The 288,358-nt window shown below is 41.1% G+C and overlaps 8 protein-coding genes and 2 long non-coding RNA genes across 24 annotated transcripts in view; 3 read left to right on the forward strand and 7 right to left on the reverse strand.

Annotated features, from left to right (window-relative positions):
- The window catches only part of LOC129349800 (uncharacterized), a 7,409-nt gene extending 3,013 nt beyond the window's left edge, over positions 1 to 4,396 (reverse strand). Inside the window, exons 1-4 of one of the 4 annotated variants that reach the window (XR_008602931.1) lie at positions 4,209 to 4,396; positions 3,219 to 3,319; positions 2,349 to 2,490; positions 1 to 1,374 (exon numbers count right to left, since the gene is read on the reverse strand). The exon at positions 1 to 1,374 is cut by the window's left edge and continues 719 nt beyond it. This is a non-coding gene — a long non-coding RNA (uncharacterized LOC129349800). The remainder of the gene's footprint in view (positions 1,375 to 2,348; positions 2,491 to 3,218; positions 3,320 to 4,208) is intronic. The other 3 variants (XR_008602928.1, XR_008602929.1, XR_008602930.1) reach the window with 3 other exon arrangements.
- A 3,252-nt stretch (positions 4,397 to 7,648) lies between these two features.
- On the reverse strand, positions 7,649 to 34,731 carry LOC111579931 (apoptosis regulator Bcl-2-like). The gene is made up of 2 exons (XM_023287463.3): positions 33,609 to 34,731; positions 7,649 to 10,242 (listed from the first exon to the last, which is right to left on the reverse strand). Exons 1-2 carry the CDS (start codon positions 34,155 to 34,157, stop codon positions 10,105 to 10,107), a joined length of 687 nt encoding a protein of 228 aa, XP_023143231.1. The 5' UTR covers positions 34,158 to 34,731; the 3' UTR covers positions 7,649 to 10,104.
- A 750-nt stretch (positions 34,732 to 35,481) lies between these two features.
- On the reverse strand, positions 35,482 to 42,854 carry kdsr (3-ketodihydrosphingosine reductase). The gene is made up of 10 exons (XM_023287465.3): positions 42,367 to 42,854; positions 41,044 to 41,133; positions 40,687 to 40,743; positions 40,486 to 40,551; positions 40,298 to 40,393; positions 39,510 to 39,701; positions 39,110 to 39,193; positions 38,388 to 38,471; positions 38,162 to 38,263; positions 35,482 to 38,062 (listed from the first exon to the last, which is right to left on the reverse strand). The coding sequence occupies exons 1-10, from the start codon at positions 42,553 to 42,555 to the stop codon at positions 37,943 to 37,945; spliced, it is 1,080 nt and encodes a 359-aa protein (XP_023143233.2). The 5' UTR covers positions 42,556 to 42,854; the 3' UTR covers positions 35,482 to 37,942.
- Positions 42,855 to 43,134: 280 nt separating this feature from the next.
- Positions 43,135 to 52,772, reverse strand: vps4b (vacuolar protein sorting 4 homolog B). Of its 2 annotated transcripts, XM_023287462.3 has the most exons (13): positions 52,418 to 52,772; positions 50,650 to 50,761; positions 49,961 to 50,061; positions 48,257 to 48,368; positions 47,616 to 47,766; positions 47,399 to 47,457; positions 47,140 to 47,259; positions 46,835 to 46,991; positions 46,541 to 46,689; positions 45,285 to 45,366; positions 44,986 to 45,205; positions 44,734 to 44,874; positions 43,135 to 44,648 (listed from the first exon to the last, which is right to left on the reverse strand). In XM_023287462.3, exons 1-13 carry the CDS (start codon positions 52,436 to 52,438, stop codon positions 44,547 to 44,549), a joined length of 1,527 nt encoding a protein of 508 aa, XP_023143230.1. In that variant the 5' UTR covers positions 52,439 to 52,772; the 3' UTR covers positions 43,135 to 44,546. The 2 variants fall into 2 exon arrangements, with proteins under 2 accessions (XP_023143230.1, XP_023143229.1); XM_023287461.3 differs by lacking the exons at positions 49,961 to 50,061; positions 50,650 to 50,761; positions 52,418 to 52,772 and adding an exon at positions 49,293 to 49,512.
- A 719-nt stretch (positions 52,773 to 53,491) lies between these two features.
- Positions 53,492 to 114,829, forward strand: LOC111579929 (laminin subunit alpha-3). Of its 3 annotated transcripts, XM_035955907.2 has the most exons (77): positions 53,492 to 54,063; positions 54,648 to 54,800; positions 69,005 to 69,122; positions 70,469 to 70,587; positions 70,674 to 70,844; positions 71,474 to 71,574; positions 73,051 to 73,166; positions 73,898 to 74,016; positions 74,509 to 74,599; positions 75,718 to 75,849; positions 77,894 to 77,944; positions 78,067 to 78,114; positions 79,222 to 79,356; positions 80,001 to 80,135; positions 80,780 to 80,914; positions 81,181 to 81,233; positions 81,726 to 81,825; positions 82,691 to 82,743; positions 82,865 to 82,970; positions 84,326 to 84,425; positions 84,513 to 84,669; positions 85,250 to 85,388; positions 85,569 to 85,711; positions 85,880 to 85,983; positions 86,086 to 86,242; positions 86,575 to 86,738; positions 86,842 to 86,950; positions 87,040 to 87,137; positions 88,131 to 88,329; positions 88,510 to 88,636; positions 88,905 to 89,050; positions 89,527 to 89,642; positions 89,868 to 90,079; positions 92,079 to 92,283; positions 93,801 to 93,945; positions 94,052 to 94,192; positions 94,669 to 94,830; positions 95,453 to 95,554; positions 95,650 to 95,733; positions 96,161 to 96,391; positions 99,582 to 99,695; positions 100,374 to 100,492; positions 100,590 to 100,670; positions 100,780 to 100,880; positions 101,016 to 101,069; positions 101,163 to 101,314; positions 101,831 to 101,941; positions 102,038 to 102,149; positions 102,373 to 102,537; positions 102,691 to 102,887; positions 103,129 to 103,245; positions 103,527 to 103,681; positions 103,923 to 104,064; positions 104,191 to 104,290; positions 104,365 to 104,481; positions 104,586 to 104,756; positions 104,889 to 105,040; positions 105,163 to 105,366; positions 105,442 to 105,590; positions 105,755 to 105,917; positions 106,017 to 106,144; positions 106,463 to 106,607; positions 106,727 to 106,822; positions 106,948 to 107,105; positions 107,200 to 107,317; positions 107,421 to 107,561; positions 107,654 to 107,784; positions 108,005 to 108,139; positions 108,304 to 108,424; positions 111,026 to 111,159; positions 111,298 to 111,478; positions 111,628 to 111,786; positions 111,883 to 112,048; positions 112,414 to 112,568; positions 112,765 to 112,858; positions 113,270 to 113,389; positions 113,552 to 114,829. In XM_035955907.2, the coding sequence occupies exons 1-77, from the start codon at positions 53,797 to 53,799 to the stop codon at positions 113,692 to 113,694; spliced, it is 10,245 nt and encodes a 3,414-aa protein (XP_035811800.2). In that variant the 5' UTR covers positions 53,492 to 53,796; the 3' UTR covers positions 113,695 to 114,829. The 3 variants fall into 3 exon arrangements, with proteins under 3 accessions (XP_035811800.2, XP_035811801.2, XP_023143227.2); XM_035955908.2 differs by lacking the exon at positions 94,052 to 94,192 and having other exon boundaries at positions 53,493 to 54,063; XM_023287459.3 differs by lacking the exons at positions 111,026 to 111,159; positions 111,298 to 111,478; positions 111,628 to 111,786; ... (3 more) ...; positions 113,270 to 113,389; positions 113,552 to 114,829 and adding an exon at positions 108,791 to 109,270 and having other exon boundaries at positions 53,495 to 54,063.
- Positions 114,830 to 129,002: 14,173 nt separating this feature from the next.
- Positions 129,003 to 138,802, reverse strand: LOC118471423 (uncharacterized). Its single transcript, XR_008602934.1, has 4 exons — positions 138,751 to 138,802; positions 138,507 to 138,601; positions 132,321 to 132,421; positions 129,003 to 130,481 (listed from the first exon to the last, which is right to left on the reverse strand). It is a non-coding gene; the product is annotated as an uncharacterized LOC118471423 (long non-coding RNA).
- Positions 135,345 to 144,399, forward strand: LOC111579928 (tetratricopeptide repeat protein 39C-like). The gene is made up of 14 exons (XM_023287458.3): positions 135,345 to 135,770; positions 137,268 to 137,316; positions 139,799 to 139,927; positions 140,102 to 140,216; positions 140,323 to 140,719; positions 141,078 to 141,246; positions 141,363 to 141,456; positions 141,538 to 141,645; positions 141,724 to 141,833; positions 141,931 to 142,054; positions 142,167 to 142,264; positions 142,463 to 142,567; positions 142,681 to 142,719; positions 143,603 to 144,399. Exons 1-14 carry the CDS (start codon positions 135,625 to 135,627, stop codon positions 143,690 to 143,692), a joined length of 1,773 nt encoding a protein of 590 aa, XP_023143226.2. The 5' UTR covers positions 135,345 to 135,624; the 3' UTR covers positions 143,693 to 144,399.
- A 2,501-nt stretch (positions 144,400 to 146,900) lies between these two features.
- LOC111579926 (oxysterol-binding protein-related protein 1-like) lies at positions 146,901 to 173,307 on the reverse strand. 4 transcript variants are annotated; one of them, XM_035955903.2, is made up of 28 exons: positions 173,168 to 173,307; positions 172,760 to 172,894; positions 172,422 to 172,672; positions 172,102 to 172,213; positions 171,926 to 172,011; positions 171,323 to 171,467; positions 171,037 to 171,104; positions 170,221 to 170,265; positions 169,785 to 169,858; positions 168,956 to 169,019; positions 168,709 to 168,810; positions 168,478 to 168,603; positions 168,228 to 168,306; positions 166,484 to 166,590; positions 160,666 to 160,834; positions 158,225 to 158,417; positions 155,979 to 156,054; positions 154,784 to 154,918; positions 154,482 to 154,579; positions 154,157 to 154,339; positions 153,957 to 154,064; positions 153,554 to 153,643; positions 153,204 to 153,330; positions 150,618 to 150,734; positions 148,887 to 149,010; positions 148,709 to 148,799; positions 148,566 to 148,586; positions 146,901 to 148,206 (listed from the first exon to the last, which is right to left on the reverse strand). In XM_035955903.2, exons 2-28 carry the CDS (start codon positions 172,881 to 172,883, stop codon positions 148,104 to 148,106), a joined length of 3,018 nt encoding a protein of 1,005 aa, XP_035811796.2. In that variant the 5' UTR covers positions 172,884 to 172,894; positions 173,168 to 173,307; the 3' UTR covers positions 146,901 to 148,103. The 4 variants fall into 4 exon arrangements, with proteins under 4 accessions (XP_035811796.2, XP_054870234.1, XP_054870235.1 ...); XM_055014259.1 differs by having other exon boundaries at positions 172,422 to 172,496; positions 172,587 to 172,672; positions 172,760 to 173,206; XM_055014260.1 differs by lacking the exon at positions 148,566 to 148,586 and having other exon boundaries at positions 172,422 to 172,496; positions 172,587 to 172,672; positions 172,760 to 173,197.
- A 10,101-nt stretch (positions 173,308 to 183,408) lies between these two features.
- LOC111579932 (histamine H3 receptor-like) lies at positions 183,409 to 190,281 on the forward strand. The gene is made up of 3 exons (XM_023287464.3): positions 183,409 to 184,208; positions 185,196 to 185,362; positions 187,862 to 190,281. The coding sequence occupies exons 1-3, from the start codon at positions 183,956 to 183,958 to the stop codon at positions 188,612 to 188,614; spliced, it is 1,173 nt and encodes a 390-aa protein (XP_023143232.1). The 5' UTR covers positions 183,409 to 183,955; the 3' UTR covers positions 188,615 to 190,281.
- A 6,890-nt stretch (positions 190,282 to 197,171) lies between these two features.
- LOC111579927 (zinc finger protein 521) lies at positions 197,172 to 287,185 on the reverse strand. Of its 6 annotated transcripts, none has more exons than XM_035955912.2 (9): positions 287,030 to 287,185; positions 278,950 to 279,003; positions 271,962 to 272,162; positions 244,141 to 247,652; positions 243,873 to 243,957; positions 243,433 to 243,465; positions 215,789 to 215,920; positions 209,608 to 209,723; positions 197,172 to 198,651 (listed from the first exon to the last, which is right to left on the reverse strand). In XM_035955912.2, the coding sequence occupies exons 4-9, from the start codon at positions 247,294 to 247,296 to the stop codon at positions 198,622 to 198,624; spliced, it is 3,552 nt and encodes a 1,183-aa protein (XP_035811805.2). In that variant the 5' UTR covers positions 247,297 to 247,652; positions 271,962 to 272,162; positions 278,950 to 279,003; positions 287,030 to 287,185; the 3' UTR covers positions 197,172 to 198,621. The 6 variants fall into 6 exon arrangements, with proteins under 6 accessions (XP_035811805.2, XP_035811804.2, XP_035811803.2 ...); XM_035955911.2 differs by having other exon boundaries at positions 278,950 to 279,006; XM_035955910.2 differs by lacking the exon at positions 287,030 to 287,185 and adding an exon at positions 286,318 to 287,018.
- Positions 287,186 to 288,358: the final 1,173 nt, after the last annotated feature.

Raw genomic sequence — 288,358 nt, forward strand, 5'->3', positions numbered from 1 at the left:
AATTTAAATAATAATATTGTAGTGCAGAGTCATAAACTTTAATCAGCTAAACTTACATCATAAATATCACTGTACAATCTTAACCTGAACATTCATATTATTGAGGTAAATTTACATAAATCATGATATTTTAGAGTCTTAACTGGAATATTTCTAACATTAATCTTTTTGTATTGTGCTGATAAACAACAATAACCCAACTTTCAGATAATATTTATTGTCTGTGATTATGAGACTAAATTCTATAGGCCTAGGCTGCTGGGGAACCTCTCTTGATGCACTGAGCCCTTCTCTAACTACCTATGTATTTACTATGTATTATTGCATTACACTCACTCTGTTTCTTTCTGTGTCCTTTCTCCGAGTGTCCCTGGTCCCAGAGCTGGATGCTTCAGATGTGTGGTTGTTCTCCCACCTCCAGCTGCCCATTTCCACTGATCTACTCTGCATTGCCCTTACTGTACTTGATTTGCTCATCTACATATTTTTGAAATTACCACCAGCTATATATGTAGTATATTTAATGCCAGAGCTGTACACCATAGCAGTAAACTATAATTAGTTTCCATGTTAGTTGTACTTTGCATATATCATGTCTTATCATGCATCTATTATACTGTGTGTTTTATGGTCCTTGTGTCCCCCCCCCACCTCTCTATCTCTACCTCTACCCCTTCCCCTCTACCTTTACCCCTCTACTTCTATCCCTCTATCTCTACCTCTATCCCTCTATCTCTACCTCTCTACCTCTTCTGTCCCTCTCAACCCACCCAGCCAGCAGGCAGATGGGTCCCCCCACATTAGAGCCGGGTTCTGCTCGAGGTTTTTTTCCCTGTTAAAAGGGTGTTTTCCTTGCCACTGTTGCCTTTTGGCTTGCTCTGGGGGTCAGGCATATGGGTTCTGAAAAGCGTCTCGAGACAATTTGACTGTAATTGGCGCTATATAAATAAAATTGAACTGAATTGAATTGAATTGAATCACAGTTTTCATCTGGTTGTTTTGCTTCAACATGCTGTGAAGTTCAGTTTTTACCTGAATCAATGCAGAGATTCTATTTCCAACCAAGACTGGAATAAAAATTAGAATGTTATGAGGTTATTAATGCAACTAAATATTTTCAGATGGAAGGATTTACTTCTAAGTTCTAATTCAAGTTTCAGTTGGAGCACATTGCATTCACAAAGAAAAACAGCGAAACCTTCATAGCAACATTTAATAAACCTAAAGCTTCCCTGTTGGCTCATTGGTGGAGTTTGTTACTGAGAATCTGAACCTTAAATCCAGTGAGACGACCATCTTCAGTCGAGGCCAGTCAGAGAACTTCAAGACCTTCCATCAGCTGGACCAGATGTGGCATCATCTCCCTCTGAACATCTGGATGACAGGAGAAAAGACAGAAATCAAACACAGATCACAGAAATACAATTTATTCACTTTCATCATTTTATAAAAGTAGCATGAACTTTTTTAAAACTTGACAACATCAGTAATGAAAGTAAATGTTTTTATCTCATGTTGAAGCTAAATTTAAAGTCAATTTTAATGACAGTTTATCCTGAGAGGAGTGAGAATGGAGCTTTTCTTTCCTTTTTAGAATATTCCCTCAAAATATTCTGTTTATTATTGGCTTTAGAAGCATTTTTCTTTACTTATTTATTTTTAGACGCCTCAGACTGATACACTTTGCTGGTTTGCAGATAATTTCATGTACAATGAAAATAAAGATCTTCTATTATAACATATTTTGCTAAAACAAGAACTGAAACTTTCTCAACCATCTCTCAGTCTGCAAAATTCCAACTGTGACCAAGAATTATCTGATGTAGTTATTATTATAATCCTTACTGAACCAGCTCTGGAGTTAATAAAAATCTGTATATGGATATGATTTTCTCTGATGGGACCACTATGGAAGCCGTAGTAACAATTAACTATCCTTTGAAGGGAAAGATTAGGTCTTCTTCAGGTGGATAAAAAAATGCTCTCCCTTTAAAAAAAACTGCATACAATAAAGTAAATCTCTTCTGCACTGCACACATACTACACTTTTGTATAACTCTGGATGTCTGGAGTAAAGGCAGATAGATCCACTGATCAGCCACAACATTCTGACCACTGACAGCTGAAGAGAACAACATCCATCATCTTGTTCTAATGCAACGTTCTGCTGGGAAACCTTGATATTCATGTGGATGTTTGACATGTACCACCACCTAAACACTGCAGGACAAACAACCCCCTAGTCTCCATGGCAACAGCAGTCCTTGATGCCAGCTGCCACCCTCAGCAGGACAAATTAAAACTGCTCAGGAGTGGTCCGAGGAACACGACAGAGCTAAGCTGTTCACCTGGGTTCCACACTCCCCACATCCAGATCTGATTGAGCATCTGTGGGATGGTCCAGGATCAGCCTGGTCTAGGTAGGACCCACCCTGCAACCCACAGGACCCACAGAATCCACAGGACATCCCCAGAGGTTCTGATGAACCACTGGGTCAGAGGAGTTTTAGCAGCATAAAGGGACCAACACAGTATTAGTCAGGTGGTTATAATTGTTATACTGTTATATTGTCATGCTGATTATATGATCAGTAAATGTTACCATCAATTATAACGTCCACATTGATCAGGAAAAAAAACAACTATCAGTTCATTCAGAAACTGTGGGGTTAAACCTAAAAACACAGACCTCAACAGCAGTTTGTTTCAAAGCAGAACACCAGCTGGTTTTCACTAAAGAAGCTTTCAAAGCAACAATTAAATGACAGTTTTGTTCTCATTAAGTTCAGAGTCAGCCAAAATAATGTACCCACATCAGGAAAAGAAAAACTTTTATAAATATTTCATTTGTATAAGTACTTCTACACATATAGATACCTCTTTCTAAGTTTGATCAAATCACGATAACTCTGTGTCCTGTTGTACGATGTTTTCCCAACAGATGGCGCTACCCTCATGAATGGAGCATCAACAAGTAACGTCTACAACACAACAGAAATGTCTGGAAGCCAGTGGCCACCACTTTGAGCACCTCTTGTAATTGTAGAGGCCAAAGATAACTTTTATTAATCTCGTGATGTCTGAATAAATTTGGTATTGAAATATTTATGCAAGTTTTTCTTTTCCTGATGTGTGTAAACATTATTTTGGCTGACTCTGTATAATGGGTTTCTGACAGGTCACCAGGCAACATCTTTTTATAATAATGACAAACATACCTGCATTCTACAGGAGTGATTTTCCTCATGTCCAGGTAAAGATGTGTGAGGAGTTTAGAGATGACAGGAGCAGGAGTCATCCTCACTAATTCAGCTTCCACCTAGAAACACAAAGACCACAAACAAACACACTGATATACTCAAACGTTCAACCTCACAGCCTCAAAATATCTGTTTAGGAAGTGTTGTGTTTCTAAATTCTGCTGAAAGCATTGACAGACATTCAAGGTTGTGTAAAAAGCAGCCTGTCCTCTGAGCTACTGAGAAATTTTCCTGAACAAAGTTTCTACGTGTAAATCAGCTCAACAAAAACTAAAGCCTCAGTCAGAGATAACAGGTATCCCAAATTATGAAGAACTTTCTTTGTTAACTCAGACTTTCTGCTTCAACCTCACATAAAAAGGGGAGTTTAACTCGTCAGGTGACTGAAAATGAACGGCTTGTGCAGTTCTAGATCCAAAAGTAGGATGTTTCAACTCATGTTTTACTACAAATACATGCAGTAATAAATAAATACAATGGCTGGTTGTTAGTTTATTCACTATTAATGTCACTTTATATACTGGATTGAACTTGAGCAGTGGAAAAGAGAAGGAATTTAATGAAATTATGGAGATTCAGAGAAGTAATGTTGCACAATGTTAAGTTAAGCTCGGTTTAATTCAAACCAGCTGAATGTTAAACTTCAGTGCAGCTCAACGGGTTTCAGTTAACCTTAAAGTAAAATAACTTTTTTAAAAGCTAAAATACACAGCAGAGAAATACAGGTTGAGAAGGTCATTCTAATAATGACAGCTGAGGCAGCAACTAACAGGTGTTCAGCGATAAGTTAGCCACCTGTGTTAATTAGCCCGCTAGCTAACTTAGCCGCTTAGCTAGCTAACGCGCCCGGACCAGCTGCCCAAACACGACAGAACACAGCTCTTCACAAGTCGCTGACTTAACGTACAACAAAACAGCGCTACAGGTTAGAAGTATTTATCTTCTTACCGTGTTTTACTCCAAAAACAAGGTCAACAGCAGCCAGAGATGCTACCGGACGTGCGGATCATAGATGGTGTAGAAGCCTAGATACGCTAGCGTGCTGTCTTCTTTGGTCTGACCAATCACTGCTCTCTGGCTCCGCCCTCTGAGAATCTTGTCGTTTGGCTCCACACTTGCTGATGACCACTTCCGGTCTCAGAAAATGAAAAAACGGACCTTTTTTCGTTTCTGTCTCTTACAGATTTTATTTTTTTGTTATTCTAAATATAAGATGAAAATCAAAGCATTTTTAAAATTTAGTACATCCCTTTTTGATCATAAAAAGGAAAAACGCCTTGTATTTCAATTTTATTTTTTGTATTTTAAAACAAAAATCAACTAACCACTCGTTTTTTGTTTTTCAATACCCGTTTCAGAACGGAAAATCCAATTGCCATAATATTCACGGACCTATAAGCATGAAATAAGCAAATAACCGAGTCATAAATAAATAATCACATATGAGCATACAGCTGAGTTTGTTTTAAGACGCTGCATCCATGACAGGATATGTGATCCTCAAGTTGCCAATGTTCGTATCTCGAGTAATTTTATACAACTAATTGCATTTCAACCATTTATCCATTACTTTTATTTAGATTTTTGTCTTTTACTTGTTAAGTTCTTAGACACTAAATAGCAGCACATGCTCTAAAGTATTTATGTTTGTCGTGTATATTTCTCTGTCAGACTAATCAGTGGATATAAATGTGTGTCACAGTTGCAGTATATGTTTTCTACTTAGCTGAGCTTCTGCACAATAATATAATCCATGGTAACCAGTACACCCAAACTTTTCTTGCGTCTGCACTGCTAAGCAAACACATTTACTGAGCTGAAGCAATTAATCAAGTGATCTACAAAACAATGGATCAAGCTCTTTTTATTTTCTGATGAGTAACCTATTTAAGGAATTCTTTCGAGGAAAAGTTCCACAGATTAATTCAACTCAAATAAACGATTTTCATTATGTTTAAAAAGTAAAAAAAAATATAATAAAATAATTGTTTTAGCTTTGTACGTTTTATAGGTGCACAACATTGGACGTTTCCCAACTAATATTGGTCAATTCTTATATATGCATGTATTTTTTCCACATAGTTGCAGAGAACATTAAACCTCTTTTGCAGTAGAGTTAAGTTACTATACCAACTCTTTTTCCTGATGGCCCTATAGCAGATAAAAACATAAAGCGCAATGCTTTTCAAATGTACACATTGTTCAGGCAAAATAAGAAGCATACTTCAACTCACATGTAAAACATGTCACAGTTATTTTCATTTGACATTTTTCAACAAAACTAAACTTTTGTTGTCTGTCTGTTAATGTTCATTTTGGGCCAATATGATATTACATGTTTAAGCTTTTATCTGCAGATACCAATGATAAGCCTGAAATCATTGTGCATCTTTGTACATTTGTAGATATTTAGATGAGTAATTGAGGCACATTAATTTAGTTTTTTTATTTACTGGAATTGACGAGGCAAATGTATGATTTTAACTAAACTACAAAAATCATCATAATTATCACTTTAGCAACAGTCTTGCATTAGTTCCCTTTTGTAGTTTTTTCATCCACACCTTCGGCCAAAACATCAGCTTCATAAAATAAATGTAGAGTTGTGTTACGGTGTATGTGTGCACCAAAGGTCTGTAAGAGTTCATCATCAAGAGGATAGAATGGGTTTGATCCCAGTGAGTCGTACTTGGTAGTCACCCCACACACTTTCTCCTTCCCTGCTGATTACCATCTCATGTGAGATTTAGTTGCTTATCTCCCACGTTCTTATTCCTTCTTAAAGTTCCTGCTGCTCCGCCAGCCAAAGGCAGCTGAACAGCCATCACCAGAGCTGTAAGCTGTTGAGCTCTCAGCCCTGGAGCCTTTTCTCTTCATGGCATGCTGCCCTGAGGATATTTTAGAGCAGGGATAGGCAGCCATATGTGCCAGAGTGCGCTGGGAAAAGGGTTTTTAATTTCAGCTGAACACTACAGCAGCTGATGGTAAGTTTGTATTTTCGACGATGATCTGCACGGTGAAATGAGCTTCCCGTAGATGTACATCTGTTTTTTGTTTTCAAAGTCAGTTTTTGGTTGCCTGGTGTTTCAGACTGATGCTGGTACATGAGTGCAACAGCCACAAGGTGACACTGTAGTACACAATACAAGCAGAATGGAGCTTCACCCAAAATCTGGTTCTCCACTTGATCCCATCCTGGTGTAATATGGAAACCATCTCTTTCTCATTGAATATTTACATCCCAATTAGACATTAAAGATCTCAAAGCAGTGTTTTTTTTCTATCTCTTTCAAGGGAATTACTAGATTTCAGCAGGAAGTTTTTTTTAAGGCAGTAAAGGTTGCCTCTAAATGAGTCAAAGGTACCTTGAGTAGATCTGATGGACTTCCAAATGAGGGGTAAAACTGGACCAGACTTACCCCAGACAATCTACTTTGATCTCCCAATCTCCCCTGTGATATCCGGCTCTGGGAAAGCCTCCTTTACACCTTGTAGCCCTAAAGCAGAAGAGACACGGGGGCTTCACTCTCCTCCTCCTCCTCCCCTTCACTGCCCATCTTTCTCCCTTTCTCCACACACACATTCACCATCCACACCCTGCGCTGGACTCTCTTTTGAAAGTCTAGGACTTGATTTAAAATTCCTCTTCAGAGCGTGTCATGCATTTTATATGCATAGAGCAGAGGGGGGAGAGGAGGGAGGGATTGCGTGGGGGGGAGAGAGAAGAGGCTCCAGCCCAAATGAACTTCCCTCTCCGCCGCCGGTTTCCTCGGGGATATATCTGTACACACCACCATCACCCCTTTTCTTTCACTCCTCGCCCCTCATTTTCTCGCACCCACTCAACTCTTTCAACATTAGTTTTACTGCATCATGCTTTTCACAAATTCCACCGAGCAGCCCGAGCGCCGTAGAGCCTTTGAAGACAAGTGTGATCAGAACAGAGGCAGAGGGGTGTACAAAACCTGGCCGCGGGGCATTTGGGGTTTTTGCACTCGTGTTTAGCAGCGTATGGAGCAGAGGAGGGAGGCTGACAAGTGCAGTGTTTGGGGACAGCTTTGATGTCTGATGGGGTGCGGCTGCTGCTGCTGCTGCTGCTGCTGCTGCTTCTGCTTCTTCTTCTGCTGCTGCTTCTTCTGCTGCTGCTTCTGCACAGTCCTTCACAAGGAGACTTGCGTTGACACAAGCTGAGCTCATACAGACAGAACACAACTGTGATAGATAACAGATAATCAAAAGAGCACAGTGATTCACTGCCAGTGCACCTCAACATCTCTTATTCTCTCTCTGCCTTGCTGACTGGCTCACAGATGAAGCCGGGAATCAATAAACCCCCCCTAAAAGAGAAGAAGAAGAAGAGCAGACACAACATGAACTTGGACGGCATGTGCTTGAGAAATCTGGTTTATTAGGAACAGTATGATCCTGCTAGCTTATCGTGGATATAGCAGTAAACAACAGAAACACAATTCACTTTTTTTTAAGTGCTACAGGTTTGCGATTATAGACATAAAACAGTACAGCAACCATAGTGCTACATTCATAAATGCACAGAGAATATAAAAATTACAGTATATTGCTGTTCAACTGTTCCTATTCCTGCTCACGAATCACCCTCTGCTCCTGACACACACACGTCACTGGGAATATCACACACTGTGAGCTGTTGTAATGACAATCGGGCGGTTTTTATAGTGATAACTGAGACAAGGTTTAGGTCTGGCAGGTCAACATTTTTTTTTTTTTTTTTTACAGATAAGCACTTGAGTTATGATTGGAGCACAAAGTTGACAAAAGTTAAGCTGATATAGTACAGTAACACTAGACAAACCCTCCACAGAGAGATCACTGAGCGACTCTCGTTAAGCTATTTTGTTTTTTTCTTTTTAAATTAAAAGATTAATACAAGTTAACTTTGGTTTCCAGCTCTCTAGAACTATACTGTAAAGTTGTGGCAGTTTAAGCTGTAAGTAAAAGTTAAAATCAACAGTATAGCAGCCTTAAGCCAATATTAATACAACACAGAAAATTCACTTTTTAAACATTTTTCTCGTTATAATAGCAGCCAGGAAATAATGTAGTTACAGTGTGATTCCATAGAAGAGAAAAAAAAAGGTGAAAACAACTGATTTCTCATCAAAGCACTGTTAAAAATCTGTGATCTGGTACCTCTGAATAAATAGAAAATGCAACTTCTTTGTTGTTAATTCATCTTCTAGTCTATTCTGTTATAAATATGGTTACACATAGTGAGTATCTATTGTGTTAAGACAGTATCTTTCATCCATGCAACAAAGAAGTTGGAAGTTTTTAATGACGGAGAAATAAAAATCACTTTTCCATAACCGACTTGCTAAGCACTGTATACGACGAAATATTTGGGAGCCTGTGAGCGTTTCCAAATTTTTCCATCAGACTGTAACACAAGACAAACATCGATATAACAGGCTGAAAGGAACAAATCAATGACTGGATGCATTTGCGGACTGGAGAGAAGGGACATCTCAGGTTCCAGCACACGGGACTCTGGCTCTGGTGTCCAATCAGTCATCTGTGGCCCAGTTTCCTAAAGTCCACGTCAACAACCATCTCCTTACGAGTGGGTTCTCTGCCATTAACGAGTCACTGTTGGGACTCCATGTGCTGACAGGGCCAGCTCTGAAACCATCGAAACAATCTGACCACAAATGGACTCAGTGAGGAGTAAAGAAAGCTGCTACAGAGGTAGAAAATAAACCCGGATTGATAGTTTTTAGGGTTGCTGTGTGCTAATGGAAAGGGCTGTGATTATCTAACTTTTAAAGGGGAATAATTTAGCTGAGGAGTGGTCTCGTTCACATTACTTTGCTCGAGGAATGCGCTCTTAAAATGGTCCGTTTATGCTGCAGAGGCCTCCTCCCTCCAAATGCAAAATGTTTATTTTACTTCTACCTCATTCTCTTGTGCTGCACTCCACGTCTCTCTCAGGATATTCAGCAGCTTAGAAACATTTTTCAGGTTTCTTTTGCATATTCTCTCACATGCAAACCGCTCAATTTGGTTTGGTGTGCTGCAAAAAAAAAACTAAAACCAACATTTAAAAAAAAAAAAAGAAAAAGGAAAGAAGGAGCTTTCAAAACTCTGCAAAAGAAAGCTCAGTCTTCCACCAGCCCGTCCACCATTACAGGCCAGGAAGAGTATAATGGTGCAGCGTGTGCAGAGTTCACTGTCTGAGGAGTGAAAGCAGTAGACGCACACTGCGCTGGTCGTAGCCAGCCGTTTCCATTATACATTCTGAGCAGCTGTTCTGTGGAGGAGGTCCTTTGAAGGACGGCTGCAGGGAGATAACTGGAGTCCACAGTTCAAACGGGGTCCTTCACCCTAACAAGCAGGGGCGGGGCCTCGGTCGCTTCCTCTCTGCCAGTATCACCCTCACACCCCTACTGTCAAGGCCTCCGAACAGAGGTCCCACACATGCAACGTCTACACTAACACTCAGCGTTCATGCTATAACTAGTACAGAAGCAGGCAAAACAAAAACAAAACAAAACAAAAAAAAAAAGATGCATGCCACTGATTCCTCATCTCTCTTCAGCTTAGTGTGATTACATCTAAGATGCCTCTTTTCTAGACATCCTTTGCTCTGAGGGCCGTGCCCCTGGTTCCTTCAGTTGTTTTGATTTGTGTCTGTTTTGACATGAAGGGGGAACGAGGAAGGAGTTTTCTGTGAGAGGCTTTGAAGAGAGCCAGATTCAGAAGAGTCTGAAGGTTGTCTCTGAGGGGTCAGGGGTGTCTTTAAAAGGAAAAAGAAAAGAGGAGGAGGATGCTGAGAAGTAAAGTGAAGCTGATAGAAAAGACGGCTTGTTCACTTTTGTGTAAGGTACGCTCCGATGGTGAGGCTCGCTGCCCCGAGTGCTGCCAGACCGAAGACCGTCTTGATGGAGGGCCAGGAGCAACTGAAGACTGAGTCCCTCTGTCTGTCATACAGCTCCACAAAGGCATCCTGAGAGAGACAGAAGGACAGACACTTTTACAAGAGAGCCAAACTATATGCCTCCTTGGATAAACCTGCCATCATTTTTATTCCATTTAAAGACATACAGTACCTATAAAAACTATTCACCCCCCATGCAAGTTTTTCCTTATTGTCAATATGATCTTTTTTTTTTTTTTTTTTTTTTAACTATAAATCACTGATAAAGACTCTTTCATATCCAAGTGAAAACAGATTTAATTAATTATTAATTAAATCCTGGATGGCAACCTGACGCAGTCTGCAAGAGAACAGTGACCTGGAAGAAGATTTGTGTTTCAGCAAGACAGTGACCCTTCAAAAGCCACACAGAAATGGTTTAAAGAAAACAAGGTGAATGTTCTAAAGGGACCGAGTCAGAATGCAGACTTCAGTCCAACTGAGAATTTGTGGCGGGACTTTTTCACAGAAGTATGGGGTAAAACTGCCAGATTCACAAAGCTGCTTGGCATCTATTCACACAGGCCTAATGCTGTAATTGCAGGCAAACGTGCATCTTCTAAATAGTTGTGAATTTGGTGAATACTTCTGCAATTGCCTATTTTACATTTAATATACATTACTTGGTACTTTTTGTAAATTCTTGGCAAAAAGCCTAATTCAATTGACCACGAGTCAATGTTGAAAAACAGTAAAAGTGGAAATCTTCCAAGACTGTGAATCGTTTTTTATTGGCATTGTAAACATTTCAAATATAGCCACAACTACATACATAATTCCACTTTTTTCAAAATCTGAACAGGGTCCTAAAACAACTAGACAATGAAACATCTACTGATACTACTCAAAAAGAAGTCAATAGTGCATTTGTCTGGGACTCTATTCAGCTGCAGATGGATGGATATTTGAAGCTTTAGTAAATATTTTATGCAGCAGGGAAGTAAATGTGGGACTAGCTCAAAATAAACTTCAGTTTCCATGTTTATATGCACATGCAATGAAGAACTGTGTCCATAGCAGCATCTTAGTTGTGTGTTTTTAAAGATTTATTTTCCCTCTCTGAACAGGGACAGAACATGCAGCAAAGACAACAGCAAATGGTCCCCAGCTGGGATTTAAACCAGGGATCTGCTGCTCGGGGCATATGTGCCCATGTAATGTTCACTGTAACCACTCAACCATCAGGTCGCCCCTCATTTAAGCTTTTAATAATTTTTTGACAACAATGGATGTGGAAGGAGCAAAGGAATAGCATACAGTATATCAGAGGTTTGGCTACACATTCAGTAATTAGGGGATTATTATTATTCATTGTCTTTTGTGATCTTATCATGTAAACAAATTATCATGAATAAATCATGTGATATATTTTCAATGCCGTGAGCTCCACAGCTTTATTTTCCTTAATTTTCCTTGCATTGAGTGGAAGTCTCAGCTGCACATACACTACTGTTCAAAAGTTTGGGGTCATCCAGGCAATTTCCATGAAAACCCACACTTTTATTCATGCGCTAACATAACTGCACAAGGGTTTTCTAATCATCAACTGGCCTTTCAACACTATTAGCTAACACAATGTAGCATTAGAACACAGGAGTGATGGTTGCTGGAAATGTTCCTCTGTACCCCTATGTAGATATTTCATTCAAAATCAGCCGTTTCTAGCTAGAATAGTCATTTACCACATTAACAACATCTAGACTGTATTTCTGATTAATTTAATGTTATCTTCATTGCAAAAAATTATTTTCTTTAAATAATAAGGGCATTTCTAAGACCGAAAACTTTTGAATGGTAGTGTATGTAAAAAAAAACAAATAAATAAAAAATCAGGAAAATAAAAGTACAACTATTTATTTTTTCTACTTTTTCCTGATTTGGGAGAACTGACCCTTTAAATGGTAAATCCCTTGGCTACCATCACATATGTGTGTTATTACACCCATGCCACAGGCAGATCCATTACTGTTCATCAGCTCTCACACCCTCCTACGCACAACCTCAGACACTCTTCATGCTGAATAACACACACACCAACTAAACAGAAGGGAATCACCAAAAGAGCCCATTCGCAACAGATTTGGGTGGGATTTTTTTTGCTTTTTTTTTGTTAGAACACAGATGAGCACTGCAGCACTCAAGCATAAATATAGCCTGTTAATGTTCCTCAGAGGGGGCTGCGCTTTCTGCTGCTAGCAGGAGTTTTAAAAGAGGCCTGCTGCAAATTGGGAATGTGTGAGTGAGTGTACATAAAGAGCATCTGTGGGGCGAATACCATGACTGCACGTCTTCGACGAGGAAATACAGACATCTGCTCATAGGCAGTGACAGCATGAACAGCTGGACGGGAAGTAATGCTGCTAAGCTCTCTGCTGTCCCACACACACGAGTAGATTAACCAAACTACAATAGAGTATTTTAGCAAGGGTAAAGGGAGGTAATATCAACAGCTCCCAATGAATAGTTTGTCTTTTGTTGCACTGCTGACCACATTAGTAGCTGCGCTGTGAATCTGTGCATCTTTGATGTCTTTGTTTTCAGCTGTAACTTGACCTATCTGTGAACAATGGCGAATTGTTAAGTTCAATTCACTGCAACATTACTGTGTCAGTTCCCATGTGACTCTATTATCATTCTATTTTAATCTGTCTGGCTTTAAGTCAATTTACTTACAGTAATTGTGTTTTGTGTTACTTTTATTGGAATACACGTGCTTTATTTGACCTTGATCTATTTGAAGGAAATCTGGTTAATTATCCTCTGTTTCATAACTGTCACATTTTAGCACAGAGTTTCCTTTTATCAAACAAAAACCCACACAGGCCTAAAAAAAAGGAGGCATCCATTCTGAAGGGCTGTGGGGAGACAAAAGCATTTCCTGCTTCCCTTCCCGTCCTGTGGCATTCCTGAGGCTGGGGGCTGGTGACACAGGGGAGGAAGGATCAGCAGTTCCTTCCCAGTTTAGGCCCTCTGGTGTCCGCACCTAAATCAGCCGGCAATATCTTTAACCACATGGCATTTTCTTTGTTGCAGCCGAGCGTTGCTAATTATCCACAGCAAAGACTGGAGTCTGCATCCACGCTCTCAGCTCTGCGCTCAGACAAAGCTGTGCTCTGAGCTAAACACTAACTTCAGCATGCTCACATGCTCACAATGGCAAACGTGACAGTATCGTCTTACTGCGACCTGTTAACATTAGATAATTAGTACTAAAGATAAAGTGCAGCAGAGGATGATGGGATATCATTAAACCGAAGCACCAGAGCGATCACTAAATTCATCCTGAAGGAACAGTGAATGCTAATCCACCCAGTAGAGTTTGAAATCAGTGGGGAAAGAAGTATTCAATACAAGACAACAAAGAAAAAATACTCCATTACAGGTAAAAGTGCTGCATGAAAAATCACATTAAAGTCAAACTACTGCACTATTAGTAACAAAATGTAGCTGAAATATTCAAGTTAATATACAGGTCTGGTCCTTTTGGCTGATAAATTACTATATCTGACATTATTCGATTGCTAACAGTGAAATGTTCATAGCTGCTGAAGGTGGAGCCAATTTGGACTACTTTAAATCCAGTTTTATATACAATGACAGCAGATGAATCTAAAGGGGTCAAAAGTTCATTAAGGGAGAGGAACACAAAATAAATAAATTCTGAGACATAAATCTGAATTTAGTTTTTAAACTCTTCCTCTCATCTTTTGGATATTGGATCATTTGATCATTTATTCTTTAATTCAATTCAATTTCATTTATATAGCAGCAATTCACAACATGTCATTTTATAGCACTTAACATAGTAAAGTGAAAACTGTATGAATATTGAATAAAGGACAGAGAACCCAAAAATCCAAAGTGTCAGCGCTAGTGGAAAGGAACAACAACAACAAAAAAAACTCTGACAGAACCAGGCTCAGGGAAGGCGGCCATCTGCCTCAACCAGTTGGGGTGAGAGTGGGGATTGGGAGGATGGGGATAATGATGTATTGTATTGTAAAAACTTGTTATGTTATTAATCTTTATCTCAAAAGTAACTACAGCTGTCAGACGAATCGATGGGAGTGTTGAGTACAATATTTACCTCAGAGATGTAGTGGAGTTTGAGCGTAAAGTAGCTTTAAAGGGAAATACTCAAGTATTATTAGCTTAGTAGTGCACTTCATAGCAGTACTTGAGTAAATGTACTCAGTTACAATCATTTACTTCACAGATTAAGTTACACTTTAGACCTGTCAGTGGAGCTTCAAAAAAAAAAAATCCCAGAAAACCAGGGTCATTATGATTCATCCTCTGGGCACCATGAGTGTCTGACCAAAATGCCATATAAGTCCATCTAATTGTTTTAGAGAGATTTCAATCTGGACCAAAGTGGGAGGCCGACCTGTGTCACCCTCCCTGGAGCTGTGCTGCTGCTGGGGTGGACAGCAAAATGTCAGACAGCTTTATTGTTCAGTACTGAACAAGCTCTGTCTGACTGATGACACCTCCTCCTCTGCAGGATTCAGGTATTAATAAGAGAACAAGCTCTTCAGTCAGACCTCCAGCTGAGGTTAATGTGCTGGCTGGCAAAAACACTGCCATCTTTTTTTTTCTTTTCCTCACCTAGTCCTGGAAAATAACAGTTTGCTGAGGCTGTAACACTGGACCCAGCAGCAAGTGCATGTGACTGACCGCTAGCAGGGCTCAGCGAAATGGCAAACTCATGATGTGTGTCCTTGACGCGTCCCAGACAGTCGCCGTAGATTATCGTCTATTTAAGTCTGAAACAAAAGTGGGCCAATTACAGTAAGAGGTTCGTAAGAGCTATGATGGATGTTTAAAAGAATCTCAGAAGGGCAGCGCAGACTGAGTCAGGGGAGAGCTGGGAAGCAGAGACGGAGGAGGAGGGGGAGGATGTCAGGTGGATATCATGAGACTGAGACATGCTCCACTTCAGCTCCTGGAACTTTTTTCACCCACACAGTAGCAAGCAACTGCTGCCAACCATGTGAGTGGTGTGAAAAACAAACACTGGCACTTTCCATTCTTTCCCTTCTTTCTCTCCTCTCACCCTCTTTTTTTCTCTCCTCCATCTGTACTGACTGTCATTATGAAAATCCGAAGCCTTTGAAGAAAATAACGATAAGCAGCTGTAGAAAAGGACACGGAAAGTTGACGGGGACGGGAGAAGACAAAACATCTGCATTCAACAAAAGATTTTATGATCCTCAAAAGCCCGTTTTTGCCCTGCAGCAAAGCCATCTGCCACCAGCAGCAGGTGTGCATCTGGGAAATAAAGTCCAGACTACAGTTCTCTGCAGTATTCATTTTTTGGATCAATGGCTTTTAAAAGGTCACGGCCAATCTGCGGAGACCTGGAAGCCAATTGGAAAGTCTATCCAGGTTTACACACTCGCTTTGCTTCATTTTTTACTGCAAACAATGAATCCCTTAGAGGGATCCGCACAGAGCGAAAGAGTCAGACTCAACAGCGAGGGCTTGAGAGGATCCCATACTCAGCCATGGGGTGGCAACTTTCTGCCTGAGTGTCATGGTTACCCAGGCTGGAAGCTTCACACACGATTTGCTTTTCCCACCAGTGGGACAGAGCCTGTCCTCGACCTCTGATTTGTTTTTCACATGATTTACACCTCTGGGTTTTTTCTCAGCGTCTTTCTCATGGACACAAAGAGATTTTTACACTGCTGTCTCCCTCAGATGGCCTTACGCTATCTTATGGGCAACAGGAAATACCAAACATTTGTCAGTTCCTCTGGGTATCTCCCCCTCGCTTTTGGGAATGATTCCACGGCTTGTGTGGAAGATAATGAGTCATCTTGTGCGCTTGGCTAGCTCTGTTAAAACCCCAAGCAGCACTTTGCCAAAACAGAAAAATGATTAGGCAGCCATCTCTGTTTTGGGACGTTTCTGTGGGTAATTGTGGGAAGACTGAGACTGAGAGAAAGGGATGTGGGTTAAAGTTCAACTTGTAATTAAAGTGCCTGTTGTGGCTCCGCTGCTATATTCACCCCTGAACCGAGCTTCTCCCCACGCTCTGTTTATTTCCTAAGCATTCACGTAGCAGTATACTTATAATATTGCATATGGTGCGCCTGCCGCCCCTCTTTGATTTCCTAATGAGCTTCTTGCAGACTCTCCGCAGCTAATTAAAGTCAAACAAAACTCCCATTTCAGTAGCCAAGGGGGAGTAATGGAAGATTAAAAAAATGCAAGGAAGGCATTAATGTCCTTGTAATTGATCTGTTTTGATCAAAATATATATTTATAGCTCTCCCTTTCATGTGTGAATATTATTATTTTATGTATGAATGCGTGCACGAGTGCAGAAAAACACTCTCTAGACATAATAGTTGACAGGACAGCGAGCGCTCGTCTGGCAGCAAGGTCAGGATCGATCAAGTCCCCCGAGAGTCATCCATCGACCAGCCTGGCAAAAATGAGATGACGGAGGAGTTTGTTGCAACACTCATTACCCGGTGAATCCCCCTGTGTCAGCAGCAGCAAACAGCTTGGAGCTGAGGACACTGAGCCCTTCACTATCCTGTGACAATACTGCAATACTTGGAAACAACAGCTTCTCAGCCAAGCGATGACAAACGGGGAAGCTGGGAAGCCGTACAAACGTGGCTCAGTGAATACACAAACTTTTAGTGGATCTGACTGGAAAACAGTAATGCTGGCTCATTTGATTTAAAACACACTGATAACAGATACTTAATTGACTAGTTAATCGACAGGAAACTACTCAGATCACTCTTTCCTGAAGCAAAAATAGTACGATTTTAAATTGAACATCTTGAAGTGGGTGTGTTGGTATGGAAAATGTAATCATTTACATTTTGGCCTGTCTATTTAGGGTCATCCAATTTTTAAAAAAAAGTATTTTTATAAATGTTAATTCATTCTTTTACTACATGTGAAATTAAAATTACACTGTTTTTACAGTATCTAAGTTAGCAAAAAAAATCATTTTTTAATTTCCTTTTATACTTTGTCATTATTTCTAAGAAAAAAATATATGTAAAGGCTTAAAAATTGCAATTTATTTTTACCAGCTTTTTCACAGGCTTTCTATGTTTAATGAAATACAGATTATGTGGCATTTAAAAAAAACATTAATTTCAATTAAAAAAAAAAAAAAAACACAGGCCAAAAGGCACATAATGTCCCAATCATAAATTGTATTTTTACAAATATTACTTTGTTCTCTCGCAATGTGTGACTGAAAAATGAAAAAAATTTAAAGACGTTAAAAAATGTTAAGACATTTGTTCTTCTTTTTTTTTTACAGTCTTTGAACATGCAATTTTGTGTAATTTTCAACCACATTTTTTTTCATATAATACAGTAACGTCAGAATAAACTGAATTTTATTTAGGTATGAAATAATCAATTAAGTATAAATGGCTTCCAAAGGAATCTTTACAAAACCTGGAAGTTAAAGATTTTTACTGACCTTGCACAGCCTTTCAACATTTTAGCTGTTCTCCATCACTGACATCCTTTGAAAAGACCATAATGTGCTATTTATTAATTAAATAGCGCAGAATAATATTGGCCTGATATAAGAAAGGAGATGATGCGAAACAAAGGTAATCGGAAACCTTCCTCAACCTCAGTTTGCTTCCTCTCTCGTTTCATTGCAAACTCAGGTTTCATATTTTCCACAGTCATTACATTATATTCAAGCGTAAGGGAAGAAACTATTTTGACGTGGGACTCTACCCTAAAGCCTCATAAATATTCAAATGTGCGTCAGCAACATTTGTGTGTTTACAAAACAGCTTGCTCTCCCGTGGGAGTCAGTCTTCTCCACTGGAACATGAAACGTGATCGCCAGTAAATCACCCACACTCCTCATGACACTCTGCATTTTTTTTATTGTCTCCATTATTCATTGTCTGAACTTGCCAGATAAATGAGGACCAGGAGTCTTCGGTTTCTCTGGAGGTGTATAATGCTTCAGTAAACTTGGTTTTTATCCCATCAGGGAGGAGAAGGAGGAGGAGAAGAAATACTGCAGTTAAACAATCCAATTTGTACAGTAGCAGAGAGAAATTATTCTGAGGTTTTTGGGGAACAGTGACAGGTTTTAAATTGACCAGTATTTCTTTATGTATTCACAGAACCTTGACTGAGCAGTTATGTGATCCGTTATTCTTGTTGGGCACATTGATTTTTACTGAAGAGCTTTGATCCAACATGAAATGAAGGACTGGGTAACCTTGCAGCCTCAGAGGAGCATAGATCCACACTGTACAGACTCTCCTGTCACTTGCTCTCCCTCTGCTCTTCTGGTGTATCATCAACTCTATGCACTTCACCAAAGCTCAGAGTGTATCATATCCTATCAGACGCTTCTGCATGTAGAGCAAAGACGTGTCAAAGCAAAGGACAAGCCACACAGTGAGACAATCTCTTTTCCCTTATAATGAATCTCTGCAGCTCAGCCCCTGTGTTTCCTTCACTCCTTTAACTGAGCCACTGTTGTGATTTTGACCTTGAATCCTATTTCAGCCTGAACAGTCCATCCAAAATCCTTCACAATCACCAAAACTAAGCACAATGGCTCCTCCAAATAGATACAATGCAGCTAAAAAGGGAATGTCTGCTTCGTCTGAGGATGTCTGCAGCGGGAGCATCCGGTCCAAGAGGAAGTGACAGAGTGACAGAATCCTGTTGGACAGCTGCTGTGCTGCTATAAATACCCAGGCTTCATCTGAGCTTCTGGTTCAGTGCTTCCCAATCTAATAAAACAACTCTCATCTCCGCTGCTCGGTCCATTTAAAAGGGCACCGATGACGCGCAGGAGCAGAGAGGATGGAAAAGGGCCGCTAAGTCATCATCCACATGTGTGGTGGAGGCCAGTGTGCTTAGAGTGCATTAAACATGACCCGAGTGGCTTTCCAGTAAAGACAGGATGTCTGCCACTTGGGTGTCTAAGAGCTCAGTGTTCTCTCCGCAGAGGCTGTGCATAGTACATCAGCTGCTCAAGTGACGTGTTAGTGGCTCTAAAAATCCACATACGCAGTGTGAAAGCAAATAAATGGTGGAGCTTTTTCTGAGATAATTGTGCGAAACTCTCTGTTCTGGGCCGTTTTGTTCAGATTTTGCACTCAGGAATACCAAAGAGCACTTGTGTAAAGAGCTGCTTGGAAAGTGAAAGTGCTACAGTATCTGTGGCATTTAAACCATACAGGTGCACTCAATGGACTTAAAAGGCGAGGTGAGTTAATGATTAGACATTCAGGTAAAAATGTTACATTTGGAGCTGCTCTATCAGCTTTAAATCAGCTTGTATTTGTTGTGTGCATGAACCAGAGCACCTCTTATTTTAGCAAAACACGAGCACATGAGAGCCCCTAAAGCTGCACTGCTGTGCCTCACTGGTTCAGATAGAAACCGCCGATAGAGACCGTGGGAACCAGCAGATTCCCAGGTGGCCTGTTGCTTCTCCTGTAACAAACAGTCCATGGGAGAGGCTCGTTTCCTGTGACAGGGGCAGCACGCTGCTCCAAGCCTGAAAAGTCAGATCCGCTGACCCCTGAAGACCTTGAGACCACACAACCACCATCTCAAACGGCAACTCCAGAAATAGCCCGAGTGATCTGGGCCAAAAACGACGACTGTATATGGAGTAATGAATGGGATGTGTGGGAACACCATCTGCAGCCGGCCATCATACTCCATGTGAAGCGCATGTGGCGGCTGATTGTTCTGAAAATCCCAAGAAAACTGAGTCATTTGGTTTTTTGAAATGATGCATTCAGCTTTCCGTCGTGGCTTTGTGAGTTGAGCTTTTTTTCTTTTTGGTTTTAAGGCCCTGACGTAACAGAATTACACAATCCCAATGTTCCGGACAGGGCTTTTCAGACACTGGTGACGGGCAGTGAAAGTCTTTGGAAAGGATTTCAACAGTTCATTTAGTGTTAAGTCACTTCCGGTGCCAGACGCTGCAGGAATGACATCACTGTCTGCTTTGAGACTATGGCTTCTCTGTGGTAGAGCCAAGTATGGTTAAATCACAGAGTCTGTGCGGGTAACTAGGGAAAGACTAGAGGCAAGCCAAACATGTAGTCATACTAATACCGTGGAGAAAGCGGAGGGGGGAGCAGCAGGGGAGAGCTACAGCTGGTTAGACACTGTAACTAAGAGATTTGTATTTGTTTTGAACCATTAAATGACTCCTAAATCTTCGCCCCGAGTTGAAGGAACAGCAAACCGTAACAAAAGGGCAAGTTTTATGTTCACAAAAAAGCGGGAATTTGGTGATTTTTTCTTTGATGAAATCCCAAATTACCCCTGTAATTTAGGAAGCGCTGCCAAACAACTCAAGCGTAATATCATCTAATAGAGAATTAAACATGTCAGTGGAGGAGAAAGTATTAGAACATCAAAGCTAGACACCCAGCGCCTCCTGTAGTCTCCTCTTTCATACGGGAGACATCTTGTAAAGCTGGCCGCTAAATGAAAGCTTGTCAGTTTTGGCAACAAGATAGTGGAGCGGTTTACGTGATTAGAGTACACGGGGGCCAGGTTTCAGGTTTTAGATGTGTTCTCCGTGTACCCATGTAAATGAGAGAGGCCACAGTCTGGGACGAGGCATGCTGTGAGGAGAGCAGAGCGGAGCAGATTGAGGATCTCAGATGTCCGATAATGTCAGAGAAAACAATCATCTGTTTGAGGTGCAGCTCTCTCAGGAGGAACACCTTTGAAGCAGAGAGGAGTCGAAGTGGAGTTTCCACAAAGTCACAGAGAAGTCATTCACTGTAACTGGTGGAAAGTATCTATGTGTGCTGACACAACTTCTACTTAATGCCCCCAGATAAAGCTAACTATTCATGCTTAAATGAGCAAGTCGGAATAAAGGATCCAAAGTTATGAGGGATTTGATTGCCATTAAAAGTCAGGAACTTTGCGCTTAATCAAGACTGTTATTCAAATACTGTAAACTCTTGATTGGTTCCAACCCCTTTCATCATCCGAGTCCTGCCCACTTCAATCTAATTAAAAGAGAAACAAAGCAAAAAACACTGAATAAGTAAGATACGCCAACATGTTCTTGCTTGTTGAGAATCTTCATTTTGCCTGATTTTGCTTTGAATACAGTTTTGAGCTTCCACTGCAATGGAGCACTTTCACAATGCTGCGCTGTTGCTTCACTAAAAGATCCAAATACGTCCTCTTTCACTGTTCGCATGAGGGGATTAAAAAAAGACCTCATGCGGGAAGACAAAGCAAAACTCAGTGCGGTAAGGGAAGCAGCTTTCCCACAGACTGACGACTGAAGTTGCAAAATCGTCTCCATCTTGCATGGAACATGAGGTCATTTTGAAACAAGGGGGGAGGGAAGGGGAAGCAATAATTTTTCTTACACAATCCAGCTTCCGAATGAGAAATCCAAGCATATAACCACAGCCTATGTTATGTATGATTGTGAGCCCCCCCCTACCACCACCACTCTTCTACTTCTATTCAGGCTGGGAATACTGGGGAAAAGTTCACTGACCTCTCTCAGGCAACCAGCTGATTTTCATCCAGTCAGGGGGAGAGGAATGAGAGGAATGCATTGATGTGTGGAAACAAACAACTGCACTGTGTGTGCCCGAGAGGCCCGATATGAGAAGGAATGAGCCTTGAGATAAGTCAACTGCAAGAAACATGGCTACACCCTGCACTTGCATTATGTAATACAACAAATATGTCTTTTAAGTAAGAAAATGTACGTAACTGAAGCTTGATCATGCAGCTATGAGCAGAGTTGGATGTTAATTCCCTTCATGGTCCTTCGTCCTTGCTTTGGTTTGAGTTCAATGTGACTCGCAGAGACCTTGCAGAGAGCGATGTTGTATAGCGTTCTTTAAAAAAGGCCGACTGTTTGAACTATCTGGAGCAGGTTGGCTCATTCAGAGCTGTGTGACCTTCCCTGTCTGTGTGCAGAGACCAAAGGGAAACAAGCACAGCCTACCTGATGAATGATAATAAGTTGCCCATTGTGACGGGGAAAGTCTGGTGTGAAAATGTGCAGAAAACTAATGAGGCACATGTTGGTTTCATAATGGAGGAGGATTTCTCACTGGAATCATCCGTAGAGAACGTTATTAGTGGTGTTCAGCGAGGGTTTATTGTGAGGTGAGCTGCACTGATCCTTGCTGTACACTGATAATTAGGCTTTACAATTTCAAAACAAGGCCAAAGGGAAATGGATGTACGCATATACAAGGCTAGCAGTGTCCTAAATGCGCTTGTTTGGATTTTGTGCGATGTAATGCTCATGTGGATGTTTCTGCTTTCTAGTCAGCAGATGGATCAGCTGAGAATCAGATGATTGTTGAGTCAGATGACTTTAACAAGCAACTTTATCCTAAGTTTGCTCTATGAATTTTCGTGGAGTGATGCTATTTTCTCCTGCATCGCCCACTTTTTCACCAGCTTGAACTCAAATCAAAACACCTTGCTCTCTTGGCTCCACAGTCTTTTAACCCTGGTGACCTGATCTCCCTCTGCCCACCATCCATACGTCTTTATTTCCCCAGCAATTACCGCGTCAGTCTCGACCTGGCTGCAGCACATGTGGCAGTAAGATTGCCTCTTTATAGCTTTATAAGCCTCCTCTTATTGCTCGCCCTTCCGTCTCACCCCCTCCTCCTCCACAACCCTGTTAGCCTCACCTTCTGATCAAAGACACCTTCTGAAGTCCAGCTATTTCATCCAGGAATATTTTTAACCTCCAGTCCTCCCTGGAGAGCAGGAATGTGGACTCATTTGAATTCCGACCTAGAAACACTGAAGGTCAGATGGCCTGAGAGTTGGTCGTGACAGACTGGGTGGTATCAGAAAATGAGTTTGCAAAGCTGGCTGATAAAACGGCACACTGACAATCAAAGGTCTTCTTTTTTTTTTTTTTTTTTTTTACATTGGTATACTAAAATTCTCCTAAATAAAAAAAGGGGACCACTTATTGGACTCTTTCTTCTTTTTTTTTTAGAACGTTTTCACCAAGTGCCATAAAATGTGAAAGATAAATGAAGCACTTTATAAGTCAATTTGCAGAGTTGATTAAACTTCTGGTGGTTATATTTGCCGACACGAGCCTCGTCTAGACAGGAGCTAAAACTCCCCTATAAAGCAAAATGGCGCCTGACATAACTGACTCCTGGCATCATAAAAAATTTGCTCTGACATAAGTAATAAGATGACTGCATCCTTAGAACATACACGGGCTTAAATCATCGCCGCATTGTCAAAAAAAAAATCTGGAAAACTACAAAACAAAATCGCTAAGAAGAAAAGGAATCACTGTCAATTCTGGTGTTTTCAAATCTCCATGTTCTCTTTGAAGTATCTGTCATTATTTGAAGGTGCAATGACAGCCCAACAACCAATTAAAGGCAGCTCCCTCAGAGTAGACTCAGTGAAATTGTTGTAATATTACGCCCTGGCAATACTAGGTTTGCCCCTGCCAGTGAGACGTCGCTGTCAGAAGAAGCGTGCAGTTGTAATACTCTGAAAACAGCAGGGGTTATCTGTGACGGTGCCAGTTGGAGCGTGCCCACAGAATGCGGATGTAGGTTTGAGAGGACATCAAGAGTTGAGGATGGTAAGGAGATTCGTGCACGCTGCCCTAAAACAATCTGTGGCAGCAGGAACAATGTTCCCTTGGCAAGGCTTTTATCTTCCAAACTTCAGAGGCCTATCGTTTTCTCTGCACTTCAAACCTAATCAGTCGCCATCAAAGGTGACTGCGAACAGGGTGGTGCTGTGTGAGCTTTGCAAGGAGCAGAAGCTTCAGGTCGCACACACACACCAAGCTGAAAGCCGTCAGGAAAAAAAGGTGCTAAAACGTCATTCCAAGGTCTTTCCACAAAGGCATGCTTTCCTTCAGAATGAATTTAGTTAAATCGCCTTCACGCACACTCTGACGTCTACAGTCACTGGTTCACTGTGTTAATTGAGTCTCTGCTCAGAGACGCAAACACAAACCATCGGAAACGCTCAATCAATAGAACATAGTCAAAGTGATATCCGAGCAATGGCTGACCTCACTCAGCGTCGACAGAAACAGATCCGATTTCCTGTGGGCTACTCGCTCTGCTGCCAAAAAATCACATTGGGGAGGGGGTGCAGAGAATTATTTACTCCAGACCTCCATGGATAAGGCAGAGAAATCTATTTACCATTATCTGGCTGTTGTCATTTTTTGGGAGGCCATGTACTCAGCATTTCAGAGAAAGAGCCAATAATGGCATGCTGTTTGTTAATGGCCAGTGCTGTGGCTAGCTGCACCGGGAAATCCCAGCAGAGATGGTAGTGGTGTGTGTGTGTGTGTGTGTGTGTGTGTGTGTGTGTGTGTGTGTGTGTGTGTGTGTGTGTGTTGAGGCTGAATGGCACGGCTAACAGGAAGCAAGGCACCCCGGGGCCATCTGCTCCCTGCCATGGCTCACATGTCACCCTGTGACAACACAGCATTATTGATTCACACTACCACATCCGCTTGTGTGTGTACATGCTGATGTGTCGCAGCGTATATGTGTGTATGCATATGCGCGAGTGTGTACACAGCCATTTTGTGGACAGCAAATAATTGATTTGCACCAGCACATCCGCTTTCTGTGTTTGCCTGCCTGTGTGTATGTGAACTTTATAAACATTAAAGGGTCAGTTCACCGAATCACCAAACCGTATTTTACCACTTAACCAGCCATGCAGATAGTTTCATTTTTTGTTTAAAGCTGCATTAATTTATGTTTTTGTATCAGCAATGGATCAAATAATCCAGTTCTCCTCGCCTTTATGGAGCATTTTGGCATCTTTCAGCTGATTGTTTTGGTTTTACAACCTAAAACTTTTGATTTACTCTCATCAGCCTTGTTTCCAATGACATCAGGTGGCTTCAACAATCTGATAAACCTAGTGTATGTCAGCAGCTGTCAAAGTCAGCAACTAGCAATGAACATAGCGGAGCGGATATATATTTTCTAAGTGTAAACCAAAACAGCATGTTCAAGACAGTGAGTACTAGATTTAAATGTGTTAGGTGCCAGACAGCCAATTGCCTTGAATATGCTAAATGAGCAAACAGTAGTTGATAATAAGTCAGTGTTACATTTACAGCTATTTTCGTCATCCCAAAGTGACCTGCTAACTTCTGCTTTACAGTGTTTATGCCGCTGAAAAATAAACTTTTGTTTTTTTTTTCATTTAAGGAACACCAGCATTTGTGTTTCCATTTTATATTTCTGACAGGCATCAAGAAAAACTTAAACATATATTTGGGTTACACTCCACATGCAACTGCGCCTTTGCAAACTAGAAAGAAATTTATGAGACCCTCTGTGCTGCATTTCAAACAGCAGTGGCCGTTGTGGCTCTGGAAAATAATTGAAAATATCAAATCTCTTTTAAACCCTTTTGGGGGTTTGTCCCAAAAATATCTACAGTAGCGAGACAATCGGAGGAACAATTTAACCTTGCCCTATATTGATATGCTACGCCACTTGCAAGGGTGTGCCTAGTGGCAAAGTCAGCCCATGTCTCAGTAGGCTCCTCATTATCCAGCTAGCACCATGACAGGAAAGGTGGAAAACTCTTTTATCTGCCATCTCAAACGGTTCATTAGGGCATTTGTTTTTCTTTTTTTCCATGCAGATGGTGGTGGGTTTGTGTGATGTGGGCGTGACGACAGCACAGAAGCAAACAGGGCAGGGATTTATGTGTAACAGGACAATTAAAGGACCACACGGGAGCAGTGATGGTAACACTTCTATATTTAGAGGCCTCTCACATGTCCCTGCATTTTTCAGGGATCTGGAGCGTTACCTGACACTGGAAGTCAGGTCTCAGGGTATTAGTGTGTTGTTTATGAAGGGATTGGGCACGTGTATGTGGGTAAATGAATATGTCTCAGGTGCTGGGGTAAGAGAAAGATACATGGCAGGAGAAAATGGAAGAAAAATATGGGAAGAAAGAAGAAATGTTCTGTCAACTGGAGCACAGGCGGCTACTGGAGGGACGTCCATTTAGTGTCCGAGTTTAGCTGTTCCATATATTATTTATCAGCATGTGCTGTGAGCAGGACAGGAGTGCTTTTAAACAGCTTAATCACATGGATGAATTCACCGATCTGTGCGCTCACACGACCCCGGAGGTCCGACATGGAGAGGTTTTTGTGGGACACAAAATAAACAAAGCCCCCTCACGTCAGCACGTGTTTCCGAATGAAACATGCTCCGCTGACATGATTATCTAACAAAAGAACAAAAAGGAAAAAAAAAGAAATCGCCCACACCCTGCACGGGCCACTCAGGAAAGAAAAACCCAGGTCGTCTCCATTATTTATTTACAGTTGCTGTTCCCCAGCAGACATTCCTGCAGCTCTCCTGAGAAGGCCCAGAAATAAGCACTGCAGGACGGGGTGGAGGGTCTCTGGAGAGAAGTGAGGCCGTGGAAAAAGAGGCACAGCCCTTGTAAAGCACTAGAATTATATTCCCTACAACTGTAACAGAACAGCATTTTTTTTTGTCCTTAATCTTGTTTTTGCAGTGTTTTTTCCCTTCATGCACAGCAAAGGTCCACATCTCTGGCACGTTCATGAAATGCTCGGCATGTGTGGAATGGTAAATTATGGTAAACATGACACAGAGGCAAACAGTGTCATTTGAAGCTGAAAAGAGATCAAACCCAGCGCCTGACCTTATGTTCCAGTCAAAGGCATGACAAAAATCCTGTATTTGAGTGAATCTAGTTTCAGAGAGACGTCCTCTGTCTTCACAGCATCTTCTTCTATAATTAAGACTGATAGCATAGCTGCAGTTTGAGGACTGACTCAGTTTTATTGTCAGATAATAAAAGAGTTACAGTTGAAATTGTGAATAAATGACTGAATTATTTATTGCACTGCATCCAGACAAAACAAGTCTTGGATTTTCTGCTTTCATGGACATATACATGCAAATGATCAGCGTAAAACTTAAGGTAATGTCCAATTATGTTGTCATTATAGACTACCTACATAGATGAAACCTTTTTCAGCATCAAAACTGTCTGAAAGAGTCGATATACCGCCACTCAAACTCTAAAACTAACAGTAAAGGGTTAAATCTGCTTTCTTAAGTATTCCACACACAAAACGAAATATTTGGATCAAAGGTCTTTGTGCTTTGAGCATCTCACAGACCCAGATAGCAGAGAGAATACAGATCTCTACAGGCCTGTGACTGAAAGAAAGCCTTCTTGTCAGCCTGATTCAGAGTTTCAGCCGAAAGCAGCCTGCAGTTTGTAGGAAATGTTCCTGAGATTACAGCTGCCGGGCTGATGGGTGTAAACACAGTGGCAGATGGTGAGCGACCGAGGCCTGCGCAGCGAAAGGGGTACAGTACAGGGGAAAATCTTGGCTGCTTCTCGCCACATTAAGCTCTTTTGTGCTGTACAGTCTCCATTACAGAGCTGGGAGTCCACATCAAGAGATAACATTGTTGTCAAAATCTCTAAACTCAGCTTTAGTTGGAGTTTTTTTTTCTTGTCTTTTTTTTGCTTGCAATTACATTGTTACTTCACGGCTGGGAGGGAAAAAGCCCTAAATCCTACTTGCATGAGTAATCATTTATTCCTCTGTCTGATTGCTGGAAACAAGAAAACAGTGTTCAATCCACACTCTAATTTGTGAGACCAGACTGTTCTGCAGCTACAAATTAACAGATGTAAAAAAAAAAAAAAAATTAAAAAAAAGTAAGTGATTGACTGTGACGGCACACAGGGTGAAAAGATTTCTAGCTCAGAACGGATGGATCAATCATGACTTATGGAGCTCATTACACTGTAAAGCATGTGTTCTCAGATGTAGCGTTCCTTTCACCGTCAATACAGACTACGTTTTGTAAGGAAAACGAGAGTTCAAAGCCGAGGGAAGCATAGCCTCGAACACTTCCTGAATGCTACCCTGATTAGTATTGACTCGAGTTAAACAGACTGAATTTGCATTCAGGAGACGCAAATTGGATGTAAGTGAGATCTCATCAAGAATTTTTTCTTGCTCTCCTGTGAGTGGCTGCCTGTGCGCCTCCTTTGTGATTTGTTTGGGTTTTGCTTTTTTGTCCCCCGCTCTGCCGACGTGTCACCTAGATGGAGATTAATGACTTCCTTGCTGTCCCAGATCCACTCAACCTCGACAACGAGGGGCTCAGCCAGATGCCCGCTATACCATAGCAATATGCAGGTCCCACCCATCGATGAGCGGATTGTGCTCAGGGAATCCCCCACAGGATGGACCCAACCCAGACTTACATTGTCCTCTACTGACACGCACACACACACACACACACACACACACACACACACACACACACACACACACACACACACACACACACACACACACACACACACACACACACACACACACACACACACACACACACACACACACACACACTGAAAATAGAGAAATAGGCCACCTGGCGAGCAGAAGCATTCCATAGACACCTGATCTTACCATCTGAGACTTCAAAAAAAAGGTTTTTGGGTGATTTAACTCCTTCCTCTCACCTGCTTTACAAAAACAAGAGTCTATATCCAAGCTAGCAGCTGCCTGTGACTGTACAGAGCTAAATGCTGATGTCTATCATGCATGGTACATTGTTAGCATGCTGAAGTAGATGGAGCTGTTGTTGGTTATTCATTCATTCATTCATTCATACATACTGGAAATATGACTATTTTGACCCACATTCTACATAAAAGATGGCTGTGGTGACCAGAGCTTCACCCATTGGATTGTAAAATTGTACTGTGAAGCTTCGAGTTTAAAATCTGGCCGTAACCATTTTGGTCTTTTGACTAAGAAGTAACAAGCAAGGGGTAGATCTACCTAGAGGACATGAGGACACTTTTAATCACAAGGCAGCCCTGCCCTAAAACATACCCCGCTTCATCCTATATTTTACTTTAAACATGATCATAATTTACAAAATCTAAATCCTACTGTGTTCAAAAAGGCTTGAAACTAGCGATTAAGACCGTAAACTCATTAAGAAAATGTTTACAGCAGTAATAATTCAAGTTAGAAGTGTAGCCATCTTCTCATTGACTTTGATACAAATTGCAAACAGAGAAGTCACCCTCAATTGGTCATTATAAAGGATGCAATTTAAAGGACCAAGACCTACTTTCATCTTCTATTGATCTCACAAAGTCAGATCATTCTACAACACAGAATAAACAAAAAAAAATGCTCCGGTTTGTTTGCATTTCTTTTCATCAATCGCATACTTCTTAGTTCTATCAGGTGGCGCTAAGCCAGCAACAACGTCCCCTTAAAAAAGTGATGAAGGAATAGTTTTGGTCTAGCATTTGCATGCAGGAAGGCAAACACTGTCATTAAAATGGATAATTCACTGAAAAAAAATAGCTGGGGTGCATTACTGCATGATCCAAATCCTCAGAGCATCATCAAAGCTTAAAATGTTCTATGTATTTGGTTGCTAGCCTGGAAGTTGTAGGTGTTTTCCATAGTGAGGGGAATTTTGAAAATGTTGATACAATAGATAGTGGAAGGGAGAAGAAATTCATGTGAAATGTGCGGCCAATGGCAGGCTGATATCCGCAGTCTGTATTCAGTGAGTCAGAGTTTTAGAAACTGTCTATGCTTCAGCCTGATGGTGGCACTAAATGAACAATCAGAGGATCCTCCAATTATTGTAACTCATAATATCTGAATGCAAACCACAAATGATGCTACAGGAGATGACAGTTTTACCATAGTCTTTATGATTCATCTGTTAGGAAACCTGAATGCAATTAAATAGGTGTTGAAATTATAAGATAAGCGATAACTTTGACCTGCTGACGGCCACAGCGTAGGATTCATCAAAACAACAAAATCTCATGGTAATCCATTACATAATTATTGAGCTAAACTAGCAGACAATGCCATCTTTTCAGCATGGCAAAAAATAACCCTTAAGATTAGAGAGCAATTCATTTCTCAACATCACATCTTAAGTTGTTCTAAGTTAACCTTCAGTTGTGAAACTGCTGTTTTTCTCTTGAAGCACATTTTGGCATTTCACTCAGTGCTGCTCCTTCACCCAGTCAGATGTCTGAGGTCAAGCATGTAATTTCAGAACTCGGACGCCGTCTGCCACTTTGTTCAATCACTTGGTATTTACTGCGAGCGCCTGTAAATAAACACAGGTGTGCCACGTGTGGGTGAGGCCGCAGCTTGAACGCAATCGTCCCCTGATGAGTGCAATTTCTGTCAACACGGAGGCTGAATTTTTAACTGAACGTTCAGGACAATGAAAGGACGATGTTTCACATCCTGGAAGTAATCAGTGCAGAATTGGAGCCATTTCACCTCCAGATGGGTTGTCCAAATACAGCAACTACTTTGTCACTCCTGAAAAACAGGTTTTGTTTAACTAAAAGTATATTTGACTCACCAACGACGCCTAGACTCAACAACGATTAGTGGGCGCTCCTATTTTGGGCTCAAATTGTCTCAAAAACAACAGGAAGCAGAGGGTGACTGATAGAAAGCTGTTTCCACACCACTCTCACATGTCAGAGTGTCAGTGATAGGTTGATTAGCCCCCACCTTTGTTTTTAGAGCTGTGGAAAACTCAAGACTCACCTCTTCTCCACAACAACACAATGTTTGTGATGGTGGAAGTGAGCACAAACACAACCTGTGTAAACACACATTTAACCAAGTTTACTGAGCGTCTTCTATGTTTAAAAAGCGGTTTAAACTTCATTTAGAAGAATAATGTTTCTCTTTCTGGTTTGTACCTTCAATCAAGATACACTGAGCTCTTCACAAGTGATTGTTTTATCCTGAATCCTTTCTATCCATCTTCTTGCAGAAAATCGGGGATAAACTGACCCATATGTACCTAAAAAAAAAAAAAAGAGTGACCCCAATGGAGATGGAGTCTTTCAGCAAAGCCTAATATGAGATTAGATGTACAAATGTAGCACAGTTGCTTCATCACAATGCACTCAAAGCTTTCACACACACAAGAAAGACTGGATGCCAGATTATTTCCAAACAGTGGTGGTCATTGTTCAGTCCTCACAGGGCTGCAGATACAACTGAGGACACTGAGGTCACGTCCTTGTTTTTTTTTTTTCCTTGGGGCGTCCAAATACATTTTCAATCATAAACTTGAAAATGGTGGATATATATTTTATTGGCTGATTTCTAAGCTCAGTGTCTGATTATGGCTTCTCTTAAGGTAACAATATAAATGAATAAAACTGTGTTTAGACTTTAATGTTAGAAAATGCTATTCAGAAAAGATAAAACTGCATATTTCAATAAGTCTAGAATGAAAATAGAACATCCCAATAACTGCATAAAGACTGTTGAGCTTGTGGACAGAATTTGATGATATGGCATCTCTACAATTCTGGTTAATAATCTCTGCAGCATTATCTGGGAATTCATAATTCAGACAAAGGTCAGATCAAAATCGACCGTCTTTTAGTTGCCGTATACGTCTCAAAGAAACTTCTCAAACCCTTCAGTATAAAACAAAGCCTTTAGTTCAGCTTCATCTGTGGACAGTATGGCTAAATAACCTTTTTGTCCCATGCTGAACAATACAGTGACTTACATTATATCACATTTTAAAATCTAGCCAACGTGTCAATAAAAAATGGAGAAGCCAAATATCACAAACCCAATCTAGAGCACAGACAATGCTCTGTATCAGTTATTAAAGGTCATGTAATCACTACAGCCCACACTTCGGGAAATTCCCTACCTGACAGCCATTCAAATGAATATTAATCAACACCAGTGTCTATCTGTGCTAAAGATAAAACACATGAGCCAGTGCTAACATATTAGACTGTTCTGGAGCCTATCTGAGCTAAAAAATAATTTGGATAGGATTTTTGATTCCCCAGAGTGGAAATCCACCAAACTGACCCAAACTGCAGGCATATGCTTTGAAATAATCCTAAATAATCCTTTGGATTAAGGGGCTGTACTGTGCGTCTCTCTCCAGTGGATGCAGAGACAGTCATATCCACCCAGCTGTAAAACATAGACAATGATGACCTACATTATTGCACAGTGGGCACAGACTCCAGAGACTTCGAGCAGGCATCTCCGCGGCCCAATCTGTGCAAGCTTCAAGGCGAAGGTCTAAAAAAGCAGACAATAGAGTTCCAACCTCGATGCACAGAGGACTGCATGTTAAACATAGTAGCTGCAGATTAGCACTGCGTGTTCCTGGAGGGCCCTCCCTCTGTTGCCTGCCTTTGATATGTGGCACAACCTGCCACCTCCAGGGGCAAGGCAGACTCAAGGGGAATGTTAAACGGTGCTATCCTTTGAGATGGAACGTTCGATATGAATCATTGATGGCCCCCTCAGCCTCCTACAAATACACACACACACACACACACACACACACACACACTCCATTTAAGATACCTTCCAGCGAAGATAACCAGGCAGCACAAATGTTATTCTCTCATTAGGTGTGCTAATTACAGGCTGATTCACCGCAGATCTGCAGGTTTTCAGGGCTGGAAAGCTGAACAACAGTTTGCAAAAAGCATCGCTGCAAAATTGAACGCTGCTTCTTTCAGATTTCTCCGTGAATGTGTGCATAAATAAGCAGGTAAAGGTGGAGCAAAGATGCCTGTCCTCATGTGTACCTGAAGCATATGTGTCACTTAGATGTGTGGAAAAGGCCTCAGATAGCTGAAGCTTGTCCAGTTGTGCCCAGAAGCCTGAACGCATTAATGCAATAGTTTGCTGTTTGCTGACGTGTCTGGCCTCCTCCTCCATCCTGCTGGAATCATGGACCAATGCATCCATTGACAGCAGCATTGATGCACCGTCCTGCACATATAAATGGACGCTGTAATATACATTTTATACTTTCTAGCAGGATGCATCAAACCCTCGATTTCAATGAGCTTCTACTTTCCCCCAGATCTCACTCCACTTCCCTCTAAGCTCCATGGCAGCCGTGTGGCCGCCACTGGCTGTACACTTGACAGGGCGGGTTTCATGTTGGAGCGTCGGGAGGTGTGACACAGATCACCCTCTGATTGGTCAGACGAGTTTAACAGCCAACACCATCCTCCAATCAGAGCGGCTCACAAGTAAGGCCGTTCATCTCGAGCGTCTGCGCTGCTGTGCGTCACGGGCACATCTTAAGAATGATTTTATTAATGATCGACTACACGCGTGGTTTCGATATTGAGCCACATTTAGCCGCATCAGAACACACCTTTAGGCCTCAGCTCAACATGTATGCATCAGCTGATCTCACCAGCCCGCTTAAAATCCCTTCTATCAGAGCTACAGAGGACTTCTGCGCCCCCGTGGCACACAACTGCAAAAGCGCTCAACTACACGGAATCAGACCTACCCATCCCCCGTTATCTTGTATCCAGCTGTTAAGAGGTCCATTTAAATACTCCGTCATCCACTCCGCGATGTTGTCCACCTGCGATGTCATCTCCTCTTTGGCCGCGCACTCGACGCACACCGTCCCCCCGAACTCGAAGAAAGCGATAATCCGGCCCCAGTTCACCCCGTCCCGGAACAGTTCGTCTATCACCTCGGCGAATCTCCTCTGCGCCGTGGTGGAGGTGAGATACAGCTGCCTGGACATCTCCGTGAAGTCCGGCTGGTACAGTCTTTCAAGTTCATCTCCAGCCTCCCGCAGGACTCTGTGGATGGCAGCGTGCGGGTCGGACTGGGGGAGCCGTCTGCAGAGGTGGGGGTCGCTCTCGTTGTCGGGCCCGGTGCTGGCTTCATGGCACCGACGGACCAAAGTCGGCGGAGGGTCCACTACTGACCCGTTATTAGCAGCATCTTCATCCCGGACATCATCAAACCCCCACACGTAGCCCCGTTTGGAGAGTTTATGGCAGATATACTTTTCTACAATATTGCGATTACACTCGTTCGCCATTCCGGCTTCTGTTGGCACTTTGTCTGTTCAGAGGTTCTCCTAAATAAAATGCATTCTGATCGAATTTGTGCGCTGTACAGCGCTCTGCACTGGCTTGTCCAAAACTAGGTTATACTCAAATGCAAGCGATGCAACGACTGATCCCACACAGGGAGCGGATACTTGGTAGACTGGAGGGGAAATCCCTTGAACCAAGCTGCGCAGAAAAACGTCTAGAAGTCAAAAAATACGGAATCCGTGTGAGCAGCAGTCTTCATTTCCCGAATCCTCGGAGGGACGTTGGCGACCTTCTCTTTGCATAGAAATCCAATATGCGGAAGAGGTTGGAGTAGTGTTGCTCTATTCCTGTGCACACCACCCAGACGTGGATGTGTTGCGAATTTAAAAAAAAAATCTAAATGAAAGCCAAAGTTGTCCGCGCGTAAAGGGGCTTTGAACGCGGCTGACTTATTTTAGCAGCGTTACGCACGAGCTGGCGCGGGACTGTGAGCCAGACAAGGTCGGACTGAGTCCTCTTCCACGATTTCTCCTCATATCTTCCTCAGCAGCTCCCTGCCCACCGCCAGTGGGCCGCGCTCTGCTGTGAGGTATTCCTGACGTCAGTAGCGGAAAGTAATTCCTTTGGCTACGCAGCGCACACGAAGAACTGCACTAAAAACCATTATTAGTCCATATTCTCCTGATTGTACGTTCAATACGCGTTTTGCCCCATTATGGGAGCAGCTTCACTTAGAGAAATATGAGCAGAAATGCCTTCAGCTGCTTTCCAACACAAGAAAAGGGTTTGAAAGGATTATTCATGAGGCGCACAGGAGCACCCCGTCCTGCTGAAGGGCTGCTTTGATGTGGTCCAGCCACCCCCTTGTGGATGGAGATCCAACCTTGCAGTGCAAAACGGATCCACCTGTATACAATTTCCCTGTGTTCTTTTATTCCCATTCTAACCTCTTGTATCCCACATGTAGTCTTATTATTTTTTATCAGGACAAACAAGGCATCGAAAGTCCTGCATTCTGCCAAAAAATAAAAAATCCTCCTTTGAAAAGTCTCTCCTGGAAGATTAAAATCTGATCTTCTCAAACAGAATACTTAACATCCCCCCCCAAACCCTGCAACATCACATTTCTGAACTCACACAGACTAAATTAAGATTTGATTTTTCTATACTTCAACTTAAATTCAGCCAAAGAGACGTTCAGGTGTATAACAGCAGCAAACAAACAAACAAAAGCAAAGTGAAACAGCTACAGCAAAGAGTGATATCAAAAAGAATAGAGACAATATCTTAAGCTACAAATATCCAGAAATAAATGAAGGATAAAGATTTTACTTTTTCCTCACAGGTATTTATTTATCATGTAAGAAAATAAGACAAAGAAACGTTCCACTTCTCACATTATCTTTCAATGGCACACAAGGTGAAGGTGTTAAGTTTTTTGGCAGACAAAAAAGTTAAAAAAAAGCAAAAAAAAAGAATGAAAGAAAAGAGTGCAGTATGACTTTCATGTTCATTAAGTATCTGCTGATGACACCATTAAACAGGGGAAGCTAGTGTGGCTGTTACACAACTCAAATCTTTAAGGTATGTTTAAACATACTGTAAGCATAGGCTTCATTTGCATAGCTTAAAGGTGTTAATTAAAACAAAACTGCTTTTTATATGAGCTACATGTTCTATCAGCTATGTGTTGCTACCTTAAGGTAAAAGAGAACTTCTGAAAGCAAGAAATGCACAATTATGAAAAGCTCTTGAGTGCAGGACAGTATGCCTTTAAACCAATATCAAATGAGAACATCATCTAAGCATAAGTCATCCATTCTCACTATCATATCTTGGATTTTCAGTAAGGCTTCTTTTGTCATACAAAGACTAGAAATCGACCAAATACACAAAACAGCTGGCATATTTTTTTTACACTAAAAAGTCATATTAACTAATCTAGTAAACCACTTGTGGGTTAAGTCACATTTGTCTGTGGACAGGCCCATTCTTGTAGCGGTCGCTTCGTCAGTAGTCACGTCTTAAGGCTCAGAATGGGTCCCAACACTGCTCCACAGTTTGTACAAACTAAGATCAACAGAGCAGCGACATCGAAAAATAAATCGCAAATAAATGCATTGCATCTACTGAAATTGTCTTAACACGTTTTGGCATTCAAATATTGGTGTATTTCAAAATAATATTCCTATGTTCTGATTTGTATGCTTTGTATTAAAGTACATTCTCCCCGATTGTGATGGACCAAAGGAAGACTTGCAAGAGTCCAAAGCTGTACTTTTTCCCTCCCTCTATGCAAAACATTAAGAAAGTCATATGGTGAATATAAGATTTTTCAGGACTCGACAGAAACCAGGAGGGAGTCGATACTGTCGTTTAAAGAGTTACAAAGTCCCAGCTGAGCATGACAGGGTAACAGCAGGTCAAAATGAGAAGGACAGGGACCTCACTTCCAAGCTAGTCCCTCTACTATTTTGGCCTTCGTGTAAGACAACTCTCCAGCGCCCTCACTAGACCTACAGAGACATGACTCGAACCAGCGAGTCCTGCACTTTCCTGACTTACGCCAACCCAACAGATCCTGCTTGGATCTTGACTAGGGGTGGCTGAATATGTGCACTGACATACAGAACTGCATGTAAAAATGATACGCTTCCTTTCACAAATTTTAAGTGTTACAAAAGTATATTGGTTTAAATGCACAGGTGAAAAGTGAAATCACATGCTGTTTTTTTTTTTCCTCTCTCCATCTTCAGACTTCATGGCTTCAACCCATAGTACCTGCTTTCCTTCCTCAATGAACCTAGCTGGAATGATGAGAAAATAATTTGGTGTCTTTAATTCCCGAGACAATAAAATCTAATGGCTTTTCTCTCCCCGGGGGTCGGCTCAGTCACAGCGAACACAAACACACACATTCACGCACAAAGCTCATCCACAACTCTTCTGCCCAACACTGCATGTAAAAATTTTTGAATATTATTTTGTGGAAATTGTGTTTTTGCATTAGTAAAATAAAATAAAATTAAAAAAAACATGCTCTCTCTCTCTCTCACTTTTCAATATCACTGAATAGTGCAGTTGTATCACATCTCGGCTTAGTTCACACACGGAACACAAAAACAAAACATCCCACAGCGTAAACAAAGTGCTGAGGGTCATAACTGGTTTCAAACACAGAGGTTATTCAGTCAAAAGGGAAGGTGCTTTGCCTGCAAAGTCTTGTGGTAAGAAAAGGTGGAGAACAATGGGCTTGTTTAGTGAAATTGTAAAAGTCTTACCAGGCGGAGATAGTTTTGTGGTACATGCAAGAATATGACAAAAGGGTGAGACTTACCATTCAGTTTTTCACTACAGCCCCTGGTAGGAGGGAATTTCAAGCCATATTTGGCACAACCAGTCAGACAAGCTATCTGCGGCTTTTTTTCTCTCGGCAAGAACGGAAACATGACTGTGCAATTCGAAGCACAGAGTAAGGCTGCTCCCACAAAAAGAAGCAGGTGGACACATTAAACCAAAGTCACTGGAATGCTCTGAGAAAAGTGAGAAATCAAAATGGTTATGGAGTCTATGGAGTGCTTACGCCACTGGACAAGCAACAAGTAAACATCTGCTACTTTCTTTCATCCCATCTGTGTTTTTTTTTTTTTATATCAGAAATGCACTTGACTTGGCCTGTTTTTCCCCACCTACGTTTGTGCACTTGTACAGCTGGAGGAAGGGACTGGAGGAGGGGGACCTGTGGAGAAAGTTGGGGCATTGGGCTGTGAAGACGGTAAGGCTCCCGTTACTCCCTCTTGTCAGCTGTTTTCGACTGCTCTCTTTGAATCATGCAGCGACGTACGATGCTGTCAAAGCTCCCCAGGTAGAAGAGGGCGATGGTCCGAAATAATCCCATGGTGACGATCTGGACAGAATTTGAGAAATAAAGGTTAGAGCTAAAAAAAAAACATCGTAGAATAGTACTGCCTCTCCCACTGTGATAACATTATGTCTCTGGCTGTACCTGCTGGAGACCTTCTGTGATGGAGGTGACGGGTGACATTCCACAGGTGAGGGCTGATAGCATGTAACCATCAGGACCAACAGAGCTGTTGAAGTTCCCCTGCTGCAAGATCAAAGGAAAAAACAAGCCCGCAAAAGTACTAAAAATATCAGTTTGCCTTATAGAGCACAACATATATTTCAAAAATGGGAAACTGGGTCATTGCAAAACAGACTGGGTTTCTTACCACTGCATCCCGAACAACGATTTTAGCCACTTGGTCTGGTTGACAAACTCCAGAGGTTTCAGAGATTAATCTGGTCTCTAGAGGCTGGAAGTAGAGGAGAACAAACAGGAAAGGCTGTGAGTACCAGCGTAAATGTTGACTGAAAGTAAAATTAACTATAACCGCTGAAGTTAGCATTTATTATCCGTTTTTCATTTTATGTACATGTATCTTTGTTGTTGGAGAACAAATTTCCATGTTAGTAGAATAACTTTGCTGTAGTTTAATTATGGAAGAGGTACCTAAGGGTCAAAAAGGTTAAGGTTTGAGGTCCACCAGAGAGGATATGTTTACGCCCTAAAAGTTTTTTGTGTTAGAAAAGACAGACTCCACATTTCTTAGACGGTTTGGACGATGCTGTAAGGTTTAAACTTACAACCTATTTAGAATGAGCCAATAGGAAAAGAAGAGTGAGGTCCCCCTCCCCTATGTTAAGTTCTGTTCCCCATTGCAATGATGTAATTTTATCTCCATTTTGGTAACAATTAATAGACTTACAGACCCAGTAGCACGTTTGCTATCTTATTCAAGGGCAGAATCTGGGAGTAAAAAATCCCTGATATTGCTCTCTAGTGTAAAAACAGGGCGCCAAGAAAATTAACATAAATAAACAGGGAGAGAGCCGCAAAGGGACCATGTCTTTGACACAATATTTCTCCGTAGTGTGTTTTATAGATGTTTACCTTTGTCTTGTTCTCTTCAGCCAGTCCTGGAGTGTCAGTGTCAGGGGGGTATGCCACCGTCACATAGATATTGTATGGCTTTATCTGTAACAAAAGCAGCACAAAGGACGCCTTAACGGCTTCACACTGATGATAATTCACAAAAACAACAGGTTTTTGATATACAATACAATTTAGCATGAATGCCCCCTATTGGTAGATCAGGAGTTCTCATTACAATATTCACACCACTAACATACACCTCCTCATCATCTGCCAGCAACAAAGGTGGTGTGAAAATATGTGCTAAACTATTCCAGCTACGTGTATTCTGAAGATAACTTGAGCTGCTGTGTGTTCGGTTGGTGTGCTGTTGAAATCTTTGCAAAAGCTTATTTCAGCTGGAGAAGGGAAAACAAACCTCCATCTGCAGCGACTCTGCTAAGCCGCGCAGCGCAAACTTGGATGGGGAGTAGGCAGTGTATCCGAACAGACCGATCTGTCCCGCCTGGGAGGAAACAAACATGATGCGGCCCATCCGTCGCTCCTTCATGGTGGTTATCACGGCTCGTGTTGGGTAAACGCTGCCCAGGTAGTTCACCTCCATCAGTTTCTGTTGAGCACAAGGCCAAAGTTCACATATATTATAATGAGGCAGTTCACAGTGAAGTGCTTCGCTAATGTAGCTACAGATATTCCCAAACTTGATTCCTTTTTTTACAGTGTATCTATTCATAGACTGTAGTGTATAAAATATTATCTGAAAATTTTGCCACTTATTAAACCACTATGACAGTAAGTAAATGTCTTGTGAAGTCATAAAGCTATCAAATCTTATTTTCTGGAAAGTATTTAATGCATAAAATGCATTTCAAACAACCTAATCTCTGTTCTTGGCACAAATTTATCAAACTGATGTTTTGCAAGGTTATTGGAGTGTCTCCTTTGCAGACAATATTTTAAGTCTATAAATAAAATACAATTACCAGTCCTGAGCCAAATCTCATGTTTCATTTTAACTTGGAAACAAATGACCTTGGTAACACCCATCTATAATAAATTTATAGAATTATCTCCTTCAAATTCTGACATTTTCACCTTGGTGTGATTATGAACTGTGAGCATTTTTTATCTTACATTTATAATACAAACTGTTTTTAGTATTTTCTATTATAGCTCACTGACAGAACAAAGGCCATGTGCATTTACTTTAAAACGATCCACCTCCACTTCCTCAAACTTTCCAGAAATGGATGTTCCAGCACAGTTCACAAGCATATCAACAGGTCCCAGCTTCTCTTGAGCCTGCATGACAGGAAACAGCCACTTCAATACTTCAGTAATAAATTATTAAAGGAATCTGAGATGTTCCATTGGGGCAGAGAAGGTAACATTACCTGTTTTATCACATTTTCCACCTGACTATAATCACTGGAAACATCCACCGATATGCAGAGCACCACCTGAATAAATAATAAAAAAAGACATCTTACTAATGCAAAACTCCACCAGCTCTCATGCTCAATATCAACACATGCAGGGTCATAACAGGTGCTTTAGGGTAGTTTCTGAAAGCAGAATCTTTCAGAAACCCATACCTGCTTGTCATTGATGGCAAATTTCTCCACCTCTTTCTTTGCTTGGAGCAATTTATCCTAAGGAGGAAAAAATACATGTTTGATCTGTTATAAAAACCTCAGCAAATGTTAATCTGAATGTCATCATGGTTCACCTTCAAAACTACCTTGAAAATATGTCAGATGTTTAGAACACTAATGCTAATGTGCAGGCAAACCACTTTTGCACACAAATAAAGAGTAATCCTCTAACTGTCATAAAACAAATTCACCCTTAGAGTTTCAAAGTGTTTGACCTCAAAGGAATTGGCTTCAACAACAGACAAGCTGTGGCTGGGATGGAGACAAAGCAATGATCGGTTGAATGTTTGTGCTGACCTCGTCTCGTGCCACCAAAGTGATGAATGCTCCTTGCCTGTAGCACTCAACTGCAATGCATTTCCCAATCCCACTTGAGCCTCCAGTCACCTTTGAAAGGATAAGCAGATCATTCATCAGAGGTCAAATACAGGGCTGACCGACATGTAGCTCACAAGCTGTTGCACAGCTAAACTGGAAATGTAATTACACTTCTAAAATATCATGCAAACAAATACAGTTAAAGATGTACAAGTAAGTTCTGCTGGCAAATGTGCATCATGAAATGAACATAACAGCATTTTCAGTGACAGTTCACTAGGTGCATCTAGCTAAAATCAATAAGATTTTGTTTAAACATTTGCAGTTTGCGATGCTATTGCATTATGCTGAGAGGGGTTTCTAGCATTTAGCCGACCCCTAATGACATAACCAGAAAGTTGATCATTTACTGAGTCGACTTAGAACTTCTCTACGACTGTTTAAACAAAACTAAATATTATTCTAATCTTCATGAAGGTAGGATATAGAGCCAGTGTCATATCAAAAAGTAATTGTTGGCCAAAAAGTGTTAAACTTTAAGCGTTTCTTGTAACTGAAAATTGTGAACATAAAAATGAAGTTTACAGCATAATCAGGCATGACGTTTAGGATTATTATAGGCGATGCTGTAATACCGTTTGGCTATGAGTTTTTGGGATGTATAATATGCTGGTTTGGATGGCAGTTGACATGATTTACAGGAGGGTTTTCTGTATTTGTTCTGTAAGCTGTAACCTTTAACACGTCATTAATTAAATCAAGTCATTTTGATGTATTAGCAGCAATTCAGTCAAAATGCAGATGCTGCAAGCACTTTTGGCAGGTGGAAATCTGCATTGTATGAGTTGAATTAGTCGTTTATAGCTATTCCATACAAAAGCAACTCGGTAAGTTATAGTTTATGGCATAGAGCAGGTAAAATAGTGCAGAGTACAACTCCGGGAAAGACTGCAATGGTCTTCTTTAAGGGTGTCATGTTGTATTTAGGTGAATCTCATAAAGTGGCAGCTAATTAAGTAGCGTTAAGTTCTTACATTAGCAAACTGCAACGTGGGCGTGTCTCTCTTAGTAACTGACACTAGACTGTCGTAATAAATTTTCAACTAAGAAAAATATATTTTGTCAAAAGTTCTGACTCCTTGCTGACCACAGCGTTCGCGCTAAAACGTGTGCATAACCTAACTTTGATGGCTAACGTTAAACTCAGCTAGCTTAATTAGAACCACAGCTAGCTACAGTCACGAGTAGACGTTAGCGGCCGTTACCAGCCGAAGTAGCGACATAGCCGTGTGGTGCACTTACCACGACGTGGGCCCCGTTCAGTTTCAGAGGCTTGGGACTAATAAGGGGCGATATCATGTATAACAACAACACAAAGGCAACGATGAAGGCAGCGACTACAAGAAGCATGATGAATGGCAGAAGGAGCCACCAGGAATTGATGAAAAGCCAATCTGTGATCGTTGAGCTGAACGCTTCTTCAGAGGACATGGGTGAAATCTGGCAATCGTTAGCTTGTTTGCTAACTAGCAGGCCAGCTTCTGGGGTCCGATAACAGAGCTACGAGGCAGGCGGCGGCCCAGAAAGGGGGTGGCGAAACACGGAGCTCGGAGGAGGAGTTGTTCAGGCTTTGGCAGTGAGTCACAGACGTGTAGCGGTCAGGTTAAAGTGTCGCGGTGGACCTTGGCTCCCCGTGACAAAGCACAGTCTGCCTAAACCAAAACAAATCGAACTGTGCACTGTGAGCGGACCTCGGACGCTCGTACTTGGTACTTGTAGTTCACAAGCTCACACTGTTTGTCTGGAGTACTAAACGCGGCTGGAGTATTTATTAACAACAAGTCCCACAATGCAACGCGCCACCAGTTCACTCGTCGCATCCGTTTTAGTTAGCTACATATCTATGCTAAACACCCGCTTTGCACCCACCCAGTCAACAGGTAGGCTAACAAAATACCGAAAAAGACTAGCTAATTGTAACTGTGAAAACTTTAGCATTAAGCTACATCTCCATGAGGAGTTACTGTCATTAACAAGTCGCTACTTGTTACAAATAAAAAGTAAACCGTCACTTGTCGTAGCTTTAACTTTTATTTACACTGTGGAAATGAAAAACAGAATTGTGTGCATGTGTGACCTCTTTACAAAGAAAAGGCTCAAGAGTTGGCTATATATATGTATAGACATTTACAGTAAAATGAGGTGTTTCCCCATCGACAACTCACAAGAGAGTTTGCACATCTCATAGAGCAACAGAGTACTGATGTAGACAATCTCTAAAAGAGCTTACATGAAACTTAGAAGTACTATACATTTCTTAGTTGTAGTGACACTGCACTTGATATATAAGCAGTATGACTAATTTAGAGATAAACCAATACAAAAAAAAAAAAGAATCTTGCAGCTTTTCTAGAAGGCACATGGTGCACACTGCCACTTATGGCTACACTTCATGCTTGGAGATGCATTCCTATGTTGTAAAATACACAAGATGATGATCTCTCTACCTGAGCCATCAGTGTCCAGCTTCAACAACCCAGTCTTGTTTTCGCAAAAAATTCGCAATGTGACTTTATCTTAATCTAAGGCTTAGTTCTTTTTTGCAGGTTTGATTAAGGGTAATCAGCAAAAGCCTGTGGATAGGGATGGAAAATATGTACAGTAAGTTGTGGAAAAGAGAAAAAAAACATGAGCTGAGTGACAAAGCAATTCAAAGCTATTTAGTTCTTGAGAAATGGGACAATAATGCTGGTCCGGCACCACTGGTGATCCACCCCTAACAGCCGTATTTGGTTCAAATTAAAAAATGAGCAAACATACACAACTGTCATTTGTTTGGAAACTGGCTAAACAATCCAAAATTAGCCAAAGGGCCCAATGAAGCACTCATCCTGAGTATCTCAGTCCCAAAACTCTACAATGTCCACCACCTCAATGCCGTATCTCACCGCAATAAATTCTATGGACTTCAAAAGTACAGTATATGCCTTAAACTGCTTTTTTTTTTTTTGCTTAAGAAAAAATAGAGAACTTGTAAGGGGCATTTAAGGGACACAAGAGCAAATTCTATCTTAAAATAAATTATCCTGATTACTTACTTGCCATAACTGTGTATTTCTGCTGTTAGTTTCTCTAATCTGCTCAAGTATTCTCCTCATCAATACCTTTAGTCTGTAGGGCATTAGTAAAACAGCCCTCTAAGGTTCCTATATGGTGCTGAGTTTTTATTCAAGTCTGCTTTGAGTGGTAAGTCTTTTTTTTTCTTTGGATAATAGTAAATATCGAATAAAAACAGGTCTTACACCCTTTGTGTGGTTATCAGTTTGGCGAGATAGAGCAGTAATCTCTCCCATTTAGATAACTCATGAGGATTACTGAATGGTTAGGATGAGACAGAGAGAGAAAAAGAGACAAGGACAGTAAAGAAACACAATCACAATTCATTTGCTTTGGTTTGGCTTGGCTCAGCTCAATCATCCAACCTAGCCTTCCTGTCCAAAATCTTCTGTGAATTTTTTCAGTTTCTCCAGATCCTGCTCGTTAACTGTTGGCTTTGTGTTGGACTGAGACCTCAGCATGTCAGCCTGTAAAGATGAAAAGAAAAAAGAAATGAAGTTCCTAAAATGTTCTAAAATGAAAATGGAAAATCTAGTATTCTTATATCTTTACCATGCATACTACAGGTTCCAATAGCTTCTCCCCAGGGACCTCCATCCAAGTCATTTCAATTGCGTTGGGATCGCCTGGTGAGCAGGGAGTCAATAGGTCTTCTACAATAATGTTGGGGTCGGTTCTCGATGGACCTCGCACCTTTTTGGACCCAAAAAAAACCAAAATGAAAGAAAACCAAAGTGACAGTAAGTCAAATAAAACATGTAACACAGTAGAGTAAAACAGCAACAGATATTCTGAAAGATGTACCCGTTTGAAATGGGTTGCTGACTGGACTTTTCGAACAGGCTGCATGAGAGCGTCTCTGACAATAATGCTGATATCTGCTCCTGAGTATCCATCTGTCTTCTTGCCCAGGGTGACAAAGTCAGAATCAGTGAGGCTGTTGGGGGTGGAGCCCAGATGGAGCTTGAACATGAAGGAGCGGGCGTGTTCTTCAGGCAACGGGATGTAGATCCTCTTCTCAAATCTGAGATCGTATTATTTAACCGGTGAGCACAGGTGAATAAAAACAGAAAATCAGCTTTTAAAAGACTAATTACTATTACCTTCTTCTGATGGCAGAGTCGAGAGTCCATGGGATGTTTGTTGCCCCCAGGACCAGCACTCCCTCATTGTCATTCCCCACACCTGTAAGAAAACAAAATGAAGAGGTTTCTCAATTGACTGCCAATATTTTTATGCTTTTTTCTGTCAAACACCCTCATTTTTCTACATGTCTGCAATTACATGAGATTTATATTACTGAGCAACCACTATGAATCGAGAAGTTGTATGCATTGATTTTTTTTTTTACAAGCTTACAGACACACATTAGATGTCTCGCCTAAATTAAAATTACAAAGTGAAAACAGATTATTGCAAATATGCCTAATCACAGGGAAGGAGTAAGTCTTAGTTTCTGAACATGTACCTCACACAGCAAAAGAGAAAACAGAGAACTATAGCTATATTCATGGGTTGCAATATATTGTACTAATGTTTGTGTTTTTGTTTTCCACTCTCTATATTTGCAAATCATCAAGAGGAAATTTATGTAATGTTAAGTGGTAACAGTTACACACATTTTCTCTTTGAAAGGATTTTTTTTGGTTTTATTATTTATTGCTTCTATAGCATATAGAAGAAAGCACTATAATTCATTCCACTCTCAAGTTCATTGCTTTCTGTGGGCTTTTGTTATTCGCTCACCAGTCAAAGGTCATCTTTACTTTTACATCTGTTTGCAAGTGTGACTAGAAATCAGCACACTTTGAAGTTTAACTTGACTTACTGTGCTGCCACAGCAGTTTCTTGTCCATGCAGACAACAATACAAACCGAAACACACTAATCTGAATGTTTTATCAGCCATTGGAATTTATTTATTGACTAAAACAACCACCCAGATATTTTAAGGATGTACAAAAGTAACATGTAGTCAGCCACACACTGCAGTAACAAATTTCTCCCGTGTGGACCTTGGGTTTCTATGGTAGTCCATTTGTTTATCCTATGCTATGCAGCTAACATGATACAAGTGGAATATTAGGATACAGAAACATATTCAAACTGAGAGGATGTTTAACTCATTAAACAAACATCCGTCTTCTTCATGAGCAGCTATTTTAAACTCCATAGGCTGTTTACTTGTTCCACAGACAATTATTCCAAATAATAAAAAACAGACATCAAAAATTTACCTCAGATTTTTAATAACGATTCCATACTAAGAGTGGGAACCCTTTAAAAATGAAATATTGACGGACTACATTTCTCCCAATATTTAGTGATTACAAACAACTGCTGTATCTCATCAGACTTACCCTGCATCTGAACCAGGAACTCTGTCTTAATACGACGAGCGGCTTCGCTCTCGTTCTCACTTCTTGAGCCACACAGGGAGTCAATCTCATCAATGAAGATGATAGATGGCTTATTCTCCCTTGCAAGGCTGAAAAGATTCTTCACCAACCTGGGAAGCAAAAGGAAAGTTTTTAGCAAATTAAATGGCAACATGCTACTGGTTACAATGTATTTTTTCATACCATTATTCTATATTATATGTTAGATGACACACTTAAGCTATGGTTCTGTCAATTACTGCAAATATGACTCACTTTTCACTCTCTCCCAGCCATTTGGAGACTAGGTCAGACGAGGAGATCGAGAAGAAGACTGAGTTGTTTGCCTCTGTGGCAACAGCTTTAGCCAGGTAGGACTTTCCTGTACCTGGAGGCCCAAAAAGCAGGATCCCCCTCCATGGAGTTCTCTTTCCTGTCAGCAAGGAGGTAATTTAATCCATGTAGCTGTTACCAAAACACCAGCACTCTGACACAACTGCTCCATGCAACATAGATGCACGCTTCTATCATTTAAGAGTAGACCAAACAAGGTGACCTACTTAGTAACTAAGATTTAATACCTGTGAAAAGGTGGGGGAATTTGATTGGAAGAATAACAGCTTCTTTCAGTGCCTCCTTGGCTCCCTCTAAACCAGCAACATCGTTCCATTTGATATTTGGTTTTTCCATAACAATTGCACCTGGAAAAAAACAACATAGTACGTTACAAAGAAGTATAAATAATACTTAAATGATAAAATATAATGCAACTTAGTTCAGATGAAAAAGTATAAAGCTTGTAGAAGATCCACTTGGCAGAAATTAAGGGGTATTACAAACCTGAGAGTTGATTTTGAAACTTCTTTTTCTCTGGATCATCACCCTCATCACTTTCATTCCTGGACACAAAAATATAGACATAAATAAAATGAGTCTGTATTCAAGGGGAAAAAACACATTACATCATTGCCTATATCAAGATGAAACTGATTTTCAAACCATATCTGTACGACATCACATAATTTAATATACCCCACTGCCCCACCCATTTACACACCCTTTGTCATCTGACTGTGACTCTTTAACAGGCTTGGCAGGGGGAGCTTTCTCTTTCTTCTTCAGATACTCCTTCAGTTTCTCTGCTCTGTCCAAGTATTCAGCACATTTTGCCCTGATGCTCTGTTTAGCTTTGTCGCCCTGGGCTTCATCTGTCAGGAATCAGCACAAAAAAAAGACATACACAGAAATTATGTCAGGCTTAAAGAGTTCTTCTTACATGGGACATCATTCTTCTCTTAGCAATAAAAAGGAAATATCCCTACTATTTGATCGACTATTTTCATCATTCCTTTTATCATTACTGCTGCTTTGACAGTGTACAAGGTGGTTCCCATGTCAATTTAAATCACATGAATCAGTTCTCAATCAGTCCCACAATAAGCTACAGCCTTGTCAAGCTACACCAATTATCAAGTCCCTATTAATTATATAGCACATTATATAGCAACAGCCATTGCACCAGAGTGTGTTGTGTTATTAAAATGTGAATTTACCGGAGTAATTTAAATATTAAGGCGAAGACCCTTCAATATTATCAATTATAGGATATTAACCTGGATAATTTAGAACAAATTTAAAAACTGTAATCATCAGATTTGCAACACGTTACACTTAATGCCAACTTGTAGTTTTCCTTACATTTTACCACATGGAGGAAGTACTGAACAGCAGCTTGGTACAGGCGCAGAGCCTCCTCGTAGTTCTGAGCTTTATCCTCCTGAGCCGCCTTGCTGGCAAGATCAATGGCTTTCTAAAAAAACAAAGTCAAGGGACAACGTTAGTTATATTGACACATTTAGGTACTGGCTTTAATGAAGAAATGAAAACTCTGTGAAATGAATGACTGTGTTTGCTTAATTAGAGTGTCATGACACAGCAGCCAATCCAAACAAACATCAACATCAATCAAAAAGACAAATAAATAAAAATAACAGATGTAAATACAGAAAGTTATGCATTTAACTGAGTAGGAGTGAAAGAACCCTAAATATGTCACGTGCAGGCAACATTTTCATACACAGACTTTTGATAACCTACTAGACATAAAGATCAGGTTTAATGCTACACCTGCTCTGTGTGGTATCCCTACACACACGCCGAGCTAGGAGTGACTAAATGAGACTTTGAAAGCACTTTGTTTCACTTCCCTTTTGTTATCCTAGCGATAGAGTGTAACTATAACACAAGTCATACTTTTAAGGCAAAAACAAGTGTGTGACTTTTTTTCTGTGTATTTAAATTTAACGTTTTTGGAGACCGAATAAAAGTGGCGGCTAGCAGCCTTAATCTCATTAGGTAACACGTTAGTCACTACAAGCTCACGGCAACCTTATACGGCTACTTCCACAACAGCAATGAAAAACAGGAATCTCTATAATACATACAGGTCAGAATTTTCTCGTTTGGAAGCCTTTTGAATGTTTACAAGTTGACTGCCGAAGTCGTGCTCTGTTAGCTATCTTAGCTAACCATGCTAATTAGCGGCTAATGTTACTAACGCTAAGCTATTTTACACCGTTGGAACCATTTACACCGGGCACAACCCATAAAAACTAGGCCAGACATTTCATTTGTCAGCAACTAGGATACTTTAATTAGTTTAGTTCGTGGTGTAAACAACTTTTTAAGCTAATTTAAGCGCTTTAGCAGGCTACAGGGTTGGTCCTCAACTTACCTGTAAATTATTGTTGGTAGCCATTACGGCCGATCACTTGTCCAATAATCAAAACGAATGCAACACCGCGGTATATAAACAACTTTTAAACACTGCTTTAGAAGTCCGCCGTACACGAAGACTGTTAACTCGACAATCGAGGTTTTTATCAGACTTGTTTTCGTTTCTTGGATCGCTCCCGAGTCAGACCGAGGAGGAAACTTCCGCATTGAAAAGTCGATACTCGCGAGCACGGAATGTGATGACGTCATGACGTAGCCTCCATACAATTCACAGCCACTCCTGGTAATACTGTGTTTTAGACTGTTCATGTTTGGACTGATTGTATTTAAAACTACAAAGAGAAGACGGGTGTCATTTGAGACTAAATTTGCCACCTGTTTTTTAGTTACTATTTTTTTGTTTGCAGTTGATGTGGCTTGTTTTTGTGGTATCTGTGGGTAGTGGTTTACCTCTTACCTCTTTATGAACAGTCAGTGAATGAACTATGAATAAACTATTAACTTGGCCGTCATAGCATAAAATTCTTAGATATTGACCACTTGAATTAGGTTTTGAATTAAGCTGAAACTTCATTAAAAAGCTGTTACAAGTCTGTTTACCCACACTGTTCTAATACTACTCTGATTGTATTAAACAAGTATTATATAAAGCATTTCTGTAATGACCTCTTTATTCACTCGGTACTCGTGTAATTCTTCCACTCTGTCCAGGTACTGTTTACATTTATCTCTAATTTTCTGGTTGCCATCTTTCCCCTGCGGTTCACCTGATGAAAGAAACAACAGTGGTTAAATGCCATAGGTAACAGACATTTTGTCACATACCATACCAAGAAATACACAAATGTAAATAGTACAACTTAAAATTTGCTAAATTCTGTTTAACTGTTTCCATTTCAGGGACCCGGTATTGTGCGTCATATTGTCACAGTGTACTGGGATGCTTAAACAGAGGAGTGCCAATAAGTAAAAGATGCACTTCTCCTGATAAGATAAGTCAAGATGTCTGCTGTCAAAATGCCCTATCTGTCATGTCAATTCCTTTTAGGACAAACACAAAAATATATATCATAACAAGTTGTGATACAAGTTCATTTGTAGATACTAATTCAAGAGGTTCCAAATGTGCAAAAATCCATGGTGCAAGCCAAAAAGAATAATTACTGGTCAGAAATGTGTTGCACAGGCACACTTTTAGGCACCAAACAGGCAAACCTGTGGAAGATTTTTTTTGATCAAAATAGTACTTTTAGGTTCTAATCAGCCTCTCACAGAATGAAAATTACATTAAAAGATTGCAAGGAGGACCGATAGCCTAATGTCTTACTTAATACATTATGATTGAGGTGACGCACGTTTCAAAATGTGCAGAAAGTACTTGACAGCATGTTGGTAGGAGCGGATGGCTTCTTCATAGTTCCCAGCCTGGTCCTCCTGTGAGGCCTTCTGTGCTACAGCTATAGCTTTCTGAAAGGGCAAGAAATGGATTAATAGTTCAGATACTATCATACCTTGTGTTTCTATAGAAATCACGTTGACAGTTTTGTAACACCCTCGAAATCACTTTAGAACATCTTAGTGCACTATGAAGTGCAATCTATTTGCACTACTACAACAAAAGTAGTATTCTGTTGTTGTTTTGCATCGTGAAATCTGAATGAAAAATGAAAAATAGTTTTTATGCTTTTAGATGTCAAAATATTGCATTCACAGTTATTAAAGGAACTAATTAGTCAGAATTCATGTTAAAATAAATGTGATAATTTAGATTTCTGGCTTCTCATGCAACTTATTAGACAATTTTCAAATATCAGCAGGTTTTAATAACCTGTGATAAATAATGACAATTTATAAAATAAATGGTCTATCAAGAACATACTGTATACCGCTCAAAAGTTTGGGGTTACTTAGAAATGTCCTTATTTTTAAATAAATTATTTTTTAAAAAAATTACAAGATTTAAAAAAAATTAAATTATAAAAAAGCATTTTTTTCAGTAAAGATAACATTAAACTAATCAGACATACAGCTTACACATTGTTAATGGTACATGACTATTTCAGCTGTAAACCGCAGATTTTTAATGGAATATTAGGGGTACAGAGGAACATTTCCAGCAACTATCCCTCCTGTGTTCTAATGGTACATTGTGTTAGCTAATGGTGTTGAAAGGCTATTTGATGATTAGAAAACCCTTGTGCAATTATGTTGAATGAATAAAAGTGTGAGTTTTCATGGAGAACATGAAATTGTCTGGGTGACCCCAAACTTTTGAATGGTAGTGTACATGGATAAAATTACTTGGTGGAAATAATAGCCTCTTCATGACCTTAGAAGCTCTATCTGAATTTTCTGTCAAATCTGAAGTCATTCATGCAACATTATAACCATTTTGTACACATAGAAGTTTATTGTCTTGTTCTGAGATTCGTTTGCAATTGCTGTGTGCAAAAAAAGATTCAGAAATTCCGATACAGTCCTTTTTTTATCAAATAGGGCAACATCTACTTAACATCTGCCTGAGCAGATTGAACCTCATTACTGTGTGGATCTATGTGTAAATCAGTTATTAATATTAGAGCAAGCTCTATATGAAGTCCACTTGATCGAGGACCCTCACAGTCTCCAACCAGCAGCCACACATCAGAGCAAGACCCAAAACTGCTGCTCTTTAGATTTATTATGTAAGACACAAAAATCTAAATCAGAATCACTGATTGGCCATACCCCCTGCTTCAAACATCTGATTAGGTGTGAATGAATAATTTCACAGCGTGCCTCTGGATCTGTAGCCTTCATGTGAGTCACTATATTTGGTCAGTGATGATGTTCTACCAGCTCTAATAATAATAATAATAATAATGATGGATTAGATTTATATAGCGCTATTAATGGAGATATATTGACACAAAAGGTCCTGCATTCGCTATAATGACTTCTTGTTGTGTCATTGTGGTATTTTAATTAAACACACAATAATTAAAGAAATACTCAGAATGAATCTCAATCATTAACAAGTCGATGTGTGTCAAAATGGAACCTGTCAGACAACAAACATGAACCACACTTGGTGGATGTGTTCCTATCTTTATAGACAACATATAATAAGGTTATTCCACCTACCTGTAGATTTGTGGGCTCCATGCAGAGTGCTTTCAGATTAAAACACAACAGATTCACCCTCTGATCCCCTCCGGTTTTGTTTCGTTTACCCAGCAGTGCAGTCCCTGTACGACCAGTTCCTGTTTGCGTATTTCTCCCTCAGCATTGACACATGCGTTCAAGAAAGCAGCCCGTCCACTCCAAGGAATGGCAACGATGCTGGGACGCGGAAACCCTCCTGCCACTGAGTCACTATGCTAAATTGTTGTTGTGCCAGTTACCAAAGACAACACCATCTGCTGAATCATTGCTTTAAAGTTCCCAAAGAGAAACAGCTGGTTCATCTAAACTAAAGCCCGGACAGCAGGACGCATAAAAATTGGACAGAACGGGTTTTTCCTGTAACTCCGTCTAGAAGCTCTGGTTTCAAACTCTGAAACAGAAACCTGGAACTTTAGCTGCGTGACTGTGCGTGTGCGCGACACCACAAACCAGTCACTGTTGTGTGAGGAGTGTTTGCTCCACTAGAGGGCGCCACAACATCACTTCTAAAGGATCATTGACGCTAACCCACTGGTGGGGGGTTTCATAGGTTTGGGGCTCATCTGAATCTGCAGAGAAGTATTTTTCCCTTTTCATATCAAATACGTAAAACTATGAAGCAAGATTTCATTAAGATTATGCATTGTTACTATGTAAAATATACGAAGAATGCAGATGCCCCTTTTCCTGTTTCCACATTTTCAGAAATTCATATGTAATTCAATCATTTACATTTGTTTTTGCACACGTCTTGCTTTTGTGTTGCCTGAGAAACATCACAGTGCTCCTCACGGTGACATAAGTTCTATTTTTAAATGGGACATTATCACAGAGCTTAATTAGGATGATTGTGGAATTAGAAGGATTAGGATACAAAAACAAACTCTGCACCTAATAAGTAAGCGCACATGGCATGCTTTCATATATTGTTAGGCTTCAATGCAAGTTTTGTTTTGTTATTAAAAGAAACGAGAGATAGAGAGAAACAGAGAGAAGAAAAATGAGGAGCTTCTGTGAAAACCGTGACAGCAGACCTTTGGCCCCACTCAGTGGATAAGCGTCGAGCTGAGACCATCGACAGCCTGACACCTGATAGCTACACTGTGGTGCACAGTTTGGTTGGGAACACGGAACGCTCGTCGTGGTTACAGTTTGGGGGGGGGACATGCGGCAGAAAGAGAGCGCACCTTCGACAGCACAACATCAACTCAAAGCTTTGTTTGACTTGAGCAGACGCGTTATCCTTCTGAAGGAGCCCCGCGCGTAAAACTCGCAGCCCATTAGCGCGTTTCATGGGGATTTATAGATGACAAGACCTGCACGCTGCGGGTTGTTCTCAGCATCTACAAGGATCTCCGATGTGGAACATGGCGAGAGGGATGAGGGGAAGTCATCTCCTCGCTGCATTTTGGATTATAACACTGTTCACGGACGCAGATGGACAAGGAACCTCTAATGACTTAACAGGTTTCAGTTTGAGCCCGCCGTACTTCAACCTCGCTGAGAGCGCAAGTATTTCTGCCTCTGCAACCTGCGGCCAGGATGAGACTGGCTCACCGAGATATGAGTTATACTGTAAGCTTGTCGGAGGTCCCACAACTGGACTTCCTACTCAAAATATACAGGTAAGAAAAATGAAGTGGAAGTTTGGTGCAACCTCATAACTTTTCATGCGTGCGTGAAAAGGAACAGCAACCCATAGAAGCACTGTAATCTTTAATTGCACTGTAGTTGGGTGCATATAGTGAACAATAGGTTATTTCTATCAACTAGTTATTGACAGAAAGTCCACTGAATTGTTATTTTTTATGAAGATGGTTCCATCATAAGCTCCTGCTTGTACATGTTACCACTGGAGCGTTTCGTGCCCCCTGGGGAATCTGACAATTCTGACCAGGTTGTACAACTGCCAGAAATAGTTTTACACCATTGTAGTTGTGTCCCTCGTTTTCTAAAGGAAATGTTCTTTCAACAGTGGTCTTACCCCTGAGGAGTTCCCCTGAAGGGCCCTACTTTACTGTAAAAAGCACAGTACATACCCAGGTTTTTTTTTTCAAGTCAAGAATTCTGTTCCACACAATTGGTTGCACTATTTTCTGTCAGCAGGGTATTTTTCAGTGTTACTTCTATCGTAAAGCATTCTTGTTGTGTGGTGCAGGTATTTTGCTGTGGGTATGTTTCTAAACACCAAATATTTGACATCATTTAGGGTCAGTTTTGTGACTACTGCAACTCCATTGACCCAAACAAAGCTCACCTGGTGACCAATGCCATCGATGGGACAGAGCGCTGGTGGCAGAGCCCTCCTCTCTCCAGGGGAATGGGCTACAACATGGTGAATGTTACCCTGGACCTCAGACAGGTGAGATTATACCTTACCCTGTGCACAAACAGATGTTTACCACTTGTTACCCGCCGTGTGAATAATGACAGCTCTGTGCTGACAGTAAAATACTGCGCCTGAATGTTACAGGGGGAGGCAAAGGAAAATTTACTTGTACCTTGGTTGTTGCTCTGCTGCTGTGAAATGAGCTATGCCATTTGTGTATTTGTGTGTGTGGTGTCACAGCAACTCCACTGTGTGAAACTGGAAGTTTGTGGTATTTTTGGCACGACTTTCTTCGTCACTGCTGTGTTTTTTCTGCTGCTGGCTTGTTTTGAATGTGCTTGGAAGAAAGTTGTTCAGCTCATGGTGTTTCATTCACAAGTATTCCTCGGGTGTTACACGATTATGTTTTCAGTTTGAGCTTCATCACCTCAGCTAGCAGTAATCATGTGAATAATGTGCTGCAGTTGGACTCTTGCCAGGAATCAAATTCACGCCCCTTTGGCTAGAGAATATGCTTCCATCATGACCCGTGTCTCTGGCAGGAGTTTGGCTACCGGCCCATAAAACTGCACCTCACGCTCAATTATCCACTGTGAGGAAAGAGTGGAATGCTGTCTCTGGATTAGGGATCAGAAGGACGTAAAATCAGATTTGAGAAGCGCAGGTGGAGCCCTGGAACTCTTGCATGAAGAGGGGTTTGACTAGTTTTGGAGAAGAGAGTAAGAGAAGTGCTCCTCACGTGTTGAGTCTTTGGCTCCCAGTGGGCGCTGTGTCAGACAATGGGTGTGGGCTTTTCTGTCTCTGTTTTTAGACAGAGATCCTACATGGCTAAATATAGTCCATGCTTACAAGAGGATGGACACATGCAGGGCCTTTAGGGATGTCTGCCTTTAATACGTGGTAATGCTCAGTTTATTTGGGAGCAGTTGAAAGCAGCATTATTGCATTATGGTGTGCTAAAAAGAGTGTGGCTAGATCTGTGACTGTGACTACCAACCGCACAACACCCTGCCCTCTCTCAATGCAACGCCACCTCACCCACATATACCACACACCTGTCACACACATTTTTCTTTTAATGGCATCTGTTGCAACCAATGCGACTGCAAATAAGGTTCACCTGCCACCAGAGCATCCTAAGCTATAGGTTTGGTTTAGCGCTCAAATCTTCTAACAGTTCAATAATTCCAACTGAACTGGGGGGAAAATCGTAGCACATGGAATGATGATGATGATTTAAGTTGGCAGCTTTCTAACCTGTAATATATCAATGCAGTGTAGTCGGGATTCTCTGTTGTTGCCAATGACAATAGATTTTCGAGGCACTTTTCCATAAATGGGAGCAAAAGTCTAAGTCTAAAAACAGAAAAGACCCAAAGAATATGACGATATATGTCTGTCTGTAATGATAAATGCTGCTTATATCCCCATAATTTATGCCTGGGTTTTGAAATGTTGTGATGTTCTTCAGGCATGTTTTATTTACTAATCAGATGGTTTTATTGCTCCCCTACACCAAACAAATGCAAGCTTATCCAAGACAGTGCTGGAGCTGTAAAGTTGTATGACTATTCCCCGTGCAACTTTGATAGCTTTATAGACTCTTTTGAAATCCACAGGATAAATGATGTATTCAGTGAAATATGTGGGCTAGAACGAGCTGAAAAGGTGCTGTGGTTTCTTTCAAGACCTGTGCAGGTGGCTGTCCTGCTGCCGTCTGTACAGATCTATGTAGATATATTAGATAATGGCACAGTTGATGTTTATGTTAAAATGACGAGGTTCAAAGAGACAGGCTTTTTTGACAGAGCCGTTTCCGGTTTTTCTGTTTCAAAGAGGATTGTTTGAAGCAAGGTTGACTAATGATCAAAAGTGAACTTGGTCAGACAAATTCCACCAGCATGCAAGTGCCTTGGCTCAGAGGAATATTGGTCTGTTTGTTGGATTACAATATCTCAACTACACTGGGATGAGTTGCCAACATTCTGAGTTTTCCTCTACCACCAGGAGGTTAACAGTGAACTGTCTTGACATTTATGGACTGCCATAAAATTTGATATAGAGGTTTCCCTTAGCATTAATTCTTAGGACTTTTGGGACTTAATGACTTTTTTTCTGAGCTGCAGCTGCCCTGATTATTCTCTTATCCAGTAAAATATCTCACCATTTCTTAGATAAAGTTTTTATCTGACTTTGATGAATGTGTGATTAATACCCAGAACTAAGATGGTGCATGAGGAAAACTTTCTCAACATTTCCCCACTTTAGACTTTTAGCCCTGTTTCTTTTCAGGCAAAATATCATAGTACCACTGTCATGAACCAGAATAGAGGTGAGCAGCTTCTTATGACATGATCAGTTTCTAAATTGCCTCCAGCTCAGAAATCTCCTCTGGATAAGCTCCATGTTTCAGACAGGTCAAAGCAGGCAGGCAAGCTACTCCCTGTTTTTGTGACTTCTTGGCTTTTGACCCGTGACCCATAACAAATCCCTCCTTTAGTCAGGAAGCGACCTCAATGATCTTCACTTGGCTTCTGTGTGACAGTTAAAGATGGTGTTTTGCCTAAATTACCTCTAGAATATTTCAGTGTTTTGAGTTGTTTTTGCTGTTAAGTAGATATTTCTTGAAACCCAGGTCATTTCTTAATTGATTCACTGATGTAGCTCCTGTCTTGTCTCTTGGACATTTTGTTTTGCCAAATAGATTAATATGTCAAGAGCTAATAAAACATTATCTGTAGATCCCATTATATGATACATCTATCCCCACCATAATACTGACTACTTTTCCTGGAACTTTTGCCCTTGTTAAACTATTTACGGGACACAGTAGGTAAGCCATTGTTCTGCTAAACATTTACACCATGTATCAGACTGCCAGTCACTCCTTTTTTCTGGGGAATGTATTTTAGGAGCCCCGACCACATGCGCTTATCTGCCTGAGTGAGCCCAGAGTAGACCATGTGAGACAAACATACCAGGGCTTACTGCTGTCTGTCTCTTGTTTGATGACACAGAACTGCTTCTGATTGGTAGGAGTCAGGCACTGAATGAATATAGGACTGTACTGGTTTGATTTAGGTTCTGATTAGTTGCTGATTCACGTTCAAGGGACTTTATGGTGTTTTTAAGTGAAGGTTAAATTTGCGGATTATTTCTGTGGGTGTCAGGTGTTTGTTGTGCTGATGATGGAGCTTTGTGAGGCGGTTTTGTGGATTTACATGGTGTAACATCTTGTTGCTAATCTGTGATTTGTGGGTTATTTGCTCATCTGGCTGTGGTGGCTGTACATATGAATACCAGAAGTGCAAAATCCATGACATGGCTTTGTAATGAAGGAGGAGAAGAGTGTTCTGGTTCAGGTTAGTGCAGTGGCTTTAAATCTGCTCACAAATATGCAATCGTCAAGAGACAAAGCTTCCAAGAACTCAATTTTAGAGACATTCTCCTAGAACCTAATCCTCTCTCTCAGGAGCCCACCTCCCACCAAAGTTGGTTTGAATGTTTTATTTGCAGCCGTCGCCCCCTTTTGTGTTGGACTGCTTCTAGGCGGTATTGTGTGACATCCTTTCTGTGCACTCAGACTCTCACAAAGGTTTGGTTCTTTTTGAGCCTTGCTGAAAGTGACCCGGCCTCCTCTTTTCACGGGATAAATAGACAGAAATAGAGAGGTGGTGTAATTTGGTGGTGAGAAAGCACTTAAACGGAAAACACACACAAACACACAAGTCTCGACTGAAAATATTTCATTTTCCCTCTTACTGAGCATTAACACTCATTAAGATACAACCAAGCATGATGCTTGCTTGCATGCATGGATGATCTTGTGAGCACGCATTCAGTGTACATCACTGCACTGTGTTCTTCTAAATCATGCAACAAATGGTTTTCAATATGTACAGGCTGTAATCCTAATTAAGGTGTCATGATTTGCATATGTTGTCTCAAAATGACAAAGAATGGAGTAAATCGCTGTTGAAAATCTAACCTGTCCTACTGTAGACGTTGCTTTGTACTAAAAATTTGTTCATATGGTGTAGCTGGCTCAGTCCGACCCTAGAGACAGGATTGTCTGGGAGGCATGTCCCTATTGCTGTGGTGACGATGGAGGTGATGTAAGTGCCTGTCTTTAGCTGGGCTGCCTGAGGCGCCAGGCCAGCCCAGCAGATATTTACTACTCCACGAACAGCCGCCTTGTGCTAGTTAGCAGTAGCAGCCTGGCTTGGAGAGTGCATCACGGGTGACTGTTGGACCGCAGCTCCTCCTAAATCTGGAGCTCCGATGTGGAAAGGGTTGTCGGGGTTAATGTGGGATCTGTTCACCTTTGCAAGGCCTTTGTCGTCAGTTCGTGTACAGTAGTGCTAATCAGTTGTCACAGGTTTTCTGACGCAGGCATTGATGCAATGGGACATGTTAAAAGAGCAGAGGTTTTCCAACACCCGTTTGACAGAACTGTTTTGTGGTCGTCCATATGCGTTGCAGTTGAGGTCATTAATAGACATGCATCAGTATAATACTGCAATGATTCAATAGTATTTCAGTCATTTCTGTGGAAACATTGCAGTCAGAGAGTCATTATGTTTTGTGCTTAGACTTTTCAGTGGTTTTGGTTTTGAACCAGTTGAAACAAAGATTCATATTTTAGTTAAGACTACTGCTAACAAATGCAAATTGGGAAATATAATGCTTATTATTAGCTTGTCAAATCTTTGATGCTGAATAGTTTAGGGTATAGCCCATTTTGAATTCTCCATGACTTTTAAAAATAAGATTTTGCCATCTAATGAATAAGCAAACATATAGTTTCACTGCCAAAAAGCACACATAAGTGCAGATTCTTGAGTGGCCCCACCTCAGGCTTTTACAATAAGAAGACTGGTAACAAGTAGCAGCTTGTTGTATGTTACACCTACAGTTCTCTTGTACCTTTTAGCCAACTGTTCTTTGTTACTGCCTCACTAATTCTGTCATGGAGACTGAGAAAAATACACCAGACTGCCCCCTTCCCCTTCCACCGCCCACCTGTTACCACAAACAGTTGTACATTGCATTGTTACAAACTGGAGGGCAACTGCTCCTCCCCTCCAGGCTGCAGTGTGCTCTGTCTAGCTCGGTTGATCCGCTCCAGCAGAAGGTGATGCCTCCTCTCCTTTGAATTGCATTCTTCTGATCTCACATCAGACTCTCAGGGCCTCACTTAGATGGCTTCTATCTGTCAGGACTCTGATCTCTCAGTAGATTTAGTCTTCATGGCTCTGCAGCGCCCTTTAGTTGGAATGTGGGATTAGGATATTCAATAGCTGCGTCTTTACTGCACTTGATGAAAATGATCAGTGCTGGATTGCTAGCCTACATCTCATGCCTTTTGATAGAGTTAGATTGTACTGTGCATTAGTTATGCACAGTGCCTCATCTTGACTTGGCAGCACACAGTACTTAGGGCAATGGAATAACTTTAGATATGAAATGGTTGGATTATGAAATAAAGGAGCAGTTATTCCTGCAGACGCCATAGTTTGATGGTTGAGAATTCTGTGGGACATTCCTACCCAGTTCATTTACAGTACACTTCATTTAATCAACATAAAGAGATTATAATCGAAGAGACGCACGCGACAGGCACGGCAACAGGAGTAACTGGGTAAGGGTCACGCAATCAGATCTTTTGTTTTAGATCTTTGATTTTCCTGTGAGTTTAAACGCTGCCCCACAGCTCTATTACCTGAAGGGCAAGCTGCAGTTCACACTTAAGGGTTGCAATTTATCACGCTTGGGTTGTCGCACACAAACTGGGTAATAAATATCAGGGGTCATTAATGTAGACTTGATAATTCATGCAATACACACTCATTGGGCATGTAATATTTGTAGTTAACAGATTTAGGAGTGGCTGTGTGTGTTAATCAAAATTCATTTACACATACTACAAGTGTACTGAGAAAGGGAAAATGTTAATATGGTGCTGTTAAAATGGTGTTTGGTCATGGGGGACATGGTTGTTTCTGTTGCCCTCTTGTGTTAATTAGAAGGCTACGGGAGATCTGGATACTTTATACCTTGTATATTTGACAGAGGGGGTCAAGGTCAGTAATTTAAGAAGGCTGGTAGAAGGCGAAGAGGGTAGCTGTCAAACAGTCCATACCTGTCACAGCTCAACCCCTGGCCTTTCTGACACCCACCCACAGCCTCCTATGTTAAACCTCCTGGTATGACACTCTTGTCTAAAGCCTCAGGCTGCAGATCCTGGGAGGGGCACAGGATGGCTCTGCTCGAATGTTATTCCAAGTGCTTTTGCCACAAGCTTGTCAATCTGTTTCATGTCTTTCATGCCCCCGGAGTCCTCTGCTCATGTGCAAAGCATGCCGCCATCACAATATTTCATGCTCCCTCCAAACAATACGTAGGTGCTGGACATATTTCAAGAGTGTGTGTTTAGACTGGCAGGACACAGTTGGAGAGACAGGCCTGAAATTAAGCAAAGCCATGCCAGGACAGGCCTCCTTCTTCCAAGATCACACTGTCTGTTTTTGACTGGGTTTGTTTCCGGAGGATTGTTCGTGCCAACACTGACATTTTGGCGTCAAGTCAATATTAGGTGCCACAGTACAGAGATGCACAATTACTCAATTAAAAAAAAATGTGCAGAAACTAAAGTTAGTTGATTGACATGCAGGCTCTTTAGCTAGTTAGTGTGGCAGAAATATCCTGAACATTTAAGAGCAGGCTGAACATCAGGTAAACTGATGTGAATCTATCATTACCCAACCACATAAATCCTTAGAAAAACACAGCTGGTATCTGACTTTACCAACACTGGGGTAGAGGTTTTTCTATTTGTGATCAATTTTATGTTTGTGAAACTGGAGAATCTGTTGAAGTTGCCATCTTTATCATGGCAAGTGGTGGAGATTTTCACTGCTGTGCATTGCTGTCAGTGACTAGTTCCTGAAAGCAGTGGCATGCTGTGCTTTGGGGGCATTAGGAGCGACGGGGAATGTGGCGCTATGTTTGGAATCTGAGATGGGTCTGCATGCCAGCCAGCACGTCTCTAGCCACCCCTACCCCTTTTTCACCCTCCTCCCATCTCACCCTCCTACTTCCCTTCTCCCTTCCCTCCTTTACTGTCATCTCCGCCCGTGTGAACCAAACTTCCTCCTGGTTTTCAGCAGAACCAGCATATTGATAGTAGGCAGCTTCCATGCTAAAAACTTCTATTTTTAGACATTTGGCCATGTCTTGTGTGAGCTATTTATCTTTTTTTTTTTTGTCATTTGCGCATCCTGTTGCATGTGAATGGAAGTGTTCTCTGATTAATTTCAAGACACACCCCATTCAAGGCTGAGGCTAGGAGGAAGCTATTTTATTTACTTACACCCGGGCTGTTTTCCTTTGTGGGAACACTGATTAGAGGACGGTCAAGTCAAAGACTATTCACGATTTGCAATCTAATGATTTTGTTGTTACTTACTAGCAATGTTCCCTGTAATTTTTCATGAGTCTGAGCAAACACACAAACTCCCTGAGCGTCCCTTGGACCACTGTGAGCAACATCAGACGTGTGCACTGTGGTCACACCAGCATCACATCCATTCAAGTTACATGGTTCATTAAAAGAATCAAATTACAGCATTTACATTTCTGTTAAAACACTTTGTCAACAGGAGCCAGTTGAAGGCTGCAGTGATTTTAGTGACACTACAATGTATAAGAGTGAAGTTATTGAATATTTGTCTCTCTTTACTGTTGCAGCGGTTTTGCAAATTGCAGACGGACCCAGTTCACTCCATAGACACCAATGTTATTCCTGTAGCTTGAAAGACAGCTACTTTTGATAAAACTGGGCTTGTAGCACATTGTCTGCCTTGCAACAATGGGAAAGAGGCACCGTTTATGTTTTGACAACCTATATCTAATGAGTTATTGATGCTGGAAGTCCGAATCTGTGAATATCTTTCCAACTTTACTGAACTTGGGGCCACTACCACCTAAGGAGTGATATATTTAATTTTGAAAAAAGCATTTCGCCATACTTACAGCTTTAAGTGCTTTATTAACACAGAACTAAAAATGTTGTATTGTTTTATTATCACAGGTTCTGTCTGAAAAGAGGTGGCATCATTTTAAACAGTGAAATCAAACTAATAAAATGTAATGACCAACCAGTGAGTAATACTGGATTCTGCAAAAACATAAACAACTTTTTAAAAATCTAAATCTCATCTTAACACAGTTAATGTATTAACTTATTTTTGTGTGTATGCATGTATTTAGTGATTTATTTAGTACTGATAACATAGAGTTCTGAGTGAATTTTTCTTAAGATAGACAAAGGCCATTTATTGATTACATACAGGCTGTTAAATGTTTATTAAAAACTAAAAAGCATTTAAAAAAAAACAATTCAATTCAATTCAATTCAATTCAGTTCAATTCAATCTTATTTATATAGCGCCAATTACAGTCAAATTGTCTCGAGACGCTTTACAGAACCAATATGCCTGACCCCCAGAGCAAGCCAAAAGGCGACAGTGGCAAGGAAAACACCCTTTTAACAGGGAAAAAAACCTCGAGCAGAACCCGGCTCTAATGTGGGGGGACCCATCTGCCTGCTGGCCGGGTGGGTTGACTTAGGCATTTATTGAGTCACTAAAATACTGTAGAGTACAGACCACATCAGCATGATTATAAGCATCCTCTGGTAAATTAACAACCAGATACTGATGTCTCTCACCATATGGACTTCAGGAGATGACTGGGGGATGATAAACTGTGACCTACTGGTTGGGTTCTCTCTGTTCTCATGTTTCTTACATGTTTGTTCCCTGACAGCCGGGTCCTAATGTTTTTTGAGCAACACACCATACTATGACGTTTTTACAATGATGGTTCTACTATGAAACCAGTTTGACATGTTCAGGTGTTCTTTGTGTGAAAACTCAGAGATTTCAGGTATCAGAAGGTGGTTTTCAACTTTCTTTGTTAACTTTCTGCTTCAGCTTTAAATTAAATTTCCTTCACTAACCCAACCCTCTGGCCTTCAGGAAGCTGTGTTCCTATTGGCTGTCCAGGTGGCTGCTTGGTGTTATCAGGAACACCTGAGCAGCTTGGTGTTATCAGGAACACCTGAGCAGCTCAGTGTCTTCCTGCTTTATTTAGCTGCAGCCAAACATTTCCTCTGCTTCTCTTCACCAGTGAACCGGGTTTGACTCTGTTGCTTTAGTTTCTTCTTTAGGCGTTGGCTTGCAGCTTCCAGCAGTAAAATAGACTTTAATGTGTTTCTTGGTGTGTTTTAGGGCTTTGTACTGGATAGTTGTCTTGGTAAATGTGGTTCTTTAGCCACAGTTAGCACATGGTGCTAATGTGTGCAATGATTAGTGGATTTGGTGCAGCTGAGTTGTGTCTTTATCTTGGCTGTAGTGAGTCTTTAGAGGTTTTTGGTCAGACACATTCTGTATTCTTGTTTGAGAACCAATGTTTGTTGTCCAGAAGGTAAGAGTTCCTGTCCTGATTCTCTGTTCTCAGAGGTTCTCTGGTAGGCTGCAGGAGACCTTAGTGTTTGGGTTGTGCTAGTTTGGTTTTTGTATGGTTTCATTTGGACGACTATCTTGAGGCCCCTCCATGTGGTTTAGTGAGGTTTTCTGTAACAGTTCTACAAAGCAACCTGCAGCAGAAGAGACTTTGAGAGTTTTTAGGAAGTTCTGGAGACCAGACTTTAGAGCAGCAGAAACATTTGTCAGCAGTTTGAGCAGGAGAAGGTGAGCTTCAGAGTAGAAATGAGACGGAAACCTTCTTGACCCGTGTGGTGAGGTCCTGTACCAAGAGTTTGAGCAGGTTGTGAAGAGTCTGTAGTTCTTTGGTCTGAAAGCACAAGAAGAGTCGACTCATTAAAGGAGAAAACAGGAGATATTGTTGGTTCTTCTGTCGCTCTGCAGTTTCCAGTTTCCTTAGACTGAATATCAAGTTTATATGTTAAATGATTTACCATGTGAGCCCAAGAAGATTTCAATAAACTTCCTCCATCCCCTGGACACAACATATTTCATTACCATGTTAAATCTTTATTTTTTTTTTATGTTTTTGAGTTTTAATCAGTTTTAGCATATTTTTTTTCTCTTTGCTTGTTTAGTTTTGTCATCTGTGTAAAAGGTGCTAAACAAATAAAGTTGAATTGATAAACTGAATAACTGACTAACTCATGATTGTGACAACAGAAGTATTTTCATTGTGATTTAAGGGTTTATTTCATTTTTAAGGTTGGGGTTAAAGTCTTGACAGAAAAAGAAGATTAAAGAAATAAACCACATAACAAAAAGCAATTAAATCACAGGAAAAAATTAATACAATAAAACTTTTAAAAAGTTTGATTATTAAAAAGATTTAAGAAATTTAAGATGTAATTTTCTAATTAATTAATTAGTTTTGTCTTTTTAAAGGTTTAATAATCTAATTAAATATTTAGCATTTTTAAAAAATGTTTAATATTCTTGTTTAATTGTATTTTTTAAATGTTTAACGATGGAAAATATTTTATCTGTAATTTTTAATATTTGTATTTTAAAAATTTTGTTTACTTTCATAATGACATGCATTGTATCTTGTTGAATTATCTAATTCAATATTTTGTCTTTAATAGAGTTAAACATTAATTACAATTAAATTATATATACATATACCACCTTTTAATGTTTAGTTTTCTTTTTAAATGCTTCATTGTATTTTCTGTTTAATTCCTATTTGAAGTTTTATTGTCTTTAAGATGTAATTTTCTATGTAAACATTTAATTTTTTAATTAAATGTTTGTCTTCTTAGAGGTTTAATAATCTAATTAAGAAATTTAAGATGTAATTTTCTAATTAAACATTTAATTTTGTAATTAAATGTTTTGTCTTTTTAAAGGTTTAATGATCTAATTAAATGTTTTGCTTTTTTAAAAAATGTTCAATGGTGTTCTTGTTTAATTGTATTTTTTTTTTAAATGTTTCATGATGGAAAGTATTTCATCTGTAATTTGTAATATTTGTATATTAAAAATTTTGTTTAATTTCATACTGACATGTATTGTATCGCGTTGAATTATCTCATTCAATATTTTGTCTGTTTAATATAATTTAATGTAATTTAATGTTTACTCTATTAAACAGACAAAATATTGAATGAGATAATTCAACGCGATACAATACATGTCAGTATGAAATTAAACAAAATTTTTAATATACAAATATTACAAATTACAGATGAAATACTTTCCATCATGAAACATTTAAAAAAAAAATACAATTAAACAAGAACACCATTGAACATTTTTAAAAAAAGCAAAACATTTAATTAGATCATTAAACCTTTAAAAAGACAAAACGTGGGTGCCCGTATAGCTCAACGGGTTAAGTGGGTGATTCATGTACAGGGGCTGGTCCCCGACGCAGCGGCCTGGGTTCGAGTCCCGCTAGTGGCCCTTTTCTGCATGTGTTCCCATGACTCTTCTCCCCCGTTTCCTGTCTGTCTCTCACTACGCCTATCCAATAAAAAGCTGGAAAAGGCCAAAAAAGAAAAAACAAAACATTTAATTAAAAAATTTTATGTTTAATTAGAAAATTACATCTTAAAGACAATAAAACTTCAAATAGGAATTACACAGAAAATACAATGAAGCATTTAAAAAGAAAATTAAACATTAAAAGGTGGTAAAACATTTAAAAAGAAAAACCTTAAAGATTTAATCGAAACATTAAATATTGGGAAAGAAAAAGAAACTCAAACAAGCCGATAAAACATTTGCAAAAACAATTAAACATTAAAAAGACAAAACATTTGGAAATCAAATCAGACATTAGAAAAGAATAAAAGGTGAGAAAAGAGCAAAACTAAACGTTTAAGAAGAATCAAACTAAAGACGAAACATTTCAAAAGACACCAGTTAGACTTTAGAAGATCAAATTAAACAGAAGAGACAATAAAACAATCAAAAAGAGCAAAAACAGATAAAGTTCTAAAAGCGTTTTCTAGTCTGAAATGAAAACATCAAGTTGTTTCTTCAAACATTTCCTCTTTCTATGTTCATGGTTTGATTGTGGATAGATTTACTAAGAACTCATTTCAGAAAACTGCTTTCCAGATAAAGTCTACTAGTAGTTGAAGGCATTGATCAAACTAATGTTACCTTCTGATCTCCACAAACTTTACTGTTCAGTGAAGAGAATCAAAGTTTGTTCAGGATTTCTAAAAAAACCCACAGGTGAAGGTCTGAGAAGAACTCAGATGGATGGTCTAAATGTGAAATCAAGACTCATGGTCACAAGTTTTAAGGCTTCTGTTAACCAGAAAGTTCAAACTAACAGAGAAGTACTGAGAAACTTTTAAAATTTCAGTCCTCAGACTGTCTGAAGGTTCAAACTAACAGAGAACTACTCAAGAACTTTTAAGATTTCAGTCCTCAGACTGTCTGAAGGTTCAAACTAACAGAGAACTACTCAGGAACTTAGAAGATTTCAGTCCTCAGACTGTCCGTCTCAATCGTATGACTTAGTGTGTAACTGTATGCAGCACAGTGAGACGGCATACTTGTTGTTTCCGTTTTCATGCCATCTACATCAACGGAATGCACTGAAACTTTTCCCCCACTAGCTTAGCCTCGCTGTAGCACGCAGCTCAAAGGGGCGTGTCCTATCTACTCATTCATATCTATGAGAACTATGGTGGCTGCACATAAGGACGCCTGATGTTGATTAGCTGCGTAAATACCATTATATACAGTCTATGGTAAATACGTATGTGAATCGCATCATTGGCTGCAGCAGCCAGTCACCGGTCATTCACTGACTCACATTGAAAAATAGCACAGAATGAATTGTTATGTGTTTATTTTATTTACAATTTTGGTTGGATTTTTTTTTGGTGCGCAGCGCAGATTTTCTGTGTGCGGAGACCGTGTCAGCAGTGCGCAGCTTAGAGGGAACAGTGCTTACTAGGCACTTTCAGCAGTCTTTAAAGAACAAGGGCAAACAGCTCCCCAGCCGACCTCTGAACTCTCTCACAATCCATCAACCCAAAGAGCTACTTGAACTTGAGGGTTTTAATTCTCAGTGTTGGGGGAGGAATTGTGCAAGATAATCGTGGATTCTTTTTGACATAGTCAATGACTCCACCGCCGAGGCTTTGCTGTGATTTACTTTGCTTTGATATAACTCCTTGCCTCACGCAAGGAGAGACAGAAACCTGAATATTTCAAATGCCCGCTGGGGTTTTCATCAAGGTGCTGAGGGATGCTAGACGAGTGTGGGCCTGCCTTCATCCCTCTCAAAGAGAGACAGTCTGTAGAAATGTCTTTTATTAAAATAGTGCACTATATTTTAGATACAGTTTTCATTCATCACTGCAATCCTGAGAGCAGGTTTTTTAGGCTGAGCATTTGCACCTACACTGCTCTGTTTTCAAACCACACTGTTATGGGGCCTTGGCCAGCATTTAGATAAACAGTATTTCAACCTTATAGAACAACACAGGGGTGTGGTGGTCAGGAGTAGGTGAGGCTTTTTGTTGACACTGCAGGTGTCACGTGCAGCTTGGTGTTACAGGGTTTAAATTCCAAACCAAGTCTGTGCCAGATTATAAGAAAGAAAGCTTTGGCTATCGCAAATTACCTTTGTATTGTACAATGTTCAATCAAGCTGAAGTCAAGCTGGATAATGATGTTGACGTACTGCACAGGAAATGGGCTGTAGTGAGCATCATGAGCCGGACAGAAAGCTCAGTGTTGGCAGAAACAATCATTGGCATTATTTTCTGCCCTTGAACAGACTGTATATACTGATGGAAGGTGGTGATATAAAGTTCAAAGAACAGACGAGGATCATGTGGGCTTAGCTGATGTCTTTTCACTAACCTAGCTGCACCTGCACCATTTTGGACTTTATGCAAACAAATTTAAGTGAATTGTTTGCACTTCAATGTGGCTGCACAGATAGTGCTGAAGTTTAGTTACAAGAGTAATAAAGGCTCAAAACAACAAGCCGAATTAGTGACATGGCTAAGACTTCACTAAAGTCATTAATTCAGTAGTGATCATTTGTAGAGAAACAACAATAGAGCTGATGTTGTGCCCAGACTTTCCAAAGAAAGGAAATAAGGATAGTGTCAGAGCTCCATGCCAAGCAGGGCAGGAAACTACAATTTTTGCCAAAATCCGCTCTGAGCAGTGGCTGCCTTTTGTTAAGCCTGTTCTTTGTGTTCTGGTTTTTAGCTCTTCCATGTAGCCTATGTCCTCATCAAGTTCGCTAATTCACCTCGTCCTGACCTGTGGGTGCTGGAGCGCTCTGTGGACAATGGGAGAACCTTCACCCCCTGGCAGTATTTTGCACGTAAGTTCACATATTATTGTATTTAGCAACACTGAGCCTTTTATTGTATGTATTAAAACACTTCATGCACACTGCCTCAATTCTCAAATGTTGAAACATGATGACTGAATCACCTTATGGACTTGCTGATAAGAATATGACATAGAAAATTTAAGATTGACTTGCTTACACTTAACTAACCAGTCTCCCAGCATGGCAGCATTTTGTAAGCAAATTAAGAAAATTTGAAATGCACACTTAAAATTTTGAGTAAATCTGTAACATTTTCTTCAGTTTTTCTCTGAAAAACACAAGCAGTGATTTGGTCATCACTCTTGGTTGCAGGTTTTCTCTTTGGATTGAATAGCAGAAGATTGAAAATTCATGAAGATGATGTGCAAACAACAGCAATCACTGAAATCTAAAAAAAAGCAGAGATAACTGTCATTCTGTTGCAATAGACATTTATAGCAGACACTAGCTAATAAAATTAACAGCCTACCAATGCAGGTAATCCAGCACATGTGTTACCAATAACTCTGAACTTGCACAGACAAATGAAATGCAGTCATTAGTAACCTTAATAATTACATGTGGGCCTTTCTTGCCATGACAAGTCGAAATGTTTGCTGTGAAAAGGCCTTTTGTTAAGACGGATTTAAATATATTTACAGCTGTATACTTAATCCTGGTAGTCTGATTTGACGGCTTAGGGCAGTTAAGAATAGTAAGTGAGTGTGTGTGTGTGTATGTGTGTGAGTAGGGAAGATTTAAAATGACAGCAGAACATTCTAACTTTAAATCAATTAAGATTCTTGGAAAATCATCAGTGTTGAAACTTGGTTTTGGGATATATTTTGTGTTAAACATGACAGTGGCATGCAGTAAATGTGGAACTTACCACCTGAACTACACACCTAATACATGTTTTATATTTGCTGAGTTGGCATGTTTGAGTTTTGAGAAATTGCAAAGAGACACAGCTGTGACTGAATGTCAGTGTATCTGCTCATATGTACTGGATCCAAGTTCATGCTCATTTGTTATCTTTGAAATTTTAGCACTGTTTGGTTTGATTTTTGTCTTTGAACAGTTTATTTCCTTTTGCACAAATACTGCAACTGGGTATTATTTTTCCTATAATTATATCCCTAGTTCAGTTTGTCAGTACCACAAAAAAGCTTTCATGTTATTGAAAATATTGTTAAATGAAAATCCAAATAATTTTGGAGGTATTGCTGTGTTGTAATAATTGGTGACATATCATCCATGTAAAAATGTCACTACCATTACCTTCAAATGAAAGATGAAAGGAATATGAGGTAAGAATATGAGTAGAAAGAGTTAAGACTTCTTTTTTTTGGCAGATTCAAAGCGTGAGTGCATCGAAAGCTTTGGAAAACAGCCCAATGCACGTATAATAAATGATGACGACCAGCTCTGCACCACAGAATACTCACGGATCGTCCCTCTGGAGAATGGAGAGGTAAACTATCAAGTAGACAGAAAACCAAACCAAAATAGTATCAAGAATCAAGCACAGTTGTTGTACAATAACCTTGTATTGCTCAGATTGTGGTGTCTCTGGTAAACGGCCGGCCGGGGTCCAGAAACTTCACCTACTCACCGGTGCTGCAAGACTTTACAAAGGCTACCAACATCCGCCTGCACTTCCTCCGCACCAACACCCTGCTCGGCCACCTTATCTCGAAGGCCCAGAGAGATCCCACTGTCACACGCAGGGTGAGGCACATACTGTACAATCTCACACCAAGGTGTCGCGCTGGCAGACTCTTGTTTCCCATTTGGGCGAGCCAAATTTACTGCTGGATACCACCTACCTGCCAGCTCCCTGTTTTGCTGACACAAACACACTGGCCTGCTCACAATTCATCTATGTCAACACCTAATGCCAGATCTGTCTGCCCAATCATCATGATAATTCCTTTGATAGTGACTAGTTTGGACAGATCCTACATGCTGCAGGTGTGTGATATTCTTAAAGCAGATGAAACAAACACAGTAAGGTCATACTGATGATATTTCCTGGTAAAGCTGTGAATACATCATTCTAGGAATGTATCTTCAGGATTTATGTCTCTATTGTAAACACAAAGAATGGCACCGTAATGTCAGCTGTTGATTTTTGTCTTACCTTATTTTATATATTGCCTTGATTCACCTTGCAAAGTTTGCCTTGGCTCATGAATCACAGTTTAAGTTTGCACTTGTCAACATGTGTGACTCACTTCTGCTGCCGAGCAGAGACAGACATTTGTTCTGATGTGGATGATGTCACTGAGTTGCTGATGATAACATTGCTATTACTTTGAAATTGTCCAGGTGATAACGTTTCCGTTATTTGCTGACAGTATTACTACAGTATCAAAGACATCAGCATCGGTGGACGCTGTGTTTGTCATGGGCATGCCCAGGTGTGTGGTGGGGGGCGTAACCAGGACAACCCAAGCAGGTTCGTAATGTACACACATGCCATGATCAACCATACTATAAATATTGACACAATGTTTTTTTATTATTGCATTCATTAAATCCAACCTGAACCTTTTCCCTACAAGTATTACAACAGTTAACTTTGAAGTAGGGATGTTCCGATCAAGTTTTTTTGTCCGATCCGCGTTATTTGACATTTAGTATCTGCTGATACCAGATAACATTTCCCTCAATAATACACACTTAAAATACTGTAGATTAGCTGTAGTACCTGGTCCCAGAAGTTAGTCACTCAGACTACAGACAGTTCTATGTTGGCAAACAGAGAGCATTTTGGGGAGTCTAGCGAGCAACAGGCCACCATGACACAGACTTTTGTGATGCTTAAGGACATCTGTGCATAGCTCATGTGCTTGTCCCTGCTCAGATCAGCTAGGACAGTGTTCCTATATCCTGATGGCATAAGTTGCAGAGTTGCCCTCCTGTGTCATCATTTTTTTTTTAAACTGTGAGCTGCAGATTATCAATAGTTAGTTCAAATGTTAATTTCTAGCATCCTGCCACAAACTGTCCTCTCCCTTTATGATACCTTTCTGACAGTGAATGTAAACAAAGAATTGGGATTAAGTTTTTGACAATATCAACGAATTAAAAAAATGTCTTGATCAGCCTGGATCTTTGTCATTAGCTCAGGTCTTAACTTTGAAGTTAATCTTCAACCAAGGACTCCACGTATTCATTAACAGAGCTGAATAGTCTTTTGTATAATGGGCTTCACTTTGTATAACCAATTTTGTACAATGACTTAATGCTGAAAATGAAGGGGCAGAGATCACTAAAATGCTGCCAAATATGGTGTATCAAGTAAAGTACAGATGCAATCAGGAACAGTGAATTATTTCTGATGAAGGACAGTTACCTCATATGTTTATACACTGACATCACCATTATAAAAAGCAGTGGATTCTTTTAGTTTTTCTGTTTACTGGCTGATGCTGTAGATGTTTGGTAAAATGGAAAGATATGAGATAAAGAGCTGCTTTGATGAACTGTAACCTTCTGTATTGTGAAAAGCTAAGCAACAGAACAGCATTCTTGGATACCTCATTGTGCCTTTGCAGCTGTCTCACCGCTCTCATCACTGTACTTTTCAGGTGTTGTAAGAAGCTGTTTTCAGCTAAACAAAACTCAGATACATTACAACATCAAACCGCATGCAGACAGACAAAAAGAAAGACAAAGCAGAACAGATTTTAATGTACCTTTGTCTGATCATTTGAAACATGATTCCAAATGAATGTTGCACTGTGTGTGTTGGATTTATTAATGGGCATCTGTTTGCTAATGTGTTTGCCACAACAACCTCATGGTGTTAATGTGTCAGTGATGCACAGCTTGTACTGCTGTGTCAGAGCTGTCAAATAAACTTTGGGGATTTTGGGTGAATAAGAGCCTTGGCACTGCTTAATCCAGGTGTCTCATCTGCTTTCTTTAGATTCCAGTGCGAGTGCCAACACAACACCTGTGGCGAGTCGTGTGACCGCTGCTGCCCAGGCTTTAACCAGAAGCCGTGGCGCGCCGCAACTGTTGACAGCCCGAATGAGTGTCAACGTAAGTGTACATGTGCAATACTTCATTCGATGTGTAAACAAAACCACATTCTGCTACTCCTCATGCTGTTGGCTCCTTGAATTACGACCCCTGGAGAGGGCTGGAGTGTCCTCTTCCCTCTTGATATTTAAGCCCTGTTGTGGATGCCCTGATATGGTGTTGGAGTGAGGCTCACTGAAGAGTTGAGAGGACATTCCTCATATGGTATGTGCAATGAACAGCACAGTGCACAACTAGGCACTGTGGGTAACTGCTTTTGGTCTTCATAGTTAGCTGGTCATTCAGCTAGCCAGTCCAGCCTAAGGGAGTGAAAGCTTATCAGCGAGCCACGGAGTCAGCCAGCAGAGCCTGTGTCAGCTGGGATCTAATTGCTTTGGAGTGTTGACAAATTTTCCCGTCATGAAATACGACTTTACAGCAGCCACAAATACAGAGAGGGAAAGATGAAGAAGGCTTGTAATTCAATCAGTGAACTCATGCAATAGAAATGCACCCTAACCATTCATAAACATTAATGAGACACGGGGGTGGTATACAGGAAGAGGATGTACTGTCGTGTTTAGTTTGGATTTTATAGTTTCTTTAAATACTTAACAACCAGACTTATAACTCCTTTTTGAAGAGTGAGCAGCTTAAAGTGCTTAAATACAGACCAGGGAGTCAGAGGTAATTTGCTGAGTGGATAGAATAAATCTGTGTGTGTGTGTCTGTCTCGGGGTTTTCCTCCTCAGCCTGCCAGTGTTTCTCCCATGCCTTTGACTGTTATTATGACCCAGAGGTGGAAAAAATGGGAGCAAGTTTAGACACCTTCGGCAGGTATGACGGAGGAGGAGTGTGCATCAACTGCCAGGTATGAAATTCATATCAAGTCTAAACTGATTCTTGTGTGTGCATATGTGTGGCTGTAGTAGTGGAGGGAGTATGAAGACGATCAAGAAAATTCCATGTTGCATGTGTATATGTGAATAAAGTCCTCTGTGGAGCATTGGATATGGCATCATTTACTATACAACCTGTGCAAATAAACTCTTTCATTAATCCACTGTCCTTTTATTTTTCGAAGAAATTAATTCTGTGTCTTTTTGAAAAAAAAATGTCCAAAATAAAGTCATACTGAGTGCTATATTAATATGGTATGCTATGGAATATGATACATATGCAGAAAGTATATCCAAGTGTTGTATTCTCTCCAAATACAGTGATGTAATGCCAGCAACTACAGATCCTACTGTATGGAACAAAGAGGAGTCTTGTGATCATCCACCTGTGTTTTCTATTGGACGCCTGTGTTCATTTAGTTTAGTTTGTGTGGGTCAAACTTGATTTTTCTATTGTTCTTTAGCACAACACGGCTGGAGTGAACTGTGAGAAATGCCTTGAAGGCTTCTACAGACCATTCGGAGTACCTCCTGAATCTCCCACAGGATGTACACGTGAGTTACTTTGTATTTCTTTACCTTGCCAACAATAAGATGCCCAATTATAAACTCTAAATACCATTTTCTTTTTTTTGAGAACTTTGCTTGGCAAGGAAGTGGGTGTTGGATGACTATTTTGGAATCGGTGGGAAGAAATGTTGGCAATGTGTGCATGCTTATTTGTGTCAAAAAGTTTAAGAGTTCACTGATTTGCTTTATTGTTTGGGCATTTTTTTTATTATTCAGTTTTATTTATATTGTGGTTGGCTTTGGACTGAAATGTCTTTTGTGATTCAGATGTGAGTACTGCAGTCTGGTTTTTATTTGCTCAACAAGTTAGAGTGAAAATAGCATCACGTGTAGAACATCTTGTCAAACATACTGCTGTGGTGACTTGCACTAACAGGAAAGACGAACATGGATTGCCATTTTGTGATCTCTGCATCAACATGATCTTTTATACACCAATTCAAATCAGTTTTTGCAGCTGCTCTAATTAATGCAATGAAAGCATATTGCAAAGAGTTTGCAGGATAAAACACCAGATAGATTAAAAACCAAGTAATGTCTCACCATGTAGGTATTTGACCTACAGTCAGTGTATGACTAACGAGTGAAGCCAAAACAGAGATTTATTCAAAGACGGCATTAGCATCTTGTTTTAGACTGACTCAAATGGCACCAATGCACAAGCACCGCTGGCACCAGTGCTTGTATTCACGCTAAACTGGGCTCTGCCATTGTTTACATTACTTTAATGGTCCATGACTGGTCCTAGTGGTATAAATAGCTGCCAGTTGTGTTTGGACATTACAAAGCAGTGGAATTAAACTGGTTGCCCTGAGCGCTTTGAAAAGTAAACCATAAAATCCGCAAACTCAATTAAGTCAGCTTAGCAGCGGAAGGTGTTCGGAGTCAGTAAATGTTCATCATTATCTGCTTTTAAGTTCTCTCATTTTGACATGAAAGATGGTCAAAAGCTTTCTGTTGTTGTTATTGAGACTTTATGTTACGTACAGAAAATATCTGCAGTCAGTTCTTTCTGTGTCATGTAGTTGATGTGCATGTCTTAACGTGGTCACTGTTATTTATTTAAATGTATTTTTCGTAAAAAAAAATGTGACACGTACTAGCCTGCAGCTGTGATGAAAGGACTACAGCCGGCTGTGAAATGGGTTCTGGAAGGTGTATCTGCAAGCCACAGTTTGCTGGAGAAAGCTGCAATCGCTGTGCTGATGGATACTATTACTACCCTGACTGCATTCGTAAGTTTCGTTTTGCTTAAACACTCCACATGCTGGATGTGAATTTGATTCATTATGGTTCGGAAAATAAAGAAAGGGGCAGTTGGAACACATATGATGCTAAACATATTATTCTGCTGTACCAAGCTTCTAAGTCATATGGCCTGAATCACATTGGGATAACTGTAAGTAAAAGCAGAGCGAAATAAAGGTGCAGTTAATTTTCTGATGGTTTTTTTAGCCTTGGCTGACAGGGAAAACTGCACTACGTGCTCAGTGTGTCAATTTAAACGCAGTCAGGTGAAAATGAACCCACCCTCTGATTGCTGGAATCGGTTTGTGCTCACCTCTTTTAGCCTTTCATGCTTGAGTTTGTCAGTTTTCATCCTGAAGGTAGTTTTTGTCGTGGGGGAAGGCTTATTTAAAAGAGGTAATCCTTTAATGCTGCAGGGCTACACGTGGGACAATGTATGCACATGCTTTCATATCTCAAATGCCATATCTATATCTAAATAAATAGACACAGATATTAGACGTGCAAAGAGAATTTCCCCGTATTATCTTATTCATCTGATCTGGATCCAGACTCAGAAGTCTGTGAGGACGTTGAGATAAGCCACCCAGTCAGTCATCTTTCATCTGTTTAAGTAATTTAGTTTTTTCATTCAGTGTTTTTTCTCTGTATGATTGACATCTGTCTTTTACAGCATTAATGTTCTGTGTTCCTGGAATTTTCATATAAGTCAAACAGACATTTACATGCTTTTGCAGGGGGATAGTCATATTTTAATTTAATTTTGTTCTCATTTAATTGGAAACTTGTCCAAGTGATTACAGAAAGGCATCAAATCCATGTAAAGATTTACATATATTTGTCTCTAATCGTCAAACTTTAACCTGTGGTATTATGCAAAATTTTAATTGTATAAAACAGATCTGTAGCCTGTAGACCTGCCTGAGGTATGCTGTTTCTTATGTCATTAACTTACATTTCATTTGCATTTTATTAGCGAAAGATTTATGACTCACAGTTATTAAAACAAGGTCTCTTATCGCCCTGCCTGCTAGCAAATACAAACTAGATTAAACAGGAGGCTGTCTGGGATTCAGGAGAAGCTTCTCTGCGGTTTTGTGTCACTATATGAAAAACGTGCAGCTTCTTGTAGGTGAACATTTAGAATAGAACTTTGTAACGTTTGCTTTTAAAGACTACTGTGGCCATAACTGACAATCACAGCATACTGGTAACTTTGCAAACATGGTGTAACAGTAGCACATGTACATAAAGTTAGCAAAGTGCATCAAGCCGGTGTGTTACACAAAAGTATTTCCATCTGTCCATCATCTCTACACAGCTTAATCCTCATTAGCGTCGTGGGGGTGCTGGAGTCTATCCCAGCCGACTTAGGGTGAAGACAGGGGTCACCCTGGACAGGTCACCAGTCTATCACAGGTCTACATATACAGACAAACAATCACACTCACATTCACACCTACAGACAGTTTAGAGTTACCAGTTAACCTCAGCATGTTTTTGGACTGTGGGAGGAAGCCAGAGAACCTGGTGAAAACTCATGCATGCACAGGGAGAACATGCAAATTCTATGCACCAAACCATTGTGCACCTCCACGTTTTATTTGATTATCTAAAGTTTTATGACACTAGCTAAATTTAGCAACCTTGAGATGATGGTCATGGTCACCAACACACTGGGTCCAGCAAAACTCTGAGTGTGCAGACCCCAAAGCAGTTAAAAGGAAGTTTAACTGCCTCATTAAAGTTAGATTAGAGGACTAATGTCACTTTTAAGTATGTATGATAAACAGGGGCAACAGTCTGTCCAATGGTACCAAAATCTGCCCTCCAGCACCTGTGAAACTCAATAATGAACAGATTTTACTTGTCAAGTCTGCTGATGTTTTTACATTCCTTCGCTAAGTTGATTTCAGTTCTTGCGCTGAAAGCAATTCTTCTCTGCAATAAATAAACCTGACATATGAGGTTTCACTTGCTCACACTTTCATCTCTGGAGGTCTTAATTTCGTGCCTCTCTTTTGCAATCAGGGTATCCAGTGAACCCGACGACCACCAAATCCCCAGCAGGTCCAATTGTGGGTGAGTTCAGTAAACACAATTTTGCAATGTGTCATATCACAGCTTAGCTTGACAGACATCTTTTAAACAGTCGTTTAAAATGTTATTGCAATCTCTTGTCCTTTTTTCCCCTCTCTGTATAGTACCCGCTGCCTGCCCTCCAGGGTATTTCGGCTCTCCCAGCTGTCAGCGTGAGTGCGATTAGGCCTGATACGTGCTGTTTTCATGTCTGAGCTATGTTAACTGCTGTTAATGCTTCGTCTCATTTGCATTTGCTGTATCTACAAAAACTCTGTTGATACTGTGTCCTTTGAAAAGCCTCTTTACAGGGCACTTACTGGCTTTTTTGTCACTAGAGTCACATTTATTTGCAAGAGACTAGGCTTTTAGGAGGGACTGTAGAGGACCATGTAAGGTGCCACTCAGTCTGATTTGGTCTTCTGTAGAGATAAAGGTTAACAAACATATGGTGGAGGTCAGATGAGTGAAGGCTTAATGTATACAAAGGTTAGGTCATGTTTCTAGACCTTGTAAAACCTGGCGAATATTATGTTTGGGTTTATTAGGATGGGAAGATATTGGTATAATGCAAAAACATGCACAGAGACAGAAGATGACATCCAATTGTTCAGCATAACATCTCAACGTCTCAACTTCTCTTTTCCGTCAGTGGGGATTTAAGTTCAGCTGATCTCTGTCCTCTCATGACTACAATAGTCATTTGGGACTGTTCAGTCTGAACTTGCCAGTCTAAAATTAGGCCTCTGCTCTAAATTCCCTTTTCTGGTTTCTTTCATGCTGGGAAACTCATTATTAGTAATATGGCATTTCTATTAAAACGAGGACCTTCAGCCCTCGCATTTTTCTGTAATCTGATTTGATTGAAAATGTAAACAAAAAATAACTTTCCATTTACTCCAGAGCTTGTCTTTCATCCAGTGAACTGACTGTGAAGGATTTTCATCAGCAGCCTTTCAAAAGCTGATTTTAATGTTTGGGAACTGCTCAGAGGCAAAGAAAACCGTGGCAGTGTTTCTGGTGGATGTCCTGTCTTAGTGCCAAGTCTATTCACATACCAATACCAGGCGAGGCTTGGCAAGACATGGGCACCAGTGTGGCTTTAATACAAAAGTATTAGTCATTCTTTGTTGTCACGGTGAAGGAAAGAAAAGGCCCCGACTCATTTATAAGCAGACTTAATAGTTCATCAGGGTTACTCATTTGAATTTCTATCAGTTAGGATTGAATTTGTTTGCTTTAATTGTTAAAATAAACATTTCCAATGTGTTTGTGCACAGCGTGTATTTGTGACTACAGAGGGACAGCGTACGGGGTGTGCGATGCTTCAGGACGCTGCCTGTGCCGTCAGGATGTGGAAGGGGAGCGGTGTGACCGCTGTCGACCTGGATACCACTCCTTCCCAAACTGCCAGGGTGAGAGAGAATGACCACACACATGAACATTCACCCCTCACAGACTGGAAAATATCCAAACTCGTACTAAGGTTACGAGAAATGACCAAAAACTGTTGCAGTGCAGACATAAACAAAGGCAACAAACCAGAGAAGTAAGTAAGTTTTCACATGCCAGTATGACCAATGGAGGTATTTTGAACTAATTGTGGACAATTACACAATAGGGATTGGTGGGCAAAGAATTGGAATAGTTTGTCCAGTAAACTTGTGCTGTATTGTTTCACAGAAGTGTCCTTTTGTCTGCATGGACCAGCCTGCAGTAGTTTCTGAAGCAAGTACACTGAAAAGAAAAGGCCTTTTTTTTGCCAGTTTAAAGTCTAACTTTAGTCTTTAAACCTTAGATGTTCCTGTGAAGCTCAGACAAGTCAGTAATCTTATAGAATCCTCATGTTTAACAAACTTAAAGTGTAGTGTGTATGTTGTATTACTATTAAGTTATTTCTTATCTGCTGACATTGCAAATCATTTCATGTGCACATTTTCTGCATTAAAATGTATATTTTAAAGTAGTTTCTAAGTATGATTCTTTTATTTAAATTTTGAGGAATCATGTACTTCTATAACAGCAAAATAAACTATCATTATTTCCTCCTTCCCCTCAGAGTGTCTGTGTGATGGCTCTGGTGTAGCTGACAGGGTGTGCAGTCCAAACGGTCAGTGTATTTGCCTCCCCAACTACGGTGGACGGGAGTGTGATGAATGTGCACCAGGCTACTATGGATATCCAGACTGTGCTGGTGAGTGGGTCTGAGCCCTCTTATGTCCACAAGTGTAACTAAGATAGATAAACCAGTTGGTTGCATGTGACCTCTGCTGACCGGAGCGCTGGTAGAAAAAAACGTAGCTTCTGGCTTCACTTGGATCTTCTGTGCCCTCTTCTCATGACTCTGAAGCAAACAAACCCATTCTCCCACAGCATCCTGTAAATTTGTCATCTGCATAGACTTCCTTAATGCAATCTGCACGACACAATGTTTCTCAGAGAGCTGAAATATGTGACATATATGCAGTTTTTCCTTGTATGGAATCATATTCCCAAGAATAGACAACTGGGACTCACTTAAGGAAATGTAATTCCTAAAATAGAAAAGCTCATCTCAAGACCAAGCTTACAGACGAGCATTTATATAGCATTAAATTCTTCCTCTGATGCTTTGTTATTGCTCTTTTTATGATTGCATTGTCTTTGCTCGTGTTTTACTGTCCTCTTTTAATGTTTTATCTGATGTTTTGTGTATGTTATTGTATTGTAAAGCACCCTGTAACTCCAGTTTTACAGTAAAGTGCTATAGGAAATAATATTTTTTTCTTCTTGCTATTATTATTATTATCGTGTTTTTCATATCAGAAGTTCTTATTTCCACTTGTTTGCTGTCTCCAGCTTGCCAGTGTTCACAGGAAGGCTCATATGGCACAATATGCAACCCAGTATCTGGTCAGTGCCTGTGTCTACCAGGTGTGGTGGGCCAGCAGTGTGACCGTTGTGCATCTGGACTCAGGTTCCCCCAGTGTTCAGGTAACCACATCGGACACCATCACACTTTTAAAAAACTGTCATTTTCAGACAGAGACAGACAGAAGCTGCAGTTAGATGTAAACCAATAACGTTGAATGTGGTGTGTCCTTTTCGTAGAATTCAGTAACATTCTAAAGTTATTAAAAATTTGATGATATTTTCTGTGTTGATGTAAAATATTTGACTATTTTGTACCATATGATTACATTTATTTATTTATTTAAGAAAAAAAAAGGATTTATTGTGTGTTCTTTTTGCTCTTCCAGCTTCCATCAGTGCCTGCAATACAGCAGGAACTGAGATCTCAGATCCTCAAACAGTAAGCCACTCTTTAATAAACGTTTATTTTATATGTATTATATCCCCACCTTGATCATGTTTTTAATGGTCTTGATAACAAGAGGAGTTACAGTCTAAATCTAGGACTGGGTGTGGATTTACAGAGTAACAATCATTTACTGATAACACTGCTGAACGTCATCCAGCTTTTCCCAGGAAGTGTTTTTCCCATGACACGTAAAGGTAATTAATAAAGGAAAAGAGACTTCCTTCCATTTTGAAGAATAAAAACAACAACACGGAGTAACGCTCAGCTATTTCATGTTTCTGGAAAGTCACTTTCTGCCTTTTATTTTGGAACGTAAACAATGTTTGAAAGAAAGAAATAGAAGCTGCCAATTTCCAGTCATCCAGAAGACCTGTACAATATGCAGGCACTTGCGACTGATTTGATCTGGTAAACAAATATAAGCAGGCTACAACAGAGGCTAGCAGTCACAAGAATTCACAGATTCCTTATCTGTTGTTTCAGGGCTCCTGCCGCTGCCTTCCAAATGTAGAGGGAACTCTTTGCGACAGGTGTAAACCACTCTACTGGAATCTAGCTACAGACAACCCTCGTGGCTGTATAGGTAAGTAAATATAAATAAATCAAGATAACTTAACTGAGTTAATTTATAAAGAAATTAAGGAAATACACTTAGTTGGCCTCCTGTCAGCCAGAAGTGCCTCGGTCTCATTTTTTCCTCCTAATTCTGATCACTGACCCATTTCTTCTCCAGAATGTTAAATTGCCAGTAGCAAGCTGACAAGGTTCTGATATGGGTCTTGGCCTCTTTTACCCAGTGGATATGTCAACATACCCCTGTCAACAAGGCCGGATCTGCCTTCCTGTCCCTCAGGGGGGAAATGAAGAATAACACATCACACAAGCAAATTCCTGTTAACTGCTCACAGTGTGAGATTTCATGCTGTGACCACACAGTAATAAGTATCCGGTGGCATGTTAGAAACAGCGCCTCTGGACCTTGTTCCTCTTCTAAACTTACAAAAACCTATCTCCGTCTAAATCAACCGAGAACCCTCAGTATTGGAATAATAATTTGGATCCCATTATAGAGCCGGTGAGAGAACAGTTCCAGGCTTTGTCCAGATATCTGTCTTATGTTACAGTTCTGCTCTGTTGCAAGAATTTTATCACTACTGCAATGCCTGAAGACACAAGAACAGGGGAAAAGTGTTTTAATATCCCAAGAATGCCTTTGGTTGACTGTGGCTGGACATTAAGGCATTTTTTTTTTATGTTACTGGGTTGATGACAAGCTGTGGCTGAAAAGCTCCTCTGGACCTTTGATGTGCAGATCGCGGAAAGATTGGAGGGTTTTTGTGTTGTTGTGATTCACTGTTAGAAAATCCTGTAATCAGAGTCTATTCACTGCAGATCCTCTGTTACATTTTCATAACCTTGCTCCTCTCTGTCTTTCTCTCTCATCACAGAGTGTCGGTGTGATCTGAAAGGGACTCTGAGTGGTGTTGGAGAATGTGAACAGGTGAATATTTTTATCTCTGCTGATTATTAAACCAAACGGTGTTGTAGTGATGTCAGAGAGTTTTGACTTCTTAACCAGACTTTTCAAATATTGCTTTTCTCTTGATTGCCTGTTTGTCTAGAAAAGCGGACAGTGTCACTGTAAGCCTAATGCATGTGGACATGCATGTGACACCTGCAAGGATGGATACTTCCTGCTGCAGAAAAAGAACTATTTTGGTTGTCAAGGTAAAATATTCTTCTGTACCAAAATTCCATCATTATCTTACTTACATATTACTATGCTGTTACAGCAGATGAGCAAATTCATCTGTTTTTTTAAATGATTTTGATTATACAATGAGAAAGGCTCAGTACAAAGGCTTATGCATGAAGCTGCATGAGTTGAAAATTGAAAACAAGAGCTCATGAGTTTTAAATATAAATGTACACTACTGTTCATAAGTTTAAGGTCACCTCGGCAATTTCACGTTTTCCATGAAAACTCACAGTTTATTCATGTGCTAATGTAATTGCACAAGGGTTTTCTAATCATCAATTAGCCTTTCAACACCATTAGCTAACACAATGTAGCATTAGAACACAGGAGTGATGGTTGCTGGAAATGTTCCTCTGTACCCCTATGGAGATATTCCATTAAAAATCAGCTGTTTCCAGCTAGAATAGTCATTTACCACATTAACAATGTCTAGGCTGTATTTCTGATTCATTTAATGTTATCTTCATGCTTTTCTTACTGCTATTATCTAACTGCTTTTCTTACAAAAATAAGGACATTTCTAAGTGACCCCAAACTTTTGAATGGTAGTGTACATCCATGACATTCAAGCCCAACAAGTTAACACAATGCTGATTTGACTAATCAGCGCCAGGTGAATTGTTCTGTATTTCACAGTATACAGGAGTTTTAAATCTCATGTCTGACATTCCCACACTAGTGCACCAGTAATGAGATTAGTCAGAGAGGGAAGCAATTGTTGTGTGGACTGCAGAAACTAGGAGCATGGTGGAGTTTTTGGCAGAAAAACCTAGGAAGTGACTGGGAGAAGTTTCTAATGCTCGAAAATACAGTGACTAGGCACTCGGAGGAAGGACTCTCACCCCCATAAGGGGAATACAAATATTCCACTCTCTATGTTTAATCTGACCTTTGATCCTTCTTTATGTGAATGGTACTGCTGTTGAGAACTATTGTGAAGACTGAAAAATACTCATCTTTATCAGTGATAATTTTAAATTTGATGGAAGCTGCTGAAAATAAATGTGTATCTTGGTAAAGTATTTAATGACAATAAAAATTTTTTTTTTTTTTTTTAAAAATGATCAAGCAGCAGCTAGACCAGGCCAGGAAGACACTTTACAGTACCTTAACTAGAACCGTTAGACACTAGAACTGTCAAGGGTTGCTGAGTACCTATGGGAATTAATTGATTTTCAAAGTACAAGGTTAATTTGTTTATCATTCATTTATTTAACTATCTGGAACACAGGGCTGTATAATAAAATGCTAGTTGCAGTCTCTTTATGCCGCTCACAAAATAACAATATGAGTTTTTATTTTCCCCTCTTTCCTCCTCACACAGGTTGCCAGTGTGATGTAGGTGGTGCCACTGGGATGGGATGCAATGAGGTGTCAGGACAATGTCAGTGTCGGAAGAACGTAATTGGCCAGAAATGCACAGAGTAAGACATGGCTCGTTTATGTTATAAAGCATTAAGGTTAAAATGAATAAAATAAATCCTTTAATTTTTTTCTCCGTCACTCATTAGGCCAGCACAAAGCTACTACTTTCCCACGCTGCACCAACTGAAGTTTGAGGTGGAGGATGGCACCACACCAAATGCCAGACCTGTACGCTTTGGTTACAGCCCCCAGGAGTTCCCCGATTTCAGCTGGAGAGGCTACGCTGTAATGTCTCCTGCACAGGTTTGTCTTTTTTCATTAGTGCTTTGATAGACTGAATACAGAGATGTGATCACTGAAGGTGATTTTTGTGAGCTATCTGCCAAATTTCTCTTTTCAGTCTACTCTGATACCACCATGACTCTTTTGCTTTTGCCACTGCACAAATGATCCTCCTTGAAGCACACAGCCTCCGGTTATTTCAGTGCTGATGCGTGAATGTGCACACAAGCTCTCTTAGAACTAACACTCTCTCTCTTCAGCCAGAGGTGATCCTAATGCTTACCCCTGACTTTCCTGGACCTTTCCATATTGTATTGCGCTACTCCACCCCCCAACATAAGGGGAGAGCACGAGTGAGAGCGTGGATCTTGGTGGTGGACAAAGCTGACTTTCAGTCGTGCTGTGACTGTAAGTGAAGGGCCTGCTTTGCTTCGGCTATAATTTACTTTCTTCGCCTTGCTTGCTGCCTTGACGATTAACCCGCTCTATTTGCTTCGCCTCTCTGCCCACGTGACATGATTTTTCACCTTTCTCTTAACCTTCATCGTCTACTTAAACCTGTGCCATTGCAGTCAGCTGTATGTCACTGTCCTCCCTGCAGAGTGAAGTCAGAGTAACAGTGCATGTTGATCCGAAAGACGGGAGGCAGCACATATTCCGTGTGGTTATGCGGTTCATTAACCCCAGCAGCAGCAGTGTGACTGGTAGCATCAAGGCTACCAATAACAGAGGCACTGCAGGTAAGGCTGCCTCTGACATTGAACCAGCTCTTTCACCATCCATCTATCAAATCTAATCCATCATTAAAGCAGACATTTCCTTCATGACATTAATATGTAAGCCGGTGCATGGTCTTAGTGCTCGCAGATTCCTTCAGTGAATGTGTCACACTATGACCATCTGTGCTTGGTGCTCTGCAGGGTCAGATCAGAGCAAAGAAGTAATATTCCCTCCGAGTCCCTCCCCATCCTTCCTCACTGTCCCGGGAGAGGGCTTCGCTGAGCCCTTTGCGTTGACCCCTGGGAAATGGCTCATTCACATAAAGGCAGAGGGGGTTCTTTTGGTGAGTTTATAGGAAGACACCGGAAAGAAGTTGTAAAAAGTTGAAAAAACAAAAATTAGACTGCTCCTGTGTAAATTCTTATTTTTCTATGTGTCATTACTTATGGAAAAAACTGTAAAAGTGCAAGAGATTGACAACTGACATGCACCACTCATTCTCCTTGATTAGGACTATTTAGTGCTGCTGCCCCAAGATTACTATGAGGCACCACTGCTGCAAGAAAAGATCACGGAGCCCTGCACATACTTACCCACCTCAAACACGGATGCAAAGTAAAATGCTCTTTTCAGCATTTTTGATCCATATTTTTTGCTTTAAGTATAATTTGTAGGAAGCCTGTAATCCCTTATGTTGTCTCTTCATATGTGTCTCAGCTGTCTCTTGTATAAGCACATAGCTCTGGATGGATTCAGCTCTGCACTGGGCTCACAGGGAAAATTCACCAGCCGAAGTGGGCGCAGGAAGAGGCAGGCTCGAGTGCACCGTCCCACCCCAGATCACCCTGAAATGGCTGCTCTCAATGGAAGACAGGTTCGGTATAAACAATCACTGTTAAGGTATAAACTTTTTGCACGCTGAGCTATAAAACAGATTGAGGTCATCAGGCAATGTTCCATCAGCTGTTCCAAAGTCCGAAATAAAGCCATGTGATTAAACTTTTAGTTTCAGAAGCAATATACTGGAATTGCTTTCCAGATAGCTAGAGATAAATGTGTAAATGAGTGCTTTAACATGAAATTATACAATGATTTATTAATTACTTTTTACCTCCCTTAATTTTGTGGCTGTTTTCATGGAGCTCAGTTTCATTAACTTAAAATCCCTAAAAGTCTTCCTTAAAACATATGTTGTGTGTCCTGTAGTCGCAGCTCCAACTCAGCCTGCGTGTGCCTCGTCCTGGCCCATACGCTCTTGTTCTGGAGTATGCCAGCGAGGCGGACACTGTCCAGAATGTCAACATACTCATCAGTGGTCAGTCAGGGGGCCAGATCCCTGCCAGAGCCAACGTTTACAGTTGTGCCCTTAGGTGAGATTCGCTGCTTCAGCTTTCACACGGCTTTTACCTTATGTGAAAATAACAGTGCCCTGGAGCCAGCAAGTTGTGGCATGTGTTTGTTTTTCTCATGCAGCAATTTGTGCCGGAGTGTGGCAGTGGACAGCAGAAATCAAGTGGCAGTGCTGGAGCTTACTCATAAAACAGAAGTTCTTCTGCAAACCTCCACTACATCGTTCCTTCTGGTGAGGGGGATGTTTCCACAAGATATTTATAACTCCTCAAAATCTAGGCAGCAGCATGAGATTTAATGCAAGTTTGACTCTCTCTGTAGTATAAAGTGTACGCAGTGCCTTCAGAAGAGTTCTCCACTGAGTATGTAGAGCCCAAGGTGCTGTGTGTCTCCACTCATGGTCGCTTCACTGAGGACAGGTAAGTGTATACACTGCAGATTAAGAACTGCTAGATGCTGGACTGCATGCCTGTGTTTCATAGTTGTTTTGGAAAACAGAGACACACAGCTGTTTTCCAGGTGGAACTGAATGCATTCCTCCATCTGGGCAAGGTCACTTACCTGACGCTGAACTCAGGGTCAAGCTCTGTGTTTCTCACTCTGTCATTCTAAATCTACTCTCACTCTGCAACCTAATGACCAGGTTAAATGTTACACTTTTTACAGCTGTCAATGTGCAGCTCTGTCATTTACGTTATAACTCATCTTGAACAGTGTAGGAGAAAGGGGAAACATGTCAATAAATAAGTAGTTGGGTCCGACTTGACAGAAAATGTCGATCTTTCAGTTAAGTTGAGCCGTAAGACGTAACTCACAAATAACTCAAATAAATATGCGCAGAAAAAAATAAATGCAGTAATGCCGTTAAATTTTGTTTGCTTTTGAGCCTCTAAAATGTTAACTGTTGCAAATAAGAGGTTTAATTTTGATGTACGGTTTGCTCAAATACTTTGTGACTCATTGTGTATTTCACAAAACTCTGCTTCCATATTAACAGAATATTAAGGTTTCGTTTTAAAGTAGCAACTAGAAGTCTAAATAGTCTAAATATTTGTGTACAAATTTAGTTTTGAAATCTGGAAAGTCAAAGAAGATTTCACCAAGAGGGAAATGCAGGTTTAAAGGATTTAAAAGATTTAAAATAAGTTTGAATTAGGAAGATGAAGGATCTGCAACCTAAATAGTGAACCTATAAATCTATTATACCTTAGAATCATGTTATTTTTTGCACATTGATGCAAGACAGTGTGATGGTCGAAATATTTTAGGGATTTTAAAATGGATTATTAAAGATCTCTATTAAAAATCTCTGACTTGCTATGCTTAAAGTCGCTTTAAGCTTTTAACTCAGTATTTTAACCACCATGAAAGCGCTATAAGTAAAATATCTTGCTGCTGTTTAATGCTTCCAGTCGGCACTGTGTTCCGAGGCAGTTCGATAAACCCACCTCAGCCTGGATTCTGTACGCGGCCCGTGACGGACAGCTATTGTCCACGCCGGCTGCTGCTCTCCAACAAAGAGAGAATGAGGACTGGAGACGGAGACGACAGTCTGGCTTGTTCCCTGTCCGTGAACCTCAAAGTGATGGGACTCTGCTTAAATTCCCTCAGGTATCAGTGTGAAAACTACACTCTGCTCTTCCTCCGCTTGTTAGATCATTCGAGCCGTTCTGGAGCTGAAACTGCTGCTTTGTGCTCCAGACATTCTGTGCACCCTGTCATAACATTCATTTACAATGTCACCCTGTCTGGTTGACACTTTATCAAGTTTTGTCCTCACTTTTTTTTCAGACGGGGATCAGTTTCACTCCCAAGGTGCCCCTCCCAGGCAGATATGTAGTGGTGGTCCATTACCGCCAGCCTGAACATACCTCATTCCCTGTGGAAGTACGAGTAAATGCGGGACGTGAATGGAAGGGTGAGTGCGTGGGAGAAAATGGGCTCATTCATGTCTGATCAAATTGAATTAAAAGGGTTAGTGGCTCTCATTGGATATTATGTGTTCACCTTGGCAGTAACTGTAAAATCCATCTCAGTGAGGTTGCAATTCTCCCTAAGAGCAGATAAAGTGACAAGACAATCAAAGATGTGGACCAACTGCCCTAAATAACTTTAAAATGGAGAGAAATTACACTATTCTCCTCTCTCCTTTGTTTTCCTAACTTTATAAATACCTTTTCTTACAGGTTTGATAAATGCTACATTCTGCCCTGCAGTCTCAGGCTGCAGGATGGTAGTCATTGCTGATGGACGCATTGCCCTTGACTTTGACAATTCCTGGCAGCCACCCACCATCTCTGTGACTGTGCCACCTATGAAGACTCTAATCCTGGTCAGTGTTTTTTAACTGTCTCAAACACTGCCTTAAGTCAAATGAGAAAAAAACTGGAAAAATAACAGACACATTTATTGGACGTACTTCTGTAAAGTCTTACGATTGAGGAAGTGTGTGTTTTGTATAAGAGTTTAGCAGGCTGACGTCCTCTCTCCTCAGTGTTATGCCATATCCCCAACAACAACAATGAAGGGACTGTGTTCTACCTGGCAGCCCCTTACAGCTTTATAAAAGCTAAGCTTCCAGCCTGTGTGAGGCAGGGGGGGCAGGATGGGTTTCGCTTGTGTGCTGTTCAGCATGCCTTACTTTTCCTTTTACAGATAAGATCAAACAAGAAAATATAGCAAAATCCCTTAAAATCCTTAGTTTTATCACTCTGTGAAGCATTACAAGATAGCTCAGACCCAACCAAACTGGAACTTTTGTATGAGATTGTGTGTGTTTATCACTTGATATGTGTGTGTCTTGTGTAGGATTATGTCTTGTTGGTTCCTGATAACACTTACACTCCAGAGCTCCTGAAAGAGAAGCCACTGGATAAATCTGCAGATTTCATTCAACAATGCAGAGGAGAGGGGTTCTTTATTGAGTAGGTATCCACCATACAATGGAAACTAAATAATATATGTAATAAAATTGTATTACATTATGTGATATGAATCTTTTCCTGAATTGTATTTTCTAAGCAGTGCCAGTTCCATTTATCTACAGTTTGTTCAGTACAGCAGATGCTTTTGGAAATGGTGCCCTCTAGCTGTTATGATCCAGTATAAAACCACATCTGTATTTAAAAGATTTCCTTTAATCTTTTTAGCCCCAGGACTTCTTCCCAGTTCTGCAGAGACTCAGCCCGCTCTCTTGTAGCAGCTTATAATGACGGAGCTCTGCCTTGCAACTGTGACAAGTCGGGTTCCACAGGGACTGTCTGTGATCCAGCTGGAGGACAATGTCCCTGCAGGCAACATGTCATCGGGCGGCAGTGCACAAAATGTGCCACAGGATACTATGGATTTCCCTACTGCAGACGTAAGTGAATATTTGACTTGTATAAGCATGTGAGGATACCCTACAGCAGGGGTGGGCAATTAATTTTCATACGGGGCCACATGAGAAACTTTGACGGTTGTTAAGGGCTGGACCAATACACGTAAAAGCTCTGCTCAGTATATATCTCAACAAAAACAGTAAATGAAACAATACAATGATATAATGAAAATGTGGAACACAGAACACAACTATTTAATGAAAGATTTTGTTTTTTCATTCAAACTATGACTGCTGCCTATTGAGTTGTAGATATTTACTATCATAAAGACATACTTAAAATGTGAAACTGATTTTCCAAGTGCTTTAATTACTTTTCAGCAGTCACTGTTTTTACAAGCGAGGTAAGTAAGCCATCACTCAGAATTTATTCCACAACAATATGACCATCAGCTGGCAGAGATTTGAAACTTGCCTTATGTCAGTTTTTGTTCATCATGAACGCTATGAGGTGTTGTCAGTTTTTCTAAATCTACATTAAGATGACTGTGAAGCATAAAGAAAGACAACAGCTCCCCACTACACTTACAGCAATGTTCAATATATCTCAATAAAAACAGTAAATTACACAATACAATGATGTACAATGCCCATCTCTTGAATCTCTGCTCTCAGATCCCAAACTCGTTTAAGCATCTTGCCCAGGCTGATCCATCTGACAGCTGTCTGGCCACCAAGGTCACAATGTTCACTATCATCTCCTCCAAAAAGACAACAAACTGTCTGTAATTCAATGCTCTTGCCCTGATGAAGTTAACTACTTTAGCTACAACATCAGTCACGTGGTTGATTTTTAGCACTGACTTACACAGCACCTCCTGATGTATAATACAATGCAAAAATATCAGTTTCTGTTCTGGGTTTATTTCAGTCACTTTATCTTGCATCCGTTTCAAAAGTCCAACACTTTCCCCTGTCAAATTTGGACAGCCATCAGTTGTAACACCAACCAAATTCTCCCATTTTAGTCCCAGCTTGTTTATGCATGTATTTACCTCAGTGAATAAATCACTCCCCGTCGTGGTTCCTTCATTGGCTGCACAGCTGACAGCTCCTCCGTCATCTCAAAGGTTTTTTGTTAGTCCACGTACAAAGATGAGTAACTGGGCTGTGTCACAGACATCACAGCTCTCGTCCAGAGACAAGGAGAAAACGTCAAAATCGTCCACTTTGTTGTGCAGCTGAAGCTCCAGATTTTCGGCGCTGCTCTCCACCCGCCTCGTTACGGTTCGCCTCCTAAGGGTCACATTAACGAACGCTCCTTTCTTCTCCAGGCATATAAACGCTACAGAGTCCACCAGACATTCTTTTACAAACTCTCCATCAGAGAATGGCTTACTGTTTTTGGCGATTTTGTAGGATATTAGAAAACTCGTCTTGACTGCTGCATCCCTTGATGTGAGCTTTGGTAAAATAAAGTCATTGCTGCTTTACCAGTTTAGCTAGCAAACCTTCAGACATCCTCCCCGCTCTGCTTCAGTCAAATGTTTGTACTTCTCCGCATGTTTGGTCTCGTAATGTCGATTCAGATTATAATCCTTGAGCACCGCGATCTGTTCTCCACAAACTAGCCCACAGCTTTACCTCTGACTTCAGTGAAGAAATACTTGGAGGCTGAAGCTGACCAACAAACCAATCAGCGCATAAACCCTATGCTAAGTACGGAAAGCACGCGCGAAAAAACGTTAACTTAGCAGACCTTTCAAAATAAAAGCAATGCAGGCGTATTGCTTGCATGTATTGCGATGATATATATCTGCATTGACTTTTGATATTTTCCAATGACCTCATACGGGCCAGTCGGGGTCATCCGGCGGGCCGGATGTGGCCCGCGGGCCGTAGGATGCCCAGGTCTGTCCTACAGGATATTGCTCAAGAAAATAAAAAATATACACACACGAGCCACATAAATATTTACAAAACTTTTTCTTCTTAAATCAGTATTTGCTCCCTTTAGCTTTGCCTCCTCTTCTTTCTTTAGCATGTGAATGCGGCCGCCGGCTGTGTGATGAAGTGACAGGACGCTGTATCTGCCCTCCTCAGACTGTCAGACCGGCTTGTGATGTGTGTCAGAATCAGACTTTCAGCTACCACCCTTTACTGGGCTGCGAGAACTGTGAATGCTCTCCAAATGGCATAAACGTAAATGCCGGGTCACAGTGTGACTACATTACTGGACAGTGCAGGTGAGTTGAAACCTACATGGAGACAAAGAGTTTATCATATTAGTAGTTTCAGCTAATAAACTTTTTTTCAGTATACACTTTTTGTGTATTAGAAATATAGAAATGTCAGAAGAAGAAAAGAACTTCTATACATACATTTAAAATACATAGAAAGTACCCTCTACTGGACATGAAGAAAGGCCAGCCTCCAAGACTTATCTTTTAAGCATCAACCCTGTGTGTTTGTTAAAATATTTCAATCTGTACACATCATGTAAGTAACAAATTAAATCATAAGTTGTCTCTTTTAATATTAGTTATACCCAGTTGTTGTTTACTATAGATTTGCTGTAGATTGCCAAACAGTTGAAATGTCACTCTATGATTAATGTTGCTCAAATTCATTAATGCTTAATAATATAATCTCTTAATTCTTCTTAATTGCACAATTGTGTAATTTCTCTATTGAACAGCTGTGCAAGTAATGGCTGTCCCTTGCCAATACCAATTTTTCATGCACTAGTTCTCCAATGAAGATAACAGCTGGAACACGAGGCCTGAATTTTCAAATGGTGACAGTGAAACACGACGCCAAACCACTAGATGGAATAAACGAGGTGTTAGTTCACGGTCAAGTCATGCTGAAGTTGAGATGTTCTTTTCTGTCATCGACAGATCATAAGTGTAAGTTTTAGGTTTGGCATCTGGTCAATCCCAGATTAGTTGTGCAACATGACAAGAAGCCCAAACATACAGCTTCTTTTATGCATTTTCTGCATAACTAAGTCAGTGTATGTAGGTTTCCATGGCAAGACGAGACATGCAGTCTGTGTTACTGCAATTGCTCGGCTTCATTAAGCGGCATTACTAATGTACGGCTCTAATGTATAATGTATTCCCACAGCTGAGAATATTTATTGCACCTAGAGGACATCACCGGAAAAAGAACTGTAGCTGATTTAAATCTGAAACTCTGAACAGAAGTTAGCTGTACAGCATAAGTTACAAAGATGATCCATTCAGATTAAAAGACCTTTGTAACACTGAAAACTCTGGCTTTAGGCTCAGCACACCTCAGTGAAACATTCATCTCGCTTTGTTGTACACCCCTCTGGTCATTCTGGGATTACACAAAGAGACAGAAGCATCTGAGGCAGAAAAATGTGACAGATTCCCCAAAATGCTTGGAGCAACCTACCTGCCAAGTAATTTGAAAAACTATGTGAAAATACATGTAGGACATTGAGGTATTGGTTGTTTTAAAGGAAAAAGGTGGTCACAAATTAATTTGAATTTGATGTAGTTTTTTTCTCAACATAATGCACTTTTTATGAACATCATTAATAAATAGCAGCTGTTCATGACATTATTTTTTAAAGTTTGTGCAGCTGCCTTTTAGTACCTAAACTTAAAAGTTGCAATGGCATGGATGAGCAAATGCCATAACTCAGAATTTGTCTGTCAACCTGTCAAAGACTGTTTTAGTTTTTGTTGCAAGTCTTCAGTGACAAAAATAACGTGTGTGTGTTTTCACACAGTTGCAAGCCGAGGATTGGAGGGCGACAGTGTGACCGCTGTGCTGCAGGTTATTATCGCTTCCCTGACTGTGTGCCTTGTGACTGTAATCAAGGTGGCGTTACATCCAATGTGTGCCACCCAGATACAGGCAAGTGTCTTTGCAAGGTGAGTTAAGTTCATTACGTTTCAAACTTGTTTTCAACTCCTCTCTACTCATTTTTCTCTGTCTTTTCTTGTTCTGACTTCTTTATCATTGCTGCCATGTTTTTAGAGAAATGTGGCTGGCATCAGGTGCGATGCTTGTCGGGAAGGTTCCTTCTATTTTGACCCCTCCAACCCTCGTGGGTGTACCAGCTGCTTCTGCTTTGGAGCCACTGACCAGTGTCAGAGCTCCAGCAAACGCAGGGGGAAGGTGTGTTTGCTTTTCATGCCCCTGCATGCCTATGAATGCCTTTGGAAATTGTATGCCTGCTGAGCTTCCTTGCTGGTAGAAGTCCTGTGGTGAATGTCATTTGTTTGGTGAAAGCTGCGCATGTGGGTGTTGCTCAGGAAAAGAACCTATAAGGCTCATAGCAGGGCACAGCACACCATGCCATGGTAACTTCACTGGCATCTGGGGATATTTATAATTTAAGTATTCAGAGCTTTTGTTAGTAGTATTTTGTTGGTAATGTCTCTAAATTTACTGCATGAACTCATGGAGTCATTCAGTTATGTGTTGTGAATAGCCCTAACGCCATTCTTTATGACATTATCAAATCTTGGTGCACTGATCTTCATCCTAATTAGTACTTGGTCTGTTGATAATTCACTAACACTTCTGTCAAAAAGTGTTTGGAATAACTCCAAATATAGCTACATTCACCCTTGCGTATACCCTGTTATTAGTTTGTGGAGATGCGAGGCTGGCGTTTGGAAAGCCCCGACAAGGAGGAGGTTGTCTCTGTTCTGAACTCTGCCAGTAACACAGTGGTTGCAGATATCCAGGAGCTTCCTGGTACAGTTCAAACGCTACACTGGGTGGCACCATCGTCCTACCTGGGAAACCGGGTGAGTGCCTGCAGCAAGGAAACATCACGGAAATGAGAATGCTGTTGTCAGAACATGTGTATTGATGTTTAAGTATAGAAACAGATACTGGATCACATTATTTTTATAGTTATTTCATTGGAAAAAAAAGAAAATTCTATTTTTTACTCACTAGTATAATTGTTAAGCTCTAATAATTTAACAACTGAACTTCCTATTTACCATTGTTTTCATGTTGAAATAAAAATGAGTTTTAGTTTTCAAATTCTACTCACTTTTTGGTTTAGTACATGACTACTTCACTTGCCATTGTTGTGCAAAGTCCCAGTTTTAGAATAGAGTATTTTAATCGACATTTAGGTGTTTTTTTTAGCTTTGGTTCTGTACCTTCCTGATATTTCTTAACTTAGATTTTATTCACTTCACATTGCATGACTTTTGCTTTTGTTATTATTTGGGAAAAAATAGGTAAAATGCTATTTAAACTGATGAAAGTGATAACTTTAAGTATTACTTTCTGACTGAAAAATCCCCAGTGTGAATGAATTCACAATTGTCCTTTACGCTACATCGTTTATTTTACTAGACCCAACAGTCTCTTCCAATTAACTAATACAACTTTGGTCTTCTTGTTTTCTTGTAGGTTTCGTCTTATGGTGGTTTCCTGACCTACCAGTCCAAATCCTTTGGGATTCCCAGCGAGGGGATGACTCTGATGGACAGAAGACCTGATGTTGTGCTGAATGTATGTAGTGCCACTAGTTTTTCCACTCTTAGAACTTTTACTTCGCTCAGTAAAAGATACGCAGCTTATTTATCCATTTCATTATTTCCTCGTAGGGTCAGAATATGACCCTGGTCTACATGGCTCCACAAGTTCCACTTCCAGACAAGCTTTTTCAGGGCAGAGTTCAGCTCTTGGAGGTAAAATAAACAGTTTGTCAATTTTATGTACAATTTAAAGCATCATTAGGCTGCGATTTAAAATAAACCGCAACGTATGAAAGTACAGAAAGGCACTGAACAACTCACTGATTTTGTTTCTTAGACACTTACTGCTTATTTTTTGGGATCTCTGGCTGTTAAATTATAAGATGTTTTTTTGATGTTTAGGTTTAGAACTGAAATATCTAAAATAGAAGAGGTTCATCCTCTGGCTAGTGTGAAAATTAACGACAATCTGTCATTAAATTTTATTATTTCTACATTTAAGACATTCATTTTGTCTTCACAGTGCTGAGAAATATGAGTGTTTTATGTCCTGTTGTGTAATGAAATGTTAACTTTAATTAGAGTCCCCCTGCCCTGCTGATTTCTCAGGATTAATCCCCAACCTTTCTGTTGCTGGCAGGGAAATTGGCGGCATGCTGGCACCAATAGGCCCGTGTCCAGAGAGGAGCTGATGATGGTCTTGGCCGGTCTGGTGGGCCTGAGGATCCGAGCCCTGTACTTTACTCAGAGCCAGCGGCTCAGCTTGGGGGAGGTGGGCTTAGAGGAGGCTACAAACTCAGGGACTGGAGGTTCTGGAAACACTGTAGAGGACTGTTCCTGCCCCTCTCAGTACACCGGAGACTCCTGTGAGGTGAGAAGTTCAGAAGCCATACAATGTATAAAACGCTTGTATAAAAATATTGCTAATCTTATATCCTCCTGAATAAAATTCAATCAGATTATAATTTTCCATTGACGCTTAAAGGTCATCAACTCAAAATAAGTAGATATAAAACATGGGTAATCTTGTCTTTAGACAAAAATTTGAAAAGAGTCTGGTTTTACTGACTCTTCAATTCAGGAAATAAAGAATCTCCATTGTGAGTATAGAGGGAGAATGTGGAAAACAAACAGAAAAAGGTGGTGAAAAAGTGGAGAGATTAGGAGCTTTTTGTCAGGCTTGAGAAGCAAATGATTTAACAAGTAAGGTGAGGCAATGTGCTGATTTAAATGGCATCTTGGCATCTTTGAAGAGCTGGACCTCTTCATAGTTTTAGGGTGTCCTGACATGCCTGAACCAAGCACCACACCCTTCTCCTAGTGAAAAAAATGTATCAGGTGACGTGTAAAATGTGGAACACACTGGAAAATACCACTGGGTAAGACGGGCAGCCGAATTGTGTAGCCTCAGGCTGGGATATGTGGTACATTCATGCAGATATAATATTAGCGATGAGACAGCTATAATCACTGGCATGATTACAGCTCACAGGAGCGTAGTACAAACAACCCTGATGTAGTTGCTAAGGAAGAGCTTCACTTGAATTCTTTGTATCCTGGGAATGAGGCTGACTTGATCAATTTTTTTTATGCAATGTTTGTGCTTTTAAATTGAAATTTAAAAACGCGAACATTGTGCTTTTAAATAAAAGCAGTTGTGAACACAGAACCAAATTTAAGATGTGGACGAGGTAACAGAGAGCACATATTTGCTATAAATTACTGGAGAAATGCAATAATGTATAAAAACACACTCATTTTTAAACTCATTTCATTATTTGTGGCTGTGCCGTTGCCATAGATCTACCTGCCTCTGCTAGTGAGCAACCACCTGATTGGGTGTGTTTAAAGGAGTTCATTTTATGTGCCTATAGGCGGTATGACAAGGAGCCTCACCTTGACACATTAGGTGTGGTGCTTGGAAACATACTGTTACTCATAAACTTGAGGGTGTTCACCTCAGTGCACTGGCAGTATGTGCATGTGTCTGTGAGTGCAGCCGACACACCCAGTTATGCTTGTTGTCTGAGGAGTGTGATTCAGTTGTGAGTTTCTCGTCTGTGTTGTCTGAGGATGTCTGACTTTCCTCTCAGTCACATCTGCTTGCACAAACTCTAATATAAACCACACACATATACAGATTAATGCAGAATGTTGATACACTGTTCAATATCCACTTGCTTTTTCAAGTGGAGACTTAGTCGCCTCACAGTTTCAGCTTAAAGTAAACACAGCAGCATTTACAATATTGTGATTTTCCTTAATTCTGTTGAGACAAGTGATTTGCTGTGCATGAATACTCACTCTTGCCCCCATATTTGAGTGTCTGAATGCGACTTAAAACATTCTGTGTGTGTTAATGTGTGTATGTGTGAGCAGGAAAAGGACAGAGAACATGTAAACACATGCATGTGTGTGCTTGTGTGCCTGCATACACTCATGCGGATCCAGGAGACTGACTCAGGTGAATGGGGTGTGTCCTCTTTGTGTCTGGGTGTGTGAGTGCGAGCATGTGAGTTTAAGAGGCTGAGGCAAGGGAGAGTGGAACGTTATTTCACACAGACTAAGCGTTAGGAATGCTCGATACATGCATGGATAGACACTGGTGTAGAGGGGTCCTGTTACAGGCCCTGATATGTTGGACTTTGATTGGACTTTGCTGCGCTGGCCACAGGCCCTACAGGAGGGGAGAGAGATCCCGCAGGCATCATGACAGATGGGCTCAGAGGATACAGTATCCTTCGCTTCATGACCAGGGAACTCAAAGGATAGAGTATCCATCAGTAAATGACCAAGGCACTCGATGGTTACGCTACCCCTCAGCGAATGGCAGAGGACAGACAGTTCAATATCCTTCTGTTAGAGACAGTGCCAGTTCTCAGATTCAGGTAAAAATCTGTGAAGGTGTCGTGTATCTTGTTGTTGAAAGGATGTTGTTTTACCTTTGCTGTGGGTTTTATCAGTAAGTGTCAAGTGTGGATTGTTGGGGACTTAAAGACTCTTATCTCTAAAAGCAAAGGGCACGCTTTAGTGTTAACTATTAATGACACTAAATTGAAGTTGAGGTTGCTGTGTGCTGTAACCAAACAGAGTTGCAGTGTGAGAGAATCACCCTCTGGGAGTGGTGACAAAATCTTTGGAAACATTGCTGTATTTTTGGTAAAACAAAGCAGATAATGTGTTTACAACTCATCTGTTAAACTACAGGGATAATTGGTGTTGTGTTATGCATTTGCATGTATCATCATGCAACTTGCGTAATATAATGATATAGAACTTATAAGAATGAGCTTTATGAGGAGTTTATTTTTGTTTTTACTGTTAATTGTAGACATATAAAAGGGTACAAACCAGTGAGCTTTTTACTAATTTTGAATTTATAGGATTTTTTTTTTTTTATCACATTCAAAAAAAAACAAACAATTTTTTTTAGGAATTAATTTCACTGAATTGGCCAAAAACAAAAAAGTTATTTGATCTATTTCTCAATTTATTTCAGAGTGTACTATATCAAAATATACACTACTGTTCAAAATTTTGGGGTCACTTAGAAATGTCCTTATTTTTGAAAGAAAAGCAGTTTTTTTTTCAATGAAGATAACATTTAATTAATCAGAAATACAATCTGAACATTGTTAATGTGATAAATGCTGGAAACAGCTGATATTTGATAGAATTTTTAATGGAATATCTCCATAGAGGTACAGAGGAACATTTCCAGCAATCATCACTCTTGTGTTCTAATGCTACATTGTGTTAGCTAATGGTGTTGAAAGACTAATTGATGATTAGAAAGAACTTGTGCAATTATGTTTGCACATGGAACGAGTGTGAGTTTTCATGGAAAACATGAAATTGTCTGGGTGACCACAGATTTTTGAACAGTAGTGTACGTATGTCAGTCATATTAGATATAACATGTATATTTCCTGCCTCTTGTATTTTTTTTTTTTTTTTAAATTACTTTTAAATTCAGATATAATTATACAGTGGTGTACCAGGGTATATGAGTTATACCTTGATTAGTTTGGGTAATCATGTCTTTGTATTTTCTTCTCCAGAAATGTGCTCCTGGTTACTACAGAGATGGCAGCCAGCCCTACCTGGGCCGCTGTGTGCCCTGTGAGTGCAACGGACTGGCCGATGAGTGTGAAGACAGGACAGGGAGATGCCTGGTAAGACACATGCTCTACCATTAACCCCTGTGAATGACTTCATGACCACAGGTGTACAGACATCCGCACACATCTGAAGACAAGAATGACTACTTCAAAATCCCCAGTTCTGTTGTGAGCCACAGTTTAGTCATTGTCTAGACCTCTCAGCTTCAGTGCACATCTGTTGCTACACTATTATTACACAACCTTGCATCTTATCACCATCAGAAATTTTATCTGATTTGGCCGGGCTTCTCTCCCTTATTAATCTCGTAGCTAGGAAGACGAGCATTTACGCAATTCAAAGTCTCAGCTGTCTCTGTTGTGTTATTGTTATGCAAGCTGTTCAAGACTGGGCCTGTGCATGCAATGCACGCATGGATCCACACATTTGCAGCTCAAAGCCACATGGACACAGCCGGTTGAACTCTCTGCTCAGTGCATCAGACATAGTCTTTGATGGGTTTGGCAGAGAAATGTCTTTCTCTTTGCCCCTAGATGTTTGCATTTCTGCCTGATTGTAATAAAAGCCTTGGTGTCCGGTTGATTTGGTGCAGCATGTGCGTAAAAGGCTGTAGTATACATACAAACATTTTTTTTTAAAAACACTGTTTATCTGTTATCGTAATATTTCACGCCTCCACTCTTACTGGATACTTCTCCAGTGCTTCAATTAATACATAATGTCATTTTCAGAGCTGTCAGTACAACACAGCTGGGGACAGATGTGAACGCTGCAAGGAAGGTTACTATGGAAACGCAGCTCAGAGGACATGCAGAGTGTGCCCGTGCCCATTCACCGCATCCACAAACAGGTGGGTGAAAAAAATAAAAATGCTAAGCTGCTGTACTGTAATGAAATGGAAATGTATATTTTGGGAAATAAATTGTAATCTCCCTGTTGATCTGCAGTTTTGCAGTAGGTTGCAAAGAGGAATACGGAGACATTAAGTGTATATGCAGAGCAGGCTACACTGGTCACCGGTGTGAGAGGTGAGTGTTTGTGTACATATGATGTGGCAAATGGGGTGAAATTAGAATTTTTGTTGGCTTATGTCTAATTTGGTGCTTGTTCTATGATTTTTATTTCTCCCTCCCATAGTTGTGCTCCTGGTTACTATGGCGATCCACTCACACCGGGTGGAAGTTGTCAGCCCTGTAATTGCTTTGGCAATGGAAACAACTGTGATCCCAGGACTGGAGGTTAGATCATTAAAGCTCCAATTTTTTTTTTTTTTTTTTAAAATCTCTTTGTTTACATTTTGATTGCGCCACAATTTAGTTTATTTCATTCCCACTCTTTAAAATGTGCTGTTTTTTTTCTTTCTTTTTTTGCAGTTTGCAAAAACACACTGGAGCCAGGAGACACAAACACAGATGAGCACTGCGAAGGTGAATTACCACAAACAATCTGATGGCGTGACATGCCATTAACAATAAATGGGGTATGTGCCTCTGCTAATCGTGTTCTCTTTTATATTCTAGAGTGTGATAATTGTGCCCAGACTTTACTACATGACCTGGAGAAGCTGGATGATGAACTAGGAAGGATCAAGGCTCAGCTGGACAATGCCACTGCCAGTACCTCTTCTCAAGACAAACTGAAGAAGTTGGAGAAGGCTATATCAGACACCAAGGTACAATGTCACTGCACTGTAACTCTGAAGGCTATTTTTAGTGAAATGGAGAAAAAAAACACTGTAGATATTTAGAATCATAGATTAATTGCTGATACAAAAGCCAGGACATAGTCAGAGACACAATGAAATTCACTTTTTTTTTTTCAAGAATTTGCACTATGCACATGCCCGTTACACACACAGTACACATGCACACAAACAGCATGGGCGTGCTTGTTCAAACATTCCACATTCCTGATGATAAGAAATGTCAGTGAGTTTTGTGGCGCAGTCTGTGTGTCAGCATCAGTTAGAGACTTCACTGATGAATGCCAGTGTTTGTCATTTCCCTTTCCTCCATAATCTCTGTGTTACATCCACTTCATCTGAGTGCGCACCCTTTGTGTATTCATGAGACACAAGTAAATAATTCTTACAACCCTGTCTGAAAACAATGCTGATCTCCTTCAAGCGTCATCACACGATTTACGCCATCTAAATGTGACTTCATGCAGCCTACTTTACATTTTGCAGATTCTTGTCAACAAATACGGCTCTGCCATTAACAACCAAAAGTCCCAAGTCAGCCAGCTGGAAGAGGACACCAGCACTCTTGCAGACGACATCAGCTCCCTCAAGGACAAGGTAGACTATTTTTAATATTTTATCAATCTTCAGCATGCTTTGATACGTGGAAAAGTGTGCATGAATGTGAAATGTCGTCATCTGTTTTTAATTTAGGCCGATAAGAGGGCTGCTGATGCTGACAAGGCAGTGGGAGATGTCGAAAAAACACACAAGAGGGCTAAAGATTTGGACGCAGACATTCGCGACATGCTGAAGAAAATCCAAGGTAGGAGGAGGGAAATATAAATTCTGTGGTAGCACAACTCTGTTCCCTCTGTTGGTGTCATACTGTCACAACTTTCTTTTTGACTCCGCCTTTTTCTGTTTTCTGTGTTGATAACCTATTCCCTATTGTGCATGTTTTTGCTGTGTATATAATCATTTAATGGCACTGATTATCAGAGCTTAAATATTTGCTTTGCTAAGTGTGCTTTTTTGTGTCCTTGAAGCTCTACTGGACCAGCTGAAGAATACAGACACCAGAGGTGATACGCCCAATGAAAACTTGAGTAAACTGCTGGAGGACGCTGAGCGCATGGTGAAGGAGATGGAGGACAGGAACTTTGACCCTCAGAAGACGGCTGCTGAGAAAGAAAGAGATGAAGCTAAGAAACGTACGATGCTTAGTCTATACTTAGTCAGTAGAAACTCACAAAAAGTGATCTAGAATCACATGATCAAAGTACTGATATGGTTGTTAATTGGAAAAACAAGGTTACTAGTGACTAACATTTCCATTAACCTTTTCTATCTTTTCTATTCTCCAGTGCTGGACCACATCAAGGACAAAGTAAGTAAGCAATGTGACAAAAATGAGGCAGATGCAGAGAAGATTCGTGGCCTTCTGAAGGATTATGAAGCCAAGCTGAAGGACCTGGACAAGGCTCTGAAAGAGGCGTCAGATTTGGTGAAAAAAGCCAATGCCCAGAACGGCCTCAACTCCAAGACAATGGGAGATCTGCAGGTAATAAAAAAGTAGTTAAGTAGTTAATCAGTTATGAGGAACCTGCATGCGTGTTGGTTAATATTTTGCAATTTTGCAGTCAAACTACAGTGAAAAAGCATATGATTCTTTTTGTTTTATGGTGTATTTAAAAAAAAATATAGCCTGCATAATAAATAGGGTCAGTATGACAAATATTTTGTATAACAATAGTCAATACGCAGTTTTTCTCTGATCAGATTGATTCATTGTCTTCCTACAGAAACGTATCGATGATTTGAAAAAGGAGAGGAAGACTGTTGAGGACCAGATGGGCTTGGCTAAGAATGAGCTGCAGAAAACAGAAGATTTGGTGAAAAAGCTTACAGACAGTAAAACGGTATAACTGAAAAATGTGCATGCTCTTTACCTCAAATATCTACACATTTTGTATTTTTCTGATTCTCGGTATAAGTAGAAATATATTTTGACACACGGTACCTGTCCTGTAACAAAATGTCCTCATCTCTGGTTCCACACCAGTGAGCAGCCAGGTCCTAACATGCCATCCAATCAGATAATGATCAGTGTTTTTGCTTGTTGTACTCTGAGGTGAGGTCATTGGCATTTCCTGGTACTATGATCTACTTGTACCCATTCATCTGTTCTTCTCCTCTGTAGGAGTATGAACAGCTGGCAGCACAGCTGGATGGTGCCAAGAAGGATTTGACCAAGAAAGTGAATGAGATTTCTAAGGCACCGGGAAAAAAGAGCCTTGTGGAGAAAGCTGAGAAACATGCTAAGGAACTTGACAAGCTGGCAAAGGATCTCGAGGAGTAGGTTGATCGTACATACTATAAAGACACATTACCTCGCCATAGCATGATGCGTAATGAGCAATTTGATTGACAGTGTTGGCATTAATGCTATGCAACACTTCTGCACTAGTTCAGTGGAGTTCAGGCATTAACTTTCAAGATATGTCATTTGCAACTATTTTTCTTTCTTTTTATATTTCGTTAATGCATTCTTCATGCATATTGATTTGTTTTCTTCCAATGATGCCTTGGATAATAGTGCTGTGAAGAATGCAAGTGGACGTACTGAAGTGCGTAATGCTAAAGACGCTATTGACGCCTACAAGAACATCACAGATGCCATTAATGCTGCAGATGCAGCTGCTAATCAGGCCAGAGATGCTGCAGACAACGCCTTGAATGTAAGTCACAGATTTTATATTTTGTACATAAAGTAGCTGCAGAGGCATGATGTGAAGTTAGTTAAGTATTTCTGTAACATTTTAGAGTACTGAATCACTTCAACTAATGTCTTTTTTATGCTTTAGAATGTAAAAAACCAAGGACTCACAGAAAGAGCAAAAAACCTGAAAGAGTCAAGTGATGATCTAGTGAAAGAAGCAAAAGATGCTGAGAAAGACCTTAAAGGTATTCAACCATCCTCTTAAACTGGTTTGTTTGAAATATAAGCTCAGTCACTAATTCTTCTTATTCTGTAACAGACGCTGCCGATGACCTTAACGATCTGAAGAAGCGCCTGACAAATGCTGAAAAGAAGAAAAAAGATCTTGAGAACGATCTTTTGGATGCACAGAATCAACTAAAGAACATCAAAAGAGGTATCATAGAGTGGACACAGGGGAAGTGTTACACTGATTTGATCTGGAAGAGACCATCACATATATTTATGGTATTTGCTCTTGCATTTGCTTTTCTCAACTAGATGACATTGACAATATGATCAATGAGGCCAAGAGGAAGGCAGCTTCAGCCAATGACTCAGCCAGTGACACTATGGACAAGCTCAACGCCATCAAAAATGAAATTGATAAAATTAATGTCTCTCCTGTGGACTCTAACCTGACCAATGTACTCAATGATGTGGACCAGTCAGGTGAGATTTTTTTTTTAAAAGTCTCTCGGCACATTCAGCAATACTTTCTTTTCTTATTGATTTGACATAAGGATGCTGCATATTTTTTTACACATTAAAATGTATTTTATCTTATCTATTTTCTATTTGCAGTGAAGAAATTGTTGAACACCATCCCATCTCTGAATGATAAGATCTCAGAGGTGGAGAACCTGACCTCGCAGTTCTCACCCATCAGCAACATCTCTGAAAACATCAAGAAGATCAAGGAGCTCATTGAGCAAGCCAGGGACGCAGCTAACAGGGTGAGGCAATGCATCCACGTGATATCTACTCCGTTTAGTCCTCCAAGTCAAATTTACATGTACCTTGTATAATATCTTTCCTAGCAGGGTTTAATTTCCCCTTTTTCATGTCTTCTATCTAGATTGGGATCCCTATGAAGTTTAAAGGCGATGGTCACGTGGAGCTGCGTCCACCAAAGAATCTGGAGGATCTGAAAGCCTACACGTCACTGTCTCTGTCGCTGCAGAGACCTGGTCAGGACTCAGGCAGGGGAGATGGAAGACGTCGACGCAGACAGGCCCAAAACAAAGCAGACATGTTTGTGTTGTACCTTGGCAATAGAGATGTAAGTAATTCCAAACGCATATGAACATTATGTTATTGTAATTTATACAAGGCATTAATAAGCTGTGTCCTGTAGTCCTCGAAGAACTACATAGGTATGGTTTTGAGGAACGGCGTGCTGTACGGTGTGTACAAGCTCAACGGAGTTGAATATGAGATGAAAACAGACGCCATCAGTATGTCTGCGTCTGAGCCAGCCACGTTTGACAGAGTGGACCTACGCAGGTAAACTTAAAGAGTCATTCTGTTGCACATGTACATTTCCACCTTTATCCACTGCAAGTTACAATGTGCTTCTGTTTATGTTTTCAAATGCAAAAGATTGGGTAAATTTGTAAAGAATGTGCATATTATAAAAATTTGGGTTTTCTTTTCCTCTTACAATTCAGAATGTACCAAGACGCAGAGATGATCCTTACCAAAGATATAACCTCAACCACACCTGGTGCATCAATTAAGAGCAGCAACCAAGGTGAAGAGAACAAGAACCTCCTGGACATCAGCCCCAGTGACATTGTCTTCTATGTTGGAGGCTACCCTTCTGACTTCAAAGTAAGCAGCAAGGAAATAAGAACAGATATACCATTATTTATTTTCTTTAGCTAGCATTGGCTTCATTAATGCCTTTTTCTGTTTTTTTTTTCTCTGCAGCCACCAGCGTCTCTCAGCTACCCCATGTACAGCGGCTGCATTGAGTTCTCCTCCTTTAATGACAGAGTTATCAGTCTCTACAATTTCCAAAAGGCAGAGAAAATCAATCTGGAGACTCCATGCAGGAGGTAGGCCATAGTATGATGTAATATGGCAAATAACTGAGCTCTAGATAATGATTTTTAACTAAAGGGAGTTTGTATTTCTTCTCTATGATGACATTATGGCTTGTTGATGTCATCCCTTCTTGCATTAACAGCTGAAAATGTCCACCTCATCCCTCCTTGGTAGCCTAGCCACTGTTCGAACTGCAGCTTCTTTTTGTACAGTTTTCACTCTTGTTGCTCTTGAGTCAATGTTCTTAGTGTGAAATTACCAATAATGTGGCAGTAAACATCCATTTCAGAATCTAAATAATTGTCTAACTGATGCTCCACTCCCTTCAGGTATGCACATCCGGTGGATTCGTACTACTATGAAGGCACTGGATATGGCAAAGTGATGATAACAAAATCACTACCCTATCTCCTCATCGATATGTCCATTTTTTCTCGTTCTGAAAATGGTCTGCTTCTATACATAGGAAGTGAGGTGAGTTAGTGTTTGTGTGATTACTCTCTAAAATGACATTCTGACATATAGTTTTAGTAGAATTATATATACTATTTGCAAGAAAATGCTTATTTTATCTCCTCTTTTCTGTGACGCAGGACAAGTACTTCATTGTGACCATGGAGAAAGGTGTCATTTTCATACATAGCAATTCACTTCAAGCACCAGCTACAAATAATGCAAAAACATTCCCGGTAAGAAGATTTATTTTGTAGTCGCTCATTTTTCTCCTCGATAGTTACCATAAGTCAGCCAGATGACACTGATGCATAAAGAACCATTTATTAAACTGCATCTTGCTCCTTTTTACTTTCTACAGACAAGTGACTGGACAGAGATACAAGTCATTATGACAAGCAGAGGAAAGATTTTGGTCCGTAAGGCCAACAAAGAAGTGGCCTCAGCCCAAGCGCAGTACGACATCAAAGACTTTAAAGAAATATATATCGGTGGTGCCCCACAAGACTTGAGGGAAAGGTACGAGATTCTCAGTATTCCTTTTGTTGAGTGTGTGTTGTGAGGTTATTGCACTTTATCTAGAATCACGTGATCTTTTTTTCTCCCCTTACAGAGATAACATCACTATGCAGCCATTCAAAGGGTGCTTGAAGAATCTGAAGCTGTTTAAAGACTTTAAACCTGTTGATGAAACAGTGGGCATCAGCAAAGGTTGTCCCATGGATTCCCTGGTATGACATTAACCTCAGCAATCCAAATCAGTTACCGACATTCATATCAAATCCCAGTCAAGTTTACGTGTCAGCTAATGAACTAATGCCCATGTTCATGTAGATTTCACGGAAGGCAGAGTTCAGCTTGGGGAGCTCGCTCTCAGCCAACCTGCCAGGCTTCAGTCTGAATGACGACGTTACTCTCTCCCTGGGATTCAAGAGCACAGATAATCAGGGTCTCATTTTGCAGGACAAACAGCAGGTGAGTGTGTGGCGTTTTAGATCAGATTTGAGTGACAACAGCTTGGTCAGATTTTAAAACCCACTTTTTTTTTTTTTTTTTTAAATTTACAGGCTAATGGGATTAATATTGCATTGGAAAACGGCTATGTGATTCTCAATTTCAACATAAACATGTGGAAATCTAGCAAGCAATACCACAACGGGCAGTGGCATTATGTGACCATAACCAGAAGAGCTGGAAGGTATGAAGGAGGCGATGATTTCACATTTAATTAGTTTCATTAATGTAACCATCCAAACATATTGAGCAATATTATGACAACTATACAGATTAGTCTGCATTTGATTGGGGTTTTGATTGTAGGATTCCACAATAGAACTCAAACACCAGTCAAATTCAATATAAACAATGATTTATAGTCAAGAGCACACATGCGATAAATTTGTTGATGATTTTTCCAGGATTGCAGTGATTATTGATGATGAAGATAAAGGTCAGATGCAGAGTGGCAGCGCATCCATACCTGATACAAGCGGCACCATTGTCCTTGGAAATGACAAGTTCAAAGGCTGCGTTTCCAACCTCTACACAAGACGGTAATATTTCCTCACTTTGCATTCCATAGCAGCATTATCAATATCTCAACACTTATGGGCTGTGAAACTTTTAAGTTGGAAGTCAATGTGATTGCTTGCATGCCAAACATATGTTCACTTAAATGTGAGTTCTTTGTTTCATACGTTATTTGTTGTGTTCACAGGCCAAGCAATCTGTACAAGGCTGAGGACTTCAGCTCCTTCCAGTCTTCTGGAGACATCCTGCTGGATGTGTGTACTACTGACATTCCTGCTCAACTGATGCTGGACCGCATCTCAAAGAAGGTGAGGGTTTGTTTTACATGCACACACTAATCCTTATTAGGAGTAAAGTAAGGAAGTTACATTACCAGTCCCATTGCTGTTTTCCTAAACAAGTAAAAAACCTTGCTTTTTGATAAAACAATATCACTTTTCCTCCAGAGCAAAACAACATTTGTTTAAAAAAAGACATTGTTTGATTGTCAGAGTATAACAAATTATTTTATGGTTAAACTGTCAAAACTAAGATGTGCATTATTACCATGTGACTTGATGGAGAGTGATTGATTACTCTCACTAGAAGTAAGTCATACGCAGATTAATCTTTCTCTTTTATAACTTTCATTGACTTGACATTGTTTACATGATATTTTGCTGCCTTATTTCCAGAGATGAAGAAGAAGGAGTCCTGCTGATGCCGACAAGAATCTAATGCTGACTTGAAAAACTGCCTGTGTGCACAGCAATATTCTGTAGCTTATGCACAAGCTCATTTATTTGCAGTGTAATTCAATAAAAAAAAAAAAAAACTTGCATGACTGCTTCAGTAACCACATGATTTACTAAATGTATTGTATTTCATCAGATTTGTCTGTTCTATTTAAACTCAGTATCTTCAAACTTGTGAATAACAACTTTGAAATTACTCCATGTCTCTTCTCTTTCTTCCATGTAACTCTCTAACAGTCATTCACAAGCACTTTCCTCTAACCCAATGATGTCACACTTACTGCATTCATACACAATGATCCCTGATTATTCAATTATAGAAGTGACAACCTCAGTAAGTAAAAAGCCCCAGTCGTAATCCTTGAGCATCTGTTTTCGCTTTTTCACCATCAATATTTAATAAACACAATAGGACCTGCATCTGAGTCTCTCAAGATTTTCTGGGCCGTTATCCTGTTTAGCTAATGGACTTGTGAATTTGACTGGAGCATGCTTTTATATTAGGTGTTTAAGGACATAAAACCACGTCCAAATTATATATTTCAAACTTTAACTAAAATAAATTTCAAATGGGAACCCTTGATACTAATCCTATGGTGGTCCAGTTAAGCCCTGTGGCGTTTTGTGTATAATTCTGGGCTGAACAAATAAATATGAAACCCCAATTAACTTTACAATAAATCATGTAACCACTAAGTTGTATAGAAGCACATCCTGAGATAAAATGAGAATATTTCTCACCTAATCTTGGCCTCACAATCATTAACATTGTAATATTTTGTGCTATCACCAGCATAAAATATTAATTATGATTTTTTTGGTTTTCTAACCATTTATTCTCCAACAATCTTTGACCTACAATAAATTGCCTGAATTCTCAGCTGCCTGCATTGGTTCACACAAGTGCAATAATAAGTTGACACTAAAGGTTGCACTTAATGGAAAAGTATAATGGGGTAACTGAAAGCCGAAATATAAATGAACTGGTGCTCTGAAATTCAGTCATTATCCGTGAGGTTCTCATGTTGAACTATGTGATGGAATAGAAATCACTCTCTGTATGGTGATGTTGTGGTGTGTGCTGAGCCTCATCCATTATTTATATTTGTGTCATGTCAAGATCCCCCGAGCCATTTCAGAAATGCATGATAGTCTATTTACATTCTTATGATCTGTGCAACTCTATTGCGAGTAAACCTCTCCAATGCAAAACTGAAATCATCTAAATCAATAGCAAGCTTTTACTATCTTGCATGCTGAACTGAACAGTATAATAAGTACAATTTCTGAGTTATAGTGAAATCAAATATAGCTGTGAGTGAACACAACGGTGGTGGAAGCCCTGCTGTGAACGTAAAACCCCAATGTAACCACAATAAAGTATTCAGGATATTATTTTCTTACTGTATTCACAATTATGACCCACCATTGGGCCACAATGGTAATATATATGACTAATAAAAGCTGATATAAAACTATTCTCTGCTATTTCTCAATATACTGCATTTATGCTCTGCATCTTACAGGTGCCAAGAATGTACAGGAATGGCTGAAATAAGTTGAACACTTTCATTTTTCAGCATTTAAATGACATAAAATAAATCTGCCACAATGTTGATAACAGATGACTCATTGAAGTAATTTTTAATCCCATATTACAATGATATACTGGTTTTAGTTTTGAAAAAAAAAAATCAAGTGCTGGTTTTCTTAACCATCTATGATTGTAAACTAAATATTCTTGGGTTTTGGAGCCTTTAAATGACCAAAACGAGACGTTTAAGTAGAGATTTGGAAACCTGAAATCAACATTATTTTCCAATTGTAGTACATTTTATAGCCAAAAACATTAACTGGTTCGAAAAACGTGCAGATAATAATCAGATATGAATGTAAATGCTATCTGACGCCCCACATTCATTCATCCCATGCAGAATACACCCCAGTATTTACAACTGTGGGTTAAACTTGGAATCTCATGAATGGTGAGCCCTGATTGGATAAAGAATACATGTTCGCTATGATTTTTAGAATTTTTTCCACTATATATTGTTGTGCCATCACCTTTATTTACAGAGTGGAAGCCATTCAGGATCTCCCCAAAGATCTTTGAGCTAGTAATCATTCCAAAGTGAACTTGTTCTGAAAATTTCTCGCTGTTTTGTGCTGTTTCAGGTTGATGTGGTGCCTGTGGTAAATGACACTATATCAGCGTGTGCGTTACCAGCCCTGGTTCCAAATGCTTATCGCATGGGGGGGCCTGTTAGCAGCCTGACCTACAGCCTGCCTCTACAGGTGCTGCAGCCCAGGTGAGGAGCCAGTCTGACTCACTAACATGCGTACATACTTGAACATTCAAATGCAAGATTTACAAAATGCCCAGTGTGCTTAGCTGAGTCTACAGAGCCAACACAGAAAATAAGATTTTTTTTCTTTATTCTCCACAGACCCCACTTCTCTCTCGATGTGAGGACTCGCTCTCCTGAAGGTCTGCTGTTCTTTGCTACAACCAGAGGAGGGCGGTCTCATCTCGCTTTATACATGTCCAAGGGCAGAATCAGACTGTCTGTGGGAAAACAGAAGGAGATCTTTAACCGAGAGAAGTACAATGATGGAAAGTGGCACTCGGTCAGTGGGTTAATATGTTACAATCACACGTATTTAACACAAAACCAAACTGACCAACAATTTTGATAACTGTCACCACTGTATCACCAAGTCCACATTGCAGAATGAAGCTCAACACTTTGTTTATGTGCTGAATATATTGTCTGTAGGTCATATTCAGTTTGGAGAAGAAGAAATTCCGACTGGTTGTAGACGGGATCAGAGCCCAGGATGGTCAGCTGACTAATGCTGAGCTCACATCTATGCAGCAGTTTGTGTCACCTGTGTACCTGGGCAGCGCTCCAGAATCCATGCACAAAGAGCTGAAGGTAAAAAACAAACAAACACATATTTCACACATCAAAAAAATAACACAACAAAACAGAATGTAATTTTAAAAAATTGTGTTCTGTTTGTGCTCTCAGTCCAAGGCCCTTCCAAAGCAAAGCATATCCGGCTGCGTACGTGGTTTTAAAATGAATGGAGCACCAATGTCAACTCCAACCACAAATCATGGTGCTGGTCCCTGCTTTGAGGGACAGACACAGAGAGGGGCTTATTTTTCAGGGAATGGAGCTCATGTCATTATCAGTGAGTACACATGATACTCTGATAATAATCTCATTATACCACACAATTTCAATTCCTATTACATTACGATGCGCATAAAACAGGAAATGCATGAATAAAACTCTCTAGGTTGCCCTAGAAATTGATTTTGCTGTCTCCACTTTCTCTACAATTAGCAGCAAATTTCCTTCTGCAAAACTGGTCACATATTATATATTACATTTTCAGAGTTTCAGAAGAAACCGTGTAACCCGTGTTATCCATATGCTCATTTTATAGCTGTCCTCTCATTGTTTTGGCTTATTTTTTTACAGTCTAAATTATGCTGTCTTTTCTTTTCAAGGCAATGATGACAACCATGATGGCATCTATTTTCTGTATTTCAGATGACTCCTTTGTTGTGGGCTCCACCTTTGAGCTGCTGTTTAATATTCGTCCACGGAGTCTGTCTGGACTCCTGCTTCATGTTGGTGATTCCAGCAGAACTCATTATGGACCTGCGATGGGCCACTATCTCAGTGTCTATATGCTCAGAGGAGAGGTGAGACCACATGTCTGTTTGCTACATTAGTTTCTGTAACGTCAGGGGTAATTTGTTGTTTAAAAAAAAAAAAAAAAAAAAAGCAACAACATCAACCAAATCAGCAGATCTTCTCTCAAAATTGCACATGGAGACTTAATTCGTACTACACCTAATGGGGAAAAAACCTTATGTTTGGACATCCTCCCATTTCCAGGTGGTGGCACAGGTGAACAACGGAAAGGGAGAATTCATGGTGTCGGTGAAGCCAAAAACTTCTCTGTGTGATGGAATATTCCATAAAATTTCAGGTAAAAGGACAGTGACATAATTTAAACTTTTAATCATGACCGAAATTAAGCTTTTTGCTTTAACAAGTCCAAATGGTCACACTATGGAGCTTTGTATATCATTCTTCTTCTTCAAAACCAGTGTCTGGTTTGAATATGTTTGGCTGAATTAGTCCAATTTTATGACATAATACTGTGTAGTGTAGAGTCATTTACAGTGTTTGAGCAGAGCTGTAGATGAGCTGGAGTGCTCCAGCTGCAGCAAGTATTAGACGGGTGAGAGGAGAGTGAGACTGTATATCTGTGTAGATCTACACATTGTACTTGGAGTTTTTGGATGGCGTCTACATGACGAGCAAAGAGATACTTTAGGACCTGATATACTCATATACTTGACATGCACTGATGTAAATATGTCCATTTGCCTTCTAGTAATCAAAAGGAAAAATGTTATACAACTGTACGTGGACACAATGGACAATTACAAGATTGGACCACCATCTTCCACTACCACTTTGACCAAAGACCCACTGTATGTGGGTGGCATTCCTGGTGAGGCATTGAGAAAAAGAGTACAACATATGAAAGATTTGAATCTACATAAGTTTTGATTTGTTCATATATAATTAGTATAAGATACGTGAAAACAACTTCAGCTAGATCTAATCAAATGCAGTCATTTATCACTTCACCAACTCCACGTTTCTCCTGCAGAGATGTTAATGCAACAGACACTTCCTGTCACGTCGTCCTTTGTGGGATGCATCCAGGACATGAAGATCAACGGCGACCCGGTGACCTTTGACAGGTCGTCAGGTGTGTTTGGTCCAGTCAACCTCAAAGAGTGTCCGGGCTAAAAAAAAAGCATCTCACTGCATCATCACTAAACAAACCTTGGGACCACGTCCACCACAAACTATGTGCAATCTGTTACTAAGACAGAGAATGTGTTTGGTTATAAGAACGTGAGTATTTTGAGAAGTGTGTTTCAGCGTGAGTGTGTGTGTGTGTGTGTGTGTGTGTGTGTGTGTGTGTGTGTGTGTGTGTGTGTGTGTGTGTGTGTGCGAACGAGTGTGATAAATAGAGGTAGCAGCTTAATGTTAGCTGCTCTTTTAAACATTTCTGTATTTATTTTGTCATGAAATCATGTATTACGTCACCAATTCATGAATGCATATTCTACTACCAGCTGTAATACAGTCTGATGTGTTGGTCCACTGATTCTCTATCGACAGTCCAATGTTGGGAGTGTGTTTGGGATTGGTCGGGGCTGCATTATGGGCAATCCAGCACTTTAAGAAAATGAATAATGCCTTTTGTGATGGTGCTGTAATTAAGATCAAAATTATTAATTCTTTGTGTTTGTTTATTTGGTGTTGGATGCAAAAGTTTATACTACAGAAATTACGTTTACACCCACGGTGCTCAATTCAGTGACATTTCAGGGGTTGCTAAGTTATTCTATATTCATATCCACATACCAGCATGTAGAATTTTGGATTTTAACATCTTTAAGAGACATGGAGTCCTCACACGTGTTTCTCTCATATTGTGTTATTGTGTCTTGTTCTGAGTTAATTTCCCATTTTGCATTCCTTTTGCATGTGGATGAGGATGCTAGTTTCACCAGAAAACAGCATGTACTGAATTTTGTGTCTATTAGTCTAATAACCCATATAGATGCCATTAGAACAAGTCTCACAGCTCTGGTCAGTCATGTTTGGGACCATTTACTGTAAAATTGAAAGCAATATAACAAACAACAAAATGTATTTGAAGTACAAATCTCATCAGCAAATGTTTACTTTCTGGCTGTGTACATTTAGGACAAAATTGATTTGATAATATATATTGATATGAGAAAAAAAACATTATAGTTGGACACATTTGTACATGCATTCTTGTCTTTTGACCACTTATTTGTAAACCTTTTTTTTTTTTAACCTGTTCCATCAATTCCCTCAATAAATATTTGTCAGTGTCATTACTAAATCTTAGGAAAGATCATGAGATCATTTGACTGGTAATCAATTTATAACTCACAGGTTTTTTTGTTTTGTTTTTTTTACTTAAACTGTCCCACTGTATTCGGCACCATAATATATGTATACTTTTGATTGTAATAGACAAATATATTTGCAATTTTAATTTTAAAAACTAGGTCTGATGTTTAATATTGGTAAATTATATATAAGGGGCAGTGGTGGATCCGTGTACGGATCTGGTAATTGCATTTTCCGTTCTGAAACGGGTATTGAAAACAAAAAACGACTGGTTGATTTTCGTTTTAAAATACAAAAATTAAAATTGAAATACAAGGCGTTTTTCCTTTTCATGATCAAAAAGGGATATACGATTTATTTTTTTTTTTTTAAATGCTTTGATTTTCGTTAGAATAACAAGAAAGTAAATTAGTAAGAGACAGAAACGAAAAAAGGTCAGTTTTTTCATTTTCTGAGACCGGAAGTGGTCATCAGCAAGTGTGGAGCCAAACAGAGTACGGTGCATAGACTGTACATACATTTTTTTTTCGTGAGTTTTCATGGTCAAAATGAGAGATCAGGTGGCCGATCTTAAAATAAATCAATAATGATTTTTTTATAGAGCGTTAAAGTTTTGCGAAGCCAGGGGGCGGGACTACTTGATTGACAGTCCGGTCTGGAATGATTGACAGGTCCTATGGAGGAGGCAGCAGAGACTCTGCTCTCCTCGTTTGGATTAATTCTGATATAATAACTGTTGGTTTATTTATCGGTGGAGCAGCACAACATTTTTCACAGACAGTTTTCCTGTCCGTTGGCTTGTTTTAACCAGTTTTCTACCTTCGGCTGATTCTACCAGCAGACACTGAAAGGACTCTAATAGTTCGGTAAGTAAATGTTTATTTTCGTATCGGTGCCGCTTTTAATGCACTTTATGTACAGCTTTAGTGTCAGATGTAATGTGTGCCATGCACTCCAGATGTTGGTGGAGTTTGTTTCAGTGTGTGTTGACCAGAGAAGAAAGTTAGCATAGTAAATATTAGCTTTAATGTTAGCGATGCTAACCGAGCTAGCTGCTCAGTCGTAGCCTGATTAAAGCTAACGTAGCATCAAGCTAATGTGTTGAGTTTCATGTAAACAGCTGAAGTGTGTTGTGTTCCTGTAATGTGGTTCATTAAGTTCATAAAACTGTGGCTGGTTGACATTAATGTAACATTCAGGAAACTTAAATGTGATTAAAACAGTAACGTTAATGTTCTAGCTGTCAGTAATCAGCTTTAATTTGACACTAAAACAGACTGATAGTTTTAAATGACATCAGTTTCATTAATTTGTTGAAAATTGTCTCATTTGTTGTTGTGATGTTGCTGCTGATTCATTAAAAGCAGATGATCCGTGTTGGAGATACGTTTAGTTCTAGTATCAGAAATACAAGAAGGAAAATCGAAGTTTAGTTCTGCTACATCAAAGATTTCAGGATTAAAATAACTAAATGAGTCTTTATGCCTCAAACTTTATTTTTACAATAAAGAAATAATGAAATAATCACAGATAATAAAAATATAAATAGCAGAGAAAACCTGAGAGAATAATTTCCTGAAACGTCTGTGAAGGAAAAGCAGCTTTTTATCCTGAAAGATCAGAATCAGCTCCAACATTTGCATCTGACAGCATCATCATGGGCTCTAAAAACGTCATAGTATAGCCTTTGGTCCAAAAAACATCATAGTATAGCATGTCGCTCTTAAAACGCCACAGTATAGCATGTCGCCCAAAAAACGTCATAGTATAGCATGTCGTCCAAAAAACGTCATCGTATAGCATGTCGCTCTAAAAACATCGTAGTATAGCATGTCGCTCTAAAAACGTCATAGTATAGCATGTCGCTCTAAAAACATCGTAGTATAGCATGTTGCTCTAAAAACGTCATAGTATAGCATGTCGCTCTTAAAACGCCACAGTATAGCATGTCGCCCAAAAAACGTCATAGTATAGCATGTCGCCCAAAAAACGTCATAGTATAGCATGTCGCTCTAAAAACATCATAGTATAGCATGTCACTCTAAAAACGTCATAGTATAGCATGTCGCCCAAAAAAGGTCATAGTATAGCATGTCACTCTAAAAACGTCATAGTATAGCATGTCGCTCTTGAAACGTCATCGTATAGCATGTCGCTCTAAAAACGTCATAGTATAGCCTTTGGTCCACAAAGCGTTGTTTTGTCCCGGCTGTCTGAAGTAGGTGAGGAGCAACACAAAAACAGTCCAAACGCTGATTTCGAGAGGGTTAGACGAGTATTTATTTGAAAGAGGAAGTTTACAACAACACAACATGTGAGGGTTAAAAACAAATGGGTGTTAGTAAAATAAAAATAAATAAACAGAACTAAAAGTGAACTTCATGTTGACATTGATGGGCATTCCAACCAGGAACAAAGTAAAAGATAATCAATACAAAAAAACCCTCTTCCTGTTCACCTCTTAAAACCCAAAAACACACCACAGTAGCACCCTAAACTAAAACTACCAATGGGTTTCCTGTTTTCCTTTCTGAACAATTCAAAGGTCCCTCTCTATCTCCCCACACATCCACCAACCACTGGAACACATCTCCAAAGTTCTGCCGGGCCAGCTCAGCTTCCCCTCAGAAGAAGTGCTGCCACCTGCCAGATGAAGGAGCCTTTTGAGAGGCAGCTGGCATCGTGATTGGACTGTACTTTGGTCTGTTCCAATCCAGCTTCAGCTCCAGAGACGGCAGGCGGGACGAGTCAACGGAGGCCGGGTGGACGAAGGCATGCAGCTGAGTACAATCCAGAAAACAACAGAGGAGGAGTGCAGGGCCAGAACAAACAGAGTAGCATCGTATGTCTCTTAGAAAACATCATAGTATAGCCTTTGGTATGAAAAAACGCCATCATATACATCGTATATTGTACAAATAACAAGTCAAAGGAAAGAGACATACATTGTAGAATTGTAGTAATTGTGGGCTGACCGATTTACTGATTATCAGTATTTTATTTTTTACTGATTTATGGTAATAAATACATCTAAAAATGGTGCTACTTTGGCTCTGAACCTTTATCTACCTGTGGTCACTCTGTCTTCTGGAGTGATTTGATTGGTTATACGTCACGAATAAAACTCCTTTAACTTAACATCTGTAAACAAAACAAAAACGTATCAACAAAGTTTTCTGTTAAAGTTTGTGTTCTTGTAAGTTTAACTCCAAGATTTTAAATACTTTCATTTACTACAAATGAATTCAATTTTATTTATATAACACCAATTACAGGTCAAATTGTCTCACCACATTTTATTTTTATATTTTTTGTCATATTTAAAATATGACAAAGTAAGAAATTGAAACCTCTTGACTAATCCAATTTATTATTTGGTTTTTAAGAGACTAATCGACAACTAAAATAACTTTCTCCACTAAAACTAATAAACATGAAGTCAAATAGAAGGAACAGTTTTAAATACTGCAGTCCCATGATGACAAGAATCAAGTTTGTCAACAAAACTAAATCTGCTGGTGGATTCCATTAAAGTCCTAATAAATGATAATAAAGTGTGATACTAAAGGTTTGTGGTGCTAAAAATGTCAAAGTAAAGATAACAAGTTGAACATCTGGATGGAGGTTGATAAAAGTTGACCTTCTTTCATTTCTCTGGAGCGACTCCATGGATTTTATGGATGGTGGTTAAAGACCTGCTCTTCTAGTCGTCGTCCTTCTAGTCGCTGTAAATAGTCACTCCATCCTGGCCGATTTCAACATCTCTTCATGACAACTTGCTCTGCCTCCGACCTCGCGGAAACTCCAGAAACTCGGGAAAACCCATGGAGACTCGAAGAACTCGTCGAGACTCGAAGAACTCGTCGGCAATGTTCCCTGTAATTTTTCATGAGTCTGAACAAACACACAAACTCCCTGAGCGTCCCTTGGACCACTGTGAGCAACATCAGACGTGTGCACTGTGGTCACACCAGCATCACATCCATTCAAGTTACATGGTTCATTAAAAGAATCAAATTACAGCATTTACATTTCTGTTAAAACACTTTGTCAACAGGAGCCAGTTGAAGGCTGCAGTGATTTTAGTGACACTACAATGTATAAGAGTGAAGTTATTGAATATTTGTCTCTCTTTACTGTTGCAGCGGTTTTGCAAATTGCAGACGGACCCTGTTCACTCCATAGACACCAATGTTATTCCTGTAGCTTGAAAGACAGCTACTTTTGATAAAACTGGGCTTGAAGCACATTGTCTGCCTTGCAACAATGGGAAAGAGGCACCGTTTATGTTTTGACAACCTATATCTAACGAGTTATTGATGCTGGAAGTCCGAATCTGTGAATATCTTTCCAACTTTACTGAACTTGGGGCCACTACCACCTAAGGAGTGATATATTAATTTTGAAAAAAGCATTTAGCCATACTTAAAGCTTTAAGTGCTTTATTAACACGGACCTAAAAATTTTGTATTGTTTTATTATCACAGGTTCTGTCTGAAAAGAGGTGGCATCATTTTAAACAATGAAATCAAACTAATAAAATGTAATGACCAACCAGTGAGTAATACTGGATTCTGCAAAAACATAAACAACTTTTTTAAAATCTAAATCTTAACACAGTTAATGTATTAACTTATTTTTGTGTGTATGCATGTATTTATTGATTTATTTAGTACTGTTAACATAGAGTTCTGAGTGAATTTTTCTTAAGATAGGCAAAGGCCATTTATTGATTACATATAGGCTATTAAATGTTTATGAAAAACTAAAAAGCATTGTAAAAAAACAACTTAGGCATTTATTGAGTCACTAAAATACTGTAGAGTACAGACCACATCAGCATGATCATAAGCATCCTCTGGTAAATTAACAACCAGATACTGATGTCTCTCACCATATGGACTTCAGGAGATGACTGGGGGATGATAAACTGTGACCTACTGGTTGGGTTCTCTCTGTTCTCATGTTTCTTACATGTTTGTCCCCTGACAGCCGGGTCCTAATGTTTTTTGAGCAACACACCATACTATGACGTTTTTACAATGATGGTTCTACTATGGAACCAGTTTGACATGTTCAGGTGTTCTTTGTGTGAAAACTCAGAGATTTCAGGTATCAGAAGGTGGTTTTCAACTTTCTGTTAGCTTTCTGCTTCAACTTTAAACTAAATTTCCTTCACTAACCCAGCCCTCTGGACTTCCAGGAAGCTGTGTTCCTATTGGCTGTCCAGGTGGCTGATTGGTGTTATCAGGAACACCTGAGCAGCTCAGTGTCTTCCTGTTTTATTTAGCTGTAGACAAACATTTCCTCTGCTTCTCTTCACCACTGAGATTTGGCTCCATTGCTTTAGTTTGTTCTTTAGGCGTTGGCTTGCAGCTTCCAGCAGTAAAATCGCCTTTAATGTGTTTCTTGGTGTGTTTTAGGACTTTGTACTGGATTGTTGTCTTGGTAAATGTGGTTCTTTAGCCACAGTTAGCACATGGTGCTAATGTGTGCAATGATTAGTGGATTTGGTGCAGCTGAGTTGTGTCTTTATCTTGGCTGTAGTGAGTCTTCAGAGGTTTTTGGTCAGACACATTCTGTATTCTTGTTTGAGAACCAGCGTTGGTTGTCCAGAAGGTAAGAATTCCTGTCCTGATTCTCTGTTCTCAGAGGTTCTCTGGTAGGCTGCAGGAGACTTTAGCATTTGGGTTGTGCTAGTTTGGTTTTTGTATGGTTTCATTTAGACGACTATCTTGAGGCCCCTCCATGTGGTTTAGTGAGGTTTTCTGGAACAGTTCTACAAAGCAACCTGCAGCAGAAGAGACTTTGAGAGTTTTTAGGAAGTTCTGGAGACCAGACTTTAGAGCAGCAGAAACATTTGTCAGCAGTTTGAGCAGGAGAAGGTGAGCTTCAGAGTAGAAATGAGACAGAAACCTTCTTGACCCATGTGGTGAGGTCCTGTACCAAGAGTTTGAGCAGGTTGTGAAGAGTCTGTAGTTCTTTGGTCTGAAAGCACAAGAGTCGACTCATTAAAGGAGAAAACAGGAGATATTGTTGGTTCTTCTGTCGCTCTGCAGTTTCCTTAGACTGAATATCAAGTTTATATTTTAAATGATTTCCCATGTGAGCCCAAGAAGACTTCAATAAACTCCCTCCATCCCCTGGACACAACATATTTTATTACCATGTTAATTTTTTTTAAAAAAATGTTTTTGAGTTTTAATCCTAGTTTTAGCATAGTTTTTTCTCCTTGCTTGTTTAGTTTTGTCATCTGTGTAAAAGGTGCTAAACAAATAAAGTTGAATTGATAAAGTGAATAATTGACTAACTCGTGATTGTGACAACAGAAGTATTTTCATTGTGATTTAAGGATTTATTTCATTTTTAAGGTTGGGGTTAAAATCTTGACAAAAAAGATTAAAGAAATAAATTGCATTAAAAAAAGCAATTAAATCAAAGGAAAAAACATTTAATACAATAAAACTTTTAACAAGAGAATTAAACATTAAATACAATTAAATATTAAACAGACAAAATATTTAATTAGATAATTAAATGGAAGATACAAAACATGTAATTATGAAATTAAATGGAAGATACAAAACATGTAATTATGAAAGTAAACAAATGTTTTTAAACAAAAATATTAAACATTAAAGATGAAATATTTTAGATCATTAAACATTTAAAAAATACAATTAAACAACAAGAATATTAAACATTTTTTAAAAATACAAAACATTTAATTAGATTATTAAACCTTTAAAAAGACAAAACATTTAATTAAAAAATTAAATGTTTAATTTGAAAATTAAATCTTAAAGACAATAAAACTTTAAATAGGAATTAAACAGAAAATACAATGAAGCATTTAAAAAGAAAATGAAACATTAAAAGGTGGTAAAACATTTAAAAAGAAAAACCTTAAAGATTTAATCAAAAAATTAAACATTGGGAAAGAAAAAGGAATTTTTCAAACAAGCCAATAAAACATTTGAAAAAACAACAATGAAACATTAAAAAGACAAAACATTTCAAAATCAAATCAGACATTAGAAAAGAATAAAAGGTGAGAAAAGAGCAAAACTAAACATTTAAGAAGAATCAAACTAAAGACAAAACATTTGAAAAGACACCAGTTAAACTTTAGAAGATCAAATTAAACAGAAGAGACAATAAAAGGATGAAAAAGAGCAAAAACAGATAAAGGTCTTACAGTGTTTTCTAGTCTGAAATGAAAACATCAACTTGTTTCTTCAAACATTTCCTCTTTCTATGTTCTTGGTTTGATTGTCGACAAATTTACTAAGAACTCATTTAAGAAAACTGCTTTCCAGATAAAGTCTACTAGTAGTTGAAGGCATTGATCAAACCAATGTTACCTTCTGATCTCCACAAACTTTACTGTTCAGTGAAGAGAATCAAAGTTTGTTGAGGATTTCTAAAAAACCCACAGGTGAAGGTCTGAGAAGAACTCAGATTGATGGTCTAAATGTGAAATCAAGACTCATGGTCACAAGTTTTAAGGCTTCTGTTTACCAGAAAGTTCAAACTAACAGAGAAGTAGTGAGAAACTTTTAAGATTTCAGTCCTTGGACTGTCTAAAGGTTCAAACTAACAGAGAAGTACTCAGGAACTGAGAAGATTTCAGTCCTCAGACTGTCTGAAGGTTCAAACTAACAGAGAACTACTCAGGAACTTAGAGGATTTCAGTCCTTGGACTGTCTGAAGATTCAAACTAACAGAGAACTACTCAGGAACTTAGAAGATTTCAGTCCTTGGACTGTCTGAAGGTTCAAACTAACAGAGAACTACTGTGGGACTGAGAAAATTTCAGCCCTCAGACTGTGTGAAAGTTCAGGTCCTGAGGACTCGGGAGGTGTGGAGGCTTTGAAAGTCTTGGAACTGAGGGTTCCACCCTCCAGCACAAAGGCTGAAGTCCAACCTCCTGAGAAAAACGGTCGAGTCAAGACTCGAGTAAAAAAAAAACTTGAAAAACGACAAAAAATAGATGATAAATGCGCAAAAAAAAGAAGAATTAGTATCTGAGCGAGTAGCTCAGGAGGATAAGAAGAGGACTACCAAGTGGAAGGTCGCAGGTTCAAGACCCACCACCGGCCTTTTTCTTTCTTTGTCTTTGTCAGGATTTTGATAAAATCTAAGAAGGGTCTGGTCTTGAACCAGCGACCTGCAGCTCCATAGGCAAATCCTTAACTCACTGAGCTACAGATCAGATGAAAAGAAATAAATTCGTCGTCCCTTTGGCATCGTAGTTCCTGTAGTGACCACATGGGCAGAGCTAAGGCGGAGTCTGGGTGGAGTCAGGGCGGAGAGTAGGCGGGGAGGTGGGTGGCGGTCTCCCCCCTCTACTCCCCCACCGCCCACCACACCTTCCCCCGCCCGACGAGTTCTTCGAGTCTCCACGAGTTCTTCGAGTCTCCATGGGTTTTCCCGAGTTTCTTGAGTTTCCACCAGGTCAGAGGCAGAACAAGTTGTCATGAAGAGGTGTTGAAGTTGGCCAGGATGGACTGACTTTTTACAGCCACTAGAAGGAAGACCACTAGAAGAGCAGGTCTTTAACCACCATCCATAAAATCCATGGAGTCGCTCCAGAGAAATGAAGGGAGGTCAACTTTTATCAACCTCCATCCACATGTTCAACTTGATATCTTTACTTGGACATTTTTAGCACCACAAACCTTTAGTATCACACTTTATTATCATTTATTAGGACTTTAATGGAATCCACCAGCAGATTTACTTTTTGTTGACAAATTTTATTCTTGTCGTCGTGGGACTGCAGTATTTAAAACTGTTCCTTCTATTTGACCTCATGTTTATTAGTTTTAGTGGAGAAAGTTATTTTAATTGTCAATTAATCTCTTAAAAATCAAATAATAAATTCGGTTAGTCAAGAGCTTTAAATTTCTTACTTTGTCATATTTTCAGTATGACAAAAAAATATAAAAATAAAGCCTCTTGAGACAATTTGACCTGTAACTGGCGTTATATAAATAAAATAGAATTTAAATTGTATGTATCTTGTAATGGAGTAATTCAGCCATAAATGTTGGAAAACACATTTTCTTTGTCCATTAATCTGTAGTTTTCTCCAGTAATTCATTTCTTGTTTTGGTTTATAAAATGTCAAACCCAAATATATTCAGTTTACTGTCATAAAAACCAAAAAGATTTACAATCATGATGCAGGAATCAGGCAGTTTTTCACTTTTTATCTTAGTTTACTCAGAAAGATAGTTGATAATGTGTGAATTGTTGCAGCTTGTGAGCCGTAGAAGGTTTTAATCTTTGGGGCCGAGTGTCAAAAAACATTTAGAAACCAACATCAACAAAGCACTCAACAAAGGGAAATCCAAATTTTGCATGACAATGTCTAATTAAAGGACATTTATTTCCAAAGTAAATGTGTGATATTCATCCTCTGCAGCTTTCTCTTCACATCGTCTTCCACCTGGACTGGTTTGGTCGGGAGCATGTGCAACAAACATTTGAAAAACTGCACTTTAACATCAATGAATGACACTGAAGTTTAATCTTTACATAAATGAGACTGAGTCTGGATGTGCTGCTCTGTCATTAACTCCTAAGTTTAGGGAAAGTTAAAACAAAAGAGGACAGTTCAGAGAAGACTTGAGAATGAGCTTATTTTGAACAAACATCTCAGACTTTCTGAGCTTCAGCACCTATAGCAAGATATTTTAACAACAAGCAACTCAAGAGATCCAGAAGTTGGAGAGAGTTAGCTTTAGCTGAGCCAAAGAACATGTGGGATGCTAACCTAGCAAACATTTCAGACTTTTCTCTGTGAATTCTGAGAAATAATTTACTATTTAATGACAGCTACACATCTTAACTCAGTCTCATTAAAACAGACTCTAATTCAGTGTCATCCATCCATATTAAAGTGCAGTTACCCAAAATGTTTGTTGCATGAGCTCCAACAAAACCTGTCCAGGTAGAAGGCCACTTTGACAAACAGGAAGTGAAAGATTCCAAGCAGATTTATAGAAGGGGGAACCGGACTGTACTAAGTGTGGTCGAGTATGGAGGGGTGTTTTGTGGGTTTTTAAGGCTGATAATGATTATTACTGAGACATTTGGAGTAGATATTCATTTGCAGTAAATTAAAGTATTTAAAATCTTGGAGTTAAACTTAGAAGAACACAAACTCTAACAGGAAACTTTGTTGATACATTACTGTTTTGTTTACAGATGTTAAGTTAAAGGAGTTTTATTCGTGACGTATAACCAATCAAATCACTCCAGAAGACAGAGCGACCACAGGTAGATAAAGGTTCAGAGCCAAAGTAGCACCATTTTTAAATGTATTTATTACTGTAAATCAGTAAAAAATAAAACACTGATAATCAGTAAATCAGTCAGCCCACAATTACTACAATTCTACAATGTATGTCTCTTTCCTTTGACTTGTTATTTGTACAATATATGATGTATATGATGGCGTTTTTTCATACCAAAGGCTATACTATGATGTTTTCTAAGAGACATATGATGCTACTCTGTTTGTTCTGGCCCTGCACTCCTCCTCTGTTGTTTTCTGGATTGTACTCAGCTGCATGCCTTCGTCCACCCGGCCTCCGTTGACTCGTCCCGCCTGCCGTCTCTGGAGCTGAAGCTGGATTGGAACAGACCAAAGTACAGTCCAATCACGATGTCTGCTGCCTCTGAAAAGGCTCCTTCATCTGGCAGGTGGCAGCACTTCTTCTGAGGGGAAGCTGAGCTGGCCCGGCAGAACTTTGGAGATGTGTTCCAGTGGTTGGTGGGTGTGTGGGGAAATAGAGAGGAACCTTTGAATCTGTTCAGTAAAGGAAAACCAGGGAACCCATTGGTACTGTTTAGGTTTAGGTGCTTACTGGGTGGTTTTTGGGCTTGAAGAGTTGAACAGGAAGAGGTTTTTTTTTGTAGTTCTGATTATCTTTTTACTTAGTTCCTGGTTGAAATGCCCCTTCCATGTCAACATGAACTTCACTTTTTAGCTTCCTGTTTATATTAATTTTATTTTACTAACACCCATTTGTTTTTAACCCCCTCACATGTTGTGTTGTTGTAAACTTACTCTTTCAAATAAATTCTCGTCTAACCCTCTGGAAACCAGCGTTTGGACTGTTTTTGTGTTGCTCCTCACCTACTGACAGCTGTGGACTAAAGGCTATACTGTGACGTTTTTAGAGCGACATGCTATACTATGATGTTTGTTGGGCGACACGCTATACTATAGGCTTTTTTAATTGACATACTATTGTGACTTTTTTTTTTGTTTTTTTTTTAGCAACATATAAGAATTCGAACAGTTTTAAAAGTTACTATACTTTTACTTGTGCAATGAAATTATTATTCTATGGCATTTTTTAGATGACATATTATACTCTGATGTTTTCTTGAATTACATACTATTTTGACAATATACTGCACTATGACATTTTTTGAACCACATATCATACATGACAATTTTAGGCAACATCCTATCATTTTGTGCTTTTTGAACCACATAATAATCTATGTTTTGTTTTTTATTGCCAACATGCTGTACTATGAACTACAGGCCATACTATGTTATTCTTGAGTAAAGCATACGATACTTTGACATTTTATGAAATACATCCTATACTATGGCGTTATACACAGAGTACTTTGGCTACATGTTGATTTATAATCTAGATTTTTTTCTGTTTTGTTTTTTGACGGATTACCACAGACCTGACTGAGGAACACCGTCGGACACCCACCTGAGGGAGACGCTGCCTAAGATCTCAAAGGCCTGCTTGGTCGTGGTCTTTCTGGCACATACTCCTTCCAAGATGAGCCGGGAAGTTTAACACTGATGGAATGACACCAGGTCTAAGCCGACAAACTTCCCAATTCCTCCTCAACCCATAGTCTCTGGGAAACCATACATAGAGTAAGAAAAGTAGACAGAGAAGTAATTAAGGTCTGGTACACAACATATTAAAAAGAAATCATCGCTAATAAATTAAGTACAAGAACGAATTCGCCAATATACTGGAGACCAGAAGCTATTTAATTTGATAAGTATAACCTTTGTTTAGTAACATTTCAATGATTTGAGAGCAGTCCTAAGAACTGCCTGTAATCCCAATCATAAAATGGGTTTTTGGAGGAGAACCATAGATGATAATCTGGATATACATGAGTAGGCTTTATAACTACTATTGGTTTATTGGTGGTAGTTATAGCAATGTGACTACTACTAGTAGTAGTGGTAGTACACAACTAGCTGCTGCGATACTAGGCACTGCTACTACAACTTGTAATACTATTACAAATGCTGATACTACTTCTACTGACTCTACACAGCTGTTTATACTACTACTCTGCTTTACTTTTTAGTATTACTACTACTGCTTGTACAAAACTATTACTACAGCTACTATTAATCATCTGGTATTTGGCTTTGACAAGCTGCTAGCTCGCCTTATAGCGTTTTGCTAGTGGCTAACTAGTTAGCTCTCATAGACTGGAAGCTCTCAACAAGATATTCATAATGAAAAAAGAGCCAAAAATTATTCTTACCTATAAAAAAGTTCATTCCAAGTTTTCCTTGTCTCAATTGTACGAAGCAGTGTGTAACTGTATTGCAGGCACAGTGAGAACGGATACTTGTTTCCGTTTTCCACTGCCGTTCTACATCAACGGAATGCACTGAAACTTTCCCCACATAGCTTAGCTCGCGTAGCACGGCAGCTCAAAGGGGGCGTGTCCTATCTACTCATTCATAACCTATGAGAACAGCGGATGCTGCAAATAAGGACGCCTGACGTTGATTAGCTGCGTAAATACCATTATATACAGTCTATGGTAAATACGTATGTGAATCGCATCATTGGCTGCAGCAGCCAGTCACCGGTCACTCACTGACTCACATTGAAAAATAGCACAGAATGAATTGTTACGTGTTTATTTTATTTACAATTTAGGTTGGATTTTTTTTTTTGTGCGCAGCGCAGATTTCCTGTGCGCGGAGACCGTGTCAGCAGTGCGCAATTGCGCACGCGCGCAGCTTAGAGGGAACAGTGCTCGTCGGGCGGGGGAAGGTGTGGTGGGTGGTGGGGGGGATAGAGGGGGGGATTCTTCACTAATGTCTGATTTGATTTCGAAATGTTTTGTCTTTTTTATGTTTAATTGTTGTTTTTTCAAATGTGTTATCGGCTTGTTTGAAAAATTTCCTTTTCTTTCCCAATGTTTAATTTTTCAATTAAATCTTTCAAGTTTTCTTTTTAAATGTTTTACCACCTTTTAATGTTTAATTTTCTTTTTAAATGATTCATTGTATTTTCTGTTTAATTCCTATTTAAAGTTTTATTGTCTTTAAGATTTAATTTTCTAATTAAACATTGAAAATTTTAATTAAATGTTTTGTCTTATTAAAGGTTTAATAATCTAGTGAAATGTTTTGTATTTTTTAAAATGTTTATTATTATTTAATTGTATTTTTGTAAATGTTTAATATTATTCTTGTTTAAAAATATTTTTTAAATGTTTAATTATGTAAAATATTTTCTCTGTAATTTTTCATAATTTTATTTTAATAATTTTGTTTAATTTCATACATGTTTTGTATCATGTTTGATTATCTAATTCAATATTTTGTCAGTTTAATGAAATTAACCATTAAATACAATTAAATGACATTAAACTGACAAAATATTGAATTAGATAATCAAACACGATAAAAAATGTATGAAATTAAACAAAATTATTAAAATAAAATTATTAAAAATTACAGAGAAAATATTTTACATAATTAAACATTTAAAAAAATACTTTTGAAACAAAAACATTTTTTCAAAGATTTATTGTATTAAATTCTTTTTCCTTTGATTTAATTGCTTCTTGTTATGTACTTTATTTCTTTAATCTTCTTTTTCTGTCAAGATTTTAACGCCAACCTTAAAAATGAAACAAACCCTTAAATCACAATGAAAATACTTCTGTTGTCCCAATCATGAGTTAGTCAATTATTCAGTTTATCAATTCAACTTTATTTGTTTAGCACCTTTCACACAGATGACAAAACTAAACAAGCAAAGAGAAAAACTATGCTAAAACTATGATTAAAACCCAAAAACATTTAAAAAAAAAAAAAAAAAAAAAAAAAAAAGATTTAACATAATAAAATGTGTTGTGTCCAGGGGATGGAGGGAGTTTATTGAAGTCTTCTTGGGCTCACAATGTAAATCATTTAACATATAAACTTGATATTCAGTCAAAGGAAACTGGAAACTGCAGAGTGACAGAAGAAGCAACAAAATCTCCTGTTTTCTCCTTTAATGAGTCGACTCTTCTTGTGCTTTCAGACCAAAGAACTACAGACTCTTCACAACCTGCTCAAACTCTTGGTACAGGACCTCACCACACGGGTCAAGAAGGTTTCCGTCTCATTTCTACTCTGAAGCTCACCTTCTCCTGCTCAAACTACTGACAAATGTTTCTGCTGCTCTAAAGTCTGGTCTCCAGAACTTCCTAAAAACTCTCAAAGTCTCTTCTGCTGCAGGTTGCTTTGTAGAACTGTTCCAGAAAACCTCACTAAACCACATGGAGGGGCCTCAAGATAGTCGTCCAAATGAAACCGTACAAAAAACAAACTAGCACAACCCAAACGCGAAAGTCTCCTGCAGCCTACCAGAGAACCTCTGAGAACAGAGAATCAGGACAGGAACTCTTACCTTCTGGACAACCAACGTTGGTTCACAAACAAGAATATAGAATGTGTCTGACCAAAAAAATCTAAAGACTCACTACAGCCAAGATAAAGACACAACTCAGCTGCACCAAATCCACTAATCACTGCACATATTAGCACCATGTGCTAACTGTGGCTAAAGAACCACATTTACCAAGACAGCTATCCAGTACAAAGCCCTAAAACACACCAAGAAACACATTAAAGTCTATTTTACTGCTGGAAGCTGCAAGCCAACGCCTAAAGAACAAACTAAAGCAACAGAGTCAAACCCGGTTCAGTGGTGAAGGAAGCAGAGGAAATGTTTGTCTGCAGCCAAATAAAGCAGGAAGACACTGAGCTGCTCAGGTGTTCCTGATAACACCAATCAGCCACCCGGACAGCCAATAGGAACACAGCTTACTGGAAGTCCAGAGGGCTGGGTTAGTGAAGGAAATTTAATTTAAAGTTGAAGCAGAAAGTTAACAAACAAAGTTGAAAACCACCTTCCGATACCTGAAATCTGAGTTTTCACACAAAGAACACCTGAACATGTCAAACTGGTTCCATAGTAGAACCATCATTGTAAAAATGTCATAGTATGGTGTGTTGCTCAAAAAACATTGCGACCCGGCTGTCTAGGGTCGCCAAGGAGCAACACAAAAACAGGACAAACGCTGGTTTCCAGGGGGTTAGGCGGCTATTTATTTGAAAGAGTAAGTTTACAACAACACATTGCATTCACAAAGAAAAACAGCGATACCTTCATAGCAACATTTAATAAACCTAAAGCTTCCCTGTTGGCTCATTGGTGGAGTTTGTTACTGAGCATCTGAACCTTAAATCCAGTGAGACGACCATCTTCAGTCGAGGCCAGTCAGAACTTCAAGACCTTCCATCAGCTGGACCAGATGTGGCATCATCTCCCTCTGAACATCTGGATGACAGGAGAAAAGACAGAAATCAAACAGAAATACAATTTATTCACTTTCGTCATTTTATAAAAGTAGCATGAACTTTATTAAAACTTGACAATATCAGTAATGAAAGTAAATGTTTTTATCTTGTGTTGAAGCTAAATTTAAAGTCAATTTTAATGACAGTTTATCCTGAGAGGAGTGAGAATGGAGCTTTTCTTTCCTTTTTAGAATATTCCCTCAAAATATTCTGTTTATTATTGGCTTTAGAAGCATTTTTCTTTACTTATTTATTTTTAGATACCTCAGACTGATGCACTTTGCTGGTTTGCAGATAATTTCATGTACAATGACAATAAAGATCTTCTATTATAACATATTTTGCTAAAACAAGAACTGCAAACCTTCTCAACCATCTCTCAGGCTGCAAAACTCCAACTGTGACCAAGAATTATCTGATGTAGTTATTATTCTAATCTTTACTGAACCAGCCCTGGAATTAATAAAAATCTGTATATGGATATGATTTTCTCTGATGGGACCACTATGGAAGCCGTAGTAACAATTAACTATCCTTTGAAGGGAAAGATTAGGTCTTCTTCAGGTGGATAAAAAAAATGCTCTCCCTTAAAAAAAAAAAACTGCATACAATAAAGTAAATCTCTTCTGCACTGCACACATACTACACTTTTGTATAACTCTGGATGTCAGAGTAAAGGCAGACAGATCCACTGATCAGCCACAACATTCTGACCACTGACAGCTGAAGAGAACAACATCCATCATCTTGTTCTAATGCAACGTTCTGCTGGGAAACCTTGACGTTCATGTGGATGTTTGACATGTACCACCACCTAAACACTGCAGGACAAACAACCCCCTAGTCTCCATGGCAACAGCAGTCCTTGATGCCAGCTGCCACCCTCAGCAGGACAAACTTAAAACTGCTCAGGAGTGGTCTGAGGAACACAACAGAGCTAAGCTGTTCACCTGGGTTCCACACTCCCCACATCCAGATCTGATTGAGCATCTGTGGGATGGTCCAGGATCAGCCTGGTCTAGGTAGGACCCACCCTGCAACCCACAGGATCCACAGAATCCACAGGACATCCCCAGAGGTTCTGATGAACCACTGGGTCAGAGGAGTTTTAGCAGCATAAAGGGACCAACACAGTATTAGTCAGGTGTTCATAATGTTATGCTGTTATATAGTCATGCTGATTATATGATTAGTAAATGTTACCATCAATTATAACGTCCACACTGATCAGGAAAAAAAACAAACTATCAGTTCATTCAGAAACTGTGGTGTTAAACCTAAAAACACAGACCTCAACAGCAGTTTGTTTCAAAGCAGAACACCAGCTGGTTTTCACTAAAGAAGCTTTCAAAGCAACAATTAAATGACAGTTTTGTTCTCATTAAGTTCAGAGTCAGCCAAAATAATGTACACATCAGGAAAAGAAAAACTTCTATAAATATTTCATTTGTATAAGTACTTCTATACATATAGATACCTCTTTCTAAGTTTGATCAAATCACGATAACTCTGTGTCCTGTTGTACGATGTTTTCCCAACAGATGGCGCTACCCTCATGAATGGAGCATCAACAAGTGACGTCTACAACACAACAGAAATGTCTGGAAAGCCAGTGGCCACCACTTGAAGCACCTCTTGTAATTGTAGAGGCCAAAGATAACTTTTATTAATCTCGTGATGTCTGAATAAATGTGGTATTGAAATATTTATGCAAGTTTTTCTTTTCCTGATGCGTGTAAACATTATTTTGGCTGACTCTATATAATGGTTTTCTGACAGGTCGCCAGGCAACATCTTTTTATAATAATGACAAACATACCTGCATTCTACAGGAGTGATTTTCCTCATGTGCAGGTAAAGATGTGTGAGGAGTTTAGAGATGACAGGAGCAGGAGTCATCCTCACTAATTCAGCTTCCACCTAGAAACAGAAAGACCACAAAGAAACACACTGATATACTCTCAAACGTTCAACCTCACAGCCTCAAAATATCTGTTTAGGAAGTGTTGTGTTTCTAAATTCTGCTGAAAGCATTGACAGACATTCTCTTACAAGGTTGTGTAAAAAGCAGTCTGTCCTCTGAGCTACTGAGAAATTGTCCTGAACAAAGTTTCTACGTATAAATCAGCTCAACAAAAACTAAAGCCTCAGTCAGAGATAACAGGTATCGCAAATTATAAAGAACTTTCTTTACCATACAAAAACCAAACTAGCACAACCCAAATGCCAAAGTCTCCTGCAGCCTACCACAGAACCTCTTTAAACAGAGAATCAGGACAGGAATTCTTACCTTCTGGACAACCAACATCGGTTCACAAACAAGAATACAGAATGTGTCTGACCAAAAACCTCTAAAGACTCACTACAGCCAAGATAAAGACACAACTCAGCTGCACCAAATCCACTAATCACTGCACACATTAGCACCATGTGCTAACTGTGGCTAAAGAACCACATTTACCAAGACAACTATCCAGTATAAAGACGATTTTACTGCTGGAAGCTGCAAGCCAATGCCTAAAGAACAAACTAAAGCAACGGAGCCAAACCCGGTTCAGTGGTGAAGAGAAGCAGAGGAAATGTTTGTCTGCAGCTAAATAAAGCAGGAAGACACTGAGCTGCTCAGGTATTCCTGATAACACCAAGCAGCCACCTGGACAGGAGCAGGAGTCATCCTCACTAATTCAGCTTCCACCTAGAAACAGAAAGACCACAAACACACTGATATACTCTCAAATGTTCAACCTCAGCCTCAAAATATCTGTTTAGGAAGTGTTGTGTTTCTAAATTCTGCTGAAAGCATTGACAGACATTCTCTTACAAGGTTGTGTAAAAAGCACTCTGTCCTCTGAGCTACTGAGAAATTTTCCTGAACAAAGTTTCTACGTGTAAATCAGCTCAACAAAAACTAAAGCCTCAGTCAGAGATAACAGGCATCACAAATTATAAAGAACTTTCTTTGTTAACTCAGACTTTCTGCTTCAACCTCACATAAAAAGGGGAGTTTAACTCGTCAGGTGACTGAAAATGAACGGCTTGTGCAGTTCTAGATCCAAAAGTAGGATGTTTCAACTCATGTTTTACTACAAATACATGCAGTAATAAATAAACACAATGGCTGGTTGTTAGTTTATTCACTATTAATGTCATTTTATATACTGGATTGAACTTGAGCAGTGGAAGAGAGAAGGAATTTAATGAAATTATGGAGATTCAGAGAGGTAATGTTGCGCAATGTTAAGTTAAGCGTGGTTTAATTCAAACCAGCGGAATGTTAACCTTCAGTGCAGCTCAACGGGTTTCAGTTAACCTTAAAGTAAAATAACTTTTTTAAAAGCTAAAATACACAGCAGAAAAATACAAGTTGAGAAGGTCAGTCTAATAATGACGGACAGCTGCGGCAGCAACTAACACAGGTGTTCAGTGGTAAGTTAGCCACCTGTGTTAATTAGCCCGCTAGCTAACTTAGCCGCTTAGCTAGCTAACGCGTCCGGACCAACTGCTCAAACACGACAAAACACAACTCTTCACAAGTCGCTGACTTAACGTACAACAAAATAACGCTACAGGTTAGAAGTATTTATCTTCTTACCATGTTTTACTCCAAAAACAAGATCAACAGCAGCCAGTGATGCTACCAGACATGCCGACCATAGATACACAGAGACTACATACACTGGCGTGCTGTCTTCTATATTATCTATGGTCTGACCAATCACTGCTCTCTGGCTCCGCCCTCTGAGAATCTTGTTGTCCTTTGGCTCCACACTTGCTGATGACCACTTCCGGTCTCAGAAAATGAAAAAAACGGACCTTTTTTCGTTTCTGTCTCTTACTGATTTTATTTTTTTGTTATTCTAAATATAAAATGAAAATCAAAGCATTTTTTAAATTTCGTACATCCCTTTTTGATCATGAAAAGGAAAAACGCCTTGTATTTCAATTTTAATTTTTGTATTTTAAAACAAAGATCAAATAACCACTCATTTTTTGTTTTTCAATACCCGTTTCAGAACGGAATATCCACTTGCGAGATAAATACACGGACCGTGGTGGCTCAGTGGTTGAGGCAATGTATTTGTGACAAATAAAGGCTTCTTCTTACATACAGAAGAAATTTGGTTTACGTCTAATGCATTAAAATATAGTACATTTCTAAATACCCTTGACTGAACTGAGAAAATGGTAATAGTGTTAGGCACTTGCTTACCAAAAGTAATTATGTTTTTCCCAGTCTGACAGTAATACCTTTTTTTAGAAGTGCGTTTTTTAAAATAGACTATTTCTTGATGAAGAAAATAAGAAATTATCGAGAAAAAATAGGGATTGAGCGTTTCTTTATCACTACAATACTTTCTGTACAGACGGTTTTTAAAAAACAAAACTCATGCAGTGAGGCAGTATTTGCCAAAAACATGACTGTTATATGGAAAGCTAAAATGAAAAAAAAATTATTAGATCTTAATTAATTTATTTTTAGTGGTAAATGATAAAATTGCTCTAATTCGGACTTCTCACTTCAATGTTAAAGTCCTTGAATTGACCACGCCCACTCTGCCGATGCCTTCGAAGACGGTCTGTAAAATTTGCCTTACAGACGTTACACCTTATCATGGCAAATAAATGGGAAGATATCAGTAAAATTACACCACAGACAAGCTAAACGATAAGTTACGGCACATTTCATTAACTTCTAATAAAACGCAGCTAAGTTTAAGTGTCAGTGTAGCAAGGGTTCAAGAAAAAATGTGTGGTTTGTAGCCCAAATCTCGTGTCGGTTGTGTATAATCTAGTGGGAGATGTGATAATTCCGGAAGCGCGCGAAGGTAGCGTAGATCCTGTCTGCGCAGGAACACAAACCGGCGGTCGGGCGGCAGAATACGGAACAGCAACAGCAACCGGCGGTTAGCGACCAGCAGACAGACTCGTGTGCTTTAGCAGACAGTAATGTGAGCCATTAGTCTCCTCATTTTGGAATTCAGAGATGACTGCGTTTGTTCAGAACTGCGCCACTAGCTGAGACTGTCCTGACTGTAAGTAAACTAACCAGAGACACCGCACGTCCGTCCCCTCCCTCGGCCGGCCGCGTTCAGCTCCTCACCTCCAGTATATCGGGTATCTTAATGGCGGACCCGTCAGAAGCAGCGCCGGGCGCCGCGGAGGAGCAGAAGACAGAGCGGGTCAACGACGCAGAGCTGGCGCTGAAAGGAATCAATATGCTGCTCAACAATGGCTTCAAGGAGAGCGACGAGCTCTTCAGGACATACAGGTCTGTGTCAGTGTGCTTTTTGTTCGCTCAGTGGAGCAGTTCACTGGTGATGGGTGTGATGACAGGTGTAGCTAATGTCTCCAAACTTGTCATCAACCAGCATGATTATAACTAGTGGAGACACAGAGTCTTATTGTGTGTTTAGCTTCCAAATTAAAACCCAGCGTCCTCATCACGCTTGTCTGCTGTGGCACCATATAATCGGGTCACAAGCAGTATCAGTATAGTTTAATTACTCAGAGCAAACATCCTCACCCTCAACTTGTTATTGAACAGTCTACTGATTTTAATAATGCTGATCTTTATTTATGGTGACAGGCTTAAGCAGTGAGCTTTAATGTGCATGTTGTCACAAAAGACTTGCCTGACTAACAGGTTGTCATTCCTGTCATGCCAGTCACTGACTTTGAGCTTCTTTGTGCAAGTTAAGAGTGAAATGTGTGATCTTGGCCCAGTTGCACAAGTGTAGAGTGTGATTTAGTGTCCAAATAGATATTAAACTTATCCTCTAACATCCTACAGGGTCTGAACGCCCCACTCCAAGGGTGTGAGATAATCAACAGTATAGGAAAATAGGAAGAAAATAACTTTTATATACTCTCTTAAGTGTGATGTGTGTGATTTAGCAGACATTTCTTTAAATCATGCCATAACATAACTTTACAACATCAGCATCACTGGCTGATGTTAACATAAACTGGACTATATCATTACCACCCCAAACCATAAAATTTGCACAGACATTCTTGCACTGCACATCTTTGCACTTTTAAACTTTATTTTTATTTTTATTTTTTCTGTTAAAAATTTTGCCACCCTTGTATATATTGTAAATAAAACTGCTGTAACAATGTAAATTTCCCCTGGAGTGGGGAGAAATAAAGAACTTTATCTTATCTTATCATAAGAATGATATGCACTGTGACACATATATTCCACTTTCCTGTTGGCAGGATTTTGTATACCTTCCTCAGTCATGCTGTGATGCCATTATCGGGGCTGATTAACTCGAGGAAGGCTCTGCTTTCAACTTGAATGTTGATGCCATGGGAGGTCAGCTCCATGTGTCTGAACCCCTGGTGAACAGTTTAAATGTCACCTTTCCCACTAATTGCATTTAGCACTGGGTGTTATCCTGTTCTGACTGTATCAGCACATAAAGATGGAGGGAAGTGAAAGACACAAGCACAGCAACTCAGAAGGCGCTTGTAACTGGCAGTGTTAACCAGATTTCTGCTAAAGTTCCCCTGGTGGTTCTGTGAAGTAGCAGTACATCTGTGAATGAATGAAATCACCAAGTCTATGAAGGGATATCTGAACCTACTGAAAGTGCCACGTTCCTTTTGAATCAGTTTACCTTTTTTTTGACTGTCCTGTTGTGCCTCAGCTTGTTCGTGTTTTCTTAGTGATATGACAGGCTTAACATATTTTTGTTGCTTCTTAGCAGCGCCTCCCTTACTGTCACGTCACTTATCTTCCCTTTTTCTTCTGTTTCAGAAATCACAGTCCTTTAATGAGTTTCGGGGCCAGTTTTGTGAGTTTTCTGGTAAGTACAGAAGCAACATGCCATTACAGCAAGCTCCTGGTTCAGTGTGTGGTCCAAGGGCTCACAACATTTTTGAAAAGAGACTATGGAACACAGTTAGTTTCATTATGAGACTGAAGGAACTTCCTTGTGTTTCTTCAAGGCACCAAGCCAGCTTCTTTTTTTCCCCTTTTTCTTCTGGCAGTAAAGCAGACATGTGACCGATAAACACTGAATTGAGGATTTCATTGATATGGTATTTTTTCTAATCCAATTTTCGCTCAATTATGACATTACATACCATTCCTTTGACTGACGTCTTTGTCCAAAGAAACTACAATTGGTGCATTGACACTCAATAGAGACAAGAATGAGACGTAAACAAAAAGCAAGTGCTCAGGATTTTTCCTGTAAAGAAAGTAATTATTATTCATTATTTTTAAATAGTGTTTGACTACATAATCATTTTAAATCTATTCTAGTGTGGTGAAAATACAACAAGTCTGCAGTAAATTCTGTCCTTATAAAGATAGTAATGCACTGTTTTGACTGATTATGTTAGCGAGGTATTAAACTGACACCAAACAAGTTTTTTGTCTATATCTCATCAGGATGAAGTTTGTGATTGCACAATGTAGTGGTCATGGAATATTGAATCCATTGATGCTTAGATTGGTTGCCTATAAACTTAGATAGAGGCGTTATTGTCATTGAGCAAAATATAACAAAGCTTGTTAGGAAACTCACCTTGGCTTTTACCATGCGATTCTGTCCTCTAGCTGCTACAATGAAGGCTGCCTGTTCAATGTTAAAGGGTTAGCGCATTCCAATACAACAGCACCACCCACTGTGGCCTCAATAATAAACATAAAGTAGAATTATTACCTTTTTAGCAGAGCCAACAACAACTGAAAGCTTCGTACAAGTAGAATTCACGCAAGAACCAGTGTATTAGATCACACTAGATTGTATTACATTGTAGAGGTCAGGTATACCGAACAAAGTGGACATTGATTGTGCTTGAACTTGACAGTTATATTTAACTGTGCCAACACCTGACAGCATCATAAGGTCTTTCTTAGAGTAGGGAATACACATTTATAGATTTTTAAATGTACTTTTAAAAAAATAATATCAAAGATGGAGTCCAAATTAGCAGAGAAATAGGAAATGTTTGGACAGACAGGAGGTGAATCGAACCAGGAACTCACCGCTTGAAGGCATTTGTGTCCGTTTATGTGCCCGAATCACTCACCATAGGACACTCCACCACTCTGAAAGCTACTGTGACCATGTGACATTGACCCTTCAGTGACAAAGAGAGCAAGTAAAGAATGATATGCACTGTGACACATAATTGTAATCTTTCATAATTCTCCTCTCTATTTATGTAGCTCTTTTAGTGTACCTAGTTTTGCTTCGGCAAAATTCAAACAAAACAACGAACAAGCTTACCTAACCCACCTGACTCAAAGTTACCAGGCAGCTCAGCATGTGCAAAGACAAAAGAGAGTAAAATGAAACATGTTATTGAAGTCAAACTAAAAGGGATCTTTGACCTTGTTTCTATGTGCAATTTGCCAATTTGACTGCTTTAGTGTGGTGAAAGGTTGAAGCCAGGAATGTGATACCAGGATAGTCATAGACTTTACTGTGTATAATTATGCTCATTAAGTTAGTGATTACAAATTCTATATGCTGTATAACTTTAATGATTAAATTTGCATGGAAATAATCCATTGTAAAACTGAAAGTAGACAAAAAACTAAAAGAAATAGCATGGTATTTTCCATTTAATGATTTGAGTCAATAATTTAATTTTAAAATAGATTCACAAAATGAATTTAAGCTTTTTGTGATTCCATTGACTAATGTGTCTATAATACACACTCACTCGCTATAGCTAGCTATAACTAATGCATTCAGAAGTCTATTCATTTATAAATACTAAGAGGATCAAAAATCTCAAACTTTGATCAAGGTCAATATGCACTTTTTCAAACTGTTTATGTTTCAACAGCATGATCATTTTGAAAGATGTAGTTTGTGGTGCTGCTGAACTGGAGTTTCTCTCATTTAGCAAACCCTTACTGTTATAAATAGGATGGACAAAATAATACAAATGCCTCTCAGTGTAGCTTAATGAACCTAATAAACTTACAAGTCAGTATATTTTATCTCAGAATACATTTATTTCCTGGTTTAACATTTGCAAGTTTTCAGTTTGTGTGATCATTGTTTTTTCTTATGGTCTCAGTTCTTGGTTTTTCAGTGGTCATTAGATGCAGATTCTAAATGTTTAGAAAGAAAATACAGGATTCCTTCTATGCATTTTGATATAAAACATGAACAAAAGATTTAGTTTTTCTGCATTCCATCCTTCATGGTTCATTCAAAATGTAATCTAGGATTAGACTATTTGCATCACTTAAAGAATCATGTGGCTCACACTTGCATTCAGTTTGGAGACGTATGTAAATAATGGAGTGCTTCCCTGTTGTAGAATGCAATGATGACCTTTGAAGAGGAGAAAATGCAGATGGCATTCGAGGACCTAAAGGCTACAGAGAGGCTGTGCGAGAGCGAAAACACTGGTGTCATTGAAACCATTAAAAACAAGATCAAGCGGAGTGTGAGTAACCTCTTTGTAACACTTGATGTAAAGGAATTCATATGGTATACTTAGAACAAATGCAATTTGTCTGAAAAGTAGCATTTCATGTTGGACTGTGATGTCCATGCTTGCTTGTTAGCTTTCCTGCCAGTTTGTCGTCAGTCTAAAAGTGTGTTGTATTTGCGTGGGCAGATGGACTCTCAGAGGTCGGGGGTGGCTGCAGTGGACCGACTCCAGAGGCAGATCATCATTGCAGACTGCCAGGTTTATCTTGCAGTTCTGTCTTTCATCAAACAAGAGCTGTCATGTAAGGGAACCTTAGGCATCTGCTGGCCCACTGTGAAAACTGCATATTTGTTCTTTTAAGTACATGGATAGCGTGTTTCACTGACCTCAGCTTCAATCACCAACAGCATACATCAAAGGAGGCTGGATCCTCCGTAAAGCCTGGAAGATGTACAACAAATGTTACAGCGATATCACACAACTACAAGAAGGCAGCAGAAGAAGGGCCTCTGAACAGCAAGCGATGCCATCTCCATCTCTGTCCTCCACCTCTGACCACAGTCGCTCCTCCTCACCTGGGCCAAGTCCATCCCAGAGGTCGGACGGCATCAGTCCTGAGGCTCTTGATCGGCTAAAAGGATCCGTCAGCTTTGGCTACGGCCTCTTCCACCTCTGCATCTCAATGGTGCCGCCGCACCTACTGAAGATTGTCAACCTGCTGGGCTTCCCTGGAGACCGTCACCAAGGCCTGTCGGCACTCACATATGCCAGTGAAAGTAAGGACATGAAGGCCCCTTTAGCTACGTGAGTACGTGAGTGAGTATGTTTGTGTATCTGTATTCTGGTTGTAATGAATGTAAGAAAAAAAGTATATTTTCTAGAGAAAAGAACAAAGACTCTGTGAACTGCTGTAATAGCAGACTCAGCCTCTTGCAGCATATTCTTTCCAATCCTGCCTTTTTTTATTACTAGAGTACATCACCAATATAGTTGCCGATGTACTCCTTTATTAAAATCAAGAGTGTTGACTATTGTCAAACAATATTAGTCTCACTTTGTGGAACAGTTACTTACAAAGCATCATAAATAGTTGTGATTTTGTGTCATAAACTGGAAAATCACCATATATCCCTACTTATCACAGTCTATACTTCCTTTACAGCTTGGCCCTCTTGTGGTACCACACAGTAGTGCAGCCGTTCTTTGCTCTGGATGGCACAGACACACAGGCAGGCCTAATCGAAGCCAAATCAATTCTTCACCAAAGGGAGTCTATCTATCCAAACTCCTCTCTCTTCATGTTTTTCAAAGGCAGAGTGCAACGCCTTGAGGTAAGAACATGAGAAGAATGAGCCTCATTGTCAGTTGCAATCTGAGCTATTCTCCTCACTAGGGAAACCTTAATATTGTCTCACTGTAACTCACACCAAAAAGTTCCCCTTTCTAGTGCCAGATCAGTAGTGCCTTGACGTCCTTCAGCGATGCCTTAGATCTGGCTTCTGACCAGAGGGAGATTCAGCACGTGTGTTTATATGAAATAGGTACTATCTTTGCTCTCAGATTTTTAACCAAAATACTCAGCTTTAGCCTGCATCATAATTTCTGATTGCTGAACGTTTTAGGTTGGTGCAGCATGATCGAACTGAACTACGGAGAAGCCTACAGAGCGTTTGAGCGTCTGAAGACTGAATCTCGCTGGTCCCAGTGCTATTACGCCTATTTAACTGGAGGTAAACACAGTATAGAAGAATGGGCATTTTGTGAGTCTGTATTTACTTCTAATCCACATTCTCTTCTGTGTTGTGTAGCGTGCCAAGGAGCCACAGGTGATTTGGAGGGAGCTATTGTTGCTTTCAAAGATGTTCAAAGACTTTTCAAGCGCAAGAATAATCAGATAGAGCTGTTTTCCACAAAGAAGGTGAGTAGTATGTATTCAGATGATTTTCTGTTGCATATTTGCGATGGAAAGTGCAATTACAATCAGTGATGTGTGTATGCATACACATTTTTACTAGGCTGAGAAGCTGAGGAGCCCCAGTCTATCCAAAGAACTCTGCATCCTCTCGGTGATCGAGATTCTTTATCTGTGGAAAGCTCTGCCCAACTGCTCTACTGCCAAGCTGAAGACAATGACACAAGGTAACGCACTGTAAAATATCAAATTTTTATCATAACCAGCAGATTCAATTTTGTTTCTAATTTTGTGTCTCTATTTGTTGGACATAGACAAACTATACTGCTGTTGTTGTAGTGTTGCAGGGAGTTGATGATGCTTCATGTGAAGGTCTGAAAAACCTGCTTCTTGGTGCCATAAACAAATGCCTCCATAATACCAAAGATGCCATCCAGGTACTCTCATGTCTGGCTAATAATAGAAAGTGAAGGATTTTGTATCTTGATGCATAGCATTACACACTATGCTTAACAGCTGCACTTGTAATATAGTTGCAGTTTATCCGTGTATTTAAGACACACTAATACTGTGGTAAAAATGGTGTTTTTTTTTCCCCTAAGTGTGTCATGACTGAATTTGTCCTCTTTTATCAGTATTTCCATCTGGCTGCGAAGGATGAGGTGGGTCGTCTGAGCAACTCTTATGTGCAGCCCTACTCCTGCTATGAACTGGGCTGTGTGCTGCTGAACTCTCCAGAGGCAAGTTTTATTTGTCTTTATGTATGTGTGATAAAGACAGGCTGTCTCTCTCATCTGAGTTGGTCAAGAAGTCACAGTCTAAATATTTAATTCTTTTTTTTTTTTTTTTCCAGTCTGCAGGGAAGGGTCGGATGCTAATGCTTCAGGCCAAGGTACAGTAGCCTTCTTTACTGCTTGACTTTATTACTTTATGATTTATGACGAGTTGTACATTATAATAGTCTTCATTTGCTGAGCGATGGTTGGTAATGTGTTTGATGATTTGAAGTCCTCCAACAGGCTCAGTTATTGGTTTTCTCCTGACAAAGCCTAATAAAGATCCCAAAGATCAAACTGTTGCCTTATTAAATTCAGTCAGATCAATTAGTTCAGGGTTTGGATTTTGTCTGATCTCTGCGATTGGTCAAAGGTTTTGATCAAGGACTTGAAGAAAGGGCTCAGGATGTGCTCATTGTGGTTCATCACTCTCAGACAGATCAAGACACTCACTGCCTGAGTTAGTGACAGCATACCCAATGATAGAGGCGTAAGGTTGTTGCCCTGTAGAGCAGACTACGTCTCATCCGCACTGCGCTGTCTGCCCCAGAATATCAAAGTAGTCTCTGAACACCTTTTGTAATGACAAAAAAATCCCTAGTTCCAGAGGACTTCCTCACCTTGTGCCAACTTGAGTACAAAAATTGTCTGGTGCACTGTTTAGTGCACTAGATGCAGTCTCACTAACTTGGACAGTGTTGGAGCTGTCCAGTGCAGCTGCCTTGGTTGTGTGAGTGGATTGGCAGTTGACATTGACAACGCGCAGATCTCACTCTTTTTGCTAACAGCCATCCCTGCATGACTGAGCAGATGCTCCACTGTCTGACAGGGAGGGCAGCAGTGGGATGTCTGCTTCTTTAATGGGTATGCTGTAACCTGATTGGGCAGCAGGTGCATTGATCTGTCTGTGCTGACTGCAGAGCTTGCTAGAAGGCAGAGCACGAACAATATAATATTCATTACATTCACTGCTTTTGTCTTATTTTGTGGACTGTGCAGGAGGACTATGCCGGCTATGACTTTGAGAACAGACTCCATGTTCGTATTCATTCAGCTCTCACCCCTCCGAGAGCTGCAGTCCAGCCATGAAGTTTAATCTACACCTCAGAAACCGCTGGAAGAAATGTCTTTGAAAAACGCACAAGACACATGGATTTTACACTGTTTAGTTTCAATTAATTTGTATTCATTTTCAGATTTTGAGCCAATGCATTATTTATATATGAACAGAAATGTTTCATGGAAACATGGTAGGAGGTTTTACTGATGCGTTACTGTGCTGCACAATATAAATTTGGTCTTTGTTGTTTCCATGGTTTGTTTTAAACCTCAACATTTTAAATCAGATGAAAATCTATAAATTTATTTTGAAAGGTATTGGCCATATTGCTTCCACTGAGGGACACAATTTCCTCAGATTTGACTACAAGTCAGGCCAAGTTAAGTAATGGCACATAAAGTATGACAGTCAAAGCAATTAACTTAATAACTCTGAATATGTCTTTGAGAGGCAGATATTTTTACCACCTCGCTGCTGGTTGTTGACTTTGACATTTGCTATAAAGATTTTGCTATTCATAGGCATGGGTATTTAACAGTGATTTTTTTTTCTTTTTTCTTTTTTAGCACAACCCTTTTTACCCTTGTTTTTATCTTGCATACAGGTTTTAATAAATACACATACATTGGTCCACTTCTGAGTGGCCTAAATGCACAGTGCTACTTTTTGCTGTAAGCTGGTTCTACTTTATATTTGTTATAAGATAATAAAAAGAATATAGTAAAGAAGGAATCCTGACTTTTTCTCTGTTTTAAGTAACATAAATTTAACACATGCACCACTTCAGCAACAGAACTTTTATTCTGAAGTGATATACACAATTGGCTAACAAATACCACTATGCTTTCTCTTATTAGTAATCCTGAAAAATTTAAAATAAATCCATAGTAGATTCTGCATGTCTGACAAACGCAATACTTATGTCTAATTTTTTATATATATTTTTGGATGGGCAGGTCTTTTCTAATCTTTTTGAAAAACATCAAGTTAAAGCTTTAAATCAGGGGTCACCAACCTTTTTGAACCTGACAGCAACTTCAAGGGTACTGAGTAGTACGAAGGGCACCTTGTTTCATACAAACTTCCTCAATAGCAAACTTGCGCCATCATCTTTAAACAATAATAATAATAATGAAAATAATATGTAAAAAGACTGTCTGATCACATTTATGTTAATTATTCCTTACAATAATTATTAACAACGATTTCCACAACAATGACGGTAGGAAACACACACACACACACATATATATGGAAATCTGTTTCAATATTTAAAAGTCAGAGGTATCCCATCTCTGAAACTTTTGTAAATATCGTTCTTGGCAGTTTTGTATGAATCAGCATATTTGCAGCATTTTGTTCAAAATCACACCAGTTACATTTCTGTGCAAATTATCACTTCTAACATTTTTAGGAAATCATTACCTGTCATCAAATCATGCTTCATTTGTGCAAACCACTACCTCTGTAACATTTTTGAACAATTCATGAACTCTGTCCCATGTTTGTACAAATTATCAGTTATGTAAGAAAAAAAATCAACTCTTTCAGATTTTGAAATGAATCCTATCACATTAGTACTAATCACCAGCATTTTTCACCAGCATTGCAACATTTTTAACAGATCATAACAACAAATCATTACATGTTTTCAACAAATTATATTTTCACATTTTTGTGTAATGGCACGGTGTTTTGAATGACATGTGTTACCTCTTTCTTTGTAAATGTGTGTTAGTGGGAAGCCTGGCATTGCAGATCTTATCATGTCTTACCTTTACCTTGCAGCTCACAGTTCAGATGGTTCAGTTTCCCAGTGATGTCTATTAAAAATGCAAGGGCAAGAATCCACTCAGTGTCCTCAAGCAGCGAGGTGTCTTCCTTTGGATCGCATCAACTCTTTGATTTCGGCCAACAGTGACAAAAAACGCTGCAAAACTGGTCCCCTGCTGATCCATGGGGTTTCTGTGTGTAGTAACAGGTCACCATGTTCAGCTGATAGCTCCTCCAGCAGCACCTTCAATGTCCTGGTTGTTTGGCTTTGGAGCCATTTATGATCTTCACAACACGAGTCATCACATGATCAAATCCGGCCACTTTTGTACATACATATGGCCTGCTGGTGAATGATGCAGTGGTAATGTAGGAATGTTGGGAAGTCTGGATCACCTCTGCATCGTACAATGAAGCCTGCATGGCGACCCGTCATGGAGGAGCCCCATCTGTCGTCACCGAAACAAGTTTTTCTAATGGTACATTTTTATCCGAGAAGAAACTTTTCGCCGCGTAGTAGATGTCAAAGCAGCCTTTAAGTCCCGGGCATTTCCTGTCCGTAATGCGCATACAGTCTATGTGCTACCAGGTGGCTAGTTAGCATGGAAGCTTTGTAGCGGCTAAAGTAGCATCTCTCCACATTGTGCCGCTTTGCCGACGCAACAGACGCCCCGCATATAGGACGCATACATTTATCTTTCACTGTCGTGAAAAAGAACTCTTCCTCCCAGTCATCGTGAAAATAGTGTTTTCTCTTTCATTTCTCTGTCATGTTTTGGGGGTTAAAAACCACATCTAGCTTCCCAAAGTGTCTGCGCCCGGAAGCTTCAGCAAAGAATGACGTGGTGGTTTGACATGCGCAGTGAACTTTGACTCGGACAAGGTCAAAGTTCATTTACACCGAAGACATTTTTGTTTTCTTTTTAAATTATAATAAATATTGTAATTTAAAATCTGCATTAATGTAAGTATTTTTGATTTAAAAAGAATAGCAACTATATTTTTTATAAGGAATTTCATGGTGACTAGTGTTATTTTTAGAACATGTGTTGCGGGCGACTCACATGGTCTCTGTGGGCAACCAGGTGCCCGCGGGCACTGTGTTGGCTACCCCTGCTTTAAATGTTGTCTAGTCTGTACACAAAAGTGAATGCTCTGGTGCACTGCTTTCACAATCTGGGTGTAGCAGTAGTAACTCACATGCTTCAAGAATAGGATTAAATTGACCCACTTGTCCATAATTTTAACACTATATTGGTTTCTGCTTTAGTATTCGGAATTATGCTGAGTCATGCCCGCATACTACACACTCAGAAATTCATCAGGACCTGTGATTTGTAAACCTGGATTCTACATGACTGTAAATGGTAAATCAATAAATTCGGAGGGTAAAGATGGATTTTAGTAAACAGTAGGTGCATGGACCCACATTTTCTCACAAACCACAAGAGAAAAACTCAGAAGTCCAATAAACATTAAGCTTTTATTTAGCAACAATAGAAAGTCTGTATTAATACCCCAAAAGAGTGACAACAGAAAAAAACCTAAAATGTATACATGTAGCAGCTATCTATAACATGAGAAAATGAACATACAGTGCTCAGTTGTGAAGGAGGTAAGGCTTGCATAGTTATAATGATGCACATGCGTTTATTGTGATAGATTTCAATTAGATCAATGCACATAGCACTAAGAATATCACCAACTATGCTAATCTATGGCAAGACTTTTACACACACGCACACACAAATCTATGTATAAGTGCGGAACCAAGTGTCCCTGCTGTATTATAGAGAGAAAAAAGTGCTGTCTACAGAGTCAGGTAGACTTACGCAACTATACACATCTATACAGTACTCAGTTTAGGGCTTAGTGATAAATAATCATTGCATTGTTCAATTCTAAGTCTTACTGCCGTAGTCTTGGCCATTATTCTTGTCAGATTTAACATTTTAGTTGCCATCTTTGCAAGGAAACCAACAGATGCAAATGTACAGTCAATTGTAGCAGCCTTTGCAAACAAGCAATTAGGCAAACACATTCATTTAAACACTAAATATCTGCACCACTCATTGTACTAGGAAGTGAAAACAAAGGCAAATGTTCCAAAATGATCTATTTTAATACTCTGCACTGCATAATAGTATGCATGCACAAGTGTCAATCAGTGCTGCTTAGGATAAACCATCCACTCCATCCAAGCTGTTTGGAGTGCTGCTGCCTCCTCTCTGCACTGAAGCTGATGAGTAATATGTTTTCATGACTAAGCAGGAATCGTGGACAAACTACAAACAGTAAAACTCAGGTCGCTGTTTGAACACTTCATCTAACATTAAATATTTCTAAAATGCATTCTAGTTTTTCTGCTACATGCCAATACCTTACTGAAATGGTCAAGAACCACAATAAATAAGCAAAAGAGAGTTTTTGTGCTTCATTGTTCACACAGATCTATTAAAGATTATATGCCGTCGGGTTCATTCAGTTGTTTGTTGCATTTTTTTTGTTTGTTTTAAATCAAATTGAACCACAAACACTAACTGCTGTTCTAAATGACGCCACTATATTGTTGCTTATGCTGGGAGCACAATCCCCAGTGCAGCAGATGAAGTTCAAAGGTGGTAAACGGAAATCCGTGTATATGGGATCTGTATGTGTTTTTACTCGTTAGTAAATGTCAGGCATCTGAGTGTAATTCCTGTCCCAGTAGCCTTTCAAGTAGAGCCAGTCCTGAGCTTTGTTGTGGGGGTTGGGTCCTTGCTGAAACCACCTGCAGAATTTTTACAATGAGAGGGCCGATTTAAAATAAGCACAGCAGTTGGGGACGACAGAGAAAGATAAAAGAATCACAGAGAAAAGACACACACACCCAAAACCTGAATAAAACCAGATAATGGCAAAACACCATTGTGCACAGCTGGGAGAAGTTGCTAGTCTTCCTTTTTGAAAGCATATACGTAGTATCTAACATCATTTTTTTAAGTGTCTAAAAAAAATCTCTCACACACGCAGATACACAAAACCCCAACACATGCAGTTGTGCACTTGGTCCTGAGGAGGGTGGTGTAGTGCAGCACTTCACACCAGAGCAAACAACTGCCAGAAACAAAGCAAAGCTTTGAACCAAACCTTGGGCCAAGTGGAGGGTTCCTTTTCAGTTACAATAAAAGGAAATCCACAGTTGATGACAGAAGACAACAGGGAGACAATCAGTAAAAGCAGAAACACAATCAGCAGCGGCACAATATAGATCACAATTCTCAGCGACTAACCTTGTTTTCCAGTCTTCTGTTGATTTGGTGCGGTTTTTCCGGGCCGTCCGCTGTTTTTCCTCAAGTCTCTTCTTTTCTGCGCTTGCCACATCTACAACACATGGATACAGAAACCTCTGAGTAGGAATTTAACTACTGAAGAATGATAGAGATTCACATCCAGGTACATGCACTGTACCTATGTCTCCATTCTCCATGGCGCGGATGTCCGGTCTGAGGCGACTGTCTGTGAGAGGAATGACTCCTTCCATGCTCTTCTCCAGCTCATTTAGCTGCATGGCGAACGTGGAGAATGCATAGAACTGCAACACAGAACACAAACTGAGCCCAAAATGAAAAAAAACATTGATTTCTTGAAGGGCTACACAGTGAGTCAGTGGTTAGGACCGTTGCCTTGTTGCTAGAAGACCTCGGTCTGGGTCTGATCTTTTTACATGGAGGTTGCATGTTCTCCCTGTGCACGCATGGGTTTTCTACAGGTACTCTAGCTTCCTCCCTCAGTCCAAAAACATGCTGAGGTTAATTGCCAATAGGTGTGAATGTGAGTGTGCGTATTTGTCTTCCTACACTGCCCGTCCAAAAAAAAAGTTGCATGCTCTAATATTTCATTGGACCGCCCTTAGCTCTGAGAACGACACACATTTGCTGTAGCATCGTTTCAATAAGCTTCTGCACAGCACTTATTTCTGTCCAGAGTTGCAATAATTTTCTACCAAGATCTTATATTAATGATGGGACCGCTGTGCAAAGTCTCCTCCAGCACATCCCAAAGATTTTCAGTGAGGCTGAAGTTTGGACTCTGTGGAGGTCAATCCATGTGTGAAAATGACGTCTCATGCTCCCTGAACCACTCATTCACAATGTGAGCCCCATGAATCCTGGCATCGTCATCTCGGAATATGCCCATGACATCAGGGAAGAAAACCTCCATTGATGGAAAGACCTGGTCATTCAGTATATTCAGGTAGTCAGATGACCTCATTCTTTGGGAACATAATGTTGTTGAACCTGACCAACCCCAGATCATAACTCTAACCCCTACAGGCTTGTAGGCACTAGACATGATGAGTGCATCACTTCATCCTCCTCTCACCCTGATGCACCCATCACTTTGGAACAGGGTAAATCTGGACTCATCAGACCACATGAACTTCTTCATTGCTCCAGTCCAATGTTTATGCTACCTAACAAACTGAAGCCTTTATTTTCTGATTAGCCTCACTGATCAGTGGCTTTGTTAGAGCTACAGACCTGTTTAGTCCCAATCCTTTGAGTTCCCTTCACATGGTGTGTGTGGAAATGCTCTTACTTTCACTAATAAACAGAGCCGTGAGTTCTACTGTTGATTTCCTACGATCATCTAAGAGTTTGTTCCGACCACATCTGTTCCTCAAAGATGATGGTTCACCACTATCCTTCAGGTTTTAATAATGCATTGGACAGTTCTTCACCTGATTTTAGCAGTTTCAGCAGTCTTAGTTGTTTTCTTTGCATGATGCAGGCCAATAATTTTACCCTTCTGAGACAGATTAACATCTTCTCCACGACCACAGGATATGTCTTCCAACACGATTGTTTTATTGTTTTAAAAATGAGAAGCTCCTCACTGCATCAGCTAGGGTTAAATAAGTTGTTGCCAGCTGAAACATATTTATCACTGCAGTAAATACCCAATGGAAGGCTCTTACCTATTTGCTTAGTTAAATCCAATTGGCGATTTTTTTTTTTGGACAGGCAGTGTATATGTAGCCCTGCGATAGACTGGTGACCTATCCAGGGTGTCACCTGCCTTTGCTCTACGTCAGCTGGGATAGACTCCAGCGCCCTGCAACCCTAATGATGATTAAGCGATGTAGAGATAATGGGTGGATGGATGATCTCTTGAACTCCTCTTTATGTCTCCTCGTACCTTGGCTGAGTTGTCCGGTCGAGGTGTGATCTTCCAGATGAGCTCGCTGCCTGGGATGACCTGCACTGTCTCAGCATCAGGTGGAGGCATCTCTTCTGGCTCCTCATCAACACTGCTCTGAGGCCACACAGACAGACACACATGCAGTACAATGTAAAAAAAAAAAAAAAAAAAAAAAAAAAAAAAAAAAAATCAAGTGCTTTAGATGATTCATGTTAACATTTGTCTTAGTTATCTTCTGCATTAGTGTGTCAGTTAGAAATTTCATAGTTAATGGTGAAGCGTTCCAGTGAGATATTTGCTATAGAGTAATAAAGTAACAAAAATATGCTGTCTTACAGCCCAGTGCATTATTACACAATTATACCAAACAGGTGCAAAATAACAACATAATATGTACATTGAACCAAAATCAGCTGTGTAGGGAAACAAATCTGGGTGAGGAACGGCATTACTCAAAAGGTGAGGTTGCTGAAGAAGTGAAAGTTTTATCTTAAAATAGCTTAGCAATAAAACACAACATGTTTATCCTGCATCAGCAAGGTCTCTCCCAGGCAGACATACGTTTCCACATGTGCTGTCCAAGCTCTTCTGCAAACACATAAAGAAGCTGCAAGACTGAGTACTGGAGACATAGTAGTTGGCCAAAGAAACAGAAGGCATAGATTTCTCTTGGGAGGTGCAGCGGTGCAATCAGCTCAGAAATAGCAGAAATTTCCTGATACAGTCTGGAAATATCTGGTCAGTGTCTGATACTTGCAGCCACAAAATCAGGTGCACTGGACTGATGAGAGTTGGAAAGATTTGGCTCGGACAGCATGCGGTTTGTTTGCTGAAGGTTTGGAGAGCACAACAAGAATGACTGCCTGCAGGCAGTATGCAAACTACACGACAACTTTTGGGGAGCTCTTTTTATCTTTTGTTTAGTTTTTTCTTTTTTTCATGGTCAGAAATGCCAGCACTTGAATTAGCCTTTTTTTTTTTTTTTTTTTAAATCAATATTCTTATTAATTAGAATAAAACTGATGAAAAGTACCCACTGCTGCTGCTCTTAGGCTTTTTCCACAGTTTTTTTAATGTTGGTTATGGTGCTCATGCTCTTTGAGAGGAAAAGAGTGACGTTTATGATACTACTCCGCCCCATTTCAATGGCAATGGTAAGATAAGCTTGCGTTCATCCTGGCATCTTAAGGTGAATTAATGATGCATCAACCTCATGCATGAATAATGCATCAATAACAGTCTAATTTTACACATGATCCATGATGCTGGAGATACAAATGCAAGGCAAAAATAACATACTGCCAATATTATAGAAACCCCTCCAAAATTTCACAGATCATCTTTCCAGGAGGGTTCATTTCTTATTAAGAGGAGCCAAATTCCCCCTGGCTCCCCTGTAGTTTGCACACTGTCTACAGGCAACAGTGAGGCACCGTGGAGGTTCCTTGCAAAATCGGGGTTGGTGAGAGTACAGGCATATCCTTATACATCATGCATTACCATCAGGGAGGTGTCTGATTGGCCCCTGAATCATTCTGCAGCATGATAACAACCCCAAACATACAGCCAGAGTCATACGGAGCGATCAGCATTGACAAGAAGAACAATGAGCCCTGCAACACATAAATGGGCCTCACAGAGCTAGAATTTCAACATCACAGTCACAGTCTGAGAATATACGAAGAGACGGAAGCAGCTGAGACAGAGGAGCTGAGGCAGTTTTTGCAAGATGCTTGAAACTGATTTCCTGCCAAGACCTGTTCACTATGTGGTGCTTTTTTAAAGCCAAATATAAAATGGATTTAAGTACCTTCTGTTTATTGCACAGTGAAGGAAGTGATAAATTAAATTAGTCATGGCTTTTTTTTTTTTTTAAAAAGGATCCTCACTTTTTTGTATCAGTACCTAAAACCTTTGAAGATAATGGAGACAGGACCAGACTGTACGTCAAAGTTGGACCAGGCCCCCAGGTCTGAAAAGTGAAGCCAACACAGAACCAACATTTTCTCCAACAGCCAGCAGGGGGCGACTCCACTAGCTACAAATAAAAGTCTGATTATATAGAAGGCCATGAGAAAAGGACCCTAATTGTCACGTGATTTTTCACCTCAGTAAATGTTTTTCTGGTTAGTTCATGAGTCTAGTTCACTTCAATACACCATCACATTGTTTATTTTGTAAGTTATGATCCCATTTACAGCAAAATAGTCAATAAGGCAGGTTATTTTTTCAAAACGTGGCTAATTTGTGATTGACAAATTGTTACCCGTCAATCACGACAGAAAAGTAGGAATGCACATCCATGGCACTAGAACATTTTAATAACCGTAAACTTGTTTGGGTGCCATCTGTTTTTTGGGGGGGGTTTTTTGTCTGAGAAGTTTGACCCATTCACTGTTTTCAGTTCATGCTTCAGTAAAATTTACAATTATGGATGCACCTTACCAACAAACTACCTGCCAGGCTCTAAATTAAGAACCCAGCAACACACTCTCATCCAAATATGTTCAGGTCCGGTCACATGTTTTACATACAGTCTATGGAAATAACACAGGTGTCTTTGAAAGCAGTAAAATTTAGTACCTGTTTGTTGCCTTTTTTTTCATCTGCATTCTTTTTGTCAGACTTTTTGTGGGCATCAAAAGTAGCGGGGTCTACTGTGTATAGACATTCAGTCCATTTTCCATATATCGCACATAGCTTCTTTTTGCTGCGAACGCACAAAAAGAACAGATGTTAACAAAGCACAGTTATATGATACATAACCATTGAACAGTACTCCAATAAAATTCCTGTAGTACATTATAAACTACCTTGTTATATTACATATGACAAAGCAGTAATTTATGAAAAATCCAATTACTATTTTAGGCAACATAAAAAATAGCATATTATAGGTGACTATTAAAACCATATGTAATTAATGGTGATACCTTTTATCTAGGATGTATCCCTCAACTTTATGGAGCTCTTTACCAAACAGGCCACAGGGCTTGAACGTCATGCTGCATCTCTCTCCAGTTCTGTAACAGAATGGCAGCCTGTTTACCAATTCTCTTTCTTTATTCTCCTTCTGCAAGCTGAGGCTTTCAAACATTAATTATCCTGCTCTCACTGTTCTATTCTAATGGCAACTGTCCCAGTTCTGCTCCCATGATCAATAAGCTGGACCTGAAAGTAGATCAACAATCCTCTGCAGAGCACAGAAAAAAAAAAAAACAAACAGAAAAGATATTCATGCACCCAAGTCTCTGTGCATGCAAATCCACTAGGCAAGCATGTTTGTACCCACACATACACAGAGAGCACTGAGATGGAGAAAAGCATTTCCTTTACCTGTGATTGATCACTTCCACGTTGCCGTACTGCTCAATCCAAAGCTGACCAACAATGATGTTGTGGACGCAGCAGGTGGGGTTTGTCCAGGTGTAGGCCTCATTATATCTGCAGAGAAAGAGAAGAGCTCAGCAGAGACAAAAAACAAGACAAACTCAAAAGAATTCAGCACAGACACAGTCTCAGTGCTGTGAACTCACTTGGGCAACTCCAGTGTGATGATTCCCTTGGGCTCAGCTTCTATGCTCTTTCCCCAAAACTTGAGTTTGGGGTATATGGAACCGTGGAAGACAAAATCCTCCTTGAAGCCCTCAGCATGAAAGGCACTAACTGGAGGGTGATGGCTTACTTGCTCCGACACCCACCTGAAGCCTAAATCATCTCTGACGGAGAACAAGGATATGTTTAGTGTGTCAGAAAATCCACTTACAAGATATACACCTAGAAACTGAATGCAAATTGTTTTGTGTATAGGTGTGTCTATGCACCATATTTGCTGATGAGTACTGATTTATACTGTCTTACCTGATTAGCTCATAGGTCTCCCCCAGTAGTGGGTTGAAGGGTTTCCCAGTCCTCTCCCACTGCGATGCTACAGCTGACACAGCAAATGCTGCAACACACTACAGAGCATAGTTTTATGATAACCAAATTATAGACAACTAATTCAATATTTGATATTGACACAATGCTTTTGCCATTGCAGAAATTTAAACAACGGTGCAGTACTATATGAGAGGCTAGAAAACAGCTCTACTGATTTGACTTGATTCAAATAAATAACAGCATCACTTTGGAGATCAACTGTTAGAATTTTATCGTGGTACCTTCATCCTCTCGACAGAGTCTGTTGTGGCATTTGCCTGGTGGATGAGGTAGGTGTGCTCCATGTATTCTGTTAGCCGCTGGAGGAAGCTCAGAGGCTCATTAAATATCACAGGCATGGCAATCTTTGATAACTCCTGAGAAGAAGACGAGTGGGAGAAGATAAGAGACACTGAAAGGGCACAGACTGCTTCTTGGGCAAGGGATTTTTCCAGATATATGTTATTAGAGACAGCTCAAAAAGTAAATGCAATTCAGTATAGTAGAGCTATATTGCATCTATCTAAAGCTAATATATTATCTGCAAAAACATTGCAGGCCACATTTACTTACAGTGAACGATTACTTCGGACTTTGAAGTGTAACAAAAAAACTCAGTTCTCTTATATATGTGTTTACATGTATGGCCAATTAATAAGAAATATGGATGTTGCTGCAAAGAAGCTACAAAGCCTGAAATGTGGACACTTCACACAGCTCTTCAGCCCAGCAACACATAAGATTTATACAATAATTCAAGATTAGTGTCATTGATGCAGTATCTGACTAAAATGTCTAAAATCTTCCCATCTCTTCCTGTGTTACTGCATTGAATGATGCTTTTTGAAAAAAGTTTTTACAGATCATTATGATGTTCTTGAGATATCGTGTTACAAGGAATGGGGCATGGATGGACAGAATACCTGCCACACACCCACGTTGTTGCCCAGGCAACAGGCGTATGCTGGTCTAGTTCGTGTGCTCAGCAGTGACTTCTACTTTTAATGAGGAACTCCTGTCTTTACTGAGATGTGCGCCACCTTTCTGACTTTTACCTCAATGTTGTGAGTGCAGGGCATCTTCGAGAAGTACAGTGGCACAAAGAGGCTGAATGGGCTAATTATATTTTTACACTGAGGATGAGTAAAGAGAGAAGACTGACCTCCACTTTAAATTTATTGTAAATTTTAACTGACCTACTTTTTGCTTTTGAGTATATTTTTACAGAAGTATTTTTTTTTTCACTTGAGTAAAATGTATTTAACCATACTGGTTTTATCACATTTACCTTGCTTTATTTTTATTAGAGTTTGGTCCTTTTCCCCAAAATCTCAAATCAAGATTAATTTTTCCCAAACAGCAAATGAAAGCACAGCGATCAGACAAAACAAGCAGATATAAGGAGTAGACTGTAGACTGTAGATGGTCTATTCTTACCATGCCAATGCATTTTTTCAGAATACTCCAGATGCTCACGTCATTCCTGGAGAACATGGGAGCTGGTAGAGATGTTCTGTAGGAAAACAGCACAAAAGGAGGGAGAAACACAGTCAGATCTGACTGTTACCCATATCATTATATCCATCCTTGTCTCAGTAAAGTAACAGCTTTTAATTATCAATACTAAATCATTGGATTATTTATTGTGTGTCAGTTGTGCAGTTTGTAGCAGGCAAACACTGGTGCATCAGGACCCATCTATGCTCAACATTATTCACTTCTTTAATGTGGCACTGAGCACAAATCCAACACCTGAGGGTATTGGACAAACTGCACATCAAAACCATTAGTTTGTCTGCTGCATTTGCGAGCTTGTACGGTTTAAAAGCTTCAGAGCGGGCAGCATAGCTTGACCCACCATTTGGGAATAAAGGTTATCTGACACCTGTAAGCTAATGAGCTTTCAGCTGGTCTGTTCAAGCCTCATGCAATACCCATGAATGGATGGAATAGTGTGTGTGCGTGTGTGTTTTCAATACTGCCTACTTTAGTTATTCTTTTTGCTTGTTCTGTTTGTGTAAAACCACCTCTGCACTATAAAGTCTGAATACCATTGAGATGAAAGGCTGAACTCGGATACACACAACCACTTTCCCCACTTGCTCTAAATCTTCGACTCTGCTGCTTGACTAAATTCAGTGATCTCTGTGACTGAGGTTATTTTCCAGTCTTGCCGCCATCTGTAGCATGGACCGATTCAAAGGTATACTAGCTATAGGCAGATGGTGTTCTTGTCTAAAATGAGTGCTGGAGCAACTACACAAATAAAAGCGATTACTTCAGCTAAATAAACAGTGAGGTAGGGAGTGGGGGGGTTTGCTCCATTTGTTGGATGAACAGAGCAGTGATGCATGGCAGACTATATTTCTGGCCTAGTTTTTTTCTCCACTACACTCTACTTCTAGATGTATTTAAGCATGGAGCGTTTCTTTCATTAAGCTGAAAAACGGAAATATAATGAGAGGGGTTTCGATGCTATAATTTGTACCTGCTGCAGTACTTGTACATTTTTAGAGATTCATGGGAGTCTTCAGAAGCTTAATGGCACTTTTTTTTAAACAAGCTGCTGAAAACTTGTACCTTTTTATGCTCAGAATGTAAGCAGAAATGCTCATTATTATCTCACATCTTTTTAGAAAGGCAGATAAAAAAAAAAGAGTTTTCCTTAAGCAAACTGGCACTGTTCAATGGAGGAAACATCCAACATCACTTCCCGTCTGGATGTTCGATACATGTGAACCTTTAAATATTTTGAAGCATAAATTTCTAACATTTGAAATGGCCATGGTATCAACTGTAATATAATCAGTCTTTAAATCATTATGTGCATTAAAATTATACTGTTAAAATAATGTATTCTTGTAATTTTAAAGATCTGGAGATCTTGTTGAGAATTAATTGCAAGATCTCTCTATGTATAGTAAAAAGTGAGCGAAAAACTACCAGCCCACATACAGACAACTGCTAACAGACGTATCTTTGAATGACAGAGGTAATTTCAAATAAACAGACACCTCATAAATCTTTAATGCACAACACACACAAGCCTACACATATGCACACAGAGCTAGCCAGCCAGCCCGCCAGCTCTTTTCTCCAGCCCTTCTCTGAGCCAGCACATGTTAAATTATTCATGGATCACTTGTTGGATTAAGGAAGAGAGGCCAAGCCAGAATCAGCATGCAAGGAAATGAAAGAGATTGTCAAATCTCCCCCTGCCCCCCCATCCCCACCCCCACCCCCACAAAAAAAGGGCAACAGACTGCTCAACTGATTGTTAACTTGGAGAATTGGAGCAGTCAGGAAAAACAAAACAGGCTATTCTCTATGGATTGGGCGCTCCAGCAAAAACACCTGACTACAAAAACAGACTGGAGTGGAAGGGTGGTATCTCATTACACCAACTCTGCCCGCTGCCCTATCCTCTTGCTGATTGAGGTCGGCAGCCTATCATCAGATACCAAACAAGTCATATGCACAAAAATGAAGCCGTTCAGCAATGCCAAGTTATCCTACTAAATCCTGCCACCAGCTGTTACCTTAAACAAAGCCTTGCATATAACAAACAGTGAACAGGTTGCCCGCGGAGCACTGAGAGTGGATCTCTTTGTACTCCCACCCGACTCTTTGCAGTCATTTAAACCAGTAAACAAGCATGACATCATAACTGGAGCATGTCCCACCTGTGCTTCTTGACTCCATTGTGTTGGGCCGGTTGGTTGCCATGGTTACCCTCCCCTGACATTCCGGTAGGCCCCCTGTGCGCGCTGGGATGGCGGAGGCTGTTGAGTAGGGGGGTGTCGCTCCCCTCGTCCTCTTCGCAGGAGTGGCTGGCCACAGACAAGAAGCCGCTCACTGAGAGCTCCGACTCAGACTCTGTGGGATGATGACAGATGAGGCCAGACGCCAGGTCATGCCAAATAATCACACGTACAGGTTCGAGTAGCTGCCTCAGAAAAGCTCCAGCTCTGCAGCCTCAGTAGTATACAGTCTGCAAATAAGCACTTGTGCTTGGGTTTCTCTCCAGTCTCCCCCTCCCTGCTGCCAGGCAAACTCCACCTGAGGATTGTGTTCCAATGAGAGGCCACACAGAGGCTTCATTTCCTCTAACATTGTTTGTTCTGTGCTTGCTGGATGCTACTCCTCCCCTAGACAGCACTACTGTCAGTGACTTTACAGGTTCTGTCACAAACACAAAGGAGTGGAGAATAGTGAAGGATTCTTACATTTCTTGCTCCATATGCTATTCTGGGATGAAGAGTGCTTATTGTACGTACCTGTAAATTCAAGTATGTGTTGACAGAATTTCAAACAGCTGCACACATGTTCTAGGAAGTTGCAAATAAAAGACTATTTCATAAACTGCTCTATACAAAGATGTGTGATTTGGTTTCACGTACTCAGCTAAAATTATTATTTTGTCCATCAAAGAACGCTCTTGAATGAAGTCCAGTTGCAGCAAACTGAATTGTAGGGACATCATTTACAAAGTGCATTGTCTGTTTTGTTTGTCTGTTTCTCTCTGCTATCCTTTTCTCTCTTCTCTATACCCTCACCACAACTCGTCAAGGCAGATGGCCAGCATCTCTGAGCCTGGTTCTGTGGGAGGTTTCTTCCTGTTTGGGGGAATTTTTTTTCTTCCCACCATTGGAAAATTGGGGCTGCACAGTCGCTCGGTGGGTTCACTGTTGCCTTGTAGCAACAAGATCCCGTGTTCGCGTCCTGACCTGGGATCTTTCTGCATGGAGAATTGCATGTTCTCCCTCTGCATGCGAGGGTTTTCTCAGGTACTCTGGTTTCCTCCCACAGTCCAAAAACATGCTGGAGTTAACTAGTAACTCTAAATTGTTCATAGGTGTGAATGTGAGTGTGCTTGTTTGTCTCTATGTGTAGCCCTGTGATAAACTGCCGACCCGTCCAGGGGTCCCCGGCCTTCGTCCCAAGTCAGCTGGAATAGGTTCCAGCACCCCCGTGACCCTAGTGAGGATTAAACACTGTACTGATAATGGATGGATGGATGTTGGAAATTGCTTGCTCAAAAGGAATCATTGGATTTGTTGGGTTTGTCTTTATAATAAACTATGTCTTGACCATATGACTATTGCGGATTGGCATATTAACAAAAGTAAAGTGAATGGAACTAAATTGGATAAAAAGGTCTGACAAACCACTCTATCACTCTCAAGATCAGGACAAAAACTCAGCTATGAACTGTACTGAACTCTCTGCAGACCTCAATGATAACATTGTGCCAAGGCACAGATCAAGGGAGAGGTATGAGTCTGTTTCTAAAGCTTTGAATGTTACTAATACATCTGCAACCACCAGAACTCTCCTTAAAATGACCAAACTGAATAACCAAATAAGATGGGCCTTGGTAATAATGGTGACTATGAACCCAACGACCACTCTAACAGAGCTTCAGAAGTCCACTGTAGAGATGAGAAAACATACTGAGAGTAAAACCATCTCTGCAGCACATCATCAAGAAGGCCATGTGAACAGAGTGATCAGAATTGACAGAGGGATGATTACAGCCAAATACAGCAGGGTCCTTAAAGAAACCTTGCTCCAGAGTCCTGAGACTGAACCAGTAATTCACCTTTCAGCACGACAGTGACCCAAAGCATACAGCCAAGACAATGATGGAGCCACTTCAGGACAAGTCTCTGACTGCTCTTGAGTGGTTCTGCCAAAGCCCAGACTGAATCTTCACAGAACATCTGTGGAGATTATTAAGATGGTATTTCACAAATGTTTCCCATCCAGTTTGATGCAGCCTGAGAGGAAGGCATCCAAAGCTTGTAGCGACTTTCCCAAGAAAACTAATAGCTGCAATCTGCGGCCAAATAGGCCTCTACAAAATGCTGAATTAAGGAGCTAAATACTATGAATGAGAGTTTTCAGTTTGGAATGTATTTTTACTTTGTCACTACAAGATATTGAGTGTACATTGATGGCAAAAGTTGCATGATTACCCATTCAGAATTTAATCTACAACATAATAAAGTGTAATAGTGTTTCTGTCTTCCTCTGTATTAATGTACTGGTCTCGTGTCACCCCACTGTGACATATACAAACTTGTTGATTACTTCACCAACTGTCCACCAAGAGGTTGCTGACCTGACACAGCATCATAGAAGTCATCTCCAGTGAGGGTACTGAGCGTAGACGACCTTCTGATCTTACTCAACGACTGCTTGAGTTCCTGGTGCTCAGTTGCCAAAATCTGCAAGGCTTCTGTCAGAGCTTTGTTCTTCTCCACCTCCTGCTCGACCTTCAGGCTCCACACCTGCAAACACAGGACCACCATACAGATAAAACACACAGCAGATGCAATGTTACGTGTATGAAAAGAATATGCTCAAAAGTGCAACAATTATGTGTACAGTACAGACAATACAGCTTGCAAATATGTGATGAATGTTTGATTCATATGAAAGTAATAATCTGCTTGTTCATCTGTCACAGCAGCTGCACGTCTGGTTCTGACGGCAGGTCACTGTTCTAACCCTGCCCACAGATCTGGTTTCTTCCAGGCGGAACCAAACACCCCAGTCTCCGAGAGCTCTGTAGCCCAGGATTGAGTGTCTCCTCAAAGCAACCTGAGCCAGGCCACTGTGAGACGGACCAGATCAGTATTTCCTATTGTCTAACACTGTTGATGTGCGTCCTTTAGTAACTAAACAGAAGACGGAAAACTAAATAAAAATCGACAGGTGCCACCAAAATGATGTGTCAGAAAATAGCTACAACAATGACAAAGTTTTCTAAAAACTGAAACTGCTTACGTACTCTAACATAAATGCATTATAAATGGGCAACAAAACAAATTCACAAAGCTAAGAAAGTGCAGCGATCATAAAAAATGGAGCGCAGCCTTCGCAGTTTGAAAAACTTCCAGAGTCACCTTGAGGACGGCGGTTGAGTCTGAGAGAAACAGGAGCTTGTAAATCACACTGTAAATCTGAGACTGCAAAGTGAGGCCAGTGTCTTCGATTAAAGATGAAAAGTTCAGCCTCATCTCTTATACTGCCTGAAGCATTATCAGTTGTGTGCACAGCTATGCAAAAAGAAACACCAGTCAATGCATCTGCCAGTGTGCTCAAGGTGGGTTATAATTCATGTCTGGGACTGTGAGTGTATTTGTGACTCACACATTTCCCTTTCACTTACACCAAGCTGCCACAACATTAAGACCACTGACAGGTGAAGTGAGTAACACTGATCATGAAGATCATGAACGAAGTGTTCTGCTGGGAAACCTTAAGTCCCGGCATTCATGTAGATGTCACTCAGGCATGTCTCACCTAATTAAACAGCCTTGCAGACCAAGCACATCTCTCCCCAAGATAATGGCACTCCCCGATTGCAGGGGCATCAATCAGCAGCATAATGCACCCTTCCACACTGTGAAAACTGCTCAGGAATGGGTCGAGGAACATGACCAAGAACCCGAGCTGTTGAAGAAAAACTCTGCAACACACGGGACCAAAGAATTTGCAGCCAATGTTCTAATTAAAGACACTACAGGACATTCCCAGAGGTGATGTGCCCCTGCACCAATGGATCAGAGCCATTTTGGAGGCACAAGATGAACCTAGACAATATGAAGCAGGTGGTTTTAGTGCTGTGACTGATCATACTGTATGTTTACAACCATCATGGAGGACTGTATTCATTCTTATGTCAATGTTATGTGATCAACAAACCAAAAAATATTAAATTTTGAAGCTGTGATACTGCTTCAGGATTTACATGATGTGTAATATCGCCCTAAAAATAACTACTGTAAAATAGAACCTGACATCTATGTGACTTTTTAAATAGTGCTCATTTTGACCTTTTAATATCACTGTCCTACTGCAGTCTGAAACTCAAACGGCATTCTATGAAATCGCTTCAGTTTCCTTTGTGGTGGAAATCAGTCACACATTATAGATGAGGCAGGGAAAACAGAGACACATTTAGTTATCTGTAGATTAGTATGGGCACTTCAAGGCCACTGATCCAGCACCCCTACTTGCATCTTCGAGCTGGGCTTATCTTGTAAACTCCAGGCTTTAAAAATACATTACTTACATCCAGTCGACCCAATTATAATCAGAGCATACATGCATACAGAAAAGGTGAAGATGACTCCGGCAGAATGTGAAATATGCAGATCTTAGCGATGCAGCAGGGTCACCCAACACCTCTGATCAAACTCTTTCAAGCCACATTATTTGTATGAAATCACACATTCATTATCATCCAAATACACAAACTCCCACACAAGTTATCTAAAATCACTTCATACAGATCTATATCTTTGTATTCTTGTAAAACTGACAAACTACATACCCAAGATTGAATTTTATTCTTGTAATGTAACAGATGCTCATAGGCATCTTGTTTCACACCTGGTTTGACCACTGTCTAGCACCTACATTCAGGAACAAACTTAACGTTTTGCTCTTGAAATCATCACACTTTGCCATCCTACACTACCAGTCAAATGTTTGGATAAAAGAATACATATGGAATTATGTTGTAAACAAGAATGTTAATCTTCAGTATTAATCTACAATGTAGAAAATAATACAAATAAATAAAAAGCATTGAATGAGAAGCTGTGTCCAAACTTTTCACTGGTAGCATATATGTAGGTCATGTTCTCTGTGAAAACAGAAACACAATATCAGAGTGGATGTTCAGATTCTCATCAGTCATGTTCAATGTTGCTTTAGAAATGCTTAAAAATATCTGTGGTTTTCTCTTTCTAATTCTAAATATTTCTTTGACATATCACATATCTGTCCTTGCCACAAGCTTATTTTTTTAAAATAGGGTGTAAAGTAAATCACCTTCATGTGTTAACGCTTCCTGTCCCAGACACTTGGCTTGAGAGCCTATCCATGAGCAGAACTCTTTGTTGTGTAACTATCCCAGCCAGCTCTTTCGTTCTCACTGCATCCTCTCTCCTGAGCACAAACAGCGCTATTTTAAGCCTTGCTGAGGCTCTGTGCTGTAGCTGCTGCTCGAGCCTGGGAGGGATGCTTCTCCTTGGCCAGCACCCCAAAGGGTAGAGCTTTTACTCTGTTCTAAATTCTGCTTTCTCTGCTGCTTAGGGGAAAGCAAATCTCAGAGGCAAAACTATTATAGCTCTACACAGTGCTAGATGTAGCTACCAATTACACAAAAATACCACCAGGTACCAGCCTTCACATATACACCCCAAATAAAGGATTAGAAATAATTATGCATACATTTAATAAAATAATAAAAAGTTTGAGGCAGTCAGTGCAGGGACCAACAAAAACATACCCTGTAAAGACTCTCCTGGGTGAGATATGACAAGTCAGTAGTTCAGTTACCTATGTGCCAATGGCTGAGGTAAAGGTCAAATGATACTTGGTGTTTCCTCCAATCCCTCAGGTTTTAAAGGGCAGTCTGCTTTCTTACACTGTCGAGAAAACATTATGAATTGTTTTTTGTGAAAAAAGATACTACGCTGCCATTCTTCTACCTTCAGAGCAATACAAACTGACAGATCTGCTAATCCACGTGTCACCGCCGAGTGGTTTCAAGCTGCAAGTCTCCATTTGTTTTCTTGACAGGTGTGAAAGGATGCTGCTAGATAAACACCAGGAAAGGTTGGGGCCAATAAATCTGTGTTGTGTAGGAGAGATGTCACACTCCCTCTGTCCAAGGTTGTCCGTTTGCACCTCAATCTTCACAGCATTGCTTTTGTGAAGAAGTTAACAGCATATTTCTCTCCACTTTAAATGCCATGTAGTCACCACAACTCATACTGTGCCCTGCATGTAATGTATAAATGTGCCACTCTCACTAGCATACTTTAGTTCTGCAGCAGCTGCTGAAATGGGACAGACCACATATACACTGCTCAAGGACAATACTGTAATTGCCGCAAAACCCTCCGAGCTATGAACCGTGCTTCTGTACTGCACATCTGCCCAGATGTCAGAGTGCGATTACAACAGCACGTGACTACAGCATGTTTTGTACTGTAGAAAACAAATGTGTAAGAGTCACCAGCAGATGCATCTGTGGTGGGACAGTGAAAATGAGGGATTAGAGTTAATACTGCTTAATACGGGCAATCTCAGCACTGTAGGAAATATAATCCAGTTAGTACATGTAGTAGCAGCAGTTTAGCATGAGCTCAATGGATGTAACATGCTTGTTAAGACATCTCCTTCTTATTGTAGTATCCGGTTACCAGAAATTAATTTAGTGTCCTTTATAATGAGACGTTTTTTATTGCTTCTTGGGTGATAAGACCGCAGTGAACGTCCTCAGCCTCCTTGGGCCATCAGTGACAGGACAGTTGTTGCCAATTAGTATTAAGATAGTGTGGTTTAGCAAAGCACCGTGTAAACATGCTATTTATGGCTATAATTGTGTTGTACTATAGACAGCTGAGTTCATTAATTAAGATATCTACACTTTATTATACAAACCCATGCATGGATACAGAAGTCCTTTGTTGTGTCTCCACATGAGGACAATCTATCAGTTACACAGTTGAAGTGTAGGTCATACAAGTATTATTATCAGCAATTTGTAGACAATGAATTCGCAACAATTGAAGACAAAAAAAATAAACTGATATATGATCCCTCCATTCCTAAATTAGGTGCTACAAACAGTTGCTGTGTTTGAATGGTTAAACCTCCAAGTGTTTATTTTAAATGCTTATCTATAAGTATAACCACATCAAAAAGGTCCTCAGCGTAATTGAATGTATGCCCGTCTCTGCTCTCACTTTGACAGAATTCATTACTTTCTAAGATGATCTCATTAAACAGATGCACTGAGCAGTGTAGCATTCAGCACCACTTCAAACATGCTCAATTTCACACTTGAAAATTCAGATCATTAAATCCACAGAAAATGACCTCCGCATACTGATGAATAGCCCTCGCTTGTGCCAGCGTTTCAGACCAACCCGCATGTCAACAACGCATGAAAAACATCAGAATAAATTCACGGCAAACTTCAAACGCCTCAGTCATCAGGATCAGCCTACAGCAAACACAGTCAATTGGTATTGCTGACGCTAGAGAGGAAAGCTGAGAATATTCTACAAGAACAACTGTTTGGTCTGGTACCTGTGCAGATGCAAGATGAAAGTGCCGTCCCTGTCTCCTCTTGCGCCTGTGCACGGATGCTCCGGCATGTGGAAGTGTGCCTGCGAGCGTGTATTCTCACTGTGAGGGTGAATACATGTATCTCCAGCTGAGCCAGTGAATATGCAAGCGCTTGAGTTCCCTCGCTCAATGCACAGCCTTTCCCTAGAGCGGGAGTGTGTGGATCCTAGTCCAAGTGTGTGTATGTGTGTGTGTGTGTGTGTGTGTCTACAGTGATCTGCAAGCTGAATGCAGACCTAAGCATAAAAGCGGATCTTGGCCGTGTCCTTCGTACACACACAGTGATTACCACACTGTTCCAGTGCTCCCCCAAGGGCAGAGCACAACCCCTGAGACAGGTGGACAGGGACACGCACACACGAACTTCAAACCTGATTGGTATGAAGGAGCCAACGTAAGGGGGAGGGGCTTGAGGACTTTGTAATCATTGAGTATAATTTATTTAACCAATGGGAGAGCAGCATGTGGGCAAGGGTGTGGGAATCAATGAAAGGAAGATTCATACATGTTCAGCAAGCTGGAGCTTGACTAAAAAGCAGCCTTCTATTCACATCAAATGAATGCAGAAGAGCCATTCAGTGTCTCTGAAATCTGACATTTTAACACTTACTTTCTCATTTATAGAAAACATTACAATGATACAATATATCACATAAACCTTTCCATAGTTTATATGGTTCTGAATGCATTAAATTATGCCTGAGGAATGACATTTGACATATTTAGAAATAACCATATTTTTAAATCTTAGCTTGTCCTATGTTAACTATGATGATTTCTTTTACCTCTTGTTGTTTTGACAGCAGCTCAAGGCACAGATGGAGAGCATCACACGTTTCACTGGCAAGTTCACTGGTTTCTTTGACTTTCAGTAGAATAGGTGCTGCCAGTGCTTTAAAAAAAGAAAAGATAATGCATATACACTCCCTTCCAAAAGTGTTGAAACAGCAAGGCCAAGTCTTTTATTTTTGCTGCAGACTGAAAACATTTGAGTTTGACATCAAACGATCAATATGAGACAAGAGGTCATCACTTCAGCATTATTTCCAGGTATTTATCTGGATCTGATACACTACTTAGAAAATGTCACCTTTTGTTTGAACCCACCCATTTTTCATGGGAGCAAAAGTATTGGAACATCTGACTGACAGGTGTGTTTAGTTGCTCTGGTGTGTCCCATTAGATTGACTATTCAAACAATAAATAGCGCTCAATGTCTACGTTCAGTTTCAGATTTGGTCTTTGCCTGTGCAGACTGTATCTATAGCTAGAGATTAACCAGCATGAAAACCAAAGAGCTGTCTATGGGTGAAAAACAAGCATTGTAAAGCTGATAGAAGATGGAAAATCAATCAGAGCAATTACACAAACATTGTCCATAGCCAGTACAACCATTAGGAATTGCCTGAAGAAGAAAGAAACCAATGGTGGACTAAGTAACAGACGTTGAACGGGTAGACCAAGAAAAACAGCAGCAGTTGACGACAGAAACATTGTGAGAGCTGTAAAGAAAGACCCTAAAACAACTGTTAGTGACATCAGCAACAACCTCCAGAGGGCAGGAGTGAAGGTATCACAATCTACTGCTCACAGAAGACTTCATGAACCACAGTATAGAGGCTACACCAGAAGATGCAAACCACTCATTAGCAAGAAGAACAGCAAGGTCAGACTGGAATGGGACAGGCTCATTAATCTTCATTGAGGATGTAAGACATGACGGCAGCAGCAACATGAACTCAGAAGCCTACAGAAACATTTTGTCTGTCAATTAAAAGAAAGATGCAACCAAACAGATTGGGAGATCCTTTATCGTGCAGCAAGATAATGACCCAAACACACTGCCAAAACAACAAAGGAGTTCATCAGGGGCAAGAAGTGGAAGCTTGTAGACTGGCCAAGTCCAAGTTTGGTGATGTCAGTGGGTCACAGGCTTGATGCAGTTATTGCAAGCAAAGCATTTGCAACTAAATATTAAGTCTTATTCACTTTAATCTATTTTGTCTATCTGTTTCAATTCTTTTGTTCACCTAAAAACTTGGTTTTCCGTTACAAAAATGATTTCTTCTAAGTTGTGTATTAGATACAATGTAAATACCTGGAGATAAAAGCTGAAATGTGAATCTCGACTCATATTCATCATTTGAAGTCAAACCCAAATGTTTTCAGTCTGCAGCAAAATTAAAGAAACTGGCCTCACTACTCCAGTACTTTTGGAGGGGAGTGTATGTGAATCAGCTTAAACTGTATACAGCAAACAGTTTTTTTTATTATCTCTCATTATGATCATTATCAGCCATTTCAATGATTAACTCATTTACAAATACATAAAATATCTAAATAATGAGTTTTCCAGAATCCAAAATTAACTCTTAGCACATTTTCGTTTTGAGCTGCAAGCAAAACTGCCATTTTTTTCATAATAATTCACTGAAATGTTTAATCTGCTGTCAAAATAGTTGATTAGAAATTTTCTACAAAATCACAAAATGACTCTGTGTAAAGTGCAGATTTGTCAGACACAATTACCAAAATTCTCTTCATTCTTCACCATGGATAGAAATATTGACACTTCAGTGTCCAATTTCTGCTGGCAGGTGCTGGCTGCCTACAAGAGTACAGGACAAAAGTAGCACTTAAACTGTGGAATTCCCACATAAACCAACAAAACACTCACACACAGTGCTAAATCACACATGGTTGAAACAAAAACTCTGAATGCCATTATTTCCCAACATGACACTACAGTTTCTTTAAAAAAAATTGAATGTATTCTTACCTGCACAGCTTGTGTCAGGTTCCCCACTGTCGCACTACTGTCATCAGTTGCATCATAGATAATCTGTTCCTGGGTGCAGTGGCGAATGCTGTAGGATGCATGTGCTTCTATAACATCCAGCCATCGCTAAGTAGACAAATACCAGTAACATTTACATATTAGTCTAATCATGCAATTTCAGTTCACAGAGGCGATGTATCACAACAGCATAAAAAAGGTGAATCATCTCACTTTTCTCGTTGCCACTGAATTTGTCTTTGATGGGACCTTAAAATAATGTACAGTGTCATCAAAGCACCTGAGCATGAAGAAGCAATGATCCCATGGTTTGACCTGAAATTGCAAATGACATTACTAAGCTTGCTGCACTCGATGTCAAACATCATTATGTTACAAGCTGCGTGTGATCGTAACTAAAACACGTATTGTCTGAGAAAGATCAATAGTTGACAACAAGCCTCTAACCTCTACTACTTACCATGCAGTAGGCTTGTGAAAGAGACATACAGCCCTGTTTTCTAACACCAGCCAGTGCATCAGCTCTAGAAGAAAACAGATCAAAGAACACATAAACACCAGGCAGACCGTATAACATAAAACTTAAATTATTGTGTTGTGGTTGCATGCTGCTTCTGCCAACCAGACCAGTTGCCCTTTACATCCACGTCTCTCCAGTCATAATATACGCTGTGAAGACTTTAATAGGTGGTTTAACAGGTGAAAGAATTTCATAGGTGGTCACCCACGATTATTGTTGCCAGTTCAGTATCTGTCCTAATGTGAAATCTGGTCACAATCTCTGCTTCTGTTCCAGAGTTATGACATTGAATAATGGTCAGAAAAGTACTTTTGCAGAACATTATGGTGTCAGGGTGAAGTTGACTTAACTTTTTGGACATTCAATGTCATTCCTTCATTATTTTATCCTATTAGACTGTAGTTAAGTTATGGTGATAGTGACCTTGATGTTTGAGCAACAAAATCTAATTTCCAAGTGGACGTTTGTGCCAGATTTAAAGAAAGTCCCTCAAGGCTTTTAGAGGACTATAGCGAGAACACGATGGATGGACAACCTGAAAACATAATGCCTCTGCCGTAGTATTTATACTGTATAGATGCAGCCACTGATTACAGTTCCATTTGTCATTGCGTGATTGTTAAAATACTACTGATCACTTCATCCACTTTTTTTCGCCACTACAGGTGACAATGTATTGTCTGATTACAAATTAAAATATATAGTAAATATGTACACTGTATCTTTTTTTTTTTTTAGCTTTAGAAAATTGCAGATAAAGTTATCTCACTGTCTGGGGTACCAGGACATAGTTCCATTCTCAATTACCACCCAGTGGGATCGCCATCCAAGGAAGCGTGAACTCTGTCAGAAACACAAAAAGGCAACAATGGATAGCCTATGTAGCAAAAGTAAATCACATAAATCTTCACATAGTTCCAATGCCTTTGTAGAGAACAATACTGTATCCATTTTAAACTATTTTCTAATTTCATGAGATTAAAAAAACAAAAACAAATTCAAATGTTGCATTTAATCAATACAACACACAGAATACCTACAAACAAAAAGGAGTGTGAAGGGTCTTTTTTAACTATAGTAAAATTCTATGTTAAGTAACAAGAAAAAAGAACAATCTATCATGTCAAATATGCACAGAACATAGTCTGCACCAAAGCACTGTCTGGCCTATGAGTGAACAAAAGAACACTTCAGCATCTGGGTACCTTCCAAAGAGGGCCTTCAATCTTCTGCACCCCACTGCTCACATCCTTTGTGGGAAATAGGAAATACGAACAAAAGTCTGAGACTCATGTACAAACATAGCCTGGTTAACAACAGGGTTGACTAGTTTTGGTGAGATCACAAACACACAACTGAGTAAAACGTGAATAGTTTTAGAGGTACATGACACATTTGCGAATCTATTTAACAGCTGAGTGCGTAGCCGTTCTTATTTCCACCATGACTATGCACTGCTCTGCACTGAGCCTGTGCCAGATTTTTCAGACATCCAAGCAAAAGCAAAGACTGCTGACTTGGAAGAGTTTCTCTCCACAGTCAAGACAGTTGCCTGCATGTCACACCCTATATTAAGACTTGGTATAGGGTGACTGAGTTCATTTTTCTTAAAAGAGAAAATGCAAATATCCAGTCTGTGATTGAGATGCAGGACACACAAAGTACTATCAGTAAAAAAATGAATTATTAGCTCAGGAAATGCCTAAAAATTGGATGTTAAATCCTGTGAAGAGCACCATTTGTTTTCCAAGCTTAATTGTGATGTTAGAGGAGCCGAAATAATAAATGGGGGCCATAAATTGAATACCAAATTTAATAGCAATCTTATTGAAGCTGATAGGTTAAATAAACAGTGCAACAGATGAGCACATTGCAAAAAGAGCATGTTAATTTTTGTTAAGAAATCAAAATATTGCATTGAAATAGACATAAATGTGCAACTCTACCTTTCATATTCTTTGCAGAAGCTATGTGATAATTCAAAATAAATAGGAGACTACAAACCACTCGTGTGATCTCACCTTATCTTGATAGGCTGCTAGAATCTGCTTCAGTTCATCAATACGAACCAGGTCCAGTGCTGTCTGGTCTGCAGCATCAACAGCAATACAAAAAAATGTATTATGCAGCTGTAGACACTACCTTGGAACCAAACCAGCAGATCATAGTATTCACCATGCTGACAGATACTGAACTGCTTCATGAATAAACTGTAATTCTAAAGCAACAGTTCTAACCATTGCTGAACAAACTGAATATTAGTCAGAATAATAAAAGCATAGGAATAAACCAAGATAAATAATGTACCATTGTTGTTCCTGATACCAGGGTCGGCTCCAGACTTGAGCAGCTTTATGATGCACTGCTTCTGCCCCCTGTAGGCTGCACAGTGTAAAGGTGTATTTCCCACCGAGTCCCTGCAGCAAATATCTGGAGTCTCTTTTGCACTGAGCTGTAGAATAGAAGTTGGTTGAATCACAGAAACAGTAAAAGAGACTTACATTTAACTCTTTCATACATCTACCTGCAATGGAAATTTATTTAATGCTAAATATCTAAACTATTGATCTCAAACTAGTGCCAAAAAACTGACAGAACGACAAATATAATCCACATTATAAGACTTGCAATGATATGCAAAACAGAACATGTGAATATGACAGTGAGTACATGGTTTGCTTGTTTGTTTGTTTTTTTGGTTTTGGCTGTTTGAGACTCCAATTTTTCACTTGAGTGACATCAGATCAGTCAAATATGCAGACAGAATAAAGTAATTCTGCTACTTGTGCATCTCAGCAATCTCAGAGACTAAAACAGGTCAAAGGCACTTGTTAAAGGCCTGAACTGGAGAGACATGCTCTCAGAATGTAATATATTCTGTCAAAGTTCTTAGAAAGGTCAGGCGCTAACCAATTTCGACAGAGTAGTGATGTCTCCCTCTCTGGCTGCCTCCAGAAGCTTCTCCTCCCGTCTCCTTGTCTCCCGTCTCTCTGCAGCTGCACAAACCAAACAGTACTTGAGAACAAAGGCAGCTGATCCTTGGTAATGAGAAGCCATGTAAAAAAAACACTCCCATGATTTCATACCCTCCAGCATGGTAATGATTTCATCATCCTCCGTGACATCTTTGGGGATTTGAGCTGTTCCATTGATTATGTTGGCACAGGCATCATACCGCAGCAGCAACAGAACAATCTCCTTAAGGGTCCAAAGTAAAGAGAAAAAAAATCTGAATATCACTCGTCATCAGTCATAAGCTTTGCTGGGTGACAGGAAAACATAGCATACTGTTAGAGTCTGTGGCAGTCGTTCCAGCTGACTTTAGGCTGACAAAAGTCACACAATTTACAAGGCGGACATCATCTCTTGTTATATGAACTTGCAATGAAACAATAAATATTCTTACCTTCCTTCCAGTGGCTGCTGCTTTGTGTAGAGGAGTGTCACCCATGTTATTCTGCAAGTTCACATCAGCACCTGTCTGCAAATGCATTTCTTCTCGTAAATTTTTCCATCTGCAAGTGTTGAACCTATCAGTCAGAGTATAATACCCAATTTTCACAGCTCTCACCTTGAGCAACTCCTCCACAACATCCCTGTGTCCAAAGTTACAGGCCAGATGCAGCGGTGTCCATCCTGGGCTGGTTTTAGATCTGGCTACAGTTAGAGAAATGAAAATAAATACTCTCCTTGCTACATCTAAAGTCCTGTTTGCTGGATAATAACCTGTTTCTGCCCACTTACATCTGCAGTTGATATTCAGAGAGCTGTTTTGATCGATCCTCGACTGAAGGAGCATCTGGATATGAGGACAACTGCCCTCCTGAGCATAGAAGAGAAGTTGGTCCTCCAGTGTGTCCTTCTCCATCACTGGACTTCCTTTTTAAGGCAATGTAATTGACGTTAAATGCGTCTGCATGAGAACTGTCACCAATTTACGCAAAGCCAAATACTACCCGTAACAGTAAATAAAAGTCCTTAAAGGCAACTCAGGTCTTCAAGTCAAATATTCAGTAACGGGTCGACATGATAAGGCAGTTTGTTCACTCTATTACTTTCTTTTAGCTTTTGTGTGCGCAGACTTTAAATGAATTAAAAGCGCAAATCCAACAACGCAGCGTTCCTAAACTGTGAGGGACGAAATTAACTTACCAGGACACTAAACCGGTAAATAACGTTAGGCACAACTAAATGACAAATTCAGACTTCCATAAAAGGATTTTCAATTCCGAGTTCACCCAACTTTCACAGACTTTGCTCTGGTTCCGAAGCACAACATTTCACAACCGAAATTTGATCATTTCAACCAGCTGACAATCAGTCGTCACGTGACCAGGCAGCTGGTAAACCAGTGAACAGGGGCGCAGCGACAGCAGCTGTTAGACCACTGCTGAAAACACTGTGCCCCCCAGCCCCAATCCAAGCTGCACACAGTAAGATGACAGTAATAAATAATAACATACATACAAAGAAATAGTAATATGTAGATGGGGGACAAATTAAAGGAAAAACAAAAGTAGAATGTGGCTACCACATGTGGCCAGAACAGCTTCAGTGCTCCTTGGCATTAATTCTCCAAGTCTCTGGAATTCTGCTGGAGGGACAGAACGTCAGTCTTCAATATTCTTCCTATTTCCTCATTTGGTGTTTTGGTGATAGTAATGAAGAGTGCCACCCCTGGTGACTGCACATCATTTCATCAAACTATACACCGGTCCTTATCCTTTGCGTCATACAGATTGGGAAGACTGGTGTCCTGGAAGAGGAATTTGTCATTGTAAGACAAAGTTGATCCTTCAGAACAACTCTGTATTGATTTGTGGACAAATCAGACCAGTGGATCCAAACCATGACAGCAAAGTACCCTCCACAGCATAACCAATGGGTCATCACACTTTAGGAATCACAGGTTCAGGTTTTTCTTTTAATTCGTCACCCATCTGTACATCATCACTTAGCTTTTAATCCCCTTTCAAGTGTAAACTTTAAAGAACTGGCACCCAGTTCCACAGCAGCATTGTGTACAGTGCTGTTATGTTGAGGCCTGTCAGTCTTTCACACTTCCACAGCCTAATCAAATCTCTCTTTCAGTATTTCTTTTGTTAGTTTTGCAGACAAAAGATGTTTAATGTCCTTATTAGTTAAAAGGAATGTTAATGTGTTTTTAACAAAGCGGAACTGTTCTTCCTTTGTAAGAAAACTAAATGCAATACCCATTAAAGTCACTTGCTTTTTGAAAGGAAGAAAATTTACTTGATTTTGTCCATATCCCCAAACTAATTTTTTCCACGTCATTTTAAAAAATGTGTTAGTTTTATATCTGCTGTCTGGCAACGTACAACTTACAACATCTGCTGTCTGAAGTTCTCTGTCCTTCTGTTAGACATTTCAGAGCTGGAGCAAAGCCCTTAACTCACCCAAAGTCTGTCAAGTGGTGACATTTAGCCCAAAAACATCTACAGCTTTAGGGAAGTGGTATTACTTTAAGGTTACTAAAAATGAAATGAAAGTGAAAAGGCCAGAAGAAAAACACTCACAACTAACTTTTTCTTTGTTTTTGCCTCCAAATAATTAGTTTGCACAGTTTAGTTAAACTAAGGTTTTGCTCATAATCTGTCCATTCACTTCCTGTCCTGCGCACTATATTAGATTGCATTGTCAGTTTATTTCCAGATCTTAATAATTCCACTTCAGCAGTGAAACTGTCACTATAACCAGATCAATTATATTTCCCTCTTTTCCTTTGAAATTAATATTGGAATTATGTGCTTCAGACATAAAGTCGTCTGTCACGTCATCGCATGCATTATTTGTAAATGGTGGTTCACGTGAATTTGACTCGTCCTGCATTGAATACATTAACCTCTAACAAAGTTACATACAAGAGAATTCTTCTTTTGTGCGCTAGATGAGAGCATGTGATGTGCTCAGGTTAGAGCTGTGTTCATTTGATCAGTTTCTGCCAGAAAAGCAAAAACCTGCATGTTGCCAAATTTTAGCCGTCTTCCTTAAATTGCATTGTATTTCTGCTTTAAAGGTCATTCATCCTCCATATTTGGGACTCTGTTATTCTATCTAGAAAAGGGTCGCTAACATTTTTTTTTAGTATTAAAGGTCAGGTTCCTCTGTGTGGCTTTGAAGGCCCTGTCTATTTCAAGCAGTTAGGTCCCTTGAGGTATGTGCACATTTGAGAGGTGAAGTGAGGTCATGCTGTAATGAAGGTATTTCAAAGATGAGTTACTTGGTCACCTGTAAGAAGAGAGACATACACTGCCCGTCCAAAAAAAAAGTCGCACACTCTAATGTTTCACTGGACTGCCTTTAGCTCTGAGAAGGACACACGTTCACTGTGGCATCATTTCGATAAGCGTCTGCAATGTCACAGCACTTATTTCTGTCCAGAGTTGCATTAATTTTCTACCAAGCTCTTATATTAATGATGGGACCGCTGTGCAAAGTCTTCTCCAGCACATTCCAAAGATTCTCAATGGGGCTGAGGTCTGGAAGATGTGGAGGTCAATCCATGTGTGAAAATGATGTCTCATGCTTCCTGAATCACTCATTCACAATGTGAGCCCCATGAATCCTGGAATTGTTATCGCTGAACATGCCCATGCCATCAGGGAAGAAAACTCCACTGATGGAAAGACCTGGTCATTCAGTATATTCAGGTAGTCAGATGACCTCATTCTTTGGGAACATAATGTTGCTGAACCTGAAAGGCTTGTAGGCACTAGCCATGATGAGTGCATCACTTCATTCACCTCTCTTGATGCGCCCATCTCTTTGGAACAGGGTAAATCTGGACTCATCAGACCACATGACCCTCTGTCATTGCTCCAGAGTCCAATGTTTAAGCTACCCAACAAACTGAAGCCTTTTTTCTGATTAGCCTCAGTGATCAGTGGTTTTCTTAGCGCTACAGACCTGTTTAGTCCCAATCCTTTGAGTTTCCTTGGCATTGTGCGCGTGGAAATGCTCTTCCTTTCACTATTAAACATAGCCGTGAGTTCTACTGTTGATTCCCTACAATCATCTCAGAGTTTGTTCCGACCACATTTGTTCCTCAAAGATGTTGATTCATCACTATCCATCAGGTTTTAATAATGTGTTGGACAGTTCTTAACCTGATAATTGTAGTTTTAGAAATCTCCTTAGTTGTTTTCTTTGCTTGATGCAGGCCAATAATTTGACCCTTCTGAGACAGATTAACATCCTTTCCATGACCACAGGATATGTCCTCCAACAAAATTGTTTAAAAAATGAGAAGCTCCTCACTGCATCAGCTAGGGTTAAATAAGTTATTGCCTGCTGAAACATATTCATCACTGCAGTAACTATCCGATGGAAGGCTCTTACTTATTTGCTTCTTTAAATCCAAGTGGCAGCTGTTTTATGTTTTTTTTTTTTGGATAGGCAGTGTATTTTACAGACTGTGTTGATCAGGAACCTCAATAATGGGGAAGTTAAACAGTAGAGCTGCAGAGGAATAAAAAAGATAAGCATTTAAGAGAATAGATTTGGTGACTGACAGGGGTCCCATTTGAGTTTGAATGGCCACAGCAGCATTTAAAATAAATCTGTAAGGCAGCGCTTTGTTCTGTGAGTTTTCAAAGCAACAGGAAACGACCAGCAGAGCTCCAAAGAGACCGCTCAGCTGTGCTTTAATTGCAGATGAATCTGTCAGAATAGCTGCAGGATTCAGTCAAGGGTAACAAGACTTCATCACAATTATGCCAAACAAAGCCAATTGCTCTGACAAAGAGGAGAAACAAAGCAAAAGAAATATGTCAGGCAAATGCTTTCTGTACATTTTACAGGCGTTTGACAAATGCAATTTATCCTTACAGCGCTCACTATTGTCTCATCGTAGTAATATGTTGTATTTGTGAACATACTGTGCATCAGTCATTATTATTGGTGACATAGCTAATTATAATGGTTTGGAAGTTGCGGAAACACCGCTGCAGACATTAATCAAAGCATATTCATCAAATCAGGTCTGGTGAGGGAAAGAAGCGCGCTGGGTTAGTTCCTGCTAATTAGCATGGCAATTATTGTAAGCTGTCACAGTTCTTAAGCAACGGGGTGGACTGTGTGTGCTCCAGAGCGTAATCCCTCACAAATTACAAGATAATGGAGGCAAAGAGAGGCCACTGCTTCAAAAGGAACCAGGAGATAGAATCCCCAGCAGGGACATTTTAGGGACAGGCAGAGAGAGACAGCGAACAAGGAAAAGGTAGGGGGAAAGTACAGCATGTATTCCCTTCACATAGAGCAGCCTGAATAGGGAGGCTTATTTGATAGCTTAGTAAAGTGACTGGCTCCAGAGGAAACAGGCCTCAGAAGACGTTCTTCTTTTAACTCATTATGGGTCGTTTTTTAATGCTTCTTTTTAACTGTAAAAGCATTTTGAAGATAATAGCCATCAATAAGTTCCTTTTTTATTATATTTCATTACGCATGAGGTCACTGGATGCTTCGGCTAATAAGCCCTGATCTAAAAAGTCTCTTTCCATGAATCCAACATGTGGGATGCTTTCCTGGGGTATGAAACACACCGTTACATGTTTATTCTAACATACTCTTTTGTGCGTTCTTGAACGCTGAAATGATAAATGCCATAAAGGGACAGAGCACTTTGGAGTAAAGCAGTCCAGTGCTGCATTCCAAATAGATTGTACATAATTGCGGCGCTTTTATACAATTAGCATGACAGGAAATATTGACCCCATTTCTATCTTACATCAACAAGAGGTCTATATATTCATATTATGTGTGGATAAAGAAAATGCATCGTTTAAGACAACCTTTAAAATCTGCAGTAAAACTCTGTATTTTGTACCATTTTGAAGTTGTTTCAGTAATTTATGGGAAATAAAAGGTGTAGGTATTTAGCTATTTATCCTCTTGCTTATCATCTGGAAATCGAGCCCAGGTGCCACATTTATCCCAAAGTTTACAGTGTTTAATAAAGTAATTTTCACTTCCGGCATAACACATGCATTGTTTCTCTAAAATGCTCTCAAATGCATTGTCTCTTGCTTGAATGAACCCCAGTGCATCATCAGCTTTAGCTATTATGTTCCCTGGGTATTGTCAGTAGCACTGAAAGGTGTCAAGACAGTGAAGCATTTATATTCATATGAGGAATTTTAGCTTTAAAATAATTGCTTTAACACTGCCTCTTATTGCAGGATAGATGGGAAACTATTTTGGGAGAGAGATTATTGTCTGTTAACCTTTAGCAATGAAACTCAACTGACAACCTCATTTTAAAGCATTATTAATGCATATTTACATCACAAAAAGCAAAACTGATCCAAATGCTAGTGGAAGCAGCAAGTCTGTCCGAAGTATCTCAGTGAAAATTAGAATAAAGCAGAAGACCTGTGTGCCTGATGGTGGAAGTGAACATGTAAAACAAATTTTAAAAAAAGAAAACAAAGAATGTCTGTCATTTAACATGTAAGGTTTTCTTCCATACATGATTCATACATTCAAAGCTATTGCACACTGATGTTTACAGTGATGACTCACTTGACAAATCTCAGTTTGAGGGTGGGGTTAAAAGATACATGCATCAACCAGCGAGAAGCTTTTGAAAAGAAGATGAAAAATTTATCAAGTCAAAATACTGTCACGATGAGGCACACCCACAGCATTTCAATGAGCTTCTGTGGATCTGGAGCATAAGGTAAATGCCAGCGCCCTTCATCTCATCGCAAGCAGCCCTGCCAAACAGACTGTGAGGCTGTGAAGCCATCCAACTATGGGTTCAGCTCTCTCATTAGTGATCAGCATTTATTATGTAAAGTGTGACAGCTCTGATGTGATGTGAAAACTTAGACTACCAGGGGATGTTTCTGTTGTGTTCAAATGGCAATTAGCCTGTACCCAGCATATTCATGCAGCCGTGCCCAGCAATGCTCAACAGTTGGAGCGTGATGTTGCCATCGCAGGTGTTTTTCTGCTTTGTAACTTTTAAACTTGCGATGACAGTGCCCAAATACCTTCCACAACAAGTGAATATTTTTAATTTTGATAAGTTTGGAAGACAGAGTAATGTATGGTCCTGAATTATTATTACATATTATAATATCCTGAATTGTAATAATTGTTAGTCAACAGTACATTTTGTAATTTATTCATTTATTTATTCATTTTTACATTTTTGTGACTCTGGCATCAGAAGGCAGCTGGCTGTTTGTCAGAAACATCTGCAGTATTCAAAGCTGAACAGAGCCAAGTCAGAACAAATCTACACAATCAGATCTGGACTCGTTCTTAACGGAATCCAGGATAAAATGTCTGTTTGTATCGTTGTTTGCTGAATGTGACAATATCGATTGCTCATCTAGGTGAACTGCAAAAAAGCCAAAGATGGGCATTTGGGAAGCTTAAATATTTAAGACTGTGCAATTTTGCCAGAGCTACACTTCCATCTGTGAAATATTTTCGATGTTTGCTAATAGATGAGTCAAGTCTTGATTACAAACTACAAAGAAAACAGTAATTATTAATTATTGTCTTGCATATGCTCATTTTAAAGCATGCTAAACGGGGAAAATGCTATCTTATATTCCAGTGCAGTTTTCTGGATCACTGTTTATATTCATGGTAAAAACAACAAACAAACGAACAAAAAACATTTTAAAATGAGTGCAGTAATCAACCTTAATTCCTATTTGTACAAATAATTGCTTGCTATTATGTGTACACCCCAGCTTTCCTGATTTGAAGGTCTGCCAATTCACTGAAAATATTTTTTAGCTTTATTGTTTGTCATTTTTATTGGGCCACAGTGTGTAGCTGTTTGAAATATTAAGGCAGAATTTTTTGCAGTTACAAAAGGTGCCCCCCAAGGCTTAATTTCAGGGCCTGTGTTTAGATATAGACACTACCAGTCAAAAGTTTGGTTGGTACACAGTTGACACCCCTATTTGGCAACTGTTAGGATCCATGGCAAGAACCAGTCAGCGAAGTTAAGAGAAACCACAGTCCATCATTACTTTAGGAACTGAAGGTCAGTCAGTCCAGCAAACTGCAAAAACTGTATGTTGTATCCCCAAGTGCAGTTGCAAACACCATCAAGTGCTACGACGAAACTGGTTCACAAGGACTGCCCCAGGAAAGGAAGACCAAGAGTAACCTCTACTGCTGAGGATAAGTTCATCTGAGTCACCAGCCTCAGAAATCACAAGTTAACAGCAGCTCAGATTAGAGCCCAGATAAATGCCACACAGAGTTCTGGTAGCAGACACATCTCTACATCAACTGTTGTGAGGAGACTGTGCCAGTCAGGCCTTTATGGTCAAATAGCTGCTTGGAAACCACTACTAAGGAAAAGCAACAAGCAGATGAGGGCCAAGAAACACAAGGAATGGACATTAGACCAGTGGAAATCTGTGTTTTGGTCTGATGAGTTCAAATTTGAGATCTTTGGTTCCACCCGCCGTGTCTTTGTGCGATGCAGAAAAGGTGAACGGATGGTCTCTACATGCATGGTTTCCACTGTGAAGCATGGAGAAGGAGGTATGATGGTGTGGGGGTGCTTTGCTGGTGACACTGTTGGGGATTTATTCAAAATTGAAGGTACACTGAACCAGCATGGCTACTGCAGCATCCTGCAGTGACATGACATCCCATCCGGATGCTGTTTAGTTGGACTATCATTTATTTTTCAACAGAACAATGACCCCAAACACACCTCCAGGCTGTTTAAGGGCTATTTGTATATGAAGGAGAATGATGGAGTGCTGCATCAGATGATCTGGCCTCCACAGTCACCTGACCTAAACCCAATCCAGATGGTTTGGGATGACATGGATCGCAGAGTGAAGGCAAAAGGGCCAAGAAGTGCTCAACATCTCAGGGAACTCCTTCAAGAGTGTTGGAAAACCATTTCAGGTGATTATCTCATGAAGCTCATTAAGAGAATGCCAAGAGTGTGCAAAGCAGTAGTCAAAGCTCTAAATATATCTCTATGACTCTAAAATATAAAACATGTTTTGACTTATTTCACACTTCTTGTTTACAACATAATTCCATGTGTTCATTGATAGTTTTGACGCCTTCAGTGAGAATCTACAATGTAAATAGTCATGAAAATAAAGAAAAAACATTAAATGAGAAGGTGTGTCCAAACTTTTGACTGGTAGTGTATATATAAGCACTAATTTATGCCTACTGAGTGCAACTTGTAATTCAGCAAACCAGTGCTGAAGGACGTTGACAGCAGAATACTGAATGTCTGGTTGTAATGTACATCTTCATGCAGATGACACAATTTTGTACTGTAGTGCAGACACTCTGTATTCCACTGTCAATGTCCTTCAGAACTAGTTTGCTGACGTTTGCTGACTGGATTAAGCTGCAGGTGCTGTATGTTTTTTCTGAGTTTGAAAAAAACTTTTTCTTAGTGTGCGTCTGCAACTTGTAACAAACTGCAGAACAATCCAAAGCTTGACTCATTTACCATTTTCTCGGGGTTTTAATTTCATCTTACTTTACTCCCAGTTGCTCGTTGTTTTAGTTGTTTCATTTGTTTTAAAGTCTCAAATGCTCCAATTAATGCTCCTTTAGTAGCTTGGGCAAAATCAACCATTTGCACATTATTGCTAAATTTAAACTGTGAATACCGTGGAAAGGTACGGTGTTACAGTATGTCAGCATCTGTACAACCACCCAATATTCTTACACAAACACTTGACTTCTAGAATAATGAAGAGCAACAGCAGGGCACGGTATAATAAGCAACACTAGAGCCTCTGTGTATGCTCTCTGACACGGCTTTTCTTTTGGAGTGCCCTCCATGTTCAGATGAGTCACTGCATTTGTATTTCCACATCCAGCACAATGCACCTGCTAAAGTGCTTGTTGCCGTGACAGACCTTCCTTAATTCTGTTTAATATGTATGCGCTATTTTACCATATTTTACATTGAGAGAGTATACTTCACTTAAGATAAATACATGTTGGGCTGGGGAAGTGCTGTTCCGAACATTTCTTTGTTCCACTCAGCATGTGACCAAGAACACCTTGGAGCATGACCTTTGAAGGAAAGAACTAATATTAATTGACTGACACACCTGCATGATGTTTACATTATTTATGACACTTACTTATTTCTTGGGAACATGATAGCTTTTCCAATTCCATTTTGTAATTTGCACCTTGGGATGGCAGACAAAAAAACATTTTGTTTTCCCATTAAATTTGTCCAGTAGAGCAGCCATGATGACGCAATAGTGTAAACCTTTATGTACTTTATGTGCATTAGTTTCCATGACAGCACAACATCTAGTTTCCATGACGTTGTCATGCCTTTGTTGCATATTTGAAAGAATGACATCTGTATTTAATGAGTATTTCACTAACACCAACCATTTTATTAGCCACCAAGACACTACCCGAATACGGAACCTCCATCTTGGCTTTTAAGGGATAATTTAGTAAAAAGAGAGCAGTCAGTATTGGAGAGTCTGGCCTGTCAATACCTACAGTCAGCTCATGTACATACCTAATATGTAGGTAATACGTATGCGATATGTAAGTCTGTAATATGTAATCTCCAAACTACCCTTCAAAATCCTTATGTGTAAGTGCACCTGTTGTTTTAAAGGACAAAAACACACTTTCTGTAAACTCATGAACACAAATTCTCATATTTGATCCTGATGAACTTTGTTAAGTTTAATTTCACTCAAGTGCAATTAAAAGAAGCTGCATTACACTTGCCCTGTGTTGCTACTGTGACATGCCGGCCTCTGAGAGACGGTGGTGGCTCCATTATTTCTCAGAAAATAACAGTAATTCAAACTGGGCTCCTCCAGTCACTTGTACTTCTCTGTAGTGTTTCTCATTTTTTCTTGGACCACAGCTGGAGGGACTGACAGGGTAGTATGTGAATGCAAATAAGATCTACAGCTTCTCCCACTGTGTGGCAGTGTTGAAAAAATATTAGAATTATTTTAGGAAAAAATGTCTCTAACCATCTGTTGGTACACACCCGAGCTGTCAGGATGTGAAGAATGAAAGAAATTATTCTGTGACAAGAAGAGAAGCAGGTGACAGCAAAGCTGTAATAAAGTGATCTGCATTTCTAGTTGTTTTATTGTTTATTTGCAGTTCAGAAACTGCTGTTCTGCTCATGTCATGAGGTGTAAGGGTCATCACAGTCATTTTTTTTTCAGCCTTGTGTTACAACCATGTTCCTGCAACATCCCACAACAGATTCACTTAAAATGGTACATGCCCACGCATGCCATTCCAACTGCACATCCTGTGGTGGGGGAATGTGTGAATGAACCTTTTCAAGGATGGGAGCGGAGAATATAAAACAACTAGGAGATAGAGAGAGAGAGAGAGAGAGAAAGAAGATATATTTAAATGTAAATTCCATGTTAGAGTAGAAGACAATAACAGTGTTTGCTGTGCTTGAAAAATCTCTTTTCACGGAACAAAAGATGACATGCTGCTGAAATAACATCATTTTTGTTTTGTTGTTGGGTGTGATTTGTCAGTCTTGCTAATTTAAACAAGAGAAACCAATCTTGTGCCACAGTCACCACAGGGCAGGGTCGTTCCAGCGCCCGAAATGCTTTTAAATCAAAATCTCACACGACATGCAGTGTGTGGTGACAAAATCTACTTTTACGCTTATCTGAATGAGTGTTCACATCACAGTAGTGTGTTCACAGCAGTGCTGGCAAACATGCGTAATTCTTCAGGTGTCCAGGCAGCGCCGTGAAACGCGTCGTGCGCTCTCTCGTGGATTTTCCTGAACATTTTTGTGCTCAGTTTCAGAAGGAGACCAAATCTTTCGGAGCACACATGGGGCTGTTGAATGCAGCGTCCACTCGCCTGGCATCTGTTGCTGGCTTATTATTTTTTTAGTGCTGACCTGTTGAGGATTTAAGCTCACCTCCCATCGGGACTATGTCGGAGGAACAAACTGACTCCAGTTTGTCCTCCAGTGGCTCCTATTTTAACAATGCCTCAACTAGAGTCCAGAGCAGCTTCGTGTTTTCAGGACCCATGTTTGTCATTTTGATGGTGATGATGGTGACTTTGGTTGTTGTGATAGTTTTGGGCAACGCACTGGTGATTTTGGCTTTTAAAGTGGACAAGAGTTTGAGGAGACAATGCAATTACTACTTCTTGAATTTGGCAATATCAGACTTTCTCGTAGGTAAGTACAATCTTAGTCTTTTCCGTGGAATAAAAGAAGACTGTGTTAAGTTTAATGCTTCCTTCTGCCAGAGGGGCTTTTTTTTCCTCGACGACATGATGTGATATGATAATAATCTTTATCCTATTATATAGTCCTTATCCTCCATCCCTGTCAGTCTCCCTGGACTCTAGATAAGTATTATTAAGTACAGAGATTGCATAGAGTTATATTCAAAGAGTACATTGCTGCAAATTAGTTAGATGGATACATTATTTGATATATTTTTAATTACGAGCAGTATTTCCTCAAGTATATTCTTTTAACTAGCCCTGCTTTGTTAATTTATTTGCTAGTTGCATTGGTCATAACATTTTTGGGTCTATTAACCAGCTCAGTCCTGTTTGTTTTGTAATATATTTGATCTGTTACAGCGGTTTTATCTGATTTGAAAATAAGAATATGTATCTGAACAGTTATATATTTTTCCTCTACAAGTTTATGATTTTAATATTTCTTTTATTTGAGCTCCTATATTATTGGCTCTCTTTTTTTTTATTTGATGCCTTGTGCAGTTATAGATCCACAAGTGGGATGTTTGCCATCTTACGTTGTATTATTTTTTATTTTTTTTTTAACTATGAAGTTTAGATTTTTGACAGCGGCATTGCTTAATTTTTACAACCCTGCAGTCTTTCTATATGATCTGCTCTTTCACATTCTGTAGTTAATGTGGCACTTTATATATACACAATATAAACAATTTAAAACTTAATGATGCTGCTATCATTAAATTTAATGACAATTTAAAATGTTTATTAATGTATAGTATTTTCTGCTGCTGTAACATCTGCTCTAAAGACATATTTTATATTGACACTATATGTTTTATTTTACCATATTGTTGCTGATTATCTGTTTATACTCTAGCTTCTGTTAATCAGTTCTAAGAATTAGTTTTTAGTAGGCTTGGTTTTTGCTTCCATGACAACCTAAATGTTTCTGTAGGGGCGTTCTGCATCCCGGTCTACATCCCCTACATCCTCACAGGCAGGTGGACGCTGGGCCGAGGACTGTGTAAGCTGTGGCTGGTCATGGACTACCTGCTTTGTTCTGCATCAGTCTTCAACATTGTTCTCATCAGCTATGATCGTTTCCTGTCAGTCACCAGAGCAGTGAGTGGAGCGTACCGTCTCTCAATGCATACGGTCATCAGAGTGAACTTAGGACTGTGATAGGGCAAAATAAAAATAAACTGCCACATCTGTAAAGTCATGTGCAACATTGTCATAGAGCTAAAACAGAACATGTTCGTGTTGATTGTTGTCTTGTTTTGGCTTACAGTGACTTCACTACATCCCCCCAGTTTAGCCATTTGAATAAAACTTGCTCTTAAAGCAAGTTTTAAATCCCCTTCCCTTGTAAATATACAAATGGTTTCTTCTCCTGGTCTGTGGCTTATTTTCTGATGAGTCTCAGAGGTCATTGGTTGGGGCAGAGCCACCTCATTCCCCCAAATGTGCCCATCTGCAGAGGTTAATCATTCCTGACCCATTCAGGCCCAGTGCCACCCCTAATTATAGTTTTTCCCCACGACGAAGATTTAAAAAAGTCACATTTTGACTTTGGGACACAGTCGGTTTCAGCAAATATCCAGAAAACAACACAACTGTCAATAAGTTAAAATATTTGAAGGCTAAATGTGACATTCTTAGATACTTTAAATTTGCACTTAATTAGGTTTAAATCATTGAATCTGTGTCCATGCCTTGACTGTCCATTATTTGTTTTGCGTGGCACCCTTGATTTTCTGTTTTCTGACCATCATGTATTTGCCACATATTTCATAATTAGCATCACTTTCAAGTCTCAGCAGCTCTTATCCCCATTTAGCCTTTTGTTGAGGCTTCTCCATGCATTACCCAGCTGACTGCATCCTATACATGTGAGCGTTAACGCAAAGGTGGGATGAGGTTCAGCATAGTAGACAAAGAGAGTGCTCTGTTTCCTTTCAGAAGCAAACACTTAACATCAGAGCAATGAATACAAATAACACCAGAGAGAGAGAGAGCCTCTTCTTTAATTAGCTAGCTTTGATCATAGAGATCCTCCTCTGTGCAATGGTCCTTCCAACCTGGAGAGATCAGTCATCACAGAAACAGGCCACCAGCAGCCGAGCAACATTTTCCTAAAAGCATTTGTCTCTGAACATCGAAAGACAAAGGGTCGTCAGCAGTCACAGACAAAGTTTGTCTTTGAAAAGGAAAGACAGAGTCAAATTACATGCATATGTTTAACAGAGGAAATGACAGCACATTGCAGCGTTGGAGTGAAAACATATTTTATGTGTGAGATTTGATTTTCACTGTGAGCTAAAAGCCATCTGATAAAGTGTCAGTTGTTGTTGTTGTCTAGCAACAATAATAACACAAAAACAATGTCTGATTTAGACACCTGATTGACATGCAGCAGTGGGCAGAAGTGCTATATACTAATTACTTTAGACAAACCTAAGTAGGAGCATATTTCATCGTCATTGAAGTTAATTAGAAAGAACTACAGTGACATATATTTGGAGCAACTGAAGAGGCTGTAAAGTATGTGGCCCACTGATCAAGAATGTGGACAGGGACATAGTATGGTCCTCTGATTAAGACAAGTAGTCATGAGAGGCTCTTCATTGGTTTAACATTCATTGACACACTTTCTGCACTACACAGTGTAAGGCGTGTTATGAGTTCAGATGTTCTGTTTCTCCATCAAAATGTTCCGTAATAAGAAGAATTATTTGTCAGTGCTTGTATATTTAACATTCAAATGCCATAGCAGGATTGTACTGTTTTAATTTTATATATTACATTTATTGTAATATATTTATATGATTCAAACTTAATTATGAAGTAAATATCTCAGTTGTAAGCTCATTACAGTGTTCACGTATTTTTCAGGTAAACAGATTTTCTAGACGTGATGCCAAAAGTTCATGTCTCCTTGAACACTGGCCTCCGTTGTAACACTATCCTGTGATTAGCTCAAGGAAATCAGTGCTGTGTGAAATAGTGGTGGAATTAAACTAAATTAAACTAAAGTACATTTACTCAAGCATTGTATTCAAGAACATTTTGAGGTACTTCTGTCACTTTTTCTTTTTCAGTGCATTCAGTATAAAAACACTTGTTACTCCATTGCAATAATTTGATAAATATTTTGCAGATAAATGTTTCACATGAAAAACAATTGCAATCAGAGTATAAAATCATACATAGTCATAGATCAATTACACATCACTATGTAATAGCCACTGGCAGATACACATAAATGTTACATATACATTAATTCATATGTAACCCAATTTTATACTTTATAACAAAATACTGAAAGAGATCCTTCTGCCTGAATAAATATTTTTGGTTTTGATATTTGCTAATAACATTTATAGTATGATTTATGTTGATAACAATTGAAATGTGAGAGTTTACTTGTAATACAGTGTTTGTTTTTTAAAAAAAATCATTTTGTTCTATCTTTTTATAACTCTGACCTAAGCAGTCTGAGTAAACAGGCATCTGTAAATATCTCTGAAATAATCAGAGATTATAGCAACAGTGCTAGTGACCTACCACTGGCAGCATCACTCAGTCACGTTTCCTGATTTATGTTTCTGTTTACTGCAGGTGAGTTACCGTGCCAGACAGAGCATGACTCATCAAGCCATAATCAAGATGATTGCGGTCTGGGTGCTAGCCTTTGTCCTGTACGGCCCTGCTATCATATTCTGGGAGCTGGCGGTGGGCAGAAGCCGCGTTCCAAAGGATGAGTGCTTCGCAGAGTTCTATTACTCCTGGTACTTCCTGCTGAGTGCCTCTATGTTGGAGTTTTTTTCTCCTTTCATCTCTGTGGCTTTCTTCAACCTCAGCATTTACCTCAGTATTCGCAGGAGGAGGCTCCACAGCAGGGACGCCCAGCTCCACCTTCAAGTGAGTGAACCTGCCTCTGCTCAGGGGGAAGGTATCCCCCTGTCCCACAACTGGGGGTTTGGGATGAAACTGGCTGTAAGAGGCTCTATTCCCTCCCAGAGCTCCTCTCCTAGTTTGGGTAAACTAGATCCCTCAACCAGCAGGGCTGCCCTGCCTAGCCGTCTGTCCAGGGATAAGAAAATTGCTAAGTCCCTTGCTATAATAGTATGTGTGTTTGCCATCTGCTGGGCACCGTACACCCTACTGATGATCATCCGTGCTGCCTGCAGAGGGCGATGCATCCAGCATCACTGGTACGAGGTCACCTTCTGGCTCCTGTGGCTCAACTCGGCCGTTAACCCATTCCTGTACCCGCTGTGTCACAGTAGCTTCCGCAGGGCCTTTAGCAAGATTCTGTGCCCAAAGCAGCATACGACTCCCCCATCATCTGTCCTGCGTACTGGCCAGTGATGAGCAGATTCCCATGGACGGATAGAGATGCACAATGTGCCAAAACTATGGATGGAAATATTCAAACTCTAACCCATGGGCAGTAGAAACTAATCTGTGCACCACAGTTTGTCATATAGACCATAATTAGTAGTCCTTAATTGTGCTTTTCAGTGTTTGGATGTATAGGGTTTATACTGCACAGCATAATGTAATTTACTGCCTTTACGTTCATTATATTCAGCTAAAAGGCATATAAACACCAACAAAAGTATTATCATAATTAATGTAATAGAACACACTGGAAGGAAAGGACAAGTTTAACTAAGACATGTTGGAGAAAAAGCACAACAGCCAAAAGTAAAGCCGACTTTTCTTCAGGCCTGTTGTCAAATATCATGCAGGCAATATAAAAATTAGATTAATTACTGTATCTATCGTTGAATATGGTCAAGAAATGTGTTTTTCCTTGACTGACTGGAACTTTTAATGTCTTTAACGAGAGCCAAACAGGCTAAATAGCAAGCAGTAGGTATGTTGTCTAGTTCTTTATATGAAGCAGCTTATATCTTGAATTTCCATTCGTTGCATATATATGGTCATAAAAAGCATTGCCCACACTGTGGCATCCTCGATTCAGCTGAGAAAAACAGATCACTATCACCCTCTGCTGTCAGAAAGTTTACTACTCTTATGATAACAGAAGCACGGTGATGAAAACACAAAGTGCCATTACGTTGTAGTAGGAAAGTATAAAATGAGACGTGCTGTCAAACCTTATTCTGTCTCTTTTTGGGGCATGTTGTTATGTATTTGGAAGGAACTACATTTCTGCACACTTTGAGTACATTATGTTAACATGTGATACTCTATAAAAACATGATTTCTTTCCCACAATCTAAAAAAAATGCAAACAAAAGGGAGCATTGTTATTCTATTTAAATTATTGATTAATTACCAGTTATATGTTAACCAGTGATTTAAATACAGCAACCCGCTGGTTGTAAGATGTTTCATTTATTTTGTAGAAAGTATTTGGCTTTGTTTAAGAAAAAGAAGCGACCTGTTCAACAATTGTGCCAAGTTACCATTTTACTGATGACCAGGTGCATGTGTCCTTATGTGCCACTAGATGTCATCATTAACCTTTAAAGTTTCTTGTGCTGCGCTTCATAAACTGAAGTCAGCCTCTGAGATACATGGTTTACATCGACTGTTTTACTTTATTATTTCTATGTGGGTTTTCTGTGAAATGTATGATTCATGTTTGCACCAGAACCCCGAATGCTTTGAGTTGTTATTGAGAAATGTAGCCTATTAGTCACTGATCTATAAAACTGAATGGTGCTCTTTTTGCGTTTATTCATTCTGTTGTTTCACTGCACATATTGTCAATTATTTTAAAACTTGAAGACTAACGGTGAATCATATGCTTTCTCACATGATAAATATTGTCCATGTGTGATGCTGTTGAGTACTAGGAATTTGTGCAATTGGAATATCACTGTTATTAGTAGTGGCCCAGATGTTATTTACTTGGCTCAGAGAAAAGGTATTTTTTTCTTTTTAAAATCAGTGTGTTTTAAGTGATTAAAAGTCAAAGTTTTCAAAAAAAAGATGCACAACTGTGTAACTAGTGAATAATCTTCATGCACAGTATGAAATGAAATAAAAAACCTTTATTTCTGTGCTGCTTTGTAAATGAACATGCACTGTGCCCTGTCGTTGCAGTCCGTCTGATGCCTAATTGGGTCAGTGCCAAATGCTGAGCGTGTTTTGTTTGATGTGTAGATGAAATGCTGAGAGTGCAATACCATTTTCGTATTGTTCCCCAGTCTAGGCAGGTTTGATTTGATTGATTAAATAAGTTCTTTCCAGATGTAGACTTGTTAGAGCTGTAATTACGCCATCATGTTAGATAGTGGGGTTACTTTTGCAGGTGCCTGGGTCCCACATGGGACTTACATTGCTCAAATTGTTGCTGTTGCCTGCGTGCACATCTGGGCCCCTGGTCAGGTGCTGGGAATAAGGGCACAGCTGCAGGGAACAGGCCTCTGCTGCCCCCCTCTTCGCTCCCTCTCCGCCCATGGCATGGTGGGGGGACAGAAGCACACTTCTGACCAGAGGGATGCAGGCGCATTTCCCTCGGGAAGGCAGAACTGCATTTATCAGCAGAATGGCAGGCTGGGTTTGCTCTCTGTATATCTAAATGCGACAGCGAGGGCCGTTTCACTGTGGAGCGCTTTCGCTGTGTGCAGTTATGTTAGGAAGAGTACTGCTATTGATTTTGTTGATAGATTGAAATGTCATGGTATGTGTGCCACAGCGACTGGCTACTGACTGAGGCTGTTTTGGGGATCATGCCAGCTTAAATTGGTCTAGGAGAGGCCACACCGTGGGAAATACAGACGAGAGATAATAAATATGAACACATAGAAATGTGTGTTTATGTGCCTCTTAATCCCATTCTCTCTGTGTGTGTGTATGTGTTCATGACTGCATGTCTGTGACCCCAAGCAATGTATCTAAAAGATGTGACCCCAAATGGAGTGCACCTGTGCCCCTTAAGTTTACAGAGCCCCATTAGCAGAGACTCGGTGTTCAGAGGAGGGCGAATGCCTTTCTAAGTCCCCCATGAGGTGCTCTGAACAGCAAACTCTTAGACGGTCTTGTTTAGCACTTAGCTGGAGTGATTTAATGCTGAATTTTTTGTGTTTTCAATTGGATAATACCTCATGTTTACACAGTTGACAGCAAAAGGTGGCAGACGTGTGTATATTATTTGGCAAAAGACGGAGGCATTTTCCCATTCTAGGACTCTACAAAAAAGTGGAAGCCGATATTCTGAACTTGTGGTATTTTGGAGTCACGCTCCAACATCAAAGTGAACCAGCAGACAAGATCAAACCACTTTAGTGTGCAGATAGAGGTCACAACTCTGACCTCTTTAGAAGTTGTAGCATCACTTAGTGTACATTTTCCCCCCTCACAGGCTGCTCACTTTCTCTGCTAACTAAATCTAAACTGCAGTTAATATTTCATGAGGAACATACTCAAAAAGAAAAAAAAGACTATTTCTGCTTGATTTTTGCCTTTTTTTCCTTCTTCCGTTTTCCCTCTGCTTTTTCCTGCAGTGTACTTCCTGACTAGAGATTAAATAATTCCATTGGAATCCTCTTAGGATGGGTTCCCAGCACTTGGCAATTAAACAATTACATTTAATCAGCATGGGGCGACGCTTCAAGTCACCCTCATTTCAGACGTTGATTAAAAGCAATTCTGCAGTGGTTATTGCTGTCGACTTTCGAAACTGCGGTTCACTTAGGTTTACTGCATCTGTGGGGTCAGGTTGGATAGCAATATGGCAGGTTCAGTGGTGGTCGAGAGCTGTATCTGCCTCTGGTGTGTAAAACTGTAATGACAGAACTCAAGGCAGATCTTATATTGTCCCTTAAGTCAGAGCTAGTTAGATTACTTAGAGACATTTTGACCCTACAGCAAAGAAGACTCAACGAACAATGGAAAGGAGAGGGGCATTAAGTTATGCATGTGGGAGTATAGATCCTGTGTGTGTGAGATATTGTACACGTGAACACTTTTAAACATACTTGTCTGTGTCTATACGCAGCTGTTTCTTTCTGCATCTGCATTTAAGTGCGTTTGGCTTGAATGAAATGCACCTTGACATGTACAATTTCATCATGCCATGCAATAACATCTCCCTCTGTGATGGCAAACAAGCTGAGAGAGGGCACAGGGGGAGGGGAGGGGTTTTTTGTGCGCGCATTTTACATTATGCTCGTGTGGACGAGTTCTACGTGGCATAGCGCTAGAGCTGACTGTAGTCTTCCCCGTGCAACACAGATGAGTTGTGATGGATACCCGGCCCCCTCATGTGAAACCCAGGTGCCCCTGTTTCATAAGGCACCCCACTGGCTCTCCAGCCCTCTTAATTAGCGGCTTCCGTCAGCTGGCACCCAGGCCTTCAAGCATCAGTCACTGGCCTCCGCCGCTCACTATAGATCTTCAGCGTTGCTAACAGATGAATACATGGGTGTGCTGAATAAGAGGCATTTTGTAAACCTGCACATCATCAGTGAATTTCCTGGTTTCTAAATAAAATGCATGCTGGAGGGAGGAGAAAATGCTGCTTGACTCAGTGTGCTTCCTGGTTTTATTAAAGATGGGCAACTGCAGAGAACAGGTCGTGAGTATTTGTCTCAGCCTCAGACGCGCTGTAACAAGACACTGATGATTTTTATATGATGAAGTCAAATATAGATAAAAGGTTTCGCCAGGACGGGAATGTAGCCTTTTTCCTGGTGCAGTATCATAGCAGTGCTGTAACAATAGTCTCTTCTAATGACATTCCCCTAGTAACTTCTTGCCTCTGCAAATCTCAGGAGGAAAGAGCTACAAAAAGTGATAATTACATGAAATATACATAGAGAATAAAGGGAGCATGTTTACATAACCAGGCCCATAAATATCTGACTGAGAAGACATTGTTCTCCAACTCCTTTTAAGCTGATCTCCCAGGGATGCCATTTTAATGACATGATGGTTTAAAGAGATGCTGCTCCATCTCGTTCCATATTTAATTAACTTTTGCTTTTCTGACGCAGAGGAAAAAACAGAATAAAGAACGCGTGATAGAGACAAACACACACGATAGCGAGGAGACAATAACAAATAGCTGGGAGAACAGAGAGGGAGGCAGGGGGAACATGAGCAGAGACCTTGTCATGCTTTTGTGAGCTGTTTACAATACAAAAGATGCAAAGGGAGAGGAGGAGTGGTGGAAGAGCAACACATAAGAGGACTGACATGGGTGAGAGAGAGTGATAGCGAAGGATGGGAAAGACAGAGAAAGAATAAAAGGGAAGCCACAAATTTAAAAAAATTTTTGAGGGATAAAATTAAGTAAAAAGAAAAGAGGAAAAGATACAACCAAGCAGGGAATACTGGAAGAGTGAGGACATTGTTCACTCGTGGGGCTCCATTATGGAGCATTTTTTAGTTCATCACCAATGAACAAGCAAGCACAGAAAATAAATGTAAAACTGAGAGCATGAAGCAGTGTGTTTAGCTGATATTCAAGAAAAATAAACAACCATTAGCAAAAATAAAATCAAATACAGAAGGCCTTTTTTAAAAAAAAAGAAATTCCGATTTGGCCTCCTTCTCCACATTTACTTTATGCACACAAAGCAGCGTTTCTGCCATGTGTTCATTAAATAAACACATGATGCAGAGACTTCTGCTCATTTAACACACATTTAACACACTAAATAGTGCAGAAATATGTTGACATTTTTTTCCCGCACACACATCCAGAGCAGTGGACCATTTGAAACCGGTTATGAAAAATCTTTTAACCAATGAATTTGTGTTCCGGCACTTAGATACAAAGGACTCAGCCCAGAATTTGTTCTGCCCTCCTCTCTCTCAGGCAGCGTGTTTTCCATTTTTACTGTCAGCTGTATACAGTGTACGCTGCATTATTGATAGTTTCTTTCCCTTTTCTCTCCTCTTGTTAGACTCTTCCCTTGTCCTCATCTCATCACACCAACCACATTGGCCACAGAGCCTGGAGAGTTGCGGTGAATTTGACCCCACCTGGTCTATATTTTATTGCTTAGTGTTTAATACATTTTTGAGAATCCTCCCCCAGCCCGACAAAAAAAAAAAAAAAACCTAGTGGCTTGTCTATTTCAGGTGTCTGTCTTGGTGAGGCAGAGAGAGATGACTGGAGGGGGATACTCACCTTCAGTTCTCCCAGTACAGGAGACAGGGGGATCATTAGAAGGGGCTACAGAGGAGAAAAGAGTGTGAATGTGTTTGTTTGTCTCTAAATCTATTAGCTTCGTGATAGACTTCATCCTGCTTTTTGCTGGGATAAACTAAGTCCCCTGTGACCCTGAACACAATAAACAGTTAAGAAAAAAAAGGATGTTGAGATAAAAGATGCATCCTCCCTCCATTAATCAACTCTAAAAAAAAGTATTGTTTTAAAATAAATGTCTTTACAATTCCTAGTTTTGCACTGTGTAGCTTAATATCATCAGAATCAACAAAATTCATACCTCCAGGTCTGCAGATATCTGTCTTTGGCATCCGTACATTTGCAGAAGAAATGTCTTTAAAGTAACTTTACTTGAGAAAGACAATATATAATAGTTTTCACGGTTGGTTTTGGTAGTTTTTTATTGCTATGGATACATTTTAAAGACAAAATGACCGAGTGCACACAAAATTACACAGGAAATACCCAAAAGACAATACCAAAGGCCCCGGTGCTCCATCAAAAGCACCCTGGCAGGGCTACACGCTGACGTTGAGGCGTCCGTTTTGCTGACACAGTTCTGAAGTGAAAAGATGGCTCTCTGGATGTGAAGTGCCGGTGTGAGAGATTGGGTTACCTCAGACACTCCCAGTGGATCTCCCGGCCAAATGGAGCTGGATCTCACGCTTGGGCGCACATATTGAATGCCATAAGAGGTCTCTGAGGTCTCCTTCAGCGGAAGGAATGCGCAGCCTAACAATGTGGAGTTTTCACCAAACTAAATTTTGCACCAAAGAAGAGAAATAGCAAGGACACCGGAACACGAGGGACACACACTGAATGCATATTTGTGCAGGTTGTTCATACGGGATAAAATACCACATTTTTAAGCTTCCTGGAATGGCAACGTTCTGCACCGGGTTCAGCAGGATCTCATAATTCTTTAATAAAGTCTTACACAGGCTGCCACTTTTCCTCCAGAGAACTATGATGGTCAAATAAAAAAACCCCAAAAAAACAAAACAAAATGCCATTTCACACACACATCCTGAACAAGAACAATGCCATTTCAGCTACTTCCAAACATCTGGTCCGACTGTCCGGTTTCACTAAGGACTGGCCAGGTTCTGAGCAGCATTGAGTGGCACTCGCATTGAGGTTATGTTTAGTGGGATGGCACCACAGAGGATCAGCCAGGCTAAGTTATCTCTGAACAAGCCATCCATTCTGCTGCTTTCTGATGGAAGAATACTTGGGGGCTGTGTAATTATATTGCTTTAAATGAACCCCAGAGAGCCTCCTGCCAAAGCGCCCACAAAGTCTCACACTTGGGCGAGTGTCAGAAACACAACGCCTGTGTATGCACTCATGTGTGTAGCTGCGTGCGTGCATGTGTGTGTGTGTGTGTGTGTGTGTGTGTGTGTGTGTGTGTGTGTATGTTTTGCTGCTTAGGCTGGCGTTAAAAGGGAGGCCGCAGTGGTTCTGATACGCCTCACAAGTGAATTTAATTAAATCATAAATATGAGCTGGAGGCCGCCACCCAATTTAATGTAATGGATGATGTGGGCCAGTCCATCTCTGGCAAAGCAAAGTTCTGGACCCATTCAAATGCCCTTGAAGCTTATTAAAAGTGCCTGGCACAGGGAGATGCTAGCAAAGTTGCTTAATGGATGCCCAGCTTGCATTTGGTATGACAGTTAATGCTGGGCTGTACCATCTCTGATTTGGATGAGGGGTTGCGTCTTCATTGTGGAAGTCTGTCACTGTGAGAGGCCCTGTCCATTCTTCATCTGATCCTCATTTTAGTAATGCAATAAAAAGCTAGTAGATGACAGACAGCATGCACGTTTGATGCTATGCCCGAATAGGAAAATTCAAGACATGTTTGACAAAGCTGGATTACCCAGATGCTTTATTAAACACCAAATGTGATCACTTATCTGACAAATTACCTTTAATATCTCCATCCAGATGGATCATATGTTTTTTATACATATGTTTTGGGCATAATGGATGAAAACAATATTTATAACAATATTTATTTGCGCCTGTCCTTGTTTTTATTGCACATTTAAGTATTTTCTATATTCAATATAAATTGAAATGCTGCATCCAGTGCATATTACAAATGAAGGATTATTTTACAGCCTTGTTACTCACAGTAGTTACAGTGCTATGAGCTGCAGTGCTGAGCCTTTTCAAAACAACACTGAAAGCTTCAACAAATGTTATCCTGCTCGCGTGTCACCACTGATGAATTATTTGCTGAGACAGACAGATGTTGTTGCATGGGTTTCGTCCCATTCGGCAAAGGCATAAGAATCTTTTCCTGGGTCCCCCGGAGTGCTGGAGGCTCCCTAAATAGACCTAGCACAAGGGTGTGCAGAATGGGACCGCACAGGGTGATGGGTAATGGAGTCATTAATAACACAGACCTCCCTTAAGATGCTCAGATGTTCGTTAGCGAGAGCCACAAGGGAGTGAGGAAAAATACGATGCAATTTGATACAATGAAAAAAAAGGCGGTGTAAGCTTCTGATGATGATCGTGTTTATGCTGTCATAGGTCTTGTCTGATGGGTTAATTGTGTTCTCACACACACACACACACACACACACACACACACACACACACACACACACACACACACACACACACATACATTAACATAAAGACATACACAATCCCTCTAGATGGAGGGACAACAAAGCCATTCCCTCATGCAGTCTTCGCACGCACACACAATAACATAAAAGATAAACACAGGTCTTCTAAATGGAAGGACATCGAAGCCATTTTCTCATACAGTTTTTAATATTTCCATCACATGTGCAACACAAAAAACGAGGTCTGCCAAATACAGAACTCCATATTTGTACAATACATCTTAATAACATTGGAGATAACTGTCCTTTTGCTGCAGGAGATGGTGATTTCCTGTAAACTGTGTACGAACAATTCTCAATCAAAATGTCAAAACATTAAAGTTTCATACAAAAGTGCATCTCAGGTTCAATGAATGCAAAACATTTACATAACAGAATGGATTAAAGTTTCGTATGACGCCACAGTGGCTTCCAGCTTGAGCAGAGAGCGATGGGACACTGCAAAGGAACGAGAGGAGTACTTGGGCACTCTCCAGGAGAGCCAGGGACGGAGTTTTGGAACTACGGTATATCCCCGAGATGGACTGACACTGCGTTCAGTCCTCATGACCCCAAATTCAAATGGTTTTTTACTCCCCCATTGTGAAAAAATATGTTGAGATAACAAAACATAAAAAAAATATTCCAGTAATCTCCAGGCTTCAACGAGCAGTAAACATTAATAACAGAAATGTACAGGTTGAATCAGTGGGCTGGAGATTTCCCCATGCTCTGAGAGCCACGTGGGAGCTTCACGCCTCTGTTCACGAGCCAACCAGAGGAACTAGCCTTTTCCAAATCTGTGTCACTGCGTTTGCATATATCAGCATCCTGTCCCCTGTCCTGTTTTCCTGTTCTCTCCGTGTTATTTTTCTTTTTTTTTCCTTTTTCTTTTTTACCCCTCGTCTGAACTTCAGCACAGGCAGCGCAGATTAGTCGCACCGCCGTTCACAGCCGGTCCTCTGGCAGCCGTATTATGACGGACACACAGACAAAATATCAGCCTATGCTGGTGAATCAAGCTTTTCTACCCCATAATGATTGACCATGTCAGGATACAGAGTGACGTACTGCACAGTAGGAGTGGCGCTGATGAAAAGAGTCCTCCTGACAACACTTGCCAGTTCCTACAGTTTCCTATGCTCTCAGTGGCACCCTGTTTCTCCTTTACAACAACTGGTTGAGTCCCATCTGGTCTGACTGACAATGCAATTGATCTTTTTTTCCCTTTCTCTTTTTTGGACAAACATTTTGGACTGTACATTGGCAAATACTGTATAAGATTGCAATATAGCTGTAGTTAAGCAACACATGAAGAAGTCTATGTACAAACAAGTTGGCTTTTTCTTTATTTTTGAAATAATGGTTAGTAAAGAACTGAGAGGTTTTCTTTTATGTTCTTTCCCCCTCTTTCTTTTGTTTTCTTTGCTTTGCTTTTCTTTTTTCTTGCTGTGGCATGGTTTCTTGTGGTGTAACTGAATCGAAAGTTCAGTGCAAGACAGTCAGCGGGAAACTGCACTGACGGTAATTGGCGGTCGGACATTATTCTGTGCGTCATGTGATCCTTGTTCTCGGCCACGGCGCTGAGCTTTGCCATGTTAGCTGCTGTGCTGAGTCAACGTGTGGTTCTGCAAGGACACAAAAAGAAAAAAGGGGAAACATTATAATCATGTTCACCAGTTAAAGCGTTAAATTTCCTTCCCTTTCCACAGACAGATTTCGCTCATCTTCCATTTCAAAGCTAGAAATACTCTCATACCTTGCAATTTATTTCAAATGTTATGATTGACAAACACTGTCTTTGGACTATGTTGACATTTGAACATCATCATCATTAGGTTTTCATCATCAATATCCAATTAACCTGCACAGAATTCAAATCGGTGCGGAGATCGATGGCAGTTGGCTTTGGGATTAAGCACAGTTAAGTCCTGCTCTAACACAAAGACACGAGACCACTGACAGATAACATCCCATTAATCAGAAATCCTGCCTCTCGATCAAAGCCTGTACCCACGGCAACAAATCCATAACAAAGCACTGACACACTTGATGGACTACCATCCAGTGCCAACATGTATATATGTGGTGCAAACATAAAGAGCAGACAAGAAAGTCGACAAGTACTTTAGGTGCAGGTGGGTCCTGCTGATGATTTGATCCTCCACACTTCTGTGAGCATGTAACGGTGCACATTTCTCTCTGACAGGATAACAAGCTGACAATATCACTGTGTTGTGCTGTATCTTCCAAATTTATGCAGGCACACACATAGACCGTTGAGAGTGGTTGTAGTGGGGCAGCTGTGCCAGGTTCTTTAAAGGGAGTGTGGACCAGGGGGTGTGTAACTGGTGTCCCTGGTGGGCTGAATCCAGGTCATCTTTTGAAGTGACTGCTAATCCCTTTAATGCAAACTACATGCCCCACTTGCTGCGCTCTGTTTAAAACACGGCCTTGGACTCTCTAAACTGGCATGGACTAGACACACCTGTCACAGGGTCATCAGCACGCATGCATGCACATGCACACCTCGCTGCACACATACGTTTTGTCCTACACACAGGCACAGGATTAAGCCATCAAAGTACGTGAAATTACATTTGTGCTGCTTAACAAGCTCCAGAAATATAACAGACAATCGAAAATGATTACTGCAACCTCAGTGAGGAGGTGTACCAAAGCAGTCACCTTCAGTCCTGTTGGTGAACAATCCCCGGGGCAGCGCTGGGAGACGACTACTGGCCCCCCCAGCATTCATTCCTTCCCTCTTTACCCTTTCAGCTGCCTCCATATAAAGCATTTAAACACCTCGACAGCTTTCCTTTCAGCTAGGGCGATTACTTCCCGACAGGTGGGGTAATAAGCTGTTTGACGGGGAGCAGGATTGTGACCCCTGTACGGGTTAGCGTGGCTCGCCTGGGCCCTGCTCTCCCTTTTTTAAAGAGGCGGCTCCGGACAGCTACTCTGCTTCCCTCTCTCCTCTCTTGCTGCAATAAAGCTCCTTTAAGTGAGTCTGGGAGGAGACTCCCCACGGGACGCGCTCTCTCTCTCTCTCTCTCCCTCTCTCCTCACCTCACCTCCTCCCCCCTCCTCACACTCCACCAACCCCCTACCCCCCGGTGAAGACATCCTTGGCGTTGCTGAGGAGGGACAGGAGCACGGCAACCTTATTAATGAATGCGGCCCATTACCCGTCAGCCTGGCTCCTCGGCGACTCCCAGAAGCCCCTGCAGTACGTGACTTCAAATGGCAGGATATTGACACGGGGAGAGCAAAGCGGCTAGAACTGAGTGTGTGTGTCCATGTGTGTGTGTGTGAGTGTGTGTGTGTAGAAGAGAGAGAAACAGAGAGAAAATTTGTGCTCAACTGAGTGTGCATGCCTTTGTGTGAGTGTGCCAGTTCGTCTAGGTGTGTGTGTGTGTGTGTGTGTGTGTGTGTGTGTGTGTGTGTGTGTGTGTGTGTGTGTGTGTGTGTGTGTGTGTGTGTGTGTGTGTGTGTGTGTGTGTGTGTGTGTGTGTGTGTGTGTGTGTGTGTGTGTGTGTGTGTGTGTGTGTGTGTGTGTGTGTGCGTCTGCGGACCCCAAAGGAATGTAGCTCCTTGGATATAATGTAGGGCTCGTAACAGCTATTAGAGGGGAAAATAACCCCTCTGGGGAATGGCTCCCCCCTCTGCATGTCCCAGCTCTGTCTGACACACACTGCATTCTACCTTTTCCTTAAACATGCCAGGAGTTTTCTCACTGAGGGCTTTCTCAAGGACGGTGTTAAACGACTTCAGTGGCTGTGGCAGCCATGCAGACTAAAGGGAAATAGAGGAAAAGAGGGAGGAAAAAAAAACGCTAAAAGAAAATGAAACTGATACCTTTATCTCTGTGGATACTGAACTCTGCAGAGTAGCTATAAACTGCTCTGTATGAGTGCGGGAGGTGGAGGAAGGGAGGGAGAGGAGGAGGGTGGAAATTCACTTTCCAATCTTCATCCTTGTCAAGTTCTTCAAGTGCCTCTGCACAAGCGTTGGATAACTAAAATACCCACCAACCACGAATGTTAAAATTAGATATAAAACACACACCTTTCACGAGAAAATGACCAAAATGTCCACTGCCCCTGCAAAGGGGGATGTCACTAATGGTGTCACACTAGAATCGCTGCAATTTAGGATTAGATGCCCTCCATTAAGCCTTTTAGCTCTCATCCTAACTCCTTCCTTCAATGCCATCCTATTCCCACTGAAACTCTGCCATTCCCCTTATCATCCATTTCCTCCCCTTATATCCAACCCTTAATCTCCTCCTCGATCCTTTCAAACACCCGCTGGCCACACAGGCCTGCTGCAGGGCCCAGTTACCAGCAGCGTTCAGGTAAACCATAGCAGTCAATTCTCCACTAAATTAAATTTTGCACTGATCAATATTGTGCACCCGCTTCTCCCCTTATGAAGACTGGCTGCACTGGCTAGGAGCGAGCCTCTTCCTCCGCTCCGATTCTCTCACCGGCTGTGTGCCACCGTTAAAAACCGCCGCTTTCATCTGATTACATCACCCCACTGCAACGCCCTCAGGGGTAGTGGAAGAGGAGGGAGAACACCCGGCAGGGGTCTTGTGTACCCATGCAAACAGGTGCAACATGTCTTAGGAATTTAACGTTGCTGCAGAGAGAGAGGGAGAGGGTGAGAAAAAGGGAAAAAAGGGGGAGCGATTGGGGAAGAGCAGAGACGGAGAAAGAGCAAGTTGGCTAGGGAGTTGATTTATTAACTAATCATTCTTTATGTCGTTCCCCATTGCTCCAGTCTCCATCGATAGCACCCGGTCTCCAGTGAGGCAACAGAGGTGCATCTCTTACATCAGCTCTGCAGAGGAAGGCCAGCAGACGAGCACGCACATTCTCCCTTTCATCTGATCTCGCTGTATTAAAGACACTATTCCGACTGTCCGACATCACAGAGAGGAGATGTAAAGCCTAATCGCAACGCTAACAATGTTTGATTAGCATAATGTTAATACCTGCTGAGCACATGTTAAGTACATTGTGTCTGCTCTTCCACCTGGTGTTATCCCGCACGTAGCATTAAAGCCAGTCTTTATCGAGTGGTTAGAGAGCTGAGTGAGCAATAATGACTCTTTAAGCCATGGCCTTTTCAAGGCTTCTCACACAAATAAAGCAGTTTGCACTTTACACAAGTATTAAGCTGACCACTGAAGTGACCAGCATCTGTTATGTTATGTAGCCCTCAAGTTCTGCAGTGTTGTTTGTTAAAATTCAAAGAATATATTGATAATTATATATTACACGTGCAGCATAAAAATGCCGCCACATTAGTGCATTAACTAACACTTAACAAAAGCATGAATGCATTAGTCTTTATAAAGAAAGAAACTCAAAATGTAATTGCTCTATAATTATATCCCCAAACTGCTGCTTATTATGATAAGTTATATACTTACAGCACATTATAAAATTGCCTTGACGGTAAAAGTAAAACTACAGTATAAGTAATGAATGTTCAACAACGACATCAGTAAGGCAGGAAGAACAACAGCTATAAATCAGGTTATTATATCAGTGTCAATTTAAACATGTTCATTTTTTAAAGGAAGATGTTATTTCCGTGTGAACAAAATGTAAAATGGCATTAATACTATAAATTTCCCAATTAAAGGCACATGTGTTTATTCTCTGCAAATACAGTAACTGTAAATTACTTAGTAATGATAAAGAATGTTTTGACAATGGGAAAACTAGGACAAAATGTAAAAAATAATTTGTCTTTTGCATTACTTAATACCCTTTATGTCGGTTGACAATCTTGTCCAACAGCAACGCATCAATTAAATATTGTAAATCAAATCTTACTCGCGGTACAGATTTCTCATTAAAGAAGCCGTTTAATTAGAAGATTTCAGCACATCCATTTAACACCTGCAGCTAAAGCGTCTTATTTAGTTTATCTGTGATCAAAAACTGGAAGACTATTCGAAACTGTAAACATCCCCCTCAAACCTCTGATTAAAAGTCAGAGCCGGGTTTCTCTCTTACCTTGCTGAGCCTGACATACAGTAAGTGTGCAAAGCTGCATCTGGAGCAGGGGGAGTGTGCACAAAACCACTGAGACCTGTGCATACCCGTACTCATCACTCAGGAATTTAATTAAGGCATAAGAGAATGTCACCAAATGATACTAAAACAAAGAACCTGTGATCTTTGTCGAGGCTCCATGCTGGAAGGTGATTTTGAACAATGCAATCACTTGCATATTTAAGCTCATTTATGTTAGTGTAATGACTGAAAGATGAACAGTGGACTTGGATCAGTAATGACCCCGCTACGTCTCGGGTAATTTTGTGAAAATTCCACCGCCGTGTGAAGTGTTTTCCTGTTGTTCAAAAACTACTCAGGGGAAAGACGAGAGCGTTGCATTCTGTCTTGATCTTTAATGGTGTGTTGAACTCGGTCCACTATTGACTCAGTCCTCCCTTTGTGCGTTCCCTACTGCTGACCGGTCCACTGAGGGACTAATCCTTTCCTGCTCTGACCTCAGGCCAAGCTTACTGCTGGCTAGTTTAGCCAATGAAGAACACAATCAAATAAATAAATAATACGGCAGTTGGCATTCTCCACAGTCATCACTTATCAGGCCGTAGGGAAGGTTGACCCCAAACACTGTTGTGCCACAACCGGCCCGGTCTCCTTGGTAACAGACTGTCTTGTTTGAAGTGAGGTGCCCAGAGTCACGGTCATACAGTAACAGCACCAGGCGAGGGTGGAGTCGACAACAGCACTGGATTGTAAATGTCTTCCCGGTGTGTCATTTTGTGTCTGGTCATATTCAACAGTTGTAAAAATATATAATAAATCCATAACGTTTGAAGTGCTTTGATTAGATGTCTAACTACCCGAACCAAATACTTCTGAGGTGTAACCGGAGATGACGGACCACCCTTTTTGTGGGCTGGTGCTTTGTAGCTCCAAATGATACTCATTACCCTGTCTAAGTAGACAAGTGAATGGTACTAGAAACACACTATGCAGTGATCCCGCTGTTTGACTGAGGTAGCAAAACAACTGCACAACTGCTGTGTTATTATGGGGCCTCATTAAGTGAGGAGAGAGTGGGAGAAGGGGAGAGGGAGAGAGAAAAAGCAATAGAAAGAGGGCCGGCAAGAGGGAGAAAAAGCGAGAACGAAAAAAAACACAAGAGAGTGATACAAACTGTATTCTGAGGTGATAGCAACACACAGATGCCTTTCCAGCCAAAATGAAGACTATGACTAAAGAACCCAATTAAGGGCTTTCTTAGGGGAGCCATCTTGGGAGGGGGATGGGTCTTCCTGGGACATGAGCCCTGGGCTACATCCTCTAATTAGACAGAGCGAGGGGGGAGGATCTCTGCCTGTCACTGGGAGGGAGATGGGGTCCATGGGGTTCCACATGTCAGTCCCAGAAACAAAACACAATTACTCTCACATTTAACCACTTCAGTCAGGGACAGACTTTGACTAGGGATACTACAGAGCGCCCCCCTGCCTCTCCAGTGCCGCTAATGTAGATATGCCACTTCACAAATACGGAGATTTTTTGAGGACTAAATTTTCTCTTGCATTTCCATGCTTCCGTGAGAAGCTGATCTCGTGTTTTTCCACTGAAGTGCAGGAGCGAATGGAAAAAATTAACTTTAAATTGACCAACAATTGGTGCCATTCAACGTGCTTTTCCAAATCTGAAGAGTTAAATTACTTTGATATTATAATGTGTGAGTATGAAATCCGAGAGGGAATAAGCGTTCTAATGCTGTTTATTTTGGCCTCTGCTGCATTTTGTTAACATCAACAGCATAATAGACACTTGAAAATCAAATCACTACAGAGGCTAAATTAAACCTGTAGTGAATTTTCCCGAGAAGCGCTTAAAATGGCATTTATCAAAGTTGCTGGAAAAGTCAACTAAGAAAAGTAAAGGAGACATGTTTGAGGGAGAGATCCGGTGATGGATTCTAGCACAGTACACCAAGCGTCTCCTCTTTGTTTGGATTTAACTTTCCCCAGTGGTGCAACAGAGGAAAAAGAAAAAAAGAAGAGCTCAAAGGCTTCTGGGAGTTTTTGTCATGTCTCCCTCCAGACAATGTGTTTGCATGCACATATCAGACCCTGGGAGAGACGAAGACAAAGACAAATACATACAGCACGCACACAGATGTATACACACAAACACACTCCCTCACACACACTGAGAAAGAGAAAATCCTCCCAGGATCATTAGGTCTGTCATTCTGTCTAATTCTGATCCACCTACAAAACTAGAACACCACTATTGCGATACATCACTAGTCATCTAAGGGTGTTTATGTCCCCATTTACAGTGCAGAGCAGTGTGTGTACAGTGTTGTACATAATTAGAAATAAGCTTAAATATTAATGATGGCGCCTCACAAGCCGGCGTTATTTTTTTTCTAATTCATTGTTCTTTTATTTTGTAGTGCAACTTTTTTTGAAATGGTGACAGAATTCTGAGCACCTGGGGTGATGAAGAAGAAAACAAGTTGTCATATAAAAGGAAATATATATATATACAACTTTCAAAAGCGTGAGGAGCTGTCACGCTTGGCACATCAAAATATTCAGAGAAAATTTGGTGTCTGAGAGCCACTTAGGGACAAACACATGACGCTTTGCTTTTTCTATGACACATTTGGGACTCGGGGCAGTTAGGGCATTTTTGGGGGCATATTTTAAAATTCATAAAAAAATAGAGGAAGAAAAACTTCAGGGGAATTAGGTGTCTGTGTTTTAAGCTGGAGAATGGCATTCTTAACGTTTCATGAAAAGGAAAGAGGGGGAAGAAATGCCTTAAAAATATTTTTAAGAGTCATCGTTTAAAAAATGCACCTCAGTAATTCTACACATTGTAACACATAAAGAATGCACACACATTTCCTCTGTTTCTGTCTTTCTCCTGCTCTGTCCTTTCTCTCCAAGTGTCCATCTCTCTTTTATTTCCTGTCCTGGACAGACGTTATGACATGCATAGCTGTTTACACTGACCTGGTGACCATGAAGCCTATAAATATGCTTAATTAAAACAGTGGAATTGGTCACAGCTTGGCAATAATGGCTATCACACAGGGAGAGGAGAATCTCATTTGTGTGGGGAAGTAGAACATGATGCAGATGTGCTCTTGTCACTTTCAGCACTCATTAAGGCCAGGGAGCTTTGGATTGTCTTTGAAGGAATCCTTTTAAAAGACACTCCAATTAAGGTACGTGTCCTGCGGGCGTCTGAGGAGAGGGAGAAGTCATACAGTACCCCAGTCCTTCCACTCCTCCGTCGATCACGGCACGACTTAACACATGACTTACAATCTCATGTCACTTCCAAGGAATGATAATGAAATTGGAGGATGGAGGGAATAAAAGACAACCCGGCTTAAAAGGAACAAGGGAATCTCACGCAGAAAATGTCATCTTCGCAGTTGTGTAACTTCAATCTCATTGTCTTGTCTTTGGAGAAATTGGGATCATTGGGAGAGAATCCTCTGATTGCAGCCCTCCAGTATATCGCAGTACTGGAGCTGAACTTGTGTGTTTCTTCACAAATGAACTGCACTCAAAGAAATGTCAGATTTAAGCTGTGGCTAATGCTGTGCATCCATCAGTTAATGAATCTGGCTAATTAATCCAGCCTAGCAGCATTGTCATTGGCTCAGTTCCTTCAACAATGTGAAGAGCTACTGTATCTGAAGTCAACACTAAGGGAAAAGGAAGTTTATTATCAAGTTTCACATTGCAGTGTGGCTTTTACTGGAACGAAGGGACATTCTTTTTCTCATAAGGGGGACAGCTGCAATGAGAGGACAGTGCATCTTATTTGGGTGAAAGTATATAGAGAATCTCTGTCAGCTAGTTGCTCAAGGGGTGGGCAGTAGCTGAGGGTCAGAGAGAGTGCTGCAAAGCCAGCCCGCTTGCCCTCCCTATCAGCACCTCATGAAATATCTAGACTTTGCTCCATATTTTAATGGGGTGAGGCAAAGGGATGCGCAGGGTGGAGGCTGTGTGAGAGTGTGTGATGGTGGAGAGGCGTCCTCTGGAGAGTTTCGAGGGGAATGGTGGTCTATGCATCTCACTGCTTATTTTTTTTTTTGTCTGTGAAAGAAAGCGGAAAGGGAGAAACGGAGGGAAAGAGAAGGAGAGCAAGAGAGATTATTCTCCATTGGAATCTGGATTCTGGGGCACACAGGCCCAGGAGTCAGTCAATCTGGCCGGTCTGAGGGGGGCGGCCGGGCGGGGGGTCCTGGGGGGGCTGATTAGACGGATGCTCTCCCATCATCCATCTCGACAGGCTGGCGAAAATTGGCTAGCCCCTCGCAGGGTAGAGTTCACGGGGGGAAGCGGTGGGGGAGGATGTGGAGTGGTGCACTGGATACCTGTCACAGCCTTTGGTCTGTTTCAGGATCTCAGCAGCAAATTAATAAAATATCTTTCCTGCTTCCCTTTACCTGCCGTGGCAGCTCTCCCTCTCGCCGCTCCTTCTCCCAGCTTGCACTGGCCCTTTGACCCCTCCGACTACTGCGAGAGATGAGGAGCCCAGGCAGTCGACGAGTGGGCCAGAGTGTCAGGGAGAAATAGGGAGAAACTCCAAACTCAACACCTGGCAAAGCGAGAGAGCTCTCGCTGCTGGAAGACAGCTCCACTTCAGACAGACTGACAAACGACTGCCCCGTGTCAGTGAGACATTTTGAAGTGTGATGCATGGGAAATGGCAACCGCAAACAAACAACAACTAAACACAAGACTCCAACCTGCACTGTTTGTCAGGTTTTTAACTATAGACAGAGAAAAAGAAAAGAAAATCTAACATTAATAAGCTCAGGAGCTGCATGCTAAAATAAAAATGGACCTGTGTGAAAAACAAAACTTAAGAAGGCTTTGATTTGGCCACAGTGTGAAAAAAACACCCCTGTCAAGGAGTTTTTCTGTATTAATGCAATAAGAAACGGTACATATACTTGTATATCTATCTATCTATCTATCTATCTATCTATCTATCTATCTATCTATCTATCTATCTATCTATCTATCTATCTATCTATCTATCTATCTATCTATCTATCTATCTATCTATCTATCTATCTATCTATCTATCTATCTATCTATCTATGCACTATGCATGTGTTTGAGCGAGTGTGAGGATGTGCTCACATGGGAGCGCCTTGAGAGCATGGCACAGGTTGAACATAATGATCGTCTTATCCCCAAAGCTCATTCCTGCTCTCCTTTCATAACCCCCTGTTTCACAACAGAGTGCCATAGGTCTTTCATGTTCTGCTCTTGTCTCTTCACACGGAGAGTAAAACAATATAATCATGCATGAAACATCACCTCCGGGAGGTGGAGATCACTTCATTCCAAAAAATGTCAAACAAAAAAAAAGTGAGAAAACATCCCCAGGTTATTTGAGATTGTTTACAGGTACCTGCAACAACCCTTGCTGTATAGAGAACACTTGTACCAATGAGAGATGAAAATGTGATAAATAGGAGGTCTTGAAATGAATGAAAGGCCTCCGCATTTGCAGTTTGGTAGAGTGTGCGGCTTGTTAAATAACCTTCTCTGCAGTGGAGTTGCATGTTGGTGGATCAGGACTTGTTTTATTCATGTTTGCAGTGCTCAAATGACCAGCAGATAATGATCACATTCACCTTCCTCCTGGCAGACGCACGCCTCTGTGTTTACAACCTGAATCTCAATATGAAAATCATTGCCGATCAATGGGCAGCCAAGCCCTGGATACTTCCTCTGGCTACCAGCTAATACATAGGCCCTCTAATCCAAGTTTCGGATAGATGTAAATGCAGGATGTGGTCGGGAGCTACTGGTTTCTCTCAGCACTTTAAGGTGAATTAAGAATAATTTCAGTGATTAGATTGAACGCGGTGGTTGTAGACTACTCATATTTTAATGATTTAGTTTCAAAAGATAATAGAAAAAGATCTGGATATGAGAAGTGTGCCATGTGTACGATAGAGAATCCCCCAAACAAAACAGAGCTGCTTGAAAACACCACCACAGTGAAATAATATAATAAGGTCTGTTTCATTTTTTCAGGTTCTCCAAGGACTGGCGAAAAAGATTGCTAGAAAATGGATTATCTCTCTAACATTGCGAGTTCATAAGTCCAACTACTAACTTTGTTGAAGGGCAGATACGGTCTCCCAAAGGACAAAGCTCATATTTAGCCACGAGGCCTCCTCTGTGATTAGGAGGGGAGATGCAGGCATATTGACTCAACTGTGTTTTTGCCTCTGCACTGTATGTAATTACCTCTTCAAAAACGAACATTCCACTAATCCTCTAATTCCAGATATTTTAGTGCTCTGCTGGTCTAATAAGCAAATCAAATCATATCTGCACATCACAAATGAGTTTTGGAAACGGACTGAAATAATTCCTTCTGAGTCTCTCACCCCAGCCGGGATGGAGGGGATAGCCAGAGTGTGTTGAGCTGTGTTTAGTGTTTGTTAAGCTGTCATGTGTGATTAGCGGTCGCGGTTTCTGCCAGTGGCCCTTCGGTTCCCCACAGCCCAAGGCTCACCTGTAACTCTGTCTGGAAGAAGAACTTCTGTGGGCACTGCGAGCAGTCGTAGATCTTATCCTCCTGTCCGTGGGCAGAGAAGATGTGCTGCTGGAGCTTGTTGGCTTGGACAAATACTGCGCAAATACAGAGAAAAGAGGGCAGAGAAGAAATGTACAAGTGTGAGTACACATTTTAAATGCATATTTCATTTTCAGATGACACTGTTGCAAAAAGTTAAATTAAATCAGGGTGTTGCAGTCTTCAGGGCAGCATCATCATTGCACCTTCCTGAATAAAAATTCAACACAGACTATGTCAAATGGCAAAGAAAATGATTTAATTACAAGTAAATTAACTCACCATCAATGCACAAATAACATTGTTATGAGATATAGATTTGAATATAAAAATTAGAACAATTAACTTAGCGCTAACAGTAAAACTGGAGTGGTCATACTCATGGCACTAGCAAATGCAGAATGTTTTGGGAATAATGATGCTCTTTATTTAGCGCTACTTTGGGGACAACAAGCCAGAAAATAAACAACCACAAAAATTGGCATGGCTTCAAGTGCAAAACATGGCCTCCATTAGTCTACATCGCTAATTATATTGACAATATAAATATTCATGGTGTTGCACTACTTATTCATGCAGACTCAGACTACACTCACCATCATATAAACACACAACTTGCTGGCACTTAAAACATATACTATACATTTGTGCTTTAATTAAGCCATAGTCCACACTAGAAAGCTAAGGGGGTTGCAATTGTGTGCCTCATGAGTGCATGTGTCTATGTGTCAGTGTGTGTGTGTGTGTGTGTTGGTGTGTGCCTGTGCATTCTCCAAGGAGCACTTCAAACATGCCGTTTGTTATCCCAGACCCTGGTGCTTTAAGGATGGCTGTCTAATCTCAAAGGTCTGGATGCTCCGGAAAAGTTAGCATGTGGGGGCTTCATTTGAATTTCTTACAGCTCAAAATAACTTCTTCTAATGCATGCACCGAGGGCCACAAGGAGAGGGAGGAAGAAAGCACAGCCACAAAAGGTGAGGTGTCTGCTGGAGATGGCTTTGGGGTCGCTGCAGCCCCCGTGGCGGAGCTCTGCAACTTTAACGTGTCCCAATTTGAGCTCACCTGGGAGAGCGGTTATTAATTATTGAGTTGTGTAGACTTGAGACGCATTCGGCTTCACTGAATGTCACACTCCTGACCTGGGAAATAAAAGTTTAGATCCAAAGCAGACACAATGTGGCGATGCTTCCCGACTGCTAATGCCTGGGTGACAGCTGTCTCTGGAACACGGCAGCATGTTAACCAGAAATGAAACAAACGACAACTCCATGGTCCATTTCTGAAACTAATGGCCACAGCAATATGAAGATAAACATAACGGCAGATACATGGCTGGTTTTACAGTTGGTTACAAAACATTTCTGCTCAAGGTTAGGGCCTCGGCTATCATGCATATCAGTGCCTCTGTTATGCTCCAAAAACGATGACAATTTTCTTTGTGGGGAATACACGCTCGGAAAGGAAAAAAAATGTGCTGATAAACAATAGCCTTTTTCTTTAGCTGTGTTTTGTCTGCATATACTGTACAGAAGCGGGTCAGCAGCTGCAGGAAGCCTTCATTATGTCTTTGGCTAGAGGAGGAAAAAGTCAATACAGCAAAAATAAAAATGGATTTGAGACTTGGGGGGCCTTCAAATACCGCACAATAGGGCCAAACACAGCTGAGATGTCAAGTTAGCTGTTTCTTGCTGTTTACATGCGTTTCTGATCCGGTTCCAGTAAAAGATGCATTTAATCAGCTGTGCATTTATCAGTTTATAGCTTGGCACTCATTTATACACAACTGGAGAGTACGGGGGCCTAAAATGCTTTAACGGCACCGAGACCAACAAACACTGAATGGACAAAAGATTTAAACACATTTAGGATAAAGACAATAACTTTAGGCTAATTAATTATAGGTCAGTTTTGACATTTTTAAAGGCTTGGGTTGAATTTATGTTTCCTAAAGATGATTGCAAAAATTACCATTTAATTAATAGCAGAGTTCACATTGAAACTCTTTCATTGCCTCCGCCGTTGTTTTTCAAATTAGCATGCAACGTGTAATAAAGCGGATAGGCAGAAACGGCCAGCGGAAGGACATTGTGTTGGCATTTGGCAGCACGAGTCACATATAAAATATGCCATTGCATTGCCCATTTAGAGGAAAGAGGAACAGAGGCATGTCTTCCTAGAGGGTTAAAATGAGGACAGAGAAACGAGGAAGAAATAATCCAAAACCACATCCAAACAGGATCAGTGGCTGGCCATTGTGTCTCCCTGCTGAGAATGAGAGAGCGTGCATGAGAGAGAGAGAGAGAGAGAGAGAGAGAGAGAGAGAGAGAGAGAGAGAGAGAGAATGAGAGAGAACTTTGTGGAGTTTGTTGGCTGTGGAGGCAGAGCAGAGCAGAGCAGAGCTGAACAGAGCGCTGAGCCGGGTTGGGCGTCAGGGGTGTCAGGGCTGAGGGGGCTGAGGGGCCAAGGTCTCCTCGCTGTGGGGGATATTAAGCCCTCTGATTAGATCTCAGGGGCCGCCCATGGCAGACGTCTCCTTTACTACAGGCCCCAGCTCATCTTTATTTTGGCAGGGTGGTGCTCTCTGCAGGCTGCACTGCACCAATACTAAGCTGTTTGTGCAGGGAGGAAAAATAAGTTTACCCTTTTTTCCCTTTCTCCTTTTCATTTATTTATTCGTCTAGCCTACATGTGTTCGCTTCTGCTTAATCCAAGAGTTCACAATGCAGAGGCTGATCCAACACAAACAAGTCGGCTGCGTACGTTGTTTGAGAGCTACAAGCTGATACCTGCTAATTTTGAGTTAAAACTAAGCCTACATTGCTGTTTATTTGTATGTAAAACGTCACAAAATTCTAACATTATGCAGCAGAAGAACGTGTGTGAGGCAACTAAACAAAAAAAAACCTAATTAAACTACTGTAGTTGTCAGGCTCGTGTGGATTTGAAAGCAGTGCATCCTGTAGTTTGTCAAGTTTGTACTTCATGCTGTGACGTAAGTAAAAGAGAAGTGTATACACACACACACACACACACACACACACACACACACAGGCATACACACACACATAGGGCTTTCATCAGGCACACTTTCTTCTGTTTTGTTTGTCTTAAGCACATATTCCCAATCACAATTTCCAGACCAGCCCTCAGCTCCTAAGGGTGCAGGCAGACACTTCTAGCTGCAGGCTCCCCCACTTCTGAAACCTGTCAAATCTGTCCTGGGAGAGTCAGCCTCTCTCTCATCATCCAGGGGCTTATGGACCTCTCTCCATTTACCCTCCTTCCCCTACACAGTTCTCTTTTCCTCCTCCACTTCCCTCCTTTCATCTCACATACAAACTTGCCAGTTGCAACCTTCTCAGCTTCCTCTAAGTTTTGTCTCCTTTTCTCCTCTATTTTGTCTCTCCTCATCTACCGCCTACAACTTACTTTTCCACATACTTTCCTCTGGTCTGTTTTGTGGCATGGTTTGTCCACCGTTCCCTTCGGTGTGGATTGAGGGTAATCAGGTATGTCAAAGAATGACAGCCATTCCTCTACCTCCCACGGTGTTTTGGGTCATGGGGGGGTAGATCAAACTAAAAGGTGGGCATGGAGGGGAATGATCTCTCTAACAAAGAGTAACCTCGTTAATCAAGCGAACTCAATAACCCAGCCACTATCACTGCCACCACCTAGTCTGATCAAAGTTTTTCTTTTATGTTCAGACTCATTACATCTATAATAGAGGTGCTTTTAATCTGTAAATAAAGTTTTTGAGATAGTGCATGGAAGGATTCTGGCAAAAACAAAACAGTGTATTGAGAACCTCGTAGTGAATTTCGGAAGATTTTGTCCTTTTTGGCCACTTTCATTAGTTTTTACATTCAAAAAATACGATTATGTTAGAGAATATGAGACTGAACCACCCAACACTATAAAAAGTTGTTCAAGATTACGTCAAGTTTGCAGAAGCTACACCATAAAAATGCAACTTGTATAACAATCCTGTAATAATTCTGCATAATTAGTAATTTTATTTGTGTATTTTTTGCTTGAACACATTGTGCTTACAATACTTATGTACTTATATGCAAACCCTCTCTCCTAGGAGTTCTGTTGATATACTACTAATTTGTTTTGGCACTTAGTTTTTTGGGGGGAAATAGAAGTTTGCATTCCGGCTCCCGCAAGTGTTTATGTCTCGGCAACACAAGGACTCGGGTTACTTTAAGGAAATATAGTGGTTTCTGGTAAATGTAAGTTATAAAAAAACATCCTGTATCATGCTTCATGAGACTTTTCAATATTTTACCAAGACGACCATTGTTCTAAAGAGTAAGAGGTAATGTGAGTGAACATTACAGTTAAGAAAAAAAAACTATTTAGATCAGATATTAGATAAAAACAAAGAAATATTAGACTGACTCCTCAGATATGTAAGTTAACATTTCCTCATGTTATGATAAAAAGCATCATTTTCAAACTACTCTTGCTGCCTCAATTTAATAAGCTATAATAAAAAATTTAATGATGGACTTATGTATGTACTTTTTATTTATATTGCTGTTTTCATCAAGCAAAACTTCTGCATCCCTCTTCCACTACCTTATATGTGTTAAAAGTAACAAAAAAATCTAATCTGTCAAATGGAACACATAACAAAACTTCCACCTGCTTGCACATTCGCCTAACAATTTACTGTAAGTTAGGTTAGGTTGTTAAACAAGTGGCTTTTCTCTACTTTATGCCAGCCTCAGCTTGAAGAAATATATTCAAGGACAGCTGTCAGCCAATCTCTCAATTGCTCCTTTTTCCTCCAAGTGCTCTGACTTCAGTCTGCCTGTCCTCTGCATCCCCAACAGAGGGAGGCCTTTCAGTTCATCCTATACTCTCCACAGCCTGCCTGCCTTCACCGCTACCGTAGGCCTTCGTCCATCTGTCTGTCTGCTCTGCGACCGCTGTCCTGAGGGTGTACTCTGTCTCCCCCCTCCTCCCCCCGACCTCCCCTCCCAGCATCCCTCTCTCTCATGCGCCGTGATCGATATGGACGCAGAGGGAGAGGGGGGACCTGTCTGTCAAAGCCGCCGGTGGAAAATGAAGGCTCAGATGAAGGAGGCATGCTCTGTATATTAAATGCCCAGACCCCTGTGAGGGGTGGAGGGGTGTGTGTGGGGGGGAAATATCAATAGGCTTCTCCTAAAAGAGAGATAAGGCCAAAACAGCAACGTGAGAAGTCGGGGAGGAGCGGTGGGAGGGGAGTGGAGCGAATGAAGGAAAACGAATAAGGACGCTAAAAAGTGAGGTGGATGAAGAGGTAGAAGATGGAAAAAAATGTGAGCTAATGATGTTAATTGAAGTAACAAGTGAAGGAGAGGCAAATGAGTTGTTTTTTTGTTTTTTTTTTTTCGATGGGGAGTTGTTTCAGGAAGCACAAGAGGGGGAAATGAGCTGAGGACCCAAAAAGTGTAAGGAAGAGTAAAGAGCTGAGAAGGGAGAAAGAGTGAAGAGCTGAAGTTAACGACTTTGCAGATTTCATTATAGAGATAGTTAACCCTGTTGACACTGAAGGAGGGCGCTATCCTCTCAGGAGGAGTCCGGTCCTTCCACCTCCACGCACAGAGACAGATGAGATCATTACAGCTATCAGCACCACTGCCATCCACAATTAGCACATCTCCTTTTCTTTCCCCACTCCTCCACTCCTCCATCCCCCCATCTCCCCTCAGCTCACACTGCCTTCCCCCCTGCTCTCTTCCTTTCTCCCCCCTCTCACCTCGTGACACTTCTTTGGCCTTGATTTGGAGGCAATTTGACTAAATAAAAAGCCACATGCAGCAAACTGCTCTCAGCTTTAGCTGGCCCGCTTGCTTGACCTTTCCTAACTCATTTAGAACCCATTTGGCATTGAAAAAAGAAGATGCGTGGTGCAGCTTTGTAGAAAATGGAAATGTCTCTGAAAAGTTAAAATGTACACAGAAACTAACTCTGCTTCTATAATCTGTTGTATCAGTTCATTGGACACACACACACACACACACACACACACACACACACACACACACACACACACACACACACACACACACACACACACACACACACACGGTTGCATGCAGACAAATATGTGCACGATACACACCTGTAAAGCAGACTGGACACTTGAAGGTTCCACCCATGCCCTCAAAGCTGTGCTCAATCAGGTGACATTGAAGCTTCGCTGGTGAGTCGAATGATTGACTACAGAGCTTGCATTCATGGTTCAATCCTTCCTCTGTAGAGAAAAAAAAACAAAAACAGGCAAATAAAAAAACATAAGAGGGGAAATAAACAGAGCATGAATGGCCGAGGAGCCTCAAAGGTCTCACTCTGCCTTGTTCCCTTTTTTACCTCCCTCCCTTTTTTGCAAGAAATTTAAATTCAACAAATTTGTGGCAAAGACTCCTGTCTGTGATTTTCATGACTCAGACAGGAAATAATACAACGTGTGATCTGCTCCCATCAGGCATAAATTGGATGACCAGCTGGGGTCCTTGCACTTCGAACAGGGCGAGCGCCATCTTTTTGATTAACTTACATGAAAAATAATTTATTTTTAGTGTCTGCAAATTAAAACAGATTTGATGGAAAGTCGAAATGATGGAGGAAAGAGCCATTTGCAAAGTAAATCAAGAGGAGTCAAAAAGTGCCGTTTCAAACAGTGCAGATAGTGCAGAAGGACAAAAGAAAAATAGTTTCTCAGATATTACGTTCGTCACCAAACTCTGCTCTCATTGCTTCTTTAGTCTACGTACGCTGACCATTAAGGCTGCTAAAACAACCGTCCTTTACAACATGCTCACATGCAACAAGACAGATTATTCAGTTTATGTGCTTGGCATTAGAAATCCCCACGTCTATCTGAACATTAGACTATCTTGGCCGCTGCCGCTGATAGCTTAAATAAATGTCGTGCCTGTAGACCTGCGCAGCACAACAATCTGCTGACTCAGACTTCAGGAGAACTGCCCATCTCCAGTGCGTCAATAAAAGGCCATACACTCTGCCACGGGGCCAGACGAGCGCTCTATCAAACTGCTGCCAAGCCTGACATTAGGCCCGCTGAAGCTAGAGGGGTGGGGTGGACACCTCTGGGACTCATCTACGGTTTATCCCCAGGTCTCTACAGCACAGTGCCCACCACATTGGCCCTGGGTACATGTATACACAAACCACTTAACCAGCTGTGCACAGCTCGAGAGCGGGAGGATCCAAGCGGAGGGTTAATTGTAGGCGCTCTAGGCAAATCTGACAAAATAAGTCAACTGAAAACCAGAGCTGTGCAAGAATATAGTAACCTTGAATAGACAAGGTACTGTCTGATTAGCAGTTAGCGCCCTTTTTCCATTTTAGAGCTACTTTCCACCATTAAAGGTTCACCCGACCTTCGTGTTTTGGTTAAAGTTAGCATACAGATTGAGCACCTTGCAGTTCTTAGCAGTTTCATATTTTTTGCTTATTCATCATTGAATATCTGTTTTTCTCTTTGGAATTCTTAGTAAAAGCTCATCTGAGACACCAGAAGATGTCTAACAAGCCTTAAATACTGTAAAACGTTTAGAAATTCTGCTGATAAAAAAAATCAATAACTTTCATTTAATTTTTGAAAAACCTGAAACAGTTAAAAAAGTAGGGCAGAATCGATGCTTCTGCACGGATGAATTGACACTGAGTAGCAGTGACAACTGGAACCCAATGACCCCTCAAATTCGACAAAAAGAACTGAACGGAAACATCTCCTGCAGTGCCAAAAGAAACAGTGAAAGTATATACATATTGAACTTCTTACCGTAACACATTTCTGCCATTTTTTCCTTAATCTTTTCGCAAAACGACAAACATATGGCACGAAATATCACAAAAGACGACATCTGCAGCATCAAAACAAACCCTAAGCTGAGCATTAGCACCAGCTCACAGACGGCGTTCCTGCACGACTGTCTTGCTAAAGGTAAAAGCCGATCAAAGCAGCTCGTAGCACTTTGAAAGGGGAAAGAGTTGATGTTGTGTTCTGCAATCATGCATTTGACAGATGAGATACTCTAGCCTACATGTGCAACTGAGTGTAGCAGCAGGCATCAGCGAAAGAGAAGAGTGGGGGAGCAGGGGGGTGGCACGAGAGCATCCACGCAGCCGAGCAAGAGGATCACTGTCCTCTTTGATCACCATTCAGTTTGCTTATCTGTGTGAGGGTGTACACTAAGGTCAAGCTCGCTGCAGCATCCACAGATCTGTTCCTGTGCCATATGTGCAGCCCTCATTTGACCCCTAGTGCACGACGCTGTCCCTTCGGAGACCTGACCTGCTTCATTATGCAGATAACTCTGCACCTGCCTGACTGACCTTGCATGTGTGCATGTGTGTTTATGTCTGTGAGCAGGTGCATCAGGGAGAAAACGGCTAAGAGATATAAATCCAGAATGCTTCAAATTTAAAGAATAATGCTGTTTTGTTTTTTTTTTATTCTGTCATACTGTCAACAAAACCAATAATACCAGACTAAATTATATATCAGTCTTGTGCTGCACGACAAAAGTTGCTAGAAAAATCTAATTACTGTGTCTTCATGTGATTTGTTGACATTAGGAGCAACACTGATTTAAAATATATATAATCCTACATGACAACCCTTACAATACTAGATAAGATATAAAGAGAGAGACAGAAAAAAAGAGAATCAGGGAGCAAAAAAAGGTTTAACTGCGAGTCTATCACGAGTAAATTGTACCGTGTTAGCCCCTGTAATGCAGCCTGTTTAGGGCTGGGTTTGTATTCAGCAGTGTAACAGGGGTTGAATCAGGCTGGCAGTCTGTTTCTTAGTGAGAGCCAAGGGAGGAAGTCAGCTTGCTCGCCCCTATAGCTGCCTCATTGGGCTGAGGTCACTTCCTGTTGCTCCCCCAGCCCTTCTGTTGGGCTGCCCAATCAGCACGGCCCTGCGCGAGCCCCCACCCCTCTCTATGCACCGAGCAGACTCTGGATATAGTTACAGGGCCACAGGGGACTGTCAGCTCTCTCTCTATCCTCATCTCTCGCTCTCTCCCTCCTCCCACTCTCTGTTTCTGAGTCTCCCGAGTGTTCTCCACTGCCACCACCCTGTCCCTCTGCACTCCTAAGAAAATCCTTTAGATGAGAACTGCTCCTGTGTCTGCTCCCTCTAAGCATCCCTGACACCAGCAAAGTAAGCCCATCTGCATATCCACAGGGCCTCGCGTTCCTGTGGCTCATGGTTTATGTATTTCACAGCTCCTTAAAACACAAACGCCTAATATCTCTCCCATGTGGAGGACAGGAGCGGGAGAGGGAGTGAGGAAAAACTACTCTCAAAAAGAATGGTCTTTATTTCTCCGTGCTGTTTACTTTTTTTATCCAGGCTGAAGTTCATGGGCCGTTGAAGGTTGTTTGGGACGCTGGGGCCTGCAGGTCTGGCTTGCATAGTTTAGCAAACTCTTTATGTAACAATGACACAGCTGCAGCATATTGAATTCTGTACGTTTAAGGCAGAGGTAACAGGATCTGTGAATTTGATCGACGTTTTCTTTTGCTTAAGAGTGTAAATGCACAGCCATCAAACTGACAGTGAGTAAAAGACAGAAACTAAAGTAACTAAAGGCAGTCTAACTTTCTGATAATAGTGTGTAATTAAGTATAACGCAGGGCATTGCTTAATTAAAAACTCTCCCTCAGCTTATTCTGTTCCAACACCACCACTTCCCCCACCACCACTGCCCCTTACTCTATTTAAACAATTCTGCTGAGGCGCAGTTTGAATTGGAGGGGAATTCGGGATCACTTTGAGCATTTGGACAAGAAAAATCACTCCTCTCTGGGGCATAGTGAATGGTTCTCTGAAGCTCCCTCTTAGAGGGACCCATGTTGCTTGTGTCACCAAATAGATGATATTAAGGACATCAATCAAGGCACTTCTTTGCTGAAAGTAATGAGTAAACAACTGGGAGAACAAATTGAGAATATTTAGTAGTCGGGAATGGGTTGTCTTGGAGCAGCCACAGACAGAATGACGATAGTAATCAAAGCTAGTCCACTCACACTAACAGGTCAGTGCAACACTCAGGCAATAAACTGCCAAATCTTGCCATAAAATCAGAAATACCTGCTTGGAACAATCTTGTTTATGAGGAATTTCACCTTTAGCTAGAGTTTGCTCTCTATTCTACCATCTGTCTCACACTATTCTGCCTGATGTTGGAGTTATATGTTAATAAACCAAGAAGATTTGGTTTTCAGCGGACTCACTGCAGTATATACAACCCACTGCGGGATTGTGGATGGTAGCAGAGTAGACAGCTTCAGGCCTGTAAACAGTAGGTGGGTTTACTTCTCTCTTCTCTCCGCGGGAACTATCCATTAACAGATAATGGGGGGAAAATCAGAGTGATTAAGGCCCAGGGAATTATGGGTGAATACAAATTGACTCCACCTCCGTGTGGTGTGCTCTCTTGAGGTAGAAGCACTGCTCATAAGGAACATACTCATTTCAGAAGTACTACAAGGCCCATTAAGGCTTGGAGAAGGCAGTGGATAGGGGAAGGTAGGTGGTAGGTGGGAACGCAAAGGGATGGACTCCCCCTGGACCAAAGCTGATTGGAGAACTGGCGCCTGGGGGGAACATTACTAATATCTATTTCCTGCCTCCACAGTTTGAGAAGGACAGAGTGAATCAAGTGCAAAAATGTTGACAGCATAAGATTCAATCCCGGCATGCTAAAATTTCCTCCTCATTTTATCAAAAAGTGAATGTGTTAAACAAACTGCGACAGAAATACGGCTGAGTGCGAGCTAATAAAATCAAAGATGTTGGCAAACTACCGCGGCATGAAAGGAGAAGCTTTACTAATGTAGGGAAGTGGGCATGTAAAAGACATATCTTGTGTCTGCGAGAGAAAAGTGAAAGATAAGCGAGGTACCAAAGCACTCGTGTCAGGGTCCCAACTTTTTAGCACAGCTGATGCTGTTTTCCAGCCTCCAGAGGGAGAAAGAGGAGGAGGCCGAGGTGAGATTGTTGGCTGTGACATGTCAGTAGTGGCGACGCCCTCGCACAGCAAGAGCAAAGGATTCTGGGGGAACATGATTCTGAGAGAATGTCAGCTCTGATGCATGGCAGCTCGTTGGAGGTGCTAATCAGAGCAGGGCTAGGCTCCTGCTAGGATCAGCCACTCTGTGCCTACATTAACCGCTTCACAGCTCCCCTGGCTACCAGGCCAGAGGTAGAAACACTAAACTGACAGGTTTTTGTGTTGCGATAAACATGCGTAACGCTTGGATGGATGTTACAAAAGGTTTAGTCGACTAGAACACCTTTTGGATTGCACAAAACATGAGGGGGGAAAAAACACAAGGACACTTCTCCTTTTTCCATGAACACATTAAGTAGACATTTCTAGTTGATTTACTGGCCAAGAGTCACGATGCATGTGTTTAGCAATACTGGTTGATTTCTGCATTGTAAGAAAAAAAAAACAAAAAAAAAAACCTGAAATAAAATAAAGAAACTAAAACCAGCAAAAAAGACACATCATTTCTCATAATATACTGTGTTATTATTATTATATTATTGTGTTCTATGAGAAGACCTGAGGCCAGATATGGAAATGATAAGTTCACACAAGATGAGTCCATGTGTCACTTCCTACACAAAGCATGAACACCCTTCTGCACTTTGTATTTCTCAATTCATAGCTTACAGCAGAATTCCAATTACTCTGTACAAGTCTTATATGAGTCAGCTGTGCTATGGCAACATGGCAAACAGCAACATACCATCAAAGAGAAAATTAGAAGGAGGTTCTACTCCTCAACTGTATCTCCCACATTGCTTTAAGATCTCATTCAGTGCAATTTATACAATTTGCATATATATATATATATTCAGACAAGTAAATGCGCATAGTGTTGTTCAGTCCTGCAGTTACACAAGATGTGTCAAGATATATTACAAGACGGCCAAAACACTTGGTGTTTTTCAGGTTTTGTGCGCAAGTGTCATTTTCAATTTGAAACTTTAACATATCACTGTGCAGTCTGCCAAAGGGAAACTAGCTGTGAATCGGGTGAAGCCGGCGTTTCAGTAGGATTTGGAGCTACAGTGTTGTTTGAAGAATAGTCTGCCATTTTGTGTTTCCACATCACCTGCTATTCTTGCAGCTAAAACCCACAATGGCTAAAACTCGGTCAAATGAACAGTGCGTAGGTCACAGAGGCAGAGGAGAAGCAAAAAGAGAAGGGAGAAATCCACAACAACAAAGGCAAGAGGCGAATACTTGTTAACGAATGATATGTAGGCGCTGCAGCTGCAGGCAGGTACGGAGGTCCGTTGGGGACAAACAGTGCAGGCTGCTGAGATGGATTGCATAGAGTGCCGGACCCCCTGCAGCCACACAAACACCATTCTACACTGAAATGCTCTAATTTACTCTATACATGCCTATTCTAAACTGCTGGGCTTTTTCTTGTTAGAAGGAAATAAAGGTCAAGCGACTATGCCCTGACTTTCCAAGACTCTTGTGCTCAATGAAAGTTGCGGTGCAAAGTGAGAAAAAAAATAAAATAAAAATTACAAACAAGCAAAGAAACAGTACAATGGGCAAATAACAACTTTTCTGGAAAGCAAAGAGGAGAAAGAAAGAAAGGTGTGAATATAGACCAGACTCTTTCAGGTCTCAAAAGAGTGACTGGCCTGAATGTAAAAAGTTAATTACGGGCACATGCCCGGCTTCTTTCGCTAGCCTCACTGTGGCATTGTCAGGCTGAGGTATGTGGCTCTGTGGGGTTTGTGGTACGCACAAAGGAGCAGGGAAGGAGAGCGTTGAGGAGAGACCCCTTGGCTGGACTCGGGGCATGGAACACTGTACAATTAGCCAGCCCCTGCGTTCTGCCGGCTTATAATTATCAGTGCTTGCCTTAATTGACTCCCTTAGCCTGCTGCAGAGGGATCCCCCCCCCCCATACCCCTTTCCCCCCTGCTCGATGCAGGCCGCCAAGCGCCACGCCAGGCTCTCCAAAGTCATTTAGAAAAGCGCTCATATTTTCAACACAAAAAAAGGGGAACATTTGGTGAGAGAGAATTCATCATCAGGTGTCTAGAGGTTTTCCTTAATAGAAAAGCTGAGTCCCACTGAGTGCGCTCCGTGTAGCGGCCAGCCACGCATGCTCAGGACCAGCAAGCCGCCATTCGCAGCGGGCCACAAGACATTAACATAATTTTATATAACACAGGCACCCGCACTGGAAATTTAATACATCTCAGCAAATACGAGACAGCCGTTTTGCATAATTTTTTTCCTCATTCTCCACCTTGCTTTCGCTCTCCCTTCTAGCTCTATCTGTCCTCGTTGCATGTCTCTCTCCTGTCTCATCTCCTCCCTGTCTCCCTCTCTCTCTTGCTGCCACTCTCCTTTGCCCCCACACCTCCCCCCCCCTACACAACCACCCCTCTTTCCTCACCCCATGGTGCTGCTCTCACTAGGAGAGGGGAAGTTCATTACCTCAGCTAAATCAGAATTAGTCCCTTCATTTTGACGGGGCGAACTTCATTAGAAAGGCCCTTCCTTAATCCAGCAGGGAGAACTGATGAATCTACATGGGGGCAGTAATTTGCTTCACACAGCAAATTCAGCCACTTCCTCCACACTGTCTCCCCCTTTGCTTTTCGCCGTCTTTCCGGCTTTATGTACTTATGGTTACATTTTTATTAGATCTACAACAAAAAACCTGAGAAAGGAAAACACCTGCATATAATTAACTAATGGCAGCAGAGATGGTGTAAAGAATGAGTTATGCTGTTTGGAATGTCCCGTCTCCCCAACAGATTTCAGGCTCTCTGGAGCAGCCATAGCTGACTTGGCTGACACTCAAACACAGGCTGAGTGAGCACGGCCGACAGAAGGCTGGGTCTGTGGGCCTGAGGTAACTATTCGGGCCGATTTTATAATGCCGTGATTATGTTCTGAAGTTTTAGGATACACAAACCTTTCCAATGCACATGATTACAGCACTGAATGGAAAATCAGAGATAATAGGATAAATCATTTGCTATTGTGAAAGCCAGACTCCTGCGTCCTTCTTCTTTTTCTTAAACCTACATAAAACACAGTTTTGCAAGGATCTCTAAAGAGACAGAGCTTCAGCAGTTGTCCGGATCCTTACAATAAACTCGACAGCGAAGAGATGCGAATCAGGACAGACAGTCCCTGACTGCCATACCACAGGGCCTGGTGTCAAACAGATGTGTGGCTTGGCAGCTACGCTCCCCAGAAAACAGAGAGCCCAAGGATTCCAGGGTGGTGTTGAGTCGTGTTGCCCTCCCCCCTCTTTCACCGCTCCTCCCCCCGTCCCCCAACAGCCCCAACTACCCCACACTGTGCCCCTGCAGTCGCCCTCACTCATCACCTCCACACAGGGGTCCCCTGACTGGTAATCTCGTCCCTCGAATGTGAAATCTCCGACAGCGATGCCCCGCGCTTTTTACCCCCTGCCTCCGTGGCTGATGGGTAAATTGGAATGGCGCACCCTGCTGGCGCCGAGAGCTCCGAACACACAGCAGTACACACATGCTGAGGCACCCCTCACACGCTCTGTCTAATATAGTGGACATGCACCCTTTCTCCAAGCTGCAATATCCATGCACAGACACACGTCCAAGCACAGATGTGCGCAGGGGAGCAAACACGCATACGCACAGTCGCACACGCTAACAAAGCTCCAGGTAAATAACACACAAAGCCTCATAAACACACACACACACACACATACGATGCAACACAAGTGTTCCATGCATGATGTGTTCGCCCTCATCTGCATAAAAATTGAATGTATGATAAATAAATATGATACCAGGAACTGAGTCAATATATGTTCAGATTTAAATGTGCATCATCTGAAATGGCCCAGCTTGGGTCCTTTTACGGAAACTGCACCTGACTTCTGTTGCCATGGTTTCTATTATGTGTACAATGTAGGACAGAACACACATAACAGATAAACAGTGTAAACCGCAGAGTAAATGTGCACATTGCTCGGCCCCCAGTGTGTATGATAAGCCCTGCCAACTTGGTGTTTTTCAATAAGCAAACTGTAAAACATTAATAAACACTAAAAGAGCAGAGGTTATTGTTTTAAATGCGGCCAGACATGAGAGTAGGATTTCCCAGAGGGCCGGTTTAACTGTCTGAGGCTTCCACTCCATCTATCTGTCTGCTTTTCTCCTCAGCCGATGCTCTGAAGCATGTGTAAATGGTTTAGTCCACCCTCCAATCGCTGGGATGTCCTCACGTCCTAGATAGTCAATGGGACCTGAAGGGGTTAAAGATCACTGCAGCAGAAGCCACAGAGGCCTTCCTGTCAAAGGCAGTGCTTTCAGGGGGCCAGGGGTGAGGGGAAGCCAGAGGGAGAGAGCCAGAGACATGACATACATTTCATTACACTTAAACCAACTGTGGGTTCAACTCAGAGCCCTGGATTTCCAATGGCGTCTCAAAGGATGGAGTAAGTGGAGGTGTAAGAGAATGGTTTTTACAAAGAACACAATGGGTAGGTGGACAAAGGCAGGCAGCTGGACTAATTGCTTGGGGGCTTGTAGGAATATTTTTCTAAGTACTTCTGTTTAAAGCTCAATTTAGTGGCGTTCGTCACTGTGGCGAACATTAAATCTCTACAAGTAAATTCCACTGCAATTCGAAGGGATATTCAAGATTCGTATTTCACCAATTAAATGCATGTGGAATTAAACTTTTAATATCTGAGTATTTTTTTCTGTAATTACAGAGACTATCACACATTTCTTGGCCAGTCTTCCACAGACTTTATTTATTTTAAGCTGAGTATGGCATCAAAAGCACCACTTCTCCTCTTCTCCCTTCTCTTCCGTTTTCACTGCCATCTAACTGCACCATTTAATTTCTACCCGTAAACACAACCTTAGATGGGCCTGAGATGAGACGGAGGGCAAAACAGTACTTATTCCAGACATGCACAAGAGTGGTCTTTTCAGCGATAGCTCTCCTGGCCTTGTAGAGAGACTACTTGTCCATTAAGACCGTCAGAGGATGCTCTCAGAAATGAGAGGCCATATTCCTGGAGAGGACGACAGGGAGCATGCTCAGATGGGGCCTGGGGTTAAAGGAGAGAGAGCTGGATGGGTGTAGTGTAATGGACAATTCAGCACATAGTTAAGGGAGTTTGCAGCCTGACTGTGTGTCAGCATCTCGGTTCTTGAGATGTACATTGTCTCTGCAACGTAAAGATGCACTTCTCATCAACACTGCTACAATATGGAAAATGTAATTTGTAGTCTAACCTACTTTTCTTTACAAAGAAACGTCTACTTAAAATCCCTCGGAGTATTGTTTAAATGGCTATAGAATTACAAAACACTGTTATTATTGCTCGCTTGGGGGGAGCCCCCGCTCATTAAGCTTCTAAGATGTCGTAGGTTTTGATTATTCTATCAGCTTCACTCTCTTATTATAGTGACAAACTCATGCTATTTTGTTGCCAATCTCCTTCCAGCTGTCATATCTTTTGAAAGATCACAAAACCCTTCAAACACACTTGTGATATGTCTTCAGATTCACCAGACATCACTTGATTCCCCCATTGAATTTGCAGCATTAACTTGAGGAAGAAACGTCTCGTATTTCTTAACTGGTTGCTACGTCTGACATCAGAGTGTATGAGATTCTGGCTTACTGGTATTGTCCAGGGGAGGGAACCCTCACTCTAACCGTCAGCGCTTCACCAAGTGGGACAGAGATGATTAAAACACACCATGGCTGTGACTGACAGACTCCCCACTGCTTCTAGAAGATGACATGTCTCCAAGTCACACAGTAAAGCAACTCCTCTAATTTTAACTCTGACTATAACACCGACCCCCTCTGTCAAAACCCACAAAAAACAGCCATGCTGAGATTCTTAACCACAATAAAAGTGATAACAACTAAACAGAGAAATAAGTTTAAAAACAACAATAGGGAGGGAGGAGACAAAAGGGCTGAGAAGGCGCCATTTCCCTCCGGTGCACACAAACAGCAGGAACCTGTGAGCTTGTGACAACACCTTCAAACATTTCTGTTACTTTCACAGAAATATCTGATGCTGATGCTCCAACGTGATGCTTCTGCAGCAGTCTTGTCCCAGTAGTGCACATTCGACTTGGCAAGCTCTTGGTTACCAAAAAGAAAAAAAAACACTCTCCTAACTGACTGTTTGACATTTGTCATGACAGAAATGCAGTGAGAGGAGGAACGGAAAGAGGAGTGAGAGGTGGGAGGAGAACAGGAAAATGGAGGAGTGGCACGGGGTGATCGATGTGTGAAATTGTATGCGTGAAAAAAATAATTCGGCATTCTCCGGGTTTGTTGCGATCCTCATTTTTTTTCATGATGAGGAGGACAGAGGGGGGTTTCCTGTTATTGTCACGTTGTGTAGAGAGCTCAGGGTCGCGTACTAAATGATTCACAGAAAACTGAATCTTTTACATTGGCGTCAGCAATTCAGCCAGGCGCCCTTGTGGGGGAATTCTTTTTGTGTGTTTTTATTGAAGTCTGCATTGAGCGCGCCCAAAAGCTCTGACAGGGGGCCCCCGAGGGCGCTTGTCTTCACCTCCAAATCATAAGATGGAGAGACGAAGCTCCCTCTGTGCTCTAAATTATACCCCTCAACACCCCCTCTTGCACACAGACTTGCAACCCTGCCCTCCCCACCCAAAAAAATAAAACAGAGGCAGAGAAGAAAAGCCTTCAGTAATACAGTCCCAGTGGAGGGCTCTACGATCGCTCTGCGCTGCTGGAACAGCTGACAGGCTCGATGCGGCGGGTCCATTCCCTGCGGTCTGTCAGAGTTGGTGCTACAGCATGACGGTTAGTACTTCATCTGTGGGGAGGTGCCTCCTTCGCCTGCCCCTACGTGCCCCTCACATGACAGGCCCCTTCACTGACCCATGGAAACTCTGTGGCTTTGCCCCAATTACTGCAGCGGGTAGGTAGAACTCTAGGTTACGTGCCCCCTTATGTCGCTTTACCTCTACCATGTTCCCTAGTGAGTGGGAGACCCATGTGAGACTCTGGGTACATTCAGAGGAAGCTGTGGGGGAGACTAGCAAAAGGGGCAGAAGGAGGTGTGGGGTGTTACAGGGGGATCGGTGTAATTTGATCGGTGGGCACAGCTGCATAAACACGGGTACCGAGGAATTTCTGTCTGCTTGATGGAATTGACTTTGCATGAATGGCCCCTCTTTCCCCCCCAAAATGGGCCATTTTCCACATGTCTCAATGAATATGACAACCTCTCCAGCAATACAAGCGTAATACTGCAACTGCAAAACCAGCTCGGGGTAGCTTGTGTCTTTTCTCGAGCTGTGAAATTCTCCCTCTCTGGCTGCCTTTGCTAAAGACCTCATCCAAGTCCTGCTGCCTGACCTGTCAAAAGCAGCCCCATCCGCTCTCAAACGCCCAAACAAAATAAACCAACAACCGCTGGCAGGGTCAGAGGGCAGCTGCTCTGGGTGCCTGGACTCTGGCGAGCCCTCTGATTGGTGGAAAGGGCAGTGAGTAAAAGCGAATCTTTTCAAAGTGAAATCTCCAGCTGATGGCTTAGAGCTCCACACCCCACAGTTTGTTTCACTTGCTGCTGTCAGGAGTTTTGCCTGAGCCATTTGGAAGGATTAGAAAAAGTGGGGGAAGAAAAAACTCGACTGGGCAGATCGTGTGTACTGTAGGGTCTGAGTGATGGCTCCAGGACCCCTTGGAGAGTGATAAACCTTTGACCTTGACAGCCCCCTGTGGTGACCCCTGACCTCTGGCTTTGTGCCACAGACTCAGTAAGACAGGTGCAGGCAGGAGAGTGACCACACCCCCACTGTCTTGGCCAAAATCTGGCTCATCCGACCTACAGTACCTGTCCTGATGGTCTAGACTCTGAAAACTGTGCAACGGAGTAGAAACGACGACTGATACTACTTAGCAATGTTAGGAATGTGCAGGTAGAGGCATGCAAAATTGCAGTAAATATATTACCAAAGCAGTGCAACAAAATCTACATCAATCAATAGATTCTGATAAGAAACAATAATAAAACGGTTAAAGGGAAATTGGAAAGATGGGGAAAACTAGTCAGTTTATAAATGGAAAAGTTCCATTTTAATAAAGTGCTTTGTAAAATTATACATAATATTATCCAAGAAATACAAGTGTAGACATTACTAAATTGGCGATGTGTAATAAGTGGCGGCACGACACGTCACACAGTCTTCTACTCCGCAGCGGGCACTAGCTCCAAGGTCGTGCCAGTCCGCGCCAGTCTTTCTGCAGATCCATTTCCTCTCCCTAGGCTCTTCCCTCATGTTGTTGGCCCAGTGATTCAGTGCCTTGCATTAAGAGCAATTCACCTGCCTCCGGCGTCCCAGCGGCGCAGGTCCCCTGGGGAAACCAGGTGGAGCATAAAAAAGTTCCACATATGGTAAAGTCAAGCTGCTCGGAGGCTGCCGAGTGTCTGCTGTGGGGATAGAGGCTCCTAAAAGGCCCAGCTGGTACTTGGAAAAGGGCTTCTGCATTACTACACCTCAGTGTCTGTTTGGGCTCCCCTTTGGAAAGTGTTGGCCGGCACACATGACCAGCCATTTTAGATTTCTCCCTCTACCCCGCCTCATCCCTCGCTCCCTCCTGTCTTCCAACTGGTTCTGTATCCAATTGAACATTTGGTCCTCCACTGCTGGTTAATCAAATTCCTCCATCTGGCCCCCCTATCCCTGTGGAACACAAAAGGTGCAGCCTGAGCCCGGGTCCAAGTGCATATTGGGAGGGAGGAGGGGGATGGAGACAGGGACTGCCTACCTAACTTACACAGCACAGTCAACTAGATCAGGTAGAGAGCACAAGGCCAGGCCTGATCGTTTTGGGCAAACAGGAACAGCTTGGGACTAAATATCAGAGCCCTGCTGTTCATATAGAGCTCAGGGACAGCAGTGGGTTCATATGACAGTAGGAGGGTTTTATGAGCTAATACCTCCACATACACTGTAGAATACAGAATAGAGTGGAGTCTAAGCACTACTGGCTACAACAGAAGGCGAGCACTGCTCTGACACACTGATGCTATTCAGTCTTCATGGCAGTAGAGGGCACTGCTCTTGGAAAAAAAAAAAACACTGTCCAGGAACAAAGAAATAAGAAAGACAGGAGGAATAAAGAAATGTATGTTAAAACTGCAACAAATTTCCTTGTTGTCTTCTTACGCTGCTTCCTCAAGTTCAAAGTAGTGGTGTGTCAGTAACTAAGCAGCTCCTAAGCCTTTACTCTGATCAAAAAGAGCTATCTTAAGATATCACACAAAGCCAGCAGTGATCTTTTAATCCCCTGGAGAGACTATGCAGCCTTCACAAACTATCGCCTTAACTACATATTTATTAGAAGAGACCTTTCAAATAGCAGTTCTGCCTCGCAAAGTTAAACAGGTTTCAAAGTGCAGCCATTTTCACAAAACGCTTCCCTCACAACTATGACATATCCAGCTCATCGTGACTGCTCTTTGCTCTGATTCAGCAGGAGGAACCTGAGGCGAGGCGAAGACATAAATCGAGCCACAGATACAGAAACACATGGCATCTCGAGTGCTAGCTCTACCCTTCCATAACATCTATTGTATGATTTCTATTCATGTCCAACCATCCCTTCCCCTGCCAGGTGGCAAAACATGTGTCAATAATTAAACTGCTTTTACATAACAGGATACAGGAACACAATGCAATTTGCTCCCCATATTTCATTGGGCCTTTATGAAAGCACATGAGAGAGTGTAATTAATCAAACCACTGGAATATGTGAACGGCAATTTCCACTTAATGGCACTTACAGGGATTGGGTCCCTTAAGCACCACGTTCTGTCTACCAAACGAGCGGGCTTCATTTTCATCTTCATAGTTCAGACAATAAAACCTGGTGTGGATGTTAAACAACACCCATTTGACAGTATGAGAGCTGAAAACAAGATCAGATCGGGTCCATGTTGCCCGCTCTCGTGCTGTTGGACACACCATAACTGCGATATGCTTAACTCCAGTTAAGGATGAATTGATACGGCTATATCTGTGTGATTGCCATGCTTGGCTTTCAGAAGTTAATATTCTTTTTAATGATCTTGCTTTGACCTCAAACCTGAGTGTATGTTCTGTATTCACTAAACCACAGGAGGCTAACCACCTCCCAGCCAGGGACAGGAAGAGGATCATTCTCTGCTTTTAGTGGCTTTCTGTGAGAAGATGGTCCTAGTCTAAATGGCACCCATGTCCCTAAAAGTGTTTCTCTCTCCCCCACCTCTCTTCCTCTCCCTCTGCCTCTCCAAAGACTCCTCTAAGTGCAGCATCTTGTTTCAGTAATTCAGCCAGGGCAGAGACAGTGGAGAGAGGAAAGTAATCGATTTCTCTCTCATTTGGTTCCTCCTAGACTTGCTGTAAGGCCTCTTAGGGGAGTTCTGGACTATTGGACAGGACAATGTTATGGGAAAGAGTGTCATTGCGTTTAAGGTCATCGTTACACCAAGGTTTCATTTTGAGTGTATTTTTATTGGTGTATGGAGCAACGTAGACAAACAAACAATGCTGCCGCCATTTCCAGGACGACAGACATCAAGATTATGCCCACCCTGTTCATAACGTCATTTGAAGGATAGAGAGAAATATCATGCACTATAGCAACATGATCCACTGTAGAGATACACTCAGAAAACTGCTGCTAAGTACGAAGCTTTTAGCCCGGTCCATAGGTAAACCTTGTGTCTATAAAAAGACACCATCGCTAAATAATTTAGAGGAAATGCCTTTACTGTATGATTACTATTTCTGTTTTGCGCTTTCATAACATCTTTCCAAAGGAAGAATAAAGAAATGAGACTGGAAATAATGGACTTTGGGTAGAATAATAGTGACTAGCAATGCAATATCAGACATTCATAATTTTAAAGAAATTACAACTAGTATCCTACTAAGTTGTGTTTTTTGTCCTTTGTTTCTTCTTTTCATTTTATTTTTATTCTTACATTACTTGCTCTACATTTGTATATATATATTTATCCCTATGTCTTTATTACGCCATTGTTGCACTGCCTGCTCTACATGCCTTTTTCATTGCCCCCTGGGGACAAATAAAGTTTTCTGAATCTGAATTGTCTCCAATATTAAGGTTCAGCAAATCATGCATTATTATTGGGTCATTCCTAAAACATGGCTGCTTAAAGAATAACTTATTTTTATGAGTAGAATTAATGTTTTTAATGAATTTCCGAATAAAGTTTATATAAACAATTTCAAACAAGTCCATGTATTTCAAAACAGAGCCACAATGTTTAACATGCCACGTGAATAGTCCTCATTAGATTCATGGTGAATCATATGTGGCATCTTATGAAGGTATGGCTTGTCTGTCCCCTTAAGGCAGAATCATGGGCAGTGGTGGTGAAAGTCTTCCCTCAGGCCTTTTTGCCTCCCACCCTGGCCTCATCAACAGGTTTGTGCCTGGTTTAGCCAGTTTGCAACTCTTCGGCATTTGGGGGCTCTTTATGGTTTCTAATCATTCATTCTGTGTTTCAACTCCACGCCAGCCTGCTAAATTCTTAATAACAGTCAGGAACTCTCAGGTTGAGCTTCCATTCATTTACATCTGATTGAGATATTCTTGCACAAAACCAATTAAAAATGCAATGTAACTACCTACAGATCTTGGCATGCATTATTTTCAAAATAGAGACCAATCTCGCGTGTCATTAAGAGTGCAGCAGCTGCAATGCAAACAAGACAAATCTATCTATTGTTTATTACCTCCTCAGGCTTTTTACCCAGAGGGCAGAATAAGAGAGGGAGGGGCAGAGGTCAGCGTAATTACCATTCACTCCTTCCTTAGAGTCAGATAGTGCTAAGACATGCATTGGCAAATTCCATGTCAGCATCGTATATCACATTACCATAAAGCCCCAAAGAGCTAACCTTTGTTCAATTCCATTTGATTCTAAGAGAGGAAAACACTGACAGCCTCATCTAGCCTCAGTGTTTCCAGAGTTCAGTTGTTTGTCTTTCAGTCTTGTGACTGCTCTTGCTAAAGATGCGCTATTCCAAAAATAAAGCGTCAGGGGACATGGAGGATCACTGAATCATCCTGGGTAGAATATCACATCATCTGGAGAGCTTCAAGGTTCTGTCTCAAACTATGCCTGACAAAAAACGGCAGTTTGTCTTGAAAATAATACACAGTGTTTACCACTCTAAGTACACAGCACTAATTTAATAATTATGTATTTCTGTTGTTGCTCATATTCTGATTAACAGTTACATAGATATTTTTCTTTTTTTCTGTGATACTTAATATTATGTCCCTGGTATTAAAGAATTCACCTAGAAGCACTCTTCATTTTGGCTCCTGTTGACAAACAACAAAGCGCTAGCATTTGCAGCATCAGTACACTCTAATATGCCTGTTGACTGAAAATGCGAACACCAGCGCTGACAGAATGTGAAATACTGTTACTGAGCAGAGGAGGCTTAGTGGCAGCGTCTTCAGTCATGCTTAAAGCCAATGGCTCCAGCTCTTTGTAGCAATCTTTAGGTGGCACGGAAGGACAAATGTTGCCAGGGAGGATGAAAGAAATGCAAAGATGAAAAACGAGAAATAAGCCGACGCACAGAGAGAAACGCATAGAAGAAAGATGTTCAGGCAACATAAACCAAAGGAAAAAAACAGGATTGGGTAGAGAAAGGGAAAAAGAGGAAAAGCCAAATGTTAGAAAAGAAGACAGGAAAACAGAAAAATGAGAAAGAAAGAAAGAAAGAAAGAAAGAAAGAAAGAAAGAAAGAAAGAAAGAAAGAAAGAAAGAAAGAAAGAAAGAAAGAAAAAGAGATCTGTGAATTTCCCCTTCCTCCCCTGAGACCTCCCTTGATGCCAAGCATTCATCATCCAGCCTCTAATATCAGTTATTCTGTGGCTCCTCTGCTTACAGCAGAATTAATTTCTGCTTTAATTACTCTCATCGGCGGAATGCTGATGAAGGAGAGGGACGAGGCATTCTGGGACTCGGGCCTCATTCCACTGCTTTAATTTGAATGAATTCCACCCGGAGACGCTGGCAAACAACTGGCAGCCGAGCCCCGGGAGCCACTCTGGGACTGCGCAGAAGAGCTGCAGCCATGGCCCCCACCAACCAAGCTACCTTGTGTGTGCGTGCCTGTGTGTGTTTCCTTGCTTGTGTGTATTATGTGGAGCACGTTGGTTGTGTGTGAGGCTGAGCGCCGGAGTGAAAAGGTAGGGAGAAGGTACATACGAGACGAGGAAAAGAGAGAAGAGATTGATAGATTAAGTGATGAGCCTCTGTGCGGTGTGTGAGCATGTTTACAGTGTTTGTGTGTGAAGTTGCATGTGTCTTGCACTCACATAAATGCACTCAAGGATATGGGATGAGAAAGTCAAACTTGTATAGAAAACAAACTGGATGATTTCATACAGAGGCAGACAGTGAGAACAGGTCCGTACGGAAGAAAACATATGAAATATGAACAACATCACTGACGGCAGCCCACTGTGTAACACAAGTGTTAGTTTGAGAGCAAAAATCATTAATACTTAATTTGATTATTCCAGATATGGCACATCCCACTCTCCCACAAGGCCCTGGCCCATGTATGATACAAAAATTAGCAGTATCAAAAGGAAAACCAGGAAATAACTGCATGAAAAGGTTGTATGTGTGAGACAAACACGGTCCATATTTGCATAATGAAAATAACTGCAGAAACAGTATAATATCACAGCATCCCCGGCAGAGGAGCAGAGAGAGGGGCCATAATTGACTTTTCTCCAAGCCAGCTTGGTAGTTACAGAATGTAGCATATTGGATAAGGATTGTGATTGATTATGTTGGTCTGCCATACCGATTCGTTTGATTAAATGCAACCATGGGTTTCTTTTCCAAGCCTTAATGAAGCAGCAATTTGAAACTGAGAGACTAGAGGAGGTTGAGCCATGCTGCCTTTAGCTCCACACCATCTATCTGTATCTGTATCTGTATGGGAGGCTTAAATCCAGAAGTCTCTGTACCTGTGCTGTAACACACACACACACACAAAATATTTTTTTGGAAGTCAGCTTTTGTCTTAATGAACACAATTAAAACTCAACAACTTATTATGAAACTCAAACTTAATGCGAGCCCATTTAGCATTAGTGCTCTGTTGCTGAAATGGCCAGAAATAATAGCAAGATTTAAATCCAATGAATAATTATGTGGCATGAATCTCTGCAGGGAAAACATACATTTCCCCACACAGCAGAGTAACATAACTATAATTAATATGTATGCTGATATTGTGTAAGAGAAAGATGCTCAGAATCATGGCTGAGTTTTTAAAAAATCGCTTCAGTTCATTCAGTATCACTTTTTTTTTGTTTTACCATCATCCCACATACTGCAATTTATCTCCTCCAATTTTATGTTCCGAGTCCTCTCCGTGCTAGTTCAGCGGAGGGCAGGGAGGAAGGTAGGTGTGACCTCCACTGACCCTGAAACCTCTGGACAGGTGGGCGGTGGCCTACGTGCACTGTCCATTTTGGCAGCAGCTCTCTTCCCTCCCCGGCAGGTAGCTCAGGCCATGATGAGCAGCTGGGTCGCAAACACTAAGCACATTAATATCTTCTTAATGATAATAATCATTATGGCATAAGCACCTTCCCCAAAGTGGGAAGGCTCACGGAATGTGCCAGAGTAGCATCGTCGTTAAGTTAAAAAAAGAAAAAAAAAAAAAAAACTGAGATGAAATGACTCTTTTAATGGGCAGCAACTTACAGCCACCAGGATAATGCAGACACTAATGTAATAATGTGATAATGAGATACACCGACGGCATTAGGGAGACCAAAAACTCAATGAAACCAGTGTGAATTAATAAATAAAATCCGTACTTGAAACAAGCTTTGACACAATTACCAATGCAGATTTAGCCTATTATATGCTGCATGCTAATACAGGCTTCACTGCATTACAGATATATACTGAACATGTATGTTTTAATTAGCACAAACACATCTCTAGGATAAATTTCCTCATGCCTCAAAGCTTTTCTGGAGTTAGCGAAGTACTTCACCACCTTGTCTCCCGGTGCCTTTGAATCCACGAAGTGCTACTTGCATGCAGCATTTCCCATATACTCGCCTCATTTAATATAACTGTCAGTATTCACCTATCATAGGTCATTATCTGTCTCCTCTGCGTTCATTATTGAAGCTAATGATCTGTTGTCCTCTCTGCTCCCCATTGAAGGAGGACTACATTAAAAGTCTCTTACTAACTTAATTAGTAATTATAAATGTTAAAAGATTAATCAGAGAGTGAATGGCTTAAGGTTTACGTCTCTAGGCAGCGCTGGGACAAATGGAGAGACAAAGAGGCCATGTCGCTTCAGTGTTCACACTCCACCGTCATGCTAGAAATGAAACAAGACATACGAGAAGGGTGGAAGTGTTATCATTTTACCTCTAATGACAGTCACCTTTTAAATCAGTGTGTTTGAATATGAAAAAAGAGCAAAAACAAGATTAACTCAAGTACAAAAATGTATTTAAAACACATACAGAGAGACCTTGAGTGCTTTAACTCCCTCAAAGCTGCAATTCTTTTGAGCAAATATTGCATGTTGTTTCCATTCTATAATCTACAAGTACTACAGCAGTGGATATAATGCTGTTACAGGAAGCAGCATTTAATATGGTAACCTATGATGCATGCAGTGCTCACATTATCTCTTTCTAACAAGATGGAAATAGATCCCCTTAATTAAATCCTGGGTGTACACTAATTCCTTACTAAATCTGCACCTCTATGACAATTCCACATCAGCAACACCGTGCACTCCAGTAAACATATAAGCACTGATATCAACATTAAACCTTAATAACTAATAAAGCTTTCATCCAGGGAGTTCCTGTGTGATTTCCATTAATGTGAGGGGAATCGCCCAGGACCATCTCCCTGTTTTCCGGAGTATGTTGATGCTCCAGCCAGGGGGTCGGTGCTTTCGGTGCAGGAGGAAAACAAGTAGGAACTTTAGCGGTGCTGAGTTGCGGGTTGATAGAGATGCAAATTGCATTTCAGCCTGAACTCCGATCACATTTGTGAGAGAAACTCCTTCACTGTAATCTGACAAGCATTTAAATATTTCAGTTAAAGGTGATGGACAAGACTCTGTGAATCTAAAACAGAGCAAATAAGTGTATATTGTAAACATAAGCAAAGATTTTGCAGTAAGTAATGATCCATTTTGTAACTGTGCCCTCTCTCTTTTAGAGGAGAAATGGCGGTGCTTTGACTGTTGAACAGGGAGTCCTATCGCACAAGACACACAGAGTGGGGTGATGGTGGGGGGCTGGCCGGTGGCCCGCAGCACCTGAAACCTATTAGAGGGCTTTGGAACATTCCACAGGGTTCTTCCACTTTGGCCAGAGGGCATCGTAAAGGTCCTCACAGAGAGTCCTGATGCGACTCAGAGCAGACAAACAGCCGGCAAGGTGAAACACTAAAGCTAGAATCTAATATGAAAGAGCGTGACATCTGAGAATAGCACAAATGGCAGTGTTTCTGTTGGCTTTTGGAAGACAACAAGAGTCCAATGGATCCCAAATTTGCCTATATGTTTTTTTTTCACACTTTCATTCATAAGGAGTTCATAAAGGAGCACTATGATTAAACACATTTACCACTGGCAAGCGAGGCAAAACTTTTGTCAACTTTTTATCAAATGGTTTGCCATCTGGACTTAAAACAGTAGGGGCCCAATAGTGTGTTGACACTAAAAACAAACATGCATAAACACAGACACAACCTGCTGCCAAATTTCTTGGAGATAGCCTTATTTTCTCTATGTGTGTGTATATATGTGTTTTAGTGGTACCAAGGCCCATCTCTTTGGCTGGATCCGTGTCCATGCCTCAGTGTTATGCTCACTGGGTTTAGCTCTATGGGTGTCTGTGGCCTCTCCTCTGGCCGCCCGTGTCCATTTGCTCTGCGGGTATGGCAGGCCTGAGCTGACAGATGGCCGCCCCTCTCCATTCCGCTCCAGAGTAACACAGTAACTGGTTTTTCCTCCGCCGTTGACCTTGCCACAGCCAGCCAGCAATCCAGGCTGGCACTCGGCCTGTCGAACAGGAGGGTAATGAAGTCCAGCGCTGCTCACATGATTATTAAGGCTTTGACGCTGGGGGGCCTTTCAGAACCCTATTCCCCTCCCCTCTCCTCCCCTGTCTACCATTCACACAGCCAAAGTTTGATGAGGATAGTCATTCGTTACATGGTACTTTGGAAAACCACCATTGTGCTCCATAAAGAGAGCTAAAAACTTTTTTGCGCTCCTCTTTCGCAGTCTGTTTGTATTCTAAAACAAACCTCTCTACACCTATGAAGTGTACTTAACAACAGTTTGGAGAACAACACTGAAACTCTTTCCTATTCAGCAGCATATGATAGCCACTGGTGTTGCAGTGTACACATCATTCCAGAAACACACCAGGCAAGAGCCACTACACAAAGTTAGATCGGATCTGTCACACTGCTATTGGTGCTGACAACCGTTGAAAGCAATGCAGTTTCGCAGTAGCGCACCACTTCACTCCCACTGTAAGTCTCCCTTACCACAAGCATCTCTAGGCATGCTTGGAACCCCAGTCCCATCAGGGCCAGACTGGGATTTGAGAGGTGTAGGTTGCAGCTCTGACCTTTACGAAGGCAGGACTGTCTGTTTGCACTTCTCCCATAAGCCCCCCTCCAGTCAGACTGCTAAGCAACCCCATCAGACCAGGGGTGTGCATGCACCTCCGGCCTTAGTGACATCTCAGAGACCACTGGGAGGTAGAGTAATGCAGAGGTTAATTCTGATCATCCAGTATTTATGGGCTTCACTTCAGAACAAGGGTTGGCATTAACACTCTAAAGGAGACATCTCTCCTATATATCAATAAAACATAGCAGAAAGACGGCAGGAGCCTACCTTTATTCAGGTTGCCCAACTCCCCAACTACACTGGCATTCGAGGATTCTAAAAGTACACCAGTGAATCTTTCATTATTCAATCTAAATATGCATAAGTTATTCATATCGCAGTTGCTGTATTAAGATTGCAATTTATGTTGTATAATGATTAACTCAACAAATGAGTAGAGTTCAACATATCACTGGCAGGAATTTGCCCCAAGTCGCCATGGCGACATCAACCTACCAATTGCAATGCAGTAAGGGGCAGCAAGTGTTCGCTCAGAGTTTGTACAAACAGGCTGTATGAACTGAGAGCATCAGATATTTTCTCACATGTTGGCCTAGTCTGTGAGGTGTGGGGAAATGTCAGGAAAATCAATAGATAAGGACCACATCAGACTGAGCTTGTCTGGCCTAGCAACAGAGCATCCCCATGGTGATGTCAATTACCTCTGCTTTACAACAAAAACTCCAGGAAGAGCAAAACAGTCTCTGCAATGCTGTAAAACTTTTAATGCAGTCTCCTGGTTACATTGAAGAATTTGTAAGAAACTTCTTTTTTTTCCTTCTTCTTTTTTTTTTGTTTTCCATCCAGACGGGCAAGTAACACAGTGAATGTGAGAATCTTATTGATAGCTCTTTTTTGCAGCTCGCTCTGATTTCTATTCTCCTCATGGACCCCACATTAGTCAGGGAAAGGTATAATGTAACGAGCAGTAAGGTGCGCATAATTGCATATTAGCAGCAACACACTTGGCTGCACGGGAGGTGACTATGCTAACGAACAGAGGCGTTATTAATCACCAATTAATAAAAGCAGGCAGATATCACACTCGGTATATAGCACGCATGGTTTCCTTTGTTTCCAGTGGCTGGTCCAAACCTGTTCTCTTATTTATTTCATAAGATTGATCCTGTTCCTGTGCTCTGTTGTTTATTGAGTTCTGACTCAGATCCAGCCCCCTAGGAGTCAAATAAGCAGTGTTTGGTCATGTTTGTTAACAGATTACATGTGTATGTGCTCTATGAATGAGTCCTCGAAATTGAGGGAACACCATCAGACATACCTAATCAAAGGGGATTATGGGGGAAGAAACAAAGAATGAAAATAGCACATTCTGTTTATGCATCAGGAGGAAAAAAAAGCACTTAATGGAGTAGTAAATGCGCCGCCACCAGGGCAGAGACAGCGATGGAGACCATATAATCAACATACACTTGCCAAGTTGCTCTAGGGGCCCAAGACAAGAGGATATGTGTCAAGGATAATTTGTGGCCCTTAGCAAGAAAGAAAACAGGGCTTTCAGCTTCAAATACTGTTACAGTGTGCCTCCTGTCGGTTCCCCCACTAACAGCCAACACAGTATGTTTTGCCAGGTTGGAGCTCAGTTAATATGAAAATGTGAGTGCTAGATACTGAGACAGAGGAAAATGGAGAGATAGTGGTCAGAGAGATGGGGGACGAGAAAGAGAGAACAGAGAGGAGGAGGAGAAACTAGAGGAGAGCTAAAGGCCTCTCACTCGCTCTCCTCTCCAGCTCTGTAACGGCCCACAGTGCCTGCTTCACACAGAGCGGCCAGCTGTACAGCAAATGTGCCTTTCCCTCTCCGCCCCCGAACCTTTCCACCCCTCCAGTGCCCCCCTTTGCCTGGGCCGACCAGGCCACCGGCTCCTCTCTGTGAGAGAAGGCTCCTCCCTGACTTGGCTTCAAGCTCAGTGCTGTCACCAACCCAAAAATCTGTAGAGGTGACCCCAAAAAGACTTTTCTGGGATGTGGTTTGGTTTGTTTGTTTACAATTGTCCTTCTGAGCACTGCCACCTTGGCAGTAGCTGCTTGGAATGGACAGGAGTGAGATGAGAATTAGACTGAAAGCAGATATAACACAAAAGCAAAACCCCTTTTCACCTTCAAAACCCTTTAAGACAGAGCCCATGCTTCAGAACATGTCAGGGCTCTGAAAATCCACACAGGGACATTTGAAACAGTGCGATAAATGGGCCAAACGCGCCCCCCATGAGGCTCCAAATGTCATAGTTTACACTGGGGTCAAAGTGAAGCAATGGGGTGGCATGATGGCATGCTGATAAAACCAAACAGGCTTTTGTGTCAGTGAAAGACCTTCAAAGGTCCTCTTAAAAAAACACAGGCGACTTTGTGAAAGCGCTATAATTTTAAATATTTTTTTTGCAGAGCAGTTGCTACAGATCGAAACAGGACAATGTATTGATTGACAGTTATGCCTTCTAAACCCAAAGAAAAACAGAAAATTAAAGGATTGATAGAGACCGCAACAGCTGAAAGCTGTATAAATCTGTGTGTCTCTGGAGAAAAATCGGACACCCTCAATTCTGTAAGTGTGCCATGCCAAAAAAACTCTAAACTAAAGAGTGGCCAGCTGTCTTCTGGCCTGCTATTAAATTGCTCCTTGGATGGTGGCGATATCATTTTTTTCTCCATAGGAGTATCACACCAGGTCCCCAAACAGAGCGACCAGCTGTACAGCAAATGTGTACTGATCCATCTGGGCCCTAGCAGGCTGCAGCCTCCATCTTAAGACACGTGGGGCCGTTCACAGGCTTGGCTGGGGCTGGTCTGTAACACACCCTCCTGCACCCATGGCCACCTCCTTCCCTTTCATTTACCTCCATTATCATAGTAAATGTGGAGTAGCTGAGCACCAGAGCCCTTTATGTCTGAACCAGGACCGTCATCATCTGAGTGTAATATCCATGCATCAAAATGTGCTGGCAGTCATACAGAAGAGGCAGCCATGACCACTGCGGCCTGATGGGAGGAGGCGAGGGTGGAGGCTCATTGCACTTGGTTTGGGGAGACTATTGTATTACAAAGGCAGCTAATATGGACTTGTCTGGGTGAGACAGGCTCAGGTTTTGTTGTTCCATACACTTAGCACTATGGTTATGTCACGGCACATCACTATATATAGAGTTATCAGTGTGAACTGACACCATGGAGCGGGGCATGGATGAAAACAACACCCCTATGAATCCAGCGTCTGCTCCATTACCTACGCTAATAACGCTGACAGCTGAGCGGAGATGACCCCAGCCCCCTGTTTCCCCTCTCCTGTGCAGATGGCCATTAAAAGGAGAAAGTGTCCCTTTTTTCTGTAGAGAAGGTATTTAGAGCTTTTCCAAATGAGTATTTTTTTTTCTGTGTTTTTTGGCCCAAATTGGCTCTGACGTGATAACAGGCTGGATTGAATTTAACCATATTCTACATAAAAATGGGGACCGATTCTCCGCAAGCCATAAAAACCAAAGATCAACTTTTATAACACACCTAGCATGATGCATGTGCGTTTTCTTTAAGTCATGTCAGTTAAAGACAATTTCTTTACTTTATTCTGTTCAGTTTTCTTTTTGTTTGACAACTTCATATTACAATGACTTTTGTTTTCTCCATATTTTATAGATCACAAAACAAATGCATCTAACAGAAACCCTTTTGAGAAGTCAGATGAAACCCGTGATCATGTTGAATACAAAGCAACGGCATATCAGAGAAGTAAGACATCAGACAATAACCCAATCACCTATCCTCCTGTTATCTTAAGCTGTCTGAATTCCACTATTATGGGGGAACTGTGTGCTTGTGTGGCTGAAAGACATAAAATAACCAGTAGGGGGGTTTGTTTTCTACCCTCCCAGTGTGCTCCGTGCCTGCCTTTGCGAGAGAAAGGACTAATGCTGGCATGGTACTGTATTAGGCACCCCCAGTAGACTAGTGGGTGAGCAGATCGCAAAGATGAATACAAAATACACACCTACACACTCTCAGCTCGTCTCTCTCTTTTGCAAATACACCGCAGCATCAAAATCACAAATCACATGCCTCTGATTGTTTATGCACAAACAGTGGGTCCCTGATAGAATTGCCTACCGGTCCTGATAGAATTGCCCACCGTGTTTAAATTCACCTGCGCCTAGAAGCGTGTCCCAAACAGAGAGGCGGTTTGGTTCCAGATCAATGAGTCTCTCTCCCACTGAAGACAACAGATAATGCAGTGTAATGAAAGAGCCGCCAAACGAGCTGAATAAATGAATGAATAAAGGAACGTGAGACCGGAATTCAGACGCCTACTTACTGCAGGCTAGAAAACCTGTTTTCCAATTGTCTGTTCTCTATAAATTATTCTGCCTGCATACAAATGACAACCAAAAGTAAAGACATTTGGAAAATGTGGAGGTTAGTCTTACAGCAGCTCTCTTAGTCTAGAAATCTTGTGAAAGGAAATGCAAAATTTAGAGTAATTTTGTAATATACAACGTCATAAAATCAGATATCCATTTTTTCAGTTGATTTGACGTCATTAAATGCAGAGAGCATGAAAAAATGTCACCAAATGTTGCATTCAGATCTCAGTCATCTGAACAGAGTCCTTAGGTGAAGAGGCACAATAAACAAAGAAACAAAAAAATAATAATACAGTAGGAGTGGAGATTTTTTTGAAAACTGTCAGATGGCATTTGGAATTTTATACAGTTTGAATAAGATCTGTTTGGCGTTTAAATAATTAAATAGTCCATATGTTTCCACTACTTCAAACTACCTGCATTACAGAGTGGTTTGAAGTGGAGGGATTCTGCTTCACAAGCATGCACACGTACTATATTATACCATTCACATGCATGGAGAAATGAAGCTCACAGGTTTATGAATGCACAACACTGGGGATGCAGTTGATGGTCAAAATAATAAAATAATTCCACCTATTTGGTGATGTGATCCAGACACTTGTGAGCCTGAATGAGACAGGGTCAAATATTTTATTACATATATCACATCAATCCTTAGCATGTGCTTCACTTAAAAAAAAATAAAAATCTAGGAAAATACTATTTCTGAAATTGATTCAAAATTATCAAAAAATTTGTTGTGAAATTGGGTGAATTTTTCCTCAATGATTTGTGTACTGTATTGATGACAGTCACACAAAATCATTCCATCTATCATTTAAATTGCACACCTAGTAGCCACATTGATAAAATGTAATATTAGAAATACTTTCGGAAATGTGGAGGAACTCATTTATATATATATATATATATATATACACACACATATATAACACAAGCACAATATTTTATGACTTTGTCGCAAGAGTGCGACAGAAACCAGAATACTTGAAACAGAAAGAGTTATCTCCTACCCAGCATGTGGTTGGCCACATGAACCTGGATGTCCCATTCACTGTAGAACACCATCTGACATTTGATGCACTGGTATGTCTTCTTCTGTAAAGAAGAGAAAGGGGATTATAGTTTAGTTTGAACAAAAGATACTCACTATTAGAGACTAGAGAAACTAGGCATTTTTTTTATTTTACCAATTTGACAGTGTCAGACAGTTATTTGTGCATACCAACATGTTTTTATTCACTATTTTATCTTAATCAATATGAGACTACCTAACAATACCTCTTCAGTTTGTGAGGGACTGGCTCTTGGCATGGGGGACACTTGGGGGGTCTTGAGCTGTCCGCTGTTGCTGTCCCCAGTCTGCTCCCGGTGCACCGTCTGGACATGGTTTTGCAACTCAGCTTCAGACTCAAACTTCACATTGCAGCTAGAACATCGTGTCTTTGCTGCAGATGATGAGGACGTGGAAGATGATGAAGAAGATGAAGACACAGCTTTGCTTTTCCCATCTCCAGGACTGAGACTGTCACCCTGGATCCAGGCAGCCGTAGTTGTTGCAGGAGTGGTGGCTCCTCCATGCGGCTGCTGTTGCCTTCCTCCATTCACCGTTGGGCTGGAGCTCTTGGAGCCAGCAGCTGTCACGCAGGATGCACACAGTCCGTAAGGCAGTCCGTTGATGTCCAGCTTCACTAGGTCTTGCTTGGACCGAAAATCTTTCAGGCAAGAGGCACACTTGAAGAGTTTTTGGAGGTGGTGTTGCTGCTGGTTTTGAGAGATGGCATTGCTGCGGCCCATGGGTTGGTTGGTGGACATAGTGCCTGTCTTTTGCATGTGGAAAGTACCATGGATCTTGAGCTCCAATGTGGAGGTGACTGTCTGCATACACACCACACAGCGAAAACCTGTCAGGGAGTTCCTCAGGTCAGGGTGCATCTGGCAGTGCTCCAGGAAGTCCTCCTCACTATGAAGTGGCATCTTACAAATGCGGCAGCTGCCTGTGTCCAGACTCTTGCTATGGGTGACCTTGTGCTCAGTCAGGGTGAGCAAGGAAGGGAAGCGTTCCCCACAGATGGGACACATGTAGTGTTTGACAGGCCCAAGGTGGGTCTGCATATGTTCCCTCAGCCCAGCTTCAGAGAAGAAGGTACGAGAGCAGACATTGCACTTGTGGTTGCCCTTGATCATTTCAGCTTTCCTTTTTACCATGGCACTCTCACCAGGGCGTATATTGTGATCTCTCAGCTGATGGTTGGTGAGGAGGGACTCCATGGTGTAAGACGCCCCACAGATGTCACACCCATACATGGGTTCTGCAGTGTCCACCTCTTCCTCACTTCCATCATGGCTGTTCTGGGACTCCACCACGGATCCTCCTGCTGCCCCTGGGCCATGGCTGTTAGTTAAGAGACCTTGCAGCTCAGCGTCTTCTTTAGGCTGACCATCCCCAGCACTCACAGTAGAGCCATTAGCACCACAGTTCTGTGTCTTTCCCTCAAACACACAGTGCTTCTCTCTCAAATGCTTCTCCAGAAGGACAATGGCATGGAAGGCCTTACTGCAGAAGCGACAGTTATACTTCTTGCTGTGGGTGGTGATATGGCACTGCAGCTCCACTTCTGTGCCAAATGACTCCCCACAAAAAATGCAGCGGTGGGCACGGCCCTGGTTCTCCAGATGGCTGTGTTTGACGTGTAGCTGTAGGTCAGTCTCATGTCTAAAATCCCAGTTGCAGGAGGTGCAGCGATACACCTTCTTCTCATTGCTGTGCTTTACAGCCAGGTGAAGCTGGGTAGATACTTTTGAGTCAAACACCTCCTGGCACAGAGTGCAACGAAAGAACACAAAAGTATGCATGTCAAGTAGGTGTTTCTGCAGGTCATCCACCGACGTGAACTGCTTGTCACAGCTCTCACATATGTAATACGTGGAGGTAATAGTGAAGTGAATTGTCACATGCTTCAGGAGAGATTCTTGGTTGGGAAACTCTTTGTTGCACTGTGGACATGTCAGTTGAGGCTGCAGACCATCCAGATGAGTTTTGAGGTGAGTCTGGAAAAGGTCTAAACTCGTATACTTGGCTCCACACTGGTTACATATGAACTCACTGGTTGTGCGTGAAGCTGAGCTGCCTTGTTTCAACATGGCAGTTTGTTCCACAGATATTGGTGAGGAGGGGCTGAGAGTACGCAGCGATTTCTTTCCATTGTTGATGTAGTTCAGGGCCAGTGGAATGTTCTTGTGATTTTCCTTGATGTGTTTGTTGAGCTTCAGAACACTGTTGAATATGGGAGAATTGGTGCAATACGAACAGGAGTATACCTCTACTATAGGCTCCTTGGGAGTTACAGCCAAGGGAGAGTCGAAGCGCAAGCTGCCCCCATCACAGTGTGTCTGACGAACATGCTCTTCCAACGTAGCCTCTGTCAAGAACCCCATGAAGCATTGGGGGCAGAAGAAGGCATTGCTCTCCTTGGCCACTGGGCTGGGAAAGCCATGGGAGCAGCGGATGTGTTCCTGGAGGGCATTTAGGTCACTCAATACCTCAGGGCAGAAGTTACACTGAAGAAGGGCATCAGGCAAGCTGGCTAAAAGGGCAGCATGATCTTCAGCATTGTGGACCTGCTTAAGATGTTCATTCAAATTAAGCAAAGAGGGCAAAACCTCTAAACAAAACTGGCAAGTATGAGCCTGCTCTGGTTTGTCCAGATGCATGGTTCGTAGGTGAATTTGAAGCACAGCCAAACTGGAGAATACTTGTTTGTTGCAGTAAATGCAACTGTAGGAGACTTTAGCCTGTTTAGAGGAACGTCCTCCCATGTCTGTTGCGTTCTGAGCAGCCCTCTTTCTCCTGCCCCTTGTCTTGGGCACAGGGGGTGCTGTCTCCACCATTGTGGAGCTGTCGACAGAGAGGTTAGAGTCAGGAGTGGTGCTAGAGACAGAAGTGTAGCCCACAGTCAGCAAAGAAGGGCTGTTACTATGGTTACTGGATTCGGGTAGCTGGTGGATGTCCATATGAGCATAGAGGTCCTCAACAGACAAAAAGTGTTCAGAGCAGATAGCACACGTGTGGCCCTTCCTATCTCTGCTGTGGGCCTGGTCAATGTGGGTCAGCAAGGTGCCCTCATCACTGAAGGGCTCATGGCAGTAGATGCACTGCAGGGTGGCACCCAGACCTCCATCCTCTGATGGGGAGCACTCAGGGTGGCACTCTGCGATGTGCCTCTGGAGCTCTTCTGGAACATCAAAGCCTTCCTCACAACGACTGCATTTACGGGTTTCTTTCAGCTTCCATTCATCAGCTCTAGAGAGGCTTGAGCTGCTGCCATCTTTGCCCCTTTCGTGTACTTGCATGTGGCCGTGGAGAGAGCTGGAGGAAAGGAAGCCTCGGCGGCACACAGGGCACTTATGGGGTTTGTTGGAGGCGTGAGTTTTCATGTGGATTTTGAGGTGATCACTGCGGGAGAAGGCAGAGTCACACTCTCCACAGTGGTACTTCTTATCACCAGTGTGTAGCTTCACGTGTCGATCTCGGCTGCGCTTGTGTTTAAACAGGCGGCTGCAAAAGGTACAGCTGAAAGGAAGCTTATCGCCGTGGCTCTGCTCGTGACGCTTGAGGAAGCTTAAGCGACTGAAGGACTTGTCACAGAACTGGCACGGGTATGGCAGGCCAGGACCCCCTTCGTCCTCGCCAAAATCATAGTCCTCGCAGTGTCCTGGAGAAGTCTGATCCTTACTGGAGGGAGATGATGCTGGCCAAGAACAGGATGGGTCATCCTCGAGATCAGCACCGTCTAGAAAAGAAGACAGAAAGCGCAGAAAATAGAGAAAAGAGAGAAAAAGATGGAAAGAGAAGAAGAAAGTGAGTTAGAGAGGTGTTTTTTTTAAGACTGTATTAGCAACTCATTTGTCTCACTCTTTTGAACAGAAAAGGTGGGCCACCGCAGTGTTATTTGTCATAGTAATTATAAGGTTGTGGTGTATGAATTTAGAATTCTTTGCACTGCAGACCATTTTTTCTTCAGCAGAAACAATACCTCTCCTTAGGTGTTATCTAAAAAGTTACATTTAAATATGCAATTTGAAGTATAATTAGAGAAGAGAATAAGTGGAAATACTTTTACTACAATTAGCCTTGTATGTGGCCATGTAATGGCTTAGCCCACTGTGACTCAAAACACAATCTCTCTGACATTTAAAGCCAACACAAGACAATGGGTGTACTTTAGGATGTAGGCCCTGCATGAGGTAAATTAGAACATTTCTATTATTCCTGAACAATTACTAGAATATTTTTGAAAAACAAGAGCCCTTGAAATGACCTTAAGACAAGAGAAAAACAGGCGAAAAAAAGGTTTTCAAGAAAGAAAGAGAAGATTAAATGTGCAATTTAGACCACAGCTATGCATAGCCTTTGGGGAACCTCGGCTGCAAAATGGATGATTTTCATGAAACATGGGTCCTTCGGAACATCAGTCAATAGATATCAGATTATAGAATATGCTTTATTACCATATTTGTCTGTGTGGTCTGTGCTAAGCTGTGAGGCAACTGATCCTGGATGGATGAATGTGCCATGTGCTGATGCAGGGGCAGGGGGGCTGGGAGGGGACAGGAAAACGGATAAGGAAAGACAACTGAGTGGTTAACTATCTCACTCAAGGACAAGCAGGTGCAGAGAATGACCAGGGAACACCAGTCAACTGATAATACAGGCCCCATTCTTTGTACAATTACTTTAATGTGACCCTATTCAAATCGCTTCTTCGCCGACATTCCAATGCACTGGTTCACTGTGCAGCGATATGAATGGAAAACACAGAGCACCACTTTCCAAGGGTTCAAAAGGTTACAGACCACTTCTTCCCGCTGCTGAATTCTAAGTGGTGTGAACTTCCTTACCTAAATAAAACAACGTAATCCCAACCCTTTTCAGAAAAAAAATGTGTCAAAAGGCCATAACTTAGAATGGGAAAAACAAGAGGAAACTGCAAAGATTTATGAGAGGGACGAAGGAAAAGCACAAGCTCTTTCCAGGATCCAACCTCTGTACTCTCCTTCAGCTGACAAATCTAAGTCTCTCTCTCTCCCCCTTTCTGTTGTTTTTGCTGGGAGATCTGCCCTTTGTCAGGATATCATGCCCTCTTTGAGCACTTACCCCCATCAGGGCCTATCTTCAGGAAACAGATGGGGTCGGAGGCCATTCCCTTGCCCCTCCAAACTGCTGAAAGCGGCACATTGAGAGCCCACCTCCACACCGTGGCCCTCCCGGAAACCTCCCACCCCTGGCAAGGCGCCCACTCTGCACACACATCTCACTCAAGGAACAAACCTTGCCTGATTTACTTGCTTTATCTCTTATACATGTCTCGGTGTTTTCTCTCTCTCTCTCTCTCTCTCTCTGGTTTGAGGGAGGATGGGTGACTCAGTGCTATGCCCTCCTCCACAGAGGGGGCGGATCTGCCCTATCTCATACTGCCTCTCAGGGTATAGGAGAAGAAGACAGTGCAAGAAGAATGACCCCAGCCAATGCCTTACAGTCAAACATATTGGCTTCGAGACAATAGTATAAAACAAACAAATAAATGGGCCTGTATACAAGGCTAAATGAAATTCTATTGTCTTAAATGAGGATGTCTTTGCCTTGAGATATCACTAAGCTGTCAGGACAACCACATTCCATATTTGCTGTTTGTTTACTTTATGTATATTATTTATTTCATGCCTTGCTCTAATAACACACATACATAAAGTCATATCTGTAGGGGACATGTGGGAATCGTAAACATTGCTCGAGTTAAATTAGCAGAAGAGAATGTTTAGATGGGTAAACAGCTATGCAAATTTTAGGCTTGTGAAATACTGCAGTTATAATAAAATAATACTAGTATTGCAATGTGACAATCTAATGCATTTGTCTCTTATTTGTACCTATTGTACTACAAAGTAGACAAATATGTCGTATGTGTTCCGAACCAAAAGCCCAGAGTTCCTGCTTCTGCAAAACACGTAGTAGCCAAGTTTTTTCACTTACTGTGATGGCTTTCAAAATGCCTCATTAAAAAGAAAGAGACAGATCTGTTTAATGGTGAGTTGAAATTGTACATTTCAGATACAATAGTACAGTTGTACAGTTGGTGTCTCTTTCCCCCACCTCCTGACACACTCACACGGACTTTGCTACACACACAAGAGAGCACACACTGCACACTCGCTCACATTAACAAACATATACAGCTCATGCACACACATAGCTTGTACACATTGAATGCACAGATACAAGCGCAATGGCCGAAACAAGTGTGTGAACAACTGTAGATGAAAGAGCAATCTTCCTCGGGAGACCTCAAGAGGAAAGAGAGAGACTTGTTTTTTTCCTCCTTCACCCAGACAAGAAATGCCCAGGCCTCAGCAGCAGCCTGAGTAAATAAAAGAACGGGCCTTACTTCCCTGTCTCTCGGGCCGGGGGCCTGTGCACGCCAGCACTCTCTGTGTTGCTGCCAAAGGGGATGCTGGGGCCTGAAAAACTACACCCTGCAGCTGAAGGGCTGTCTTTGTTGGTCTGCCAAGGCCTTCCTGAGCATCCTCCAGCCAACAGCCTGTCACGTCCTGAGAGGAAGACCTCCATCTTAAGGCCTGTCCCTCTCTGGGAGTTCTGTCCCTACCCCCTCCCTCTTTCTTTTTTAAATGTCTCCTATATGGAACAAAACAACCTCATTTGGAGTGCCCCTATAGGGGATGGCATAAAATGTGCCACACTATATTTACAAGAAAAAAAAATCCCTAAGCTACAGTACATGAGAACCTTTTTAAAAATAAAAAAAATAAAGTTTCGCCTGTCAACTTCATGGACTCCGAATGTGTAAGGTTAATAAAGGCACTTGCAGTTCTATACAAACTACATTTCTTTTTCTTGCACTGCAGAACCACTAACCACTAAAAATTCCCCATTCACACGCAGGTCTCCAGTTTCCTCTAAGCCAGTCTGAGCTACTCTTTGTGCACCACTTCCTCTATGTTCATTTATAGCAGCCCTTCGCAGAGTAAATACTCCTGTTCAAATAAGATCCTTAATGCTGGGAACAGGTAAGTTTACCGTTTCTGTACACAGCGGCACAGCTTTCAAAACCCCTGAAGAATGTTTTTATTTGTGCAATTAATGCATTTGAAAATTAGCATGCAAGTCATTCATTTCCATGATAACACTGTCTCTTGTTCGGCTATAATCAAATGGTGACAAATATTTTGTCTGTTTTTAAAAAGTCAAACAATACATGCATTTTAAAAAGAACTATTGCAAGTGTTTTCTTTGCAGACAGATACCACTCTGTCATCGTATGATTTGAGTGCAAGATCAGAAAGAAAGCAATGGAAGAAGGGTTTCGGATTGCCAATACCTCAAGTATATTAATGGCTGCTGTGCTCAGCAGTGGTATAATAAATAAAACATTTGTAGAAAGTTATTCACATTCAACTCCAATAAAGTCGCCTTCCAGTAGAGACTAGACAGCAGAAGTGTACACCAAAAATGTTTGATTAGCAGAACAATTTCTTTGATAATGGAATTATAGAATGTCTTAATGCCCATTGTGTTTTTGTGCCAAAAAAGAAAAAAAAAAAGCTCAAATTAATTTTCATGTTAAATGTGCTGGCACTGGAGCTTGGATGCTTGATTTAACATTTGGCGGTGTAAATACTTTAAGAAATGCTTCAAACAGAAATGGCCTTTTCCCAAGATATAAAAATCTATATGCACAGTGCTTTGCAAAGATGTTATGTTGCTCTCAAACCCAGAAAACACAGCTGTGTTACTGTTTTAAAATGCTCTGGAATATCTTTCCATGACCATCAATAACACAATAAAATACCTTCAAAAATGTGCAATGTAGTTAATTTCCTCAAAAAAATCAAAAGAGGCAAAATATATTCTGTGAAGTTTTAATTTGAGCTGACCTAGCCTCTTCGGTATTGTGAGGCTCTTTGTATCGTATATTTTGAAGAGCACAACAAATCAATACAGGAAAAAAAAAATAAAGCTTCACTTGCATAACTTATTTTTTTTTAGCAGAGAATTTGACATTTGCTAACAGGATTTTCCCAAAGCTCACTGTTAAACAGAACTTGACACGATGCTTGAATTGTGATTCTATTGTTTTTATCTAGTAATACACCCTCCTGAAACCTTTCAGGGACCGTGGTTTGGGAATAACTCACTGCTGGTGCCCAGACCTTCGCGTCTGAGGTGCTGGAAGCAGTTCATGATGGCTTATCACAGCCTGACAGCAACAGAGTACATCTCTTCTATTTAGGAAGCCAAAGTCTTATCCAGGTCCAGGACCTTATCTTATCAGAAAAGTGTTTTTTGCTATCACTCATCTGCCACTTCTATAGCAAGCTAGACTTTGTTCAAAAGCCATTCTAGTGAAGCAAAGCATGGCCACGCTTTCAGCCGCCAAACCTTATCTTCCTGTGTGTTGTACCAGAGATCTGTACGTAGTGGTTGTCATAAGAGATGTGTTTGTGCGAGTGTATTTGTGGCACATTGGGGATTGGGGATTCATTGAATAAACAAAAAGCTGACAACTTGTCTGATGTAACACCATGACCCCACTTCATATTCAGAGAGGGGATCTTTTTACAGTTACTGGGAAAAGTAGTGAGCCTTTCCCATGAGACAATGCATGTGTCATCTCAACACTTTTCCCGTTCTGATGCCCAAATAGCAGTGTGTGTCTGAACAACACATTATCATGTACGGCCCTGTTTGTGACACAATCACTTAAGATCTAATAGAGGAGGTGGTGAAAGAATTTTTTTTTACATTAGCTAAGACTCTGTTCTCTCTGACAGAGGGACAGGGGAGGGGGGTAGGGAAGGGGTTTTATGTTTTTTTATTATTTTGTGGGACTAATTCCAGTCAGATGAACAAATCACTCAGTTGATTCAGGACCGAGCGCTCAGAGGACAGAGCTATTGGAAGAGGCCCAGTGCTGGGCTTTACTCACAGTAGTCCTGCTACATCCCTGTTTTAAGACATCAAATCCAGTCAAAATGAAACACTGATAATTCCCAGTAGCTGTCAACAAAAGTGCCAGGTGGTTAGATGTGGCTTTTTGCACCATGCAGCTGATTAGCACACAAATAAGCACAAGCAGAAGTAGTTGAAGGAGCTGCTATTTACCATTACATTTCAAACCTCAGATATTGTATTGTCTATGTGTGTGTGGGTGTTGTGCGTACACTCGCTCTGTCTCTCTCTTTTCCTCTTTTTTTTCTTAGCAAACACAATATGTTTTTACACATCACTGAGAAATGTCAGGTCCCTCTCCCCCCTTGCTACAGATCAATCAAATCCGCTATGCTACAGGATGAGAAGGAGGGGTTGTGTGAGACGACTGGAGGATCAGCGAACAAGGATGCTGTCTTTTACTGGACAAGGTAGAAAAACATTAGATGAAATAAGGATTCACTTCCCGCGGTTTCATCAGTGCCGTAGCAGCAAGTTACCCTGGCCTAACATCATGTACATGCGCAACACAACACAAATCCACACACACAAGCTTGAAGGAGAATCGTGCACACACCCCCAAACTGCAGGCAATGGGGATTTTTTCACGCAGGGCCTGACACAAAGAGCTGGAACATCAAGCGCTGTCCTGACTCTGTGGTCTGGGTGTCCATTATTCTGGCCCTCATGGCTCTGTCTCTCAACCATGGGGAAGCGGCAAACTGTCAACTACTTTGTCCACATTACCCACGTCCCCCAGCTCAGACAGGAGCACTTGGTCACTGTCCCAGAAATCACAGTGCCCCAGTGGCATCCCAGGAAAGTTAGACAAATGGAAGGCCAGAGGAAGAAAAGTAGGGCGGCCAGTCATCCTTTACTAGGCTTTTTCTTTCTGTGATAGTGAGACACAGTGAAAAGTGGAATTTCATTACTTATTGCAAAGATGTGCCCCTGTAACGAGTGATGTGTTTCCACCAGAACAGACGCACTGAAATCAATACCAGTGACGATAATCAATACTAATGTTTCTAATAACGCTTCTTAAAATGAAGGAGGATATTGGTGCTGTGTGCAGGATCTGACTCATTGTGTTTCCTGAGAAAATTAGCATCATGTAACAATCCATAACCGCAGTGTTTGAACTCTAAAAGCATGCCAGAGATGACTAACTGCTGGGTAACACATTTCTCACCCTCCATAACAACTGTATACTATCAGGTCACTCAGGCCAGACTCACAACACACGCACACACATCATAATTATGACACACAGGAAAGAATATTCCTGTAAAATGTTATGACTTGAAATATGTCCTATTTAATAAACATCTTTATTAAAACACAATAATTTCAGTGAAAGGCTACGGTAAAATCATCCACTTAAAGAATTTTTACAGGCATCTTCCCTTGTATTTTTGCTGTCTTTTTTTTCTGTCAGAGAAGAAAGTGACAGGCAAAGGGTTAACAAGAAATTAAATTGTGAGGAGTGCTTCACTTTCATGCTTTCAAAATTAAGTCTGTTTTTCAAATGAGAAAAAAGAAAAGAAATTAATGAGAGGACAAGAAAGGGGAGGCATTTAATTACACCATTATTCAAGAAAGGTGAATTTGGGGTTCATAACAGGTTATTATTCAGAGTACAGTGAGTGGGCTTGATGGCTAATGTTGCTGTTTTATTGTTTCAGTTAATTTTTACTTGATTTGAAGTGTAGGAATTATTCGAAATGAATCGCATGGGATCCAAAAATATCTTTCTTTTTAGCTTTGTGGGATTGGAGATATTGTTTTAAAATCATAAATAAATCACTGCTAAATGCATAAGTAAGCTCTCTGTTCAGCTTTATTAAAAATTTGATTAAACTGAATCTTCTATGGTAATTTTTAATTCCATCATAAAAAATAAGGAATCTGTTAAAATACCTTTTCTTGGGTAAAACCGAAAGGTCCTGCAACGCAACATGATCGTAACGTTTAGTAGCTGGGTGGGATTGGGATGGCGGCTGTGGTGTCATGTCGCCTACAACTGAGCGGTTGCTGGTGGTAGAGAGGAAGGACGGTTGACCACTTCAGGTAGACTTCGGCGACAAACAGGAAGGAGGCAGTTCCTCGGGTCTTGGCTGGATGTGCAGCCACAGTGAGCCTCCCAGGGGGAGAAAGGAGGATGACAATCTGTCCCCCAGCATGGCCCTTCACCGCCTGCCTCACTGCACTGGCTCTAAGGGAGTGCTGGGCCAGGCGGGACTGGACTGGGCTGGGCTTCAATAAGGCAGGGGTGCCTCTGTGTGTATGTGTGTGTATGTGTGTGTATGTGTGTGTGTGTTATTCCCTCAACACTGCGGCAGACCAGGCACAGGACCCAGTGGACAGTCAGCTAGCCAGTCAGCCAGCCAGCCACTGTGAGAGATGCTGCAGTACTGTGCTCCTCTACGCTGCTACTAAATTCTCTCACTGCACGAGAGTTTACGTGGATGCTCTTTTATTTTTCCCCACTCTTAGTTACTCATAGAAATGTGATTTATGTGATCAGCTTGGAAAAGAAAAAAAAAATTGTTGTGCATACGGAAATATGCTGAGTTACGGTATGGTTGCTTCATTAAAATAGGGTTTGCTCTGCAAGTTTCAAGAGACCCTATCCATTACTTGAAACCATACACGGCACTGAGTGAATTCGGAAAATAGGGTCTAATTTTTTTTAATCAAACTACCTCAGAGTGACCCATAAAACTTGGGCCAGACTTCAAGTAAGAATTATCTCACTTTTTCAGCGTAACTTCAGACACTTGGATCTATGTTTCACTACACTGGGGATATTTTTAAAAAGGGCAGTTAGTTTGCCAAATGCCCATAAAAAGTCTTATATCATCATCCCCTTTTTTTCCTTGCTGCAAAGGATGAAGAAAATCGTATGCATATGGACAAACAACCCTAGCAATGAACTCATGTGTTAGCTTTAGCATTAGCATTTATCTCAAAACCCTGACCCTGTCTCTTGACCCACGACCTTTGGTTCCCCTGATTAATACACTGTGGCTTTATTTGATATCTCCTCAATACCAGTCCAGCTTGTCAGTGGTAAAACAACTGGAGACAGCCCAGGAGGGAGAAGAAAACATGCATCGTGGAGAGGAGAGCGGGAGGGGAAAAAAAACAAGCATCAACTCAAGCAAGACGATGTATTTTCATGCATCCCTGTCTTAAATGTCAAGATTTCTTAACCCTCAGTGACTGCAGTGCTGACACCTCTCCAAGGTTCAACAGAAACTGCATTCATTAATAATTAGCTTAGCTGTGAGGACAGGGAGCGAGAGTGAGAATGAGAGAGTGAGCGAGACAGCTAAAATTTAAACTTCTGTCCTTTCCCGAGAGAATCGAATTTCACTACAAGTTTTTTCACTCTTCTTCATTTCTTGTTTTCCTGGTGTGTTGGCCAGAATCCCGCAGGCGGCCCATGAACGAGCAATGCAGACGTCGCATCAGCCTTACTACTCCCTCCCCTCCTTAATCATGGCTCTAATACCCTCCAGATGAATAAACATCTTCATCCCCTCTCCGTTAAAGCCAGAAGGCTCCTTCACTCTCAAATCCAAGAAAGGGGAGAAAGAAAGAGAGAGAAAGAAACGGAGAGTCGACGAAGGAGCACAGGAAAAGGCTGACAGATGGAAGGGTGGATCAATGTCGAAATGAACCAACAGCAAAGTAACAAAGCCATGGCAAGATTTTCTGGTTCTTCCCATAATTCGTCTGATCTATTTCCCCCTTGACACAATTATCACAGTCCTTCTAATTATTTTTTCTTCTTAAACAGATTCCGAATGGCAGACTGTGTTTTTTATGATCCGCGTTTGTAAAGTGCAGATTTCGAGAGCTGTTGTGCAACCTTGTCGCCTCAGACTGTGTCCACAGACTGCACAGGAAGGGGGTGGAGGGGGAGGAGGCGAGGTGGGGGTGGGGGGGTCTCTGGAGAATGGGCCAGGCCCCAGACCAGCACTTCCCTGGCCCAGTAACCGTGCCAGAATACTCAGGACATGTGTGTACAGTATGTGAGCGCAAATGGCAGACAGATTTAAGGGTTTGCTTTGTTTTCCCCCCCTTCTATTGTTTTCTGCTGGTATCCAGGCAGCTCATCGTCATATCTTAATATTAAAAGTGAAGGAAAAATACACACACTCACACACACATGAACACACGCAAACAAACGTACCTCACCGAAAGGAGCGGTTTCTCCGCTGCCCTCACCCTCAACTTCATTTGCAGAACAGGGATCTAATATGAGGCCTGAATACAACCAGACAAATGACTACAGGGCATTTTACTTATTCATCCATCACTTCACATTGATTTATTCCTGTTTATCTATTTATCAGCTAAAAAAAACCTTTCCCCTGGATTGTTTAGCTAGAAGTTTTCATGCTGACGTACTTAGCGGAAAACTTTCAGGGTCACTGTAGAAAAATCCCTAAAAGAGATTATCGAGGTTCGTCTTACCCTTGAATAGCCTCCTCTCACCCCGACACCTCAATAAATACCTCTCTCCCGATTTACATAGGCCCAGCACTTCTTGGCTTAGTAGCCGTTTACTTAGTTACACGCCACCACCTGGGAGGCTATTTATGTCTCTCTCAGGAGAGGAACTTGGTAGGACTGCCAAACAAAACCCCCATAAAATATCATCCAGTCAATAGCAGAAAACCCGAGGAAAGATCTAGAATGCTTCGTATGACTTTACATTTGATTTTTGCATTATAAGCAACATTGATCGAATAAATCAAATACAAGAGGTCAGTTACGTGTTATGATATTTTTAAAATGACAATACAAATCTTTTTTTTCCATTGTTTTTGTGTGAGTTTTGCCCATATCTTCAAATATGCAACTCTCCTGGTCTAATAAAGAGTTTTCCTTCTTATATATAACAATCTGTCTGCAGGTACAGCTTACTGCGATGGACCCATTTCAAGGATCATCATTCAGGAGAGTGAATGTAATAGTCCCCCAATATCAGTTATCACTGACAGCAACATCCATATCAGCTAATTACTTTTCATGGGGCCGCTGTAGATGAGAGGACATCAGCCGTTATCAGTATATGAAAGGAGGAGACATTACTATTTTACTATTAGTGTGGAAGAGCTGGTGTTACGGTGCTAATATAGAAATGGCATACAGTGATATGGTAATAAAACCTGTGTCACTCATCCACTGGCTTACTTAGCTATTTTAAATATCAAGAGAATATTATCAATAAGGTGACCTTTAATTAAATTTGGCATGCAGATAAGTTGACGAGTCAGGTAAGACAGTGAGAAAAAAAAAAGATATGCTCTGAGATTACTGTTGATGACATATAACACATAAAGCTCTACCCGCCTTGTAGCAGGATCCGTGATGTTTGCCTTTTCTTTAACTACCATTCATCCAGCACAAACAGAGGATGCCAACAGGTCAGAGCAGTGCTTTCTCCCCTCCTTAATTTATATTTTCTTTAGCATTCTTGGGTTAGTAAGGTGACTGTTATCTCTGCGGCTGTTCATTGTGTGAGGAAGGAGCTGGAGTTGGGGAATATAATCCCACGCACTATGCATACAGCAGGGAGAAAGTATATGCACAGAGGTGCTGCAAGGCCCCCTGGGTAATTTGTAAAACATGAGTCTTGGCACCTGAGTGCCACACTGAAGCTTGGGTCAGGTGACTTAAGTCACAGGTGCACCATGGGAGGATCTTTGGTGAGACAGCACACCTCCCACCGTGGAGCATGGTGGGCAACACGAGGTCTTCCAAAAAACTAACTCTCTAGAAAATTTCTTCAGCTTCTATTTATAGGAATGTGCTGAACGCCGATATTGCAGCCAAGGTGGTAGCTGGTTGGACTGTTCGCTTCATATTTTTTTGAGAATTATTTGTTTGGATTATCAGTTTGCATCTGCAATTGAAAACGAAAGGTGAAATATCTTTCCTCTAGTGGATGCTGTTGTTCTGTTGCACCAATAGCTCCCAGAGACACACACATTTTACAAGAACAATACTGCAAACAACTCACACATATTATACATGTCTGAACCCACACATGTCGCTTTAATAAGAAGTCTTGATTAGGATTCGGCAGATGTAGCATCCCGCATGCACGGTCTCTGCTTTGCTAGGCCTCAGATAACCTTTATCCTATAGGGTTTAATTAATGTCAGCCAGTCTACTCTGCCTTTCAGAAGGAAACGACTTATTCCTCTGCCCTCATGAAGCCCAAATCCCTCTGTTTCACTGGTGAGGCCGGCTGCCTTGTTTATCCCAACTACAGGTACTGCTCCCTATTAAGGCCAGCACTTGTTACAGGGAAAAGGTTGAATTATTTACCAACAGTAGAAGGGGAGGAAGACAGAGAGAGTATAAAACAGGGAGAGAGGCATTTCATACATGGATGAGATTTCTATGTTGTTTTTTGAGGTTATGAACAAGGCAAGGTTAATGATCAACACATATCCAATACAGGCGCTGATTACCAAAGAAAAGGGCATCCTGGCATACAGTCAGGAGAAAGCAACCAGACAGAAATAAGAGTGAATTGCTCCCAAAATTTGGTGTGTTAAATCTCTTTGATGAAAAACACCTTTGCTTTACCAGTGGGTGGAGTTTTTCTACATTTGGTCATGTGTAAATAGATGAATGTGTTTTGTTAAATAGATACCAAGGGTGCTTGTGAACACTCTTCACCCAGGGCAAACTGTCTGCATTCTATCTGCATCTCAGCCTCTGTGCACAATACAACAAAACATACAGAAAACAAAAGGGAGCACAGAGGGGGAGAACGAAGAGACAGACCAAACAATAAACTCAACCACAAGAGACAGAGTTTGACTTTGTGTGTGTGTGTGTGTGTGTGTGTGTGTGAATCAAAGAGGGAGACAGAAAGCAAGGGGAGGACAAGGGAGATGAAGACAAATGCAGAAAGGGAGAGAGACAGAGGGCGGCAGAGAAAACGAAAGACAGAGGGAGAAATCAAATTTGCAAGAACATAACAAAAAGCTGTATCTCCGACAAAAGAGAACACACAAGGGTATTTGTCTAGCTGTCTGCACCAGCAGGATCCTCTGAAAGTTTATTAAACTAGAACCCTTCAAGAGAAGGCAGAGAGTAGTAAACTATACTACTGGGGAGGAAAAGAGAGAGGGAGAGGGAATGGGAGTGAGGAGGGGGGGGGTTGAAGAAGAAAAAAAGCTAGCTTTTCAGCCTCTGTCTCTCAGAAATTCTTTTATTTCAGCCATGCATTAAGTAACCTCCCCACTGAGTTCTGCTCCCCTTCCTGGTGTGGATAAAGCCGTCCCTCGGGGGAGCCGCTGGTAATTTCCAGCTTCGCCAGAAACTCAGGTATTAGAAAAGACCGCTTGGGGACCTGCCACAATATACCTTCACAATTTCATACGCTCTGAAAAAGAGGGAGCCCCTCCCTTGCAGCCTACCCCCACCCTCCCAGTAAACCCCCTCGAGGGTCCCCAGTTCAAATTTCTGAAGTGCAGACAACGGGTGTATGTGTGGGGGAGGAGAGGGTGGTGGTGGGGGGCCCGTGGGACTGAGCACCAGCAATAGAAAATCCACTGCATAGAGGAGAAAAAAGCATTTCCTCTCTGGTCTGGCAGGAGTGCCTTTTTTCCCCTGGCTCCCACCAGAGGCTTTTTACAAAACATGTGTTGCTGACATGTTGACAGATTGCTCAGTGAAGTGTTAGGCGCATGCACACGGCTGGCCATTTAGGGGGACATGGCTTCCTACCCAACATCCTCTACCTGAGGCACCATGTTTTATACATCATCCCCCAAAGAAAAAAAGGAAACAATAAAAGGTAAGGGAGTTGCTTCCTTTGTGAGGATAGCAGAATATCATAGAGCAGAGAGAGACTGCGTATAATGCTGCCTTAGCTGAACTGCGCTGATGGGGAGGAGCAAGGGAAATGAGAATAAGGGAGGGAAATGGTTTCGGGCAAGAAAGACAGAGATAAAGCAGAGAGGTGGGGAAAAAAAGAGCTCGAGGATGGATGCATGGTATGTTTATGTACAGCAGGTGAGCTTGTCAAACCAATAAAAAACCCACAAGACCTCCTCTTTGTCTTCCTGTACCGAAGCCACCAATAGCAGGCAGGAGGATGAAATCTGATCAAAGGCCAGCTTCCAGATCCAACTTCTGCTCCTATCAGGGTATCGACAGCACACGTCTTAATCGCCCTGCGGCTCAAAAAGTGCTGCCGTGGCAACAGGATGGAAATGGGGATCATAATGTATTCATGGTGCTGGCGACCTGGGGGCTGCGGAGCACGCTCTCTGGGGACTGCACTTTACCCAGAGCCAGACGTGTCTGGGCAAAATCACTCCACACAAGACAGCAGCAGAATACTGAGGAGCCATGACAGGATGGAGGGAGGGAGAAAGAAAGAGAAGAGAGGGGAGGTAGCAGGGAGCTATGGATAGAAACGGAAGATGATAGAACACAAAGATAGAAAAAGGGGTTGGGACATGAGATGTAAACAATGGATGCTGAATGGTGTCAGATTATTGTGAAGGCAGGAGGAAAGGTTAGTCCATTACTCCAGTACTGAATAGAAGCTTCAAAGCACAAAAGACAAAAGATCTGAGGCTCGAGGAGGAAAAAAAACAGGATGTGATTGGTGCAAAAGGGGTTGCTGGGATGAGTGGCTCTACCTTGAGAAGCCTGATGCTGCTTGGCCAGGTGGGTGGTTGGCTGAGAAATAAATTGCAGAGGAAATTGGTCCAGATTATCAGGGCCACAAAGAGACATGGCCCTTTGGCCACAAGCGAGGATGGATAAATGGACGGATGAGTAAATGAACAGAGGGACAGAAAAAGGGGGAGATTGATGGCTGAGCAGATGGATGGTTTAGTCGAATTGAGAGTCCAGTTACCCTTCATCCACCACCCCCTATAACTGACCATCCTATGATCCCCTGAAAAATAGATGCTTACATTGGAGATAGATCTTGCTTTTTCCCTGACTGAATGTACTGCGCTCTCTGATTCTTTCTATCCTAATGATCTCCTCCTCCTCCCTAAACACACGCATGAATACATACACAGAGATGTACACATTCACAGCCTAATACACACCCGCAAAAACGCTCACATGCACAAACAAACAAACAAACACAAAGCTATAGCCTGACCTGCTTTTCCTCAACAGGAGGGCAGCTACAACAGGCACCATGCCAGGTAAACATCCTCAAGCCTTGTGCACTCACTGCAGAGGGTAAAGCTCAATGCTGGAAACACACTCTAAAATACAAGGAATAGTCAATTATGTTTAGGACTAGGAAGACATTCTTAGAATATATATTCCTCTAACATGGCCCTCCTGCTGCATTTAGAAAAAGCGAAAAAAAAAATAGATATTAAAAAACCACAACTTTTGCTGCATTTTATATCAAGGTTCCTTTTGTAACAGAGAGTCAGAACACTTCCCCCTAGAGGTGATGATTCAAATGCATTAAGTCTCCCAAAATGAGAGGATTCACCTGCAGACTGCGGTGTGTCCTTCTGCACTAACTATCCTCCCCACGTAGTCCACCCTCAGGCATTAAACCTAGGGCCACAGACAACTCCCCTGTCTGTCTTTCCTCCTTCCCTTTAGCTGACAGGTTCTTCGACTGCTAAGCTCCAACACGGACCTGTGTTTGTGATGACTGTGCAGAGCAATCAAGGGAAGAGAAAGAGAAGAAAGAAAGCAAGAGAAGGAATGATGAAGAGGGGCGAGAGGAGGAATACGGGCGAAGAAGAGGTGGAGAGAAACAAGGACATCAACAACGTGTTCTCACAGAGAGATGACCCCTGGCCATCCCGAGGCATCTGGTTTATCTGGCTGTCTGGGTAAGCCACGCACACACCTAATGACTGCAGACTGGTCCATGTCCCATAGGTTTTTTTATCCCGGATTACGGATGGGGAATGACAATGGGCTGGTAAACTACTGTGCCGCACGTCTAAGAGCTCATATCAGACAAGGAGTTCTCCATGATGAAAAGACTGGGGTGAGTTGAGAACAAGGTTCAAAGTTGCTGAAAAGTTGCAGCGTTAGTTTCTAAATTCTACTCGCATTGTGATTGATGTATCCTTTCAAAAACATTTGCAACACCGTGCAGGTTTAAGACACCTAGATTTTTTGCGGCTACTGTATTGCTGATTTGTATGCATCATAAATACTGTATTACTCCTCAAAATGAAGGTCAACTATACCCATAACTCCGAACTGCGCATAATGTTGGGGGCCAACATGGAGATGGAGTTTGGACTCTAACCTCCCTTTTCCCCCCTCATGTTGCATGGCACTGCTGAACAGACCTCAATCTACTTCTGCGGTGGAGATTAGTAATCATCTAGGGTCTTCATATTGATGGCCAGGCTCAGCTTGTTTGCATATTTACTGGCCTCAGAGCCCAGTCGCCTGAGGTGAGAAGCAAATTACATTTCTGCTTACCCCCACGCACACAACTCTCTCACACTCTTTCGATTTCTGCCCCTCGTTTTCTCCTCCGTTTCTTTTTTTTTTTCCCAACCTTGTTTCTCTTAACATGCTGATCAGTCATCTTGCGGTAAGCATCCTTGCCTGCCCTGGTTGCATCTGAATAGCGGTCTCATTTGGCTAACATCATCACAGCGTAATCTTGTTGGAGAGAGCAATCAGTTTACTTTGGAATTAGGTATTCCGTTGGCGGGCCCAGAGAGAAGGAAGGCTCACAGGGTTTAAAGGATGCAGAATACAGTCTTGAGCCTGATTGGGTGATAACAACCCACACAGGCTCCATGTGAGAGTAATGAATGGCCAATGGGAGGCCTGAATAATAATGCAATTGGATTAAAATCCAATCACAAGATGGTTTTGTCTGTTGACTTTGTTTGTGGGGTATGTTCGACAAACCAAGTTCATGATGAGAAAGATGCATCATGCTTTGACTGGGGGCACATAATGTCCTAATACAAAGATTACCACTCTGTTTACTACAGCCCAATTTCTCTTGACTGTCAGTCAGTCTTGCAGGATTTTGTTGATCTGATTTTTGTGTACATGCGACGCATATAGAATGAGCCCGATGGCATGATGAAGTGGCGGTAACAGTAGATGTTCTTCACCGTCTTAAATCAGCGGCTTATTTAGAGAATGGCTGCCACAGGTGGTGAGTTACTATTTAATCAGGGATTTTAATGTCTTGGTTTATCACGGAGGCATGTACCAAGCTGGCACGCTCTGCAGCCTTTCGCAGAATCCCAGCCACTCGTTGGGAGGCCATCTCTAAGGAGAGGCTCTCTGATCAAATCGATTGACTCCTCCAGTATGATTGATCAGTCAGACAGGCTGGAGGTGGAATAGATTGAATGACCTTTACATTCTCTGAGGTGTTGGGCCCCCTGCTGTCCACTGCTCTTAACATTAAGAGGACATCTCTGTATTACCTGAGAGCATGGCTTTACTGTCAAACCGTTACACTCTGTACCAACACACACTGTTCCCTCTGCCAAAGCATAGTCCAGCTGGTGGCCTTGGAGACCTTAAACGACACCCATCCTGCCCATAAAACTAAATTTATGAACCCACCTTGCAGTCTGAAAATGGCAATTAGCACTGAGGAACAAATGTGTTACTTCACATGATATTTGAGAATCCCTGTCCTTGTGGGTGGCTTAACTCCCCATATCCTGAAGTCTAGGAGTGGCTGTTCCACAGAGCCCAATAGCAGCCCCCACCCAAACACTACCCCCTGGCCAACAAAAACAACCCCTGGGAGGGGTAGCGGAGAGGGGGAAATGTTGAGTCGGTGATAGTGTAGCCCCAAAGCTCCTAAACCACAGTGGCTAGCAGGATGCCGTCACAGCTGGCTCTGCTCCTTCCTGTGGGCCCGCTCCACAGAACTCGGCCTGCAGGGAGACATAAACCTGTCGCACTGGTCAGTCTTTCCACCGCTCTCCGGCTCCCTCCTTCCTTTCCTCCCATTACTGGCGAGTTTGGCAAAAGCCATCTAAGGAAAAAGCCCTATGGGGATCAATGTGCAGTACATTTCCATACAGACATAAGCAAAACCCTGACCTTTTCATTAGGGAGTATTGACGAACACGACTCAAAAGCCTGTGAATGTTCCTTTTAGGTGTCTGTGAATGAGGGACAGGTTGAATGGTGAACTTGTCTTTGTCTCAAACCCATGTTTCATCCTGTTTCTACTGCCACTGAAAGCTCTTTGGCATTAGCTGCACTAATACAAAATGTTAATTAAAATATGCTTCTTTATGTAACACTGTTGACACAAGTGAATGATCATTTGACACCTCCTATGGTGACATGTGAACTAAGGAAATGTGATTGCTACAAATCACCATAGCAACTATAAGAAATGCATTTTTTACCATTCTATAAACTAAAAATGGAAAGAACAAACCAAAACCTTGCACACCTCATTGAGCTATGCAGACTCAGAGAAGAGAGAGAAAATAACCTCAACATTTCACAAAGCATTTGCTGAAAAACTGAGCCCAGAATGTCCATGAAGTTTTTTAAAATACATTTTTGCCTTTTCTTTGTGCCTAGTTATGTTTCTCTGTATCTGGTTCATCATTATTCTGGTGAGCAGTCCCACGTTTGAAAGAGAAAAAAGAAAATCATTTGAATTCTGGGGACCCAGAGGAGAGTGAGCAAAACCCAGAGGTAAGATCCAAGCTCGCTCTCCGTGCCCTTCCGTTGGCTGCCTACCTGGTAAACATCTCCACAAGCACCTTGCTTTCAAAACACGTCAACCGGTACCTATGTACTTTAGACTGGCCGGCCAAGCAGGAATTGAGACTTTATTTGTTTTTTACTTTTTCCTGTCTCTCTTCCGAGCCACCGCACATAACCTGTCTGGCATTAATGATGTTGTTAATAAAATGCGGCTGGTCTGTGGGTGGATTTGCCTGGCAGGCCTGGTGCCTGTCCTTCTCAGAGATAAGCCCACTGCTGGCCTTATCTACCTCCCACAGCCCCACCCAGCAGTGCCGAGCACTGGACACACAACCAGTCAACTCATCACTGGCTAATTACCACCTCTGACTGCCTTACAAAGCAGGCCTGGACTCACATTGCTGCTTCTACTAAGATTGGCTCTCCCCTACCATGAATGTGCATCTCATTCTACTTCTTTGTCTTTTCCTACCCAACCCATTTTCATTTAAAACTTCCCCTTTCTTTCTATGTGCTTGTCTCAATACATTTCACTTGTCTCTCCCGGCTAGTTTTGTCCTCTTCCTCTCTATTTTATTTGTATTTTTGAAGAATATCCAGTAAGTGCTGATATTCACGGTAGCATTTTCCAGCTGTCACTCGGAAGGGAATATTGTTGCAGCCTGATTGTGGGTGGTCAGGTAAATCCTCTGCGTACCTTCCACATATGCCTATGCATCTTGAAAAGGACTAATGTCATTTAAGTAACAGTTTCTCAGTGAGGGCTTAAGCCATTTGTGAGGGAGTCAGTTCAATCTCATAGCTTCAGCAGAGAAGCCGAAGTCACTTGTGTTACAGAGTGAGGGAGCGGTTTCTTTTATTCAATTGTTTTCCACTTCCACGAGCGTGTGCCAAGGGGGAGGAAAGCGCCGGCTTAACACGCTCTGCAATTCAACACGGCCAGACGCAGTCCTATTAAGATTTAATGTGCCATTCTTCTGCTTGTGCCGCTGAAAAAGACTTGCAGGCTGAGGAAGAGAGTGAACAAAGAGCAGGCAGAGCCAGGGCCAGGGAGAGATGAAGGGAGCGTAAGAGAAACCGAGACAACCGTTCCATGGGTCGGTCATTGTCACACAACTAAAGTCAGTAGTTTCAAAGGGATGCTACATAGTGGAGGGGGAAATAACAACAATGTCGCTGATATAGTGTTTTCACTCAGTGTTTGTAGTTCTGGGTGAGTACATGAGATGATCTCTGTTTTGTCCACATGTCATCCCTGCTATTGTGGCTACCTACTTAAGAAAGAGGTCAACTGGATGAAGTCACAGCATGTGTTTAGCCTCTTGGGCGATGAATTATGTGTCGTCTAAAATGCAAAGTGCAAGCACGCAGGTGCTGCGAGGGAGCGTGTGCGCGTGTGCTCGCTAATACAGGTCTGTGTGTGTGTGTGTGTGTGTGTGTGTGTGTGTGTGTGTGTGTGTGTGTGTGTGTGTGTGTGTGTGTGTGTGTGTGTGTGCTTGCATGCTTAAGCGGATGACTGATTGAACAAGCAAACACGTGAGGGAAAGAGTGTGTTAGACAGAGGGGGATGTGAATATGAGGAAAGCAGAGAGTTGCAGTGCTGGACATTGTCATTTGTGCCCTAAACACACGAGCACAAGCATAAAATGCAAGCTCCTCTAGTCTTATTTTGATTGTTTTTCTGCAGAAAAATGCAGCCCTCGTCTGACAAAGACCAATAAATACTTTATACAGTGCATAATGTGTGCGGTGTGAAGCACAGGGGAGAGAGAAAGAGGGCGTCCTCACGAGGGCGTATGCTTTGAATTCCTAATGACACTCCTGTTAACGTTACCGGCACTGTTGCACAAAGAGGAAACGCACGGGGATGCTGTACCATGGAGTCAAACATCTACTTTAACAGTACCTTTCTCTCACTTTCTTCCTCTACCTCTCTTTTCCTCCACACCTATTTTTCTTTCTCCCATTGATACTCACACAGAACATGCCCCCCACACAAACGCATACACAGGAAAGACTCAAGCCCAATTGTGAGAGCTCACTCTAGCATGAGGTCTCTTTTCAGTGGCTGCGTTGTGCCAGAAGTAGCTATTCTCCCCTGACCGCCTCTCCTCCTTTCAAAGCCTTGTAATCAGTGTGCAGCTCTTTGTACCAGGATGTCGCAAGACACCCCGGCAAAAACACAGCAGAATTTCTGATGAACGGCAGTGGCTCAGAGTTCGGCTAATCAGGTCTTGCTCATGTCGCTTTCCTCTTATGTGAGCCCTTTTGAAGCAAATAAAGTCTTTGCAGTTTGGCACATTCTTCTTGGCAGCCACAAAGCAGCTGTTGGATCAATACACAAAGTTAGTTGAAAAAAAAAAAAACAGTACAACCAATAGGAGCCCGTTGGAAACAGTTAGTACAAAACATGGCCTGCCAGGAGTCTGTTCATAGTTGAGGGTATTACTGAATGTTTCCATGCTGCTGACCCAAAGACTTGATGTAAATGAATTCAAACGCTTCAAGCAAACATATCGTGGTTAGGAATGGAAGTGGGAAAACATATATCAGTGGGTTTAAAAAATTTGTCTGTCTCGCCATCGCAAGCAGAGGCTTCATATTAGAAATTTGTTTAAACTTTGTCTATCATATTAGCATTCTCTGCATTGTGGCGGGATGTTATTGTTTTTCACTGAGTATTAGTATTTCATCTGTATTTTTCTCATAAATCTGAAATGCATTTTATTGAAGCTGAGTGCATTTTGCAATGTCTATGGGGATGAAGAAAGGGGAAATCTACATAATATAAATCCATATATGGCCCAGTTATCTCTCTCTCTTTCTCTGTTGCACCCTCTCTGATTGATTCCTTTATCTGAGGGAAGCAGAAGACATGCTCTGTTTGCTCGCACAGTGGCCGGCAGGAAAACTGAGAAAGACACTTATTAAAAAGGTCATCTCACAGAGGGTTAAAATAGCAGGGCACAGATCTCTCTGGGGGGAGCAGCCATGCCCCTCCTCTAGTGAAGGACACAAGAAAAGGTGTTGCTCAAGGGAGCTGGACCCGTAATGAAAGAATGGCCACCAGGCTGACAGCCCATGTGTGCACTAGGCTATTCAAATACCTTCAGAGACACGGAATTGAAGAATTGACAGTGAAAGGCTGTGTGAAAATGCAGTCTTTTGAATTAAACTCTGAGCTAGAGGTGTTATTTTTATTTACAGTGTGGGCTAGCTAGTAAACACGAGCAGAAATGAGATGAGGAGCAAGGTGTTTCTTTGGCGAGCGGATCCAAAGGCATGTTTCCTTGCCTACCGTTGCAATCTCGTATCATATGAACATGTCTTGTGCCAACTGAGAACAAAAGTCAAACTACGGACGCTGTTTCTCTTTCTCTGCGAAGGATCAGTAACAATACAAGAGTGTACAGACAACACAATGAGACAGTGAGATAGTGAGACAAAGCATTTGTGAAGTGTTTTTGGAAAGGCCTATGGAATAGCTATGCCTCCAGCCTCCTGTCTCCTCCCTAGGGCAGCTTAAAGCCCTGTCGGCAGGATGCTGATCCCCACACGGAAACCTGATCCGCAGCCATCCTGGAGCCGGAGGGGGGACGGAGGAGCGCTCTCCCCCCACAGAGCCCCACCACTTCTGCCCCAGAGTTAAAGGGGTGCTCTGGGGGAACATTCTTCTAGCCCTGCCCCAGCCAGCCTCCACTCTCAACTCTCCAGAGAAGCATTCTTCCAGCCCTGCCCTAGCCTTCACTGGGATCTCCAGGGGAGCATTCCTGAAGCCCTGCCCCAGCCCAAGACGGGCTCCCTGGGGATGCATTCCTGCAGCACTCTCTCGCTCCTTCACTCTCCCCATCTCCCTCTTTCTCCCTTGCTCCCTTTCTCAGGCTCTCGCCTTCCTCCGCAGTCCAGCATTAGCGCGATCAATAGCACCGATCGCATCGGGGACACGAGGCAATCCATACCCATGCGCTCCCTTAGCGCACTGCAGTGGTCACGGCTTAAGTGCATGGAAAGGTGTTATACCTCTGCCAGACAGGGGGAAGACAATGGCCGCCATTGATTGCAGTGACATGTAACATCTTTCTCTTTCTCTGTCCGTCGGGCGTGGTCGACATGCAGTTAGAATCTGTTTAGACTTTATTTAGCCTGTTTTGTCTCAGTGCTCTTATGAAACTTATGTTTTACTGTGGAACATAGACGCAGAGCATAATGAGACCCAGGAAAATAACACGTGAGGTAATGGGTGTATACGGGCATGTCTGGTTCTGGTAATACACTGTATATGCTTATGAGCTGTTAGCTGGGAGAAAAAGAGTTGAGTTCTGTCAGCGAGCAAATCTCCATATGTGGATTGGTTCCAGTCAAGCTCTGCAATTTGTTTACCAAAAATAAAACATTTGAAATTGTAAAAATGGAGGGTTTAGCAGGTGCTGCTGCTTGATTAGAAAATGGTTCTAATAAAGGATCCATCTGTGAGTAGAGACTTGATGTAAGGCAGATTAATTGGTCATGGATGTCTACATAATGCCACATAGGAAATCTCCTCCCATATTCCGGAGAATACACAAACATGCACACACACACACACATATTCAAAGTACTTAGTATGCCATCTAGAAGTTTCTTTTCTCCCACTGTGTTTGAATACTAATAGAGTGTTTCTGCACAATCACAATACCCTAATGGCAATTAGATTCTTTTGTTTGGTTTCCACAGGGGCTCTTATCCAAACTGTGTTTTTTTTCATCATTGAGCAATTAAGAGTTATTTGTCCGTAAGATTGACATTTATAAAAGACAAGCTTAATTATAGAAAAAAATAATATGGCTGAGTCAGTCATGACCGCTCTGAAATGCTGCTGAACATGAAAGACCTGCCCCTGAATCAAACACCCAACTTTTTTAAGGTTACTATTTCCTCAATGTTACACCATAAAATAGGAACAATTAAAAGAGAATTTTAAATCAAGCAGGTTTAGAACATGTCTTCATATGTCTTAAATAATGCTCTTTGTGTTTTGTATTTTCTATGTTGCCCAAACAGACTGTCTGCAAATCTGTGATGGCTTGACAGAATTGGGTGTTACATTGAAAAAAAAAAAAAAAAGAGCGACACGAGGTCCTGCACTTAGTTTCACTCAGACCGATGAATGCTTTTGTTGGACGACAGTATTGCAAAAGTGAACAGTGCATTGATTTTCACACCTTTGGGCGACTGGGTGTCACTCTCTAAAAAATAAAAATTGAACACACATGAGCACACCCGATGCACACATACGTGCAAACAAGCACATCTGCACATACAAAGTCACTCCTGCAATGAAACGTGCATGTATTGCTGCTTAAACTAACACCAATGGCAGAATGCACGCTCACATACACACACATACAGTGCACACATAAACAAACACAGGACCCAGTTCCTGAGTCTGTCTTACAGTTAATGGAAAATGTTTGTAAAACTCGTGGGAGAGCTAACCTATAATTTGTGGTTTGCTGATTGTGGGTTGCAAAATATGAAATCAAACTGTGCTTGAATGTAAACAGAACAGAGACTAAACTGGCATTCTCTTGAACATCTTTTAGATTTTCTTTGAAATGATAAACAGTAGCTTTTGTACGGCTTCGGAAACAGAATTGTATTACATTTCAGTTTACACTCCACTTCTGAAGATAGGAAGAGACAAGGTCTGTGACTAAACACTGGGAAATGTGTGTCATATGGTGTTTCTCAATACAGGCCCATCAGGACGTGTAAAGGAGGACAGCAAGTCCAGGAGAAGCACATGGAAACCTTCAGTTCACATCATTAGTTCTGTCTGCCACCTTGTCAGGGTATTTATAGTCCTATTCATCCATCAACAGGTCAATGACACAGTCTGCCAATGGCATCCTTCTCTTTCAGTCCCACTAGGTATTACCACTGCAGCTAGCTAGCAGTGGGACCAGCTGAGGGACTTTCCTGGAGCAAGGATCTGCTTCCAGTTGGTGGTCTGGTAACTGTGGGACCTAATGGCTGCCTGCTATTAACACACACTATTAGGGAAATCTTAGAATTACGATGGCGCTGTATAAAATGTGAAACAGACAAGGACACAATGCTCATACTATAAATACACATTCTGTTATCTATATATGAGGATGTGTGAGGCCTATTTGTGTGTCATTGCTGCAGACATTGATGTACAGTAATAGTAAATACAGTGCTCTATGTGTGAGGCCTGCGATGTTGGATATCTACCAAGAAAACTGGTAGTCTGGTGTTGTGCTTCCCTTGGTGCAGTGTACTAACACACATAGTGTGGCATATTCTCTGGTGAAGGCATAGAGCGAGAGTGGGAGTGGGAGAAGAGCTGAGTGGCAGAGTGGAGGGGAGGCTCGGTGGGCTGAACGTTGTTTACCTGTCAGCTGGCATTGATTAATCTTGTGTTCGGTGAGATCGCTCAGCGACTCGAACACCTGCCGGCAGCTGTCGCAGCTGTGCAGTGCAGGCTCCTCGTCCTCCTCCTCTCCCTCCTCTCCTTCCTCTGGAGAGAGCAGCCTCTTCCTCAGACGCCTGGTCTCACCATCCTCCGCCGCCCTCTCGAGGGCGCACTCTGGATCTGCCAAGCCACAGGAAATGACAGCACCACATAGTCAGAGGGGTGACCCACACAGTGAGGCACTACAGCTTCCTCTGGGTGACAATAAAATGGATTTCTAGACTCTGGATTTAATAAAAACAATAATAAAAGCTGTAATAAAAATGCAGGTTCAATTTGGACCTCTGTAACTCAACCACTCATGCCATAACAGAACTGTTGGGCAGGTGAGGGTGAGAGATATAGAGGCGGAGGAGAAGGTGGCACAGTGCTCACACACACAAATCTAACACACACTCACACACACACACACACCTCCTGTTATTAGAAATGGTTTTACGTTGTGTTTGCCCTGCTTCACCCAAGCAAAACTTCAGTATATGAAACTAGACTGATGGGAATATGTGTAGTTAATAAATCCTGGATTGCAGTTTTGGCTGGACCAACGAAATATGAAATTCTGCCAGTGAGTCCTGAATTGCATCAGTCAGCATCTATCAAAAGAGACAGACCTTGCCATATTATCCAGACATCTAGACCAGAAATGTGGATGTATGGAGTGTAGCAGAGTAAGACACACAAAACTGAGATTGGTGTGTGTTAGGATGTCGTCACGACACACTTCCTTAAATTATTCAGCCTTGCTCGCAGGCAGCCGCGGGTCGCACACATCAATATTCTTCAATCCATCTGCAGTTTTGTCTCTTGTTGGCTTTGTGCTGCAGCAGTGCCAGGGGTGGGCGACTGACTACCCTGAACCAGGACTAGGAACCATTTTTTAAATTACCAGCCCGATCTGAAGTTCTTCACGTGATGCTAAAATATGCTGACAGCAAATCAAACCTTGCGTTGCTCACTTGCAGGGCACCATAAACATCTTCGTTCAAAAGCCTTGCAAGGCGAGCGTAACTTGGAACAGCATCTCATAAATAGGCTGCATGGCCTGCAGCCCTGTTTCTTCCCCGCTGTGACCATTAGGCTTAACAATAAGACTGATTAAAAAGCCATATTCACAATCAAACAATCATGTCACCCTGGTTACACTTTGAGGGGGAGAAAAGTCTTTACACTTCACTGGCAGCCATTTTAAGCCCCACTGATGCAAGAGTTCCTCAGCCTGTCTGGAAACTCCGGAGGGGAACGTTAAGAGAAAGTCTGTTTTTTTGCCTAGCACACAGTTAGCAGAGCCTGAGGACACGGAATGTGTGGCACCGATGTGTGCAGGTGTGGGTGTACATATATTGGGTGTATATACACTTGGGCAGCCATTTTAAGTCCTCCTTCTGTAGGGTGCTCTTAAACTGTGAAATTCCTTGAGGAAAGACGTTCCAGAACTCATCAAGGCCACCCAGGATTTTTCCTTTCCCCCACTTGCGCCAAGTATTGATGTAACATCACACCCTCCATTGTCCTTCCCTCTTGGCGACTGAGGCTCTCGGAACATGCCCTCTAAAAATATCAGCACTGTGGTCCCCAGTGGGACCATGCAGAACAGAACAGAAGGTGTTTCAAGAAAATGAAAATCCCAACCCAATCCTCACAGATGCAGGCCTTTCTTGCTCTGGGGGAAACACTTCTGACTGAGGCCAAAAGCCACACAATATAGACTTATGATTCATCCACACACACAGACACAGAATTCACAATATGCACTGAAATGTGAACACTTCATGTCTTTTTTTACAGGGTGCCTGTGGAGGAGGTTCAGACTTTGATTTTTTTTTTCCAAAGGCCTTCATGAATCATTAATTTCTCTAATATTACAGCTTGGTACTGTCAGAGAAAACAACTGATGGCTACATTTAAGCATTTCATGTTTAATCTGAAAAAATAAATTCTCTGTGCAGAATGCAGACATTGAATGCTGTTTTCCGTATGAGATAAATAATCTACAATACGATCTGCTCACAACCTAAAGAGCTCGATTTTCGCTCTTTTGCTGTCTCTTGTTTTAGGTGACGAGTTTCAGCTACAACTTCCAGTGAATCCAAGTCGGGTCAGTGTGCTCGGTCAAGCTGAGTGACCTCCGGTGCACTGCTGTGAAGCAGCACTAGAAGTGTAAACTGCTACATGTTTGCAGGGAGGGGTGTGGTTTGTAAAGTAGGACTGGGGGGTTTGACATGGCAAGGTCACGTCCAACCCTGGGATTAAAGAGCCACATCAATACCGAGGTTCCTGAGCCTCTGGGCCTCATACAGTAATCCATCAGATCAGGACATCCTCTTCTACCAGTCTCTACAGGCTGGACAGCAGATCGATACCAGCATGCTTGGAATGGCTGACAATCACATGCGGAATATTGGGGGAAGATGTGCAACATATTGAGAGTTTTCCATCAAGCCAACGATGCTCCTTAATTTTGATGATCAGCTTGGTGTTGTTGGTGTAGATGGTAAGGAGAAGCTACATTGACCGCTGATCTATGTTCTGATAAGATCAGTCCAAAGTAAGATGATCATAGCGGTGACTGAGAAATTATTCATAGGGGGGGATGAATTTTCAAGCTTTATTGTACTAAAAGCACATTAATACTGGGCTAATAAAATATGGGAATCTGAATGGTGATTGACATCTTTAGGGCCATGCAATATCTGTCTGAGTCCAGATCCATCCATCATACACACACTTATGGTCTCTTATGGTGCCTAGTGACATTTATCATGGCACAACTTTCATCTTGTGAGTTGTAGAGTCTCCTGGACCCCCCACCCTTATATTATTGAATATTTCTCCTCTTAAATATTTATAACCTTTTAATTGATATTCTCTTCTCTGCTCCATTAGCCCCACCAGGGACCCGTGGTCCCTAGCAGGGAAGCCTACACTCATCCCCTACTGTCTGGCCCACACACTGAGACAGGTGGAGACACTGACCACAGGGAGAGAGGAAGGGCATGAACACACAGGAATAGGGGAAAATAATATGAAGCGATAAAGTTAGGAGTCTGGCCAAGCCGCAAAGCCTGCAACTCAATAGAATTTTAATAGAAAGAGTTAACTCTCGCCATGAACCCTGCTTTTAACCTCACTGGAGATTTTACGTCTAACTCTAAGCTAAGAAATGAAATACAATACCGAGGCCGTTTGAAAGAGGCTAAGAAAAGTTGTTGTGGGTACTACACAAATTTTTAAAAGCAACATGTAATGGATGTCGGTGTTTTTAACCGGAATTCATTCGAATACAACATAATGAGCGCAAAAAGTACGAATTCACTGAGGGATATGCTCTTACTTGCCTGTAGATACAGTATGTCGAGCTCCATCAGGCTAAACCCTGATGGAGCTGCCTTTGTGCAATGAAAGAGCTCGGTGTCAAAAACATCATTACCAGCGCACCCATCTCCTCATTTCCCCATCATTTTCCAGAGATCCTGATCTTACGATGCCCCCCTCCCTGGCAACCCACCCTACAACCACCCACCCCCAAGTTCGAATTAAGAATTTATTTTAACCAGCGAGCAGCTTCTGTCTACACGTGTCGGCAGGCCTGATCAAAGGTGAGCGCGCTCCTTTATCAGAGTGAGGGAGGCTGTCAGAAATAGGAGGACATTAAGATTGAATAACCTTCACACGCTTGCCGGCACCTCATTATTTAAAAATCTAAAACTTTTGCAGAGCACCCACCATATATAGGTCACACTACATTCTAATGCCACATGTGCCTCCAAGTGTATCCTCCTATGTGTGGATGGGATTTGGGGCTCTCCACTTAAACCGTCACATCCACTGATCCCCCATCATTAAAGAATGTCATGATTTGACGTCGAGGCTGTGAGCTTGACACTTGCCAGATTGTTAACGATCATCAAGATTTTACATGGGGGGAGTCAGTGTTCATATGGTCGGCGCATGCAATTTATCTGCTGTGTGTCCTCCAGATTCATATTAAGGACTAATTGCTGTTTAACAATTTGATGCATTCGAAATTTGAGAGTAAATTAGCAGAGGTGTTTGTCAAAACCGGTTGCTCTTACAGCGCTAAACACATTACAATCTCAAAGTGATGCGCTGATAGAAAATCTTTTTGCACCTTATTATATATATATATATATATATATATATACAAATAAACATGCGGTAAATTTATGAAAATTTTATGATGCATGCTGAGATAAAGATAAGAGTAGCACGGAGAGAGAAAAAGGTACCAAACAATTACAGGAGGAGTAAGAACAAACGCTGAACACAACGCAGAGAGCACTACATGAAGAAAAGCGGCACATATAATCACAGGTATACAGACGGCATCATCCACCATTAAAATCTCGGCACCAAAAAAAGATATGAGCACACAAAAGCAGAATGGAAATCAAAGCAGCTGAATGAGAAACAACATTTGAACATACCAAATGCTCTTTCTCTCCCTCTCGCCCTGTCTTACTCGCTCCCTCACAGGGAGTGATAATATTGAACGGAGCGCCTTGCTATGCCATTAGTGCAGTAAAACATCAAAGGAAATGAATAATAGAGAATATGATTTTCTGAAGTGGTGGAGTGAAAGAGTCCTTTCCTCTTCCTGCTGTAGTGAGCCCTGCAGTACATTGATCTGTGGACAGCCTCAACCTCAGCCAGAGCCAGAGTCTCAGACGCCGCACCACTACGCTGCACTACTCTACACTACAGCACCTTGCCACCCAGATGCCCCTTCAGATCTCTGTAACTCTTCTATTTGCCTCAGTCCACTCCACTTTGACATAGCTGACACAGTCTTCCAAAAAAAAAAAAAACAGCCTCAATCTGACATAGCCAACAGCAATAAAAAAAAAAGAGAAAGACAGAAAGAGAGAAAAAAGAAAGGGATGTATGTATAAAAAAGACAAAAAAGCACTGAGCATGTGGTTATAATTACACACAGGCAGCGCAGTGGTAAAGCCAAGCTGCAGATCTTAAGCCTGCTCCAGACTCTCTGGGTAAAAAAGCGCACTGCCTCATTAAATCTCAGATATCACACTGTTCCTGCCCCTCTATACTATGCATAATACTGTCTATCTTTTAGAGGGCCTCTTTTGTTAGCATTTCTCCTTTGCCTCTGCTACATATCAAACATGCATGAGAAACAGGATGCAGGGCCTGCAGAATGCTCGCGGAGTCAAAGAAGAGCACGACTGGGGGTCTACTTATGAGACAGATCTTGACACCATGTCTGATTAAGCCCTTAGCTTGTCAGAAGTCTAATGGCTATTGTGGCCCTGTCCATCAAACTGGCAAATCCATGGAAATCAGGTAAGCTTTTCCGCTGCTTTTTAGTTTCACGTTATAAGACCTAGTTTGGACATTAGTTCAACCATAAGGACGAATCACTGCTCTTTATGACACGGACCTTCTGTCACAATAATGTCGGTGCAACACTGAAAAAAGTTGTAGGTGACAAATTGGCAAGGGAAATCTCACAGCACCGTATAAAGTTTACCACGACAAACGTCTCCTCTCTTATTGACCATTCGTCACGCCGCATCCTGAGAGGGGTTAAAAAATAAATCAGTCAGACGAAGTCAAATGAGGAAAGTGAGAAATTAATTTGTGCGCCCTCCTGATTTCTCCACAGGCAGACATCGATCATGTGGCGGCTGTCTCCCCTCACTCTGGAGATGGAGGTGGTGGAGGGATGGGGAGAGGGGAGATTCGTGTGTCTGAGGGGGTCGTTGTAATCAGGCACACTCATTAGCTCTGCTTTGGCTCTGGATGACAGGAGGTCTCCGAGGCGAGGCTGCCTCTTATGCCCAGTCCCTCATCCCTTGAGCTGAGGTTAGAAGGGCTAAGGAGGCAGTTTTTGTTTGTTTGTTTGATTTTTGTTGGGGTTTTTTTGTACAGAACCACCCACCAATTCCTATCAATACAAATTAACACAGCAGCAGATATAGATATTGCTCTGCATTTTGTTGTGGATAAACAACAACGACAAAAAAAGTTTGCTGGGATTTCTGATCAGGAGTAAAGGGTCAACTGGAAGAGAAAAAACTCAGAAACTGCACTTTCTGCATAGTAAGATAACAGAGGCATTGACCTGCTTCTGTCTAAACATAGCACGGTTTGAGAATCTCAAATCTACCCTTAAATACCTGTAAGATACCGAGGCATAGGTTTGCAGAGAAATTAAAAGTACTGTACTAATAAGAGAGTGGAGAAAGCTGGGATGTTTTGCAGTGGTGCATGCAGCTCCTCTATTCCATACAGGAACACTCAGAAAGCTATGGGTAAATGCTGGACTAATGTGGCAGCCTAGGAGTAGCCAGGGTCCCCAGCCTGCTGGGCAAAACCATCCATATCGGGTTTAAAATAACCACGCCTGAGACTTAACCTTTACCAGAGACAAATGAAATGAAAATATACAGTGTGGTGCATCAGGAGCAGGCTTCATTCATAGGGGGCTTTCTGCTAGCCTGACCTGAATTACCGCTCTGTTCCTGGAGGGCCACTGTGAATGGCACGCGTGGAGACAGGACACATTCATCTGCGTAGCTCTATTCTACATCATACAGAGGGCTGGGAAACAAAGAGTCGGAAAAAAGCGGGCAAGAACACACAAGAACACAAGGACAGCTTTAAGCACACCTGCATGCACGCACACAAACACACAAACAAAAGAAAAAGAGCCACGCCACTCTGTCCTTCTCCTATAAAAACACATGCGACCATGCAGTTTACAGTATAAAAACCTCAAAAACAGGAAACACATACTTTATATCATTCTGGTCCCGACAAAGATTTTACAGACAGACGCGCACACACACATACACACACACACACATATACAGACACATGATCCACTTTCCAGCCGAAAATGATGAAATATGAAATGGAGCATTACCGCTTGGAATGGCAGTCTGCCCAGGACTGTGCTGGTCCTCTGTCACATTGTCTTCTACTGCCAGAAAAAGAGAAGGGGAAGAAATAGAGGGAAAGAAACAGTTAACAGTGAAAAGCAAGTTAGACACATTGAGATTTCCTTCTTTTTTATTATTTACTATTGAGATTTTCTATATGGAAACTCCAAGAGATTTCAGCAGCTTTCGACAGCTCAACCTGTGGTTTGGGAATCCACACAAGCCTTTCATATGTATGAGGTTTGGCAACAAGGCAAACAACCACCCACGTAAATAACATATTGGACTGGGTAATGACGTGATGAATTATGAACGTCTCCCATGAAACATCCTCCCAACATCAACAGTGACCAAGTAAAAAACACCTTGATGACTACGTTAGTAAGAAGGTTGTACAGTGCGCTGCTTAGCTAAATTAGATGGTATCAAAAAGAAGATTTGTAGATTTCAGTATAAATATGTATCTTGCTAAACCTGACTGAGATACAAACTTAAATGCAAAACTTCCAGTATCTTATATATATCTATATATTTACACTTTTAAAAGTGTGTCCTCACAAGTTTGGACACACCATCTCATTCAATGCTTTTTATTTATTTGCATTATTTTCTATATTGTAGATTAATACTGAAGATACACACTTTTTCGTTTACAACATAATTCCATAGGTATTCTTTTACAGTTTTGATTTCTCCAATATTAATCTACAATGTACAAAATAATTAAATAAAAACCACTGAATGAGAAAGTGTGTCTAAATTTTTGACTGGTAATATATATATATATATATAAATATAATGTATGTATTTTCACTCAATGTGTCGTAACAGCCAAAGCAGCTGCAAAGTGCTTTTGCTCTTTAACAGGGTGGGTGACAGAATAGTGACGGCTTGATCGGCACTCAGATCTGCTCATTAGGTGCATGGCAACTAAACCACTTTTGACTTTTTGACAACAGTACCGGCCTTGAAAGACATGACTTGTGTTTAGTAAAAGGTAGGAACCTTTTACATTGGAGCCTTTTTGGAACTGGTGAGACTTCCTTGTGGCATGTCAACTACAAGAAATGAAATGGATTTTAACAGCGGGAAGAGAACAAAAGAGTCTCCCACCTGTTCCATGTAAAATGAGGGTCTCACTGAGGACTTCTTACGCCTCTGCGTTCCACCCCTGCAGTTGAAATGCATTCTCCATTATGTCTTTTCTTTCTAGTCTTTCATTTTCCTGGGCAAAGAGGAAGGGGGAGTCTGACAGGACCTCCCAGTAGGGGAGTGTGGCAGTGACTGCCAAAGCAGAAACTGGCGCACTTTTAAAATCGCACAAAATATCCTGTACTTTGCATAATTAAGGTGGGATCCTATGGTGGCAGAAGCCTTTTCCTCAGGGGAGCGCAAGTCAGTGTCAAGCAGGGTGTCAAACCTCAGTGAAAAATGAAGAGGAAAGTGTCGAGCTGTTTCTTACGAAGACGGCAAACGACGGAGTGACTATGTTTCGGAGTGAGGCCGCGTCCAGCCAAAACTGAGATGCCGAAGAACTCCTATGAGAAGCTTCAAAATAAACTTGTAAACATACGCCAATATTAAATTGAGTACATATAAGAACGGCTCTAATCAGAAACATTTCCCCCAGTAACAATTAAAATTGATGTAGACTGAAAATATGCTAAACAAACAGTCATGGGTCTGGCAATTAATTAGCTAAATCAACTAAAAGTGATGGAACAGACATAGTTGGACACCATGGAGGTATATCCCCCAGAGCCACCGAACAGGACTGCATCAGCCAACAGAGAAACCTTGTCCTGTTAAAGGAGGCCTTAGTGACTGACGCCCTGAGAGTTTAATGAGTTTCTCTAGCACTGTTGAGCGCCTTGCATCTAGGATCATTTAAATGGGCTGGAGATAGGGGGTCCTAATAAATCCCCCATGGTTCTATCAGAGATTGGTGGTGGGAGCTGGAGTTTTTGTTTTGATTACCGTCCCTGTTGGTGAGATGAGGCAGTTCAGGCAGAAAATTCTATTTTACAATGCCATAAGAACTTAAACATTACAGCAGTTTGAGCAATGATTTGTCACCACTGTGAACTTATTAAAAGTTTTGCCATTTAAAGTAAACAACTTCCGTCACAGTGCATATTCTGTTCTCATTTGCACCTGTCTGCTAGATAATTAATAGCCAGCTAGGAGCAATCATAGAGGCTAAGCTGTCAAGTAAGGGCAAACTCTTATGATGTCTCATACTGGCTGGACATTTGATCAACAATCATCACGGAACAAATATAAATAGCCGGGCAGTTTTAATTAATATACTCCAAAGCTCATGATCACCTCATAATGACTTCAGCTGAACACAACTCAGTCAACACTGTTGTAAATGCATCACTGCTATCAGTTAATTAATGTTTGACAAGGTACAGTGTATCACTCAGTCGGTGACAAACTGTAATCATGCTGCTAGGTTTTGTTGATACAATACCAAACACACATGGGACCATTTCAGCACAGCTCCTTTGATTTTTAAAATGCGGAGCAGGAAAAAAACATAATCCCACAACAAGTGGCACAGCATTAAAGGCCACTAATTAACACACTGGCCACACACAAAAATGAATGAAGAGTAATTGTCATTATATTGTGAGTGACAATTCCCAAGATGGGATATTTACTTTTTTTTTATAGGAATGAAAAAATCTGTTACAGAAAACAAGACGCAAAAACAAACCACGGAGTAAGACGTTAAAAAATCTAAATACTGAACAAAACTATATATTAAAAAAACAGACTGATCCACACATGCACAGACTATGAGACACCACAGCTGTAAAAAAAACAACTAATGACTTAATAGACATGGAAAAAGAAAAAGATGACAAACTCACAGCAGCTTGGACCTTTTCTAATCCATCAAATCAATTCCTGCTGTGTAAGGGAACACAGTGAGGATTGTGTATGTGCATGCAAACATGTGTATAAATACTGTACGTCTTTGTGCTTTTATATGAAGGCTGCCGCGGATTTGTGTGTGTGTCTGCCTCGGTGCATGGGTATCTCGCAGCACTTCTCAGACATAAAAAAAAAGCCCTGAGTGTGTTCCTGGATATGCGTGACTCATCTGCTTGGTTACAGCCAGCTTGGACGATACAGTGCCGAACACAATGGCTGTGTAATCCGCCCTGACTGACCGAGAAGGAGACGCTCGCCACAGGGACTACAACTCAATTTAGCTCAGGTCAAGAGGTCAACCCTCCTCAATTAGGGCTGGGAAGGGAGGGAGGAGGACACACACTGCACATGAATAACTTTCTTAATGAGCATTATTTGAACTGGTGATTGGTGTCATAAATAATTTGCAATAGAGGAGCATGTTAATCATGTTGCATAATATTTGTAATCCTTCGTATATTGCCATGTCGTGTAAGCAAATCATATTCTCCAAAAAAAAAAGAAATAAACAACTCTGCTAGTAGCAATATAAAAATGGCATGAATGAATAATCTCATTATGCAATTATTGCAAATTCAGCCTCAAAAGAAATAAAAAAATCAAAAATAAATGCTATTCATACAGGCAAATGAGACAGCCGCAAAGAAGCCCAGCAACGTATCATTTCGTTTGCAGCACTGGTGGAAATCAGTCATTGTCTCTGAATCAGAACTCTTTCTCCATGTGGCAGACAATCCATGACAACAAGAGAGACACATGCCATGGAATAAGAAGAGATATCGGCCAGCTCCCGCGACACCCAGTCCAACACACTGAGCCGCATGTCAAGAGCACTGACAGCCGTGCTAATGGGATTTTTCCATGGCTCCATCATAATTTCCTTAATGATAATACTAACCATATTTTTGTGTCACATTAGAAAAGTGTTAATGGGTGTTATGCCACAGATCATTAATTGCGAACAGACTGGAATACTGCAGCTTCCTATGAACTAAGAATGACGCAACTGTTAATAGGAATTTTCACGGGGGATAAAAAAAAAAAACAATAGAGTGGAATATGGTATGTTTCTCCATTTAATTGTTAAAATTAAAAAGCATCTACCATTAGACACACCGCCTGTGTTTAAAATAACGATCCAAATAGTTTTTCTAAATGTTTCTGATTAAAATCCTAAAAACCTAAAGCTGCCATCACACTTTGATACACAGGCCTTCACTTGCAAGGTCTGAAAAGGGGAGTGGTTACGCATCTCAAACATGGTCGCATTTCTTTTCAACAAAATGAAAAGCTTCAAATTGTGACAAATTTGGTTTCAACAAATACGTCAGTTTTAGTTTTTTTCCTAAAAGGTCAAATTTCAATAGCTGCTTCATCCACAGCTCTCTGGCATGAAAGGAAATAAAAACTTCACGTCTAATCTGTTTATGTCTGCAGAGGGATTTTAACTTGCGCTATTTTTAATACGGGCTGCACACATTTCATAAATCAACTTGTTGTTTAAGGCTTATATTTAAAGTGTAAAATAATATTTCCTTTCCTGTACAGCCGAGCAATAGAAATACTTCAGTCATGTGGCGGCAAATTTCCTCTCCTCCAAAACATGAAATATTTAAGGTGTACATGACACAGTCCTGATTTCATGACAATTGCTATACTTAAAGTAAATGATGCAGAAAATATATTTATATATGCAAATGACAGACCTGGAAACTTCCTCCTCAGCCAATGAGCGCATCAGTACTGAGACCTGAGAGTGTCATTTGTGCTCCAAATGAAAATATCAACTCAGTCTCACATTATTCAGGAAGTACTGTAGGACAGGCAACGTGGCAGTCATCATGCCGGATTTGGAGTGAGATCCTCCTTCCTTGCTGCTCACCACTGACTGAGGCAATGTGCTGACCCAAAGCCTCTGCACATCAAAACAAAATTACAATGTGCCTACAGTTGAGAAATGTAGAAGGCTCAGGATTGAGTAAATGTCAGTGGCTGGGGTGAAGTGTTTGCATATAAGCGAATGATGTATGGTCTCGTCCTGTGCCATTTATTCCCCCAAGCAATAACGTAGCCGGATCTGTCTCTCAGACTTAATTGAAACGGGACTTGTAATGTTGCCCTTTTCCTCGATGGGACCAAAAACATAACCTCTGACTCCCACAAGCAGCCAATACTGAGGAAGTGGGTGTGTGTTGGGGGTACACAAGGGAAAAAAGAGTGCCAACTGTCACAGCATTATTTTCTCATCTCCTCTACATGCACTCCACGTCCATATTATCCATACAAGCCCCTCAAACGCTGCACATGATGCCCGCTCTACCTTCCCTCCATGTTCCATCGCCACCTCTGTTTATTCTCCCCTCCGCAGAACAAAGTGTTCTTTCCGAGGAAAAAAAATGGACCGTCCACATTGACCACTGCCTCAAGTCAGCAGAAGACAACCAATACAAGTGAAACGAGAACTCTGAAACCTTATTCTGCTCGTAAAAAATGCACAGGGCACGCAGATGCAGACTCACATGTGTGTGCACGTGAAGACACACGCATAAATACAGTGACACGAATTTAGAGATGCCACTTTTGTTTCCGAAAACTGAAAAAGTCGACTAGTAAAACAACCGTTGCTATCCCCTGCAAACAATGAGGAAGAATGCAGTGTCAAGAAACTGTTTTTTTTTTTTTTTTAAAGACAAGCAAAGTTATTATGGACATCTGTATAAGTGTATCTCTGTCCCCAAGGATAGAGATAGACAAAGAACAATAAATAACATCTGCCTGGCCTTCCTTGGGTCTGATCCAAAACAGGGAAATATCTATGACGTATCTGCATTTCTTGCTCCGCTCGAGCAGTCGGAATGAAGACATAAAAGTCACGATGTTTTGTGCACCGCATTTTTCCAATTTAAATTTTTAGTGACAATAACAAAACAAACAATGTCATCACTCTGACTTCATCTGCATACTGATTTGCTCACTCTGCATCCTTCTCTGTCGCACACATAAGATGTACACAAATCTTAACAGATGTTCTTTTGAATGCACACACACACACACTGACACACATACACACTCACACACACTTGTAGCATGTAGGCATGCTGGCAGGAGACGATTATATATAAGTGATATGTCTTTTGAGAATAGCAAATGTCACACCGACTAACAAAAAAACCTGTCAATGCCAATCTGGTCTGAGAAAATAGGAAATCTATGTATAGAGCTGTTTACTGTGAATAGAGCAGTGCAAGTCTGGAAACAGAATGTGACAATTTTAAGATGTGCATGCACTCACATTTCCACCCCTCTCCTGGGTATTGATTTAAAATGGTGGCTGCATGAATGTACTACCGCAGACCATGTAATCTTCCTTTGAGATGAAGACTTCCGAGAACGAGAGGGGAGAGAGAAAGGGGTCCACAGACCACAAGCTGGGAATGTGAAATTGTGGACAATTATTTGCTGAGCAAAATACAATGCCTGCCAGATGAACTGGAGCTCAACCTCCAAAAACCCAGCAGCTCCCCCACTAAAAAGCTACACAGAAAAGTAATGTGTGAATATATGTGAGTGTGTCAGTGTGTGTTGCTCTGTTTGTGTCTCTATTTCTTTCTCCCTCCCCCTTTCCCTCACACACACGTGAGGAAAAGGTGGCTCAAATTACCTGCAATTTTTTTTGTTTTGTTTTTAAAAAGGGGGAAAAATCACATGTTGTCTTTCAGGTATATGCTAACATGTTGTGGTGAGTTTTTAATGATGTGAAAAATCATGATAAAATAAAAATTCAGGTGTTTTTAAGAGCTTTGAGCAGCCTGGCTGGTGAATCCAGATGTTGGCAACTTTTCTAAAAAAATGAAAATGCCCAATTAGTGTCCAACTATACTAATTTCTCCCAAGTCATACGTGCATACAGACACACCACAGCCCTCCCTTTCACCCCCTCCAACATATAAAATGTTTCCTCCTTAGTTTCTCAGACAGAGGGGGTCACGTGACTCTGCGCCCCATTCCATCAGACGGCTTAAGTTCCGACCAGGAGCGTCTTTAACACATCCAGATGTTTGCCAGCGTCGCGCTGCACTGTTGCTCTCTGATTTCTCCACATCCCCCTGCCCTTACACTTTAACTATCAGTCCAGTCACAACCGAAGCCGATCAGCTCGTTTTCATCCCCGCTCTCTTCGATACCAAGTACGTATATGCAGTGGATCTCATGCGCAACATTTACAGGAAGAACACTTGGAAAATGCGTAAAAGCCCAAAAAATAAAGAAAAATAAAGAAACCACGAGAGACAGTTACATTTCTGGAGCGTCTCACTTCACGCTAATATTGTCATCCTCTTAAAAAAAAAAAAAAAAAAAAAAAAAAGCAAAATGTTTTGAGAGCCAGCAAACACAGGCTTGTCACTTACCTTTCAGTGATCTTGGTTTAGCTTGCTTGCGGCGCGACATCCTACAGAAAAAACGCTGAAGTTGCTCAGTTTCTGTCTGACAATTTGGCGTAGGACGGGATAGTCTAAAGGTGTAGTCTTTCTAAATTTCACTGACCAAAACCGCGGCTGCCTTTTTACCATTACAGAAAGGTGCAAGTTAGCCCCGGCGGCGCGGTCTCTACACGAGTTTTGCTGTTATTTGGTGATGAGTAGGTGGATGTTATAAAATCCAATTAGCCCGATCGGTATATAGGCGACTCTATTTAGTTGAGCTGGGTGTCGGGAAAAGTGTGAGAATACAGTAATCCCGTCATGCGCGTCCATTCTCCGGGAAAACACACACGCGAGTAGGCATGATGTGTTCGTTTAGAAATAAAAGCGGAATAATTGCCTTTCGCTTCTCATCTCAAATGCATCCGCGTGAGAAAGACATCAGCAAAACGCCTCCTGTGAGAGTGCAAAAAAATGCAACAAAACCAAAAAGGAAAAAAAAAGGAGGAAAAATGATAATTACACTTTTCACTTCATATCCACCTAACAGCATCAAAACTATTGCAGACTCTTCCTTTTCTCACTCCAGTCAGCTAATCATGAATTAGGTTCGGAATCTGATCTAAGTCTACGTCTAAATTGCTCTTAAAAGAGGATGAAGAAGCAGAGAGAAGATGGAAGCTCCCTCCTCATCACAAACCTGCAAGGTCTTGGACTGCGCTGTCGCTCCGGTAGTCCACATAATAATGGAAAATGGAAGCAAGGCCCCCAAAGCCATCAGGATGGCTCCAGAGGGGGCCCCTACCCCGCAGGGACTCGCTCTGTACGTAATCACTGAGGAAATCATTGTCAGCCTGCCTGCACTCACACACAGACAGAGAGGCATGATTAAAATCCTAGGGATCATGGCAAGATGCGGATTGCTGGATCTGCTGGTCCCCGGATCCGGAGTCGAACTCTAAACCCAAAGTCGGCTTGCTCACCCTGGCGTCTCCTCTGCCTCAGCTCGCCGTCGGCCACTCTCCGTCTACGGCAGACGGACTGGTCCCCCTTCTGGTAGAAATGGTTAAGCAGAAAGACATTTTTCCGTGTGGCTGTTGACATATATGACATGGAATGGCGCGCGTAAAATTGTGGCACAATGAGCGCACATATAGACGGGTGATTTATTTACTTTTTATTATTAATTACATGGAATAGAATTAATCCATTTCAAAATTATGTGTATGTTATTTATGCATAAATATCTATTTTGTCAAATTAAAAACATTTCTAGATAGTTAAAAATATATTATAGCCCCTTCTTTTTTTGATATTCTAGTATGATTCATCTTCTTTAATTTTCCTTGTTTTATAATTTATTTTCTCAGCATTTCAGGTGCACTTTCAGTATAAATCAAACACTAACCAGATGAATATTAACCCTTTCTTTCTTTCTTTCCTCTCCTATCAAAACCTCCTCAGTGCTGCATTGGAATACACCCTCACCTGCACGTGGATGATGTTCAGGCCCCCTTACTACCCCTGCTATGTGAAAATGAGATCCAGAGAGGAGTCCTGCAGTGGGCTTCTCACTCTGCACTCTTCCCCTCCGCAGGCTGGAGGTAGCCTCTGCCAGAGGCCCCCATCTAAAAATCACAGCCATGCAACTGCTTTTTTTCACCCCACTTTCACTGCATTTCTATTCTGACTTATTCACAGAGCCAAATGTGAAAAAACGAGGAAACCAAGGTTTTTCTCTGCAGACCTATAGGGAAGGACAGAAGCAGTCGATAGGGCAACTCCCAAATAACGTTCTGGTGTGGAAGGAAGAAAATTAACAACAACCTTTGATAGCCTTTGCTGTGGCCAAATCTAACTTTGTTAAAGAAAATTCACTATAAAAGTTAACCGTAACTATAAAAGTTAATGATGTGAGTGCGTAATAAGGCTGCTCTTATTCTATAGGGTATCCCCACGTTTCTCTTTGGAGTTCATAATGAGGCCATATACTGTAACAGACATCTAAGGTAATCACCTAGCAGAGAGT

Source organism: Amphiprion ocellaris, chromosome 10, assembly GCF_022539595.1.
Source record: "Amphiprion ocellaris isolate individual 3 ecotype Okinawa chromosome 10, ASM2253959v1, whole genome shotgun sequence".
Classification (NCBI taxonomy): Eukaryota; Metazoa; Chordata; class Actinopteri; family Pomacentridae; genus Amphiprion; species Amphiprion ocellaris.

What these genes read in the sequence shown, in the direction of transcription:
- kdsr (XM_023287465.3), bottom strand. Translation starts at nt 42,555, where the DNA reads ATGTCCTCTGAAGAAGCGTTCAGCTCAACGATCACAGATTGGCTTTTC. An exon ending in TGAACGGGGCCCACGTCGTG is followed by an intron (nt 41,134 to 42,366) that starts GTAAGTGCACCA and finishes ATCCTTTCAAAG; the next exon opens with GTGACTGGAGGCTCAAGTGG. An exon ending in TGGAAAATGTGATAAAACAG is followed by an intron (nt 40,394 to 40,485) that starts GTAATGTTACCT and finishes CCTGTCATGCAG; the next exon opens with GCTCAAGAGAAGCTGGGACC.
- LOC111579926 (XM_035955903.2), bottom strand. Translation starts at nt 172,883, where the DNA reads ATGGAGAAGGACACACTGGAGGACCAACTTCTCTTCTATGCTCAGGAG. An exon ending in TGAAAAAATGCATTGGCATG is followed by an intron (nt 154,919 to 155,978) that starts GTAAGAATAGAC and finishes TCTTCTTCTCAG; the next exon opens with GAGTTATCAAAGATTGCCAT. An exon ending in ACTCTGTCGAGAGGATGAAG is followed by an intron (nt 154,580 to 154,783) that starts GTACCACGATAA and finishes TATGCTCTGTAG; the next exon opens with TGTGTTGCAGCATTTGCTGT.
- LOC111579932 (XM_023287464.3), top strand. Translation starts at nt 183,956, where the DNA reads ATGTCGGAGGAACAAACTGACTCCAGTTTGTCCTCCAGTGGCTCCTAT. An exon ending in AATATCAGACTTTCTCGTAG is followed by an intron (nt 184,209 to 185,195) that starts GTAAGTACAATC and finishes ATGTTTCTGTAG; the next exon opens with GGGCGTTCTGCATCCCGGTC. An exon ending in TCCTGTCAGTCACCAGAGCA is followed by an intron (nt 185,363 to 187,861) that starts GTGAGTGGAGCG and finishes TGTTTACTGCAG; the next exon opens with GTGAGTTACCGTGCCAGACA.
- LOC111579931 (XM_023287463.3), bottom strand. Translation starts at nt 34,157, where the DNA reads ATGGCGAACGAGTGTAATCGCAATATTGTAGAAAAGTATATCTGCCAT. An exon ending in TACAAGATAACGGGGGATGG is followed by an intron (nt 10,243 to 33,608) that starts GTAGGTCTGATT and finishes TGTCTCTCTCAG; the next exon opens with GATGCCTTTGTGGAGCTGTA.
- LOC111579927 (XM_035955909.2), bottom strand. Translation starts at nt 286,357, where the DNA reads ATGTCGCGCCGCAAGCAAGCTAAACCAAGATCACTGAAAG. An exon ending in TAAACCAAGATCACTGAAAG is followed by an intron (nt 279,007 to 286,317) that starts GTAAGTGACAAG and finishes TTTTTCTGGCAG; the next exon opens with TAGAAGACAATGTGACAGAG. An exon ending in GCAGACTGCCATTCCAAGCG is followed by an intron (nt 272,163 to 278,949) that starts GTAATGCTCCAT and finishes GTGGCTTGGCAG; the next exon opens with ATCCAGAGTGCGCCCTCGAG.
- LOC111579928 (XM_023287458.3), top strand. Translation starts at nt 135,625, where the DNA reads ATGGCGGACCCGTCAGAAGCAGCGCCGGGCGCCGCGGAGGAGCAGAAG. An exon ending in AGCTGTTTTCCACAAAGAAG is followed by an intron (nt 141,834 to 141,930) that starts GTGAGTAGTATG and finishes CATTTTTACTAG; the next exon opens with GCTGAGAAGCTGAGGAGCCC. An exon ending in GCTGAAGACAATGACACAAG is followed by an intron (nt 142,055 to 142,166) that starts GTAACGCACTGT and finishes CTGTTGTTGTAG; the next exon opens with TGTTGCAGGGAGTTGATGAT.
- LOC111579929 (XM_035955907.2), top strand. Translation starts at nt 53,797, where the DNA reads ATGTGGAACATGGCGAGAGGGATGAGGGGAAGTCATCTCCTCGCTGCA. An exon ending in AGACAATGGGAGATCTGCAG is followed by an intron (nt 102,888 to 103,128) that starts GTAATAAAAAAG and finishes GTCTTCCTACAG; the next exon opens with AAACGTATCGATGATTTGAA. An exon ending in GCTACCCTTCTGACTTCAAA is followed by an intron (nt 105,918 to 106,016) that starts GTAAGCAGCAAG and finishes TTTTCTCTGCAG; the next exon opens with CCACCAGCGTCTCTCAGCTA.
- vps4b (XM_023287462.3), bottom strand. Translation starts at nt 52,438, where the DNA reads ATGGAGCCCACAAATCTACAG. An exon ending in CTTTCTGCACATTTTGAAAC is followed by an intron (nt 50,062 to 50,649) that starts GTGCGTCACCTC and finishes TTCTTTCATCAG; the next exon opens with GTGAACCGCAGGGGAAAGAT. An exon ending in TGGCTGGGAGAGAGTGAAAA is followed by an intron (nt 46,690 to 46,834) that starts GTGAGTCATATT and finishes TTTGCTTCCCAG; the next exon opens with GTTGGTGAAGAATCTTTTCA.